Below are 285,658 nucleotides of genomic sequence, written 5' to 3'. Positions count from 1 at the left end.
TCCGTCCGTCCCCAGCGCTGGCGTCTCGCAACCCTCACGCGGTGGCCACAGCGGCCTCGCATGTGCGCCCACAATCTTATCTGGCTCTCGCATGCGCCCCGATTGCATCGCTCCATCTCCTGTTTGGGCGTCCCCTTGGGCCAAAAGCATAAGCCGCCTCCCATGATGCACCAGGAGGGAAATGCTGCGTTTCTTACTCGGCCAGTGTATAGAGGATTAGCCCTGCACAGTGGTCGCACTCCAATGACCGATTGCTCTTGCGCTGCCGACTAAAAGGGCCCTTTGAGGGGAGAATGCACGACCCTCCTCTTGGCGAGCGACGCGTGACTTGGGGAGACTTCCAAGGAGAGCCTCGCTAGCTGGAGCGGAGGGGGAGCGTGGAGGGGAGAATAGAGTGGGGACGAGAGGGGAGATCTAGACAGGGGGGTGAGTGCGCGGAGAATGTTGAAGGTCTTGAAATTGATTAGGAATTGTTTTTCTGGAGGCAGGGGAGGGAGCAGAGTCTCGGTGCGGTCTCAGTCACGGTGCCGAGTCAAGCAGCGACATTTATAAGTGGCAACTGCCCTCCTCTCCCCACCGCTGCCCACTGTTGTTCTCCGCTGTTGGCTCGCAGTGCTGCGAGAACTCTGAGACGAGGCCTCCCCCACTCGTCTCCCTCTCGCCACGGCCCCCTCTTACTGCACTCCTCGTGGCGGATGGGACGGGCGTGGTTTGGTAATGGAGAGGGAGGAAAAGTGGGGGTGGAGAGGGGGGGCAGTGGGGGTGGAGTGGGGGAGCAGGGGGGTGGAGTGGGGGGGGGCAGTGGGGGTGGAGAGGGGGAGCAGTGGGGGTGGAGAGGGGGGAGCAGGGGGGTGGAGAGGGGGAGCAGTGGGGGTGGAGAGGGGGGTCAGTGGGGGTGGAGTGGGGGGGCAGTGGGGGTGGAGTGGGGGAGCAGGGGGGTGGAGTGGGGGGGGCAGTGGGGGTGGAGAGGGGGAGCAGTGGGGGTGGAGAGGGGGGAGCAGGGGGGTGGAGAGGGGGAGCAGTGGGGGTGGGAAGGGGCAGTGGGGTGGAGAGGGGGGAGCAGGGGGGTGGAGAGGGGGAGCAGTGGGGGTGGAGAGGGGGGGGCAGTGGGGGTGGAGAGGGGAGGGGCAGTGGGGTGGAGAGGGGGAGCAGTGGGGGTGGAGAGGGGGGGGGGGCAGTGGGGGTGGAGAGGGGAGGGGCAGTGGGGTGGAGAGGGGGGGCGGCAGTGGGGGTGGAGAGGGGGGAGCAGTGGGGGTGGAGAGGGGGGTTGGAGAGGGGGGGCAGTGGGGGTGGAGAGGGGGGGGCAGTGGGGTGGAGAGGGGAGGGGCAGTGGGGTGGAGAGGGGGGGGGCAGTGGGGGTGGAGAGGGGGGAGCAGTGGGGTGGAGAGGGGGGAGCAGGGGGGTGGAGAGGGGGGGGCAGTGGGGGTGGAGAGGGGGGGGCAGTGGGGGTGGAGAGGGGAGGGGCAGTGGGGTGGAGAGGGGGCGGCAGTGGGGGTGGAGAGGGGGGAGCAGTGGGGTGGAGAGGGGGGGGGCAGTGGGGGTGGAGAGGGGGGGGCAGTGGGGTGGAGAGGGGAGGGGCAGTGGGGGTGGAGAGGGGGGGGCAGTGGGGGTGGAGAGGGGGGGGGGGCAGTGAGGGTGGAAAGGGGGGGGGAGCAGTGGGGGTGGAGAGGGGGGGGGGCAGTGGGGTGGAGAGGGGATGGGCAGTGGGGGTGGAGAGGGGAGGGGCAGTGGGGGTGGAGAGGGGGGGGCAGTGGGGGTGGAAAGGGGGGGGAGCAGTGGGGGTGGAGAGGGGGGGGGCAGTGGGGGTGGAGAGGGGCAGTGGGGGTGGAGAGGGGGGGGCAGTGGGGTGGAGAGGGGGGAGCAGTGGGGGTGGAGAGGGGGGGGCAGTGGGGTGGAGAGGGGGGGGCAGTGGGGTGGAGAGGGGGGGGCAGTGGGGGTGGAGAGGGGGGGGGCAGTGGGGGTGGAAAGGGGGGGGAGCAGTGGGGGTGGAGAGGGGGGGGGCAGTGGGGGTGGAGAGGGGAGGGGCAGTGGGGGTGGAGAGGGGGGGGCAGTGGGGTGGAGAGGGGAGGGGCAGTGGGGGTGGAGAGGGGGGGCAGTGGGGGTGGAGGAGGGGGGGCAGTGGGGGTGGAGAGGGGGGGGCAGTGGGGTGGAGAGGGGAGGGGCAGTGGGGGTGGAGAGGGGAGGGGCAGTGGGGGTGGAGAGGGGAGGGGCAGTGGGGGAGGAGAGGGGAGGGGCAGTGGGGGAGGAGAGGGGGTGGGCAGTGGGGGTGGAGAGGGGGGGGGGCAGTGGGGGTGGAGAGGGGGAGGCAGTGGGGGTGGAGAGGGGGGGCAGTGGGGGTGGAGAGGGGGGGGCAGTGGGGTTGGAGAGGGGGGAGGCAGTGGGGGTGGAGAGGGGGGGGGCAGTGGGGGTGGAGAGGGGAGGGGCAGTGGGGGTGGAGAGGGGGGGCAGTGGGGGTGGAGAGGGGGGGGGCAGTGGGGGTGGAGAGGGGGGGAGCAGTGGGGGTGGAGAGGGGGGGCAGTGGGGGTGGAGCGCTGTGGGCTGGGGGAGCGCTGTGGGAGCGCTGTGGGCTGGGGGAGCGCTGTGGGCTGGCTCGGTGCAGGCGGTGGCCGCCTGCCCCCAGGCTATTTATAGCTCACCACGCTCGCTGTCGTCTGTGGCTGCCCCCCCCCATCCCTCTCTTCCTCCTCCACAGCGCCCCTGCTCGTGCTCCCGTTCATTCTGCACCCGCGACTCCTCCTCCTTGCTTTCACACTCACACTCTCCGTGTTTCCCGCTCGCCTCGTCTCTCCCGCTCGCCGTGTGCTCGTGACGGCTCGTTCCAATGCCGCACAATGTAAACGTATAAAAAATAAATATCACTGACGATGAATCCTGCGGGAAGGGCCGAGTCTTGACACCATATTTTGAGGAGGGGTCCTGCATTTGAGATGTTTGGCCAATTCAATTTGTGATGAGTTGCAAGTCGAAGGAAAACCGAAGAGGAACTGGAGACAGCCCCCCCCCCCCCCAAAAAATACGATATGACACTCAAATCTCAGCAGAGATGGATCCAATTCCTGAGGCTAAGTTCGGCGAGCCGGGACCCAACCTACCTTTGGACTGCACCCATTGCTGTGGCGCCACCCAGTGGCCTCATGGCCGCCACGACGCCTGCCACTCACCGAACAATCGCCAGAGCGCCCAGACCCTGCCGAGCTGGCGAGCTACGAGGGGTTCGATCGCGCCCGGCGCGATTCGTCGTCGGCACCGCCGGTGCTTGGAGATATCGGTCACGTCTCCCGGCGACGGCGCCATCGTCCCCACCGCGCCCCCCACCCCGCTCGCCGGCCTATGCCACCGTCGCGCTCCCAGGGCCCTCTCGGCTGGCTCTGTGGTGCTTGCGATCTGACCCGAGGTCGACATGGCGGTGACGCTGCTTGCCCCGTCCCGCTGACGGTCGGGGCCATGAGACGCGGACGGGAACGGGGTCGGATGTGCGAGCAGCTGCGGAAGGTTGGCCCCCTTTACCCCCCGTGAGGCGTAAATGCCGCACTGGTGGTGGGCGCCTAATCGGTTGACAGTCAGATGTGTGACGGTCAGATTCACGTGAATGTTTGTGGGCAGTTGAATAATTGTCCTGTGGATCATAACGGTTCTTGCCATAGGAATGTGCAGTCTCCGTCGCTGGATTAGGCCCCCATATGGAGGTGGGCACATCCGTCTCAGAGATCATTTGACAGAGACACTTTAACGTAGAACTCTAGGCCTTGGGAACTCTGACATGCGTGTGTGTATGCGCGTGTGTGTGTGGGGAGTGATCGCATAGCGGGTTTTGCGCTGCGCTACGAACCCGGCGACCCCAGTTCGATTCCCGCTCACGGTCAACACCGGTGCCGATTATGTGAACCGGTCCTGGGCCTCCCCTAGGTCGACTCAGCCTCAAATGAGTGCCTGGTGCTGTGCGTAGTAAACATCGGCACTGGGGAGATAAAGGCGACCGGCGTGGTGCTGGCCACACTCACCCTCTTCGTGTGCCGTGCCGCCCTGCCAGGTGCTGCTCGCCCCGAACTCGCTGTGGCGGCGACACGGGAGATCTTTGTCTGCGTCGCTGCCTGTCCATTTTGTGTTGTGGATGCTCGTGCAAACGAGAGGCGTTCCACCTTTGAGGGATCACGCGAGATTTTAATGAATGAATAAATTAACAAGCCTACAAAACCCACAACTTTCCTCAGAAATGTCCACCGGGCTTAAATCTAAATTTTAGTTTTCCCCCTGTTGACAAAAAATAAGAATTATTAAGATAACTCCCCCACCCCCCAGACCGTTTAAATTTCTGCTCGCTCGCGCTGTGTCCAACAATCACAGACGCACCAATAGCAGCAGCAGCGGTTTCGTCAGTGAATCTGAAGTGGTCCCAGCGGCACGCGCGGCCCACGGTGGAGCAAAGCAATCAATTAGCGACGCAGCCTCCTCCCGACGTCCCAATTAAGACCCCCGATGGCCCGCGGCGTTAATCGGCTTGGGAGGGGGGGAGGGGGGCAACTGCGTGGCGAGGGAGCGCCACCGCGGACAAAGCGACCGCATAATGGGCGGCCGGGGACCGCCGGGCGCAGAGGCCGCCGCGAGGGCGATGGCGCGCGTCTCGCCTGCGCAAACAAAGACAAAGATCCCCCATGTAGCCTGAACAGACTGTCGGGGCACGTGCTGTTTGCGGGCACCTATTAAGGCTGGCACGGCACACGAAGGGGCGGGTGGCCAGCACCACGCCCAACCGCCTTTGTCTCCCCAGTGCCGATGTTTACTACGCACCGCACCAGGTACTCATTTGAGGCTGAGTCGACCTAGGGGAGGCCCAGGACCGGTCCACATAATCGACACCTGTGTTGACCGTGAGCGGGAATCGAACTGGGGCCGCCGGGTTCGTAGCGCGGTGCGCTAACCGCTACACTATCACTCACCTCGACGACACATGCACGCACACAAGTGCGCGCTCGCATCACACCTACACACGCGCTTTGACACGCGTGTGTGCATGCGTGGTTTTCTCTGAGCATCTGAGGGGCATTCAGTTTCTCAGGTGCCATGGCAGCAATGTTGTGCAGGGAGCTTCTCGAGCTTCAGCAGAGAGGGATTATGTCTCTTCCGCCTCCAGACTGCAGTGGCGTTCGCTGTGCGGCTCCATAGTTTGGGTTGCGCGACCACGTTCGAACTCCTGTCCCTCGCGCCGTTAATTGTCCATTCAAGATGCGTTGCGCATGGGCCTGGTGGTGATGTTCTCGATGCGGTTGATGGTTGACATTGGCGGCGTCGAGGAGGAATGCCCAAAGCCAGGGGTGCGAAGATGTTTGTCTCGAATGAGGAGGTGCTTATTCTGAACGCCACTGCCCTGCTTACCAGGGCCCCCGTATCGGCGTTAAGACGGTTAAGCCCTAACTCGAGGTTCGTGGTATTTTCGCTCAACGAGGCCTTGGCGTAGTACAGTGCAGTGATGTTGCCTCGGCACTTAGTGCCTGCTTTGTTACAAACTCGGCGTTTGACATCCTTATTGGCTCCACCATGGGGCTACCTCGCCTGGTGTACAGAAGGTTGTGGGTTCGATCCCAAGCCTGTGATGACGCCTGCTGTATATTTGGAGTTTGCGTGTTCTCTCCCCATAGTAACGTGGACTTTTTCTCCGTGTCTTCTGGTTTTCCCCTCCACATGAATAATCAACATGACGCGTTGAGGCTTTGGCCGCTTTACATTTTCGCGGGATGGTAAGCCACTTGGTTGGGCTATCGTTTGTGTAAGCCAGGTTGCTTCTGAACAAGAGCTACTATTTTGCTCAATGGGGCCTTGCCTGTTAAAATAAAAAAAAAAGTTTAGTTTGAAATGTCAACGATCGCCGCCTGGAAGCAAAGATTTTGGCTCTGCAGCCAACGTGGTCAGGCGACAGAGGGGGTTGGGGTGTCTTTTTTTGTTTAATCCAGATTTTATTGAAGAGAAGTAGTTGCCTTGTGATTGGCCACCTACCGCTACTCAGTTAGCCCCACCCACTATTCGGGTAGCCCTGCCTATTACGCCAGTAGCCCCGCCCCCTACTTAGGTAGCCCCGCCCCCTACTTAGGTAGCCCCTCTCACTACCCAGGTAGCCCCTCAACCTTGCCCTATAGCCCCGCTCACTACTCGGGTAGCTCCACCCTTGGCCTGCGTCACGAGTGGAGCACGACGCTTGGAACATCTCTTGACACCGGCCAAGCCAGGCCGCTGGATGGATTTGCACGAGATCCTCGTTAGCGTTCGGTCTCATGTGATGAAGCCGGAGGGGGAAGGGCGCCTTCTGTGTCTGCACACACACCCGTGGGTTTTGATGTTGTGCAGAAGCATCGGCAGGAAATGGGGTTCTTGTGGAGGAATGTGCAACACCGTGCTCGTTCGGCGGCCACGCCGGGGTTAAACATGTGGCTGTGTGTGCGCGTGCGTCAGTGTGGCTGTAGCTGTGAGATGTAGTGCCCCGAAACGCCTCGTGTTGTTTAGGCGTTTGTCCGTCTGTGTGTGAGCAATAGTGTGTGGGGAGCGGTAGTGTAGTGGTTAGCGCGCTGCGCTGCGAACCCGGCGACCCGAGTTCGATTTCCGCTCACGGCCAACACCAGTGACGATTATTTTAACCGGTCGTGGGCCTCCCCTAGGTCGACTCAGCCTCAAATGAATACCTGATGCGATGTGTAAACATCGCTATGAGGGAGACAAAAGCGGCCGGGCGTGGTGTTGGCCACCCACCCCCTCGTGTGCCGTGCTGGCCTTTATAGGTGCTCGCTAACAGCACTTGCCCTACAGTCTTTTCGGGGGATCTTTGTATTATTTTTGCAATTGTGTAGCGTTTAGCAGGCTGTGCTATTAACTCGGGGACATGAGTTTGATTCCCGCTCATGGCCTCACCAGTGAAGATTATTTGAACCATTAGATTCCCACTCAAATGAGTACCTGGTGCGATGTGTAAACATCGCCACTGGGGATACAAAGACGGCCGGGCGTGGTGTTGGCCACCCACGCCCTCGTGTGCCGTGTCGGCCTTCATAGGTGCTACTCGCTAACAGCACTTTCCCCAGCAGTCTGCTAAAAGGCTACACAGGGGATCTTTGTCTTGTGTGTGCTCGTGTATGCGTGTGTGTGTACGCAAACGTGCGAGCCGTTTGTGAGTTGGCCGGTGGCGTTGTCGCATCCGCTCATTCACGCTGCTCATTCGTTCACTGAACACAGTGCTCCCGCTGGTTGTGCATTACGTTCAGTCAACAAAACCCAAGGCTCAATTTCTCATTCGCACATTTTGTGGGTTCCTGCCGGTTGGCTACAGCATTGACGTGTGACAAGACGCAGCCACGGCCAGTAGAGCGAGAGGTATCCTGGGTGTGGTGTGCCGGGCGAGTACGCACGTTCTGGGTTGCCAGCCCCGTGGCTGCAATGAGCTCGGGCCACCGAACTCCAGCCGGGGACGTAACGCTGTGTGGGACTCTCGATGCGCATCCCAAACGGGCGGAGATTTCTGCTCGGTACGTTTGCATTTTGGAAATCTTTTTCTTGCAAAGACTTTGTAAATTATTTTGTACCATTAAACACTCAACATTGTTGAAGGTGGCAATTTCAAATTTCAGGGGAGACTCTTCGCGATCCTATTTACTAGGGGAGATAAAATTATTTGGAGCCGCCAGCGGAGCCGTGCTGTGGAACACTGCGAAGCTCGCGAGCGTGTCCCCACGTCTCGTCCCCCGAGCGTGTCCCCGCGTCTCCTCCCCCGAGCGTGTCCCCGCGTCTCCTCCCCCGAGCGTGTCCCCATGTCTCGTCCCCCGAGCGTGTCCCCATGTATCGTCCCCCGAGCGTGTCCCCATGTCTCGTCCCCCGAGCGTGTCCCCATGTATCGTCCCCCGAGCGTGTCCCCATGTATCGTCCCCCGAGCGTGTCCCCGCGTCTCGTCCCCCGAGCGTGTCCCCATGTCTCGTCCCCCGAGCATGTCCCCGCGTCTCGTCCCCCGAGCCTCGTCCCCCGAGCGTGTCCCCATGTCTCGTCCACCGAGCGTGTCCCCATGTCTCATCCACCGAGCGTGTCCCCGCATCTCGTCCCCCGAGCGTGTCCCCGCGTCTCGTCCCCAGAGCGTGTCCCCGCATCTCGTCCCCAGAGCGTGTCCCCGCGTCTCGTCCCCAGAGCGTGTCCCCACGTCTCGTTCCCCGAGCGTGTCCCCGCGTCTCGTCCCCCGCGTCTCGTCCCCCGAGCGTGTCCCCATGTCTCGTCCCCCGAGCCTCGTCCCCCGAGCGTGTCCCCATGTCTCGTCCCCCGAGCCTCGTCCCCCGAGCGTGTCCCCGTGTCTCGTCCCCCGAGCGTGTCCCCATGTCTCATCCCCCGAGCCTCGTCCCCCGAGCGTGTCCCCGCGTCTCCTCCCCCGAGCGTGTCCCCATGTCTCGTCCCCCGAGCGTGTCCCCGAGCCTCGTCCCCCGAGCGTGTCCCCATGTCTCGTCCCCCGAGCGTGTCCCCATGTATCGTCCCCCGAGCATGTCCCCGCGTCTCGTCCCCCGAGCGTGTCCCCATGTCTCGTCCCCCGAGCGTGTCCCCGCGTCTCGTCCCCCGAGCGTGTCCCCATGTCTCGTCCCCCGAGCGTATCCCCATGTCTCGTCCCCCGAGCGTGTCCCCGCGTCTCGTCCCCCGAGCGTGTCCCCATGTCTCGTCCCCCGAGCGTGTCCCCATGTATCGTCCCCCGAGCGTGTCCCCATGTATCATCCCCCGAACGTGTCCCCGCGTCTCGTCCCCCGAGCGTGTCCCCATGTCTCGTCCCCCGAGCGTGTCCCCGCGTCTCGTCCCCCGAGCCTCGTCCCCCGAGCGTGTCCCCGCGTCTCGTCCCCCGAGCGTGTCCCCGCGTCTCGTCCCCCGAGCGTGTCCCCGCGTCTCGTCCCCCGAGCGTGTCCCCGCGTCTCGTCCCCCGCGTCTCGTCCCCCGCGTCTCGTCCCCGCGTCTCGTCCCCATGTCTCTTCCCCCGAGCCTCGTCCCCCGAGGGTGTCCCGCGTCTCGTCCCCCGAGCGTGTTCCCGCGTCTCGTCCCCCGAGTGTGTCCCCGTGTCTCGTCCCCCGAGCATGTCCCCGCGTCACGCGGGACCTCGTCCAGCCTGGCTGCCGTCACTGCGGCCTGCACGAAGGCCCATCAGGCGGTTCACGCTTGAGAGCAGAAAGAGACGGGGATGTGGTTCGCCCCTCGCGAGCGCTCCGTCGGTGAGCCTTGCCCCCGATATGAACCGCTGCAAGTGCCAATCGTGTGCCATCGCTTGCACCGGGCACCCGTGCCAAGCACCCTATGCCACACCGGTGCTCGTAGCAATATTATGGTGATCATGGTGGTGGTGATTTTTCTTGACCGATGGAGGCGACGCTTATGCCGGTTTGCAACACTTGTGCCCTTGCCGCAGGAGAAGCTGCTCCTGTCCATCCTGCCCAAGCACATCGCTGACGAGATGCTCAAGGACATGAAGAAGGACAAGAAGTTGAAGGAGCAGCAGCAGTTCAACACCATGTACATGTACCGGCACGAGAACGTCAGGTACGGACGCACGCTGCTTCACCGCATCACGGCCTACTCTACCGCTGCTCGCTAGGATTGTGGCCGTGCGGCCACCCCACCTCCACCCATACCCCGATTAGCACGGTTGGCTACGTACTGTGCGAAAGAAGTTCAACGTACACACACACGTGTACCCCTACTGCACGCGCTCACTCACTGCCTCCAACCCTCCCCCTCTTTCCACAATCCCCCATCACCACCCCATGCCAGCCCAACCCTGTGTGTGTCCGGAGGAAGGTGCGTGGTCTACACAGAGGGGTCAGGCCTAAATGGAAAGGTGCAGGAGCCGAAACAGAGAAAAAAAGCCTCATTAGGGAGGGGTGGGGCCTAATCAGGAAAGGGTGGGGCCTAATCAGGAAGGGGTGAGGCTAAATAGTAAGGGGGTGGGGCATTAAGAGGAAGGAGTGTGGCCCTACAGACGTTCAATTTTCCTGTAGATTTTGAGGTAATGGAAGCGTAGAGTCAAATAGGCGTAGCAGGCAGCAGCACAGTGCCGCAGATACAGCCACAGGCTGACCGGCTATCCAAGATGATTGTGGCGCTCCCTTAATACACAGGAGGTTCCCGCCAATTTTTTGTTTGCAGGAGAGTTGTTGCCATGTGTTATCCCATTGAAAATTTTTCGCAGGTAACGTTTCGGTTGACATTGCACGCTGGTTTTTTTTGAGCTATCGGAGAGTACTAGAGAACCCGGTTGAAACCCATGCGAGCAGGGATGACTGAAACAACAACAATAGCAATATTGGTCCTCAACAAATACAGACTGCACGATGAATGAGAAGGTGGCATGAATAAGAGAAAGCGAGAGCGGGTGGCTGTGAATGGCGAGGAATTCTCCAGGGATCCGGCACCCCTCACGCACACACAGCCCCAACACGAACGCCCGTCGCTCGCCACCATCCGTGGCCGTCCCCGCGCGTCAACCTGAGTGAGACGGGGGTTGGGGCTGGGGGATGTCACGCTGACCGAGATCTCCCACACGTGGCAGCGAAAGTGTAATTCCCAAGGCTAATTGCTTCGGAAGAAAACACAGTTGCTGCGTCGTTTGTCAGAATGCCCTATGATTTCCCAATTATTTTGTGCCTCCATTCCGCTTGCCAGTGTGGTGAAGAGGAAGGGAGAGAGAGAGAGAGCGATTTGTTGTTGTTTGTTTGAGCGACGGGGGGGTCGGGGGTCGGGGGTCGACGGAGAGGGAGAGAGAGGGGGGCGCGACGGCGCAGGGAAAGAGGAAAGCCGACGGAGGGCGAATCCCAGCATCAGCGCCCGCGTCGCGTGCCGCAGGTCAATCTGACACCCTCGCGGCCCCACCGCGCCCGGCGGGTCGAGGAGGGGCCCGCCACGTGCACCGCCTCACGCTGGGGGGGAGGCCGCGTGCCGCCGCCGCGGGGAACGGCCACGGGAGTCGGCGCCGGAGCCGCAGCCGTGCCCACCTCTCGCCCAGCGGCGCGTGCGGCCTTCGCGTCTGTCCGCTGCCGGGCGAGGGCCGGGCGAGGGCGGGGGGGGGGCTGCCGGACCGTATGCTCGCCGCGCTGGCCGGTGCCGGACGGTGGAAAGTGGAGAGCGCCGACGTGGGAGCGTAGAGAGTGCGGGGGGCGATGAAGGGTGTTGCCGCACTGCTCGAGGCTGCCCACCGCATAGCCCATCAGCAGCAGCCGATAGCAACCTAGACGTGTTTGTGTGTGCGGGGTGTGTGTGTGCGGCGTTTGTGTGTGCGACGTATGTGTGTGCAGGGTGTTGTGACGGTGTGTGCGGAGTGTGTATGTGTGTGCAGAGTGTCTGTGTACAGGGTGTGTGTGGAGCGTGTGTGTGTGTGTGCAGGGTGTGTGACGGTGTGTGTGTGTGTGTTAGGGGTGTGTGCGGGGTGTATGTGTGGGGTATCTGTGTGGCCAGGGTGTGTGTATGCAGGGTGTGTGACTGTGTGTGACTGTGTGCGGTGTGTGTATCTGTGTGTGTGTGCGGGGGTCTTTGCGTGCACGGTGTGTGACGGTGTGTGTGGGGTTTGTGTGTGGTAGCGGGAGTGTAGCGGTTAGCCTACTGCGCACCTGGATTTGATTCCCGCTCACGGTCAACACCCAGTGACGATTATCTGAACCGGTCCTGGACCTACCCTAGGTCGACTCAGCCTGAAGTGAGTACCTGGTGCAGTGTGTAAATATCGTCACTTTGGAGACAAAGGCAGCCGGGCTTGGTGTTGGCTTCCAACCCACTCGTGTGCCATGCCAGCCTTCATAGGTGCTTGCTAACAGCACTTGCCCCTACAGTCTGTTAACCCATGGTCGCTGTGCCTGTCCCCTGACACATTGCACGTGATAGCCTCAAAGTACACCGAGCCTGCAGAATTTACTCTGAGACATGACCGGTTCAGCGTTCAGTTGAACGTGGCTGCAAAGCTCCTCACTGTGAATCACAACTGTGCAGGACACCTCCACCTGCACAGCATCTCCTGCAGCTTCAACATCATCCACTTACTCTCCTGCCTCTCCCATCTCATCTCACTCATCTCCCCTCCACCCACTCTCCTACCTATCCCCTCTCATCTCACTCTTCTCCCCTCCACGCACTGTCCGCCCCAGCAACCCAGGCATTCTGTCAGAGCCCCCACTCAAACCTTGGCTCAGATGGGAGGTTGCCCAATCTCCTCTGCTGCCCCCACAGTCTGGAACCCCCTTCCCCCAGTCACCCGTGCTGTCGACTCCCTGCGGCGAAGATGTTCCATTAGGGGGGTCCACGTTACACAGGCGTAGAGAAGGGATGGAATGACTTTGGCCGAGAAGACCTGAAGCTTCGTGTGGAGCGACAGACCAGGTAGATTCCACACAGCGTTACGCAGCCGATGAAAAGATAATGCCACTCAACTAATTCGGAGTGAGACCTCTGCGGTCAAACTGGAGCTGGTCATGAGCACACTGCCCAGGTATGGGAAACTCTCCACTCTCTCCACAACTGCCCCATCACCGATTGGGAGTTGTGGGGGTGGAGTGTACGATAGTACAAAATACCCAGGCAGGTGCTTAGTTTTGGTGAGGCTGATGGTCAGACCCCACCTCTTAGTGGTACGCTCCAGGTTCAGCAGCAACGCCTCCAACTCCTCTGAGTGAGCAGCAATTACCAGATCATCGGTGTACGTAACATGGTTGACCAATAGGGAGCCATCCCTTGACCGCACCCGGGCATCGATCAGCCTCCCATTGTATCTGTACCAGATGGAAATTCCTCCAGTACAGCCATCGAAGGCTTCACGAACTACGTGATCGAAATAGATGTTAAATAATGCGCACACCAAGGTGAACTGGGAATGGCTCTAAATCCCGGCCACGTAGTATTACCTGGGCCCGCTCACCATCATGAAGGTCCTTAATGATCGTGAGCAGAGAGTCAGGGGCTCTGAAAGCACCGGATCTCCTGAATACCACAGACATCCAGGCAGTACCGGTCCAGCTCCCGACAGAGGAGTGGCAGGCTCTCCTCCGCAGTGAGCGTTCTAACATTCCACGTGGCCACTCGCAGTGGCTTTTTGCTGTTTCTGGAGGAGCCCCGAGGGTAAGGATTCAATCTCCTGGCTCCGCCAAATGGGGTTTGGCCAGGAGACGTCATAGACGCCTGTCTCCCCGGGGCCTCCGGCACAAGCTTCATTATATTTTTATTTTGTGGTTTAGTGGTAATTAATTGAAGGTGGAGGGGTTACCAGCCCCTCACACCTGTCCAGAGTCCCCTTTGGCCGCTGTGATGGCTACAAACGCCATGAGAGGAATGGACAATCGAAATTTACCCTCCCCCCATGGCACTGCTCACCACAGCGTTACTGTCCGGCACCAACGAGGAGGTAGGGGGTTGTTTTGCCGAACGCATACACGCATACACACACACACACGCACGCTGTTAACTACCTCGCCTGGTGTGCAGGAGATCGTGGGTTCGATCCCGACCCTGCCGCCTGCCGCTGTATATTTGGCCCCGAGATCTTGTACATTTTTTCTCCGGGTCCTCCATTTTCTCCCCTCCACGTTTAGAATGAACATCACGCGTTCCGAGCATTTGGCCGCTATTCAAACCACGCAATAATCCCACTTCGTTGGGCTATTCATTTTGCATAGCCAGGCCGCTTCTAAAAAAGGAGCTGTATAGCGCTGAGTGGGCCTCACCTCGTAGTTGAAGTTCATCGTGGCCATGCCAGAGCAACGAGGGCTGAGCTGGCCCACCGTTGAGGTGCGGGCTTCATGTCTGGGATGGAGCCATCGACGGGTGGCCCAGGTTCTAGAGTGGAGTGAGAGCCACTTGAGCAGTCACCCATCCTTGTCGCCAGCATCGGCTATGGTCGATCCACTGCTGGATGAACGCCTTCCCAAGCCAATGCCATCGCTCTCGACCAATGCACCTGTAGGAGTTGCGACCAAATCACGTCCAGGAAAGTGGAGTTGGCGAGCACCTATTAAGGCCAGCACGGTACATAAGGGGGTGAGTGGCCAGCAATGCACCCAAGCGCCTTGGTCTCCTGAGCGGCGATGCATGGGAGCTTGCCTGCATGCCTGTTTGTGTCTATAGCTCTGTATTTGTAGCGGTTAACCACTACACTACCGCTCTCCACATACATGCGCTGATATGCACGTGTACACAGCAACACATGTACTCAGCTACACGCGTACAGAGCTACACGCGTACACAGCGACACACATACACAGGTACACAGCTACACACGTACACAGCTACACACGCGTACACAGCTACACGCATACACAGCTACACATACACAGCTACACGCGTATTCAGCCACACACGTACCCAGCTACACGCGTACACAGCTAAACACGTACCCAGCTACACGCATACATAGCTACACGTGTACTCAGCTACACATACACAGTTATACATACACGTACTCAGCTACACACACACACAGCAACACACATACACAGCTACACACACACACAGCAACACACCTACACAGCTACACACACACACAGCAACACACCTACACAGCTACACACGTACACAGTTACACAAAGAGGCCATGTGCACACAAACAGCCGTTTACGCACACACGCAGACATGCACACACACGCACAGGCAGACCCAGATATATGCAGACAAACACGCGCACCGATACACGGACACAGACATAGACACACAACAACAACAACGGCCGCCATTCACCACTCAGTGACATTGACAGCACCACAGTGCTTGTGCCAGGCGAGATGCACACGCACACACACGCGTACGACAGGTCAAGCACGCAAGCACACAAGCACGTACATGGGACAAAGACAAGACAAAGATCCCCCGTGTAGCCTTAACAGACTGTTGGGGCAAGTGCTGTCAGCGACCAGCTATGAAGGATGGTACGGCCAGCACCCCGTGCCAGCCGATTTTGTCTCCCCAGGACCGGTGTTGAAATATCGCACCAGGTACTCATTTGAGGCTTAGTCGACCTAGGGGAGGCCCAGGACCGGTTCAGATAATCGTCACCGGTATTGGCCGTGAGCGGGAATCAAACCCGGGTCGCCAGGTTCATAGCGCAGCGCGCTAACCGCTACACCACCGCTCCCCAACACCAGTGACGATTATTTGAACCGGTGCTGGGCCTCCCCTAGGTCGACTCAGCCTGAAATGAGAATCTGGTGCGGTGTGTAAACATCGCCACTGGGGAGACAAAGGCGGCCGGGCGTGGTGCTGGCCACCCACCCCCTCGTGTACCGTTTCGGCGCCATGCCAACCTGTGTGCGTGCGAGCGAGTGTGTGAGTGTGCGTGAGAGTGTATGATTGTGAGTGCGTCAGTGTGTGTGCGTGCGTGCGTGCGTGCGAGTGTGTGCTTGTTCAATTCCCGGTCACGGACGATGTTCGGTGACGAATATATCTGAATCGGTCCTAGGCCACTACCAGGTCAACTCAGCCTTAAATGTGTGGTCGGTGCGGTATTTCAACACCGGTCCTGGGGAGACAACATCGGCTGGCACGGGGTACTGGCCGTGCCATCCTTTATAGCTGCTCGCTAACAGCACTTGCCCCAATAGCCTGTCAAGGCTACACAGGGGATCTTTATACACTCGCACGCATACACGCACATGCACGCACACGCACGCATGCACGCACACGCACGCATGCACACACACGCGAATGCACGTGCACGCGCATCCACACGCACGCACACACACGTGCACGCACACACACACGCGCACGCATCATATTGTCGTTTTGGTGTTGGTTTTTTTTCTGCTGTTTCCCACCCCCGATCTGGGCTCATCGGGTCCGCCCCGGCTGTCGTCATGGCGATATTCGAGCGGTTGCCCCCGGCGACCGTCACCAGGGGCGACGGTCGCCATGGTGACGGTTTCCGAGGAGGCGCTGTGCCGAGACGTGAGATGAGGGACGGGCAAAATGAGACGGCAAATTAGCGTGCGTGACGGACACGGAGAGCACTCGCACACACACACACACACATACAAATACACACCCATACACACACACACATCCATATACACACACACACCCATATACACACACACACATACAAACACACACCCATATATACACACACCCATATACAAACACACCCATATACAAACACACCCATACACACACACACCTATATATACACACAACAACAACCGCCATTCGCCACTAAGTGGCGGTGACGTCACCACGACGCTTGTGCCAGGCCATATGCACCTTGAGGCCACGTGAAGTGTCGAACGCCCGCTGGCAGGAGGTCACGGGGCAGACCCAGGTGCTGACTGAGATGACCGAGATGACTGGCTGATGCACCACCTGTGCCCCCTACTGTGCCAACTTGCTGTACTTTAGCCACCCGGCGCTCCGCTCGTTGATGTGAGCGTCGCTCCTCCGCCCTCCGTTGTTGTTGGAGGGCGACTGCCTCCAACTGCCCAGTAGCGTCCTTCACGAGCCTCCTCCACAGAGGCCGATCTTAACACCGCTGGTACCAGTCATCGGCAAGTCCACTCAGCTCCACGTCCTCCTGTACCACATCACTCCATCTCTTCTCTAGCCCGTGCCGTGCCCGTTTAGCCCCCTCGATCCGGCCGAACAAAAGCTGTTCAGGCATGCGGTGGCTGGGCATGCGGGCTACATGACCCAGCCAATGCAGCCTTGCCTGCCGGAGGAGCTCACCGATGGGACTTTGCCCAGATCTTTCAAGGATTTGTGAGGTCCTCACACAATCCAGCCTGGTTAAACCCAGGATGGATCGTAGGCAGGCCAGCCTAAATGTTTCTAACCGGCGAAGATGCTCCATTAGGGGGGTCCACGTGTCGCAAGCGTAGAGAAGGGAGGGAATGACTGTGGCCGAGAAGACCTGAAGCCTTCGTGCGGAGCGACAGACCAGGTAGCTTCCACACAGCATTAAGCAGCCGATGAAAATATATTACCGCTCGACTGATTCGGAGTGAGACCTCTGCTGTTAAACTGGAGCCTGTCATAAGCACACTGCCCAAGTATGGGAAACTCTCCACTCTCTCCACTACTGCCCCATCACCGATTGGGAGTTGTGGGGGTGGAGTGTCCGATGGTACAAATTACCCAGGCAGGTGCTTAGTTTTGGTGGGGCTGATGGTAAGGCCCCACCTCTTAGTGGCACGCTCCAGTCTCAGCGGCAGCGTCTCAAACTCCTGTGAATGAGCAGCTATTACCAAATCATCGGCATGCATAACGGGGTTGACCAATAGGGACCATCCCCTGATCGCACCCGGGCATCGATCAGCCTACCATTATATCTGTACCAAAAGGAAATTCCCCCGGTACAGCTATTGAAGGCTTCACGAACTACGTGGTCAAAATAGATGTTAAATAATTTGGGAGCCAGAGGACATCCCTGCCGCACCCCAAGGTGTACAGGGAAAGGTTCTGACTCCCGGCCACGTAGTTTCACCCGGGCCCGCTCACCATAATGAAGGTCCTTAATGATCATAGGACTTGACCAGGTCAATAAAGCAGAGATGTAGGTCTTGTTGGAATTCCCTACACCTCTGCTGTAGCAGACGGACAGAAAATATGGCATATGTGCAGGACCGCCCTTTCCTGAAACCGCATTGGGGCTCCGCAAGCCTCTCCTCAGCGTGCCTAGCAAGGCGATGTTGAATAATCCTTGCCAGGACCTTTCCCGGCATACTGAGGAGTGAGATGCCCCTGTAGTTGTTACAGTCAGTGCGGTCCCCCTTTTTAAAGACAAGTCAATGGTCAGTGAGAGGGGGACCACCAGGGCATCCTTCCAATTCTGCGGAACCCGTCCAGTGGTCCAGATTGTTGTTATGATGTCATGTAGGGCAATCTGTGCACAAACGCCACCCTCCCTCAGCATTTCGCTTGGGAGATCATCTCTGCCCGGTGCCTTACTTGGTCTCAGGCTCTGGATCGCCTTCAGTACTTCCTCAACAGATGGCACCTCAGCCAGCCACTCACAGGGGGTGACCTCTTCCAATATTTGAGGCACCGCAGCCTCAGCAGGGTCATCCCCACTTTGTCCCATTATGTTTTCCAGGCTGAGGGATTTCCCCTTCCCCTGGACCTCACAGAAATGCTCAGCAAATCTGCAAACCTGTACCTGAGGGTCGGAGATTGGATCAACGTTCTTTCCCCTAATGATGTTAATTAGGTGTGGCACTGCAGGTTACTTTTTTGATGGAATTAGATTTGTGATCGCGGGCCATTGAGGCAGACTCAATATCCTCAGCAACCCGCGACCACCAACCATTTTTGCAGCACCTCACGGCTCTCCGAACCTCCGAGCAAAGGCTGTGGTAAGCCTCATTCTCTGACGTAGGATGCTGTATACAATGAGAGTGGGCCTGTCGCTTTTTCTCAGCCAGCCTGAAAACCTCCTTTGTCAGCCAGGGTTTCTGAGGAGGTCTGGACCGTGTACCCAAAGCAGCCATTGCAGTTGCATGAGCCACAGTCAGAAACCTCGCCCATTTCCCCTCGACATCAGGAGAAGTGGTGGGGGACAATGCTAACCCCAGCCGCAAGCGATGATTAAATTCTCACTTGCACCTTTCATCAGCTAGCAGAGACCAGGCCACCTTGGGTTTGAATGGGGTTCTGGGTGTACACCCACCACCGGAGTGGAAGAATGGCAGGTGCATCTTACAGATGACTAGTCGATGGTCAGAGGGCAGATCAGCTCCACGGTAGGTCCTGGTGTCAAGGACATGGGCTCGCATCCGCTGGTCCATCACTATGTAGTCCAGCAGATGTTCTTGCTTGGACCCGGCATGCATCCATGATGTTGTGTGGATGCGCCGATGCCGGAAGATCGTGTTGGTGATTACAAGCCCATGGGCTGCACAAAAATCTAGCAGCCTCCTACCATTGTTATTGAGCTGATCTGGCCCATGCCTTCCAATCACTCCAGACCAGGTGCCAGCATCATGACCAAATCGGGCATTGAAGTCACCCAACAAGATGACCCATATAGACACACGCACCCACATACACACATACCAGGGGAGGCAGGGGAGGCAGAGCTTCACCTGTCATACTCCAATGAAAATAGCTGTTACGAAAAGTAAAAAAAAAAATAATCAAATGAAATAAATATTAAGATTTTTCCACTGATCTGTGTTATAAATGTCATGTCTGTACGATTCCAATCATTTTTATTGTCAAAATCGCCAAATTTGCGGAGCTCTGCTGCAAATACAGGAAGAGACGAGAGGTGAGGCAGCGACGAGCTCAGCCTCCCCTCTGATTGGGCAACCCCTCAGTAACTGGATGGAGCGCGGGCAATAAGCGCATGCCTATTACTATCTCAGTATGTCACCAATGTAATGTTTGTAGACCCCTTCATGTCATGTCCTCGCCTTCCATACTCCAGGTAACTTATTTCACGTTTGTGTATAAAGATATTTAGGCTCGCTGGTCTCGTCATGAAACTGCAATGAAAAAGCACCAGGGGAGGCAGCTATCACATCTGCCTCACTGAGGAGAACGTTTCGATTTAAAGCTTTCGTGACTGCAGGGATTCATCTTCTTGGTTCTTTCGGTAAAGTCACGTAAAAGGGAAATAATAAAATAATCAAAATAAAACATAATAAAATTCTCACGACGTGTCGGCCACAACGCAAGCAGCCGTCCTCAGGTGAAGAACAGGTCTGTCGGAAAGACAGCGTCTGAATGAACACCACCAAGCTTGGCAGCGTATATTTAAGCTGGGTTAGAGGAGGAGGGCGCCTTCACGAATGAATTTGCAGATCAACAGAGAACTTAGAATATTTATGGCAAATGCAGATATGGGATTAGTCACTACTTGTGGAATGCGTAGGAGGTGGGGGGGGGTCTCAAAGTCATATTATGCCCGTGCATTATGTAGGATTAGCAGCAACAAAGGGAGGAGGTAGGGTTAGCAGTAATAAAGGGAAGGAATTTTAATAGTAAGGAGCTGCAGCAGCCAAACCACCACGTAAAAACAACTAAAATATAAACTACATCAATATCATCAATATACTAAATATACTCTCCAATAAGCTGAGCTACTAACAGTAAGATAATTGTTTTTTTTACCCTCTTATCTGGCAACAAAACTGACACCTTTTTTATGAGGAGTCATGTTTGCATATACCACAATACCTGCAGTCATACTGCTAACCCTACCTCCTCCCTTTGTTGCTGCTAATCCTACATAATGCACGGGCATAATAAGACTTTGAGACCCCCCCCCACCTCCTACGCATTACACAAGTAGTGACTAATCCCATATCTGCATTTTCCATAAATATGCTAAATTCCTCTGTTGATATGCAAATTCATTTGTCAAGGCGCCCTCCTCCTCTAACCCAGCTTAAATATACGCTGCCAAGCTTGGTGGTGTTCATTCAGACGCTGTCTTTCCGACAGACCTGTTCTTCACCTGAGGACGGCTGCTTGCGTTGTGGCCGAAACGTCGTGCGAATTTTATTATGTTTTATCTGTATTATTTTATTTCCCTTCTACGTGACTTTACTGAAAGAACCAAGAAGATGAGAACGTATTCTTAGGTTTTTTCGGTAAAGTCACGTAGGTAAAAAAAAATAATTAATAAAAGTAAAATAAAATAAAAATCACGACGTTTCGGAGGCAACACAAGCTTCCGTCTTCAGGTGGAACCGTCACAGCCCGACAGCTGTATCAAGTAAATGAGAGATTACAGGAGATACCACTCCGTATATATAATGGTTGAGGGGGGGGGGGGAAGGGCCAGGAATGGCCCACTTTTTATTATTATGGTAAGGTGCGGCTTGAGACTATGAATAGACTGCATAACAAAAGACTGAGCCTTTATTATGGAGAGGTTCGGTTTGTGACTACACCTAGCCTACATAACAAAAGTGTGAAATAAGAAAGCTAAACCTGGTAGAAAGCTAAAACCTGGTAAAACAAAACTGGCTGTCCATCAGTAACCTGCAATAGTTTTCTGTCAAATAAGATGGTCCAAATAAGTGTAGTTAAATCTTTTTTGCATGGTTAATCACATCTTTCCAATGATTACTCAGATAATTATTTTGAGATGGGTGGTGGTGGGGGGAATCCGGATTCCCACCACCACCCATCTCAAAAGAATTCTCTCATCAAAACGCTATACCACAGAGCCCATGGCATTTCTGACCAACACCACCTGGCCGGTGAATTAAGACATGTACATCGGGCCCTCAGGATGAACGGATACTCTGACCGCACCATCTGCCAAGCTGTTTCTCCCACCATACAGAAACAGCCACATGAAACCAAAACTATCACGTTACCATACATAGCTGGTGTGACCAAAAAGATCTCCAAAATTCTAAACAAACATAAGATCCAAGTCCGATTCAGTACAGTGCATAAAATCCGTGATCTGATTCCATCTGTGAAGGATGTCGTTCCTGACTTACAGTATCCTGGAGTCTACAAATTGAGTTGCAGTTGTGGTGATTGCTACATTGGAGAAACGAAACGTCATGTTTCTGATCGTGTCCGCGAGCACAAGTCAGATCTGAAACACGGCAGAACTGATTCTTCGGCCGTTGCCGATCATTGCTACAACTCTGTGGGCTCTCATGAAATTGTCTTTTCCGAGACCAAGGTGCTCTGCAAACCTCCTGGCTACCATCAAAGGTTTGTACACGAAGCCATACAAATATACAAAAACAGACATAATTCCAACCGTGATGATGGTTACAAACTGAGTAATCATTGGAAAGATGTGATTAACCATGCAAAAAAGATTTAACTACACTTATTTGGACCATCTTTTTTGACAGAAAACTATTACAGGTTTCTGATAGACAGCCAGTTTTGTTTTACCATGTTTAGCTTTCTACCAGGTTTAGCTTTCTTTTTTCACACTTTTGTTATGTAGGCCAGGCGTAGTCACAAACTGAACCTCTCCATAATAAAGGCTCAGTCCTTTGTTATGCAGTCCATTCATAGTCTCAAGCCGCACCTTTAATCATTGGAAAGATGTGATTAACCATGCAAAAATGAATTGACTACACTTATTTGGACCATCTTATTTGACAGAAAACTATTGCAGGTTACTGATGGACAGCCAGTTTTGTTTTGCCAGGTTTTAGCTTTCTACCAGGTTTAGCTTTCTTTTTTCACACTTTTGTTATGTAGGCTAGGCGTAGTCACAAACCGAACCTCTCCATAATAAAGGCTCAGTCTTTTGTTATGCAGTCTATTCATAGTCTCAAGCCGCACCTTACCATAATAATAAAAAGTGGGCCATTCCTGGCCCTTCCCCCCCCCCCTCAACCATTATATATACGGAGTGGTATCTCCTGTAATCTCTCATTTACTTGATACAGCTGTCGGGCTGTGACGGTTCCACCTGAAGACGGAAGCTTGTGTTGCCTCCGAAACGTCGTAATTTTATTTTATTTTACTTTTATTAATTTAATTTTTTTACTTACGTGACTTTACCGAAAAAACCTAAGAATATGAATCCTTGCAGTCACGAAAGCTTAAAATCTAAATGAGAACGTGTCTAACATGCCCCCCTCCGTGAGGCCACGCCCCCTCCGTGAGGCCACGCCCCCCTCAGTGTGTGAATCTGGCTCTGACACTAGCCAGTGCCTCCGCAGCCATTGACATCACCGCACGTCACTGACACATACAGACAAAGATCCACCGTATAGCCTGAACAGACTGTTGGGGCAAGTGCTGTTAGCGTGCACCTATGAAGGCACACGAGGGGGTGGGTGGCCAGCCCCACGCCCGGCCGCCCTTATCTCCCCAGAGGTGATGTTTACTACACACCGCACCAGGTACTCATTTGAGGCCGAGTTGACCTAGGGGAGGCCCAGGACCGGTTCAGATAATCATCACTGGTCTTGGCCGTGAGCAGGAGTTGAACTCGGGCCACCGGGTTCGTAGTGCAGCGCGCGAACCAATACACTACCTCTCCCCACAACACACGCATACATCCATATACAGACACGCACGCACACATACATAACAACGGCTGTTCACAACTAAGTGGCGGTGACATCACCACGGTGCTTGTGCCATGCTAGCTGCGAAGTGTCAAAGTCCCACTGGCAGGAGGTCACGGAACAGACCCAGGTGCCATGGGTTGACTAAGTGAGATGACAGGCAGATGCACCAACTATGCCCCCCACTGTACCAACTCTCTGTGCTGTAGCCATGCGGCGCTCTGCACGTCGTTGTGAGAGTCGCTGCCCTGCCTTCCGTTGTTGTTGTTGGAGGGCGACTGCCTCCAACTCCTCAGCAGCCTCCTTCACGAACCTCCTTCACAGAGGCCGATGGTGACACTGCTGGTACCAGTCATTGACAAGTCAAATCAGCTCCACATCCTTCAATACCACATCAGTCCATCTCTTCATGCCTGTTTAGCTCCATGTATTCAGCCAAACAGAAGCTGGCTTGAGCACGTGGTGGCTAGGCATGCGGACTACGTGACCCAGCCAATGCAGCCTCGCTTGCCGGAGGAGCTCACTGATGGGACTTTGTGCGGATCTTTCAAGGATCTGTGAACTTCTCACACAATCCAGTCTGGTTAAACCAAGGATGTATCGTAGGCAAGCCAGCCTGAATGCACACGTAAGAACGACAAAGATCCCCCGTATAGCCTTGACAGGCTGTTGGGGCAAGTGTTGTTAGCGAGCAGCTATGAAGGATGGCATGGCCAGCACCCCGTGCCAGTCGATTTTGTCCCCCCAGGACCGGTGTTGAAATATCGCACCGAGTACTCATTTAAGGCTGAGTTGACCTGGTGGTGGCCGAGGACCGATTCAGATATATTCATCACCGAACATCGTCTATGATCGGGAATTGAACACGCACGCACTTGCACGCACGCACACACACACACACTCACGCACTCACAATCATACACTCTCACGCACACTCACACGCTCGCACGCACACAGGTTGGCATGGCGCACGAGGGGGTGGAAGGCCAGCACCACGCCCGGCCGCCTTTGTTTCCCTAGTGGCGATATGTACACACCACACCAGGTACTCATTTGAGGCTGAGTCGACCTAGGCGAGGCCCACGACCGGTTCAGATAGTCGTCACTGGTGTTGGCCGTGAGCGGGAATCGAACTCGGGGCACCGCTACACTACCGCTCCCCCACGCAGACACGCGCGCGCACGTGCATGGTACTATGTACACGCAGACGCGCGTGCACACGCTGTCTGCACGTGCAGGAATGCACATGCACCCATTCATACGCACGCACACGCACCCTTGGCACTCACCATGCACATCGTGTACACACGCGCGAACTCGTACGCTGCGCGTGCGTGTATGCTATGCGCGTACGATGCGCTTGTATGCTGCGAGTGCATGGACCGTATTATTTTCAATCTGGGGGGGGAGGTTACCAAAATTGGTGCCGTCCACTGTAATGTGGACTTCGTCAAAGACCCCAGTGACGTCATTCTTCCGCAGGAACGAGCCGTTGTTGCACCGCGCGTTGGGGACGAATTGCCTCGTCGCAGAGCGGCTGTGAAAAGTGACTTGGGGCGTCGTTTGTTCTCGGTGGGGAATCAAATAGTTTTAGTGGCGCAAAAATAGCCGGTGCTAATCGACGCAATGCTCCGCGCAAAAATGTATGCAGATAGATGCGCACGCCAACACACGGACCAGTACCAGATTATCCCTGTAGAAAAAGTAGCTACATAATGCTCTGGGCTCCGCACTTTCCAGGGCCCCGCGCTAAATGCTTTCAAACTATCAATTGTGGTTCAGTGATTCTGCACTTGCTCTATTACTATAGTACTAATCTGCCTTCAACTTTTATGAACAACTGGGTGTTTAAGGTTAGCAATTTGTCGTATTATCTGGCTGTCTAGCAAATTTAAAATTACAATTACTTTACGATGCAAGTACATTTTTTTTTTAATTTAGGGCCCCTTTATAACATTTGCTACAGGCCCCGCACTAGCTTAATCCGCCACTGGCAGGGACCAATATCAATACCCCACCATTCGCCACTCAGTGACGCTGACGCATTGTGAAGTGGTCGACGGCTCGCTGACAGGAAGGTCTCGGGACTGACCCAGCAGGTGCCATGGGTTGGCTTACTGAGATGACCGGTAGATGCACCCAGCTGTACCCGACTACTGCGCCAACTTGCTGCGTTTTAGCCGCCCGGCGCTTTGCTCGTTGTTGCGAGCGTCGCTCCTCTGCCCTGCGTTGTTGCTGGAGGGTGACTGCCTCCAACTGCCCAGTAGCAGCGTCCTTCACGGACACAGACATACATACACACATGCACATAAACATACGGGCACACATATCCACACACGAGCATTGACATACAACAACAACAGTCGCCATTCACCACTCAGTGACATTGGCAATACCACAGTGCTTGTGCCAATCTAGGTGCACGCACACATGCCCGTATAAAGGACAAAGACGCACAACACACATACATACACACCAACGTGCAATCATCACTGAGCACGCACCCACGCGCACACACACACACAACACATGAACATGCACACATATGAACACAGACCAAAATACGCCGCATAGCCATCTAACAGATTGTTGAGGCGAGTGCTGTTAGCGAGCAGCTATGAAGGATGGCCAGGCCAGCACCCCTTGCCAGGCGATTTTGTCTCCCCAGTGGTGGCCCAGGACCGATTCAGATATATTCGTCACCGCGTGCACGTACATACATACACACACACCCACACACGCACACTCGTTCACTGGTGGGCGTACAAACGCACATCCAAATGAATGCAGACACGCGGAGACACGCAGAGATGTGCGGGGAGACGCGAAGACACGCAGACAGACCAGTGCGTCAGGTTCCAGTGGGGCTGCGGGCACGGTGAGCACGACCTCGCCAAACCCTCCCTGATCCCCATGGAGGAGGGCGCGTCCCTGGCGGGGGCCTCCCCACCTCGGTAACCCGTCACCACGATTGCCCGCTACCATGGTCACCCACCACCACGGTCACCCACCACCACGGTCGCCCACCACCACTGTCACTCACCACCACGGTCGCCCGCCACCACGGTCGCCCGCCACCACGGTCGCCCGCCACCACTGTCACTCACCACCACGATCGCTCACATCGTTTTTGCTTTCATCCAAACGGCGCGGCGCAGTCGGTACCTCACCGGGCTGCGTGCACAGCGGCCAGCTCAGGTCGGCTCGAGAAAGAAAGAAAAAACTGGGCAGGCGACAACGCCGCCTCCGTCCCGTATCCCTGCCTCAATGTGAAGAATATTTATCTGAGTGCGTTTTTATACATCCCGTCAGCCACACAGCCTTCTTTCTGGGGGTGCGTAATTTCAGCAGCATTGGTTCAATAACTTTGAGCCGGCCTTGAAATTCAGTGTCTCATCAGGGCAGAGTCAGGCGTGCACTCCAGTTGTTCTGTATGCATGTTGAACTTCTTTTGCACCGTACGTAGCCAACCGTGCGGATCACCCGCCCAGTTGTTTTGCTCCGAGCCTGGTGAGGTACGGGCTGCGCTGAACTCGGGGTGACGGGCATCTCGGGGTCGGTCAAATTTGGCGTTCCCACGATCGTATGAGGTCGCTTGAGAGTTCCCGCGCAAGGTCGAGCAGATGTCTGTCCGACCCAAACCCATAGTGTGGAAGGTCAGGAGCGAAGTGTGAGGACGGAACCGAGTGTCTAAAGTTGAATTTTGAACTAAAGTGCCGAGTCAAAACATCTGCCAACGGCTACGGCGTTTGTGATCGCGATGCTCGGCAGGGTTGCCGACGCCAGGAATCCAGGCCGAGCCCGGAGAAGTGAAAGCCGTCGAGTCTGGGCACCGGCCCGAAACGATAGCCAAGTTCAAACTGCGTAAGCTGAATATAATTGGGACCACGTGGGTACACACCCGAGTTGCCGCAGCCGGTTCAAACGGGGCGCTCAACCAACGAGCGGCTCATCTCCGTGGCCAGTGGTGGAAATTCCACGTTCTAGTGACGAGCTGTAGGGCACTCCCGAAGGGCAATCAGATTCAAAAACAAAGATCCCCGGTATAGCCTTAAGAGGAGGTTATGGCAAGTGCTCTTCGTGAGCATCTATGAATGCTAGCACAGCACACGAGGGGGTCGGTAGCCAGCACCATGCATTGCCGTAGCAGATACTCATTTGAGGATGAGTAGACCTCGGTGAGGCCCAGGGCCGGTTCAGATAATTGTCACTGGTGTTCGCCGTGAGCAGAAATCGAACTCGGTTTCACCGGGTTGGTAGCGCGATCCGCTAACAGCTCCACTACAGCTCCCCCACACGAACGCGCACGCGCGCACGCACACGCACAGCCTCCTCCGTTATGGTAATGGGCCGTACCGATGCATCCTGTTCACGGCAAACATTTGAAGTGTCCCCATTGTTCTGCCAGTCGTCAGCAAATATTTTATAAAAAACCTCGCTGGGCAGCTGAGGTGCAGGACGGGGAGCAGAGGCAAATCGAGTAAACCGAGGGCAGGGATGGCCCTGTGGCGCCCGTGTCAGTGTCGTCTTCATTGGCTTGTCATGCCACCGGGACGCACCTTTCCCACCTTTTCCCACCTTTGCCGGGCATTCGGCCGCCGACCCGATGAGGTTCCTGGAACGTGACCCGGGATTCGGGCATTCATGACGGCCGTTTTTGAAGTGCCCGAGTCGGCACTGTTGAGTTTTGTTCTGGTTTCGGATCCCCCGCGGTCAATCTTGATTCTTAAAAACCGTCGCCTTGTCCATGCGCTGCTGGACGGAGGCCTGCCCGCATGCAACGAGCCGACGGACCCGTTGGGGCATGGCTCAGATCATCGCAACGATGCGCCGCTCGTCAAACGACGACCACAACGACAACGGTGGAACCAACGTCCATCGACGTCGCTGCGGAGACACGATAGTTTCGTTGGGAGGTGATTGCCCTGTTTGCACTCGCGTGGCAACATCGCCGAGAGAGAGAAAGAGTGAGAGTAGCCACCCACGGCCTAATGGTTATTTTGTTGATCGGTGGACCATTTAACTGTGGCTTATCGACGCTGCGTCCCGTTAGCCCCCCCCCCCTCCCCCGGTGAGCCTCGTGACTTCGGTTTCAAGAGGGCTGCGGGGCCGTATGATGCAGGCGAGTCCTCGTGGGTGCCGCGCGTTGATGCGCCCGCGGCCCCGTTGTCACCGCGCCGGCCGGCGACCGCACAGAAGAAAAAAAGCCGCAAGTCGTTGCCTCCAATTTCGTTCTTCATTTGGCCCGGTCCGGTTTAAGGATATGCCTGATAACGCAAAGAATATTTTGTTAACAGAACATGTATTTAGACTGGAGGAGGAATCCGATGAGCTTTAAATCTCCTTTCAACAGATGTCCAGGTGGGGCACGGGGTCAGAACGTTACAAGAACAAACAGTACACAAACACGATAGGAATGCAAACTATAAAAAATAAAATCCCGGCCTGGAGGGTCGACTCGCGCCATCCTCCCTCCAGCGGTGATAGAACGAGCAACACTTTGAGGGATCTCAACAACGTCTATCCTGTGGAGAGATTTTCACCCCTTCACCCCATTCGAGGAACGTGGAATTTCCATCACTGACAAACCGGGGCTGCAGATTGGGGGGGTTAGGCAGTGCCCCCCCCTTCCCCCCCACCGATGCTGGAAGACGCCGTGAGTTTGAAACGCGAGATGCGGCGGCGCAGTGTGGTTGGCATGGACCCCTTGGAGCCAAGAATGAAACGGGATCTCCGGTACAAACCCCCCCCCCCCCTTCTTTGCAGCTCATCGCCTGGGCCCCCTTCAGCTCATGGTGCTCCAGTGTTGGCGAGATGTTAACTCCATCGCCTGGTATACAGGAAGTCGTTTGTTCTATCCCGACCCTGATGCCTGCTGTATATTTGGAGTTTGCGTGTCTCTCTCCCCGTGGTCGTGTGGATTTTTTCCCCAGCTCCTCCGGTTTTTCCCTGCACATTTAGAATCAACGTCACGCGTTGAGAATATTTGCTGCTGCTATAAATTTCCACATGATGATAAGCCACTTTGAGCTGCACACCAGGTCGCTCCACAGCTCAGTGGTTCTTACGTGACAAGATGAAAAAAAAATTGTTCAGTTTATAGTTGCACTGCCTGCACACTCGCTCCGGGCACCACTGACTGGACTGACTGACGCTGTCTCACGAATGATGGAAAGGTTAAAGGCGCAGCCCTGCAATCGCTCGCTGCGCCGCCGCCGAAAGGGCCTTCACCAGGGTGAGAGAGAGAGAGCCCTCGGGATACTTTGGCCTACTCGACCACGCTGACGAGATGCAGCGGGAGTACCGACGCCTTACCCGACTGCTTTTTTGTCTTCAGTTGTCCTTCCCCCCCGCACCTGGCTACGTGCGACGCGAAAGAAGTTCAACATACGGTTCGTACACCACCGCACACGACCTGCCGATCGATTATCTGGGGTTGTACCCGTTTACCGTGCTGCGTAGGGCCACGCAGGGGCATGGAATCGAACCAGCAACTCCTCTCGAGCGGCGCTATCCCCTCGGCCGTCTCCGGTCTCTCTCCGCGAAGCTTGCCGGAGGGCACCGTGGGCCCGTCGTTTGCCGGGCTCAATTTACCGCACGCGCATTTGACCCGACCACCTTCGCCAGTTGACCGCTCTGCTGCTCGGGCGACCGCGAGGGGCCGGTGGAGGGTGGTGGAGAGGGGGGTAGGGAGTGTGGGGTAGGGGGGCCGTCCGGTGCTGTACCGAGGGCCGCGCTCTGCCCGCCAGTGCCGCCTGTTTCACCGCCCGCTCGCTCGCGCCGCGCCGGGCTCCCGCGTGGCAGCTGCTGGCGTCCCGACGTTCCGCTCCTCTGTGGGATTCACTCGGGGAGCCGTCGAGGGCCCCGTCCTTGTGTCCGCCGTGGAGGTGGGGCTTGGGGGGGGTGGTCGTCTAGCCGTGCTTGACTGGCACGTCGGAGCGAAACGTCGGACGTCGTGTGTGCACGGCGCGCGGTACGACCCAGAAAAAAACCCGAACCCGCGTCGCAAACGCCCGCGGCTGCAGCAAATATGGTCACTGAAACGAGCACCGCGGAGAGAATGTGGTGGCTCATTTTCAGGAGGATCCTGCATGGCCGATACGGTGTGGTCGAGGCCTTCACCCGGCAGTGGATAAACTGACGGAGCGCAGTAAATTATTAACGTCACACGTAAGCAACGCCTCAAATGTCACGCTGTGAGCGGTCCACGTGCTGCCACGGGACTCGGGAGGTCATGAGCACAACGTGGCCCATCATCTCTGCAGGCGTGACAAAAGAGAAACGAGTACCATTTTGCGGAAAGTCAACCACGGTCAAACCCCACTTGATTGAGCAGGACAGGACGTCAGAACATCATCAGCACGCATTTTGAGACTTAATTTGATTATTTATGAGCTCTGAAAATCGGCCGTCGCCCACAAGCGCGGCCTCCGTTTGTAACAAAAATCCCCGCACCGGTGTTGTTGAGGAACGCGTTGACTTCGCGAGTCATCCGGGGTGGTGTGGGGACGATGCAAAGCGTATGCAAATTAGGCTCTACAAGGTATTTTGTTTACGTTCAGAGACGGCGATGCAGGCTGCCTCTTCCCCGCTCTCGGCCAACCAATCGACGGAGGCCTCTCGACGCCCTGTCGGCCACGGCGGATTTTTTTTTGTTCGACCGTACTTCACCATGCCGGTTGCTCCATGGGCGCAGTGTATATGCGAGTTGTTGTTGTTGCTTCCGCGTGCGTGCGCAGCATCCTGTTTGCGGACATCGTGGGCTTCACGCAGCTGTCGTCGGCGTGCAGCGCGCACGAGCTCGTCAAGCTGCTCAACGAGCTCTTCGCGAGGTTCGACAAGCTGGCCGCGGTGAGCGCCTCATCCCACGGCCCACACGGCCACCCGCGGCCCGCACGGACCGCACGGACCGCACGGCTCTGACGGACCGCACGGACGACATGACCTTACATGGCCTCCACGGCCCCCACGGCCGACACGGCCACCCGCGGCCCCCACGGCCCCCACGGCTCCCACAACCCACACGGCCCCCATGGACCCACACGTCCCACACCACCCCCACGGTCCCCACAGCCCACACAGCACACATGGCCCCCTATGGCCCACACGGCCCACACGGCCCACATGGCCCAAACATCCCCCACCGCCCACACGGCCCAAACGGCGCCCTATGGCCCACATGGCCCGCACGGCCCAAACAGCCCCCATGGAAATCAATATCATCTGCAGCCGTGATCTGTTCACTGCTGAATGCAGGCCTCCCCAAGCCATTGCAACTTTGATGATGCACCAATGGGAAGTTAAAAACTCTGACCGGGCAGTGTGCGGGGAGGCTATGGTCACCACCCTTCCCCTGCACCTCCGGCGAGCATGGTCGGCTATATACGGTGCAAAAGAAATTAAACGTCGTACATACAAAACAAATATCCCCCGTGTAGCCTTAACAGACTGTTGGGGCAAGTGATGTTAGCGAGCACCAATGAAGGCCGGAACGGTACACAAGGAGGCGGGTGGCCAGCACCACGCCCGGCCGCCTTTGTCACCCCAGTGGTGATGTTTCCACATCGCACCAGGTACTCATTTGAGGCTGAGTCGACCTAGGCGAGGACCAGGACCGGTTCATAGCGCAGCGTAGCGCTAACCGCTACACTACCGCTCCCCACGGTAGTGTATAGCATACATATCAATATAATCATACACACTCCCACCCAGAACAGAACCGTGGAGCACGCAGCGTGGACTGAATGGCCTATTCACAAACACTGACGGGGTGGCATCGTCATCGTCGTCATCACAGCAATCACCTTGGCTCATCAAGCACGGCGATTTAACATCACACAGCTGTGGCTCCACATCTAGATCAGCCACATAAAGAAGAACAATAGAGATGTATATAGACACGCCGAGACTCATAGACACACATAGAGACCAATAGACTCACACAGAGACCCATAGACTCACAAAGAGACCCATAGACTCACACAGAGACCCATAGACTGGCATAGAGACCCATAGACACACAGAGACCCATAGACTCACACAGAGACCCATAGACTCACACAGAGATGCATAGACTCACACAGAGACCCATAGACTCACACAGAGACGCATAGAGTCACATAGAGACCCATAGGCTCAAATAGAGACCCATAGATTCCCACAGAGACCATCTGACTCATACAAAGATCTTCATAAAAGGAGGCATCATCACAGCGATGATTCATCACCCCACTACCCCTGACGCAATCATCCTGGCTCATCAACCACCGCGATGTCGTCTCGTGGCGGTCGCTCCGCGTCTGGACGGGCCACACGGAGGAGGTGACTGCTCTGTTGCCTGCGATGCAACAACGCCGCGCCCAGTGCCGGCGGACGCGACAGGGGCTGCGGTGGTGAAACATTAACAGGGCGGCTCGGGTTGGTTTTGCCCGGACCGCCGAGAACACAATCGTGCCGCGCGGCGCTCCCTCCTCCGCTGTTATCATAATATTTACTCGGCGCCTTGCGTACGGGGGCCCACTTGAAGGCTCTTTGCAGAGCAGACACATGGGCAAGTGTAGCGGATTAATGGTGCTTGTACACACACGCGCGCGTGGACGTTTATATACGGTCACACACACGTACATCTATACTCGCACGCAAATATGTTTAAACAGCATACGCGGGCACACGCAAGTGGACGTGCCGGACAGGAATACGTAGACACGCACAGAAGGAGAATCTCGCACAAACGCAAACAAAGATATCCTCCCTCCCCGATTGCGGTACGCCATCGTGCCTGGCCACCTTTGTCTCCCCATTGCTTCAGGTTGAGTCGATCTAGGGGAGGCCCAGGACCGCTTTTGGTATTCGCCAGCAATGTCTGTGTCTCTGCGTATGCATGTATGTGTACGTTCAACATCAGTGGCGAATGTTTGAATTGCCCCTGCGCCTCCCCATGGCCCACACCACAAGTACCTGGTGCCGTGTGTCAACATCGGCACTGGAGACAGACAGGTGGGCGTGGTGCTGGCCACACCACCCCCTCGTGCACCGTGCCAACTTTCATAGTGAGCGTGCACGTGTGTGTCAGTGTGCCAAGTCACCGCATGCCTAAACAGCTTTTGTTCGGCCGGATCGAGGGGCTAAACGGGCGTGGCACGGGCTAGAGAAGAGATGGAGTGATGTGGTACAGGAGGACGTGGAGCTGAGTGGACTTGCCGATGATTGGTACCAGCTGTGTCAAGATAGGCCTCGGTGGAGGAGGCTCGTGAAGGACGCTACTGGCCAGTTGGAGGCAGTCGCCCTCCAACAACAACGGAGGGCGGAGGAGCGACGCTCATAACAACGAGTGGAGCGCCGGGTGGCTAAAACACAGCAAGTTGGCACAGGAGGAGGCACAGGTGATGCATCGGCTAGTCATCTCAGTCAGTCAACCCGTGGCACCTGGGTCTGCCCCGTGACCTCCTGCCAGCGGGCGTTCGACACTTCACGTGCCCTCAAGGTGCACATAGCCTGGCACAAGCGTCATGGTGACGTCACCGCCACTTAGTGGCGGCGAATGGCGGTTGTTGGTGTGTCAGTGTGTGTGTTCAGTGTGTGTGTTCAGTGTGTGTGTGTGTGTGTTTCAGTGTGTATGAGGGTGTGTGTGTGCCTTTTCTGGGAGTGGTAGTGTAGCAGTTAGTGCGCTGTGCTACAAACCCGACGAACCGAGTTCGGTTCCCGCTCACGGCCAACACCAATGATGATTATCTGAACCGGTCCTGGGCCTCCCCTAGGTCGACTCAGCCTCAAATGAATACTCGGTGCGGTGCGTAAACATCTCCACTTGGGAGACAAAGGCAGCCGGGCGTGGTGCTGGCCCCCCCACCTCATCGTGTGCCGTGCCGGCCCTCATCGGTGCTACTCCCGAGCAGCACTCGCCCCAACAGTCCACGAAGGCTACACGGGGGATCTTTGTCTTTGTGCGTGTGCGCGAGGTAGACGTACTCACAGCTGCGCATCAAGATCCTGGGCGACTGCTACTACTGCATCTGCGGGGTCCCCGAGTTCCGCGAGGACCACGCGGCCTGCTGCATCTACATGGGGCTCGCCATGGTCAACGCCATCTCGTGAGCACAAAGACAAAGACGCCCCGTGTAGCCCCTTAACAGACTGTCGGGGCAAGTGCTGTTAGCGAGTAGCACCTATGAAGGCCGGAACGGCACACGAGGGGGTGGGTGGCCAGGACCACGCCCGGCCGCCTTTGTCTCCCCAGTGACGATGTTGACACACCGCACCAAGTACTAATTTGAGGCTGAGTCGATCTAGGAGAGGCCCACCACCGGTTCAGATCATCGTCACTGGTGGCGGCCACGCACACACACAGACAAAGGTCTCCCATGTAGCCTGGAACAGACTGTTGGGGAAAGTATTATTGGCAAACGCCTCTAAATTATAAGGCCCACTGCAACTATATATAGCTCTTTTACAAAAGCGACCTGGCTATCACACACGATAGCCAAACGAAGTGACTTATCACATAGAAATGTATAGCAGCCAAATACACTGAATGCGCGATGTTTATTCTAAATGTTGAGGGAAAAACTGGAGCGCCCGGAGAAAGATCCACGCGACCACTAGGTGAGAGACACGCAAATTCCAAATATACGGCAGGCACCAGGGTCTGCATCGAACCCACGACCTCCTGTATGCCAGGCAAGGTAGTGAACATCTCCACGGGGAGAGAGAGGGACACGCAAACTCCAAATATACGGCAGGCGTCAGGGTCAGGATCACTCGCGGCCAACGTCGGTAACGGATATCTCAACGGATCCTGGGCCTTCTCTATACACGTGTGTGTGTGTACACATGTACGAGTGTGTGTGTGTACCGGTATAACATAGGCGTGTGTGTGCGCGCGTGTTGCAGCTACGTGCGCGAGAAAACCAAGACGGACGTGAACATGCGTGTGGGCATCCACACGGGCGCCGTGCTGGGCGGCGTCCTTGGCCAGAAGAAGTGGCAGTTCGACGTCTGGTCCACGGACGTGACGCTGGCCAACAAGATGGAGGCCGGCGGCATCCCGGGGTCAGACTCTTGGGGTCAGGGTTGGGGTCAGGGTCACGATGGCATTTAGGGTAAGGGTTAGGGTCAGGAGAGCCGCGTCATAACGAGGACTTGCCGTGCATCGTTGTGCGCGTGTGCGCGTGTGCATGCAGGCGCGTGCACATCTCCCAGGTGACGTTCGAGTGCCTGAAGGGCGAGTTCGAGGTGGAGCCGGGCGACGGCGGAGCGAGGAACGAGTACCTCCGCGAGAAGGGCATCGTCACCTACCTCGTGGTGCCGCCCAGCCCGCCGCCCCGCAACGGCATCAACGGCGTCGTACGTGCCACACCAAAGACAGAGGTCCCCCGCGTAGCTTCCACCGCGCCGTGCCACTCGCGAGTAGCAGCAGCGCCTGTGAAGCCCCCCGCGGCACACGAGGGGGTGGATGGGTGGGTGGCCAGCACCGGGCCCGGCCACCGTTGTCACGCCGGTGGCGATTTTTGCACATCGCACCGGGTACTAGGGGAGGCCCGGCGCCGGTTCAGACAATCGTCGCTGCTCTTGATCGTGAGCGTAAATCGAACTCGGATCGCGGAGTTCGTTGCACGGTTACAAAGACAAAGATCGCCTGTATGGCCTTAACAGACTGTTAGTGAACGTTCTGTTCATGTGCAGCACCTGTGAAGGTCGGCACGGGCAGTCAGGTGATGGAGTGCCGCAGTGGCGAAATGTTAACTACCTCACCTGGCATACGGGAGGTCGTGGGTTTGATCCCAATCCTGATGTCTGTATATTTGGAGTTTGCATGTCTCTTTCCCCTGTGGTCACGTGGATTTAATGATGTCACCCTGCTGCTCTATTTAAGACCGGGAGCAGGTGGAGGGCTTCACTATTCTGGCAAATTGCCCGAAACGTCGTACTCAAAAATTGTAAATGTTGTGTATTCACTCTTCAACACACCGGTGGACTAAAGTAGTGAACTATTTGTCTTTTGTCAACGTGACAGATTTTTTTTATTGATTGGCAGTGTCGGGTGGTGGAGGGTTGCGACACATTTATAAATAACGCGATCTAACCCAAAACCCTTTATCATGAATAATATTGGTCACGAAAGCCTACGTGTTGAACTGGATTTTTCTCCAGGTCCTCTGGTGTTTCCCTCCACATTAGAATCAACGTCATGCATTTAGAGTATTTTGCTGATGTACATTTCCACGTGATAAGCCACTTCGTTGAGCTATCATCTGTGATAGCCAGGTCGCTTCTGAAAAGGGCAGCGCAGCTAAGTGGGCCTTACCTGGTAAAATTTTAACAAATGTTTAGTTTCATAATTTATGGATGGGCGGTCAGGTACCAGTGTGTCGGGCAGTGTTGATAGGCCACTGTGTTGAGGGGCCACTGATAGGCCACTGATAGGTCACTGTGTTTCAGAAGCTGTCGCTGACGTCGTGCGACGACACTTCCCCCAAGCTCATCAACACCACAGAGTGGAGTGGCGCGCTGCAGGCCAACCTCACGCCCGAGAGGGACGAACTCGACTCGCGGGTGAGGCCGTGGGCACACGCACGCATGAGTGCGCGCGTGTGTGTGGGTGTGTTCTACGTGTGCATGTGTGTGTGGCATAGCGGTTAGCGCACTGTGCTACGATCCCAGTGACCCGAGTTCGAATCCTGCTCACGGCCAACACCGGTGACAATTATCTTAACTGGTTCTGGTCCTCCCCTAAGTCGGCTTGGCCTCAAATGATTACCTGCTGAGGTAGATAAACATCGCCACGAGGGAGACAAAAGCGGCCGGGCATAGCGCTGGCCACCCACCCCCTCCTTTGCCATGCGGACCCTCATAGGTGCTCGCTAACAGCACTTGCCCCCAACGGTCTGTTCTGCGTGTGTGCATGTGTGCATTTGTGCGTGTGTGCATGTGTGCATTTGTGCGTGTCTGCGTGTCTGCGTGTCTGCGTGTGTCAATGGGCACGACATGGGCTAGAGAAGAGGTGGGCTGATGCGGTACAGCAGGATATGGAGCCGAGTGGACTTGATGATGACTGGTACCAGCGGTGTGAAGGAGGCTCGTGAAGGACACTGCTGCCACTGGGCAGTTGGAGGCAGTCGCCCTCCAACAACAGCGAAGGGCAGAGGAGCGACGCTCACAACAACGAGCGGAGCGTCGGGCGGCTAAAACACAGCAAGCTGGCACAGCAGGGAGCACAGGTGGTTCCTCTGCCAGCCATCTCAGTCAGTCGACCCATGTCACCTGCTGGGTCTGTTCCGTGACCTCCTGTCAGCAATGAGCCTTCGACACTTCACGTGGCCTCAAAGTGCACCTAGCCTGGCACGAGCGCCATCACCGCCACTTCGTGGCGAACGGCGGCTGTTGCTGTCGTCGGGTGCGTGCGCGCGCGTCCACCGCGCGCCCAAGTTGTGGTTTGGGCCACCGAGCCGTGCCCGGGATGTGGGTTGTTCCGCGAGGCGGAAGCGGCCCCCCAGGTGAGAGCCGGCGCTGCGGTGTCCGCCCCCACAGGTGGTGAACCCCTCCTTCCCCAACCCGCGGCGGAGGCTACGCCTGCGCGACCTGGCGGTGAGGGTGATCGACGCGCAGCAGAACGAGCAGGAGCTCAACCGGCTCCTCAACGAGGCGCTGATCGAGCGCGAGACGGCGCGAGCGTGAGTCACGGCGGTACCCCCCACGCACCTCCACCCACACCCCCCACGCGCCCCCACCCTCCACCCACACCCCCCACACACCCCCTGGTACTCACCCACCCACCCCACCCCCCACCGGCACGCACAAACCCACATCCCCCCCCCATTCCCCTATCGATTCCACGCGATGCAAACTGTAGACCGTACAGTAAACCCATAGAGACACACAGGGGGAGATGCGTAGAGACCTCCAGGTTACAAAGAGACGCTCCGAGACTCGTAGAGCCACATCGAAGAAAGGCGATTGTGGCCATGCAACACAAACTGGGGACCGCACAGTGAACCCACTGCAGTCTGAGCCGGTTGCAAAGGCTGCAGTAAAGGTGAAGAACCGCTGGCGTAGAGGCACACGGGACGAATAAAACGCTCGCAGGGCACACGCTCCGACGAGTCCCCTCCGACAACGTCGCGTGAAAACTCAACTCACGTTGGCAAAGAGGAATCCACTGGGACAGAGAAGAATACGTGAATTCGACTCTCACAACAAGCCCACAGCTGTGAATCTGAACTCCATTCCATTCACGCGTGGTGATGGCGGCAGCAGCCATGTGGTTCAGGAGCGAGATGCCAATGTGGAGGTCTGCAGCCGCTGGTGGCCACGACGAGAGGGCTTCAGCACAGGGAGAGAGAAAGTTTGTGTCGTGCCGCTGTTCCTCCTCTTCCGTTTATGGTTCTCAATCGTAAAAAGATGTATAGTGTTAGTAAATAAATAGTGTTCGATGAAACAATGTAGTTGTACTTACGTGGCCCATGCTTAATTCGTGTTTCCGATGATTTACCTTCCAAAAACCTCTGACCGTGTCTCGTAAACCCCCCTGAAAGGGCATCTCGCAACCCCAGGGAAGTCACTGCGTGATGCACCCCAGGTTAAGAAGAACCACTGCTCTACGCTGTGGCCATGCCGCCCAGTCGAGAGCTCCGCACGAACAACGCTCGGCATGCGCCGCCCGTTCCTGCAGCGAGCGCCGGAGCGTGAACGGTCGCAGACGTAATTACAGACGTGAACGAGCCAAGACGGGCGGCATGTCTTGTGGCTCTTTGCATGGAGATCGCGGCTAGGCCATTTGGCGTTATCGCTTTATCATATTATTATAATGCAATATAAATACTGCATGTGTTATGATGTATTATTATACCGTCACATGAAAAACAAACGGGCAGTGAAAGTTGCCGAGTCTGAGGAATTGGCCCCAAGGTTTCGGCAGAAACAGCAAGGTGAATCGCAAGGCCACCGTCTCTCCAGAGGGAGATAACAACGCACACACGCATGCACACATGCACAGAAACACGCACGCACATAAGCACACAAACACGCACATAAATACGCACACACGCACGCACATACGCATGGACATAAATACGCACGCACATACGCACGCACAGAAACACGCACGCACATAATCACACACGCACATAATCACACACGCACATAAACACGTGCACACATGAACACACAGAAACACGCACAGACATAAACACCCACGTACACACGCACACACATAAACACGCACACACATAAACACGCACACACACACACATAAATATGCACGCACACACATAAACAAGCATGCACACACGCCCGAACAGAATCACACGTACACACACAGGCACGGAAACACGCGCATGCACAGCACAAGCCGCGACTCAACAGCCGCGCATGTCCATGGTCGCCAAACACGTCATCGTGCATGATGCAGTGGCGGAAACTCCACATTCCTATTGCGAGGCCCAGTCGATCCGTTGAAGCATGACGAGTCCTGGATCTCAACGCCGTCACGAGTCGGCCAGACACCTAGCCATGTACACACACTAACATTTTGAGTGTGTGTGCGCATGGTGTGTGTGTGTGTACACAATGTGTGTGTGTATACAGTGTGTGTGTGTACACAATGTGTGTGTGTACACGATGTGTGTGTGTGTCCAGGGTGTGTGTACACGGTGTGTGTGTGTGCGCGCACGGTGTGTGTACACAATGTGTGTGTGTGTACACGATGTGTGTATGTGTCCAGGGTGTGTGTACACGGTGTTTGTGTATACAAGGTGTGTGTGTGTATATATACACGGTGTGTGTGTACACGGTGTGTGTTGTGAAGTTGCACGCGAGGCGGCGGCGCGTGCCAAGTAGTTGGACAACGCCACGTCGACCATCGCCGGGCGGCTACCGGGCGTCGACCGCCCCGTTGCGAGCGGCGGCGAGTGCGACGCACCGCGGGCGCAGCCTGCCCGTCGCGTTGCCGAGCGCTTCGTTACCGGGCAAGCCGATAAACGAGGGTTCATCCAATTAGGGCAGCCCCCACCCACCGCCCCACGGGATCACCGCCACGACGTCTGTAATTCGCTGCCCTGTAGCGATTCTCGGACGAAACGGAGTCGCCGTCGCGCCAGGAGCCGGCTCGCGCAGCTCCCGAAGGGGGGGGCGGGGGGGGGGCGTGCGGAGCGGAACGTCGGACGTCGGTGACCCGAGTTCGATTCCGGCTCGCGGGCCACAACGCAAATGATGGTGATTATCCGAACCTGTCCCGGGCCTCCCCTAGGTCGACTCGGCTTCAAATTAATTCTCGGTACGCTGGGTAGTAAACGGCGCCATCGGGCAGACAGGCGGCCGGGCACGGTGCCGTCCATCGCCCACCCCCTCGTGTGCCGCGCCGGCCGTCGGAGGCGCCGCGCTCGCTGACGGCGCTCGCCCCCCCGACGGTCCATTAACGCCACGCCGCGGGCGCCTTCTGCTTTTTGCGCGTGGCTGTCCAGGCTGAAGGGCAAGTACACAAACCGCGTGTCGATGCGCTTCGTGGACCCCGCGCTCGAGACGCGCTTCTCTGTCGAGAAGGAGAAGCAAAGCGGCGCCGCCATCAGCTGCTCGTGCGTCGTGCTGCTCTTCTCCTTCATCGTCGAGCTCTGCCTTGACCCACGGTGCGCGCTGCCCACACCACGCACCACACGGGTACCACGATGACGACGATGATAACGCAGATGATGATGATCACGCTGATGGTGACACTGCTGATGAAGCTGCTGATGGAGCTGCTGGTGACGCTGCTGGTGACGTTGCTGATGGAGCTGCTGATGAAGCTGCTGATGACGCTGCTGGTGACGCTGCTGATGACGCTGCTGATGAAGCTGCTGCTGATGCTGCAGGTGATGCTGCTGGTGACGCTGCTGATGGAGCTGCTGGTGACGCTGCTGGTGACGCTGCTGATGACGCTGCTGATGATGACGCTGATGAAGCTGCTGATGAAGCTGCTGCTGATGCTGCAGGTGATGCTGCTGGTGACGCTGCTGATGGAGCTGCTGATGACGCTGCTGATGAAGCTGCTGATGACGCTGCTGATGAAGCTGCTGGTGACGCTGCTGATGGAGCTGCTGATGACGCTGCTGATGACGCTGCTGATGAAGCTGCTGATGATGCTGCTGATGACGCTGCTGATGAAGCTGCTGATGACGCTGCAGGTGATGCTGCTGGTGACGCTGCTGATGACGCTGCTGGTGACGCTGCTGATGACGCTGCTGATGACGCTGATGGTGACGCTGCTGGTGACGCTGCTGGTGACGCTGCTGATGAAGCTGCTGGTGGCGCTGCTGGTGACGCTGCTGATGACGCTGATGATGATGACGCTGATGAAACTGCTGGTGACGCTGCTGATGACGCTACTGATGGAGCTGCTGATGGAGCTGCTGGTGACGCTGCTGGTGACCCTGCTCATGATGCTGCTGATGAAGCTGCTGGTGACGCTGCTGGTGACGCTGCTGATGACACTGCTGATGAAGCTGCTGATGACGCTGCTGGTGACGCTGCTGGTGACTGCTCATGACGCTGCTGATGACGCTGATGGTGACGCTGCTGATAACGCTGCTCATGACGCTCAGACGCAAACGATGATGGAACGACGATGAGGTGCTAACCAAGGGTTAATTGTTCGACGGCCGTTCGCCGAGTCGCTGGGAGACCGGAGTGCCCATGACTCGTAGTTTACTGGATGTGTATTTTACATTTTACAGACAAACCCCAGTGAAATCGCCTCCCACCGCATCCCCCGCCCCCCACCGCGTCTCCCCCCCCCCACAGCGTCCCCCCCCCACCCCGTCCTCGGCCCCCCACCGCATCCCCGTGCCGTGTTGCTGCCATTTGTTTTTGTTCTGGGTTTGGTTTTTGTTGTTTTTTTGTTGTGTCCAGCCACTTTGATGTGCCCCTGCTGCTGCTGCTGTGAGCGCCGCGCGTCCCTCTGATCCCCCAGATCCCGCTCCTCTGTGGGATCTCCCCACACATCACACGCACGCATGCATCACATGCATCACACGCATGCATGCATCACACGCACGCATCACACACACGCATCACACGCACGCATCACACGTATGCTCATGCGCCCATTCACTCGTGCAACACATACGCTCTCGTATAACACAAATACACTCGTGCTCACAGAACACACGCAGCACACACACGCATGTCACACGCATGCTCACACAATGACAACAACCGCCATTCGCCACTAAGTGGCGGTGATGTCACCACAGCGCTTGTGCCAGGCTATGTGCAATGTAAGGCCACGTGAAGTGTCGAATGCCCACTGGCAGGAGTTCACGGGGCAAACCCAGGTGCCATGGGTCGACTGACTGAGACGACTGGCTGATACACTGCCTAGGCCCCCTACTGTGCCAACTTTCTGTGTTTTAGCCGCCCGGCGCTCCACTTGTTGTGAGCATTGCTCCTCCGCGTTGTTGGAGGGCGACTGCCTCCGACTGCCCAGTAGTGTCCTTCACGAGCCTCCTCTACAGAGGCTGATCTTGACACGGCTAGTACCAGCCATTGGCAAGTTTACTCAGCTCCACATCTTCTTGAACCACATCACTCCATCTCTTCTCTAGCCCGTGCCGCGCCCGCTTAGCCCCCTCGATCCGGCCGAACAAAAGCTGCTTGGGCATGCGGTGGCTGGGCATGCGGGCTACGTGACCCAGCCAACGCAACCTTGCCTGCCAGAGGAGCTCACCGATGGGAATTTGCCCAGATCTTTCAAGGATTTGTGAGCTCCTCACACAATCCAGCCTGGTTAAACCCAGGATGGATCGTAGGCAGGCCAGCCTAAATGTTTATAACCAGCAGAGATGCTCCATTAGGGGGGGTCCACGTTTCGCAAGCGTAGAGAAGGGAGGGAATGACCGTGGCCGAGAAGACCTGAAGCTTCGTGCGGAGCGACAGACCAGGTAGCTTCCACACAGCGTTACACAACCAATGAAAAGATATTGCCGCTCGACTGATTCGTAGTGAGACCTTTGCTGTTAAACCGGAGCTGGTCATGAGCACACTGCCCATGTATGGGAAACTCTCCACTCTCTCCACAACTCTCTGGGTTTTTTGTTTTCTCTCTCTGCCTGTGTATTTAGTGTACTTTTTCTGTCTCCACTCGTTTTTTGTTGTTCTTATGTTCTGCTCTGTCTGTGTGTCTCCGTTCCTCTTGTTTTATGTTTTGTCTCTCTTTGGAATTTTCACACTTAAATTCTAACTTAGCAATTTTTGAAATACGTAATCGACCAGGCTATGCGTTAATTGTGTGTTGACCGACTCTCTGTGTTGTATTACATAACATTTCGATATTTTGCTAGGTTATTTAATTTAGTGTGTTCTTTATCCCTCTTTCCTAATGTTCAAGCTTGCGTAATTGACCACGCGTCGCCATACTCATTGACATGTTAATTTTTTCTCTAACCCCTCCCTCTCTCCGCCCCATCCCCCTCTGTCTATTTAAGGCCTCGCCACAGACTCGATCTCCCTCTCTGTGCCTGTGTTACTCTCTCTCTATGTATCTTGGTGATATTTGTCTGCTTATATGTCTGTCTATAGTTTTCTGGTTAAATTTTTGTTGCTATTTCATTTATACCTGATGATGATTGCTTGTGTTGCAATCGAAACGTCGTATGCTATTATTTAATTTATTATTTTATCTTTATACGTGACTTTACCGAAAGAACCAAAGAGTAATTCCTGCAGTCACGAAAGCTCCAAATTTAAGATCGAGATCAACTGTGCCTGGTGCTTTTCCTGGTCTCAGACTGTGGATCGGCTTCTGTACTTCCTCAACAGATGGCACCTCAGCCAACCACTAACAGGGGGTGCTATTTCGTCCAATTTTTGAGGCACCGCAGCCTCAGCAGGGTCATCCCTACTTTGCCCCATGATATTTTCCAGGCTGAGGGATTTGCCCACCCCCAAGACCTCACAGAAATGCTCATCAAATCTGAAAACCTGGTGCTCAGGGTTGAAGATTGGATCACCTCTCTTTCTCATAATGATGGTGATAGGTGTGGCGCTGCAAGTTACTTTTTTGAGGCTCATGAGGCCCATGAGTTAAAGAGTGATTTGTGATTGTGAACCACTGAGGCAGACTCCATCTCCTCAGCAACCCACGACCACCACCCATCATTGCAGTGCCTCACGGCTGTCTGAATCTCTGAGTGAAGGCTGCGGTAAGCCTCTTCATTCTCTGATGTGAGATGCTGTAGACGGTGGGAGTGGGCCTGTCGCTTTTTTCAGCTAGCCTGAACACCTCCTCTGTCAGCCAAGGTCTCTGGAGAAGTTTGAACCTTGTACCCATAGTAGCCATTGCAGCTGCATGAGCCACAGTCCTAAACCTCGCCCATTTCCCCTCGGCATCAGGAGGTGTGGGGGATGATGCCAACCACAGCTACAAGCGATGATGAAATTCTCGTTTGCAATTTTCATCAGCTAGCTGAAACCAGGCCACTGTGGGTTTGGATGGGTTCCTGGGTGTATACCCACCACCGGAGTGAAATAATGGCAGGCGCATGGCAAGCTGATGGTCAGTGGACCAATCAGCTCCACAGTAGTTCCTGGTGTCAAGGAAATGGGCCAGCGTCGGCCGTTCTGTAACTATATAGTCCAGCAGGTGTTCTTGCATGGAACCGGCGTGCTTCCATGATGTTGTGTGGATGCACGCTGATGCCCGAACAGCATGTTGGTAACTACAAACCCGTGGGCTGCACAAAAGTTTATCAGCCTCCTACCGTTGTTATTGAGCTGATCTGGCCCATGCCTTCCAATCACTCCAGACCAGGTGCCAGCATGATGATGAACTCGGACATTAAAGTCACCCAACACGATGACTCTATCCCGAGGGCTACTTTAGCTAGCACTTGTAACAGGAGGTCATCGAAGGCATCTGACTCATTGGCCTTGCCTGCATCTCTCTACTGATGTTCATCTTCAGTGGGGACATGAGTTACCACGACCACCACTCCTCGCCTCTGGTTGATGGGAAGGCAAGCCCACAGTAGCCTGGGGCTTACAGCTTCCCACACCTCACTGCCATGCTCCCACGCCACCTTCATTATTTTGTGCAGAAGAAGAACCACTCCCTGTTGTTTGGCAGTCTCCTGCCCTGAGTAGAGGACTGTCCACTCCTCATGGTGGCAGGAGCCAGAGCCGGTCCATCGGGACCTTCTAAATACCGCAGAGATCCAAGCGGTACCGGTCCAGCTCCCAACAGAGGAGTGGCAGCCTCTCCTTTGCAGTGAGCATTCAAACATTCCACGTGGCCACCCATAGTGGCTTTTTGCTGTTTCTGGAGGAACCCCGAGGGTAAGAATTCTCCTGGCTCCGCCAAATGGGGTTTGGCCAGGAGATGTCAAAGACACCTGTCCCCCTGGGGCCTCCGGCACAAGCTTAACTGGATATTCTTTTTCGTGGTTTTGTGGTAATTAATTGAAGGTGGGGGGTTCACCAGCCCCTCGCACCCATCCAGAGCCCCCTTTGGCCGCTGTGGTGGCTACAAACGCCATGAGGGGAATGGCACAATTCGCTGGTTGTATATGCCTGCGGTTCTAACAATAGATCGATGCTTAGTGACACTGCTCACCACAGCCTTGCCGTCTGGCACCAACGAGGAGGAAGGAGGTTGTTTTGCCGCTCACAGAAAGCACGCGCACACACATGCATCACACACACAGATCACACACACGGGTCACACAATGCTCGCGTCACGCAACGCACGCGTCATGAAACACACATGTGACACAAAACAGGTGTCGCACAACACGTGTCACAACACATGTCACACAACACGTGTCACACAACACGTGTCACACAACACACGTCACACAACACACATCACAGAACACACATCACAGAACACAAGCGTCATACAACACACGCGTCACACACAGGTGTCACACACACGCATCACATACACTCATCACACACGCATCACACACGCATCACACACACACGCGTAAACTCACACACTACAAACATGCGTTGTCACGTGCGAATACACATTCACTCTCATATAACACACATACACGGTCAGGCTTTACGAACACACACATGCACCCGCATCTGCACTTACATCAACAACAGCCCGCGCCATTTGCCACTAAGTGGCGGTGACATCACCACGGCGCTTGTTCCAGGCTAGGTGCACTTTGAGGCCATGTGAAATGTGGAAGGCTCACTGGCAGCAAGTCACAGGACAGACCCAGCTGCCATGGGTTGACTGACTGAGATGGCTGGCAGAGGAACCACCTGTGCGCCCTGCTGTGCCAGCTTGCTGTGTTTTAGTCGCCCGACGCTCCACTCGTTGTGAGCGTCGCTCCTCTGCCTTCCGCTGTTGTTGGAGGGTGACTGCCTCCAACTGCCCAGTGGCAGCAGCATCCTTCATGAGCCTCCTCCACAGAGGCTGATCTTGGCACCACTGGTGCCAGTTATCAGCAATTTCACCCTTTACTGCGACTATTTTTTTTATTTTACCAGGTAAGGCCCACAAAGCTATGTAGCTGGCCACGAATGATAGCTCAACGAAGTGGCTTATCACGTGGACATTTATAGCAGTAGTCAAATACTCTAAACGCGTGATGTTGATTCTAAATGTGGAGGAAAAACCGGACAACCGCGAGAAAAATCTACACACAAACTCCAAATATACAGCAGGCTTAAGGGTAGGGATCGAACCAACGACCTCCTATATACCTGGAGAGGTAGTTAACATCTCGCCATCGTTGTGCCCCAACTGATATCGCTCACAGATGGTGGCTGCTTCCTCCAATATTTGAGGCACAGAAGCCCCAGCAGGGTCAACCCCATGCACGCAACATGCACAGACACACACACACACGCTCGCTCGGGTCGTGTGACTATGTGACTAGCACCACGTCTGTCCGCCTTTGTTTCCCCAATACCTATGTATAAACACCATGCCATGTACTCGTTTGAGGCTGAGTCGACCTAGGAGAGGCCCATGACCGGTTCAGAAAGTCGTCACTGGTGTTGGCCGTGAGCAGGAATCGAACTCGGGTCGTCGGGTTTATAGCGCAGCGCGCTGACCGCTACACTGCCATATACATGTGTCTGTGCGTGTGTATGTATACGTGCGTGTGTATATCCATGCGTGTATGCTTGTGTGTGTGTATGCGTCCGTGCATGTGTATGCAACGATGTGTGTGTGTGCGTATGTCTGTGCATGCGTGTGTCTGTGCGTGTGTCTGCGTGCGTGTGCGTGCACGTGTGTGTGTGTGCACGTGTGTGTGTGGTACAGGTTGCCCGCTAACTTCATCACCTTTGTGGCTGGAGTCGTGATGCTCATCGTCCTCACCGTCTGCTGCCTCGCTGCCATCTTTCCTCGGGTAAACATCTCCCTGTGGCATCCTGCAGCACCGCCAACGCCTCTCGCAGGGAGTGGCGGGTGGGTAGGTGAGTGGCGGGTGGGCAGGTGAGTAGCGGGTGGGCAGGGGAGTGGCGTGCGGATAGGTGACTGGCAGGTGGGCAGGTGAGTGGGGGGTGGGCAGGTGAGTAACAGGCAGGTGATGAACAGGGAGGTTGTAGGTACGGAACTCGTCTTGCCACCTCGGGTCGCTGGAGGGGCTGCGCCTGTGGGTGCGGCGAGGGCCTCGTTCCGGGTCGGGGACTAGGGCAGGCTTGGGCCGTCGACCAAGAGCAGAAGGCAGCAGCAGCGGCGACGGCCTTGCGCATCCTGACCATGAGACGTTTTTCCACTTGACGATTAATCGTTCATGATTTTCCCCAACAGTGAACATCGCTTGTGAATATCTATATTGCCCTCTGCGGTAAAAAGTTCACAAATATGGAGGTGTTCACTGAGGGCTCGGGGTGTGCGAATGGAGGTGGTGATGGTGGTATTGACGGTGTTGATGTTGATGGTGATGTTGATGGTGGTGGCACTGGGAAGAGAGGATCGCCCAAGCGAAATGCTGAGGGATGGTGGCGTTTGTGCACAAACTACCCTACATGACATACTAACAATCTGGACCACTGTACGGTTTTTAGAGGATTGGAAGGATGCCCTGGTGGTCCCCCTCTTTAATAAGGGGACCGCACAGACTGTAGCAACTACAGGGGCATATCTCTTCCCAGGCACGCTGAGGAGAGGCTTGCAGAGCCCCAATGTGGTTTCAGGAAAGGGCAGTCCTACACATATGCCATATTTTCTGTCCGTCCACTACAGCAGAGATGTAGGGAATTCAAACAAGACCTACATCTCTGCTTTATTGAACTGGTCAAGGCCTATGATGCCATCAGTAGGCCTGGCCTCTGGGTTGTTCTTTGTTCTTTCGGAGTCCCTGACTCTCTGCTCATGATCATTAAGGACCTTCCTGATGGCCTGGGTAAAACTACGTGGCCAGGAGTCGGAGCCATTCCCTTTTCACCTTGGGGTGCGACAGGGATGCCCTCTGGCTGCCACATTATTTAACATATTACGACCACGTAGTTCGTGAAGCCTTGGATGGCTGTACCAGAGGAAAGTTCTAAAATTAAGATTGTACCAGAGGAATTTCCATCTGGTACAGATACAATGGGAGGCTGATCGATGCCCGGGTGCAGTCAAGGGATGCCTCCCTATTGGTCAACCATGTTATGCATGCTGATGATCTGGTAATTGCTGCTCACTCAGAGGAGGCATTGGAGGCGCTGTTGCTGAATTTGGAGGATGCCACTAAGAGGTGGGGCCTTACCATCAGCCCCACCAAAACTAAGCACCTGGCTGGGTATTTTGTATCATCAGACACTTCACCCCCAAATCTACAGATTGGTGATGGGGCAGTTGTGGAGAGAGTGGAGAGTTTCCCATACCTGGGCAGTGTACTCATGACCGGCTCCAGTTTTACAGCAGAGGTCTCACTCCGAATTATCTTTTCATCGGTTGCGTAACGCTGTGTGGAAGCTACCTGGTCTGTCGCTCCACTCGAAGCTTCAGGTCTTCTCGTGCCCTTCCTTCTCTCTACGCTTGCGAAGCGTGGACCCCCCTAATGGAACATCTTTGCCGGTTAGAAACATTTTGGCTGGCCTTCCTACGATCCATCCTGGGTTTAACCAGGCTGGATTGTGTGAGGAGCTCACAAATCCTTGAAACATCTGGACAAAGTCCCATCGGTGAGTTCGTCCGGCAAGCAAGGCTATGTTGGCTGGGTCATGTAGCCCGCATGCCCAGCCATCACATGCCCAGCCATCGCATGCCCAGCCATCGCATGCCCAGCCACCGCATGCCCAGCCACCGCATGCCCAGCCACCGCATGCCCAGCCACTGCATGACCAGCCACCGCATGCCTAAACAGCTTTTGTTCAGCTGGATCGAGGGGGCTAAACGGGTACTGCACGGGCTAGAGAAGAGATGCAGTGATGTGGTACAGGAGGATGTGGAGCTGAGTGGACTTGCCGATGACTGGTACCAGCAGTGTCAAAATCGGCCTCTTTGGAGGAGGCTCGTGAAGGACGCTACTGGGCAGTTGGAGGCAGTCGCCCTCCAACAACAACGGAGGGCAGAGGAGCGACGCTCACATCAACGAGCGGAGCGCCGGGTGGCTAAAGCACAGCAAGTTGGCACAGTAGGGGGCACAAACACCGTGGGGACATCACCGGCACTTCATGGCGAATAGCTGTTATTCTTGTTGTTGGTGGTGATGTTGATGGTGGTCATGGTGATCATGTTGGTGATGGTGGTGATGGTAATGATGGTGGTGGTGCTGTTCATGTTGTTGATGTTGATGATGTTGCTGTAGGCGTACCCTGCCAGACTGGTGATGTTGTTGATTTTGTTGTTGTTGTTGTTGGTGATGATGGTGATGATGGTCCTATAGGTGTAACCCACCAGGCTGGAGATGTTGATGATGTTGTTGATGTTGTTGATGATGGTGATGATGATGGTGATGATGGTGCTGTAGGCGTACCCTGCCAGACTGGTGATGTTGTTGATGTTGTTGATGTTGTTGATGTTGTTGATGATGATGATGGTGATGATGTTGCTGTAGGTGTAACCCGCCAGGCTGGTGATGTTGTTGATGTTGTTGTTGATGATGGTGATGGGGATGATGGTGATGATGGTGATGACGATGGTGATGAGGTTGATGTAGGCGTACTCTGCCAGACTGGTGATGTTGTTGATCATGATGATGGTGATGATGGTGATGATGATGGTGATGATGTTGTTGATGATGGTGGCGATGATGGTGATGATGGTGATGATGGTGCTTAGGCGTACCATGCCAGACTGGTGATGTTGTTGATATTGTTGATGTTGTTGATGTTGTTGATGATGATGGTGATGATGGTGGTGATGTTGTTGATGATGATGGTGATGTTGATGATGATGGTGATGTTGATGATGATGGTGATGTTGGTGATGATGGTGATGATGGTGATGATGGTGCTGATGGTGCTGTAGGCGTAGCGCGCCAGGCTGGTGATGTTGATGTTGTTGATGATGATGGTGATGTTGATGTTGTTGATGTTGTTGATGATGATGATGGTGGTGGTGATGATGGTGATGATGGTGTTGATGTTGTTGATAATGATGGTGATGTTGATGGTGATGATGATGTTGTTGGTGATGTTGTTGATGATGATGATGGTGGTGATGTTGTTGATGATAATGGTGATGATGATGATGATGTTGTTGATGATGATGGTGATGATGGTGATGATGGTGGTGATGTTGATGGTGATGATGATGGTGATGATGGTGGTGATGTTGTTGATGATGTTGTTGATGATGATGGTGATGATGATGGTGGTGATGATGATGTTGATGATGATGGTCATGATGGTGATGATGCTGATGATGATGGTGGTGATGATGATGTTGTTGATGTTGTTGTTGATGTTGTTGATGATGATGGTGATGATGGTGCTGTAGGCCTACCCCGCCAGGCTGGTTCGCTTCTCCGCGTGGCTCGACCGCACGCGCTGGGCACGCAACAGCTGGGCCATGGCGGCCATCGTGGTTCTTGTGGTGGCCGACGTCATCGACATCGTGAGCAACACGACCATCGCCAACATCACCATCGTCAACATCGCCAACATCACCATCACCGCAATCGCCAACATCACCATCGCCAACATCACCATTGTCAACATCGCCAACATCACCATTGCCAACATCACCATTGGCAAGATCACCATCACCACCATCATCAACATCACCATCCCCTCCATCGCCAACATCACCACTATTGCCATCGTCAACATCACTGCATCACCGCCATCGCCAACATCACTGCATCACCACCATCGCTATATCACCACCATCACTACTTCGTCAATACCAACATCACCACCATAAACAACATCACCACCGCCATTGACAACATCATCACCATAACCAACATCACCATCATCACTGCATCACCACCATAACCAAAATCACCATCATCCATATTACCACCATCACGACATCCACATCGCCACCATCACTACATCAACATCACCATCATCAATATCCCTATTAATATAATTATTATCTTCAAACACCATCTTCGCCATCAACATTAACTGTGTCCCCATGTACCAGTGTCCCTGTGTCTCCGTGTCCCCATCTCCACCTGACCCTGGTGTCCCTCTGACCCTGGGTCCCCATGTCCTAGTCTCCCCGTGTCTCAGTGTCCCCGTGTCCCGCTGACACTGGTCTCACCGTGTCTCGGTGTCCAAGTGACCCGTGTCTCTGTCTCGGTGTCCCCCTGTCCGAGTGACCCGTGTCTCTGTGTCCCCGTGTCTCTGTCCCCGTGTCTCGGTGTCCAAGTGACCCGTGTCTCTGTCTCGGTGTCCGAGTGACCCGTGTCTCTGTCTCGGTGTCCCCGTGTCCGAGTGACCCGTGCCTCGGTGTTTCCGTGTCCCCCTAACACTGGTGGCCCCATGTCCGAGTGTCCCCGTGTCTCAGTGTCTCCATCTCCCCCTAATGCTGGTGGCCCCGTGTCTCAGTGTCCCCGTGTCCGTGTGTCTCCAAGTCTCAGTGTGTGTTTCTGTGTCCACAGCTGAGCTGCTATGGGGGTCAGACGCTGCTGCCCCAGATGCTGGGCTGCCTGCGCTACCCCAAGTACTACTCGTTCATCGCGGTGCTCGCACTCATGGCCACCAGCATGCTCGTGCAGGTACCGCCACGAACCGTCGCCGCTCACTCACTCACCCACCCAGCCACTCACCCACCCACTTAACCACTCACCCACTGATTCACCCACCCACTCACCCACTCACCCTCTCACATACCTACTCAACCACCCACCCACTCACCCACTCACTCACTCACACACTCAACCACCCACCCACTCACCCACCCACCCTCTCACTCACCCACTCAAGCACCCACTCACCCACTCACTCACCCACTCACCCACCCACTCACCCACTCACCCACCCACTCACCCACCCACTCACTCACTCACCCACTCACTCACTCACTCACCCACTCACTCAGCCACTCACCCACCGACTCACTCATCCAGCCACCCACTCACTCACTCACCCACTCACTCAATCCTTCACTTACCCATCTGCTCACCCACCCACTCACTCGTCCCCACCTCCTTGTTTCTCTGTGTCCCTGCATCTCCGCATCCGCGCATTGCGCTGTCCCCGTGTCCTCATGTCCCCGTGTCTCCAGGTGAGCCACATGGTGAAGATCACGCTGATGCTGAGCGTTTCGATCGTGTGGGGTCTCATCAACACGGTGGCGTGGAAACAGCTGTACAAGGCCTACGATGAGGCGCGCTACCACGACACCATGTGAGACGCGGGGACGCGGCGACAGACTCAGCGGTGATGATGATGATGGTGATCATGTGTATGACAGTGATGGTGATGATGATATGTATGACGGTGGTGATGATGATGATGATGATGTGTATGATGGTGATTATGATGATGATGTGTATGACGGTGATGATGATGATGATGTGTATGATGGTGATGATGATGTGTATGATGATGGTGATGTGTATGACGGTGATGATGATGGTGATGATGTGTATGACAGTGATGGTGATGATGATGTGTATGATGATGGTGATGTGTATGACGGTGATGATGATGTGTATGATGGTGATGATGATGATGATGATGTGTGTGACGGTGATGATGATTATGATGTGTATGACGGTGATGATGATTATGATGTGTATGACGGTGATGATGATGATGATGTATATGATGGTGATGATGATGATGTGTGTGACGGTGATGATGATGATGTGTATGACGGTGATGATGATGATGATGTGTATGACGGTGATGATGATGATGTGTATGACGGTGATGATGATGATGATGTGTATGACGGTGATGATGATGATGATGTGTGTGACGGTGATAATGATGATGTGTATGACGGTGATGATGATGATGATGTGTATGACGGTGATGATGATGATGTGTATGATGGTGATGATGATGATGTGTATGATGGTGATGATGATGATGATGTGTATGACGGTGATGATGATGATGATGTGTGTGACGGTGATGATGATGATGTGTATGACGGTGATGATGATGATGATGTGTATGACGGTGATGATGATGATGTGTATGACGGTGATGATGATGATGATGTGTATGACGGTGATGATGATGATGTGTATGACGGTGATGATGATCATGATGTGTATGACGGTGATGATGATGATGATGTGTGTGACGGTGATAATGATGATGTGTATGACGGTGATGATGATGATGATGTGTATGACGGTGATGATGATGATGTGTATGATGGTGATGATGATGATGTGTATGATGGTGATGATGATGATGATGTGTATGACGGTGATGATGATGATGATGTGTGTGACGGTGATGATGATGATGATGTGTATGACGGTGATGATGATGATGTGTATGACGGTGATGATGATGATGATGTGTATGACGGTGATGATGATGATGATGTGTGTGACGGTGATAATGATGATGTGTATGACGGTGATGATGATGATGATGTGTATGACGGTGATGATGATGATGTGTATGATGGTGATGATGATGATGTATATGATGGTGATGATGATGATGTGTATGATGGTGATGATGATGATGTGTATGACGGTGATGATGATGATGATGTATATGATGGTGATGATGATGATGTGTGTGACGGTGATGATGATGATGTGTATGATGGTGATGATGATGATGTGTATGATGGTGATGATGATGATGATGTGATGACGACGATGGTGATGTGCGTGGTGAGAGCGCGCGACGCTGTCCCCGTGCCGTCTGCGCGTGCCGCGTGGGTGCAGAGACACGGTGGTGCCCACTCAGTACTCCATGACGGCCATGATCCTGGTGATCATGATCAGCCTCTACTGCTTCAACCGGCACGTGAGTAGTGTCCGCCGCTGTGGCGTGGGATCCGGCTGCTCCTTCCATAGCCGTTCCAGCGTGCGTGTGTGTGCACCGCAGTGGAGAGATGTTAACTACCTCGCCTGGTATACAGGAGGTCGTGGGTTCAATCCCGACCCTGACGCCTGCTGCTGTATATTTGGAGTTTGCGTGTCTCTCTCCCCGTGGTCGCGTGGATTTTTCTCCGCGTCCTCCGTTTTTTTCCCTCCACATTTAGAATCAGCATCACGCATTCAGAATATTTGGCTGCTATACATTTCCACGTGATAAGCCACTTCGTTGGGCTATCATTTGTGGCCAGGTGTATGCTTGTCTGCATCCATAATCGAGGTTTCTTGGGTTAGATCACGTCAATATAAATGTGTCGTTAAACCCACCACCACCCGACACAGCCAATCAGCAAGGGTTTGTCACGTACATAGAACGTGCCAATTATCTGCTACTGAAGTGTGTTGGAGAGTAAAATCCACAACATTTACAATTCGAGCACCGTGACGTTTCACTGGTGATTACATAACCGGCTTCATTGGGCGATTATGCGGAATTGTGAAGAAGTCCTCCTTGTTTCGGTAAAAATAAATAAATGTTATCAGCGATAATTTCAGTCGCAAAATCCTGTATGTTAAAGTCGTCTGTGTTTGCGCGCCTGCACGTGTCTGCATGTGTACGCATGTGCGCGTGTACGTGTCTGCGCATGTGCGCGTGTACGTGTCTGTGCATGTACGTTTGCACGTGTCTGCGCGTGTACGTATCTGCGCGTGTACATGTATAAACGTGTGTGTGTACGTGTGTACATCTGTACATGTCTGCGTGTGTACCGGTGTACGTGCGTGCACGCACGTGCGAGCAGGTGGAGAAGCTGGCCCGCACGCTGTTCCTGTGGAAGATGGACGTGCACGAGCAGAAGGACCGCGTGAGTGAGATGCGCCGTCGCAACGAGGCCCTCGTCACCAACATCCTGCCCGAGCACGTGGCGCGACACTTCCTAGGCTCCAAGAAGCGCGACGAGGTGAGCGCCCCACCACCAAGCCTGCTCGTGGCTCAACATGTGACTCGTGGACGAGGTAAATCATGGAAGAGGTGACTCTGGATGAGACCAGATGTTAACTACCTTGCCTAATATACAGGAGGTCCCGACGGACGCCTGCTGTATATTTGGAGTTTTGCGTGTCTCTCTCCCCGTGGTCACGTGAATTTTTCCTCCGGGTCCTCCGGTTTTTCCCCTCCACGTTTAGAATCAACATCGCACGTTCAGAGTATTTGGCTACTGCTATAAATGTCCACACGATGATGAGCCACTTCGTTGAGCTATCATTTGTGATAGCCACGTCGCTTCTGGAAAAGAGTCACGTAGCTCAGTGGGGCCTTTTCTCCAGCTGCTCAGGTGTATTCCCACGTGGAAATGCTCATTGATTCGCCGATAGCACCTTGATACGTAAAGAACTGGAGAGCTTTGGCACGTGTTGGCATCGGCTGGCCGCGTGGCTGCTGCCATGCTGCTCGTCTGTGGCTGTGCACGTTATTAGTTTGTTGTTGCCATTGTCTCGCCCGCCTGCAAACGAATGCCCCCAGTTGTCTCTCTTGAGCACTGTCACGCGGTTCAACAAAATCAATTCAAACCTGAACATGGCGGTCAAAGGCACCGCGACGAACGCTCCTCTCGCTGCCGCCTCCACCCCCCACCCCCACCCCCCATGCAGGAGCTGTACAGCCACTCGTACAACGAGGTGGGCGTCATGTTCGCCTCCATCCCCAACTTCTCCGACTTCTACACGGAGGAGAACATCAACAACGGCGGGATCGAGTGCCTGCGCTTCCTCAATGAGATCATCTCCGACTTCGATGCCGTGAGTCTTGCCCGCTCGCTCGCTCGCCCACCCGCCCGCTATCCCCCTCTCCGCGTGGTTTCAGGCTCAGGGCCCCGACCCAAGCAGCTCGACGGGCCCCCGAACTCGCAACAAAAAGGGCCGCGGGGGGGGGGGGGGTGTTGGGTGGTCATCTGCTGTCTTTTCTCTGTCGGTTCTGAGGCACCCAGGCTCAAGAGGAGCTGCCAGGCTGTGCGGTTGCACCGAGTGGAGTCCCGTAGTGAGCAAGAGATGAGACGGCTGTAGACGGACGGATATGCGCGGCCACGTGTGCACGTGGCAAGATGTCACGCCATGTGCGGCATCACGCCGCATGTCAGCTCTCACGCTAGTTGTATTGTGCGGCTCGACAGAAAGTATCCTTGGAGAATTCTTATCCGTGATGGTGATGATGATTTGCATGCTGATGATGATGATGATGCTGACGATCTACTTGCTTGCTGCTCATGCTGGCACGCAGCTGCTGGACGAGCCGAAGTTCAAGAACATCACAAAGATCAAGACGATCGGCAGCACCTACATGGCGGCCTCGGGGCTCAACCACGACACGGCCAGCAACGGCTACCACACAGGCGCCAAGGTGGGAGGCTCCAGCTCAGCCATCCATGCTATATTGGGCTTGGGGTGCTGCGGAGCTATGCTGCCAGGAGCTGCAGCTGCTACTGCTGCTGCTACTGCTGCTGCTGTTGCACCACGCGGGAACGTCGTGTGCTGGCCCCGGTTGAGCTCTGTGATTGCATAGGGGCTGCCGCAGAGTTGGGTTAGAGAAGTCGGCGGATTTGGCGATGTTCTTTCACCAATCCTTGACATTTATTTTGCAATTAATAAATAAATACATGGACAAAAATGCGGGGGTCATGAAAATAATTGGCGGGGTTTTTTGTGAAAAAATTGGATATTCTGGGGCACCTCGCCCTGGGTTCTAGAGCGGTCACGGTGGGTTGGTTGCTTGATTGATTAAGTCGATTAACCAACTGAAATTTATAATCGACTTCCATGTTATTGGCCGATAACTGGGACCCTTTAAGAATGGCAGCCACCCACACACAATGGTTCCTGAAGGCAGGAAACCCCCCTACTACACGTAGGCGGGCAGCGAGCGGGCAGGCGGGCGAGCGGGGAGTGGGCGGGCAGTGAGTGGGCCGGTGGATCGGCGGACAGACAGGTGGGCGAGCGGGCAGGTAGTGGGTAGGCAGGGCGGTGACGGTGTGGTGTGCCCTCAGAAGGACGCGGAGCTCTCGGACCGGGATCGCTGGCAACACCTCTCCGACCTCGCCGACTTTGTCCTGGCCATGAAGGTGGCGCTGATGAACATCAACTACCAGTCCTTCAACAACTTCATGCTGAGGATAGGTACGGGCTCACAGACGCCGAGAACACCGGTAAACCCGGCACAGACGCCAAGGGAGAGGGACACTCATAGACACTAACAGAGACACTCAAAGACACTAACGGAGACACTCAAAGGCACTATTAGAGACATACTCTCTGGTTCTTCGGTAAAGTCACGTAGATAGAGGAAATAATAAAAGAAACACGACGTTTCGATCGCAACACAAGCGTCCGTCATCAGGTGAGAAAACGGTCTGCTGTTGTGGCTTTATATAGGCACGGGAGGGGGGGAAGGGGGCGGGAAGAGTTTTTTTCAAGTCGTGGCTGCAGGAGTTCACGGGGAGAGGGGGGGGGAGGGTTTGTGGCGTGGAGCCCCCACCCGTCTCTGCACGCCACAAACCCTCACCCCTCTCTCCCCATGATCTCCTGCAGCCACAACTCGACAAAACTCCTCCCCCCCCCCTCCCCCCCGTCCTACCGTGCCTATATAAAGCCACAACAGCAGATAATTTTCTCACCTGATGACGGACGCTTGTGTTGCGACCGAAACGTCGTGTTTCTTTTATTATTTTTTCTACCTACGTGACTTTACCGAAATAACCAGAGAGTATGAATTCCTGTAGTCACGAAAACTTCAAATCAAGACTATTAGAGACACTAACAAAGACAATTGTAGGCACCTCCGATTAGCACGGTTGGCTACGTACGGTGCGAGCGAAGTTCACCACACATACACATAAGTGCTGACATTTGATGGGTGGCGTTGACACCTTCACGTGGAGGCTGATGGGACAGCGAGGGAACGGTTCCGCGAGTGGCCTCCTGGTGAGCATCTTGGATGAGCCTCCAAGTGAATGATGGAATTGAGCAGCGGCGTTAGGGTAGATTCAGAAGCTAGGTGCTAGACTGTGTCACAATAATCAGATATGGGTGGGATGGTGTCTTTAACTGCATGCAGGTGGGACGTCGAGGTGGAGTGGAGCATTTGCTTCTGTACGGGACTCCAATTTTGAGCGTTTACCCTGATGGCCGTGTCATCGACGCGGGTCTTGAAAGAGAGTTTTCAACTCAGGGATAATGCGTGACTATTAGAAGTTGTCGACCGGCTCAAGATGGAGCGCGAGCCCAGAGCCGCAATGCACCAAGGTGGCGAGACGGTGGGGAGACGGAGGGGGTGGCGGCGCGGCGTGGACGCTTCTGTTCCGTGCCGTGGCGCTCGCCCGCACGCGAGGGTTAGGCGGTCGCCGCGACCGACGGCATTACCCTCAACTTGTGTTCAGGCCTCAACAAGGGCCCCGTGCTCGCCGGGGTGATCGGCGCCCGGAAGCCGCACTACGACATCTGGGGGAACACGGTGAACGTGGCGAGCCGCATGGAGTCCACCGGCCAGATCGGCAACATTCAGGTGAGCGCGAAGCGCAGGCGCCGCGGGCCGTGCCACGGACCGTACCACGGCACCCCGGGCCGCAAGAGCCCGGGGGCGGAGAGCTGTGAAGAAGGGGGAGGAGGCAGGCCTGACCGAGTGCTGGTAATGCCACGCAGGCAACTGGCCAGGACGCTGGCTGGTTTCCGGGCCCCGCCCAGGAGCTCACCGTGGCGATGGGAGTGTGGACAGCGAGGACACATTCAGCTCAGTACAGGCTTTTATTTAAAGGGCGCCACGGTGGTGTCATGTTATATTCCTCACCTGGTATGCAGAAGGTTGGGGGTTCAATCGCAACCCCGACGTCTGCTGTATATTTGGAGTTTGCGTGATCTCCCTGTGGGCACGTGAATTTTTTTCTCCGGGTCCTCCAGTTTTTCCCCCCACATGTAGAATCGGCATCACGCATTTAGAGTATTTGGCTGCAATAAACAAACATCCACACGATAAGCCATTTCGTTGGGCTATGATTTGTGGCCAGGTCGCTTCTGAAAAATAAGTTAATAGCTCGGTGAGCTTTACCTGCCTGGTAAGAGGAATGTTTGTTGTTGTAACATTCTAACCTGCCCCTACTGCACATCTGTAAAAAATAGCTTTATAGCTCATCGGATTCTTCCTCCAGTCCAAATAAACATTCTGATTCTGACGTCGTCAGGCCCCAGCACGGGCCCGACCGACTTTGGGCCACTCGCGGAGAGCTCGGGGGTCGTGCGTCCCCGACACTGACCCACGCTGTCCCGTGCTCTTCCTCGCACAGGTCGTGGAGGAGACGTACCTGGTGCTCAAGGACTACGGCTTCCGCTTCGTCCGCCGGGGCCCCGTGTTCGTGAAGGGCAAGGGCGAGCTCATCACCTACATCCTCAAGGGCCGCGAGAAGCAGGGCTCCTTCATCAACGGCTCTGCCATGAGCCTCCCGCACCAGGTGATGGAGAACGCCTGAAGGCGCCGCGCTCGCCGCTTTGAGAAACCAAACGACGACGACAGAGAGACTCGCTCGCCCCCCCTTTCCCGACGGCTCGCACAGCCCCGCTGCCTGGACCGCCGAGCGGGTTGCGGCCTGCGGGCTTTGCGGATCGCGACAGGGTGGCGGCCGGAGGGACGCTTGGGAACCCGACGGCCGGCGGAGGAGGTTTCAACTGCCCGCCCGCCGGGCTGGCGTCTGCAGTGAGGCCCGAGAGCGAGGAGGGTTCGCCACGCAGGAACGATCGATTCGTATATATATTTTAAGGGAAATCGCGATGTTGGAGATAAAACCGGCTGGCTGAACGAGAACGGCTCGAGAAGACACCGCGGAACGAGCGCCCGGACGAGAACGACGCCGCAGAGGAGAGAGGACGCCGCGGGGCCGAGGGACACCGCGGGGGAGTGCTGACCGTTGCCTTCGCGCTGCCGTTCCGGCGAGGGCGCCATTGGTCGATTCTGCCTGCCTAGAATTCTGCCCGAGATGAGGGGCCGCTGCGTGCTTTATATAAATAAACAAATATATATTGGACTTGGTAGCAGCTGTACAGTACACGTAAAACAAACTGCATAGGATCAGTTTCCCTTCCGTTTTTATTTCCCTCTCTGCGTCTTCTCCGGCGTCCGGTGCGGGCTGCGCTCAGGATGTGGAAACCTTCACAGTATTTTCATCCCTGCGAAAGGGATTTACCTAAAAAGTGGTGGGAGGAAGGGGGGGGAGGAGGTTGTGGGGTGTGGAGGGGGTGGGTGGAAGGGGGACATTGGTCGGGATAGCTTTGCACTTGTGTTTCCTTCATGTGGACATATTGTTTAACCCGAACCCTGAATCTCATCGTGTTGAAAAGTGGACAATGAGACAGAGAGAGGGGTGGGGGTCATGGGGGGGGGGGGTCATGGGGGGAGGGCGAAGGGGAGGAGTACCTCAAGGTTATTATTCCACAGGAGAAAATTTAATAAAAAAAACTCTTTGGATTATTTCTGTTAGCCTGATCTGAGTGGAGCGCGGTGCCGAGGCATTCGCCACTTTTTCACTGCTGCGTTGGGAAGCGGCACTGAACGTCGCAAGGGGGAGGGGGGGTCAGCGGCGACCACGGCCCTGCACAGCCACAAACAACACCGATATAGCAACAACAGCAACAGCATCAATAAGAGTGATGAAATCATCCCTGTGGTCTGTCGCGATGTTTTCCTTTTTTGCACTGGGCGGTGAGACAAACTTGACGCCCGTGACAGCGAGGTCCGGCACAGGTTCACCCCGGACGAAATACGGAGACCAAGCTAGACTGTCAAAACAAAAACACCAAGTGCTGTTAACGATCATCTCTGAAAGCCGGTGCGGCACACGAGGGGGCGGGGGGTGGCCAGCACCACGCCCAGCCGGCTTTGTCTGCCCAGTGGTGATGTTTACACACCGCACCAGGTACTCATTTGAGGCTGAGTCGATCTAGGGGAGGCCCAGAACCGGTTCAGATAATCGTCACTGGTATTGGCCGTGAGCGGGAATTGAACTCGGGTCCCCGGCTTCGTAGCACAGCGCGATAACTACTACACCACCGACTGCTCCCCACTAACACACAAAATAACGCACGCAATTACGTTTGTCGAGTGTGAATCGGGAAGTCAGAATTTTGAATGTCAAGGTGCAAACAGAACATGCCATTTACGCGATCTAACGGAACCATTTCCCACAACTGCCACCGCTCCAGTCCACAGAGTTCCAATTCTGGGCCCTTGTGGTTCCTGACTTGGGGGAACACGAGTTGCCAAAGGCCCTGAGCGCACGATGGACCGTGAACTCTGTGCCTTTGGCGAGGTCACGGACACGTGGACGCAGGGGGTGGATGGACTCCGCCGAGGGGCGTCGCGTCGTCTCGGCGTGTACGACTTGGAAGTCACCGGGAGCCACGCGGTGGCTAAGAGCGCCTGACAACCTGACTTACAACTTTTTTGGGGTTAGATCGCGTAAATGGCATGTTCTGTTTACGTGACAACCCTTTACTAATTGGCTGTGTTGGGTGGTGGCGCGAAAGCCTACGTGTTAAACTAAACGTTTTGTTTTGCCAGGTAAGGACCACTGAACTATGTAGCTATTTTTAAGAAGCGTCCTGGTCACAAATGAAAACTCAACGTAGTGACCTATTGTGTGAAATCTATAACAGCCAAATACTCTAAACGCTTGTTTCTAAATGTGGAGGGGGGGAAACTGAAGAACCCGGAGAAAAATCCACACGACCACGGGAAGAACCTGCAAACTCCAAATATCCTAGGGCTCACGACCTCCTGCATACCAGGTGAGGTAGTAAACATCTCGCCACTGCGGCCAACCCGACGGCAATATATTCCCTGCCCGATGTATACAGTTAATCCGAAAATGTAGCTAAACGATAGGCCGTTTTGTGTGTGTATACCTGAGGTTCCTTGCTTCTTGTCTACAGTATAATCCTGGACTACCTTGTTCTCAGTCACACGATCATGGTTACACTTATAATCCTAGGACTGGCTACACTGGGACTCCGGATCGCTGTCACAACGTCAGTTGAGTTGAAATCCTGGGGCTCAATGAGCACTGTCCTGTGTTACTCTGTAATACTTACCAAGATCACTGTCACCCTGTCTCCCTGTTTGTCTCTTTGTTTATCCATGTCTCTGTGTATCTCTTTGGGTCTCTCCGTCTCTCCCTGTAAGTAAAACTTAGTTTTGTATATAGCGTCATTAACGCGCAACACTGCAGTGCTTTACAACGCAACCCCAGAAAAAAAAAACCCGTAACGTTTAAACTATGAGTAAAACAACCCCACACAGACGTATACGCTAAAGAAAGTAAATGTGTTTCCGGACGAGCCTTCAAAACCTCGTCTGACGAAGCGTCCCAAGACGTCCCACAATTGAGGCGCCTGGCTACTGAACGCCCTATCACCACCCATCGAACGCAGATTTGCCCTTGGTGCACTCAAGGTTGCCCGGATTTGGTGGATCGAAGTTTCCAGAGAGGAGCAGCAATACGGCTTCAGTAGATCTCCGAGATATAGTGGAGCAAAACCCTTTGATGGCCCTTGTAGGCCAATACAAGAACTTTAAATTCGATCCGGTATTTGACTGGAAGCCAATGCAAAGGACGAATATAATTGGTGCTCGTATATTCACACGCCACACAAAACCCAATAGCAGCAGAGTTTTGGACAAGCTGCAACCGATCTGAAACATTCCGTGTTGCACCACTAAACAAGGGGCATATGACAATAATCAAGTCTCGATTAAATGAAGTCATTCGACCACCAGTGTCTCAGCATCCGGCATTGAGAGAATTGATAGAATGCGTGAAATGTTTCGCAGGTGAAAGATGGAGACCTGAGCCAGATTCCTTTCATGGCGGGATCAAACATTACACCTTAGATGATGATGATGACTTCAAGATCATCAATCATCGCACTGAACCATTTACTCGATCCAGCAGGTTTGGGTAACCCAGCAACATGACCTCAGTTTTGTCACGGTTAAGCTCCAGAAAATGTTGATTCATCCACACCCTGACCTCGGAGAAACACTTGAGACCGGACTGACTCACCAGGCTGAGTCGTCTGCAGCTATATCCTGGGTGTCGTCGGCGTAGAAATTATAATTCAGACCATGACGACGGAATATTCACCCAAGTGCCAACACATAGGCGGGAAATAACAAAGGCCCATAAAATCGACCCCCGTGGGGACACCAGTGAGAACCGGGCGAGTTTCTGACGAACGGCTCCCCATCCGTCTCGGTTTACCGATCAGTCGGATAGGAGGTAAGGGCAGTCAGGAAGAGCTGCACCGCTGATGCCAACCAGTGTCTCGAGGCGCTTGGGCAGAAAATTAAGCTCAACTGTATTACTGTGTGGCTGTGTAGTCTCCTTGTCTCTCTGTGCGTTTCCTAGTCTCTGTCTCACTGTGTTCGTGCCTCTCTCATCACTCCTTCTCACTGTGTCTGTCTCACTTGTCTCTGCCTTACTTGGAAACAACTCGGCAAGCGAAATTATACATTTTAACTCCCAAAAAAACACATCGGCTCCCAACGCGGGACTCCACATCGGACTGCCTTGAGCGGGGCAGGGTTGAGAGAGCAGCGGTCTGGTCGTTGAGACTATGAGCAAACGTCTCTGAAGGAGGGCGTCTACGCAAGGACAGGCTGCCCAATGACCTCCCGGGAGGCTCGGCCAAAAACGCCTCTTGGTCGGCGGTGAGGATTGCCCCTTCACTTCTCTGTCGGGACGTCTTAGAGGTCCCTGCCTCGTGGTGAGGGGAGTCCAACTTTGGTTCTTCCAGACTGAGGAGCAACAACGTCCCCCGCTCTCGTGGGGCGGAGCGCCACGTCCCACCCCCACTCTCTGCCACCTTCACCTGGGCCGCCACTATGTTGATTGCTCACACGGCTCAGCTTAACATAGCTCAGCGGGCCCTAAATAACAAAAACTATAGTTTATTAGTTTGATGTGAGCGTCGTGGCTCTCGGGCCCGCACGAGTTGACGCAGATTTCCGCTTCCACCTCTGCGGGGAAGCGATTCGTCAACTCGCCGCCAGATTCACATCTCAACTCGCCTCGACTCCGAGCGAAACATCTTCCGCTCTTCAAAAAACACCCCAACCCCCCCACCTTAAGCTGGGTCCACGCCCGAGTCGAGACGAGTTGCGCGAACTTGCCAGCGGTTGTTGCAACCGGTGACCTGCGGTCGAGGCGAATTCAACCTGCAAGTGGTGTAGGACGTTGACACTTGCACGCGTCCTGTTACTCGGGGGCTGCGTGCGTGCGTGTGTCTGTGGGTGACGGGGGGATGTTTGTCGGATCACCACCTCGTCCACTGGACACCAAACTCGGGGCAGATTTTCTCGGTCGGCACGAGGTCCCTCTTATGAGTAGTGTGGAGTTGACCTGCGATAAAATCACAGCTGTCAACCCATATGGTTTACCCCGTATTCTTGTACAGGGGAATTGAGTTTTCAGGTCCATACGGCGTACTGCTGTTTCAATGCAGGAAAAAAAAACATCGTCTATTTGTTTGTGTTTCGCCCTTGCGATGGGACTTTGTAGGATGAACGGTGAGATGTATGAGGGGCACAGGATGACCAATCAGGTCTGAATTGGTCTGTAATAAGGTAGGGCGCTGATAAGGGTGTGACCAGGTATGGCGGATGTGTGTAGGATCACCACCTTTTCCACCGTAGATTTCTCAGTCAGCACGAGGTCCCTCTTATGAGTAGTTTGCAGTTGACCTGCGATAAAGTTGAACACGGGCAAAACCCGTGCCAGACCTCGGCACGCACCAATCCCTGCCACTCGCGCCCGGACCCCAAAAAAACAGATGCCACGTTCCAGACTGCCTGGGTCAAACTCACCGAGGGTTGCCACCTGTCTGGATCGAACCCGGACGACGGGTGGCAATCTCTAGGGCGAGTGCAGAGCAGGGGGGGAGCTGCTGCTTGGGGTGAGGGGTGGGGGTTGAGCTGATCGAGGTGGCGTCACGAGCGGGAAGGAGTTGTCCGTCGGGAACTCGGAGCGTCAGCGTGAAACCTGGGGCCGGGGGCCGCTGACGACACCGCCGCTTCAGGGCCCCCTCCTCTCACGGGACGCAACGGCCCCCCGGGGCACTCCACGGTCTCCGAAGAGATGCCCCCCCCCCACCCAGAGCAAATGGCACATTTAAACAAGAGCACGCATTGGCTGGTATAACCCACGTTTCGGTTTAGGGAATAGAACTGAGGCCATGAACTGCTCTGCACGATTTCATGGGACCTTTTTGTCAGAATCAAAGTGTGAAAAATAGGACTCGGTTTGACCCTTTCTGGAAATAGAACAGGTGTTAAGATGTTCAAACACAAAAATAAGATACCTCTTTGCAAGGAAGCAAAGTCTGCATTAACCAGGGGTACGTTTGGTGAACGTGGAAACAAACATGCCCTGATAATAGACATTTGCCTTCACCAAAGACAGCCTTGTTTAGAAGAAGGCTGTCTCTGGTGTTTGAACATTTTAACACCGTGTATTTTTTGCCAGAAAGGGTAACGCCTATGGTAACGCTTATATTCTTATCTTCCATGCCCTGCACGAGGTTGGGGAACCCGCTCTGTCTGTGGCGGGTGACGCGGCCCTACGTGGCGGAAGCCGCTTGCTGCGGTTCGAATTCGGCAGGCCGCCCTCGTTAATGTGGCGGTGTGTCTCTGTGTGCGTGTACAATATATAGGATTGTGTGGCGGTTAGCGCGCTGCGCTACGACCCGGGTTCGTTTACCGCTCACGGCCAACACCAATGAGGATTATCTGACCCGGTCCTGGGCCTCTCCTAGGTCGATCAGCCTCTAATGAGCACCCGGTGCGATGTGTAAACATCGCCACTGGGGAGGCAAAGACGGCCGGTCGTGGTGCTGGCCACCCACCCCCTCGTGTGCCATGCCGGCCTTCATAGGTCCTGCTCGCAAACAGCACTTGCCCCAACAGTCTGTTATCTTTGACAGTATAATAACCATGAAACACTTCTCGACGTCTGCTGCATTCACCGTGGACGTCATAGACCCCGTGACGCCATTCGAAGAACGGTCAGGCCAGGGGTCAGCAACCCAAATTCGGTAAAACAATATTTATATTTAAAGAGCCACAATGCCGTGTGATTAACGTCATTTGTGTGCCGGGTATCACGGTCGAAATTATACAACATTTGAAAATGCACTTAATTGGGAAACACACAAATCTTGCCCCCCCCCCCCCCGCCCTGTTTGAATGAACACGACAGGACCCTCCTGAAACACTGTTGAGAGTCGTCTCCGTGAGGCTTTGCTGGGTATAAACAAAGCGGAGTCGAGGCAACGAGGGCGCTGTCGTCACAGACTCGGAGCCGACGGTGGCAAGGGACCTCTCGCGTCCGTCTGCCAGGAGACAAAACGATTTAGGGCCGATGCTCCGTGGCCGGAATGACTGGCGTGGGCTCTTACCGCTGCTGCTGTAAGTGCACTCTGTGGCACGCTACCCTCCTGCCGGCAAACACCAAAGACCCCCCCACCACGACAGCCTTGAACGAACTGTTGGGGGCCAGCGGCGCTAGCGAGCGGCACCTGCACGCGGAGGTGGGGTGGTGTGGACATTGCCCGAAACGTCGCCTATAGTTTGCCTATTGTTCGCCAGTCTTAGTGACGTTGAGTCTGTGCACCACTGCCAACACAGAAGCAGCAGCAGCAGATCGTGAGTCGCGTCTATACGGAGTCAGTGGCGCCGACATGCACGGCGCATCTCTGTGGAACCCGTCACGCTGAACGTGGGTAGATGGTAGGATCACCATGGGTAGTTGGGTTCCTTTGTAGCTGCGCAGTGGCTCTCCCTTCACTGTTCGCGAGCCGAGCTGAGCGGGTTTGGCCGCTGCTGTTGTGTGATCTGCATGATGGGCCACCACCCAAAGTTCAACACCAAACCCGTGGTGGGAAAGAGAGCACGGTGTGTCGTGAAATGGGATGGGGGGGGGAAGACAATGCTGTACGCGTCATTGATGAGTACAAATTAAACTAACTATATACATGTTCTTTGGGTCTTTCGGTAAAGTTACGTAGATAAGTTCAAAAAATAAGAAACTAAGCGAAACAAATATATATATACAGGATTCAACTTAGTTTAACCAGATATGGCCCATTGAGCGAAATACAGTCCCTCTTTTTCAGAAGCGACCTGGCTCAACGAGGTTGCTTATCACGTGGACATTCATAGCAGCCAAATGTTCTCAAACGCCTGATGTCGATTCTAAATGCGGAGAGAGAAAAAAACCGGAGGACCCGAATACAAATCAACGCGACCACGGGGAGAGAGACACGCAAACTCCACATTTCGAGCAGGTGTCAGGGTCTACCTCGAATCCCACGACCCCCTTCCATGCCAGGCGAGGTAGTTTCCTGCCCTGTGAAATTCACTGCCGGCTGGCGGCCTCACCATCCCTTGCTACGGCTGTGTCGGTCAGTGGTTAGCCTTGTGACCATACTTCACCATGTTGGTCAGTGTGGGATGGTGAACGGGGGGTGTAGGGTGGTCCAAGGACCGGTTCAGGTGTCCCACCCCACGATTGACACGGTGAAATGCGATGGTCGGGTTACCCTCTCGGGAACAACGCCTTCCTTGGCTGCGTGGCCAGAGAACTCGCTGCGTGGGCGCCACGGTGGCGAGGAGATGTGGACCACTCCCGCCTGGTACACAGGGGGTCGTGGGTTCAATTTTTCTATGCGACAAGCCACTTCGTTGAGCCATAATTTGCTGCCTCTGAAAAAGAGCTATATAGCTCAGTGGGCCTTACCTAGTAAAATAATAATAAGAATCTGTATTTATACTGGAGGAGGAATCCTATGAGCTGTAAAGCTTTTATTCACAGATGTCCAGTAGGGGCGGGTAAGAACGTTCAACAAACAGTACACAAACATGATAGTAGTGCAAAGTACAATAAAGTAAACAAGTCACCCAAACACATAAAACAATTTAAACCATCCCCATCCGAGCAGGCAAAGCCCACTGAGGGATTAACTTATTGTTCAGAAGCGACCTGGCCACAAATGACAGCTCAACAAAGTGGCCCGTTGTGTGGACATTTTATAGCGGCACAAACGCTCCAAAACGCTGCTTTCTAAATATGGAAGGGGAAACGCAGAGAACCTGAATAGAGTACAAAAAAAGCCACGCGACCACGCCGCACGGATTGGTGGCATCGTTTGACCCCGTGCGTCGACGCGAGGACACAGAGAAGTGCGGCTTCAATTGTTGGCGGCGCCGACTCGATTTGCACGTTTGACGACTTCTGCCGTCACGCTCGGTTTGAACATTCTCTCCGCTCGATTGTGGCCGGGGAAAATATTGTCGCACCCGGCACACCACATCGAGCACGCATCTGGCTCTAGCCGTGGCTTTCAGTGCTTCACGTGTCACCTCCTCTGGTCTTCCAACGAACTTGAAAACGATTCCGCGAATACTTTCAAACAACACTACCCTTGTCTCTTAAGGCCACAGTGTTTGTTGACGAATGTGTTCAGGGTTCGTGTTGCTTTGTTCATTGTGCTTGTGCACCGCTGCCAACGCAGCAGCAGCAGCATCGCCAAACATTGTGAGAAATTAAGCCCTGCGCACATCGAATGTCACCAAATCCGATTGTGAATTGAGGTCCCCGTGGATGGGTGGCCTCTACCAATAGATTGTTTGGGATGCAGTGCCAGTCACGGATTCACGACGTGGGGTCAGGGTGCAGTGCCAGTCATGGGCTCTGGATGCTTGAATCACTGTGCAGTACTATTCACGGATTCAGGACGTGGGGTCAGGGTGCAGTGCCAGTCACGGACTCGGGACGTGGAGTCACGGTGCTGTGAAGCTCTACCGCCACCTGCTGCTGGACGATGATGATGACAGTGACGGCAAGATGCTCTCAACTTCCGCTCAGCTACAAATACAAACGCACTCAAGTCAATTCAGCTCACCTGGCGATCCAATTGCTTCAGACCACCACCGGAGTGGCTTTCCAAATCCACAAAACCAAGGAGGCTGATGGACTAAAACGCGCGTGCTTTCTACGTGGAGAGACAGCTACTGCCGATACCAAACACTGCTCCAGCTTGACGCACGAGACATTGCTTTCGAGTTTAACTGGGGGCGGGGGGGAGACCCATAGTTGATGTAGATTGCTCTTGCCAATACCATCTCGAGCGCCCTTGACGCCTGCTGTATATTTGCATGTTCTCCTCGTCCGACGGATATTCCCTCCACATTTAGAATCAACATCACGCTTGTTTAGAGTATTTGGGCTGCAATACATTTCCACGTGATAAGTGACTTCGTTGGGCTATCATGTGGCCAGGTCACTTCTGAAAAGAGCTTACATAGCTCAGTGGGCCTTTTCTGGTAAAAAAAAAAGTTTTGTGTTCCCGCATCTCGGATTAGCACGAATGGCCACGTACGGTGCGAATTAAGTTCAACACTCACATCTGATCGACCAAGCAGCAGTAATGACAAGCCTGACACTCGTTCGGTTTGCTTTCCGAAGCAAATGCTGCTGGATAATATCGTGTTTGGAAGCCAATAGGCTAATGGGAGCCAATAGACTAACGTGTTTATTTACGTGGAGGTGTAGAACAGAGTTAAACTTATATTTAACTTGACCCATAATGCTTCACAGCAATGAAGAATGAGTTTTTCAAAAGTTTATGCATCAGTCCACTGCTGGATGAAAGCCATCCCCATGCTGTCAGGCACGGGGAATGATTGACCGTACTTAAAGGTTCATGGGTTGGGTTGACCCGATTACCGGGACGTGAGCCGCCACCCTCCCGAGTGCTGGTCAAGCGGTCCGATTAGACGCAGCACGCCACATATCGCACTGTTCGTCGCGTGGCTGCTACTTGACTGCGGTTCCTTGCGTCCCGAGTCGTTCTCCCTCTACGAGAGCGAGGCAATGCTGTGCGGCGCGCTCAAAGTTGAAATTCTAACACGGTACTGCGATCAGTGACGAGCCACAAAATCGGCGAGACGACTTTGCACGTCACATGCCGCACCTCCGATGAGCACGGTTGGCTACGTACGGTGCAAAAGAAGTTCAACGTACATACAAATACAAACACACGTTGCAGTTTAATTCATCGTCACGTTACAAGAGTGATTTGTTAACCCAACGTTCACAACGAGGCCTCAAAAGCCAGGCTGGGCCATACCGAATATATACATGGGGTTTTTATTCCGTGCAGCCATAAGTGACCGCGCTAAGAGCACTGGACTCATTACACTTGAAAACGCTGGTTTAAGTCACTGGTGGCTGAAATCTGGATTCAAACCCAGGTTCTAATCAGTGCCAGTGCTGGGATATGTCCATTGAACCCCCCTTTATCCACCCAGCCACCTTTACGATACATTTATAAACAAAGTGTTTAATCGAGACTCCAATTGAAATAATCCACCTACTTACATATGTATGTTTACAAATTTTAAACTCATATTGCATTCGCTGTTCTCTTCATCAAGAAGTGAATTAAACATGCAGAGACACTTGTATTTGATACCCAAATTGATCAGATTCTGGTCTTATTCGTCAAATAGATGGAGCGATGACATCGGCTCACGTGCAGGTGCTGGGTGGAATAGTGCATCACAGGATCGCGGGAGATGGTAGTGGCTCGGGGAGGCCTTCATCCAGCAGTGGATTGACCACGACTGATGATGGCGATGACAATTCATTGTTGAAAACGGCTCAATCCACCACTGCGATCCGCGTGAATATCTCTGGACGGCCTGCGATGGGCTCACGTGCAGGAGATCAACGGTTAGCATCACCGGACCCATGAGGTGATGGCGATGGCATGGGAAGGCTTTCATCCAGCAGTGGATAGACAATGGCCGATGACGAACTTGCACCGCGAGAACATTCGCATTCGTATTCGAGTCGCGCCCGCGTGCTGCTCGCCACGATGTCTGACGTTTCGCACCACGTACTGGGAACTTCTTCGGGAACGGAACGGAGCGTGTTTTTTTATTAAAGAGTTGCCGGCCACCGATGGGTGCTTTGACGTAGGTCGCCCGACGTTGTCCATTAGCCCCATCGCTCGTACACACGGGGGGTGATGGCTGGCCGTTAGCCGCATGTGAGTGGTGGCCGTCAAGAGAGGGGGGGGACCGCCATTGAATATGCACAATTGTGTTTTGTAGGTTTTTCTCACGGAGAACACCGTTGTGAATCGTGCATCACGCATCATAACGATGCACGATCAATCGCCATTAGAAGTCTCTCTCCTCCTTTATCTGGAGCTGCTGCTGCTTCTTGGCGCCCGACCTCAGCGTGACCTCACAGGGGCTCTCGGTGCCGCCCATCGCGGGCTCCTGTGGACGACCTGTGGCCCCGGGGTCGGGGGTCGCCTCCGAGTCGTCCGCCCCCAGCGTTGCACTCCGATTGGTCGGCGTGAGAGCCGAGTCGTCCTGTTGAGAGTCACACGAGGAGAGAGGACAATGGTTTTGAGAAGTGGCAGCATTTGGACGTTTTTTGTTTTTATACCCGTTTCGTTCAGATGCGTCCCATCGTCTTCTCTTTTCAAGCTCTCAAAAGCATGCTTAAGTCAAGAAACAAATCAACTCAGATTGAAATGCTAATTTTAGTTGCTTGCTTGCCAATTTCGCCATTTGGGCCTGTGCTCAGCGCCCGTGACAAAGAAAAAATTAACTGCGTCGCGTGGTGGCGGAAACCAAGTAGGGAACATTTAAATGTCGGCATCGTTTCCTTAAAGCAGCGAAGAGGAAATTTAATCCATAAGAGTTTTTTTTGGGTTAAATCGCGTAAATATAAATGTGTCGTCAAACCAGCCACTGACACAGCCCAATTTGTACGGTTTGTCAGGTAAACAGAACATTCCAATTTGTTACTAGTGCAGCACACCGGTGTGTTGGAGAGCAAATCCACAACATTTACAATCTGAGTATGACGTTTCGCCAGTAATTATAAAGAGTATCATCAGGCGGACAGCCAGATTTGTGGAGAAATCCTCCTGTTTCGTTCCTTAGAGGAATAGATGTGAGGAAGTTGATCACTGGTAAATCACGGGCAGTAGCCTACCAGAGCGATGTTGAGGAACCGCAACGCAAGATCGAGGCAATGAAAACCTCATTGGAGGCTCGGCACACATTGGCCTGAAGTTGCGCCTAGCCTGGCACAATGGGCTGTGGTGACGCCACCGCTACATCACGGCAAAACAAAATCGTTGGTCGTATCCGTATGTGTACGTCACTATGACTATCATGGGGAGCAGTGACAGCACGTAACGCACTGTGTTACAAACCCGGTGGCCCAAGTTTGCTAACCAGCCATGGTTAACATCAGTGATGAGTGATATCTCAACCGGTCCGGGGCCTCGCCCAGTTCGACTCAGCCTTAAACCACCGGTGCAGGGTATTAACACAAGTGCAGGGGAGAGGGAGGCAGAGGAGCATGATACTGGTTACACCGCCCCTCCGTGCACCGTGCCAGCCTCCGTGGGTACTCACGGCACTCACACGAGCGGTCAGTAAAGCAGTCTAAGAGAGACCTATGCCTTGTTTGTGAGTACGTAATTGGTATGTGATGAATATCTGAACCGGTCCTGTGCCTCCCCTAGGTTGACCATGGCGAGCGGTGGTGTAGCGGTTAGCGTGCTACGCTATGAACCCAGTGACCCGAGTTTGATTCCTGCTCACAGTCAACACCAGTGACGATTATCTGAACCGGTCCTGGGCCTCCCCTAGCTCGACTCAGCCTCAAATGAGTACCTGGTGTCATGTGTAAACATCACCACTGGGGAGGCAAAGGCGGCCAGGGGTGGTGTTGGCCACCCACCTCCTCGTGTGCCGTGCCGGCCTTCATAGGTCCTCGCGAACAGTCGGTTAAGGCTATACTGGGGCTCTTTGTCTTTGGTATGTGACCACCAGTCCGCAGCTCCTACCTCAAACAGGACAGGCAGCTGCACCTCCCTGTAGTTGTCCTTGAAGTCGTCCAGCCTCTTCATCAAAAACCTGCACGGGGAACACGAAGCAAGCGGTCGCGTTTCTCTCCACGTGACCGTAAAACGTCGCGCGGTGCACCCAGCACCTTGGCTGAGGCTACAGGTGTGCACACACACGGCACACGCGCACACATACTAAACTTAACTATTTAAAACAATAGTTTAAATTTTACCAGGTAAGGCCCACCAAGCAATATGGCTATTTTTCAGAAGCGACCTGGCTATCACAAATGATACCTCAACGAAATGGCTTATCATGTGGAAATTTATAACATCCAAATACTCTAAATGGATATTGATTCTAAATGTGGAGGGAACAAGCGGAGGACCCGGAGAAAAATTCACGCGACCATGGGGAGAACATGCAGACTCCAAATATACAGGCATCAGGGTTGGGATCGAACCTACGACCTCCTGTATACCAGGCGAGGTAGTTAACATATCCTAGCCACCGTGATGATGATGAGAGACACCGCAAACTTCAAATATACAGCAGGCGTCAGGGTCAGTATCGAAACCACAACTCCCCGTATACCAGGCGAGGTAGTTAACATATCCTAGCCACCGTAATGATGATGAAAGACACTGCAAACTTCAAATATACAGCAGGCGTCAGGGTCAGTATCGAACCCACAACCTCCTGTATACCAAGCGAGGTAGTTTACATCTCCTAGCCTCCACGGCACCGCTCACGTGCAATACACGTGCAAGTACACATACACACAAGCAACGATGGGCACGTGCGTACAAAGACACAAGAAACGTGTGCACGTGCATCAACACGCACATTCAAACACAAAAGCCATACACATACAAACATCAAAGGCAAAGATCCCCCATGTAGACATAAGAGACAACTGGGGAAAGTGCTCTTGGCGAGTAGAACCTACGAAGGCCGGCACGGCACACAAGGGGGTGGGGGTTGCCAACACCACGCCTGACTGATGTTTACACACGACACCAGGTACTCATTTGAGGACGACTCGACCTAGGGGAGGCCCGTGACCGGTTCAAATATCTTCCAGTTCATTTGTCGTGAGCGGAATCCGAACTCGGGTCACAAGGTCCGTAATGCAGTGCGCTAACCAACACGATACCATTCGACACACACGTACATGCACACAGACACACACAAACTTGCTTAGCGTATGCTGATAGAGGGAGAGGTGGTTGGTGGTTATGATGATGCCGAGAGGATGAGGATATGATGGTGCCAACTTCTCTTACCACCTCTCTTTCTTCACACGGCGCGTGATTCTGCGCACGTGGTAAAGTCTGTTGAGGATCTTTCCATTGATCTGTGGACACAGTTAATAATAATAATAACAATAATAAACACATGAGAACAATGCAGGAACTGTTTTAATGGAACGTCTTAATGCGTACCTATTCTTAAATGTAAAATTCTTACCCATGACAGCATCATGGATACATTCTCAGGAGAAGACTGAGGCTCTATTTTATTTTTATTTTACCAGGTAAGGCCCACTATGCTCTTTTTCAAAAGCGACCTGGCCACAAATGATAGCTCAACGTGGAAATTTACAGCGGTCAAATACGCTAAACGCACGTCGATTCTAAACGTGGTGGGAGTAACCGGAGGACCCGGAGAAAAACAAATCACGTGACCACGGGGAAAGAGACACGCAAACTCCAAATATACAGACACCAGGGTCAGGATGGAACCCTCGGCCTTCTGCATACCAGGTGAGGTAATTAACATCGCACCACCGCCGCATTCAGGCTCACCCCCTCAATCTCGGCGCAGCGCTTCCTCAGCGCCAGGTATTTGCTCTCGTACAGGTGGCGACGTCTCAGGGGCAGCAGAGACTCGCTCGCCTCGGCCGCTCGCTCCGGACTAGACGCAAACTCCACCTGCGTTCAGACAGCGGTGGAGATCAGCGCGGGCGGAGTCTATGGCACGAGTTGCTGGGGCAGTGTTAGAGATAGTTTACTGTCAGTGTTGGCACTGTATTGTGTAGTGCTATGGGATAAGTGCTATGGCAGTGCTAATAAGCTCGCGATGGGTATATAGCTATGCCCGTTCTATGGGATTAGTTCTGTATGGGTGCTGTCTAGTGCGATGTGTTTTTCGCGAAGACAGTGTTTGTGATATGAGGTTAGTGCTATGGCTAAGGGGTTACTACTAAGACTATGATATTCGTGCTATGGCTGTGGGGTCAGAGCTATGGCTGTGGGGTCAGTGGTACTATGGCTGTGGGGTCAGTACTACTATGGCTGTGTGAGTCTCACCTCAGCCTCCAGGATGTGACCCCCGAAGAGCGGAGGCAGCGCGAGGTCCGCGCCGGGGGCGGCGAGGTCGAGGTCCGCGCTACCTGACGAGGAGCCCGCCATGAGGACCCCCACCCCCTCACCTCTCCCTCACTCACCCCCCTCACCTCTACCCTCAACCCCCTCACCTCACCCCCCTCTCTCCCCTCTTCTACCCTCCTCACTCGACCTCTCCTGACACCTCGCTCCACAGCCTCGCTCTCCTCGCCACGCGGATCTCTGCCGGCCGCCAACTCGCGCGAACAAACCACGAAGCTCGGGACGGTCGTCGGCAACAGCCGAATGCGAGACGCGCGGAGCGAGACGTGAGGCGACTGCTGACAGCGGGCGACGTTTCGGGCCACGGCCCCAAATGTGCCGTAGCGCACACGCTCGACGACGGAAGTGGTGACCCCGCCCCGTTGACCCTTGACCCGGAAACGTAACCCGGATGTCGGAAGTAGAGGCTCCCTCACGCTGCAAACCTGAAGCGGCCGCTTGATGATGGAGGATGGAGGAGGTAACGAGGCGCTCCCCTCCCTCCCCCCGCGTGGAGCCGCCTCCTCGTCGCACGAGGAGGAGGGGCGCCTCCTCGTCACGCATGCCCCCCTCCCTCAACCCATCTGCTCGATCAGAAATGAGTGCGTTTCTTTTTAAACATTGAGGCCTAGTGGGCCCCCTTTTCTTGCCTGGTGGCCCTGCCCGCGTGCGCACGCCTCACCCGCGTAGGGAAACCTAGCAGAGGCCGGGGTAGGCCCGAGTCGCGCTCGTCATCGCCAGCCACGGTCTGTCCACTGCTGGATGAGGGCCTCCCTGAGCCGTCGCTCGCGACCTCCTGATGTAACGAGTCGCCTGAACAGGAGCTCATGTCACTGCTCCGTCTCGTCCGTTCACGGACGCTCAGATAGCCCAACTCACTATGGGGGGGGTCCTTTCCTGCCGAAATACAATCTGAAATCTCCTGCAACAACATGAATAATGCCTTTTAAGTGAATTACCTACTGTTCCAAAGTGTTCAGAACCAGCATTTTTCATCATTAACGTAATGAAAGTTCAGCTACGTGAGGCCAAGCAAAGCACTCTGTTTATATGTGTCAATGGGGCGTATAAACAATAGAGACGGGACGGACGGCAACGAATGACAGAAAAATTAATGCCTATAGACTTTTGGAAAAGGAATCTCCATTATAGTCTATGGGCACTTCGTTTTACTTAATTTGTTTTAGTCCAGCGTATGTTGACCGTACGTAGCCAATCGTGCTATCCTTCAACACAAAAAAATCATTTATAAAGGAATTTAAAAAAAGGAAATGTGTGAATGTGTTCGAAATATTTAGCATACTTCCCAACATGCAACAAACTTTTAATTGGGCCTGTGGGTAGCTTCCAGACTGTACACAATGCAAAAGGTATAAAAATAGATTTTTGTATTTTGGGAGGCGGGGGGCGCAATAATGGATATATTTTGCACGCAAGTGAGCAGTGACGTCACATCTGTGATATCACCCGCATGCGACAGCGTTACGCAGTGTGCCTGCTGACGTCACGACCCCCCAACCCTCCGCGTAGGCCGTGTATTAATTTAAGACAAGAATCCAAGTCCCGGGTAAAACCGGGTAGTAAAGCTAGTCACCAATAAATAAACACTAATAAATAATACTGTATATCCAACGCCTGATTATATGATTGTATCCATTTATTAAGGACCAAAGCATTTACAATCACCTGGAGAGCATTTTGGCAAACGCATGTCCTCAAAGATAAACTGCAATTGTAACATTGGGTGCTTCAAATTTGCAAACAATTTTTGCAATGTATTGTTACAAAGGGACAAGCATTCGTCAACTTAAGACACATTATTTTATGCATTGGAGTACCTGTATCATATTTTGCTCGTATCTGTTTCATGAACATTTGTTTTCAGGTTTCCTGTGATGGCAGTGGCATCTGTTGGAGGTTATGGGTTGGGATGACCATACCAGCTGTGCTGGGGCCTGCTCCTCTTTCAGGGTTTTATGGGATAATTGTAAATGTCCACTTCCACTGTCACGTTCCGTGCTTCCTGAAGACTCGTCTCGTGTCAAGAATCGATTACCGAAGGTTGTAACTTTAGAGTCACTTAATGCTAAATGGTGCTATTTAATTATCTGTAAATAGTCGTTGAAAGATATGAAATTAATTTCATGGACAGTTCCAAATATTGGGCAACCACAGTAAAATATGAAAAGTCATCCTGACAAAACATGGGTTGTCATTTAGAAGGTAATTATTTCGTTATGATAAAAAAACCCAGCTTATTTATGGAACAAGTCAGTGGTTTGACAGCTACACAAACTGCACTATGCCAGCAGGGACGAAGCAGTTCCGTGTCTCTTATCCCAAACAGGTCTCAAAACGAACGAACTTAATTCAGACATTGTCTTGCCCTGTACTTGCTACCCAACAAAGCAACGTGATTCCCGCTTAATTCCCTAGACCACAAATAACACGTAATTAAGGGGACCTAAAGCAGAGAGGATCAGGTATAGAGGGGGATGAGGTCATGCAGATTTTGGGGATGAGGACCGGTCTCGGTTTGCCAGCTCAGCAGTTTTGTTGCTATGTTTAGTGAATTTTTACGTTTCCCTCGTGAAAAATATAATCAAAGTGACATCTTTATATTTAGTGACATCCCGGGTATATAGGATTCTATATCAATTTACTTTGTTCCAGACTTGGTAAATTATCTAGTAATATTTTTTAAACTTTAGAGGTTTAATTTAGCGACATCTGGTGACAGTTTGAGTTTCGTTTGGCAACTTTCCGCTTTGAGGAGTTGGCAACACTAACCGATCTTGCCCTGGCCTCTAAATTTAGGCCATGTATGGGAGTGGCTCTCCAAGCCACTTTCAGGCTTCCGCGAGCTCCATGAGGAAGTCGTCCACGTAGCACAGCATCTGCAGCAGAGCCATGAGCAGCAGAATGTCGCTGCTGGTGTCGGGCTCCAGCTGCACGGCGTAGTTCTTGATGGGCAGCACGGAGGACACGGGCATGCCCAGGTGCGACGCCACCTCCACCACCTGCCGGCGGGGGTCAGGCACACGAGTAACCGTGCACACGTGTGCACACAAAGCCAAAGATCCTCCACATAGCCTTAACAGACTGTTGGGGCAAGTGGTGTTAGTGAGCAGCGCCTATGAAGGCTAGCACGGCACACGATAGGGTTGGTGGCCAGCACCACGCCTGACTGCCTTTGTCTCCCTAGTGGCGATGTTTACACATCGCACCAGCTACTTGCTTTGAGGCTCAGGTTGACGAGAAAACACGACCCAGTAAATTTGTGTAATCCACCAATCCTTGGCTCCACAGGTCTCGATTACAGGTGTGCATAACCACCAGAGCCCAGCTATCAGAATGATGATGACCTCAACTACCATGCAGATGTAACAATGCCTCATTTATGAGAACTGCTGTATAAAGGTCGTGAATGAAACTGACGTTACCTTCTCCTTGATATATTGGCTACGATAGATGTTCTGAATGTCCTCTTCGACCAGAGGACATGCCTGGTCCACTTTGGTCAACAGGATGAGTTGCGGGATACCTGGCCAGGGAAAAATCATAAACCATGAACACACAAATACACAGGAGACAGATCCCCCATTTAACCTGCATTGTTGGAGGACAAGTTCGGATACTATTCACCACTGTCAGCCCTCGCCAGCACTGAATTCAGGTGGACATATTCAAAGCATAGTACTGAACCACTGCACCACCACTCAATACACACAGATTCCCAGTATTGTCTTAAACACTTGGGGTGAGTGCTGTTAGCGAGCACCTGTTTGTAAATTTTCTTGTGTAAAATGTAAAATAAAATTCCATTTTAAACTCTACAGTGTGGATGCAAGTTTGTTTAGCAATTCCATTTTCCTTTATTTCTCTGGTGGGGCCCCACCGGCCTCTCACGCCCGGCCAGCAATGCATGGTGGACAAATCGTGGTGTGAGTGCTCGGCCGCCTCACCCATCTTGTTGGCCTTGCTGCGAATGAGCTGCAGCTTGGCCTGCATGCGCTCTGACATGACGGCCACCTTGCCCGCGTCCATTACGAACACCAGGCAGTGCACGCGCTGCGCCAGCTCGGGCTCCTGTACGTAGCCCGGGTAGCTACAGTCGATTGATGCCACGGGGTTGAACTACGAACACACGCAGCATTCGGAGACACCGTCACGAACGCGGACAATACACCACTTCCTCTTCTGGGAGGCTCAACTGGAACGCGTTGTGTTAAAACTGGCAGCCCCTCTCTCCATCAGCCCCACCTACTTTTGTATAGCCATGTCCACTCTGTCACCAGCACCACCCACACAGGGAGTGGTCTCCTGGCTCTGCATTGGTCCTGCCCACTAGTCAGGTAGCTCCGCCCTTTGTACGATTGTCAATCAAGCAAGATGCCATAAAATGTTAAATCGGGGACAAAATCCCGATTTACGCAAAACTTTGAGACACTGGGACAGCATTTCTGCATGTGTATCAAGTACCAAAAGTAATTATTATTTGACTTGCATATCTATTATCAGATATGGTGGTGATGTACGCCTTTGGTCCGACAACACATCCCTCAAAAAGCAGATGCAACCCTTGATGTTTGAGAGCGGCCATAGAAGCGAATATCGCAGAGCTACCTCCAAGATCCCTTACAAGTGACCTCTGTGGAGTCACCGGGTTGAGATTATCAACTCACTACACTTGAGAACCCGGTGTAATCACAGGCGACTTACCTATATTGTAACCCAGGTGTAACATTATGCCTTGTGTAACGTAAAACACACATTGAGTCCGTCTGGTAACTTTACAGACTTCACCGAGTTCTCAGTCCAGTGCTTAGTGCACACGCCAAAGCTTAAGTGACGCCATTGCTCTCAGTCCATGCAGGAAGTGACACCTTATATGCTATGTCTATAAAATGCATGACCACACCTTGCATTAATGTGCATTACGTGTCACACCACACCTATCTGAATATGCATGAGCATGCTCCATGTCACACCAGGATGTCTGCGAAGCCAGCTCGGCGGTCTGAACCTCCGAGCCAACTGGCCATCTGGTGATGTGCATTCCTCAATGAGGCTGTTGTGAGTAACAAGCTGAGGCTTGGTCACCTGGTAGCGGTCGGGCACGTGTCCGTGCAGCACGCTGACCACGTCCTCCGGGTCTATGCCGGTGCCCGGGCCCTCCTCCATCCCCATGGTGTCGCATAGCTGCACAGGCAGTGCCTTGCCTCCTCTCCCGGCAAACAGCTGATATGTGCGGAACTGAACACACACACACAGCACACGTGCACTTGATATGTACAAATAAACAAATACGTGCACATAGCAAAACAAATATCTGGAACCCGGGATTATTGCTGGATTCTTTATGAGCGACTGCCCAAACGTAAACCCAAGTGCTAGTTTAATCATATGACATGGCCATAATATATGTATGTATGCTGAACTTCTTTCGCGCCGTACGTAGCCAACCATGCAAATCGGATGTGCGGGGGAAGTGTTGTATATGTTGGGTATCAAAATTTTGATGTGTTGTATGCGTGCGTGGGTGAAATTATTATGTTGTATGTGTGGGTTATGAATATTCAGTGAAAATAATAATAATCAATTGAAATTTGTCCAAATGTGTAATTATCCGGAAATATTTTAATTTATGTAATTATGCACATTTAATTATGCCAATTCGAGAGGTAATTGTAGTAATTATGCGAGTGGGTGTAATTATGATAATGCAAGTCGTTATGATAACCAGACCCCGCCTCGGTGACGAGGGTGGGTTATCGATCGGAATAAGGCAATTAATCGTATGCAGTTATGCAGGTGTGGTGTAAGTATGCAAGATTAACTTAGATTAACTCGGCATCGTTGTCTAGGTTCGTCTCCTTCTCGCTTATTTTTTTTTTAGGTCCCCGGTTCACCCCGTTATCCCTTTTACATTTACTGAGTATGTATTAGTGTTTTTATTAAGGTCACCAAGTTCAGATCTCAACGCAGAAGCAGATCTTATGCATAGATTTCAGGAAGGAATCACACAACCACTTCTGTATTAATCAATTTATTACTAATTCAACCTCAACTATGATATAGTATGCGAACTCTCAATCCCGGAACGTCAACACGGCATCAATACAGTATCATCAATGATTGTCTGATTTCACTTTGACAACGACACATGTATCCCGCATAACGCGATGGTTGTTAGTGAGAGAGAGTCGTTAAAACATGCAAATACTATGCTAAGAAAAACCTTAACGTTAATGAATGAAAGATACTTGAAAGATTATACGGCGATAAAAAAACACAATCAAAAACAGTTATTATTCTTAAAGGCACCAATCTCAACAGATACATCGGCAGGTTATCTGACAACAGAATGGCTCGGAGTAAGGGCCTGCGACGGTGCTCCTTTTCCGAAGATCGTTATCTTATCAAGTTTACTAATTGGGGACCAGATCACCTGATAAGGATCTGGTGGGCCACCACTCCCCGCGTGAGCGTGGCTTGGCGGAAGGAGGTGCCAAGAATCAATTCGTATTGATGGATCTGTTGGGAATTTATGCGATTAAGAGTACAGCCCACTAAATATTAAAGATAAAAATTACGAATACTCTTATAAACGACGGATGGCCATCACTCGGTCTCGAGTGTTTTTGAGTGGTAAGAGTTGTCTTTGAATAGTCAGTGTTCGGAGTCGGTTCTTTATGTCAAACAGACGCCTGGTGGTCGTGTGGTGAGGGGGCGGTGCGCGTCATACGTATCAGTCGCTCTCCTGTCACCGTGGTGAATGGGTTTGGATGCTCGGTCGGTAGGTGGCGCCCACAGCTCGCTCGCAGCGTGCAGTGTTGGGTCGTCGCCTCGTCGCCAAACCGCGATTGTCAGCTGCAGCAGAGACCTCCGACGCGGCAGAGGTTGACCCACGCAGGCCGAGTTGAGCTGTCAAGCGGGTCTTGCCCGCCTGCAGAGGAGATGGGGAGCCGCTTGAGTCGAGCCCCGAGAGCCGATCGAACTCGGCTGAGTCCCAGACGAGCTGAAGAGTCGAGCCGACCCGCTGGTCGCAGCTCGCTCCTGAGTCGACCCTCCCGGTCGAGCTGAAGATGAGTCGAGCCGACCCGCTGGTCGCAGCTCGCTCCTGAGCCGACCCGCTCGGTCGAGCTCCTGAGCCGACCCTCCCGGTCGAGCTCCTGAGCCGACCCACTGGTCGAACTCGGCTGATGAGTTGACCCTCCTGGTCGAACTGATTTCCAATGCTCAGGGTCCTTTCTTTTATGCCGAAAAATCCCTTTAGACCCTGCCCACAAGGCGGGGTTTCTTTTGATCTACTGTGTCAGGATCTGTCCGTGTGTAGGTGTGTCCATGTGTGTGTCCGTACGTCCGTGTGTCCTTGTGTGCATCACCCACGGTATATTCCGTTGTCATATTCCCTCCATAAAATCCACGAGCAAACAATCAGGTGTTACAAATTGCCTCGAGGTCGTCTCTCTGTCTGGGTGCGATATTATCTCTTGTTTGGCCTTCTTCATGAACCAAAACACAGACGTTACAAATCGTCTCATAGGCACCTTTGTCCGTGTTGCACCACCTGGAGGGAGGGGCACACTCCCTCCGACCCTCGCTGACGCACAAAGAAATGATTAAAAGTTTTAACATTTGTCCCTTACCATTTCACAGTTATGATTCTGTATGTAACCTAAGGTCTGTCATTTCCCATCGTGGTGCTTGACTCAAGTGGAGGTGTTTCCCCGAGCATATACACACTCCTATCCCGCGCTGCGGGGATACAAAGACGGCCGGGATCTCCCTTTCTCTCCGACCCTGGGTTTAACATCGCTCTTTTATTATGTATTTTATATTCGACCTGGTGGTGATTCATCCCGTTATGCTTCAGGTCGAGTTGTATCAATAACTTTAGCCTACCCTGTTGTTAAATTCCGACTTTAACGTGACTTTAATAGCAATACAGAATAATTGAGCTTTTTGACTTAACTAGGCGAACACGAACTTCTGGTGACCCCCGCAGCCTCGCTGTTCAGCTGAGCCTGCAGCCTTGAGAGAGACACAACACCCTTATTCTCGTCTCACTGTGGTCATCCAACCTTCTGCTCTGGGAGTGTCATTAATTTCAGGACAAGGCCCCCTCACGTTCAGACGCGCAGGTTGTTTAAATCAGCTCCCTCCCCTGTGTACACAACCTTGAGCTGGTTTATCTTGGCTCCCTCAGCTGCAGGAGAACAAGGCGTATTTCTCCTCCCTGTGTGCACGTGTTCCAATTAGCTCGAAATCCCTAACACACAATCAGTGATGACCCCCGGCCTTCTGTGGCCGTGATCCAGACAAAGGCGCCTCTGCTTCCTTCCATTGCCTTGAGTCGACACTGCCCCATTATTCGCCCATGTGCTGAGGTCATAGATGGTTGGGCTTTTTGCCTTAACTGTCTGGCTGACTCTCCTACTGTCTCTGCCCTTGCACGGGTGACAGGTGCCCGTTCATCAGGCCTTATCTTTCCTTGAAGCAAGGTTGCAAATTCTGCCATCCTAGCCCTCCTTCAGTTCATTACTCAACAACACCTGGTGTTTTGCAGCCTGCTGCTTCTTGGTGTGTTTTCATTCATTATATCTCAATGATGGAAGAAGGCTAGAATACAACATTCCGCCCTTTTAAAAATGACCAGTGGTCAAATGGCCACGGGTTATTTTTAAAAAAATGTATACCCTTCTTCCATCATGAACCATCGATTGTCCTCAAGTTTTGCTGCTATTTCCTTACAACGCGCGCGTACGTGTCACAACTTAACATGGTTATATGTGACAAGAGAGAGAGAAAAAAAAAATATTCTAAAGGAAGGTAAAACGATAAGGGAGGGAGAAATTATTCTATTGACTACGTGTTATAGGAGATATCGTTAAAAAGATAGTTTCTACGGTTATTCTTGGGTGGCATCATCAGGCCTTGGCTCTATCCCTGCTAGCTTGGCAAGGTACGTTAGCAGGAGCGTGAGCAGGAGGGCTGCCATTTCCCGGAAAACATGTTACACATTATTGTAGTGTGATATGCCCATTAGTTTAGTTCCCCAGAGATTGGTGTTTATTCTGAGTTAATTTTTTTATGTCCTAAGGTTAAGTGTACTATGCACTTAAGCTTTCTGGAATTCGTACTCTTTAGTATTTATTTTTATTTTTTTTTGGAAGGTCGTGTAGGTAGGAAACATATAATAATAAAAATTATTGTTTGTTGGTTAATTATCTTTGTTAAGTTTCTACTTTTCGGTAAGGAAAACGTTAAGAAAACGCGAAGTTTCAACCGTTATTTATTCTGCCCTTATCTGTATCTCCAGATGTCTCGGGAGGCTAGTCCATACATCTTTTGTCCATTTGGATGTCCATGACCTCTTTATGACCGAACTCTCAACATTTTAACCGCCCTCCATGTTTCATGGATTCCTGGTGTTCTTGTGAGGAGAAGTGAGTTGTTTTCATTAATTAATTAAAAAGGTATATATATAGATAAAAAAATTATTATATTTTTTTTGAATTGTTCTTAATTAAAAAAAATAGACACAACAATCCGCCCATTTGAATAATTATCAGGGGTCGATTTGGCCACTGGCGAATTTTCAAACCACGTAAATGCCCCTTTTTTGTGTTATGAATCTATAAGCCGCCCTCACTCTCGGCGGTTATTTCTTACGACGCGCGCATATGTATCACAATCGTAACATGGTTACATTTGAAATAAGCAAAAGAAATAAAACACAACGTTAAACATCGGTACTAATCCATAACGCATTCCTTCCAAAGCGCGCGCATATGTATCACAATCTTAACAAGGTTACATTTGAAATAAGCAAAAAAAATACAACAAAACTTTAACATCGATATCACCAGTTACATGGTTCTCATCCCTCATAACTCCGACGGATATTAATTTTTTTTTGTTTTTGTTAAATCCTGGGAAACGCTAGGTAGCGGTTTCGAACGCATTTTTGCGTTAATTCCCTCCTGTTACATCCTTGCAATCTTTTTACCAAGTTCCGAGTGTCTGGTTTACCACTTATCACTTTGATCATTCGATCACGGTTTTCCGGTTCGTTTTGTAATTTCCCCTCTCACTCTCTCGCGTCGTGGGAGTGTGTGGTGTAAAATTGTGCTGCACATAATCAGAATTCGCGCACACAACCAACTTCTGTACTCCGTCATCACTGGCATTCGCTCTCTCTGCGATTACATGCACATTTGCCGAGTCAGTGTGTCGATTTAATTCTGTCCCTCGTAATGTTGCCCTCTTTGTTTTTACGAGTGTGTTGGATTCCAACACCATTCCCGATACGTCATGGACATTCGTCTCCATTTTAGCACTCCGATCCACATAAATTTTGGTTTCCCTTGGATATTTTCCATTCAAAGGCTCATGCCTGCGCTCCTCAGGGCGTGTCCCTGCTGTCGGTTTTTGTACTGTCTGATCACGCTTCAATGCAACCCTGTCCTTGTATTCGATCCGCGCGTCATTTACGGGAGTACTGTCCACGTTTTTGCCCGCCCTGTCACTTGTAGCCTGCCTGTATTTCCCATTGAGCTCAGGGTTTAATACCTCGGCGGGTGGGGCGCGTGTTGGCCGCTCGCTCGCGCTCACTGCGGGTTGTTTATCATGTCTTTGGACCGCATTCTGTGTTATTCCTCTATTCCCTCCTGGTATAGCCGGTGGAGGAATTGGTCGGAATTGGATCGATTGTGTTTGACCTCCCATCCTACGATTCTCCTGCATGTTCGCATCCATACCTCCGCGGTCTGTGTAACACCTTCCCGCTAGATGGTTATCTCGCCATCTTAGTGTGCAACTTTGGCCTCGTGTGTGTCGTGGCATGGGGTGTTGGTATGGTTCTGTTCTGAACCTCCCCCTCCTGCGATTCCTCTGAATGTTCGGCTTTGTGCCGCTCACATTCTCGTGCCAACCTCTCTCTGGGTTATTTTGCCATGTGTGCGTGCGTGTTTGCTCCGTCCTGCATTGTGGGACTGCTCGGTGATTTTTATTCCTCTCTGAGAGGCTGGGTTCTTTATCCCTCTCCCTGTGTTCTGGATCCGAATTATGATTCTTAGCTCTGTATAACCATGCCATGTACGCCTTGCTCTCTATGCGGCGTAAAGATGCGGTTTCTGGATTCAAAACCATTCTCACCCTTTCTGTAATCTCTGGGCTCAAGGATTCAAAAAACATAATTTTGAACATTTTATCTCCTTCGTGGTATTGATTCACATCGCCTGCGTAATACGCTCTTTTAAATTGCACGAGGTAGTCACGTGGATCTTGGTCCACGCCCTGGGTCATCGATTTTACAGCATAAAACCCCTCAGTGAGTGTCGAATATTCTCCAAACTTCCGAATCACTGCCAGGCTCAGTTGTTTAAAATCATTTCTAACCTTGTGTGGTAGTGACTTTACCCATGGGATAGAATCTTTATTTAAGCTTCGTTTCAACAAACTCGCTTTTTCATCCCGTCTCCTCAGCCCTCTAATCATTGCCTCCTCTTCCACTGTCGCGATATGTGTGTGGATATCCATAGTCTTATTGTGGGGGTCAAAATCGGGAATTCTGACTAGAGCCTTGTCCATCAATTTAAGGGTTTTACTGTTGAATAAGTATTCCGAAAATTGATCGCCGTCAGCGTCATCATCAAACAAGTTATCATCAGGCAATCTGTCACTTTTATCTGTTCTGTGTGGGGCGTGATTAAGCGGTGTGCATTTTCTGTGTGCGCGCCCAGTGCCGTGTCGCTCGTGTTGCCATTTCCCTTCAGTTTTTGCCTCTGCCCTTAGCGGAGCACGTCCTGTCGACTTTACTTTAACATTTTGCTTCCCTCTATCTGTGAAGTTGTCAATCTCACATGTTTTTGTTTGCATATGTATCTCTCCATCCCTTCTCTCGAATGAGTGTGATTTAATGTTACTTCCATCTTTATTCTGTGGATCCACGTCTGTGAGTTTCGCTGGTGTCGCGAGCCCTGATTTCTCCTCCCTTACGATGGTGTGAGGACATTTTTCCTCGTTTATTAGAGACGATTTCTCTCTTGTTTCCTTTCCGAATTTTCCTTTATTCCACCATCCCTGTCTGTATGCCTGTGTGAGGAGGAATGAGTCCTGTCCTGCCTTCTCTGCAGCTTTTGCATCGTGTTCGCCTTTGTTACATTTTATCCAGTCAATTAGTTTCCCCCGAGGTGTGTTCGTGTTATCGATACAGCTCCCTTCCCATATGTCTCTCTGACTGTACTGCTTTGTAACAGATTGGTCGGTACGTTTTAATACGAGTTCCCCGTACCCCGTCACCCATTCAAAAATTATTCTTAATCCTATCATCTCAAGTGGCAGGAGTTACTTTGACATTCCTTTTCAGAGTACTTATAAACAATTGTATCACAGGATGCGTCAGTTCAACTCGAGCAAATAATCTCAGCCCAGCTGTCTTTGTTATACTCTGCTACTCTGGTATTTCCCTTCAGAGCGCGTTTTGTTTTGTTTTCCCGTTTACAATCACAAGGCAACGTTAGTTCACAACACTTTGATTAACACAACAGTGATTCGTTCCTGAATTCATGCATAAACTGTCTGCGAGAAATCCCGGACGAGCCCCCAGTATGTTGTATATGTTGGGTATCAAAATTTTGATGTGTTGTATGCGTGCGTGGGTGAAATTATTATGTTGTATGTGTGGGTTATGAATATTCAGTGAAAATAATAATAAATTGAAATTTGGCCAAATGTGTAATTATCCGGAAATATTTTAATTTATGTAATTATGCACATTTAATTATGCCAATTCGAGAGGTAATTGTAGTAATTATGCGAGTGGGTGTAATTATGATAATGCAAGTCGTTATGATAACCAGACCCCGCCTCGGTGACGAGGGTGGGTTATCGATCGGAATAAGGCAATTAATCGTATGCAGTTATGCAGGTGTGGTGTAAGTATGCAAGATTAACTTAGATTAACTCGGCATCGTTGTCTAGGTTCGTCTCCTTCTCGCTTATTTTTTTTTTAGGTCCCCGGTTCACCCCGTTATCCCTTTTACATTTACTGAGTATGTATTAGTGTTTTTATTAAGGTCACCAAGTTCAGATCTCAACGCAGAAGCAGATCTTATGCATAGATTTCAGGAAGGAATCACACAACCACTTCTGTATTAATCAATTTATTACTAATTCAACCTCAACTATGATATAGTATGCGAACTCTCAATCCCGGAACGTCAACACGGCATCAATACAGTATCATCAATGATTGTCTGATTTCACTTTGACAACGACACATGTATCCCGCATAACGCGATGGTTGTTAGTGAGAGAGAGTCGTTAAAACATGCAAATACTATGCTAAGAAAACCCTTAACGTTAATGAATGAAAGATACTTGAAAGATTATACGGCGATAAAAAAACACAATCAAAAACAGTTATTATTCTTAAAGGCACCAATCTCAACAGATACATCGGCAGGTTATCTGACAACAGAATGGCTCGGAGTAAGTGCCTGCGACGGTGCTCCTTTTCCGAAGATCGTTATCTTATCAAGTTTACTAATTGGGGACCAGATCACCTGATAAGGATCTGGTGGGCCACCACTCCCCACGTGAGCGTGGCTTGGCGGAAGGAGGTGCCAAGAATCAATTCGTATTGATGGATCTGTTGGGAATTTATGCGATTAAGAGTACAGCCCACTAAATATTAAAGATAAAAATTACGAATACTCTTATAAACGACGGATGGCCATCACTCGGTCTCGAGTGTTTTTGAGTGGTAAGAGTTGTCTTTGAATAGTCAGTGTTCGGAGTCGGTTCATTATGTCAAACAGACGCCTGGTGGTCGTGTGGTGAGGGGGCGGTGCGCGTCATACGTATCAGTCGCTCTCCTGTCACCGTGGTGAATGGGTTTGGATGCTCGGTCGGTAGGTGGCGCCCACAGCTCGCTCGCAGCGTGCAGTGTTGGGTCGTCGCCTCGTCGCCAAACCGCGATTGTCAGCTGCAGCAGAGACCTCCGACGCGGCAGAGGTTGACCCACGCAGGCCGAGTTGAGCTGTCAAGCGGGTCTTGCCCGCCTGCAGAGGAGATGGGGAGCCGCTTGAGTCGAGCCCCGAGAGCCGATCGAACTCGGCTGAGTCCCAGACGAGCTGAAGAGTCGAGCCGACCCGCTGGTCGCAGCTCGCTCCTGAGTCGACCCTCCCGGTCGAGCTGAAGATGAGTCGAGCCGACCCGCTGGTCGCAGCTCGCTCCTGAGCCGACCCGCTCGGTCGAGCTCCTGAGCCGACCCTCCCGGTCGAGCTCCTGAGCCGACCCACTGGTCGAACTCGGCTGATGAGTTGACCCTCCTGGTCGAACTGATTTCCAATGCTCAGGGTCCTTTCTTTTATGCCGAAAAATCCCTTTAGACCCTGCCCACAAGGCGGGGTTTCTTTTGATTTACTGTGTCAGGATCTGTCCGTGTGTAGGTGTGTCCATGTGTGTGTCCGTACGTCCGTGTGTCCTTGTGTGCATCACCCACGGTATATTCCGTTGTCATATTCCCTCCATAAAATCCACGAGCAAACAATCAGGTGTTACAAATTGCCTCGAGGTCGTCTCTCTGTCTGGGTGCGATATTATCTCTTGTTTGGCCTTCTTCATGAACCAAAACACAGACGTTACAAATCGTCTCATAGGCACCTTTGTCCGTGTTGCACCACCTGGAGGGAGGGGCACACTCCCTCCGACCCTCGCTGACGCACAAAGAAATGATTAAAAGTTTTAACATTTGTCCCTTACCATTTCACAGTTATGATTCTGTATGTAACCTAAGGTCTGTCATTTCCCATCGTGGTGCTTGACTCAAGTGGAGGTGTTTCCCCGAGCATATACACACTCCTATCCCGCGCTGCGGGGATACAAAGACGGCCGGGATCTCCCTTTCTCTCCGACCCTGGGTTTAACATCGCTCTTTTATTATGTATTTTATATTCGACCTGGTGGTGATTCATCCCGTTATGCTTCGGGTCGAGTTGTATCAATAACTTTAGCCTACCCTGTTGTTAAATTCCGACTTTAACGTGACTTTAATAGCAATACAGAATAATTGAGCTTTTTGACTTAACTAGGCGAACACGAACTTCTGGTGACCCCCGCAGCCTCGCTGTTCAGCTGAGCCTGCAGCCTTGAGAGAGACACAACACCCTTATTCTCGTCTCACTGTGGTCATCCAACCTTCTGCTCTGGGAGTGTCATTAATTTCAGGACAAGGCCCCCTCACGTTCAGACGCGCAGGTTGTTTAAATCAGCTCCCTCCCCTGTGTACACAACCTTGAGCTGGTTTATCTTGGCTCCCTCAGCTGCAGGAGAACAAGGCGTATTTCTCCTCCCTGTGTGCACGTGTTCCAATTAGCTCGAAATCCCTAACACACAATCAGTGATGACCCCCGGCCTTCTGTGGCCGTGATCCAGACAAAGGCGCCTCTGCTTCCTTCCATTGCCTTGAGTCGACACTGCCCCATTATTCGCCCATGTGCTGAGGTCATAGATGGTTGGGCTTTTTGCCTTAACTGTCTGGCTGACTCTCCTACTGTCTCTGCCCTTGCACGGGTGACAGGTGCCCGTTCATCAGGCCTTATCTTTCCTTGAAGCAAGGTTGCAAATTCTGCCATCCTAGCCCTCCTTCAGTTCATTACTCAACAACACCTGGTGTTTTGCAGCCTGCTGCTTCTTGGTGTGTTTTCATTCATTATATCTCAATGATGGAAGAAGGCTAGAATACAACAGAAGGACAACAAACTAAACACAAAAACAGTTGTCGCTTTTGTGAACCGCTCGTCTAACCCGTGATGAACACGACAGTGCAGGATAATTTTCTCATATCGCGCTCTTCAAGCAGTGAAGCCCAGGGTGCTCTACAAAAGAAAGTGATCAAAAAAAGCCGATACTCAATCGATTGATTGTCAAGTGATCAATGGATCGAGTAATCCCCTTGGTTCGTAAAGCTTCCCGCAGAGCGCTGGTGAGTATATAACTTAACCTATTATTTTATGTCATGAAAAGTTATTTTAATTTATAAAGTGCTTTAATACATTTATCATGTGTACAGTATCGTTATTAAGACGTATTACCGATACCCCAATGAAGCCTCATATATCGTTCATAGATAAAAAGAATAACACTGTCGGTAATGCATCTACATTGGAATTGTGTTATAATGACCTCCCGTAGCACTGTTTCGTCCAGCGCTCAGTTTACCAAGACTGCATTCTGAGCACTGTGAGAGGTATGCCTGTATGTACATTTGATTTAGATTTGAGAATTGGGCCGGCATTTCCAATATCAGTAAAAATCGAGCTTCGGAAGCAGAGGCCGGCTAAGGGGACACTTTCTCAGCTCTCATCCTTGGCCTTGGTCCGAGGACATCACGGATTTGGGTGTTTCAAACTGGTCACGTGTTTGTTTCTCATAATGACTTGCATAATAAAAATATCTAAATAATCACTGATTGTTCAATGTTCTTGAAAACACATGATTACGCAGAATTGAATCGTGAGAATGATAATTAGGTAGCAATCAGTTTTTGTTTCACAGTGTTTGACAGTTTCTCGTACTGCAACACGAGCTTTTCTCACTACAGCCACATCGAGGATCCGGTCTTGATGCTGGCCTCGTCCTAAAAGGCTCCTGGCCACGACTCGTCCTTGGTCCCGCGGCTTCCCGGCCTCGAATCCTTCGCTCCGTGACCGCGAGGGTTACCCGGGAGGTGAGGCTGGATCCGCTGCTGCCCGCTGCTGCGCGCGTGGTCACGTGGCCCGCGAAGACGGCATCGAGGGAGTTGAAGAAGCTCGACTTTCCCGCGCCAACCTGGCCCAGCAGCAGAACGCGTGGGGCCTTCACACGCGTGTCCCGTGTGGTGTGGCCGCACACGTCCCGCATGAGCTGCTCTCGCTTCCTGACATCCGGTGGAAACAAACCAGCGAACCTTCGATCAGCCCGGTTGGCTACGTGCGACGGACAAAGCAGTTCAGCATACGTGCGTGCGTACAAAACAGGACAGTGCTCGCAAAGCGACGGGATAATCGCAGAGGGGCACAGAGCAGCCACCACGTCCGATCGGCAGGAGAGCCGCGCGACATTGGTCAAGATCGTTTCCAACGACGTCGACTCGCGCAATCTCGACGGTCAAGCGTCCCGGAAATCGACCGCCCACTCAGCCGACGCTAGGACGGAGAAATATATAACAAAAACAGAGAGAGAAAGCAAGAGGAAGAATAATAATTCATTCCAGCGAGAAGCATAAAAAAACTGAGTAGAAGAGAGACAAGGATGGAGAAAGAGAGCGAGACAGGGCTACAGCAGAAGGGGGCTACGCGCCACAGAAACGGTGCAGCCGCCCACTGTGTGAGTGTGCGAGCGTGCACTAAAAACCGGTGGCTGCATATATTTAATAAAGTTTTGTACCAAAATATTTTTTAACTTTGGTAAAAAAGAATTTTTTTTACACATTGTTAGCCCTGCGTTATCAAAGGGATGGGCTATAAATCTCCCTCCAAGGCATCTACCAGCCTCCTCAATGTAATGGAGCCCACGGCGTTATTGGGCGATTCAGTTCAGCGAATTGGTTGCAGAACGTGAACCTGTGATGTATCACAGATGATGTTCTGGCCGCTCTGATTGCTGTGGTCACTTGTCGACACGCAAGTGCTGTATCTTTGCCAACGGCAAGGGAGGTTCCTGCTTCACAGCTATTGCTGGTGTCTCTCACGGGGCTGTCATGCATTAGGGCCATTCCCCGAGATACCAGCCGGTAGGTTGCTGCGTGACAAGGCAGTGTTCACTTACTCTTCAGTCCATGAAACATTTCTCCACGGCTTTTCGGCCAGCACTTTCTCTATGACAAGAGGAAACCATGACACGACATTAAAAGCTTCATTATCAGCCATAATGGATCACCGTTAGATGAAGGCCTCCATCTTGGAAACTGGACAGGTGGCCTCATTTCATTCCTTGCACCAGGGCTCAATGCCCACCACGCTACACCACTGGCTGCGAGACATGTTGAACAACTGCATCCCGATGTCATTTCAAACGTGTGTGAAATCAAATGGTGCACATGTGTAGGTGCTGCGTTATTTTACAAATGCCGGGCCATTTGTGCAACTGTGAAATTACTCAGTACCGTCAAGGGTGTACACCTCCAGCTCGTGCAAAGTCAAGTCGTTTCCGAAGATGTTGGCGTTTGTTGCACTGTACGTCTGGCCCAGATTGCCCGTGAAACTGCAGCCATTGGAACCGTTGTTGGGGAGAAACATGAGGTCGTGCCCACTTCCAAAAGTAGGACCGTAGTTTGAAGCATCATAGAAGGAGTTTGATGTATTGGCAGTTTTAATCACAGAGGGGGATGGGTTTCCTGGTCCCTCCAAGCGAAACACGAACGAGTCGTTGTCTGCAATGTAGCTTCCCCGAGACGTTAGGGTCTGTGAAACGTAGCCCCCAAAAATGTACCCCTGGGCGTTGTACGCAACGGTGATGGTAGGGCCTTGGTTGTTGCATTTCGTGTGGAACGCCGTTGTGTTGAAGCCGTCTGTGCTGCCCTTGTAAAGGATGCGTAGGGACTTGTTCGCGATGTTCAGGGCTCGGAGCAGCTTCTGCTGTTGCGCAGACGAGAGCTTTGGGGACTGGGCCATTGCCGAGGATTCTTGGAGGTACCTGCAGATCACACACACCAACGCACAGCTGTCAACATGGCTCTCTTCCAGCAGGAGGTAGAAGCTGTGAATGTGACGAGTGGGAAAGTGCTGCCCCCTTCACGTGTGTGTAATAAACGACTCTATCAGGCGATGTTGGTCTCCGTTCGTCTTTTATTTAGGTTCTTCTCCGCACCCCCACTGGCCTCTTCCTCGGACCAGTGCTTTCTCGCGCGCGCCCCGCGCACGCTCCCTCTCTCCCGGACCAGTCCTGTCTCACGTGCGCCCCGCGTACGCTCTCTCTCCCTCTCCCGGACCAGTCCTGTCTCGCGTGCGCCCCGCGTACGCTCTCTCCCTCTCTCTCTCTCTTGCCCGCACACTCCCCCGTTAACTCCCCTATTCCCGGACTCCGCACGCCGCTGGACGACGGCGTGCAGAGGTCCTTCGGCCACGTGGCCGATTGCATAAATCCCTCTCACCACCCAACGTGGCTCAGCCTCTTAGATTCCCCAACTGCCCCAATCTCTTCCGGGCTCCCACTTATATACATTCCCCCCACGTGACCCTGACTCCTCCTCTTACGGATCCTCAGATCCGACCTTCCCATACTATCTCTCTCTCTCCCGCTGGCTCCGCCCCCATTCACCTCGCCCCCCATCGGAGCCGAGGCGAACGGTGGCCCCTCCCACACGCCCCGCAGACCAGGCTCCGCCCACCAATACCCCCGGCCGTGTGATTGGACCCGAGCCCAGCAACAACTCCATTTACGCTCGCATTACATGTGTATCAGAGAACACGTGAAGGCATCTCAGAGGTAACCCTGTGATGTCGACTTGCACAGGCCGATCTCTGTCATGAAACGTGTTGTTGCTCTGAGACCCGAATGGATTATTGATCTCGTGGCATGACAGCGAGAGCAAAATTGGGATAGAATTGAGGGGGGGAAATAAAATCGAAAATAAGCAAACCTATTTGTTTTCTTTGAGGAAATCGTCTTCTTCATGATTATCAGCGTGTTGATTTTTGTAATTAATGTAATGTTTATTTTTATTTTGTTCTGTATGCCTACGATGTGGATGAAGTGGACGGTTGTCAAGGAGACTCGGGGGCGGGGAGAGAGAAAGAGGGGGGAGAGAGAAAGAGAGGGCAGCACCAATCAAGCAACCAACTAATTATACTAGGAATGAAGCTTTCGTGACTGCAGGAATTACTATACTCATTGGTTCTTTCGGTAAAGTCACATATGTAGAAATTAAATTAAATTAAAATAAATCACGACGTTTCGAATGCAACACAAGCGCTCATCCTCAGGTGAAAATGGCGTAAACCACACAAGCGAGGGAACACACAGAGGGACATCACACACAGAGCACACAGAGAACGGCAAACTTCACAGAGGCAAATACAGCAAGAAGATGGGAGACGCGAACTCAGCAAACCTTAGAAACATAATGCGATGCAACCCAGTCGGCCAACATCACAGTTAGACACTAAACCTGGTTGACCACGTATTTCAAAAGACTGCTAAATCTTGTGTTCATCTTCTAGGTTGAACACACCAACGTAAACAGAGGATAAGGACTCGTGAACAGACACGAGGTACAAGGTACCAGAGCTACATACACAGAGAAGACACACAGGGAAAGGTGTTTTGGGCAGTACAGAGGGACACAACGAGAAACACCACATGAAGAGACATACACACATGGAGAGGCACACGCAGAAAGACGCACGGAGGGATAACGTACAAGGACTTATTTAGGCTGTACAGGTGGGGGAAGGGTGGGGGAAGGGAAGGGTAACCGTGCATGGACATGCATATACCAATGCAGTCAACAAATCGGGGGAAACACATGGGAACACGAAAACGGAGAATGCACATGGGAAACAAACGAAAACGGAGACACCAACCACGTTGAACGAAAACGAAGCAAAATTACAACAAGTGGAGATACATACACAGAGAAGACAACACAGGGAAAGATGTTATATGAATGCACCTCTACGGGGAGGTTGTCCTTACAATTCTATCCAATTGTTAGAACACGTGCATGACTACTAATAATAGATCACGTGTATGACTGTGCCGATGACGTCATAGCAAAGGACCCGGATCAGGAAGTGCTTTCACACCAGATCCAAGCTGTTAACCTGATGATGCTGGATGTAATCTGTAACGAAACGTCGCTACCAATTCAGCACCGGTAGTGCGAGCGTACATTTGAAACGTTTGAGTCACGTGACGTATTTCATAGTTGGCTGCGTCGGGTGGAGGAGGGGTTTACGAACACATCTTTACACGACCTGTAAACAACTTACATTTGAACCTATTTGGCGGTACGTGTACACGAGTGCGCGGTATGGGGAAAGGAACAGAGCCGTTTTATTCCCGCGATTAGGACGGCGACAGCGGATCTCCTGGTGTGGGCTGGAGTGAGCCGTGCTTTTCTCATTACTGTTATCTCCATATATAAAAGGCAAATTTGTGAATGCGTGTCTGTTCAAAATGTTTAGCGTACTTCCCGACATGCAACAAACTGGAAATTTGCAATGTGGGTACTTTCCAGACTGTACACCATGCAAAAATTATGAAAATACACCTTTTTGGGGGGGGGAGCTCAATGCATTGATTTTTTGCACAGCAAGTGAGCTGTGACGTCACATCTGTCACGTAACCCGCGCATGCGCAGTGCTTAGCGCGCCGCGCTACGAACCCGGCAACCCGAGTTCGATTCCCGCTCACGGCCACCACCAGTGACGATTATTTGAACCGGTCCTGGGCCTCCCCTAGGTCGACTCAGCCTTAAACGAGTAAGTGGTGTGTGAACATCGCCACTGGGGAGACAAAACCAATTATGAATCCCTTCACCCTCATTAACTCTCCAACACACCGGTGTGCTGCAGTAACAACGAATTTGCACTTTTTATTTATTTAAACCTTTCGTTACTGCAGGGATTCATATTCTTGGTTCTTTCGGTAAAGTCACGTAGAAGGGAAATAATAAAATAATAGAAATTACTTTAATAAAGTAAACAATTAGTTTATTTTATTATTTCCCTTAATAATAAAAATTAATTTTGTTTTCTTTTATTAAATAAAACAAAGTTTATTTATTTAATTTTATTATTTCCCTTCTACGTGACTACCGAAAGAACCAATATGAATCCCTGCAGTCACCAAAGCTTTAAAATAAATAAATAAAATTGAAATATTTTCTTTTCTTTTATTTCTATTATTAGTTCTATTATTTATTCTTATAAAATAATTTATTATTTTATTTTTATTTCTATTATTTATTTTTATTTTTGCCTACGTGACTTTACCGAAAAAACCTAAGAGTACAAATTTGTGTTTTAATATTTAAATATTTAGGGCCCCTTTACAACACATGCTGCAGGCCTCTCACTAACTTAATGCGACACTGCTCCCTTGCATTGTCGTTTCGTTTTACCGTCTGTACGTTTGACAAAACGCGAATGCAGTAGAAACACGAATTAAATACGAGAGAAAGAGTCAAAAGGGAACAAAACTACGACGTGCGAGCAGGAGCGCCAACTTACCGTGCAAGTCAAAAGTGAAACCAGGAAATGCGAAACGCCCACCCCCTCGAACACGTGGTTTGTCCCAAGTGTGACACCACCAGCACCCCTCTGTCGCCCAGCGTGAATGGTCTCTCCCGTCAGCGGTGATATTGACCGCCAGCTCCCACACACAGGTGACCCACAGTCTTGGGAGGGCCAATTTCTAAGGTCCCATTACATAAAACAACGTTCTTGCAAACTGTTTATTTTGTCTGGGAATGTGTTATATCGGGATTAATACAGCATGAACAATTCAACTGTATACAGTCCATAAACAACATTAATCGAAGGTTATAATTTGTGGTCCCTGAATATGAATCAGATACTTTAGGATATATTGAAAATATATCGAACATTTTTTACAATGTGTAGTAACGCTCACGACTCGTTCACACCGGAGTTGGAGGCACACTTGTTTATTTAACACCAACGTTGTGACATACACATTTGAGGGGGTATCGGCCCCCTCACCCGTCTATCTGAGGACACACCTCTCTAGCTAACCCTAGCCTGCCTCTGAGTCCTCCACTAATGGGCTAGGGGAGGCTATCTTGGCCCGACACTGGTCAGTCGGGCCCGGTACCCAGAGTCCAGACCAGCACTGGCTCTGGCTCTGGTACCACGCCACTGGCTCGAGCCTGCGCGGTCCTGATAAGGACGGCGTACCAGGGGGAGTCCAGGGCTCTATCTCAGACGTCTTCCGCCTCCTCTTCTTTAGCTAAACATCACTCCCGAGCCCTTCGATACAATCCCCTTTTATACCCAACCCCTCCCTGAGGGGTGGGGCCCCGGGGGATCATAACGACCGAATCGACCCCCCAGGGTGTCTGGTGCGGACGTCGCAGAGGGCACCTGCTTGTGCACACATGTAGCCCCGCCTACTGTGTTTGTTTACCATAGGCTGCCATGCATAACGGGCTCTCTGTAACAGCCCTACATCACTCCCCCCCACATAGCATGCAGCCGTCCCGGCTGCCAACATACAAAATTTGACAATAAAGGTGCCTTCACCCCCTGACGTGTGCCTCACTATTTTTGAACCATAACAGGAACCAGAACAAGACACAACAACAAGATGAGAAACAACCCGTCGCACCCCCCCGAATAAATACGAATTCCGTAAAAAAACAGCTTATATACAACCAGCAGGGAACCCACCCCGCACACACAACAAACGGTGAACCCAACATATGTACATCCGAGGAGCGGGAAACACACCATCCACACAACAGCCAATAAACACAACAGCTATGTACACATTTTCCGGCCTCACAACAGTTTGCGCATTTTAGCGCGCGTCCTTGCAGCGGGCCCCTCACACGGGGTAACCCCGCGTGGCGGACCATCAGGTGGCGACTGTCCGTCTTGAGGTGAGCATTCCTCTGACTCCACGTGACCCTCGGTATCCGCAGGAGGGGTGATCGGGCGTGAGCCCGTCACTCCTGATGCTCCTGAAGGTGGCACAGCCGGCAAGGCATCAGGTGAGAGCGACAGAGACGGACCCAGCAAGTCGGCCGACCCCCCCCATGTTTGGCCACGCGCGTGTGAAGTGGGGTCGTGTACCGCAGCGAAGGGTTTTAATCTGGAGGGGTGCACGAACCATCGCCGCTTCCCCCACTTGATGCGCACGCACTGCGGACGTAACACCTCCACCACTTCCACAGGGCCCCGCCACGGCCGCACAAGTTTAGAGGAGGTTGCCAGTGGCACCTGGGGGCAGTGCAACCATGCCTTGTCCCCCGGCTTCCACTGCAGCATGTGCGCTCGACTCAATCTGAGGCGCTCATTTGCCTTCTGACGGAGGTCAGAGTTTTGCATTGCAGCATCCCGTGCCTCGGTCAATTTGTCCAGATTAAATTTAACGTGGTCAGCCAGATTAGTTTTTCCCTGCGGCACGGGGATCCGCAACTGGGCACGAACAGGCGGGTCTGGTTCTCGGCCGTACATGAGGTAAAAGGGAGAAAACCCCGTAGCCGCATGGGGTGCCATCCGGTACGCCGCCAAGACCCCCTGAATTTGTAGGTCCCAATCCGTTTGCGAGTCCGAAACTTGTTGTGATAACATGGACGAGATGGTGCGATGCAAACGTTCGACCATCCCGTCAGTTTGTGGGTGATATGGGGAGGTCCGAATTTTCTTTGTGCCCAGGAGATCGCAGACTTGTCTGAGTAGTTTACCGGAAAAATTTCTGCCCTGGTCGGTCAGCAGCCTCTCCGGAGCACCTTTGTCCAGGACATAACCCTGAACAAAGGCCTCCACGATGGCTGCTGCCGACTGGTTGGCCAAAGGCCAGGCCATAGGCCAGCGTGTAAAATACTCGACACCCGTCAACAAATATCTATTCCCTCTGGGGGTGGCGGGGAATGGTCCCAAAATGTCCAGAGCGACCAGCTCGTTTATCCTGGACACTTTGATCGATTGCAAGGGCGGGTTAGACTCCCGTGCCGGCGGTTTGCGTTGTGCACATTGAGGGCACGATCCCAACAAATCCCCCACATCCCTCGTCATGCCAGGCCAGTAAAAATCAAGTTGCAGCAAGGCGAGAGTCTTTTGGGTCCCCAGGTGTAGGAGGCGCTCATGAGCGGCCCATACCACCCTACCCCGCAACCCAGTAGGGACAACCAGCCGATGTCGACGTGACTTCCCGTCCCAATGCATTAGCAGACCTTGGCACATTTCCCATGCGTCGGAACCACCACTTTTTCCCCCCGCCGCACCGCCAACGCGACGTCGCCACCCGAGGAGGGAGACATCCTCCATCTGGAGGCGCCCCCATTCAATGACGGGCAACCCCAACAGGGAATCTTTGCCCTGCTGTTCGATCGAATTAGGAACCATTGCATCGTCGTCGTTGGCGGCCGCCAAGACAGGTACCGATGTGTCCCCTGGAGGCCTGCAACGTCCAGACCCCAGGAGGCATGCACACTCGGAGGTGGTTGGCAAGCGTGACAGAGCGTCCGCGTTGGTGTGGCGAACGCCCTTACGGTATGTGGTTTGGAAATCGTAATCCTGGAGGACCTCCAACCATCGGGACAATTGTCCCGATGGCTGTTGAACCCTCAGGGCGTACTGCAGTGCCGCATGATCTGTGCGGACGGTGAAATGCCGACCGTACAGATATGGGCGATACTGTTGGACGAAATGGACAATTGCCAACAGTTCCCTACGGGTGACACAATACCGTTGCTCCGCTGGAGACAACACCCGACTGCCGTACGCAACCACATGTTCCACGCCGTCAACCACCTGGGAGAGCACGCCCCCAATACCCGTGTTGCTCGCATCGGTGTCGAGCAAGAACGGTTTTGAAAAATCAGGGTAAATCAGGGGAGGAGCGTTTACCAAAGCATCCCGAAGGGAGCAAAAAGCAGCCTCCTCCTCCTGACCCCAGCAAAACCGAACCCCTTTAGATGTTAAAGCATGTAGGGGTTTGGCGATAGTCGCAAAATTAGCGACGAAGCGTCTATAATACGACGCAAACCCAATAAAACTCCTAACCTCTCCCACTGAGGTGGGAGTCGGCCAGGAGCTTACACACTGCGTTTTGGCGGGATCGGTAGAAATACCTGAGCGCCCCACGATGTGCCCCAAATAACGCACCGACTCGCGTAACAAATGGCATTTTTGGGGCTTAAATTTCAAATTAGCAGCCCGCATCTTTAGGAAAACCGCCCGCAACCTCTGGAGATGTTCCTCAAAAGTTTTGCCAAAGACAATGACGTCATCCAAATAAATCAGGCACGACTCCCATTGCAATCCAGCCAAAACCAATTCCATCAACCGCTGGAAAGTTGCCGGCGCTGAGTGTAAGCCCATCGGCAACCGGTTGAATTGAAACAGGCCGTGCGGAGTACGGAAAGCAGTTTTAGGCTTTGAATCATCGTCCAGAGGAAGCTGCCAGAATCCCGAAAGTAAGTCCAATGTGGAGAAGAATCGCGCTCCCGCCAAGGCGTCAAGCGATTCGTCCATCCGTGGGAGCGGGTATGCGTCGGCAACCGTAATTTTATTAAGGCGCCGAAAGTCAACGCAAAACCGCAACGAACCGTCCTGCTTCTTAACCAGGACGATCGGCGCTCCCCAAGGGCTGTTGGAGGGAGAAATTATGTCGGCGGCTAGCATGTCATCAACAGCCGATTTGACATGGTCCTTTTCGGCGGGACTCAACCGAAAAGGATTTTGGCGTATTGGCGCGCTGTCACCCGTATCAATATGGTGACGCAGCAGATGAGTGCAGCCCAAATCGTATTTATCCCGACTGAAAACGTCGGAAAATTCCCTCAGTAGTGTCTTAAGACGTTGGCGCTCTAAATTTGACAGGTCCGTCGATCCCGCGCAAAGCGCCTCGAGCCACCCTTCATCGCTGTCTGAATGTGGTCGCGGTGCAGGGGCAGCGCCGACATGACTCGCGACGGGTTCCTCACAGGGCACCGGCGTTGCGTGAGCAAGCACGGTCCCCTGTGGGACCACCACCGTCTGCGAGCCCACATTGAGGACCGCGATGAAGGGTTCTCCATCCCCTCTCACTATGGTCTGGGCCGGGAGTAAATTAGGTCCACTGACCCCGGCCCTAGACGGTCCCAGCAAAACCCCTTGAGCCCCAATGCCCTTAGCGAAGGGCCGCCGAAGTCTCAAAGGAATTAACATTTGCGCCCCCGGAGGAACGCGCACCGTTCTATCTACGAACGCCGGCACCGTCGCGAACGCCGTCCGGCTCGTAGCGGGGGATGGCAAAAACGCCATGCGTCGGCCCGATGGGAGCTCAATGCATCCCTGGTCGATTAATATCCTAATCGGCATTTTGGCCAGGAAATCCGTCCCCAGCAGGCACGGAACCGCCAGCGAGGAGGAAACAAAAATCGGCCCAGATAATTTAATATCCCCGACACAAATTTGGGCTCGAATTTGTCCGATGATGCCAAGTGAACCCCCGTTAGCAGCAAAGAATGGCACATTAACAGGCATCAAAGGACGGCTCTGGGCAGGGAGAATGTTATAAATCAACTCCGAAATAATGGTCGCCGATGCTCCTGTATCGACCAGGATGCGCACCTCGACCCCATCGATGTGACCCACAACGGCCGACGACCCCGATGACGCGGCTACAACCCGATGGGCCAACACGGACCACTGGCTGGGTTCAATGTGAGTACCCAGAGCGGTGCGTGTTGGTGCCATGGTACGCGATATTTGCCCCCCCTTCGCTGCGGTGTTCGAGTGTGTGACGGGCGTGTGCGTGGGCCAAACATGAGGGGTGCCGCGACTCGCCGGATTATGATGGTGGAGCTTGTGACGAGGGCCGGCGTCCCGTTGAGGTGTCGTTCCGCGCTGCCGAGGAGAGCGGCACCCCGAGGCGACGTGGCCCCGGATGCCGCAGTTATAACAGCGTGGAAGCGCTGGTGGCGACGATGGACGTTGTAGACGGCTTGAACCGGCCCGGTCCTCCCGCGCTCCCGCTCCGTGCTGCCGTCGATGGTTGATGGCGCAAACCTCTTCCGCCGGGAGGGTGGCCGCAGCGACGGCGCGCCCGCTCGCCGCCTTGCTGGCCTTCCGTCGTTGAGAGGACAGGTTTGCGTGGAGGAGACGGGCCGCTTGGAGGGAGCACATCTCTGCATCGTCCTGTGCGACAATGACGATGTCTAAGTCGTCCGCCAGCAAAAGTATCTTCTCTGTCACCATGGCGTCGACACCCTCGTCATCCATTCGTGGAAAGGCCTCCTTCGCCAGTGCCAGGAGGCTTGTGCGGTACGCCAGGGGCGACTCCTTCGTCCCCCGCTGGCGATCGTAAAAGAGTTGGCGACAGTCCGATGGTGGACCATATACCGCCGACAGCACCTGCATCGCCTTCCGCAGCGTGGAGCGCCTCTCCTTCGAAGCCGATGTTAGAGTGGCGAGGGCGTCGCTGTCGAGAAGTGCTGGCAGCGCGCGGAGAGCCTCGGCGTCTGTCCACTGTGCCATCTCCTGGTGAGCGAGGAAGCGCCGCTGGAAGCCGCCCCAGTCGCCATCCTCGCCCACAAATTCCTTGAGTGGAGGTAGCCGCTGATGTAAGGCAGCGGCTGCAGAGGAAGAACGCACTCCCTCGTCCGCCTCACTCAACTCAGCGTCGGCACGAACCAGCGATGGCATCGCCGGTCGCACCCGTGGTGACGCGGCAGGCACTGTACTCCCGCCGTTGGACGCGATGCTTAGAGCGGCCACGCCCTCAACAGCAGCTGCGGCGATGGCGGGAGTTTCAAAATGTTGCTCCGTTGAAATGGCGGGAAGGCGCTGTGGTCGTTGGCTGCTGTCGCCTCGTGGCGGTCCCGCAGCCCCCAGCCGCGTGATGTTGTCGAGCATGGCGGCTGCGGCGTACAGCAGCTCGGCCAGCTTCGCGTGCGCCTGCCGCAGCCCCTCCGTCGACGGCTCCCCTTCCTCCAGCTGCTGTGGCGTGGATGCACCCAGCCCCGGCTGCTCGATGGCATCTTCAGCCATCTCGGGCCCTCCGACTGCAGCGGTGTCCTCCGCCCCTGGTACTCCGACTCGAGTCGTCCGGCGTGTATCCATGTTCGTACTTTGTTTCACTTCTGACGCCAGATGTAGTAACGCTCACGACTCGTTCACACCGGAGTTGGAGGCACACTTGTTTATTTAACACCAACGTTGTGACATACACATTTGAGGGGGTATCGGCCCCCTCACCCGTCTATCTGAGGACACACCTCTCTAGCTAACCCTAGCCTGCCTCTGAGTCCTCCACTAATGGGCTAGGGGAGGCTATCTTGGCCCGACACTGGTCAGTCGGGCCCGGTACCCAGAGTCCAGACCAGCACTGGCTCTGGCTCTGGTACCACGCCACTGGCTCGAGCCTGCGCGGTCCTGATAAGGACGGCGTACCAGGGGGAGTCCAGGGCTCTATCTCAGACGTCTTCCGCCTCCTCTTCTTTAGCTAAACATCACTCCCGAGCCCTTCGATACAATCCCCTTTTATACCCAACCCCTCCCTGAGGGGTGGGGCCCCGGGGGATCATAACGACCGAATCGACCCCCCAGGGTGTCTGGTGCGGACGTCGCAGAGGGCACCTGCTTGTGCACACATGTAGCCCCGCCTACTGTGTTTGTTTACCATAGGCTGCCATGCATAACGGGCTCTCTGTAACAGCCCTACAAATGTAAGTATGAAAGCAACCAGTAAATGATCACAATCCACACAAAAATCACTACTTTATATAAAAAAAGACGTGCCTATAAATAACAGCAATTCCACATGTCACCTTTTAAAACCCAAACCATGAAGATAATACTCGCAATCCACACGACACTGCAACTCGTTTCATTCGAGCCACCCTCAATTCAATCACGGCTCCTTCAACTCCACAGCAGGGAGCCGCACCAATCCGCGTGTCCTTCGGTCGTATGTACGTACAGGATTGCACGTTGAACTTCATTCGCACCGTACGTAGCCAACCGTGCTAATCGGAGGTGCGTGGAAGGATAACAAACTAAAGACAGCTGATCTCCAGCTCTGTAAGAACTCAGTCGCACATTGGGTTTTCACGGCAGCTTCATCACATGGAGGGGATCTGGTGCCTTCCGGCCTACAAAAACTGTTTGCTGTCAAAACAATTATGTTATTTTGATCGTGTGGTTAAAGCCGACTCCATGTCGTTCAAAAATAGAATAGATCCATAAGTTGACGAGCTAATTTACAGTCTCACCATTTCATCTGCTCAGTCACTCACTCAGTCACCAACTCACCTGCCCAATCATCCACTCAGTCACCCACCCACCTGATCCGTCACTCACTCACTCAGTCACCCACCCACCTGCTCAATCACCCATTCAGACACCCACTCACCTGCCCAATCACCCACTCAGTCACCCACCCACCTGCTCAATCACCCACTAAGTCACCCACTCACCTGCCCAATCACCCACTCAGTCACCCACTCATCTGCTCAATCACCCACTCAGTCACCCACTCACCTGCTCAATCACCCACTCAAGTCACCCACTCACCTGCTCAATAACTCACTCAGTCACCCACTCACCTGCTCAATCACCCACTCAAGTCACCCACTCACCTGCTCAATAACTCACTCAGTCACCCACTCACCTGCCCAATCACCCAGTCACCCACTCACCTGCTCAATCAACAACAACAACCGCCATTCGCCACTAAGTGGCGGTGACGTCACCACGACGCTTGTGCCAGGCCATGTGCACCCTGAGGCCACGTGAAGTGTCGAACGCCCGCTGGCAGGAGGTCACGGGGCAGACCCAGGTGCCACGGGTCGACTGACCGAGATGACCGAGATGACTGGCTGATGCACCACCTGTGCCCCCTACTGTGCCAACTTGCTGTGTTTTAGCCACCCGGCGCTCCGCTCGTTGTTGTGAGCGTCGCTCCTCCGCCCTCCGTTGTTGTTGGAGGGCGACTGCCTCCAACTGCCCAGTAGCGTCCTTCACGAGCCTCCTCCATTGAGGCCGATCTTGACACCGCTGGTACCAGTCATCGGCAAGTCCAGTCAGCTCCACGTCCTCCTGTACCACATCACTCCATCTCTTCTCTAGCCCGTGCCGCGCCCGTTTAGCCCCCTCGATCCTGCCGAACAAAAGCTGTTTAGGCATGCGGTGGCTGGGCATGCGGGCTACATGACCAAGCCAACGCAGCCTTGCCTGCCGGAGGAGCTCACTGATGGGACTTTGCCCAGATCTTTCAAGGACTTGTGAGCTCCTCACACAATCCAGCCTGGTTAAACCCAGGATGGATCGAAGGCAGGCCAGCCTAAATGTTTCCAACCGGCGAAGATGCTCCACTAGGGGGGTCCACGTTTCGCAAGCGTAGAGAAGGGAGGGAATGACCGTGGCCGTGAAGACCTGAAGCTTCGTGTGGAGCGACAGACCAGGTAGCTTCCACACAGCGTTACGCAACCGATGAAAAGATATTGCCGCTCGACTGATTCGGAGTGAGACCTCTGCTGATAAACTGGAGCCGGTCATAAGCACACTGCCCAGGTATGGGAAACTCTCCACTCTCTCCACAACTGCCCCATCACCGATTGAGAGTTGTGGGGGTGGAGTGCCCGATGGTACAAAATACCCAGACAGGTGCATAGTTTTGGTGGGGCTGATGGTAAGGCCCCACTTCTTAGTGGCACGCTCCAGTCTCAGCAGCAGCGTCTCCAACTCCTCTTCTGAATGAGCAGCTATTACCAAATCATCGGCATACGTAACGTGGTTGACCAATAGGGAGCCATCCCTTGATCGCACCCGGGCGTCGATCAGCCTCCCATTATATCTGTACCAAATGGTAATTCCCCCGGTACAGCTATTGAAGGCTTCACGAACTACGCAGTCGAAATAGATGTTAAATAATGTGGGAGCCAGAGGACATCCCTGTCGCACCCCAAGGTGTACAGGGAAAGGCTCCGACTCCCGGCCACGTAGTTTTACCCGGGCCCGCTCACCATCATGAAGGTCCTTAATGATCGTGAGCAGAGGGTCAGGGACTCCGAAAGCACGAAGAACAACCCAGAGCCCAGTCCTACTGATGGTATCATAGGCCTTGACCAGGTCAATAAAGCAGAGATGTAGGTCTTTTTGGAATTCCCTACACCTCTGCTGTAGCAGACGGACAGAAAATATGGCATCTGTGCAGGACCGCCCTTTCCTGAAACCGCATTGGGGCTCCGCAAGCCTCTCCTCAGCGTGCCTCGCAAGGCAATGTTGAATAATCCTTGCCAGGACCTTACCCGGCACACTGAGGAGTGAGATGCCCCTGTAGTTGTTACAGTCGGTACGGTCCCCCTTCTTAAAGAGGGGGACCACCAGGGCATCCTTCCAGTCCTGCGGAACCCGTCCAGTGGTCCAGACTGTTGTTATGATGTCATATAGGGCAGTCTGTGCACAAACGCCACCCTCCCTCAGCATTTCGCTTGGGAGATCATCTCTGCCCGGTGCCTTCCCTGGTCTCAGACTCCGGATCGCCCTCAGTACTTCCTCAACAGCTGGTACCTCAGCCAGCCACTCACAGGGGGTGACCTCTTCCAATATTTGAGGCACCGCAGCCTCAGCAGGGTTATCCCCACTTTGTGCCATGATGTTTTCCTGGCTGAGAGATTTTCCCTCCCCCAGGACCTCACAGAAATGCTCAGCAAATCTGCAAACTTGTTCCTGGGGGTCGGAGATTGGATCACCGTTTTTTCCTCTAATGATGGTAATAGGTGTGGCGCTGCAGGTTACTTTTTTGATGGAGTTAAATAGTGATTTGTGATCGCGGGCCACTGAGGCAGACTCCATCTTCTCAGCAATCCGCGACCACCACCCATCCTTACAGCGCCTTACGGCTCTCCGAACCTCTGAGCGAAGGCTGCGGTAAACCTCCTCATTCTCTGACGTGGGATGCTGTAGGCGATGAGAGTGGGCCTGTCGCTTTTTCTCAATTAACCTGAACACCTCCTCCGTCAGCCAGGGTTTCTGGGGAGGTCCGGACCGCGTACCCAAAGTAGCCATTGCAGCTGCATGAGTCACAGTCTTAAACCTCGCCCATTTACCCTCGACATCAGGTGGAGTGGGGGACGATGCCAACCCCAGCTGCAAGCAATGATGAAATTCTCGCTTGCAACTTTCATCAGCTAGCTGAGACCAGGCCACTTTTGGTTGGAATGGGGTCCTGGGTGTACACCCACCACCGGAGTGGAAGAATGGCAGGCGCATCTTACAGATGACTAGTCGATGGTCAGAGGTCAGATCAGCTCCACGGTAGGTCCTGGTGTCAAGGACATGGGCTCGCATCCGCTGGTCCGTCACTATGTAGTCCAGCAGATGTTCTTGCTTGGACCCGGCATGTATCCATGATGTTGTGTGGATGCGCCGATGCCGGAAGAGCGTGTTGGTAATTACAAGCCCATGGGCTGCACAAAAATCTAGCAGCCTCCTACCGTTATTATTGAGCTGATCTGGCCCATGCCTTCCAATCACTCCAGACCAGGTGCCAGCATCATGACCAACTCGGGCATTGAAGTCACCCAACAAGATGACTCTATCCCGAGTGGCCACTTTAGCCAGCACCTGTGACAGGTCATAGAAAGCGTCTGACTCATCGGCTTTGCCTGCATCCCTCCACGGATGTTCGTCTTCGGTGGGGGCATAAGTAACCACGACCACCACTCCTCGCCTCTGATTGATGGGAAGGCGAGCCCAAAGTATCCTGGGGCTTACAGCTTCCCACACCTCACCGCCACGCTCCCACGCCCCCTTCATTCTTTTGTTCAGAAGAAGAGCCACACCCTGTTGTTTGGCAGTCTCCTGCCCCGAGTAGAGGACTGTCCACCCCTCATGGTGGCAGGAGCCAGAACCGGTCCACCGGACCTCCTGAATGCCACAGAGATCCAGGCGGTACCGGTCCAGCTCCCGACAGAGGAGTGGCAGCCTCTCCTCCGCAGTGAGCGTTCGAACATTCCACGTGGCCATCCGCAATGGTTTCTCGTTGTTTCTGGAGGAGCCCCGAGGGTGAAAATTAAATCTCCTGGCTCCGCCAAATGGGGTTTGGCCAGGAGACGTCATAAAAGCCTGACCCCCCGGGTCCTCCGGCACAAGCTTATTAATTACAGGTTTATGTTTAATTCGTAGTTTAGTGGTGGTTAATTGAAGGTGGAGGGGTTACCAGCCCCTCGCACCCGTCCAGAGCCCCCGTTTAGCCACTGTGGTGGTCACAGACGCCATGAGGGGAGAGGGCCAATGGGCATTGGCCCTCCCCCCACAGCACTGCCCACGACAGTGTTGCCCGTCCGGCACCGCGAGGAGGTAGGAGGTTGTTTTGCCGGACACCTGCTCAATCACACACTCGGTCACCTACCAACCTGCTCAATAACTCACTCAGTCACCCACCAACATGATCCGTCACTCACTCAGTCACCCACCAACATGATCCGTCACTCACTCAGTCACCCACTCACCTGCCCAATCACCCACTCAGTCACCCACTCACCCACTCAGTCACCCACTCACCTGCCCAATCACCCACTCAAAATTTAACTTGTATTTACTAGGTAAAGCCCACTGAGTTATTAGCTATTATCAGAGGCGACCTCGCCACAACATGATAGCTCATCCAAGTGGCTGATATCAAATGTGAGCATCTGCAACAGCAAAATAAACTAAACGCGTCTTCTAGATTTGAAGCTTTCGTGACTGCAAGGATTCATATTCTTAGGTTTTTTCGGTAAAGTCACGTAGGTAAAAAATTTTAATTAATAAAAGTAAAATAAAATTAAAAAAATAAAAATCACGACGTTTCGGAGGCAACACAAGCTTCCGTCTTCAGGTGGAACTGTCACAGCCTTACAGCTGTATCTCTCATTTACTTGATACAGCTGTCGGGCTGTGACGGTTCCACCTGAAGACGGAAGCTTGTGTTGCTTCCGAAACGTCGTGATTTTTATTTTCATTTTATTTTACTTTTATTAATTTTAATTTTTTACCTACGTGACTTTACCGAAAAAACCTAAGAATATAAACGCGTCTTGACGCCTATCGAAAATGACAAATCGCCGCGGTCCCTACGTGCAGCGTTGCGGCGCGGTGTGCGGCGCGCGTGAAACTTTTCCGCGGCCCCTTGGCTTGGTCGCGCTGAGTGGAGGAGCCCGGCCGCTGACGCTGGGCTCCAGCGGGAAGGGAGGCAAAGACGGCCGGGACACGTGACAAGAGAGACAAAGACGGCCGGGACACCAGGTGAGAGAGACAAAACTGTTGGGACACGTGACGGGAGAAACAAAGACGGCAGGGACACGTGACGAGAGAGACAAAGACGGCAGGGACACGTGACGAGAGAGACAAAGACGGCCAGGGAAGCTGTACACTGCTGTCGTGTCGACCCATCATCACCACTCGTGGTGGTCGTGATGGTCGGGCCCCACGGTGGCAACCCGCGTCGTCTCTCAACGTCAATGCGACGACCACGCTGGTGGTGGTGCCGGTAGTTGTTGGTGGTGGTGGTAGATGGTGGTAGTTGTTGTTGGTGGTGGTGGTTGTTGTTGGTGGCGGAAGTTGTTCGTGGTGGTGGTAGTTGTTGTTGGTGGTGGTAGTTGTTGGTGGTGGCGGTGGTGGTGGTGGTAGTTGTTGGTGGTGGCGGTAGTTGTTGTTGGTGGTGGTAGTTATATTCTTAGGTTTTTTTCGGTAAAGTCACGTAGGTAAAAAATAAAAATTAATAAAAGTAAAATAAAATCAAAATCACGACGTTTCGGAGGCAACACAAGCTTCCGTCTTCAGGTGGAACCGTCACAGCACGATAGCTGTATCAAGTAAGAGAAATTCCAAGAAAACCGTCCTTGTATATATGCTGGTTGAGGGTGGGAGGAGCCAAGGCAGGCCCCTGGATATTATTATTGTGAAGTTGGTGCGGCTAAAGCCGCTGCTAGGAATGAGCCTTTGTTGTGCAGACTGGTTGAACCGGGAGGTTCCAAGAGTTGTTAAGGTGCGGCTGCTGTTAAGGTGCTGCTGCTGTAAATGGGACTGAGCCTTTGTTATGTAGATGAAACAGCACTTTGCTACGTTGCTGGGATTAATTCTAGATTTGCCAAATATGTGTGGTAAAACTTAAAGCAGGAAACCAGTGTGTGAAAAATGAAGAAGAAACTATAGGGTAACTGAAGAATAGTGCCTGTCAAATAAGATGGTCCAAATATGTGTAGTAAAATCTTTTTTGCATGGTTAATAACATCTTTCCAATGATTACTAAGTTTGTACCCATCATCACGGTTGAAATTATGTTTGTGTTTGTATATTTGGATGGCTCCGTGTACAAACCTTTGATGGTAGCCAGGAGGTTTGCACAGTACCTTGGTCTCGGAAAAGACAATTTCATGAGAGCCCACAGCATTGTAGCAATGATCGGCAACGGCGGAAGAATCAGTTTTGCCGTGTTTCAGATCTGACTTGTGCTCGCGGACACGATCAGAGACATGACGTTTCGTTTCTCCAATGTAGCAATCACCACAGCTGCAACTCAGTTTGTAGACTCCAGGGTATTGTAAGTCAGGAATGACATCTTTCACAGATAGAATTACATCACGGATTTTACGTACTGTACTGAATCGGACTTGGATCTTATGTTTGTTTAGAATTTTGGAGATCTTTTTGGTCACGCCTGCTATGTATGGCAACGTGATAGTTTTGATCGGAGTTTCAAGTGGCTGTTTCTGTATGGTGGGAGAAACAGCTTGGCGGATGGTGCGGTCAAGAGTATCCGTTCATCCTGAGGGCCCGATGTACGTGTCTTAATTCACTGGCCAGGTGGTGTTGGTCAGAAATGCCATGAGCTCTGTGGTATAGCGTTTTTGATGAGAGAATTCTTTTGAGATGGGTGGTGGTGGGAATCAGGTGGTAGTTGTTGTTGGTGGTGGTAGGTGGTGGTGGTGGCGGTGGTAGTTGTTGTTGGTGGTAGTTGTTGGTGGTGGTGGTAGTTGTTGTTGGTGGTGGTGGTGGTGGGGAGCGGTGGCGCAGCGGTTAGCGCAACGCTACGCTACCAACCCGAAGTTCGATTCCCGCTCACGCCACCCACCGGCGACGATCCTGGGTCGACTCAGCCTCAAATGAGTGCCTGGTGCGGTGTGCGGTAAACGTCGCCACTGGGGGAGACAAAGGCGGCCGGGCGTGGTTGCTGGCCACCCACATTCCTCGTGTGCCATAGGCGCTGCTGCTGCTGCTCGCTAACAGCCCCAGCAGTCTCTCACAGGCGACACGGGGCATCTCTTCCTGTCTCCGTGTCACGCGTCTCTCTCTTTCCCTCCACTACCCTCATGCTTTGTTCCCTGCTCTCTCTCTCTCCTGCCCGTGGCTGTGAGCCGCACCGTCGTACCTGGCAACACGGACCGGTGGAACACTCCGTTCTGCATGCACGCCGCTGTTCATTGCCAAGTGGAGATTTCGTCGCTTTGATATCGGTCCACCTCCGGTGCTTCTTCTGTTCCGATCTCGCGTGGTGATGGCAGCAGCAGCGATGAGTTCTATGGGAAACTATTTTTTATTTTGTAATTTACACGCTTTTTTATTTTACTCACTCTTGTCTGTTGTCGTATCCTCAAAAAAAATATTGTAACTCAATTTTAACCCACTTCCCAATGTGGTATCGACTGCAAACTTGGTAGACTTATGTCTTACTGATGACAATACCATATTCTATCATTAAAAAGAAAAATAAACATTTTAAACAATCTTTTTTATATGTTATGTTTCGGCTTGGGTCTAATTGTCCACGCTCAACTCACGTTGGCTGTAAGTCACCACGGCCTCTTACGTTATGCCAGCTTCGGGGCCACTTCCTGGAGTCGTGGAGTTCTGCCATTACGAGTAGGGTACATTTCATTAAAGCGTGTTTTTCAAAGTATTTTTAAATATTACTTATTTAATTTGACAAGGCAAATGACAACTGAGCTACGTAGCTCATTTTCACAAGTGACCTGGCTAGCACAAATTATAGCTCCACGAAGCGGACTTATCATCGTCATCGTGTGGACATTTACAGCAGCCAAAAATACTTGAAACCGTGATGTTGAGGCTAAATGCGGATGGGAGAACCCCCGGAGGACCCGGGGAAAAAATCCACGCGACCACAGAGAGAGAGAGACACGCAAACTCCAAATATACAGAAACAGGTGTCAGGGTCGAGTTCGAAACCACGACCTCCTGCATACTAGGCGAGGTAGTTAACATCTCCTCGGCACCGTGGCGCCCAGTCAGGCCCACAGTGAGTGTTTTTGTTGAGTTATCCGTGAAGATTTATCACAGTCCGAGGTGAGCGCCGTGGAATTAACAAGTTTGCAAAACCCGCTCCAGAAAAGCAGCATTTTATCTCAAAGCCTCGCCACGTGTCCCACCGTTCCCTCTTCAAGGTGTACACCCTTACAGCTTCCCTTCTCCTCTGCAAGACACGGAACAGTCGAGGGTAGAGAGGCTGACTATACATCAGCCGGGGCGTCCATCACACACACACATATACACTGGATAAAGGTCATGGTGCTGCGGTCAATTGCTTGCTCACGCCACGGTATTTGGTCTACTCTTACACGCAGACCAGGCGTGTTGGGAGAGCCTAGATATAGAGAAGAGAGTTGTAATCGCGACTGTCTATGGGTGGAGAGAGGATGTGAATTGCGGATTAGGGGGCCGTCCATAAATGACGTCACGCACCTAAGGGGGGAGGGGGGTCAGACATTTGTGAATTGTTATAACAACACAAATTTTGATTAATTTTCATTATGAACTTTTTGATTATTGAAATGTATTAAGGTCACCTTATATTTACAGTATAGATTATATTACAATGTTAAACATAAGAAGTCAAACTACGTCACACTTTTTTAATACTATTATTATGTTACGATAACATTTATAATAATATAGAGAGAAAGTTTTGGGTACAAAGATATCAAACAGCCATTTTTGAGCATGGAGGGATAATTAATCACGGAGTACCGACTAAATAGACGTCATTCGGCAAGCGTACAATAGCCAACGCGTCCTCCATGATTAATTATTCCTCCATTAAATTTTAAGTTTTTTGTACCCAGAAAATGGCGTCGTGCTTCTTTACACCATTGTCCGACTATGAACCATGAGTGACTGAATTTAACCATTTAGGATCTTTGATTTAACTACAGAGTTCCCTTATGGAAAGATTCAGTATATCGCGTGCACGATTTAGTATTTTACGTGCAAAAAATGATCAATTGTGCACAATGAAACCTCTGACCCTTAGCCGTCAAGGCGTGGAGGGGTTTCGCGATGGTAGCAAACCCGGCGGCAAAACGGCGATAAAAAGACGCGAATCCTCTAAAACTTCGCAACTTCCCCACCGATGTGGGGGTCGGCCAAGTCCGAACGCACGCTGTTTTCTCGGGGTCCGTTGCAATGCTGACAATGTGACCGAGATACCGCACGGATTTTTGCAGGAGGTGACATTTTTGGGGCTTAAATTTGAGATTTGCCGCGCCCATTTTCTTCGAACGTACGGCTGAAGACGATAATATCGTCGAGGTATATCAAGCATCAGTCCCACTGCAGTCCAGCTAGGACCAACTCCATCAGTCATTGGAATGTAGCCAGCGCAGAGTGGAGCCCCATCGGAAGCCAATTCAATTCTTAAAGGCCCTGTATTAAAATTCTAGAACGGACAAGAGACCCATCTCTACTCTTTGGTTCTTTCGGTAAAGTCACGAAGGTAGAAATAAAATAAACAAATCACGACGTTTCGATCGCAACATAAGCAATCTTCATCAGGTGGAACAACCACAGCAAGAAAAAATGCTGAAGTAGGCGAGAGAGCTGCCGTGGCAAGAGGTTACAGTGAGGGAAAAAAGTATTTGATCCCCTGCTGATTTTGTACGTTTGCCCACTGACAAAGAAATGATCAGTCTATAATTTTAATGGTATGTTTATTTGAACAGTGAGAGACAAAATAACAACAGCAAAATCCAGAAAAACGCATGTCAAAAATGTTCTAAATTGATTTGCATTTTAATGAGGGAAATAAGTATTTGACCCCTCTGCAAAACATGAATTAGTACTTGGTGGCAAAACTCTTGTTGGCAATCACAGAGGTCAGACGTTTCTTGTAGTTGGCCACCAGGTTTGCACACATCTCAGGAGGGATTTTGTCCCACTCCTCTTTGCAGATCTTCTCCAAGTCATTAAGGTTTCGAGGCTGACGTTTGGCAACTCGAACCTTCAGCTCTCTCCACAGATTTTCTATGGGATTAAGGTCTGGAGACTGGCTAGGCCACTCCAGGACCTTAATGTGCTTCTTCTTGAGCCACTCCTTTGTTGCCTTGGCCGTGTGTTTTGGGTCATTGTCATGCTGGAATACCCATCCACGACCCATTTTAAATGCCCTGGCTGAGGGAAGGAGGTTTTCACCCAAGATGTGACGGTACATGGCCCCGTCCATCGTCCCTTTGATGCGGTGAAGTTGTCATGTCCCCTTAGCAGCAAAACACCCCTAAAGCATAATGTTTCCACCTCCATATTTGACGGTGGGGATGGTGTTCTTGGGGTCATAGGCAGCATTCCTCCTCTTCCAAACACGGCGAGTTGAGTTAATGCCAAAGAGCTCCATTTTGGTCTCATCTGACCACAACACTTTCACCCAGTTGTCCTCTGAATCATTCAGATGTTCATTGGCAAACTTTAGACGGCCATGTATATGTGCTTTCTTGAGCAGGGGGACCTTGCGGGCGCTGCAGGATTTCAGTCCTTCACGGCGTAGTGTTACCAACTGTTTTCTTGGTGACTATGGTCCCAGCTGCCTTGAGATCATTGACAAGATTCTCCCGTGTAGTTCTGGGATGATTCCTCACCGTTCTCATGATCATTGCAACTCCACGAGGTGAGATCTTGCATGGAGCCCCAGGCCGAGGGAGATTGACAGTTCTTTTGTGTTTCTTCCATTTGCGAATAATCGCACCAACTGTTGTCACCTTCTCACCAAGCTGCTTGGCAATGGTCTTGTAGCCCATTCCAGCCTTGTGTAGGTCTACAATCTTGTCCCTGACATCCTTGGAGAGCTCTTTGGTCTTGCCCATGGTGGAGAGTTTGGAATCTGATTGATTGATTGCTTCTGTGAACAGGTGTCTTTTATACAGGTAACAAGCTGAGATTAGGAGCACTCCCTTTAAGAGTGTGCTCCTAATCTCAGCTCGTTACCTGTATAAAAGACACCTGGTAGCCAGAAATATTTCTGATTGAGAGGGGGTCAAATACTTATTTCCCTCATTAAAATGCAAATCAATTTATAACATTTTTGACATGCGTTTTTCTGGATTTTGTTGTTGTTATTCTGTCTCTCACTGTTCAAATAAACCTACCATTAAAATTATAGACTGATAATTTCTTTGTCAGTGGGCAAACGTACAAAATCAGCAGGGGATCAAATACTTTTTTCCCTCACTGTATATAGGTAATAAAGGGGGGAGAAGCAAGGGGGGAGAGAGAGAGGGGGGTGGAGCAGGGGAAGGGGAGCTGCGTGAGCGCTAGGGGGAGAAGAAGTGAGGCTGTTGGGGGGGGAGTAGGCGGGGCTAGAAGTGGGAAGCTGAGTGTGGGACACGGGGGGGGGGGGGAAGTAACTCGGGAAAATAAACTAGTACCCGGCCGGTATGATGGAAACAACCATAACTAGTTAAGGCTTTACCTGGTTAATAATATCCTTCCAATTACATCTCAATTTGTATCCATCTTCTTGGTTGAAGTTATATCTATGTTTTTTATCTGCACGACTTCATGAACAAACTTTTGATATTTGCCCGAAGGTTTGCGGAGTACCTTGGTCTCGGAAAAAACAATATCATGCGATAATTGTTTTTTTACCCTTCTATCTGGCAACAAAACTGACACCTTTTTACAAGGAGTCATGTTTGCATAGACCGCAATACCTGCAGTCATAATACAAACAAAAGACATAACTCTGATAATGTGCACTGTCCTTGAAGTTGATTGGTCCACACCCGAGACAGCTTTCCTTAGAGCCTAGTCTCACATGGGTTGGACCAGATGACGCCTTTTGGCGTCATCTGGACGCCTTTTGGCGTCATCTGGTCCAACCCATGTGAGACTAGGCTCTAAGGAAAGCTGTCTCGGGTGTGGACCAATCAACTTCAAGGACAGTGCACATTATCAGAGTTATGTCTTTTGTTTGTATTATGACTGCAGGTATTGCGGTCTATGCAAACATGACTCCTTGTAAAAAGGTGTCAGTTTTGTTGCCAGATAGAAGGGTAAAAAACCAATTTTCATATTTTTACTGGCAAATGAGGTTCCCATAATATCATGCGAGCCCACAGCGTTATAGCAATGGTCAGCCACGGCAGAGGTATTGGTTCTACCGTGTTTCACATCTCTGTTTGCATCACAAAGTTTGAACGTGGATGACATCCTTCCTCGCTCTTCAAATCCTTATCGGTCGATTCCATATGACTTGTACTGCAATCAGTGCTTAGCGCTAGGATTTGCAAGAAATATCACACATACTTCGCGTCGTTAGTCATGCTGCGCAGCCACTCTGTATCACACAAGCAGGAATCAATGATTATGCAGCCCAGACGCATCAGGCCACGGAGAGTCGCTGCACGTCGGCAACGTGAACTAATGGTTGTCATCGTGAACGAAGAAATGGAGAGAGTGCAGATTGGATAGACGAAGAAGAGCTTGATCTGAATGGAATATGCATTCCACGTAATGAAGAGATCCATGCTCTCCCTATTTATTCCATGAAGGAGCATTTTGATTCTCCATAGGAGAATGGATATGCATACATTTTGTATAGTTTTGAATGATTGTTATTAAACATTTTGATTCTAATGATTTTACCAGGGATTTTCATTCCATGAAATTAATATGTCATTGTTATAACTGTACTCTCCATTTTTCTTCGTTCTACTACAAAGTTTCAAGTTTTTTTTTTTATATCATGGGACGCGTCCTCTCGTCTAACACCGTTTGAGACGAGGCTCAAAAGAAAGCTTTCCAACGCCTCCTTTTTAATAAATGTTTTCTCCTACAACATCAGAGTGCAGCGCCACATTAAATACGCACTAAAATTACAATAGTTTAAAGTGATTTGAAGCATGTTTTATTTTAAAAATGGAAATGTGTCTTTTTTTTGGGGGGGGGGGGGCGGGGCAGAGCTTTGTGACGTCATATTTGAGGGGGGGTCTGACTTTTTGTGACGCCGTGTGACGAGGGGGGGAGGGGGGGTCAAAAAACGGCTAAAATCGCGTGACGTCATTTATGGACGGCCCATAACGACGCTTTGAGAAAGACGGAAAGGCGAAGTGAGACGTCACTGACATCTCACCCCTCTGAGGCGCTCTTCACCACCCGTGGGTTCTGTTCTTAGCTGAACAAGAAACACATCCTTCGCCTGCGTTACTACTACGTATGTTTTGCATTGTCCAATTACATTTTAAACATCCCAATTTCCACCACCACTCCCACCATTACCAATACCTGTGAACCCATACGGTTTACCCAGTATTCTTGTACAGAAAAATGTAGTTTTCAGGTCCATACGGCGTACAGACATTTCAATACGGGCAACAACAAAACATTGTCTATGTGTTTGTGTTTCTCCCTTGTGATGGGACTTTGTAAGATGAACGTCGAGATTTGTAAGGGGCACGGGGTGACCAATTAGGTCTGAATTGGTCTGTAATGAGGTAGGGCACTGATAAGGAGTTGACAGGTATGCTACTCATCGGATCGTTGTGGGGGGGGGCAAAGTTTCACCTCTACTCCTGCGTGTGCCGCTGGACGGGAGGTGATGGCACGGAGCTTAGCGACGTCATGGGCGTCACGGGCTGTGTGATGCTGGGCGTGGCTTGTAAGGCGGTTTCCCACCTTTGGCACGTGTTTCATGCTGTATATTAGTGTGTTGTGTGTTAGTACGGCACGTGTTTCATGCTGTGTATTAGTGTGTTGTGTGTTAGTACGGCACGTGTTTCATGCTGTATATTACTGTGTTGTGTGTTAGTACGGCACGTGTTTCATGCTGTATATTAGTGTGTTGTGTGTTAGTACGGCACGTGTTTCATGCGGTATATTAGTGTGTTGTGTGTTAGTACGGCACGTGTTTCATGCTGTATATTAGTGTGTTGTGTGTTAGTACGGCGCGTGTTTCATGCTGTATATTAGTGTGTTGTGTGTTAGTACGGCACGTGTTTCATGCTGTACATTAGTGTGTTGTGTGTTAGTACGGCACGTGTTTCATGCTGTACATTAGTGTGTTGTGTGTTAGTACGACACGTGTTTCATGCTGTACATTAGTGTGTTGTGTGTTAGTACGGCACGTGTTTCATGCTGTACATTAGTGTGTTGTGTGTTAGTACGGCGCGTGTTTCATGCTGTATATTTGTGTGTTGTGTGTTAGTACGGCACGTGTTTCATGCTGTATATTAGTGTGTTGTGTGTTAGTACGGCACGTGTTTCATGCTGTATATTAGTGTGTTGTGTGTTAGTACGGCACGTGTTTCATGCTGTAAATTAGTGTGTTGTGTGTTAGTACGACACGTGTTTCATGCTGTATATTAGTGTGTTGTGTGTTAGTACGACACGTGTTTCATGCTGTACATTAGCGTGTTGTGTGTTAGTACGGCGCGTATTTCATGCTGTATATTAGTGTGTTGTGTGTTAGTACGGCACGTGTTTCATGCTGTGCATTAGTGTGTTGTGTGTTAGTACGACACGTGTTTCAAGCTGTATATTAGTGTGTTGTGTGTTAGTATGGCGCGTGTTTCATGCTGTACATTAGTGTGTTGTGTGTTAGTACGACACGTGTTTCATGCTGTACATTAGCGTGTTGTGTGTTAGTACGGCACGTGTTTCATGCTGTACATTAGTGTGTTGTGTGTTAGTACGGCGCGTGTTTCATGCTGTATATTAGTGTGTTGTGTGTTAGTACGGCACGTGTTTCATGCTGTATATTAGTGTGTTGTGTGTTAGTACGGCACGTGTTTCATGCTGTATATTAGTGTGTTGTGTGTTAGTACGGCACGTGTTTCATGCTGTATATTAGTGTGTTGTGTGTTAGTACGACACGTGTTTCATGCTGTACATTAGTGTGTTGTGTGTTAGTACGGCGCGCGTTTCATGCTGTATATTAGTGTGTTGTGTGTTAGTACGGCACGTGTTTCATGCTGTACATTAGTGTGTTGTGTGTTATTACGGCACGTGTTTCATGCTGTACATTAGTGTGTTGTGTGTTAGTACATCACGTGTTTCATGCTGTACATTAGTGTGTTGTGTGTTAGTACGACACGTGTTTCATGCTGTACATTAGTGTGTTGTGTGTTAGTACGACACGTGTTTCATGCTGTATATTAGTGTGTTGTGTGTTAGTACGACACGTGTTTCATGCTGTACATTAGTGTGTTGTGCGTTTGTATGGCACGTGTTTCATGCTGTATATTAGTGTGTTGTGTGTTAGTACGGCACGTGTTTCATGCTGTACATTAGTGTGTTGTGTGTTAGTACGGCACGTGTTTCATGCTGTACATTAGTGTGTTGTGTGTTAGTATGACACGTGTTTCATGCTGTACATGAGTGTGTTGTGTGTTAGTACGACACGTGTTTCATGCTGTATATTAGTGTGTTGTGTGTTAGTACGACACGTGTTTTATGCTGTACATTAGTGTGTTGTGTGTTAGTATGGCACGTGTTTCATGCTGTATATTAGTGTGTTGTGTGTTAGTACGGCACGTGTTTCATGCTGTATATTAGTGTGTTGTGTGTTAGTACGGCACGTGTTTCATGCTGTGTATTAGTGTGTTGTGTGTTAGTACGGCACGTGTTTCATGCTGTATATTAGTGTGTTGTGTGTTAGTATGACACGTGTTTCAAGCTGTATATTAGTGTGTTGTGTGTTAGTATGGTGCGTGTTTCATGCTGTACATTAGTGTGTTGTGTGTTAGTACGACACGTGTTTCATGCTGTACATTAGTGTGTTGTGTGTTAGTACGGCACGTGTTTCATGCTGTACATTAGTGTGTTGTGTGTTAGTACGGCGCGTGTTTCATGCTGTATATTAGTGTGTTGTGTGTTAGTACGGCACGTGTTTCATGCTGTATATTAGTGTGTTGTGTGTTAGTACAACACGTGTTTCATGCTGTATATTAGTGTGTTGTGTGTTAGTACGGCGCGTGTTTCATGCTGTACATTAGTGTGTTGTGTGTTAGTATGGCACGTGTTTCATGCTGTACATTAGTGTGTTGTGTGTTAGTACGACACGTGTTTCATGCTGTACATTAGTGTGTTGTGTGTTATTACGGCACGTGTTTCATGCTGTACATTAGTGTGTTGTGTGTTATTACGGCACGTGTTTCATGCTGTATATTAGTGTGTTGTGTGTTAGTACGGCGCGTGTTTCATGCTGTACATTAGTGTGTTGTGTGTTAGTATGGCACGTGTTTCATGCTGTACATTAGTGTGTTGTGTGTTAGTACGACACGTGTTTCATGCTGTACATTAGTGTGTTGTGTGTTATTACGGCACGTGTTTCATGCTGTACATTAGTGTGTTGTGTGTTAGTACGGCACGTGTTTCATGCTGTACATTAGTGTGTTGTGTGTTATTACGGCACGTGTTTCATGCTGTATATTAGTGTGGTGTGTGTTAGTACGGCACGTGTTTCATGCTGTATTTTAGTGTGGTGTGTGTTAGTACGGCACGTGTTTTATGCTGTATATTAGTGTGTTGTGTGTTAGTACGGCGCGTGTTTCATGCTGTATATTAGTGTGTTGTGTGTTAGTACGACACGTGTTTCATGCTGTATATTATTGTGTTGTGTGTTAGTACGACACGTGTTTCATGCTGTACATTAGTGTGTTGTGTGTTAGTACGGCACGTGTTTCATGCTGTATATTAGTGTGTTGTGTGTTAGTACGGCACGTGTTTCATGCTGTATATTAGTGTGTTAGTACGGCATGTGTTTCATGCTGTATATTAGTGTGTTGTGTGTTAGTACGACACGTGTTTCATGCTGTATATTAGTGTGTTGTGTGTTAGTACGGCGCGTGTTTCATGCTGTACATTATTGTGTTGTGTGTTAGTACGACACGTGTTTCATGCTGTACATTAGTGTGTTGTGTGTTATTACGGCACGTGTTTCATGCTGTACATTAGTGTGTTGTGTGTTAGTACATCACGTGTTTCATGCTGTACATTAGTGTGTTGTGTGTTAGTACGACACGTGTTTCATGCTGTACATTAGTGTGTTGTGTATTAGTACGACACGTGTTTTATGCTGTATATTAGTGTGTTGTGTGTTAGTACGACACGTGTTTCATGCTGTACATTAGTGTGTTGTGCGTTTGTATGGCACGTGTTTCATGCTGTATATTAGTGTGTTGTGTGTTAGTACGGCACGTGTTTCATGCTGTACATTAGTGTGTTGTGTGTTAGTACGGCACGTGTTTCATGCTGTACATTAGTGTGTTGTGTGTTAGTATGACACGTGTTTCATGCTGTACATGAGTGTGTTGTGTGTTAGTACGACACGTGTTTCATGCTGTATATTAGTGTGTTGTGTGTTAGTACGACACGTGTTTCATGCTGTACATTAGTGTGTTGTGTGTTAGTATGGCACGTGTTTCATGCTGTATATTAGTGTGTTGTGTGTTAGTACGGCACGTGTTTCATGCTGTATATTAGTGTGTTGTGTGTTAGTACGGCACGTGTTTCATGCTGTGTATTAGTGTGTTGTGTGTTAGTACGGCACGTGTTTCATGCTGTATATTAGTGTGTTGTGTGTTAGTATGACACGTGTTTCAAGCTGTATATTAGTGTGTTGTGTGTTAGTATGGTGCGTGTTTCATGCTGTACATTAGTGTGTTGTGTGTTAGTACGACACGTGTTTCATGCTGTACATTAGTGTGTTGTGTGTTAGTACGGCACGTGTTTCATGCTGTACATTAGTGTGTTGTGTGTTAGTACGGCGCGTGTTTCATGCTGTATATTAGTGTGTTGTGTGTTAGTACGGCACGTGTTTCATGCTGTATATTAGTGTGTTGTGTGTTAGTACAACACGTGTTTCATGCTGTATATTAGTGTGTTGTGTGTTAGTACGGCGCGTGTTTCATGCTGTACATTAGTGTGTTGTGTGTTAGTATGGCACGTGTTTCATGCTGTACATTAGTGTGTTGTGTGTTAGTACGACACGTGTTTCATGCTGTACATTAGTGTGTTGTGTGTTATTACGGCACGTGTTTCATGCTGTACATTAGTGTGTTGTGTGTTATTACGGCACGTGTTTCATGCTGTATATTAGTGTGTTGTGTGTTAGTACGGCGCGTGTTTCATGCTGTACATTAGTGTGTTGTGTGTTAGTATGGCACGTGTTTCATGCTGTACATTAGTGTGTTGTGTGTTAGTACGACACGTGTTTCATGCTGTACATTAGTGTGTTGTGTGTTATTACGGCACGTGTTTCATGCTGTACATTAGTGTGTTGTGTGTTAGTACGGCACGTGTTTCATGCTGTACATTAGTGTGTTGTGTGTTATTACGGCACGTGTTTCATGCTGTATATTAGTGTGGTGTGTGTTAGTACGGCACGTGTTTCATGCTGTATTTTAGTGTGGTGTGTGTTAGTACGGCACGTGTTTTATGCTGTATATTAGTGTGTTGTGTGTTAGTACGGCGCGTGTTTCATGCTGTATATTAGTGTGTTGTGTGTTAGTACGACACGTGTTTCATGCTGTATATTATTGTGTTGTGTGTTAGTACGACACGTGTTTCATGCTGTACATTAGTGTGTTGTGTGTTAGTACGGCACGTGTTTCATGCTGTATATTAGTGTGTTGTGTGTTAGTACGGCACGTGTTTCATGCTGTATATTAGTGTGTTAGTACGGCATGTGTTTCATGCTGTATATTAGTGTGTTGTGTGTTAGTACGACACGTGTTTCATGCTGTATATTAGTGTGTTGTGTGTTAGTACGGCGCGTGTTTCATGCTGTACATTATTGTGTTGTGTGTTAGTACGGCACATGTTTCATGCTGTACATTAGTGTGTTGTGTGTTAGTACGACACGTGTTTCATGCTGTACATTAGTGTGTTGTGTGTTAGTACGGCACGTGTTTCATGCTGTACATTAGTGTGTTGTGTGTTAGTACGACACGTGTTTCATGCTGTACATTATTGTGTTGTGTGTTAGTACGGCACATGTTTCATGCTGTACATTAGTGTGTTGTGTGTTAGTACGACACGTGTTTCATGCTGTACATTAGTGTGTTGTGTGTTAGTACGGCGCGTATTTCATGCTGTATATTAGTGTGTTGTGTGTTAGTCCGGCACGTGTTTCATGCTGTACATTAGTGTGTTGTGTGTTAGTACGGCACGTGTTTCATGCTGTACATTGGTGTGTTGTGTGTTAGTACGACACGTGTTTCATGCTGTACATTAGTCTGTTGTGTGTTAGTACGACACGTGTTTCATGCTGTACATTAATGTGTTGTGTGTTAGTACGACACGTGTTTCATGCTGTACATTAGTGTGTTGTGTGTTAGTACAACACGTGTTTCATGCTGTATATTAGTGTGTTGTGTGTTAGTACGGCGAGTGTTTCATGCTGTATATTAGTGTGTTGTGTGTTAGTACAACACGTGTTTCATGCTGTACATTAGTGTGTTGTGTGTTAGTACGGCACATGTTTCATGCTGTACATTAGTGTGTTGTGTGTTAGTACGGCACGTGTTTCATGCTGTACATTAGTGTGTTGTGTGTTAGTACGGCGCGTGTTTCATGCTGTACATTAGTGTGTTGTGTGATAGTACGGCACGTGTTTCATGCTGTACATTAGTGTGTTGTGTGTTAGTACAGCGCGTGTTTCATGCTGTACATTAGTGTGTTGTGTGTTAGTACGGCACGTGTTTCATGCTGTATATTAGTGTGTTGTGTGTTAGTACGACACGTGTTTCATGCTGTATATTAGTGTGTTGTGTGTTAGTACGACACGTGTTTCATGCTGTACATTAGTGTGTTGTGTGTTAGTACGGCGCGTGTTTCATGCTGTATATTAGTGTGTTGTGTGTTAGTACGGCACGTGTTTCATGCTGTACATTAGTGTGTTGTGTGTTAGTACGGCACGTGTTTCATGCTGTACATTAGTGTGTTGTGTGTTAGTACGGCGCGTGTTTCATGCTGTATATTAGTGTGTTGTGTGTTAGTACGGCACGTGTTTCATGCTGTACATTAGTGTGTTGTGTGTTAGTACGACACGTGTTTCATGCTGTATATTAGTGTGTTGTGTGTTAGTACGACACGTGTTTCATGCTGTACATTAGTGTGTTGTGTGTTAGTATGGCACGTGTTTCATGCTGTATATTAGTGTGTTGTGTGTTAGTACGGCACGTGTTTCATGCTGTATATTAGTGTGTTGTGTGTTAGTACGGCACGTGTTTCATGCTGTGTATTAGTGTGTTGTGTGTTAGTACGGCACGTGTTTCATGCTGTATATTAGTGTGTTGTGTGTTAGTAAGACACGTGTTTCATGCTGTATATTAGTGTGTTGTGTGTTAGTACGGCGCGTGTTTCATGCTGTACATTAGTGTTGTGTGTTAGTATGGCACGTGTGTCATGCTGTATATTAGTGTGGTGTGTGTTAGTACGACACGTTTCATGCTGTACATTAGTGTGGTGTGTGTTAGTACGACACGTTTCATGCTTTACATTAGTGTGTTGTGTGTTAGTACGACACGTTTCATGCTGTACATTAGTGTGTTGTGTGTTAGTACGACACGTTTCATGCTGTACATTAGTGTGGTGTGTGTTAGTACGACACGTTTCATGCTGTACATTAGTGTGGTGTGTGTTAGTACGACACGTTTCATGCTGTACATTAGTGTGTTGTGTGTTAGTACGGCACGTGTTTCATGCTGTACATTAGTGTGTTGTGTGTTATTACGGCGCGTGTTTCATGCTGTATATTAGTGTGTTGTGTGTTAGTACGGCATTTGTTTCATGCTGTATATTAGTGTGGTGTGTGTTAGTACGGCACGTGTTTCATGCTGTATATTAGTGTGGTGTGTTTTAGTACGGCACGTGTTTTATGCTGTATATTAGTGTGTTGTGTGTTAGTACGGCGCGTGTTTCATGCTGTATATTAGTGTGTTGTGTGTTAGTACGACACGTGTTTCATGCTGTATATTATTGTGTTGTGTGTTAGTACGACACGTGTTTCATGCTGTACATTAGTGTGTTGTGTGTTAGTACGGCACGTGTTTCATGCTGTATATTAGTGTGTTGTGTGTTAGTACGGCACGTGTTTCATGCTGTGTATTAGTGTGTTGTGTGTTAGTACGGCACGTGTTTCATGCTGTATATTAGTGTGTTGTGTGTTAGTACGACACGTGTTTCATGCTGTATATTAGTGTGTTGTGTGTTAGTACGGCGCGTGTTTCATGCTGTACATTATTGTGTTGTGTGTTAGTACGGCACGTGTTTCATGCTGTACATTAGTGTGTTGTGTGTTAGTACGACACGTGTTTCATGCTGTACATTAGTGTGTTGTGTGTTAGTACGGCACGTGTTTCATGCTGTACATTAGTGTGTTGTGTGTTAGTACGGCGCGTATTTCATGCTGTATATTAGTGTGTTGTGTGTTAGTACGCACGTATTTCATGCTGTATATTAGTGTGGTGTGTGTTAGTACGGCACGTGTTTCATGCTGTATATTAGTGTGGTGTCTGTTATTACGGCACGTGTTTCATGCTATATATTAGTGTGTTGTGTGTTAGTACGGCGCGTGTTTCATCCTGTACATTAGTGTGTTGTGTGTTAGTACGACACGTGTTTCATGCTGTACATTAGTGTGTTGTGTGTTAGTACGACACATGTTTCATGCTGTACATTAGTGTGTTGTGTGTTAGTACGACACGTGTTTCATGCTGTATATTAGCGTGTTGTGTGTTAGTACGGCGCATGTTTCATGCTGTACATTAGTGTGTTGTGTGTTAGTACGGCGCGTGTTTCATGCTGTACATTAGTGTGTTGTGTGTTAGTACGACACGTGTTTCATGCTGTATATTAATGGGTCTTGTGTTAGTACGACACATGTTTCATGCTGTACATTAGTGTGTTGTGTGTTAGTACGACACGTGTTTCATGCTGTATATTAGCGTGTTGTGTGTTAGTACGGCGCATGTTTCATGCTGTACATTAGTGTGTTGTGTGTTAGTACGGCGCGTGTTTCATGCTGTACATTAGTGTGTTGTGTGTTAGTACGGCGCGTGTTTCATGCTGTACATTAGTGTGTTGTGTGTTAGTACGGCACGTGTTTCATGCTGTACATTAGTGTGTTGTGTGTTAGTACGACACGTGTTTCATGCTGTATATTAATGTGTTGTGTTAGTACGACACATGTTTCATGCTGTACATTAGTGTGTTGTGTGTTAGTACGACACGTGTTTCATGCTGTATATTAGCGTGTTGTGTGTTAGTACGGCGCATGTTTCATGCTGTACATTAGTGTGTTGTGTGTTAGTACGGCGCGTGTTTCATGCTGTACATTAGTGTGTTGTGTGTTAGTACGGCGCGTGTTTCATGCTGTACATTAGTGTGTTGTGTGTTAGTACGGCACGTGTTTCATGCTGTACATTAGTGTGTTGTGTGTTAGTACGGCGCATGTTTCATGCTGTACATTAGTGTGTTGTGTGTTAGTACGGCGCGTGTTTCATGCTGTACATTAGTGTGTTGTGTGATAGTACGGCGCGTGTTTCATGCTGTACATTGGTGTGTTGTGTGTTAGTACAGCGCGTGTTTCATGCTGTACATTGGTGTGTTGTGTGTTGATAATTCCGTCGTCGGATAGCGCGCAGCTCCTCCGCTGCTGGACGTCTGGTCTGTTCTCAGTGGGTGCTGTCCTCTTCCTCACGGGCGGCCGGTCAGGCTCTTTCCACTGCTCCGTTCTCTCTCTTTGCTTTCGCCTTTGGCGTGCAGCTGACAGCTTCACACGGGCACCCGCTGATGCCCCTCGCGCCCTCACTTAAGGGCTGCGCTGGTTCAGGTTCACTTCGTTCTGCGAGAAGCGACACCGGGTATCGGTGTTTGCTCTCTCGCGACGGCACCGCCAGCCGGAGCACGGCTCAAACCCAGCCTCGACCCAGACTGAACTCAGACTTCTGCGACTCTAACGACCCCTCCTCGTCACATCTCTCCTCGAGGCACGACCCATGGTTGGCGTCGATGTCTCGGCAAGCCTCCGCCCCAACTCCCTTGTGAGCCTCCCTCGCAACGCTGCGTCGCAAGCCGAGTCGAACCAGACTGAACTGCGTGATGTGCGTTTGTGCTTAAAACCCAAAAACGTGAAAAACCCCTCCCCTCTGCCCTCTCTGCACATCTCTTGCGAGAGAAAAACAAACAGAAAAAAACAGACACCCCAAGAATGCCAGGCCACAGACCCCCCCTCACGACCGCCCTAACCCCCCACTCCCCCTGTGTGGGTCATCCCGAGGCCAGACCCCGCCATATGTATTTATGGCTGGCATGTGTTTGTCGAACCGTGGGAAGACAAAGGTGGCCGGGGAGGTCCTGACATTTGCTGTTTAATGGCATTCCTTGTTTTTCAGATGCCCGGCGTGGCCTGTGAGGAGTAGCGGGTTGTTTTCATTATTTAATTAAAAAATATATATATTGGCCTAATTATTCTTAATATAAATTTTAGGAAAAATGGGCATAAATACAACATCCTGACGGGGACGCCGTGCGCGTGATGCCGCCCTCCCCCCAGGGCGCGATGCTCAACTCCTCAGAGAGCTGCCCGGCCTCCGGGCTGGAGCGCCCCGAGGTGCTGGGCTGGCTGCTGGAGGCGTGGACAGCGTGGACGGGCCTGGAGGGCCTCGACGTCTGCCTGGAGTACGCGGCCCACCTGCTCTGGGTCTTCACACCGCTGCTCGTCGTCTTCATCCTGCCGCTCTTCATCCTGCTCTTCCTCTACCTCTCCATCCTCTTCCTGCACGTCTACGGCAGCAAGAGCGTGCTGCGAACGGCCTACTCACACAGCTTCTGGGACGGGGCGCGCAAGACGCTCGCCGCGCTCTGGGACGGCCACGCCACCATCTGGCATGGTGAGCCGCCCCTGCGGCACCCCAACTATTAAACGAGAAATATTTTTTATTTTTACAGGCAAGGTCCCATTGGGCTACGACGTAGCTCGTTTTCAGAAGCGATCTGGCCGCCACAAATGATGGCTCAATGAAGTGGCTGATCGCGTGGAAAGTTATCGTGGCCAATTATTCTTAAATGCGTGATGTTAATTCTAAATGCGAAGGGAAAAACCGGAGAACCCAGAGAAAAATCCACACGACCACTCCAAATATACAGCGTCAGGGTCGAGAATGAACCAATGACCTCCTTTATACCAGGCGAGGCAGTTAACACCTCGCCACCAGGGCGCCTCCACATGCGGCAGCTGTGGTGGTGACGGTGCTGGTGGTGGTAATGTAGCGGCGGTGCCGAGGGTGGTAGAAGTGGTTGAGGTGGTAGTGGTGGTTGTGAGGGTGGTGGTGATTTTGCGCTACGAACCTGGCGATCCAAGTTAGATTTCCGCTCACGGCCAATACCAGTGACAATTATCTTAACCAGTCCTGGGCCTCCCCTAGGTCGACTCAGCCTCAATTGAGTACCTTACCTGGTGCGGTGTGTAAATATCGCCACTGGGGAGACAAAGGCGGCCAGGCGTGGTCCTGGCCACCCACCTCCTCGTGTGCCGTGCCAATCTTCATAGGCGCTCGCTAACAGCACTTGCACCGACAGTCTGTTAAGACTACATGGGGATCTTTGCCTTTATCTCGTTGTGTGTGCGTTGACTTTACAGGCTACGAGGTTCACGGATTGGACAAGATCCCAGACGAGGGCCCGGCCCTGATCATCTACTACCATGGCGCCATCCCCATCGACTACTACTACCTGGTGTCCAGGCTCATTCTGCAGAAAGGCCGGACCTGCCACTCGGTCGCCGATCACTTCCTCTTCAAGATCCCCGGTGAGCGGCTCAGCGGGCCACCCCTCCCCAGACCCACGCCACGGCCACCCCCTCCCCACACCCACGCCAAGGCCACCCCCTCCCCAGACCCACGCCACGGCCACCCCTCCCCACACCCACGCCAAGGCCACCCCCTTCCCAGACCCACGCCACGGTCACACCAGACCCACGCCAAGGCCACCCCCTCCCCAGACCCACGCCACGGCCACCCCTGCCCCAGACCCACGCCACGGCCACCCACTCCACGGCACCGATGCCAAGAGCTCTCACCTGCTCTCTCACCGGCTCGCTCGCCGGCTCGCTCATCGATTCGCTCACCAGCCTCCGCGCGACCGTGCAAGCATGGCCGGTCGAGCTGTTGAACCGTGCATCGAGCGACGTTTGTTGCGCGCGTGCAGGCTTCCGGCTGCTGCTCGAGGTCTTCTTCGTGACGCACGGCCCCAGGGAGGAGTGCGTGCGTGCGCTGCGCGCCGGCCACCTCCTCGCCATCTCGCCGGGCGGCGTGCGCGAGGCGCTCTTCAGCGACAATGCCTACCGCATCGAGTGGGGCCGCCGCACCGGCTTCGCCCAGGTCGCCATCGACGCCCGAGTGGTGAGTGGCCGGCTCGTCGGCAACGGCGCCCTCTCCCTCGTCGCGAGCGGCGGCGGCGGCGGTGGCGTTGTTCGTGCGAACCCTTGACATCGGCCTCGTTGACGTCTTGAACACTGCTGTCATCAACGTCGTCGTCGTCTTGAGTGCTGTTATTGTCGTCTCCGTCACGAACATCGCGATCGTGGTTATTGTCAATATCAGTACAAACGTCATCATCGACATCATCAGCAGCAGCAGCTTAATTTTTATAGCCAGAATGTAAAGGAGCAGAGCATCATCATCAGGAACAACGGCATCATGGTGATGTTGGTATCATTACAATCTTCAATGACAGACACACTATCAACATCATCAAAAGAAGCATCATATCATTATCACTAATGAGTGTCATTATCATGGGTGTCATTATGATGGCTGTAATCATTCTCATGGCCACCATCATCACAACCATCGTCATGATCATCATCTCGTGTGAGTTGATATTGAATTGGAAACGTTACTGCATAGCGCTGCATCTACCGCACGACGGTGAAGCTGATCATGCGTTGTGGCAGCGTCTCTTCTGTCAGCTTGCGTCAGTGTGCCACGTGTGTGTGTGTCTTCGTCTGTGCGTTTTTTTTAGCTCGTTCGTAACTTTGCGTGGTTTGTGTTTTTCTCCGTGCGCAGCCGATCATCCCCATGTTTACCCAGAACATTCGGGAGGGCTTCCGCACGCTCGGAGGACTGAGTGAGTGCCCCTGCCAAACGCCACGTCGCCCTTGGGCGTCTCCACTGCTTGCCTCACCACGCAGCCCTGGGTCGTCCCCACCTCATTCCTCACCACGTAGCCCTGGGCAGTCTCCACCTCATTCCTCACCACGTAGCCCTGGGCAGTCTCCACCTCATTCCTCACCACGTAGCCCTGGGCAGTCTTCACCTCATTCCTCACCACGTAGCCCTGGGCAGTCTCCACTGCTTGCCTCACCACGCAGCCCTGGGTCGTCCCCACCTCATTCCTCACCACGTAGCCCTGGGCAATCTCCACTACTTGCCTCACCACGTAGCCCTGGGCAGTCTCCACCTCATTCCTCACCACGTAGCCCTGGGCAGTCTCCACCTCATTCCTCACCACGTAGCCCTGGGCAGTCTCCACCTCATTCCTCACCACGTAGCCCTGGACAGTCTTCACCTCATTCCTCACCACGTAGCCCTGGGAAGTCTCCACTGCTTGCCTCACCACGCAGCTCTGGGTCGTCCCCACCGTTTGGCTCACCACATAGCCCTGGGTCGTCCCCACCATTTGCCCCGCCGCCACCGCCGCCGCCACCAACTCGAGTCCCAATCACCCCTTCCATGGGATCGCGCCGCTGCGGATGTTGCTGCGGCTGCCGCCATTCTCGAATCTTAAGCCACATTCGGAAGAACGCTGCTTTCGAGCGGAGTGGAACAACGCGGACGTCCAAAATAAACACCTGCTCACTCGAGACCCCAAAATATCGTACCTCCGAGCTTTTACATTCCCCCGTCGAAGACAATTGCGGTGGAGCCATCATCCGCATCAGAACCTCACCACGCTGATGCTGCACCGTGCCTCCTTGATAAGTGGAAAATTCCAGAACAAGCCACAGCAGTGGCATTGTGGCCATGCAAACCAAACAAAACTCACTGTAGCCTCTGTTCCTTCAGTCCTTCAGCAGAAGTGGGAAAAGCGAAAGGACATTAACTCTCTCTCCTAAAGCCCTCTCTGTCGTGGCCAGCAGACCTCGACATTGGCGTTGAGCTCTTGAACATATTGCTGCCATCACACGCACGAATAGAATAGCATTTTATTCGTAATAAAGGTTTTTGGGAGAGGTCGCGTAAGTATAAATGTGTCATAATACCCTCCACCGCCCGACACAGCCAGTAAAGTTTGAAACGTAAACAAAACGCACCAATTAGTTACGACATTAGCCCACCGGTGTGTTGGAGAGTAAAATCCACAATATTTACAATTTGAATACGACGTTTCTGGAAACATTTCTGCTTAGGATGCCGCTTAAATGCGTAAACGCGACGCGCAGAGTTCGGATTTGCACGGTCCCCCTGCTCAAGTGAGCAACACAAAGGTCCCTCTGTTAACTCTCTTGGACCCTTGGGAGGAGTGGTGTTCGGGAGTGCCTATTAAGGCTGGCACGGTTTGCCGAGCACCGTTGCGTGCGACAGACCTCGCGTGGACGCTTCGAAGCCCAACCCACGCGGTATCAGCCGCTATTTGTTAACAGGTCCTGGCAAACTTTGTCAATGAGATATTTGTGTTTCTATACGCTCGACGGGCGCAACAGGGCCGTGCAACAACAAAGTTAAACTGTAATAAGTGCATAGTAATAATAACAAGCGTTGCTTTATATACATGGGAAAAGCTCACCAAGTCTCTGCTTTTGCAGGAGTGTTGCGCTGCCTGTACGAGCGATGCCGCCTGCCCTTGGTGCCCATTTACGGCGGCTTCCCCGTGAAGTTCCGCACCTACCTGGGAGATCCGATCCCCTACGAGGCCGGCACGACCGCCCCGGAGCTCACCGAGAAGGTGCCCGCCTGCCCGCCTGCATTGTGACCGTGGTTACCGCGTCTGGCCAACGCGTAACTTGCGGTTCCATTTGTTTTGGCAGACCAGGCAAGCCCTGCAGAGGCTGATAAACGAGCACCAGACGATCCCGGGGAACATCTTCTGTGCTCTGCTCGACCGCCTGAGCCGCCGCACCAAGGACGAGGAGTGATGCTGGCGTGGTGGCGACGACGACGGCGGCGGCTGACGCCCATTGGGGCGACCTCGGCCTCGACCTCCTTGACCTCCTCGTCATCCCAAAGCGCGAGCTCGTGGAGGCCGCCGGGCCCCTTGCCGCCACGAGCACGCCCGGCTCGCGGCGCAGGTTGCCGCGGGACGTTCCGTAACCGGCCCTCGCGGGTTCTCAGGGGCTCGCGAGTCGATCGCCACTCCTCGAACGGGCTCATCGGGTCAAACATCTTTGTGTATTGCCAGGGTCGCGGGAACATATTTTACGCGCCGTGTCGCGTAGACCGCACATCGGAAATTGCGCTCCAGGCCTGCGTCAGACGTTCGGTACGGTGTCGTGGTTCACTGGCACGCTGCACTTTCTGACAGTTCTGCCGCTGTCTGTGTGGGGGTCCCTGTGTATGGGGCACCACGGTGGCGAGATGTTAACTCCTTCACCTGGTATGCAGGAGGTCGTGGGTTCGATCCCAAGCATGACGCCTGCTGTATATTTGAAGTTTGCGTGTCTCTCTCCCCGCATTTAGAATCAACATCACGCATTCAGCTGCTCTAAATGTCCACGTGATAAGCCACTTTGTTGAGCTGTCATTTGTGGCCAGGCAGCTTCTGAAGAAGAGCTACACAGCTCGGTGGGCCTTAAACCTGGCGAAATAAAAAATAGTGGAAAAAATATAGAGGCCACCTGGGCTTAATGCAGGTGCCCATGTGTACGCTGGCGGAGAGGAAATGCCCGCACGCTGCGCTGTGCTGATGATCGCAAGCAAGGGCGAGACCGGTGGCCATGCGACTGTGAAGGGGGGAGGGGGGTGGGGGGCACCACAGCTGTGGGTCCTCATCCCAGCTGCTGCGAGGCTGCGTGAATCCACACGGGCGCTCTGGTAAGCGTGCAAAACGCCTCGGGACTCGCGATCTGTCGGGAGCCCCGCGAGTGTCCACGAGTCCCGACCGTGGGCTTCGAGAGAGGTACACTGGACGTGGTGGTGGGCTGTGTGCGGTTGTACTTTCTGGGTCGACGACCCGGAAAAAAGCGCCCCGGTTGCTTATGTCCCAGTATTTGCGTACAAAGCACTTCCGAAGCTACGTCAGTGCAGTCAGGGGTCACCGCGCTGGCCCTTCTGAACGGCGTGCGGGAGGAACACGACTCATGAGGGCGGTGGTGCCTTTATCTCTGGTTACTTACGATTCGACTCCAGAGGAGGGGAGAGAGAGGTGCTGGGTCGGCACCTTACCCAGGCACAGGCCAGCACCCACACCCTCCTTGCGTTTGCTGCGTCCTGGTTGGGGGGAGAGTGCTCTTGGAATTGATGGCGTGAGTGAGTTATGCAACATCTGTGCGAGCAGTGGAAATGTAGAGAAGGAGAAATGTCACCCGCCGTGGAGATGGAGCCACCAAATCGGCTCGTATGCAGTTGCCTTGTGGATCGATGCATTGCTGGATTGAGAGGTGGCGGCGGCGGCGGCTTGGAAGGCTTTCATCCGGCAGTGGATCGACCATGGCTGATGACGCCGATGAGCCCATTAAGCATCCGAGTTACTCTTCTCAAAGGGACCATTTCCGCTTCTGGCACGGTGATCACAGAAGGCCCTGCTGGGTTTTTCCATCTCTCCATGCCTTTGTCTCTGACCTCCATCACGTGGCTGTCGTGGTGAATTCACGCTCAGGTTCTTAAATGGCAATCGCTAAACTGGTGACCATCCATGAACCGGCAACTGTTGTCAGAATCGGTTATCGGTTCTGCAGGTCAGGAATCGGTAACCGATTCCAGTGGGATTTTTAGTCACGGACGCACCGATTTAATCCTTCACCGTTGGTTCAACTGCCGTGCCCGGGAGATGGAGTCGAACCGGTGACCTGTGGATTGAAAACCCGGGGTGGTGACCTTGACACCACCGCTGTGGCCTCTTCCTCCGTTTCTCAGAAAGCTAAACGCGTTGTGTTTATTGCTTTCGACGTCTCTCTGTGTGCGGCGATCCGTTCACCGTTTTTTTATCGTAAAATATTTTAACATCCTTAGTCCGCACGGAACACAGTCATTTAAGTAGAAGTGGTGCGTTTCATGACGCGCCTATTGTCCGTGAGAATTGTATATTTTTGACACACATCGCACAGTACAACACATTCCGCAAACGTAGAGTCTTGTTCGCACATATCAGGTTCGTCGCAGCCCAGATCCGACCGCGACGGTGATTCTGGAGTGTGTGTTACCCGTGCCAGCACAGTACACGCAGGCTCCGTGTGCACGGTTGCCGTCAAGACGTCGGCGCAATTCCGCAGATTTTCGACGTGCAGTGTCTTTTGGCGTCACCGAGCGTGCGGCGGCGGTGGTGAACATTGCGGGATAGCTGCGAGTAGCCGCGTCACGTTGGGTAGGTCGCGTGTCCACGTGCGCCGAGCCGGTGCGTATCGACGTCGTGGTTTGATTTCCCACTGCAGCTGCTCACTGGTCCGTGTGAGAGTTTTCAAGCTCGCACTGCGTTGCGAGGTCGATGTTTAATGACCTCGTCATGTCACAAGCCATTGTGTGCCATGGATACCATTTCCCAAAATTCAGTATGACTAAATACTCTCATTTTTGTCTGTGCAATTATGAATTCCCGGGTCTCGTTTGTAAGAGAATCACACTGGGTGGGCAGTCACCTGGCTAAACAAACCTCAATCGCTTATGATAATTGTAAAAAAAAAAAATCAAAGTGTAGAAATGCGGTGATATGAATGAATGTATAATGTGCTGCCTGTGACTTGACAACCACGTTACGTTAAATGGGCGCCGAGTGTTTATATCAGGTACAAACGAGTGCAATCTGTCAATGCGCGTGGTGGGCCGACCGTACATTTGTTGACTCGGCGGTAAGGGAAGCGTGCGTGTCGTTTGCGATGCCAGTGGGAGTGGGTCTACGCCGCCAGGCCTTCGCAGGGCTGTGGGGGGGGACCGACGGCGTCGCTCGCACTCTCTGCCCACGTCCAAGTCCGCGGCGTAACGACGTGGCAGGCGGCGACGTGGCCGAGCGGCAAGCGCGTTCGCCGCTTGCTGGAGAGGCTCGCGGTTTTAAAGACGGGCGGCCGGCCCCGGTTAATGCTGCGGGCGTGTATTAACCGTAAATACGTCGCACTGTCTGTTTAGTGGTCGATGTTGAAAAAGCTCCCGTAGTGTTATTTCAAAGATAGCAGGAGGCTGTGTGTGTGCACGCCAGCGTTTGCGGTCCAAATTTGGAAACGACACCACAAATGAGCGAATCGAGGTAAAGCCACGGAGCAACGTCGTGCCCTTTCCGTCAAACTGCTGTCGACGAAACCCCTCTGCGAGACGTGGCGCCTTGCTGATGGCCTTCTGCTGTAAGAACGGCTCGAGTACCGAATGGACTGGCGGGGCCTTCGATTTAACGCATGGCCTTTGAAATGGCTTGTTCAGAGACGGGAGTCGAGCCCACAGCGGAACGGCGATAACCCCGCGATGCCTTTGGCTGCTTTACCCGTTGGCGTGTTTGAACGCCTTTGGTTCGTGCTCGTTCTGGGGAGTTTTTGCAATTGGTGGGCAATTGTCGAACAGAGATGGAGCCCGATTGCCTGGGCGTCGGCGTGCCACGTGGGGTGACTGCACTTCCGTGACAGGTTTCACTCCTTGCGGATTTCCAAGCAAATGCAAAACAAAGTCCCGAGGATGTTTTTATAAAACAAATCTGGAAGGTCACTGGTGTTGTGGATGAATTGGGTTCTGGGCCATGCAGTACAAGTTGAAAATCATTCCATAGCAACGGCAGAGCCAGAGGTGGATCTGGTTTCCTGCCAAGCGGGGTCGAGGGGGGCCACCGAGCAAAGCGCCGCTGAAGAGTGGGGTACAGATTTCCCTCGTTATTCACAAAACTTGCTCTCCGCGATTTTGGCAATCCGCGAATCGCATCGAGAGAAAGTGATGAGCGACACTGTTATGAGAGAAAGTGATGAGATCAACAGATGAGAGAAAGACGGAACTTCTCTAAGCTTTAGAAATATCTACGATATCCGCAGGACAATATCCATTATCCGCGGAATTTGCTATACACGAGCATCTGCAGAACGTGTCCCTCACGAATAACGAGGGAATCCTGCAGTTGGCTTTCAGCGGGGAAGGGTGAGAAGTCTGGTTTTTCCCACGCGTGTACGACGCCGCGTGTTTGACGCGTGTACGACGCGCGGTCACTTGGGGTCAAGCCAGGACGCGGTCCGGCTTTTGTACATCGCTTTGTGAAGTCCGCCTCTGGGAACTAATGTAATCCTCCCTCTGCTCACGATAAAGCTGTTGCATTTTACCTCGTCACATTATCGCATGTGCTGATGTTTTTTTTGTTAGCTGAGTAGAATCATTCGTACGCTTGGCACACCAACCGCATCTGATCGATCGGTCGAGCGGACTGATTGTTTTGTCACCACCGCACTGCAGGTCACGCAATACTCGCTCACCCACCTACCCACTCACACATCACTCACCACACTGCAAGTCACAACTTCTTTCCGATTCGAACCTTGCACAGCTCCACTTTCAAATTCCCTCCAATCGTTTCTTTTCCCAATCTCTTATAAGAATCTTGTGCAGTTTGAGACCTGTAACGCTATTTCACAACTTCAACACTGATATCTGTTGAGCTTGTGCTCAGCAGTTATAATTAGATGTGTTAAAAATAATAACCAGTGCCGGATTATCCTCGTAGCAAAAGTAGCTAGATAATGCTACGGGGCCCGCACTTTCAAGGGCCCCGCTCAAAATGCTTTCAAGTTATCAATTCCGGTTCCGTGATTCTGCACTTGCTCTATTACTATAGTACTATACTGCCTTAAACTTTTATGAACGACTGGGTGTTTAAGGTTAGCTATTTGTCGTATTATCTGGCTGTAGAGCAAATGAAAAAATACGATTATTTTACGATGCAAGTAAAAAATTGCGTTTTAATGTGTTTTTTAGGGAATCTTCATAAAATATGCTACAGGCCTCATCCTGCACAGACTAACTATTCGTTTTCCCTCCAGTGGGACAACTCCCTTCGGTCACAAGTCTCGTGCCAAATACTCTGTCAAGTTCCCACATCAGTGGTCATCACGATCAGCTGTTGAGACAAACTCCGACCTCGGGGAACGAGGTGTTGCCTGCCATTTGTCAATATCCCACGGACTCTTGGTATATTGAATATGGCCCACAGCTGCGCCGGGCTAGATGGAGTGACGAAATAGATTTTTAGATTTGATGAGAATACCGAGACCATTAAACTCGCCTCACGTGAGAACCTCGTTTCACTGACACTGCTGGCTCAACGCTATGACATAGCCATTGCGTCCCACCTCAGCCACTTGCAGTTGAGTTACCAGAATTCACGTTTTATGGATTCCATACTTCGTCTTGTGATCTGTGGACATTGGCTGATGTGGTCTTTTCCACGCTGACCCAAGCTGGCTGGCTGATTTTGCCCTTTCAGTGACATCCAATGTCTGGCAAATCGATATGTTTACTGGCTCCTTCCCTCGCCACTGCTTCTTCCTAAGAACAGAGTAGAATCCACAGCTCACACTCTCCAAATGATGAGAAAAAAAAACTAACTTTATTCACAGAACAGAAACAAATCACTCATACACTATTTACATTTTCAACCGTGGAATAGCAATGTAAAATTCAGGGAAAATTATTTAAAAAAGATAACATTTTCATTATAAAATAAAAACTTAATCTGACATACTCTTTGGTTCACGTAGATAGAAAATTAACAGATCACGTTTCGATCGCAACACAAACAACCGTCATCAGGTGAGACAAACACAGCAGGAGAACTTGCCTCACTTGACGACGGTTGCTTGTGTTGCGATCGAAACGTCGTGATCTATTTTCTATCTACGCGACTTTACCGAAAGAACCAAAGAGTATGGATTCCTGCCGTCACGAAAGCTTCAAATCAAGATTGAATCTGACGTACATAAAATACACATCCCAAACATTGAAATAATATAATATACTCTTGACATATACAACCACAAATCTATTACGTTACATGCATTGATACCGAACACAAGATATAAAAACCACGTACGAATGTAAACACAATTATTCTGCCTGTAGCGTGTGAAGCGATCTCAATTAAATTTGTTGTTGCACCTTGGGGAATTAAGAAACATTCACAAACAACTAAACGGGGAGTTCCTTTCATCGCATTTCAAACTCTGCCGTTCAAATCTTGGCTGTTCATGCCCGCGGCATCGTGGCCAGCCCAGTGGGTTTGTGAGGGCCAGGCTGCGCGATTGCGACACCAATTTCGGGTTTGGCGGGTACAGTAAAGCGAGATTAGTGGCGCTCCTGTGTGCCCACTGCACACAGACGCTGGCGTTGCGCTGGTTTGCGCTGGTTTCACCCTCGGCTGTTCCTCGCTCGGAGGTCAACCGCCTCGGTGTCCGCGTGACTGCAATTTTGAAAAGAAGAATCCCACCACTTTCACCTCGGTGATATGCATGGAAACAATTAATTTAGTGTCCAGAGCGTAGCTTACAGAGCACGAGCACCGTCCCCCATGACAATGGGGAGGAGTTTGTCGCTGCGCCGTGGGGTTAGTGAGTGGATGAGATATTTCGGTGTCAGACAGCCGCAGCGTCCCGACCGTCGGGCATCGCTCCCACTGAACAGAACGGCGAAGCAATTTGAGGTTTTTCGCAAAGAGAGGCGGATGAGAGCGGTGGAACACTGGGACTTCGAGCGACGAGGCTGCGTCCCTGGAGAGTCGCCCGCTAGTCGTTGAGGTAGCAGAAGACGCTGCGCGGGGGCTGCTTGGGGCCCGGCTGCTTGGAGGCCGTACGAGCGCGCTTTGGGGACGGCTGCGAGCCAGGGTCCATCAGGGATCGTCGCACCTGGGGGAGGGGCGGCGGTGAGCATCGCCGTCCAAACACGAACGCGGCATCGGCGACAGCGCAGAATCCTGCTGCTGTCATGGCTGTGGTGGTGGAGCACCCCAGCTCCTACCTCGCCGCACTTGGTGATAACGGGATGTGAGAGCAGTCGGGGTGATCGATGGGCCAGCACCCACCGGTTCACTCCGGTTACTCATTCAAACGGTGGTCAGTTGCTTCCTCATCGCTCTCCAATAGCTAGCACCATGGTTTACCGTTTCTGTGAAATTGACACGTTGATTTCTCCACTCGTGCCGAGGACTGCATCAACTCCTCCACACTGTCAAACCACCACTCTTGCAGGTCGCAACACTTCACGGAATCAGAATATTTATTTAAACTTCATCCCTGGAATCACGTCACCGGACAATGTACCGCGTAACGCACACGGGAAACGGATGCAGGATCCGAAACACAAACCCGCAATCGCTCCTACACCGGCATATCACGCACGCATCGCAGACAGTTGCGGAGTTTGTCGCTTTGACAAAACGTCGTCGTTGTCGTCGCTCTGGAAACCCAAAACGTTCGCTGGCCACCACTCCTCCCTCCTCCTCTGCCTACAACACATTCCTCCTCCTTACACGTCCTCACTCGTCCTTACACCTCACTCCTCATTCCTCCTTACACCACACTCCTCCTTACCTGCGGCTTGCGCTCCTGGGGCTTGGTTGCCGAGCCCCGGCCGGCGCCGGGTGACAAGGCGTGGAAGACGAAGTTGCGCGAGGCCCCGCGCACGGCGCTCTGGTTGGGGTCCGACATGGAGGCTAACTTCGCCAGCAGCTCGCGGGGCTTGTTGAGGAAGGAGCCGCTCTTCACCTGCAGCACGCACAGCGCACACACGCGCGTGCACACACACAACACACACGCGCGTGTCTCGCGGCGGACAACAACCGCCATTCGCCACTAAGTGGCGGTGACGTCACCACGGCGCTTGTGCCAGGCGATGTGCACGATAAGGCCACGTGAACTGTCGAACGCCCGGCTGGCAGGTCTCGAGACAGACCCAGGTGCCGTGGGTTGGCTGACTGAGATCACCGGTAGATGCACCCAGCTGTACCCCACTACTGTGGCACTCCACTCGTTGTTGCGAGCGTCGCTCTTCTGCCCTCCGTTGTTGCTGAAGGGCGACTGCCTCCATCTGCCCAGTAGCTTCCTATACAGTCACTCAGCTCCATATCCTCTTGAACAACATCACTCCATCGCTTCCCTAGTCCCCTCTATCCGGGAAAACAAAAACTGTTTAGGCATGCGGTGGCTGGACATGCAGGCTACATGACCCAGTCAAAGCAGCCTTGCCTGCCTGAGCTCATCAATGGGATTTTGTCCAGATCTTGTCCAGATCGCGGCGCACACACACACACACGTGTGTCTTGCGACGCACATACACGCAGTGGGCCCCCGCGTCGTTGCGTTGTTTCGCAGCTGATCCGAGCTTGCGGGGGAAGTTCCACGTGACTATGGTGGGAGCGTTGATTTCACAGAAGGTGGTGGTGGTGTGGTGTTGGAGGCGATAGCGGTATTGATGATTGTAAAGGTTATTACGATGGTGATGAAAGCGGTGATGACCGAGATAGTGGTTATGATAAACATTATGTTAATGAGTGATAATAGTGGTGGTGATGCAATACTGATCATGATGGTGAATAAAAAAGTTGCTTTTATAACATTTAAAAACGGGACCATTGAAGGATCTCACCTGCGCGAGGCCATAGTGAGGGCCCAATCGCACAGGCACTCTAGCAGGCTTTGATTGCAGCGGCGTCTCGTTCTCGGCCACGGATCCTTCTGCAAGGAAGACATCACCGACCGGGTCAGACAGACAGACAGGCAGAGAAGCTAGGCAGGCAGGCAGACAGGTAGATAGACTTCATGAAAAAATTAAAAGACACCACATCTCTGTATTCACCACATTTGTATGTAGGTAACATTTTATAGCCGATTTTATACTGAACTTTTTAATTTTACTAGGTAAGGCCCACTGAGCTGCATAGCTCTTTTTAAGAAGCTACCTGGCTATCACAAATGCTCACTTAAGGAAGTGGCTTATCATCACGTGAAAATGTATATCAGCCAAAAACTCTAAACACGTGAATGTTGATTCTAAATTTGGAGGGAAAAACCAGAAAACCCAGAGAAGAATCTAATCCAAATATACGCGGGTCAGGGTTGGGATCGAACCTACGGCCTTTATACCAGGCGAGGTAATTAACATCGCGCCACCTTGGTGCCAAAATATATATTTTGCATAATACCCGTGTTCGGTTCATAGGGGGCCGACCGTCGGTGCCAGTACCCAGACACTACTTGGTAGTTAAATTTCGATTTAAAGCTTTCGTGACTGCAGGGATTCATCTTCTTGGTTCTTTCGGTAAAGTCACGTAGAAGGGAAATAATAAAAATGAAACATAATAAAATACAAGTCGCATGCGTTGTGGCCGAAACGTCGTACGAATTGTATTTTATTATGTTTTATTTTTATTATTTTATTATTTCCCTTCTACATGATAGTTGACTGTAAACCCTGTGTGTGGGCCCTGTGCAAGGCAGAGTGCCGACGGGAGCGGCCGATCCGTCACGCGGGCCGCCCGCTCAAACACTGACCGGCGGTCCTGGCCGTAGGGAGCGGCCCACTCCGTTTCTGTAGAGACTTGGCGGTGATCTTCTTGGCGAGTTTCAGGAATTGGCTGTCCTCCCCAACGTCGTCCTCGTCAGCACTCTCCCTCCCCTGTGTTCACACAAAAACAAAGTAACCCCCGCCGCCCGCGTAGCCTTTACCAGACCCGCAGTTGCAAGAGGCTGTTGGCAAACGCCTCGTAAGGCACTGTACCGTGGGCATGTCAATCCACTGCTGGATGTGGGCCACCCCATCCCATGGGGATCATGCCAGTGTTTATCCACGCTGGTCAATTTGGGTTGACGAAGGCAGGGAGCATAGCTGTTGGATCATAGTACAATACAATGGAGTTTGCTGCACTGTCCTCTTGACACACAGCTGCACGCAGACAACCAGCCATACACAATCGGAGCTTGACAGTCACACCAGAGAAACAGACAGATGTGCACACCTTTTCGCGTATCCACTTCTCCCTCTCGAAGCGTTCTTTCCTGCGCTGAACCTCCTGGTCCTCCCCCTCGTGCTCCTCTAGCTCGTGCTCGCCCCCCTCCGCGTCGCCCTCGTCACGTGGGAACAGGTCCACCTGGGACGAGTCATCTACGCGCCCACACCATGGCGTCCACCACCATCACCACCACAGAGAGACCATCCACCGTTTGTCACCCTCCGAGCTGCAACCGCGTATCCCAACCAGGAGACCACTCGTTTGCCCAGACCCGGGTGCACACCATCGCTCGCCGTGTGCAGGGGACGGGGGGGGGCTGGAGATTTTGACGCCTGTCATCACCACCCTCGGAGGAAGCGAGGCTCACCCACAACAACAAGCTTTTGCATGGACGTTGTGTCACTCTTTTGTTGTATGAAGCCGACCGGGTGGCTCGGTGGTAGTCGAGCGAGCGGCAACTGAAAGTTCAAATCCCGGCGGGGGTGATTGACTCAGCCCATCATCCCTCCAAACGGTCGACAAAATGAGCACCGCTCTATTCTAAACCGTTTCTATTTTTTTAGTACAAAGTAAGGCCCACTTGAGCTACATAGCTCTTTTTCAAAAGCCACCTGGCTAGCACAAATGATAGCTCAACAAAGTGGATTATCATTTGGACATTTATAGCAGCCAAATCTAAATAATCTCGATCCATGTTTTCTAAATGTGGAGGGAAAAACCGGGAGGACCCGGAGAAAGAATCCACCCGAGCATGGGGAGAGAGACACCGCAAACTCCAAACATACAAAAGGCGTTGGGGGTCGGGATCGAACTCACGACCAGCCTACCCAGGTTTTTCCAGCGAAAGGTTCTCCGGCGGCCCGGCCCATCCGAGTGCAGGTCGCCGTCTGGCAGCAGAACCTCCTGGTAGAGACGCAGCTGGCGCTTGTCTTCATCGAGCAGCGCCTTCCTGTAGCAGCGGGACACCACGGCACTCATTACCCAACGCCGGTACGGCTACAGCAGTTGGCTCCCGTCAGCGTGGCAAGTGCTGTCGTCGTGTTTCATCGCACGCGAACGAGCCACGTGGCGGCAGCCGTCTCGTCGTGTAACGGTAACCGGTGCGTAGCCGCACGATACAGTGCCAAGATATAAACTAAAATATTGTTTTATTTTACTAGGTAAGGCCCACCGAGCGATGGAGCTCTTTTTCAGAAGCGACCTGGCTATCAAATGATGGCTCAACGAAGTGGCTTACATTGTGGAAATGTATAGCAGAAAAATGCTCAAAACACGTGATGTTGATTACAAATGTGGAGGGGAAAATCGGTGGACTCGGAGAAAAATCAATGCAACCACGGGAGGAGAGAGAGAGACACGCAAACTTCAAATATACAGCAGGCGTCAGGGCGAGGATCGAACCCACGACCTCCTGTATACCAGACAAGGTAGTTAACATCTCACCACCATGGCACCCCGATTATTATCTTGTCATTCGGATACTGTTTAACAAACACTCTGTAACTGCTAAATATCGGTTATTCGTTCTCATAGCACGAAGTGACGGAAAGATAATGCTAATTTATTGTTCCCCTACAAATCAGCTACTGTTACGCTCAGTCAATGTTATTAGTATACTGTATTTATATTTAGTGACTTGCTTAGCTTTCCTATAATTTGCACTATCTGTTGTTTTGTTTGTTGCACATTTCTGACCCACCCCCTACTGGACATCTGTGAAAAAGAGCTTCAAAGCTCATCAGATTCTCCCAGTCTCAATAAAGATTCCAATTCTGATTCCATTGTTACAACACAAACCGAGTAGTCGCTGCGATGCTGCAGGAAGACACCAGCTCACAGCTGTTACATTTCGCCGCGTGTGCGTCGGGCGTGTCCGGTCACTACACGAGCACGGAGGCACGAGTTCGGGGCGAGTACGGCACAACAGCGGCCTCGCGCGTACCCCACGAACACGGCCACGAGAACCCCGTGAACACGGCCGCGCGGTCGAGCGCGGGGAGCGGGCAACGCAAGGGCACGGCTCTCACATGTGGAGGCGCTTCACTTGGTCCTGAAGCTCGTCGTCGCTGGGCAGCTCTTCCTGGATGTCCTCCTCCTCGTACTCATTGTCCTCCTCGTTGCCGCTGAAGTCCTCGTCGCTCCCAGCCTCGCTGCCCGACAACTCGGCCTCCTCCTCGACGAAGTGGCTCCTCCTGTGGAGGACACAGGGGTGAGGAGACGCATGGGGCACGGACCGGTCCGTCAGTCTATTCACCAGAGACCCCCCACCCAAGAGCAGCGTGCCAAAGACGTCATGAGCCGCTTTATCCTCAAGCACGTGCTAACATTTTGGAGGAGAATTCCCTCATCAAAACATTGCACCATAGGGCCCACTGCATATTTGACCAACACCACCTAGTCAGTGAATTGGAACACGTACACCAGGCCCTAAAGATGAATGGAAATTCGGACCATATTATCTGCAAAGCTGTCTCTCCAACCAGAGAAACAACCCCCTGAGACTCCGATCAAAACCATCACGTTACCATACATAGCAGGCGTTACCAAAAAGATTTCCAAAATATTAAACAAACACAATATCCAGGTCCGAATCAATACAGTACACAAGATCCGTGATCTAATCCCATCCGTAAAGGATGTCATTCCTGACATGCAATTCCCTGGAGTCTACAAACTCACTTGTATTTGTGGTGATTGTTACGTTGGGGAAACGAAACGACATGTATCGGACTGCATTCGCGAGCACAAGGCGGATTTGAAACATGCCATAACTGGCTCTTCCGCAGTTGCTGATCACTGCTACAACGCTGTGGGCTCTCATGATATTTTTTTTCCGAGACCAAGGTACTCTGCAAACCGTCAGGCTATTATCAAAGGTTTGTTCATGAAGCCATCCAGATATACAAACACAGACATAACTTCAACCGAGAGGATGGATTCAAATTGAGCAATCATTGGAAGGTTGTTATTAACCAGGTAAAATCTTAATGCTTTTATAGCTTGCTTCCATACCCGCATTCCCAGTTTCTGCAGCATGCTACTCCCCCCGTCTCAGGCCCGCTCATTGCCCAACTCAAGCATTGTGTCTCACCAGCCGTGTCTCAACAGGAGCTTCACTCTCCCCCCCCCTCCTACTCCACACCCCCCCCGTCCCCTGCATCTCTCCTCCCTGGCTCCTCCCCCCCTCTTACCTTATATAATCCCTTGTCACAAAACAGCTCTCTTTATTCACTAGTCATTTTTTGTTTCTGGCTGGGGTTGTCCCACCTGATGACGGAAGCTTGTGTTGATTATTTCTATTTTTTTCACCTACGTGACTTTACCGAAAGAACCAAAGAGTATGGATCCTTGCAGTCACGAAAACTTCAAATCTGGAAAGGCCAGGACAGTTGACATTACCGCGGTAAACTTTCCCCGATTTGGAGCAGACGCTACGTGCCCTACACTGCCCCCTGCAGACGGCAAACTCCACAGCTTGTGCTGTGAGCAGGCTTCGTGCATCACCTCCACAGCACCATCCAGTGCAGTGTGACACCCGCACTCACGCTCTCTTCCTGATTGGTCCATGGCCGTCTTTATACTTGGCAGCCACGCTCATCACATCATCTCCCTCGTCTTCCCCCTCTTCCTTGACTTCTTCCTCCTCCTCTTCCTCCTCCTTGTCCTCCTCCTCGTCGCCAGACTCCGCATCACTGCCGTCTTGTTCGTCTTTGTTTTCCTGCCACAAAGCATGAATCACAGCACAGCGAGCCAGGTCAAAGCAACCGCTACAAACGCCGGTTGTCTCTGGTCGTGTGCGGCAAAACGGAGCGCTCCATCCCAGCCATGCAGCACCTCCCATAACACCAAATGCACAGGCAAACCTCACCCTCTCCCACGAGCGGCAAGGTTCCTCTGCGAGTATTCCAAAAAAACCCCAACACATTGTGTTAATAACAATGTGGCCTTGAAATAAATGTGAAAAAGATGACATTTCTGGCAATGGCCCTTCTTTGGAGCACGTAAAAAGGCACATTCCCATAGCAAGTATTTGCATTTAAGGCCACTGTGTTACTGACGAACGTGTTGGGATTTCTGACTTTGACGGGCAGAAGAAGTACGTTATCGGTGCGCATCGGGGAATGGATCATTAAAACATGACACAAAACCACTCCCGTGTCACCTGAATAGCCTCTCTGGTTAGTGTCCCCCCTGGGGTACAGAGGAGGGGTTCAGCTCAGGGGCACCTGATGGTTAAACCCCTGGGAGCTGGGCTCATGGAGCTGCTGCTCACGCAATAAAAGAAACCCGAGGTAGTCAAATATCAGCGATCCGGGGTACTGGGCGGGACTGGTTGTCCACGTAGATCAAAAACAGAGACAGAACGAAACATAAATTCGGGTATGAAACCCGTATTCATTGTTAAATATTGGTGAAAACGTGTAAGTTGTTTCGGCTTCATTGTTATCTAAACTCATCGGTTTGCTTGCCGACGTGTTTGCCCTCACGGGGTCACCGGGCCGTTGACCCCCAACGAGTGCGGAGCAGCTGATAATTATAATTAAACCAGCATTCGTAGACACAGTGCAAATGAGCACGGTTAATCTGCCCCACGGATAATTGAGAGCCAACTGTATATGATACTCTATTCGTGTAGTTCATGGTGACTGGGCCTAGACCACCAAATCCACTACACTTTAGCACTTGGTTAAATCACGGTTGATGAATAAACTTAAGAGTTGGAGACAGGATGTCGGCAGGGCCAGCCCAGTGCTCTGAACCTGACGTCACGTAAACGCGCCAGGCAGCAGAGGGCACCGCCGCCGTCTCCACCTTGCGGGACACTCGCGAGTTGGGCCACTCACCTCCTCACTGAGGGCCTCGTCGTCTGTCAGAACATCAAAGACTCCTTTGTCTTCATCTTCGCTGCAGAATGCCAGGAGGGGGATCACAGGGCAGAATGAAGAAAATAGAAACGCTTTAGAAAATGGACTAAACACCGCGGTGTTTCAGGAGGAGACTTTTCATAATTCTACAAACCATGTGAGCGTGATTTTGATAAAATTGTCGCGGTGAATGGAACATGCATGGCCTTTCACAGCGGGGTGCAGGGCCTGGTGCAATTCACACTGCGTAGCCCCCCCAACACCTTCAAACTAAAACACGAAGTACCACGTCTGACACCGTGATGTTGACGCGCAGGGTACGGGGCCCAGGGTGGTCGCCGCCCCGATTTGCTATCCCCGAGGGACAGCTCAAGGGGACATGGTATTGCCAGATAATGGCAAACATATCATGTGATCAAAGATGCACATTAGAAGAGTAGCGAGGTGCTACCAATATTTTTGTCCAGGGGGTTGTACAGACAGGACCATTTGAATAATTAAGTTGCTATATGGTGACAGCTTGTATCAGGGTTGTTAAACGACCACTAACCGCTCGTATTTTCAATTACTGGTTCCAAGAGTTATAAACCAGCAACCATTTCCTATGGAAAGTTAGGAATGAATATACCGATTGGTATACGTACGAATGAAATGGCGCATGCAAATGTTTGGCCAACGGCCAGCCTAATTAAGTCTCCGTGTGGCGAGTTCATTTCTCATGGGTACAGGGTAAAAGTGTAATGGTGCAGCGCTGCAATATCCCGCTCACGGCATTGGTGGCGAGTGAGCTCTGGAAGGTGTCTGCTCTATTCTTCCACGCTGATAAGACGTGTTTTTAAGAGGTTACATAGTTTGCAAAAGAAGTTCAACATTCATATATATACATGTGCGCGTACCCCGGCTTTACATAGATGGTGGTATGTAAGATGTTTTAACTGCCACGTTGGGAGACTGAATCGGACCACTACCTCTGGATTGCAAGTCCAGGGAGATAACTATTGTTTCACCACGGCAGATCACTTTCGAGTCTCAGCAGGAAGGTCAACATGTGCGTTTATTACTCTGGGCATTTGTATATGCGTGGCAAACTAGAAACTGGGTGTTCACCAGGTTTTTTTGCATTCGGTTACCGGCATCGCAAATACATATTTTAACAATCGTAAACTCGATAGACCATGGGCAATGATAATTGGTTCTTTACCCTTCTATCTGGCAACAAAACTGACACCTTTTTTTTACAAGGAGTCATGTTTGCATAGACCACAATACCTGCAGTCATAATGAAAACAAAAAACATAACTCTGATAATGTATGCAGTCCTTGAAGTTGATTGGTCCACACCCGAGACAGCTTTCCTTAGAGCCTAGTCTCACATGGGTTGGACCAGATGACGCCAAAAGGCGCACAACTCAAAGACAATGCACCATCAGAGTATGAGAGCTCGGGGTGAAGCATTTACAGCCATTGGTTAATTAGCGCTGAACCTCACGCAGGTCAGAGACCTGTAAAATATGTTCGTACCCGTGGCACAATATCCTGTATACATACCCCTCTAGCTATGGCTGTTAGTCAATTCCACCTACTCCGGTCTACCAGCGATCCCGAAAATATTCAGTGAGACCTTAAGCCCTGGTTACAACATTGCCTGTAGCAAGACGTGCTGGGTGCGTTCACGGGTGCTGTGAGATACTGACCCAATGTGGTCCGGCCGGGCCTGGGTCGAGCGATCGCCTACGCGCTGAGCCATTGCACGGTTTCCCCTCCTGTCTTGCGACTCTGCTCCCGCGATTGGGTCTTGAGATTCAAAATTCCCAGAGCATAGCCCGAGGAGCTCGTCCATATCGGAGTTAATTCTGGCTTTTGGCGTTGGGACCTGGGACTCAAACTTGCCAGAGCAGAGCCCCACGAGCTCATCCATGTCTGATGTATTTCTTGGCGTTGGATCCTGAGACTCAAACTTGCCAGAGCAGAGCCCTACGAGATCATCCTTGTCCGAGTTCTTTCTTGGCCTTGGGTTCTGAGACTCAAACTTGCCAGAGCAGAGCCCTACTAGCTCATCCATATCAGAGTTCTTTCTTGGCCTTGGGTCCTGAGACTCAAACTTGCCAGAGCAGAGCCCTACTAGCTCATCCATATCAGAGTTCTTTCTTGGCCTTGGGTCCTGAGACTCAAACTTGCCAGAGCAGAGTCCAACAAGTTCATCCATGTCCGAGTTCTTTCTTTGTCTTGCCGTTGAGTGCTGAGACTCAAACTTGCCAGAGCACAGACCAACCAGCTCATCCATTTCAGAGCTGTTTCTCTTCCTTGGAGTTGGATTTTTAGGCTCAAACTTGCCCGAGCACATGCCAACGAGCTCGTCCATGTCCGAGTGCATCGCGTTCTCCTCCAGGCTCAACAGGTTGAGCTTCCGTTTGGACGACACAATCTTGTGCGCTTTGCTGCGCCCCACGTTAAGGTACCTGGCACATGGGAACAGCACGGACGCTGTTAACACAGCGCAGCCGAAAGTAACGCTGCACGTTAACGCGACTACACGTGTTACTGGTGCTGTGTTTCTGTGCTGTTGCACGTTGTTTTGTGTTTGTTCCGGCGTGCGTATGTGTTTAACTCGAGCTCCGAGTTCCGTGTTGCGTGCGCGTCTCTCTTGTGGATGGTGCAGCGAGGCCGTCATAGGTGCTCATCTCGACTTGCCCCAACAGTATGTATGGCCATACGCGACGTGCAGTGCGCGTGTATCTCGTCGTGCAATTTGTGACGCAACAAGTGGCGGCAACGCGTACTCCTCAAATGTGCGCTTCGACGCGGAGTACGCGTTGCCACCGACGGCAGAGTACGCGTTGTCACCGACCCGTCGGCATCCAGCAGCTGGCTCTGGCTCTCCTCTCCCAGCGAGAAGCGGAACTCGGAGTCCGTGGGGAGGGACGTGGGGCTGCCCGGGCGCTCGGGGGAAGGCTGGTACAGGTCCTCCGAGTCCTCCATGCGCAGGGATGTCTCGGACAGCTTGCCGGTGCTCTGCTGGGGCGGCACGGCGCGAGTGCGCGACGGGGAACGCAGCCCTGCGTGAGAGGCTCGCTGCAAACAGAATGGAACTTAAATTCTACAGTGACCCAGCCCCAAGTTCAAGAGAGCGATGGTAAACTAATATAACTTATATCCACTTTGGCACAGAAGACGAGTCTCTCTAATTATTTTATTCCATGCATCTCCTTGTCATATCTCTCTCTGTGCCTGTCACTTCAAACATTTCCTGCTCCACATGGCCTGATGCTTATTATCGACAGACACATCACGATGCGTGCAGTGATAGGCATAAGATGTATGGAGAAAGAGGCAGGAGATGTGTAAACTGAGCGGGAGATGCACTGTGGAGACAGGTGGAGTCAAACACGGCACGGAGATGAAAAAAGATGTGGAGACACAGCACAGCAGATGTGTGGGGCGGGAGAGAGCAGGGACACAGCACAAAAGACGCGTGGGCGTGCACAGAATCGGCGAGATCGGAGGCGACGCGACGGTGACACCACGGCGGAGCAAGCGGAGGCATAGTGGCACTCACGAGGGCAGAGTAGCCGGAGAAATGTGCCGGGGCGAACTGGCTCATGGGCGAGAATGGCGAGGGCGTGCGCTGCACCGGCACGCTCGGCGTGCGGCTGCGGCTCAGCGGGGGCTGGTACGGCGGGATGGAGGACGCCAGAAGTTCGAAGCTGCTGTTGTGGCTCTCGTCCTTTTGCAGAGACGGGCGGGAGCTCGAGCCCTCGTCTGCACCTGCACGCCACAAGCAGAGGCATACTTACACCCTTGTATGTAGGTATATGTATGTTGAACTTCTTTCGCACGGTACGTAGCCAACCATGCTAATTGGAGGTGCGGGGGAAGGACAGCAAACTAAACAGAGTTCTGAAGAAATTAGTTTTGTAGGAAAGGAAAGGACGTAACTAGTCACAAGTTGGGACAGACGAACTTCTCCATCCTGTACCCAAACTAAACTGAGCTACACAGCTCTTTTTCAGAAGCGACCAGGCTATCACAAATGATAGCTCAACAAAATACCGATAATGGAACGGCACATTGATAATTACAAGTTCATGGGCTGCACGGAAATCTAGCAGCTTCCTACTGCGTATTATTGAGATGATCTAATGTCATGATTCACTTGAAATGAAAGTCGATTAATCAAGTCATTATCCCCGAGAGGGCCAATTTAGCGTAAGGCAGGCAACTGTGACCACCATTCCTCACCTCTGGTGATGGGAAGGTGGGCCCACAGCAGTCTGAGACTCATGGCATCATATACCCCACTGCCATGCTCCCAAAGCACCTTCATTTGATTTCTTGAGAGAAGAGCCACTCTCTGCTGTGCCCATAGCGCAGTGCACAGATGCACGCAAAGAACAAATGTACGTGCACACGCATATGTACGCACGTACACTGCAAGTCATGCCTTATCCCTCGCACTGCTCCACTTTGGAATTCACCTCCAACATCTCCTTCCACAAGCTCTTATAACCATGCTAAATTCAGTAAGGGTGTTATAACTATCTATTGCAACTCTAAGAGTACTGTTTGTTGCTGACCGCTGAATGTTTTGGACCTTTGTGCTTATTTTCAGCAACCATGACAAAAAAACAACCCAAACCGCACATACAGATGCACAAAGACAACAAAGATCTTCCATACAGCCTGAACAGACTGTTAGGGTATGTGCTGTTAGCGAGCACACAGATGCACGCACATACACAGGGCACAACACGAGTCCGTGGCCGCACAAAGGAGTCGCTGTGTTCACAGATTCACACGCCGCGTTCAATGGGAGACTCACAGAGCTCGTCGTCCGAGTTGTGCTTGAGCTGCACGGGCGTGCACGCCCTCCCCGCGGACCGCCTGAGGACGTGGGTGTGGGGGGCAGAGTGCAGAAGAGGGGGGTGCCAGGGAGAAGCGAGCACGTTACCCAAAAGTTAAGGGATGTGCCAACATCAAGAAGAGTGCCTGGGCTTGGGCCAGGATTCATCAGTAGAGGCGATGGTGGCCCAGCCTGGTGATGGAACCGCAGGCATAATAATCAAAGTACTGTAAGTAATATGCCCCGTATAGTCTTAACAGATTTTTGAGGCAAGTGCTGTTAGCGAGCACCTTTGAAGGCCACCATGGCACACGAGGTTGGTGGGTGGCAAGCACCATGCCCGACCGCCTTTGTCTGTCCAATAGCAATATTGACACATCATACCAGGTATTAATTTGAGGCTGAGTCGATCTAGGGGAGGCACAGCACTCGTTCAGAAAATCGTCGCTGGTGTTGGGTTTGAGTGGGAATCAAACCACTACACAACCGCTCTAACGCACACACATACGTATATGAAATATATTCACATCCTGTAGAGTACATCTGTATTTGTAAATGTAATATATGTACACGTGTATTATTTTTTAACGTAGACAAGCAACCCGCTAATTCGCCCCTCCAGCCAGCCAGCAAACACATTCCTGCGGAGGGAGTTGGTAGGAACGTTGGAATACTCGGTCAATGGCCAGGGTCAACGACGGCGTGGTGTATTCCGCAAATATGCCCGACTGTGAGGGCGGGCACAAGCCGGCGTGAGTAGGTTAAACGTTGAGTTTTATAAGGGCACCACGGGGTGACCAGCCCCTCCCCATCCAGCCCCACCCCTCCCACCCCCCACCCAGCCCCTCCCCACCCAGCCCCTCCCCGTCGTGCCATAAGAGAGAAGGTGTAAGCGAACTGTCGTCAGAGTTCAACCCGGGAAGATTGTTGTGTGCAAGTTCTCTGTGTGGAGACCATGTGATGAAACTGCGGTCTCGTCTCATTCCACGCGGGCTCGCAACGTCGGCAGTGCAGAAGGCGACACTCACTCTGGCCGCGTGTCCGTCGAGTGGTCGAAGAGCACCATGGTGGCCTCCGACATGCCCAGATGAGCAGCTGGTGAGACGCAAACACAGCCACCACATAGGAGTTGGCACAATTAACCAACCGCCAGCAGCAACACCGCCACAACGCACCTCCTATTAGCACGGCTGGCTATGTACGGTGCGAAAGAAGTTCAACATTCTGTTCTATAACGCTGCGTGTCATTTTCATAACGCGAATTGGATATAACATGATGAATGCATTAGGAAACACAATTTTATAATGCGGATACGAATTGGATATAATGCGATTGAGTGAACGGAACGTCACACGAGTAGGAATAAGCAGTTGTGTGGCTAGCTGCCTCAGCGTAGCTTTGCGCAAGGCGGGATGCTGCTGGATGCTTCTAGATGCTACACACGCCTCAGTCTTTGATCAACCTGCGTACGCATCTCACGTATTATCGCGCACTGTGCTTTAACCTATATTATATTATTTATTATAGCAGAATTTTTCCACAATAAAGCGTCCTTCAGGAACGCAACAACCACCGCGTTACAGGAGAATAGACTGTACATGCACAATAAGGAAACGACAGCGAGCAGCGGCTGCGACGACGTACCTTTACACTTCTCATCTTTCGCAGGGGAAGTCTCGTCCTCCTCCTCGTCATCATCCTCCTCAAAGCAGCGGGGGAACAAACGAGGGATTAAGCATCTGTGCACTTATCTTGATAGCATGAGTTGGTGAAATGTCTGTCTGTGAGCAAGATTGTATGCGTACAATGCGGCATCAGTGGATGAAAAATTATCAGAGGAAGGTGAACAGCCAGCGAATGAAAATATTGATGCAAATGCATCAAGTCATTCAACAAACTTTAAATATGACAAGTTCCTTGTACTCCAAGCAATCACAATTCTGAAATGTCCTCTTTGATCACTTGGTTTCCATTTGGGCTGAGGTCTCCTGTCCCGTAACGGGTCTCACGTGATATAAATTACTTGCAATTCAAATATGCAAATTAATTAAAATCTTAAATTTCTAATCAGCATCTGAATTACACATCTCAAAGTAATCAGTAATATGTATCTAAATGAGACACGGCTAAGAATTGGCAATTTGAATGCAGATCACATTACTCCAGGAATTTTAATGTATTTTGCCCATCTCCGAGTCTTTACAAATCACAGACTGGTACGTGACCTCTGGCCCCACTGACCAACATCTCCGGTGGTCCCCATGTCCGCTACCTCGTCTGGGCCCTCATCGTCAGGACCTCCGCTGTCCGCGTCCGATTCCTCGTCCGTCAGCTCCTCGTCGCCGTCCTCCTCCTCCTCCTGGAAGCCCTCCTCGTTGTCCAGCTCGTACGCTTCCAAGCGCTTCTGCCGCTCCTCCAAGCGGCGCAGCCTCATTGCCTCCTGCAGGCGAGCCTTAAGCGATAGCAGCTTGGCGCCTGCGCGGCCCGGACGGTGAGAGGCGAGGGTACGCTCAGCCACGGAAGAGTGGGTGCGTAGCGGCACAAGACAAGAGGTCACCCCCGTGTTGTCTTCTAAGCCAAATTATATGCATGGGGTCGGCTGCTCAGATTTTATTTCTCCATGGACTTACGCTGTGCTTTCTTCTCCAGTCACATCCACTACCCGTACATGGAGACCCATAGACACACATACACTTACATGATCCGTAGACTTAAATAGAGTGCCATAGACTTACATAGACAGTCACAGACTCGCATACATTTACAGGATCCATACTCACACTTACATGAGCCATAGATAGAGACCCATTCTTACACACACTTATGTTCTGTACACCTATATATAGACCCATACATTTACAGAGATATTTACACTTGCAGAGATTTAAGTAGAAATCCACAGACTTACAACTTCTTCTAAGCAAAAATGTTATCGCATAGGGTCAGGTGCTCGAATTTTCTCTCTACATGAGCTTCTTCCGTGCCAAGTGTCACATCAGTCATCTTACATCTAATTTCCACCGCTTTCTCCCATCTCACCCTCGGTCTCCCTCTACTCCTGTTCCGCACCGGTGGCATCTACACACAGCCATTTAAAATGGCCACGAGGCCTACCATTCCAAAGAGACGGGCCTCACATTGCCTATGGCCATACAAAAGGGCTGTATAAAGCCCGTGGGTTTAGATTCCTTACTTGATGTAGGGCACCACTTCCCACTTGCCCCCACCAACACGCACGAGCACACATAGAATCCCGTAGCCGCAAGGGGAGCGGTGCTATCTCGCGAGCGGGACGCTCCCCGTGGCGGGCCACGCGAGGAGCTCACCCGGCTTCTCGAGGGCATCCCCGACAGTGACGGTGAGGACCTCCTGCAGGAGCTGCTGCTTGCCGTCAGCTCCCGTCTCCTTGCGCGTGACGCGGATCTCCACGGGGCCGCGCGGTCTCATGGGGGACTTCCTCGTCGCGTGCTTCAGGAAGCGCTCCTTCAGATCGTTCAAGCCTGCAAACACGCACAGACAAAGACACACAGACACATTCAATCAAAGACACTAACAATTATATATGTGCATGAAATTGCTCCAACATGGCACACCAGAGGCCAATGCCATGCCCGGTTGCCTGTGTCTCTCCAGTGCTGATGTTAACACAGAATCAGAATCTTTATTTAGACTGGCGAAATCCGATGAGCTGCAAAGCAATTTTTCACAGATGTCCAGTCGGGGGGGGGGGGGCGGGGGGGGGGGGTCAGAAAGTTACCGTAACAATACAAAAACACAATAGGAGTGCAAAATCTAGAAGCTATTAGATTTTTTCTCAGGAGCGACTTCGCCACAAATGATAGCTCAACGAAGTGGCTTATCACGTGGACATTTATAGAAGCCAAATAATGTTAAAAGTCTAAAACGCATGTTTCTAAATATGGAGGGAAAAACTGGAGGATTCAGATAAAAAATCCACGTGACCACGAAGGATTGGGATCAAACCCCCGACCTCCTGCATACCAGGTTGAGGAAGATAACATCACGCTTTACTGTACCAGGTACTCATTTAAGGTTTAGTAAACCTAGGGGAGGCCCAGAACCGGTTCAGATATTCACCACTTCTATTTGTCCTGAGCGGAAATCAAACTCGGTTGGCGGGTCGGAGTGCAGTGCGCTAACCACTACACCACCGCTACCCAACAAACTACAGGAATACCTTGCACTGGTTAGGGACCAGAGCACGGACGAATTCAAAGACTGAATGAAAAAGATGCCGTGTGGCGCGAACGTCGTGGAAGATTGGATGTAATCGGACGAAAGAGAAAAGCACGTGGACGGACATAAAAAATGTGGTTATAATTGAAAACGGCCGAAAGAGCGAAGCGACAAAAGTCAAGTGGACGAAACTCAAGGTATCGCTGTACCGCAAACACGACCACATACACACTCCACCAAGCCCTGCACATGCCGTGGGGAGATCACACCACTCGCTGCTCTACGTCATGACCCGTAAATACGCGACACGTTGAACCGGGCTCTCCTATAACTCAAGTAATCGATCACTCCATTATCAGTTCAATTGCTCGACTCAATGGATAACACAAAAATAGTTGGGCGTTGGCACTCACCCTGGTTGGGCGTGGGCTCCTCCAGGTCGATGAAGGTGCCTGCGGCGGCGCGGAGAAGCGTGGGCCGCACGGACAGATCGACACCCAGGCCCTGCAGCCGCAGCAGCCTAGCGCGCACGCGGCTCTGAGCACCGAGCACGGCGCAAGCAGCAACAGCAGGAGAAACGCACGGAGAGAATCGGCACGCAGAGACGTGAGACACAACACAGCACGGGACACGTTACACACACATAGCAACATATCTACTGCAAATTTCGATTTAAAGCTTTCGTGACTGCAGGGATTCATCTTCTTGGTTCTTTCGTGACTTTACCGAAAGAACCAAGAAGATGATATCTACTGCAAGTTACACTTGAGCACAACAAAGTGAAGAAAGTGGTTTCTGGCTCAAATGAGCATTGAGGCAGTGTTCATCTCCCGTTTACAGCCTTATTCAAGTGGTTTAAATTCCACATTCCTATGGCAAGGACGTGTCTATCCACATGACAGTGACTGTTGAATCCCCCTCAAAGTGATACTCTTTTAATTGACCCTGGACGGACGATGAATTGAGTTAACCTGCCAATAGCAACCGTCCAAACTTGCAACCTTCCGATTGCAAGTCGCCCAATCGTATTGCCGAGCCACCTGGCTGGATAACACATCCAGAACGCTCAGACAAAATGAACGCGGGCGCACACTGAGAAAAGTGACAGAATGAGCACGGGGATTTACCTCGGGTCTTGCTATTAAAACTGCACAGGTGGGGGCCCTGACCTTACTGAATTGTGGTTGGGAGATTATATTCTTAGGTTTTTTCGGTAAAGTCACGTAGGTAAAACATTAAAATTAATAAAAGTAAAATAAAATAAAAATCACAACGTTTCGGAGGCAACACAATGTGCTGTTTCATTCAGACTCTGTCGCCTAGACGGACCTGGTTTTCACCTGAGGACGGCTGCTTGCGTTGTGGCCGAAACGTCGTGAGAATTATTTTATTGTGTTTTATTTTTATTATTTTATTACTTCCCTTCTACGTGACTTTACCGAAAGAACCAAAAAGACAACTAAACATGGTAAACCTGTGATATTTGTCTCTCAAATAAGATTGGCCAAATAAGTGTAGTTAAATCCTTTTTGCATGGTTAATCACATCTTTCCAATGATTACTCAGTTTGTAACCATCATCACGGTTGAAATTATGTCTGTGTTTGTATATTTGTATGGCTTCGTGTACAAACCTTTGATGGTAGCCAGGAGGTTTGCAGAGAACCTTGATCTCGGAAAAGACAATTTCATGAGAGCCCACCGAGTTGTAGCAATGATCGGCAACGGCCGAAGAATCAGTTCTGCCGTGTTTCAGCCGTTGCCGATCATTGCTACAACTCGGTGGGCTCTCATGAAATTGTCTTTTCCGAGACCAAGGTTCTCTGCAAACCTCCTGGCTACCATCAAAGGTTTGTACATGAAGCCATACAAATATACAAACACAGACATAATTTCAACCGTGATGATGGTTACAAACTGAGTAATCATTGGAGAGATGTGATTAACCATGCAAAAAGGATTTAACTACACTTATTTGGCCAATCTTATTTGAGAGACAACTTTTACAGGTTTACCATGTTTAGTTGTTTCTCCTTTTCACACTATTGTTAGGTAGGCCAGGTTGAGTCACAAACCGTGCCTCTCCATAACAAGGGCTCACCCTCTTATGCCTCACCTTACCATATGAATAGGGAGTGTGCTGTACTTGGCCCTTCCCCCCCTCTCCAACCATTATATAAGCGGAGTGGTAGCTCCTGCAATCTCTCATTTACTTGATACAGCTGTCGTGGCTGTGACGGTTCCACCTGAAGACGGAAGCTTGTGTTGCCTCCGAAACGTCGTGATTTTTTTTTTATTTTTATTAATTTTAATGTTTTACCTACGTGATTTTACCGAAAAAACCTAAGAATATGAATCCTTGCAGTCACGAAAGCTTAAAATCTAGAAGGTTGGATGATTCTTACAGGGCCCTCCCAAAGCTTAAGCAGAGGGTGGCATCGGATGATGGTTGTTGGTTGGCGATGGTGGTTGGGTGGGGTTTCTGGGATAGTGATAATTTTTGTCTGGTTGCAACGCCAATCTTTTTCTTAAAACTTTGCAAATGCCAGCTGACATTTTTGGATAATTTCAGGGAGACCCCATTTTTCAATTTTACAAGCCATCAAAAACGAGTCTAACTATTGCCACAGCTCGACTCATCCCATCGGCAATTAAATTAACGGGCAGGTTTAAAGGGACTGACCTGTGGGCTCCTTGGTGCATTGGCGAGCTCTGGCGCTGCCGAAACCTTCGGGGCATCCATGGCGGTCGCCTCGTGAAACACCGTCTGCCGATCGTCGCAGGGCTGCGCCGGTTCAGGAGAAGGCCGATCTTTCCCGTCCGGTGCCTCCGTTCTTCCTTCAGGACTCGTCGTTCCACTTGCTTTCTCCGCTCCATCGAGAAGCCCCCCCTCCTCATCAGGATGTTCCTCTGACCCTGGGGCTGGCGGTGCTGTGCTCTCCCTCCCGTCATCGTCTCCATCGCCGCTCCTTCCGGCGGTCCTCTCGGATTCGCGTGTCATCTCCGCCCCGTCGCCCTCGCTCAGGAGTCTTTGGCAGGTAACAGCAGCGTCGGCCGCTCCTGTCTCTCCGACTACTCCTCCCTGCGCCGCAGCGGAACTCCCAGCTTGCAGGTCACATGCATCCTCAGGCGCAAGGGCGCTCTGCTGGGTAGTGGACGATTGGGGGACGCCCTGACCGCTCAGCAAATCCGCCTGGTACTTGGTGGACCTGTAGATATCATGCACACTCAATGTTAATGTTAACACCTCCTCCACTCGTTAAGAGGCTGGGGCTGCGCCCAGAGCCAAGAGGTGCCGGGTAATTTGTGGGTAATATTGCAGCATTGGGGTGTTTGGCCAACACCAGTAAACATTGTGTGTATTTAGCTATGTGAGGTAACCAGAGCACCTGGAGGTAACCGACGCAGAAGAGGGGGAGAACACACAAGCTCGACACAGAAAGGCGCCCAAGTCGGGAATCGAACCCAGGCACTTCTTGCTGTAAAGCACGAGCGTTACCACTGTGCCACCACCCTGCCGGTGGTGATCCGAGACGTTTGATGTTTTGGTGCATCATAAATGTGAGTAGCTGTTGCTGTTGTCGTTGTGATCGTACTTGAGCAGGCTCATGGCGTCTCCTGCGGGAAGCTGGCGGCGCTTGAAGAAGTCGTGGACGGATCTCGGCTCGGGGAGGTGGTAGGGCAGCGACATGTTCGACTCTGCAGACCGCACCGCCACGCACCGCACACAATGAGTCCACACACTTGGAATTCACACCATGCTTATGACACAAGGGCTGTTACGAAGGCACTTTGGTAATGTCGGCGTTAGATTTACACATTTCTAACTTACGTTCTCACAGAATCCTATAGACTTACATCGAGACCCACAGACTCGCAGAGACCCATATTCGCAGAGACCCATAGTAAGTACATTTCGTATTTGCGCAAGTATTATCGCACGACTTTAATGATGAAGACACTGTTTATGCCTTGTAAGCTTTACAGAAAATGTCCGACTTGGCTATCCTACACCTCCAATTAGCACAGTTGGCTACGTACGGTGCAAAAGACATTCAGCATACATACACACATGATGATTAGTGTAAATGTAATAGTATGCAAGGTGCTATGGGGGAATTCAACAACACCCAACATGTCCTGCCAATGACCAATTTCATCACAGATCAAAAGCTAAGCATATTTGAGCCTGGATAGTGCTTGAATGGGCGACCACCACCCCAAGCAGAACATGGCTTGTTAGCCTGTGGGGCTACGTGGTGGGCAGCAGAGGGTCGTGCAGAAAATATTTAGGACTGTACTATGATCCCACATCTATGCTTCACCAAACCTCACTGACCAACATAGGGGAAGTACGGGCAAATTACCTCAATGACCTGCACAGCATAGGGAGGCCTTCATCCAGCAGGTCATTGACAAAAAGACCTGTACATGTGCATGTTATGGTTAGGGTTGGATCTTGTTCGCTAGGGCTAGGGTTAGAATTGGATCTGGTTGACTAGAGGTATGGTTAGAGTTGAATGTGGTCGACTAGGGTAATGGATAGGGTTGGCTCTGGTTGGCTAGGGTTAGGGTGATTGTTAGTGTTGGATATGGTTGAATACAGTTGTGGTTAGGGTTGTATCTGGTTAGCTCGAGTTATGGTTAGGGATGGATCTTGTTGGCTAGGGTTATGAGAGGTTCTCGTTGGCCAGTGTGCTATGCTGCCTAACAATAAATCCCTGCCCCTTTTGCCACGTGCGGCCTTTACGCTCGTGTCGTTTTCCCACACCCTGTTGCCGCTCACCGCGGATGATGCGCTGGCTCTCGCTGTGCAGCTGCTGTATCGCTGCTCGCCCCGCCTTCGCCGCCTTCCGCTCCACGCGGCCCTTGTTCTGCAGAAGCATCGTCACAACGACGACGACAAGAACTTTCACACATTTTCATTTGGGCTCTGCCGCTGGTGCATGATGAGCACGTTTGGCTACGTACGGTGCGAAAGAAGTTCAACATACATACATACATAGCCTGCACTTGAGGGTGATGACTACCACTACGTTACGTGGTCTTTTACCTTCACTCTATAGTAGAGCAGCACGAAATCAACAATCCTTGCTCAGCCAGGTGCCCCTATAAGTGGCCGAGCCCTGGAGCGTCCTGGCTGCGCGTACAGAGCTTCCCATAACATTGCAGCCCCTGTGCCTCCCCAACTTTGCTCCACCAAACCACTTCACCTACAGTGGTGAATTGATGGTCCCAGCGTGGTCAACATTGACCACCACACAAAAAGCCACGTTAAAATTTGGTTTTGCACGCGCTTAATTTGGCCAATATCCTGCACTGAGAAATAAAATATCGGTTTGACTGTCGTGCGACAAACATCACTCTCATTAGCAGAGTGAATGGGAAGTGTTCCCTCTGCTGTATATGTACCAGAGGTCACTTGATGACATCTGAAGTAGCTCTGTGATATCCGCTTCCGTGTGCTGTTCTCCAAGATGAAGGGTTGTGTTGCTCTGCGAGATCCGAACGGATTCTTCATCTCGTGACGTGATGCCGAGAGCACAATCAAGATAGAATTGTGGGAAAAAACTAAATCAAACTGAAAGAAACCCCTTCACCTGTTTGCTCTTCTTGAGGAAGGCTTCTTCTTCATCATCATCGTCCTGATGAGCCCCAGAGACCGCCCGGCTCTGATGCACACACAGACATGTACAAAGTTGAAGAATGCCCCGCGTAGCCCACACAGACTGTTCAGGCAAGTACCGTGAGCGAGCAGCTGCTCTGGCCACCAGGGTGGTATCAAGGTGGCCGGATGTGATTCCAGCTACATCACATACAAGACAAAGATCCCTCGTATAGCCTCAACCGAATTTTGGGTCAAGTGCTGTTAGCGACCACCTATGAAGGCCAACACGGCACAAGAGGGGGTGGGTGGCCAGCACCACAACCAACCAGCTTTTTCTCTCCAGTGCCCATGCTCATACACCGCACCACGTACTCATTTATGACTGAGTACCTGGTGTGGTGTATGAGGCATATGCCTCTGGAAAGCATCCATTTGAAAGAAGGTTTAAATGTTATAACTTTTTCAGTGATAAGTAATTATTTTGTTTTAAACAACTTTTACAATAATTTGCTGAATGAATATTATGGCATCCATGGGGAATGGAGAGTGCCGGCTAATCAAATATTCCGGTTATCTGAGAGTTATCTTATGGTTCACGTAAAACGTTTCAAGAAAGAAACTAAGCCTACATTTTAACTATGAGAAAACAAATAATATACTCCTTCACAGAGGTGCTCAACAGTCAGTTGTGGAGCATTTAAAGTTGATTTGAGACAAGCAGTGGGGCAGTTCAGAGTACAGTAGACAGTCACGATACAGTACAAGTGTAAAGACAGTACGGAGCATAGAGGGACAGTAGGGTTCCCCGGGACCGTGGTTACTAATGGACGTGCTAATGATGATTGATAGGACAAGCGTTGACAGGGTCACGTGAGGGGCAGCACGGGATCCAAAAGTGTAATAAGAGCGGAGATTGACAGAGCCAGGTGCGGTCAGCGAGAGTTCTGGAATAGGGGCGTGGGCCGGGTCGTGCGAGGGATAAGAGCCGGCGCGAACCGGACCTGGGGTCTGTTGGTGTGGGGAATCTCCGTCGTCGTTGTCGCCTTGGAACGGGTCGTCTCCATCGTCTTCGAGTTGTCTTGAGACTAGAGCTATGTTGTCTCAGAATAGAGTCGTCTAACTACCCAAGTGTATATAGTCACTCGTGGTGACTCGTTGAGGACATAAAGACAAGACGGTGTCTCTGAGAGCTACATTACACAAGTGCAACGTGATCACAATGACAGATGTTTACAATGTAGACTTTCGATAGCGACACCACTCAGCAGCGTCCTGAAACAGGTCTATGAGAAGCGCACGGCAAGATGCTGTATGGCTCACGGAATTTTTCTGGATACGGGAAGGAAGATTTGTATCGCAATCTATGAAAGATGCTGGTTAATAGAGCATACCGGACGGTAAAGTGCCGGATAACAGAGGTTCTACTGTAATTCACTTTTGCGCCTGGCCCACGAATCCCGAATTTGTCCTCTGCACCTATCCCGTCATCGGTAGGTCTCACGTTGGCACCGACACCCACCTTTTGAGCCTTCTTCTTCATGGAGCTCTTGATGGCCTCCAATGACTCCTCCTCCTCCTCATCGCTCCCCAACTCCCCCAGGTCTCCGCCCATGCCGAATTTGTGCGTGAAGAGGTCGTCCTCATCGCTATCCTCTCCTTCGCTCTGCCACGTCAATGAAGAAACAACAGTTTTCGGCCCTCAGGTTTATTTTTATTTTGATAAATGCTCTTCAACGAAGGCTGAAAGCCTTAATGTATTAGCTCTATCTTCTGTCTCTCTGCAAATGTAATTAAAATTTTAACGTCATGATGCAATTTGAGACTTACCGAATATAAAGTCGGCCAAATTGATTAAAAGGTTTCCCAAACCCTGGTAATAAAATCACAGTGCTAAATAGAAAAGCCTTGCAGGCAAGGCCAATTACGTCACAAGCCACGAGATGTTATCCCATTTTGTGGCTCGAAGGGAACGTTATTTATAATTAAATACTTCCGAGGACAAGTGCACATTGGACAGCATCACAGAAGCCATTCAGATGCATTCATTTTCTTTTATGGTATCTGATGAGCTAATTAAATCTCCATCAGGAACTCTCACAACAAACAGTGTAACATTACAATGTAAGGGAATACAATATGGCAATACAGAATTACTTTCAAGTTACTTGTACTGCTCTGCAAGAGATCCTAATGGTGTCTTCATCTCAGGCACGACTCCCACAGCAGGATTGAGGTAATATTCGGGAAATTGATTTAAAAAAGTAGAAAAACATCGAGAGAAAAAAACACGCACATGGCAGCATCATCCCAGATCTACGTCACTCACTGGGAGCTGCCTTCTCTCCCTCTCCCGTCCGCGATCAGATGCGGCTGGGTCCAGACCCGGTTTTCTCCCTTTGGGTTTCTCCCTCGTGCCGTCGTTAGTGAGCGATTCTGGAGACGAGAGCTCTTGACGTTCCTCCTCCCCGACCCCACTGGGAGCGCCAGGGGAGCGTAGGGCGAACCCCCCCTCCGCTCCGTTCTCCTCCGTGCCGCTCTCATCCGCGCTGTCCAGGGCCACACGGATCCGGCGCGGCCTTTGTCGATCGCTCTCCTCGCCCCGAGTGTCTGAACGCAGGCACGTGGGTGTGGAGAGGAGCATGGAGGTGACGTGTGGCCACATGGTTGTGGATAAAAAAAATAAAGAGAGACATCCCAGGGTACATGAAACATAGGATTTATCTAAATAGTCAACCAATGTTTATCATATCTGCCATAGCACAGTATGTTGACAAGTGGTGCCTCGGCGGTGGTGACAGTGGCGTAGATGGTGGAGTTCGTAATCAATGATGAAGCCATGTCTGACCTTCATCGCTGCCCGACGCTGCGTCAGCGTTGGGGTAATCGGCGCTCGGTGCCTCCTCGCCGTCACTATCGCTCTCCTGCAGGATGGCACGGCAACCCCGAGGCTTCCTTGGCCCCACACCCTCCTCGTCCTCATCACCAGAGTCACCACCTGCACAAGACACGTCCAAACATCCATGATGGCACCGCGATGCCACAGCTCCCTCACAGGAGACCTACACTGGCGAGCGACCCCGAGTATTAACACACACTCTCATGAGGTGGCCCAAATGGCTCACAGAGCGCTGCGCTCGCACCGTTGAGGTTCTGGTTTCGAGTACAGGTTTAAGCCATCTGTGATTATTCTAAAAATATCAAAAGCAATACATTTTATATGAAACGATAAATAAACTACTGAAACTACCAGAAATTGCAAGCCAATTCTGGAATGCATAATCCAATGCTACAGAAGTTACTGTGCAGTACAGTATTAAACTGGCGAGTCACATTTCCACGCCGTATGGAGATGCAACAAACAAAGTCAGCATTGCTTTGCGTGCTGTTCAAGTTTTTTGTTTCAGGAATGAATTCAATTTTTATTTCCAGGTCCCCAAATTAAACCTTATAATATGCAGGGCATGGTATATCTGCCCACGTTATTTTGAAGACACACTGCACTCATGCACCAGAGACCTCCAACGAGGGAGTATTTCTGACAGCTGCGGTGCTGGTTCATACCTGCAGCACTAGTGAGGACGTGGGCGCGTTGAGTGACACCAGGAGATGGCACGAGAGACGCAGTGAGCGGGACGCGAGAGCCCTCATGACACTGAGCGTCCAACATGACCCCGCTGGACTCGGAATCCATCTCCACCGAGGTTACGGGGTCGGTCTGAGATGCAACACAGACAACACCATCTGCAATACCACCCCCACCATAAACATCAACAGCCCATAAATAACAACATCACCACTATCAGCACAAAAATACACTGCCACCATCACCACCATTAACAACAAACACCACTATCAGGACCCCCTCCATGAGCCCGGACTTTTATTTACTTCCTGTTTTTTTACCAGGTAAGGCCACTGAGCTATGCAGCTCATTTTCAGAAGCGACCTAGCCACAAATGACAGCTCAACCAAGTCACTTATCACGCAGAAATGTATAGCACAGTGGCGGCTCCTGCAAAATCTCTCAGGGGGGGCAAATGTCTGGATGATTGATAAGGATAAGGTCCACCCATGCAATGGATACATTAACAGCTTAAGCATGTAAAGGCAACTTCACTTCTTTAATATTAATGAAAAATAAAGTGACTCTTACAATACATCTTGTTTGTTTCTATACTCACTATTAAAACAAACCACTCAAATTTATTTTATTAAAGATTCCACTAGGTGGCGACAAATTATATTGTTGGATGAAACGTGCTTACGTATGATGACGTAAGCACGTATGATGACGTAAGCACGTTAGGGCGAGCCCTCCCGGAAGCCATAGAGAATGCATTGCAGCACCCCCGTTCGAAAAAAAACATCTTTGAATGTAAGTCTATGGGACCACTCGGGGAGATTCTCAGCTGGAGGGAAATCGCCCAAAAAGAGGCGGTACTCCACAGAACGTAGCATGACACTGATTGGACTATATCCAGAGGCACAGTGACGGCTAGCGTGACTCTGTGGTTGAATGACATTGGTGGTGCGTCGCCCAATCGCCCTAATGAAGAAACCGCCCCTGGTATAGCAGCCAAATATTTTAAACGCATGTTGATTCTAAATGTGGGGGGAGGAAAACCGGAGGAACCGCAGAAAATCCACGCAACCACGGGGGAAAGAGAGAAAGAGAAGATGCAAACTCCACATATACAGTAGGCGTCAGGGTCGTAATCGAACCCACGACCTCCTGTATACCAGGCGAGATAGTTAATATATCACCACCGTGGCGATATGGTCAGGACAGAGCTCATGGAATTGACCATCCATCTACTCCTTATCGCGAGAGGTCCTAACGTGCGGGTCACAATAGCCAGTGGCCGTGACTTGCATCGCGCGGGTGCTGGGAATTGTCCGACACTGACGGGTGATGAAGGGCACACGTGTGGTGGCACCATTTTGTGTTGAGGTGATGTCAATATTCATAATCCACTGTAGAGAAACTGTAGTCAGACATCTTTAAGTGGCAGTAGTGTTTAAGGACGCCGCACATTATTTGAAGGCACAGAGAGGCTTTAAGGCAGCGATCTTCACGACATTTTCAGAGGGGAGGGGGGGCCACTATCGCCGATAAGACATCACCAGTGTGAGGGCCGTCACATCATTGTTGGGTTTGACAGCAGCACGACGCGATGGCCTTCTGTTTGTTCGCGGTCAGCAGGCCCAGAGGGCAAACAGGACGAACTCTAGGGGAAAGAGAGGCGTGATCGCCACTAACAATCACTCTGCTCGCCAAACCACAGGAACTCGCACACCGTTACCACCCCGCCACAACCACCACTCATCGCCAACACGAAGCCACGCGGTTGTTTTCGCTGGAGTTTCTCACCCTGGTTCACCAAAATAACCTTGAATCACCACCACCACCAGCCACTCACCCCTCCATTATTACCACTCACCACCAAACTCACAACGCAACCTTTCAGTCACGCACTCACCACCCAGCAGACCCGGGGGTAAAATGTATTTGCTATTACAACACATTTGTGACTGAAAATAGTTACATCATTCATTACCAATGTCAACAATACCTATTGTAAGAACTCGCAAATCACCACCCAATCTCGACCACGCATCACACTCACCACCCAGTCTCTCAGCAGCTCACCACCCCCTCACCACCAGCGACACAACCCCAACCCCATTGTAATTGACAATCAAAAAGCCACCAGAGGCCCGCCACCAAGCTCCCGTTTTGCCTCACGCACCGGCCCATCGCGGAGGTCCGATTGCAGCTTCATCGCGGCGAGTCACCGCGCGTCCCTCGAGACTTTTGGGCGCGAGTCTCTCTGCTTTGCCTCTTGAGTCCCCGCCGTGTGTGTTGTGCTGTGTGTGCTGTATGTGTTGTGTGTGCTCTGTGTGTTGTGTTGTGGTGGATCTTGTGCGCGGGTTGAGAGACGCTCACACTTTGGAATTTGGCGCGAACCCGCAGCGCGCATGCGCAGAGCGAAACTTGACGTCATCAACAAAAACGAGGGAAAAACGGCGACACCCCCCACCCCCCAACGAGTCGGAACTCGGCGGCCATCGTGATCAGGTCAACATTATTTCGCTTACAGCGTCTTCGCTTGAACTGAAGAAAAAAATAACAGCACGCCCCCTGGGCGGACGTGGGCTGCCATCGTTATGACCGGCGATAAACCCCCGGCGACGCCGATCACAAACACTCGGGAATTGTGTCGGTAAGCTTTCTCGGCTCTCGGCAGCCATCTTGGTTAGGGCACAGTGGTGTTGGTGGGGGGTGCACGGGGGCTGTTTCCGGCGTGGCTGTGACGTCACTTCCGTCGGCTGAGCCCGTTCAAACGACGCGGGACGCCACCCGGGTGAGGAGGGTGCCGTGCGGCTCTCTGCTGCACCACGCGTAGCCAACAGAGCCGGTCTGTGGGTCTCTTGGATGTCTCTGTGAGTCTCTGGGTGTCTCTGTGGGTCTAAGGGTGTCTCTGTGGGTCTCTGGGTGTCTCTGTGGGTCTCTGGGTGTCTCTGGGTGTCTGGGTGTCTCTGTAGGTCTCTGGGTGGCTGGGTGTCTCTGTGGGTCTCTGGGTGTCTGTAGGTCTCTGGGTGTTTCTGTGGGTCTTTGGGTGTGTGGGGTCTCTAGGTGTCTGGGTGTCTCTGTGGGTCTAATGGTGTCTCTGTGGGTCTCTGGGTGTCTGGGTGTCTTTGTGGGTCTCTAGGTGTCTGGGTGTGTGGGGTCTCTAGGTGTCTGGGTGTCTCTGTGGGTCTCGAGGTGTCTGGGTCTCGAGGTTGTCTATGGGTGTCTCTGTTTATATATGTGGGTCTCGAGGTCTCTCGGCGTCTATGGGTATCTCTGTGGGTCTGGGCGTCTGGCAATCTCTTGTATGTATGTACTATGTACGTACGGTACGCTGGACTCGCTGAGAATCACAGCAGCAGTAGCAACAGCAGCATCGCCCTCCATCACCTACTGCGATGATAACTCGGCAGGACCCTCCTGAGAGGAGAGGAGAGCCTTTGGACTCCGTGAGCCTTTCCCCGGGGTACACAAAGCGGCGTTCCGCCTGTAGCCGCGACGGAATCCGCGGTCCGTGCGCGGCTTGTTTTGGTGTGAAAAACTTCTTCGTAAAGGGGATTTGTAAACGCAATACATTAGTGAGACTTGATTGATGTTGAGAGTTCTTGTTGTATGTATGTATGTTGAACTTCTTTCGCACCGTACGCAGCCAACCGTGCTAATCGGAGGTGCGTGGGAGGGACGAGCTAAACACAAAAAGCAGTCATGAAGTAATGAGTTTTCAATCGAGATGATTGACAAGTGCAACTATTGCCGCCGTGCACCATCCACGGCTTCTCTCTCCTCACTCGCCCGCACGCCGTCAGTCGCCTCCTCGTCACTCTGCTATCGCTACTACTACTACTGCTGGACATCTGTGAAAAAGAGCTGCATAGCTCATCGGATTCCTCCAGTCTAAATAAATATCATGCTTATGAACTTCACTTGTTGATTCATCCTGCCGTGTTGACTGCTCGGTCTACCAGACACTGACCGCGACGTCTCATGCATATCGTGTTGAACCATCAGCACACACTGCAGCTCACAAGAACTCACCCACTCACAACATTTGCAGTTAACAAATCACCCACTCACTGCAGTTCACAACCACTCACCACACTGCAGTTCACAATAACTCACCACACTGCAATTCACACTAACTCACCCACCCACTCACCACATTGCAGTTCACAACAACTCACCCACTCACCACTGTAGTTCACACCAACTCACCCACCCACTCACCACTGCAGGTCACAACAACTCACCCACCCATTCACCACGCTGCAGGTCACACCAACTCACCCACCCACTCACCACTGCAGGTCACAACAACTCACCCACCCATTCACCACGCTGCAGGTCACACCAACTCACCCACCCACTCACCACTGCAGGTCACAACAACTCACCCACGCACCCGCCATGCTGCAGGTCACCCCACTTCTCTTTCTGCTTCTTTCCTCGCACCGCTCCACCTCGCTAACCCCCACTCCGAGCATCTCATTTCCCCAAGTGTTTAAACCCTTCCTCGCTTCGACACGCGTTACACTCCAATGTACGTATTACAACTTTAATCGTGCTGTTTGTTGCTGACCGCTTAACGTTTCGGGCCTGTGGTCACAGTGCGATCAAACAAAGCAAGTGAAAGCTACAATTCAATGTATTTGTTTTTAAAAACGCGGGCTCTGGGCTCCTGTCTTTCCCCCCCCCCCATTCTCAAATGAAAATCCAATCTCGGGATAATGTTTTGGTTACTCTCAACGCTCAGCGTCTGCGACGTGAATTAGTGACGTGCTTGGCGCGCGAGTTTTTGTTCACTCCAGTACCGATTGAGGTCCCTCCCTACCCCACGCCATATAGGATCGTGGGGATTGTGCCATACTTCACGCCGGTCAGCGCGAGTTGGTGAAGACGGGAAGCGTAGACCCGGCAAAAAGTGGAGTACAATAGATTTGTCTGCACTGCCCGCTGCGTAGCTCCATCCAAGCCACGTCCAGGTTTAAACCCTGCCCAGCTTCCTAGATCTGATCTGATGAGCGCACTGCACTCGTGCACCTGATGATCTGAGTTTGATTCCTGACCACAGCTCATCAGTGGCGAGTGATATCTGAACCAATCCTGGGACTCCTTTTCACAAGCTTGTAACAAGTGGAATTACACACCCCATGACCGACACGGCGTGCGGAGGCCTTCATCCAGCGGCGGATTGACAATGGGATGTGATGAGATCGGATGCATTCCGAGTAAATCAATTGGTAATTTTCCTTTTGAGCATCGTCCATTTTGCTTGGCTGTCACGGTTTTGTCTCTTTCCCTGTGTTGATGGTGGTGCTAATGATGGTGACGTTACAATGATGCTCGGGGGTTGGCAACCAAAACAACAACAAGAAGTGCCATTGTTTTCCAATTCGGTAAAAGAAACTCAATATTTGAAGAGCCGCAATGCATGTCAATTGCATCATGAAGCAGTCCTTAAAGAGCCGCATGTGGTTCCGGAACCGCAGATTTCTGACTCCTGCCCACGGTGAACTGGAGTTCCATGATCCGGGGTCGCCAACCAAAAATAACAAGAAGAGTATTTTTCTTCGAATTTGGTTTAAAAAATAACTCTAAATCAAGAGCCGCAATGTAGTCCTTAAAGAGCCACATGCGGCTCCCATGTGATGATCAAGGAATCATCGGTGCTTCCCTGGCTGTCCCGAGGGCTCATTGTTGTTGTTGGTGCTGGGCCCCAGCAGTGTGGTTGTTGTGGCCGTGCAGGTTGTGGTCGGCGTGAGCGATGGGCGTCACGGACCTGTGGACGGTGCTGTCCCCCGTGCGGGAGCGCGTACCGCTGAGCGCGCTGGCGGGGCTCACGATCGCCGTGGACCTCGCCGTGTGGGTGTGCGAGGCCCAGTCCGTCAAGGGCATGGCCAACAGCGTCAAGCGGCCACACCTGCGGTGAGAGGCCCAGTGTTTGATACCCACCCAGCCTCACCGAATCTAAACCTTTTTTGTTTTTATATCTACCAGGTAAGGCCCACTGAGCTATGTAGCTCTTTTTCAGAAGCTACCCGGCCACAAATGATAGCTCAACGAAGTGGCTTATCATCACGTGGAAATTTATAGCAGCCAAATACTTTAAACGCATGATGTTGATTCTAAATGTGGAGGGGAAAACATGAGGATCCGGAGAAAAATCCACGCGACCATGGGGAGAACATGCAAACTCCAAATATACAGGCGTAAGGGTCGGGATTAAACCCACAACCTGTAAACCAGGAGAAGTATTTAACATCTCACCACCGAGGCGCCCAAGTACGAATCACTGCTCACAGAATCAAACCTCGCTCACCCCCATCCCGGTCACCCCCACCACATTCACTCCAGCCCCACTCACTCTTGTCTCACTCGTCCCCATCTCATTCATCCGTGTTTCACTCTCCCCTCCGCCTCACTGAATCCCACCACACTTTGTGTTGAAGCCCCTAGTCAACCTTCACACAGGGTAAGGTAGCTCGGTTTTTCATTGCTGTTTCCTCCAGCAATCCGTGCTGTCAACTCCCCATCCATCTTTAAGTCCTGACACAAGAGCTTCTTTCTTTCCTCTGCCTAGGACTCACTGACTCTCTCTATAAAATATTTATCCCAACTGTGTCAATAAAGCATCATGAGATATCGCATTCAGACGCTATAAAAATTCAAATGTTAATATACGTTCCCTTGTATAGTTTCACGATATTTTCCAAGCATCTGTGAGGTGCTCGTGAATAATGGATCCATGATACCGTTACGAGGTGACTCTTGCTTGTGTCGCGCAGGAACCTGTTTTTCCGCGTGTCGCTGCTGTGTCGCCTGGGCCTGCGTCTTGTGTTTGTGGTGGAGGGAGATGCGCCCGCGCTCAAGGCCGGCACGATGGCCCAGCGCAACGAGGCCCGCTTCGGGCCCAGCGCCAGGGTCTGCCGCGGCAAAGCAAACCGCGCACAGCTCAGGGCGACCCTCAAGGAGGTGGGAGCCGGAGTCAACTGGGTTCCTTCGAGTTCAAATTAAATGATTTTACATTTGATTTTCACGCCATTCTTATAGCGCAAGGCTGTCACGCTTTGCCCTGTGTTTCACAGATGCCTTGGTGATAGTAGTTTCGCAGTCAGGAGCAATGTTGTTACTTGGCTTTACCCAGTTAATTCATTTGAGGGTGGTTTTTCCAATTTGACCGTTATATCGTCATAAGTCACAGGATATTTAACATGCACTGTGAATCAGACGGCACAAATGGCATTTCAAAAGCAACATATCGAGTTTTTTATTTTGTATGTTGAGTTTTGAGAAGCCATTCGATGACGTCTGGGGTCGAATATTGGATTCTGTTTGTGCCTCCTGCAAAAGCGCGTGCGATTGGGCAGTGATCGGTGAGTTGAGTGATGGCGTGCACTTCACCACAGTCGCAATTTGCTGACACCTTAATTCACCAATTTATGGAGATTTGCATTGCCTCTTAATAGCGAGCGGAGCGTGGACCGCTAAGATGCAGCAGCCGGCACAGTGGGGAGCACTGATCGTGCCTCTGCCAGTGATCTCAGTCAGCCAACCCATGGCACCTGGGTCTCCCGTGACCTGTCAGCGAGCCTTTGACACTTCATGTGGCCTCAAAGTGCACCTAACCTGGGACAGCCACTGTGGTGATACCACCACCACTTATTGGCAAACGGCAGCTGTTGTTTTTGTTGTGTAACTGTGTGTGTGGGTCCCAGTGCAACGGTTAGTGGTAGTGAAACGGTTAGCACGCTCCCCTACGAACCCAGCGACATGAGTTCGATTCCCGCTTGCGGCCAACACCAGTGACGACTTCTGAACCGATCCTGAGTTACGATGGCCCGACTTACGATATTTTGATCTTACGATGGCGATAGCGATACGACAAAATTGTAAAATATTTTAAATTTCGCGCGGCAGGCAAACGCAGCAGTGTACGAGGTATGATACTGTACGTTGGGACGCTGCCGGGATGTACGCATCTCCCGCGTTTTTATTAAATTGCAGTTCATATAGGTAGGTTAAGAATTTACCTTTTTTTTACTTTACATTTTACTGTGCAATACAGTATTGTAATTAATAAATACATACAGTATATAGTTTATACAGTACGGTACTGTAAATTGCTCTGTTTTCTAAATTATCACCATTCTCTAAGACTCCTGAGTAGGCGAGGCCATCTTCGACTTATGATATTTTTGACTTAGGATGGGGTCGTTGTAACGCATCTCCATCGTAAGTAGAGGACTACCTGTACCTGATGTGTAAACATTGGCACTGGGGAGACAAAAGCAGCCCGGCATGGTGCTGGCCACCCACCCCCTTGTGTGCCGTTCCGGCCTTCATAGGTACTCACCAACAGCATTTTCTCTGAAAGTGTGTTAAAGCTATACGAGGGATCTTTGTGTTTGTGGTTATCAGTGCTGTGAGCTGCTGTCCTCGTTGGGCCTGCCGTGCCTGCAAGCCGCGGGAGAGGGCGAGGCTCTGTGTGCGGCGCTCGACGCGGCCGGGCTAGTGCACGGCTGCTTCACTGATGACGGCGACGCCTTCTTGTATGGCGCCCGCACCGTCTACCGTGGCCTCGCCGTGAGCGACCAGGTACCCACCTACACCACAATCAACACTGCCACCAGCACGACACCGCCACCACCAACACCATCACCACGAACACCACCACCACCAACACCATCACCACGGACACCGCCTCCATGACACCGTCACCACAAACATGACACCACTACCAACACCGCCACCAACGCCGCCAGCACGACACCACCATCACGACACCGCCACCAACATCACACCAACACCATCACCACCAACAATGCTACCAACACCACCGCGACACCAACGCGACACCACCATCACCAACAACACCGCCACCATGACACCGTCACCACGACACCGCCACCACCAAAATCGCCACTGCCATCACCAACACTGCCACCACCAATGCCACCACCAACACCACCAAAACCACCATCAACAGCCCATAGCACCCTCAATGGCATCCCTGCCAGGAGACACAATTGCATAACATGGGGGTGCTATTTAACTTGATTTTCAAGACAACATTCATCCATCCACAGCAATGTAGAGGTCTAAATCTGCTCCTGTAATGAAACAACTTCTACACGGTGCTTATGTTTTATCTCATGGAGATATAGGGTGGGTTTATTGTCGTGTGTGTGTGGGCGCATGACGTGGGCATATTGTTTGCACGGTGTGTGATGTGGCATCGCGTGTGTTTTATTTCTTGGGGAAACTGGTGATCATCGCCTCGTTGTTCCGTATCAGGACCCCCACGTGGAGCGCTACTGCGTGGACAGGATACGGAGGGAGCTCGGTCTGGATCGCGATGCTCTCATCGGTCTCGCTGTGCTTCTCGGCTGTGACTACCTGCCCAAGGTGCCCGTGTGCGCGTGTAGGCACGCGCCTCCACATGCCTGTTTTTAAGCACGCGTACGTACCAATGGTGTAGCGTGGCTGGCATGAGCCCTGGTGCAAGGTATAAAGAAGCTCCTTGGAGACGTCCATTTTGTAGAAGTTGAGCTTTATTTCTAACTTCACATATTTACAATTCCTAGTGTAACAACCGCCACACTCATCATTACTACGGCTATCTCCAGCCCCGTTTCCATCAAGTTAGTTCTCGAACAGTCTGCCTCGATGCCATCAACCTTGGTCGTCGATTAGTCCCCAAGCGTGGGCCTCACTCCCCCTCATATACTCACTAGGCCCCGCCCCTATCGGACAGTGCCCCCCCCACCACTCTACTGCAACACGTGTGTCCTTTATTATATAATGATTACAGTGCCTTCCGGCCACCTGTTTCAAATTATCTCAACGTGTGCCCTCGAGCACTTTCTCTGTACACGTGCCGAAGGTGCATTTCACACGACGTACACATGGCCCAGTCATCTTGGTGTCACATGAGCAGTTTACCTGACACAGCCACAAGACTGCAGAACTTGAAATTGCCAGCCCTCTTCCCGAGTCCCAATAATCTGTCGCCATCCTAGGAAAATGGCGACACTGCCAGGCACTGCCAGGTCCTCCGGCAAAGCGCCAGCGCTTGCCCCTACCATCTCATTTATTTGTAGTCGGTGCCTGGGCACGTCTGACCCATGGGCCGCAGTGTTGTTCTCCTTAACCTGCGCTACATTCTCTTATCTACGTGGGCTTCTTTCTATCTCTCGGTAGAATCTAAAGCGTGCATCTCGCCTCGCTACTTTGGACACTTTTCTCTGTTCACATTCACATATCCTGGGGGATCGTACTGTTTCCAGAAGTCGCACACTCAAAAGTAAGCCCTATCCTTTAAAGTGTGGAAAACGGGAAAGCTCCTGGACCGGTTGTGCAACTGATGACATCATCATCGAGGCAGGACCAGTTTATAGGTAAAAAAACGACCGGATTTGTTCACTTAAGGTTCACGCAGAACTTCAACTTTTCGATCGTGGAACGTTCTGCTGAGGTGACGGCATGCTTAGGAATGTGTGTGTGTGTATGGTCAACCTCAAAGTGCAGAGCGGTGGTGTAGCGGTCAACACGCTGCGCTACGAATCCAATATTATAATTTAATAAAATGACAAGCCGTCATTAAGAAAGCCCCTAGGCTAAAAACACTGCAATATGTAAGTATGTTGAACTTATATTGCACCGTACGTGCAATAGACATGCAGGTATTTTTGTTGTGTGCTTGTGTGTGCATGGAGAGACGGTAGTGGGGAGCGGTAGTGTAGTTGTGAGTGCACTGCGCTACGAACGTTGCAGCCCAAGTTCGCTTCTCGTTCTTGGCCAACACCAGTGACGATTATCTAAACTTTTTCCTGAGCCTCTCCTAGGTTGGCTCAGCCTCAAACGAGTACCTGGTTGGGTGTGTAAACATAACCACTAAGAGACAAAAGGGCCGGGTGTGGTGCTGGCCACCCACTCCCTCGTGTGTGGCGCCGGCCTTCAGAGGTGCTGTCCACTCACACCACTTGCCCCAAGTTTGTTAAGGCTATACGGACGATCTTTGTCTTTGCCAGGGCGTGAAGGGCATTGGCAAGGAGCTGGCTCTCAAGCTCATTCACTCGCTGCAAGGCGAGAGTCTTCTGAACAGGTCGAGCACCGAGTGTGAGCGTGAGACGGACACGCTGAGGGCATGCGCGCGCGCACATGTGTTTAGCCGGGGAGGCGCAGTAACAAGTTGAATCACACCCTGCGGTACGTTGTGGTGACAGGAGTTTGAAATACAGTCGTCTCCTTATCGCTCTTCTATTGCTACTATCACGGTTCCTGTTCCCATTATCCTTGCTAATTGGTTGCTCCACCCATGTTGAGGACTTGGTCTACCAGACTGTGTCATCTTATGCACCACACTCTGTCCAAAGACCACTGCAGGTCATAACAACACACCCGCTCACACACTCACCACTCTCACCACACTGCCTCTAACTCCGCGTCTTCCCCCGTTAACAATCGTTTTGTCTCACATTTAGGCAACATTGGCTGGGTGAATCCGCGTGCGCTCGGCACATATATGGCCAGGGATTCACACTCGAAAAGCTCAGGGACTTCGCAAGATAAATTGTTGCTCCACAGTTGCAAATTCACGCAGAGTTGCCCCCCACATGTACGCAACGGTATATGTGTGCTCGCTAACAGCACTTGCCCCAACAGTCTGTTAAGGCTATATGGGAGATCTCCGTAAATGTATAGGTGTGTGTGTGTAAATGCGTGCTAGTTGTCAAACATGCCCCATTTCACATGCAAATTCACAAACAGAGGTCAGAAACGATGTAGATAAAAGCTCTTCAAACTACGGCTCCTGGACACGTTTAATCCGGCCCAGGGTGACGCTCAAACTCACTCTTAAAAACGGCCTGCCAGTGACTCGAAAATTAAATAAATAAAGTGAATCGCCTCACCCTGCAATTGGCTTCTTACAGTAACAGAAGTGACTGAGGCACGTCAATGTGTCATTGCACCCCCTCGAGGTATTGAAATTCCCATTGGTCCCTTAGCGAGGACAAGGTTCCACTGGTACCCTGGCACATCAAGCGACATCCTCTGCCGCTGCTGAGTGCCTCTGTGCCGTCACACCCGCCAGGTTTCGCGCATGGAGGAAGGGTCCCTCGAGCGGAGCGCACCGCCCGGAAGACGGCGAGGGTCACTGGCGGCAGCGGCACTGCACGCAGGAGGCCGCCGCCGCCGAGTCGGCCGTCAGGAGGTACCGCACGTCGGCTGCTACCGAGCGGGCCCCGTCTGCCTTAGCGCCGGGCGACGTAAAGCGACCGCGCGACAACACCGAAATCGAAGGGCGTCTGTTATATAAGTGTAATGGTTCGATACAGGCGCTCACACTCGTGTGGAGGCAACACTTTATTGAACAACTGCAACACAACTGCAACACACCCTACACATAAGGTGGTGACCACCGTCCTACTCTCGCTAACACTCGGGTACTACTTGGCGTGGCAAAGCCAGGAGGGCTTCTGCTTGGCCACGATGACTGGAGGCTACTTTCTTGAGAGTCTTCATGAGACGGCTTCATCCCAGGCACCAACAGCCCAGCTCTCTGCGCTGACCCCCCTTATGAGCCTCTGGCGTGGCCGGCCACACCCTGGCCACGCCCCCCTTCTCGAACCCACGAGAAGGCTCCACTCCCCCACCACGTGGCCCCCAGGGTCCCCCAGGGCCCCTGGCCCCCTCCTGGATCCGGTCACGTGCCCAGCCGGGGTCACTCGGAGCGCCACGGCCTGACACAACCCCCGTGGCACCCATCAATAGCCTCCATACCGAACAGGCAGTGACGTCACGTGTACAGACCCAACAGCAGTGACGTCATGTGTATACAGACCCAATACAGTAGTGACGTCACTACATAAGTAAATAGTTTCACCCCGGAAAGTCTGGAGGTGGAACACCCCCATTGCGCGGGCGTCCACTACGGTGTGTGAAGATCAACCACTGCGGATGTCGATGTCGGTGTCGTATTATGTACGTTGAACTTCTTTTGCACCGGACGTAGCCAGCCGTGCTAATCGGAGGTGCGGGAAAAGTATTATTAAAAGGTATACAGATATAATATAAAGGCAGATATCAAGATGACAATCCCGGTGGATGCTGTGTTGCAGGAAGGCGCTGGAGTGCCCCGGCTTCCCGCATGAGGACGTGAGTAACGACGGCCGAGCAGATCGTGCGAGCGGAAGCTGTGTGCGCTTACAACGAGACTGCACCAGCACCAGCACTCCCCATGCCCCCACGTCTCCCATTGGCCGTGCTCTAAGCGGCTTATAGCCCCAAGAGGACGACCACGGTGGAGATTCATGTTATTTATTTGCATCGATATTTATCTTTATTTACACTGGATGAATCTGATGAGCTGTGAAGCAATTTTTTCACGGATATCAGCGGCCAGGGCCCAATGAGCTGTTAAGCTCTAATTCATGGGCATGCTATAGGCGTCGTGCACATTGGGCAAATTGAGATCGGTGAGATGGACGGTAGCAGCACTGGGCTGATTAACCAAGAGACAGTCTAATAAGAACCAGTGAACTTTCAATAAGGGTTAGCATCAATGGCATTGCACGAAGAACCGATGAAGATCATTTCTTGAACATTGTTTTACAAAAGAAATTGAAGAACACGTGAGCGGAGGGTGCTCTCATGGTGGTGCAGTGTGCGTGTCACAGCGCGATGCAATGCCAGTTCACAAATCTCGTGGTGGTGCAGTGCGCGTGTCACAGCGCGATTCAATGCCAGTTCACGAATCCGTGTGGCGGAGCAATACGGAAATCTCTCTTACCCCGCCGTGTTGCGGCAGAGCGGGCGGCTCGCTATCGGAAGGTTCCAAGTTTGCGTCCCGCTTGTCGGCGGACTCGTCATTTCTCTAGGATTGATCAAAATGAGGACCACTTAGTGGAGAAGTCGATGCTTCGTTTGAGCAGGAAATTACTTTGCTGAGTTTCACATGAGGTGCCTAAGCCAAACCAAGTCGCATACCAGACTCCCAAGATTCAATGTAATTTCCCTAGAATCAGAGAGCCAAACTCAGACATTGTATAAGTACAGTAGTTCCTGGCAAAAAGTTTTTAATCCGTTCCACGAAAATTACTGTTAACCGAAATAACTTAATAGAAAACAGAAAACACAATATGAACAAATCCAGTCGAGGTCTAAACGGTCATAAATGGGCACTGATGATTGGCTCAAGCATGCTCAGCCCACTTAAGAGTATTCGGATTGGCCGAAATTGGCACCAGCATGCATAACGTAAACATACCGTTAATCAAAATGCTAACGTTAGTCGAAACCATGGAGTCCCTAAGGGAGGCGAAAATGTTCACCGAAAAAAACGTTAACCGATGTCACTTAACCAAGGGACTACTGTAATAGGGAACACGTCTTGCGCCAATCTGAACTGCTGCCTTGTTTAGCATTGGAGGCCTCTGGTGAAATTACACGGGTCTTGTGATGGTTACTTTTGAGCTATGAACATGTGATCATTCATGATGTGACATTTTATGGTTTTGCATTACGAGGGATTCATTGAAATTAGCATCCTATCCATTGTTGATCAAAGTCAGTGGGCTTTGGGTGAGCATGACAACAGAGTAGCAGCCAATGGTCACTGCTTCGCGTGCTTTCAGATGCGCTTCTGCGGCCGTCTGGAACACTCTTCCTTCCGATATTAGGAAGCCACTGGAGTTGTGCACTTTTAAATCTCGATTTAAAACTAATTTTTTTCCAACTTCTTTTTGTGTTTAGTTTGTTGTCCTTCCCCTGCACCTCCGATTAGCACGGTTGGCTACGTATAGTGCAAAATAAATTCAACATTTGCACGTATATACCCAAGAGTACGTCCATCTGGAAAAATGGAACGATCACATCGGATCATTTGGAGGCGATGGGTAGATTATGGAATCGTGAGACTTTCAAGGATAGAGATGGCTTGGGAAGACCTTTATCCACCAGTGAATTGACTGCAAGGATTCAAGAATATGAATCCTTGCAGTCACGAAAGCTTCAAATCTAGAATTGATTATGGTTGATGATTAAAAAATTATACTACTTCCGGTTGTGGATGAAGTTGTAGCCCTGACCTGTGACCCCGTCGCTGCTCTTCATTGTCGTGAACCAGCCTTGAGAAGTCCATGAGCGCGTGTGTTTGTGTGTGCCTGTTACAGGTGATCGCTGAGTTCCGGAGCCACAAGGATAAGCTGCCATTGCAGCTGCAATGGAGTCGGCCCAACCTGCAGAAAGTGGTGGTGAGTGCAGCGATTGTTTCCTATAAACATTTGTCTCTTGTTATGGAACCACCGTGTAGTACAGACATCACCAGCACCACGTCCCACGACATTGTGGACGACCAGCAACCACGGACCACAGCATGGTAACCACTCTTTTAGAGTGTGATGGAGGTTGCAGTGATATCAGAGTGATGATTCTACAGCCCAGTGTTCGAATACTTCTGGATGAAGCCCTCCCCACGCAGTGTCGGTCAGAGGAGTTGTTTGACCGTGTACCTCACCGTGCTGGTCACTGCGGGTTGGTGAAGAGGCGAGTGGCCCAGCTCCAGTTTAGATATCGCTTGCCACTGATGTTAGCTGTGGCTGGGAATCGAACTCGGATTGCCTACACAGCTGGACCTTGGGAATGAGTCGTGATTCCCAGCCAGCAGCTGTCAAATGTTTAAGGTGCTTCTTTGCAGTGACACAGCTGACACATACACGTGCGCGCGCACATACATGCGTGTAAACGGAGGAAATTGATGGATTCTCCAAGTTTCCTCTAGAATGTGGCCTGTGGTTTGGTGGCTTGGTCATATAACTCTTAAACTAAAGCTTCTTTCTTTTTTTACCAGATAAGGCCCACTGAGAAATGTAGCACTTTTTCAGAAGTGACCTGGCCACACGTGATTGCTCAACGAAGTAGCGCTTACCGTGTGGAAATGTAATGCAACCAAATCCTCTAAACGTACGTTTCGAAATGTGGAGCGAAAAACCGGAGGACCTAGAGAAAAATCCACGCGACCACGAGGAGAACACGCAAACTGAAATATACAGGCATCAAGGTCGGGATCGAACCCACAGCCTCCTGCATACCAGGCAAGGTAGTTAACATCTTGCCACTGTGGCGCTGGTAGAAGGTTGAACATTTTAATGACGGTCGCAGGTTTTCTCGAAACTCCAGGGTCATTAAAATGAGTACACGTTTTGTTTCGTAGGTTCACAGTGGTTGTCCTATGGAAAGACTTGACCACACTGAGAATGTGGAATTTACACCACTGCTCTAGGAATGTAAATGGGAGATGAACACCGCCTCAATGCTCATTGAGCGAGAAGGCACTCTTGACTTGAGCGTGCCCTGGAGGAAGTGCTGGCGGAGTGTTTAATGCACTGCACCGTGAATCCCGGCGACCTTAACCCTGGGGCGTCGGAGCAATGCGGCATCGGTGCCGATTCAGCTTTGGTTCAGAGGTTCGTGAAGACAAATTAATCCGAGAGTGTCTCCCCACCGCCGCCCGTGATCGGTGAGGCAGGACGTGGTGGAAAGGAAACTGGAGTGGCCACCGCACTACACCTGCCATAAGCTGCTGCTGCTGCTCGCGACCTACGATCTGCAGGAGTGCGTCGCTGGACACCGCTCCAAGTGGCACCTCCAGCCCGTGCGGTAATTGGGGGTCACGGTCCCGATTGATAATACAACCCTGGACACCGAAGCTAAGCCAAATTTTCATAACTGACCGCATTAGCATAATCGCATACATTTTCATAAATTAATACGATTACCCCCATAATTTATAATTACATAGATTAGCATAATTTCCAATAGTTACACATTTTCCCAATCCTCTTTTTTTTAAATAAATTTTTAAAAACCCGACATATACAACAACGGGCACTCGTCATCACGCCGGACCCTGTCCCACTTCCTTATTAATTTATTCTTATTTTATAGTTGCACTCGTTTACCCAGGAAAGCCTCACAAGACCCTTTTTCAAGAGTGTCCTGCTAGGTTTTCACAGTTGGGGTGACACTTGCTATGCCTTTCCCAATCTGGTAATTTGCAAATAATTCTTCGAATTTGTATCGTGATTCTAGCATCTACCACTTATTCAGATGTCATCACAAGGTCTGTTACGTTCACTATGAATCAGGCAGCATGTATAGTACGGTTAATACACACGGCAGTATTAACCAGGGTGGACTCTGGGTTTTTTAACCTCTACCGGTGGGCCATGCCACAGCCCCCAAAAGTGGCGTCCTCACAACGCAGGGCTGGTTCCGGGGTGTCAGGCCCCAATGTAACAGATTTCTTAACAAAACGGCTTCACTTCAAAAGGAGACCAGATTTAGCCCGCTTACCACTCATGATATGACATCAAGTTTCTTCAGTCCCGCACACTGTCTCTTTCCACCCAGCCGTAGACATTGGTACAGCACAAGTTGTCGATCGGCAGGGGTTGGGTAAAGTGTAGTGCTGTTAAATGAAGACACACACTACGTGGTTGGAGGCAATCCGTTTATTAACACTTCAAACTAGATTCTAAGCTTTCGTGACTGCAGGGGAGTATTCTTTGGTTCTTTCGGTAAAGTCATGTAGAAATAAATTGAATTAAATTCGATTGCAACACAAGCAACCATCATCAGGTACAAATGTATGAGAAAACAAACATAGTAAACTTGGAAACATAATGCAAAACAACACAGAGAGTCGGCCAACAAAACAGTCAACACCCTACCTGGTTGATTACGTTCTTCCAAAGATTTCTCAATTTGAGAGAGAGACAAAACATAGACACGGAGACACACAGACAGACACACAAGCAGAGAGAGACTCACACAGAGACACACAGACAGACACACACACAGGCACACAGAAAGATAACGTCTCTGTGTCGAGGCCTTAAATAGAGAGAGCATATATTCTTGGTTCTTTCGGTAAAGTCACGTAGAAGGGAAATAATAAAATAATATATTAATCTTCTTTTATTATTTCCCTTCTACGTGACCAAGAATATGAATCCCTGCAGTCACGAATGCTTTAAATCAAGATTTTAGAGAGAGAATATTAACTTAATTAGGACCTTTATGGAGCTGGTTCTATAATTGGTGTAGACGTCTTTGTCATTACGTAACCCCCTATACACGAGGCTATTGAAGCTCCACGACCCCACGACGTGACCCGACTCGCCGAACGTCACCCACTCAATCGACCCTCGATCATCTCCGCGCTCCCCTTTTTATTACACGCTTTTATTTAACTCACTCTGTCTGTTGTTGTCGTATCCTCAAATCTTGTAACTCAATTTTAACCCACTTCCCAATGTGGTATCGACTGCAAACTTGGTATACTCATGTCATACTGATGACAATACCATATTCTATCATTAAAATAAATTAACGATCTTTTTTCACGCTTTCTATGAACTCACTCTGTCTGTTGTTGTCGTATCCTCAAATCTTGTAACTCAATTTTAACCCACTTCCCAATGTGGTATCGACTGCAAACTTGGTATACTTATGTCATTCATTTTTACATGTTATGTTTTGGCTTGGGTCTAATTGTCCACGCTCAACTGACGTTGGCTGTAAATCACCACGGCCCCTTACATTATGGCAAGCTTTGCGGCCACTTCCTGGAGTCGTGGAGTTCTGCCATTACGAGTAGGGTACATTTCATTAAAGCGTGTTTAAAAAAAAAGTATTTTTAAATATTACTTATATCCTCTTGCGCGCTCTATCCCCCTAGTGGCGGATTTACCGTAATTACAAAAGTGTGGGGTACTCCAGGGAGGTCCACATCTTGTTGTATCGCATGAGACGTATATGTATGTATGTATGTTGAACTTTTTTCGCACTGTACATAGTGCGGAGGAAAAACAACAAACTGAACATTAAAAGTACATAGGTCCAGTGGCTTCCTAATATCTGAAGAGCGTTCCAAACAACAGCAGAAGCGCATCTGAAAGAGCCCAATGCAGTGACCGTCTTTGTTTAACAGATATCCAAAAGCTGCTGCGAGGATGATCGTCCGCCTTTTGGCGTCCTCTGGTAGAGCACCAATTGGGTTGAGGCTCAAAAGAAAGCCGTCCCTTGATGTGGACCAAAGACAATGCATATATTATCATAGTATGTTTTTTGTTTGCATTTTGACTGCAAGTATTGTGGTTAATGCAGACATGAATCCTTGAAAAAAAGGTTTCAGTTTTGTTGCCAGAAAAAAGGGGAAAAACACTATTATTATTATGATGACCGGAGTTTGTGCGATGGTTTATGCTCCTTAACGAGATCAGCAACGTATTGTGGTTCTTTCGTGGCAAGCACTTTGTGTGTTCATTCAACAACCGGAAGCCAATGCAGCTCAGTGAGCACTGGACGGACATGGTTGGATCTTGCAGTACCCATCACGACACGTGCCAAAGAACTTTGTACACGCAGACGTCCCGTAGTGAGTTGTGAGTTGCAATAATCGAGATGATGTGTAAAGCTGCATTTATTTTCTGTTGTAGGATTGTGAAGACGTGCGTGCGCGCGGGGGCTCCCTGCTTCGAGGTGGAGTGGGAGAAGCCAGGTGAGCACTCGCTGAGGGCGGCACTTACTGAGGGCAACAATAAGTTGGGGGGCAACACGAGGGCTGTGCATCACTGGGGGCAGCACGCGATGAGAGCAACAACAACCGCCGTTCACCGCTAAGTGGCGCTGACGTCACCACGGCGTTTGTACCAGGCTAGGTGCACCTTGAGGCCACATGAAGTGTCGAAGAACCGCTGGCAGGAGGTCAAGGGACAGACGCAGGTGCCATGGGTTGGCGTACTGGGAAGGCTGGCAATGACAGCGGCACATCACACACACCCACCTCGTGGAGACCTACGTTGGCACTGAGTGTCCAAGTCTGCCTCAGCATTTTCTCTCCCAGGATGTCTTTTTGTTAAAGCATGTATTTGAATTAGCTTTGACATGTAATAGTTTTAAAGCCATAATGTCAGCTGGGACACTCCATCCGACAGGCTCTTAAACAAATGCCAATCGTCCCTCTCCATTATAACTGCTTGCCCTGCGACTATTATCGGAAAGGCAGCCACTTTTTAGAATGATGGAGTTCCACACTTTCCATCTCACCTAAGGCTAACAGTGTATTTATTTCCGTCAATCTGTCTCCAGTTCAGCAGAACTCGATCCTTGTATGTATGATGTTCGTACTTTACCGCACACAGCAAGGCCTGTGTGCACCAAACTCTGCTAACACGGCGACGCGAACTGTAGCCGTGGTGCAGGACAGACGATGCTGCATATGGTCGAAAACCGGCCGCCAACCAACCTGTGATCTTCAGGACGACGCTGCATTCTGCAAATGATGAAGCCGTTGCCTGGCTTGGCGGAACACACACGCTGATAAACAATAATAATAATAGGGATTTGTAATGTGCAATTTAGCACACGTGCACGTATTTAAAATGAGAAAATACCTGTGTTGGGAGCAGAGCCGACACCTTTGTGCGTGCGTGTGTTGGCATGAGTGGCAGTGTAGCAGTTAGCGCACTGCGCTAGGAAATCGGTAATCCAAGTTTGACTCTTGCTCACAACCAACACCAATGATGATTATCTGAATCGATCGTGGGCTTCCCTAGGTGGACTCGACCTGAAATAATTGCCTGGTGCGATTTGTAAAGATCGCCACTAGGGAGACAAAAGTGGCCGTGCGTGATTCTAGCCACACTACACACCTGTGTGCCGTTCTGGCCTTCATGGGTGTTGCTCGCTAACAGCCTTGCCCAATCAGCACGGTTTGTTATGTACGGTGTGAAAGAAGTTCCACATACGTACATACATACAAGGATACACGGGGGGTCTTTGTCTCTGTTGGCATGAGCAGATGGGTTTGTGAGTGAGGCGGGCAAGGCGGCCGAGCCTCTGGTGACGGTGGAGCGGCGCGACCTCGTGCTCGCCGCTCTCCCTCCGCTCGTCGCTGAGTTCCAGGAGAAGCTCGACCGAGCCCAGGAGCAGAAACGGAGAGCAAAAGCCAACGGTGCGACACGGCACCGCCACGCGCGCACCACGACTCGCCCCCCGGCGTCATTGATTTCACCTCGACGGCCAATAGAGCTGTGGCGTATATTCTGGGACGCGGGATATCGTCAGGTTTCACGCGCACGCTATGCGGCGCTTGGGTGAACGCAGAGGGCAGTTCAGGAAATCCCATTGTACCGCGCTACTCACCCGTGTCTGTGCTCTTCGCCCGCACGGACCATTGTGGTGAAGTATGGTCAAATAACCCCCGCGACCTGCGCGGTGGGACGCCCTAATCCAGCAGTGGATTGACCGAAGGGCTGAATGTGCATATGGCATATCAAATAATACAGCCGCTGGATTTGCGTAGGCAGATTGCAATGCCCTGGCTTAATATCAACCAGGTCTGCCCGGGTCAGTGACCCATAAAATATAAAATATTTATCTACCCAACACACCACGTCCAGTATGTCTGTGGCTACTATTCAGGTGCCTACTGCAGTCTGCCAGCGACCTGGAATATATTCGGTGAGATATTAAGCCGCGGTTATATACCTTATAGCACAGTGACAGCGAGTAGGGCACGCCCCGTGTGATGTGCGTCTGTGTTGTGCATCGTTCAGGGAGCGGTAGTGCAGTGCTACGAACACGGCGACCCGAGTTCAATTCCCGCTCACGACCAATAACAGTGGAGAATATCTGAACCGGTCCTGGGCCTTACCTAGGTCAACTCGGCCTTAAATGAGTACGGAATCTGGTGCGGTGTGTAAAACATGAGCACTGGGGAGACAAAGGCAACAGCGGGTATGGTGTTGACCACCCACCCTCTCGTGCGCCACGCCGACCTTAATAGGTGCTCGCTAACATAACTTGCCCCAACAGTCTGTTAAAGGCTATACGCTGGATCTTTGTCTTTGGTGGGCATTGTGTCCTGAAGGGAGGAAACGTGGCGGAGTGAAGCCCGCGCCTTTGCCGGCCCTGCAGGCCGGACCCCCGGGCGACGACAGCACTCCTCACTGTGACGGGGAGCAGCTGACCGCACATCATCACGATCCTTGCCATCCTCACCGCCCAACGCCCACATCGCACCATCGTCCTGCAGAAGGCGGCGACTTCTCAGGAGCGGCCAGCACAAGGCCCGGCACTCTGGCCTCGGTCGAAGAACTCGGCACGGCAAGAAGAAACGTCGTCGGTGCTCACAATTCCCTCAATGCGGACATTCTTTTGCCCGCGGTGAAATGCGTGGATGGAGGATACGGACAGCAGCAGCAGTTGGAGACATCAACAGAGTACAGCACTCAAAGACACGACGGCTGCAGGAGGAATGGCGCCACCCAGAGTCTGGATACTCTAATGCGGACGAGCGACGGTGGCGGCTTTGGCAACGGTGGTGTTGGCGGGGCCACGTGCGGCATCGCGAGGCTGCACTCCCTGCTCGAGGAGCTGCACCTGAGCGACGTCGAGTGGAGCAGCAGTTCTATGTGCCCCACCCCGCCGGCGACGCAGCCCCTGCCCGCGGTGCGGAACGAGGGCCCTCCGCTGCCCCGCGGGGTTCTCGACGAAGGCCTTGACGAGGAAGGCCCTTGCCCAGAAACTCCAACGGGAGCCGCGACGGTGCGGCTGGGAGTGGCTTCTCAGCGCTGCGGCAGCAGCACTTCTCAATTCACGACGAGTACTGCAAGCTGCTCCGCACAACAACGTGGCGGTGATAGAAGCAGTGATCCTGACAGAGTTGGGAGTGAGCAGCGTGTTGTGCCAGGCGCATCATGCAGTAGTGGAATTCCCCATATAAGCGTAGCCAGCGAGGTTCGTTCTAAATGTCGCGTGGCTGAAAGTCGAGCCTCCAAAGTTGACGTTAAGGTTTATACACCCAGTCCCACCCAGCTCTCGCTACGGGACAGAGTCTTGCTCAAAATCTTCATGGAGAAGAATCAATTGGTGAGGTCAGGTACATCTCCCAAGCCTTCCCAGAGCTCTGTTGAGTTTATGTATTCCCTGAAATGTAAATCTCCCAACGGTTCACAACTCCAGGCTTCCCACCCCCCAATTGCGGGCCAGAATAAGGCAGCTTCTGCTTCTGAAAACGAGTTAGGCACTGTTAAAAGTATTGGCATCAGGCGCGAGAATACACAAACACCTCCTGACACACTACACAAAACAGTTGAAACACTTTCTGAGCATGACGCAAAGCCAGGAGTCGGGGCTGGTGCTAATCTGAGGGGTGTGTTGATCGGCAAGGGAGCGAGACATGCTACGGAGGCGCCGGTTGACCTAAGCGACAGTGAGCTGGATCTACTGGTGGCTGAGAAGATTAAATCGCTCACTGGGAAGATGCGTTCTCACTCCGATTCGGCGGTCAAGCATCATCGAACGAATGCTTCTCGGAAACCATGCGGCGTGAGCACTGCTCGCCATGCCAGCGACAGTGGTGCCGTGGACTCTGAGCGTGTGGCGGCACGAGCCAGGGAACGGTCTCGGAGGGTATTCCAGTGTTCGTCCTCCTCGGACGAGGTCAGTGATTTGGAAGAAATGGTAGAAATGAGAGGTTACGGTGTCACCAAGTCGAAAAGCCAACGTCTGCCGAGCGATTTGCAGAAAAATCCCATGGGCCGCCCTGTGCGTAACACGAGTTTTAAAAGCGTGGCACAATCCGCAACGCACGGAAGTTTTGCTACGAGTCGTGGAGGAATCGGGGTCGCTCATGACGTCAGTCATCCATCTGCCGGACTCAGTAATACGGTGATGCCTGCGTCACCAATTGCTGAGCAGCGCAAGCAGAAAGCTGTTGCGTCCTGTGATCCCGGAGCCCACCCGGAACGGGTGCCGGCAACAACGAGTCCCGGCCCCAATCATCATCCACCCCATGACATCTCTCCATGGGCATCACCTACTGAAGCTGGAGGCATTCTCCACCCAGCGACAGGAGACGATGACGACGATGAGGGACCTTCCTGTGCCCCAAGCGACGGTGGTGGCAAAGCGGGGAGCCTCTGGCCAGAGGGAAACCTGAACGGTGTTTTTATCGATGTAACTGATAATACAATTTCCACAGACAGTTCAGATGAGAATGGGTATCTGCGACGAGCTCATGGCCAACAGTGGAACACGTGCAGCTCTGGATCCCGTGCGCCTGTGGACCCAGATGTGGTCTTTGACAACTCGTCATCATGTATAGAGAACACCGATTTGATCGCGAACGGCCCTAAACAGATTAATTTATGTAAACGCAATACTGACATCTCCAAAATAGGCCGTCTTGTTTCGAAATCAGCCTCAGAAATCGGTGCCCCCCGTACACTTATGTTGGGAGCCCGGTTTGCCGATGTGAAACCCAAGCAGGCTCCAGTAAAGTGTCTGGGCCCAGACAGAAAGCCGGTGAGAGGTATCGACATGAGGGGACAGACCCAGGGCGGGACAGCGGCGGTGGCAGTGGTGCAGGGAAGAACAGGAGACCGCGTGAGCTCCGTGGCCTCACAGAGGGGGGCGGCGCAGACGAGGCGTGGGGAGGTGAGAGGGGACCCAAGGGTAGGGCCCCAGGAGCGGTGGGCAGCCCAGGAGAGGGTGGTAGTAGAACCGGAGAAGGTGATCGTGATTAGCGACGGCTCGGACGTCTCCCTTACGGAGAGCCCGCAGCCACTGGCTCAGCGCGTGGCGCTACGGCTCCGGGTGCCGTAAGGACTCGAACGGCCGGAGTGTTTTAAATGATGCTGTACCTTTTGGATAAAGAGTCGGTTTGTCCGTGAAATTTCTAGTCAGGCCCCTCGTACCCGTGATATGTAGTCTTGAATTGTGCCATAGGTCGGTCTTTTTATTCCTGTTTTTTTTTCCTAAAATTTTGCTGTATAATGAGACATATCTTGAGATGTTGTAACATTAGGTGGAGAATCAATGCAGAGACCTCGCAAAGCAGTGCAACCCCTTTGTGTTAGAGAAACGGCCCACAGAACCGGATATATAACGAACGCTGAGATCCCTTCACGTGACCGCTGGTCCGCGTAATAGGGGGCAGCACTTTCCCACCCGCTCTGCCACTGACAGGAGTATTCATCACATGCAAGTCAAACGGATGTTTTTAATGCCTAGACATGTATATTGAACTTCACCGTACGTCGCGAACCTTGCTAATCGTAGGTGCAGTTAAACCTGATTTATTGTTCCACGCAATTCCAATGAAGTCATTTGCAGGCATTTATTTTTGCATTGGGGAGTTTGGCCAAGACCAGAGAACCCAGAGACGATCCATGCAGAACATGGGGAAGAACATACAAACTCCACACAGGAAGGTGCCCAATTTGTAAATCAAACCCAGGCCATTCTTGCTGTAATGTCTTCCCCGAGTCTGGGTGATCAAAGTCATAATGGCTGTGTCACTGGGTCAGCAATGGTTAAGTGCTGGATTCAATCCCTAATTCTAGGTGACTTAAGTTGCTCAGAATGACCCTGTCAGAACAAAATCCAACACAAGTGTTGGGTTCAAATCCTGGCTCTGGGATGTCTTAATACGGTAGATATATAATGGCCACGTCGGATGCCGAGACTCCACTGATCAAGGGCCGAGTTTCAAGTCGTGAGTCTGGGTGGATCAACAAGTTCACAATGGCCATATCTTGAGACTGAGCTCGCAACCACAATTTGCCTGCGGTGGTGGCGCACGCCTGTAATCCAAGGGTTGGTGGATCCAGTGCCGGATTAAGCTAGTGCGGGTCCTGTAGTATATGTTATGAAGGGGCCCTAAATTAAAAAAACACGGAAATATTAAAACACATACATTTTTAACTTGCATAGTAAATTGTATTTTTTCATTTGCGATACAGCCAGATAATACGACAAATCGCTAACATTAAACACCCCGTCGTTTATAAAAGTTGAAGGCGGTATAGTACTATAGTAATAGAGCAAGTGCAGAATCACTGAACCGGAATTGACAACTTGAAAGCATTTAGCGCGGGGCCCTTGAAAGTGCGGGGCCTGTAGCATTATGTAGCTACTTTTGCTACTGGGATAATCCGGCACTGGGTGGATCACGCAACTGCTGTGAAAATCGCTACCAGTGGGTGTCGGGGAGCTTCCGTAGTACCTTGGCCTTCCAACAGGAGATTACAGATCAATGTGGACTAATCCCAAATTGGGATACAGTGTTGCTTCCTCGCATGCGTGGTTTTCTCCATTTCACCTTAATATATGGAGGACCGCAGAGCTTTGGCGGGAATTTGCTGCCCTCCCGCTCGCCTGCGTTTTCTCCTCGCATCTCTGAGTCGTCCTCTCTTCGTTACGAGTTGAAATTATTATACGGTATTTATATTGCCTCGTGAATGCTAACGCTAAAAAAATAAAACATTAACAAGTCACGTGGTAAGTGATTGTTTTGAATCACTAGGCAACAGCTGTTAATGCAATCTTCGGCGAGATTTGATAAACGTTAATGTTTCACTCATTAAGGCTAATTAAGACAAGAATAATGATTTTAAAATCAATTACCATTCACACTGATGATGAGTAAGTTATATTCAATGGCAGTCGACCTCCAGGCTGAGCCTGGAACGTGCTGCAATGGGCGACCATCTGGCACCACAGGTGCTATAGGCTGTGCTGGGGGCTACGCTGCGGAGAGTTCAGCAAGTTTCATTGTTGTACTGCACTATGCCCCCTCGGTCCATGCTCCCCAACTTTTCCAACAATGTGTAATAAGAGCCTATGTCCGGCTCACGTGGTGATCGGCTCTGCTGGTCCTACTTTACAGCCAATGGGGGGAGAGCCTGGGAGCATGGCCCTGGCGTGATCAAGGGGTGCCAGCTAGGGTGATTGGTTCTGCTGGTCTTGGCCTCAGCCAATGGGAAGACAAGTCAGGGGCGTGGTCCCGGGAGTTGATGGGGAATCTAGAAGATTGAGCGCAGGCTACCAAGGATTGGCTTGAGCGTACCACGTGGCCCAGGCATTAAATAAGGGGAGAGATGAACGACACGTGGTCAGACGAAGAACGAAGGAACAGAGAGGCCACGCGCGAGCGGGACTCCGAGTGCCATGTGGTGGTGCGTCTCTTGTGGTCTGTCTGCCCACTTCCCGTTGCCTGCCAGCAGCGGAGAGTACTTGTGAATTGGAATAAATTAAAGGACCGATTCCACAAGTCGTCTCCAAGAGTATTATTACAAATGTACTGACCAGCGTGAAGTATGGTCAAACAACCCTCACAACCGGCACGGCGTAAGGAGGGCCCTTATCATCCAGCAGTGGATTGACAGTGATGTGCGTGTGTATGCCCTTGCATTCCATGTGTGTGTTCAGTTATGGATGTAGAGTAAGTATGAATAATAGGAAGTCCCTCAGAGGTGCATTCGCTTGGCGGGAATCCACTCGTGCCGCGCGATAACAAGGGGGAGCTGCCGTTTCGTTACATACAAAAATCAGTTGCGTTTTACATTTGAGATTCATGCAAAATACAGGGTGCTTAAAAAAAATGGTAACACTTAAATGGGACTATCGTTTTTGATGTGTAGTGAGTCCAACTGAGTAGCAGACGTTCTTTAGAGGCAACACATTTATTTGTAACATCAACACGTAACACAAAGGGGTAACTGCCCCTTCACCAGATACAGCCTAGGGTGGTGGCCACCCAGCTAACTACACTATACGGAGGAGTTACAGCGACAAAGGGTTTCACCCTCACTCGGGTCCCGACCACGTGTTGATGCTTGTAGAGCTTCAGCTTGTAGAATGCAGCGACCCCGTCCCTCTCAGGGACCCACCTTATATCCTCCCGGGTCGGGGCGGCTCCGCCCTTGGCCCCGCCCACCTCGAGCGTTCTAGCTCTCTCTCAAGAGAGCTCTCCCCGGACAAGTGATCACCCCCTAGCCCCCCACCTGGGGGCCTCTCTGTGGACACTCCGGATCACGTGTCTACGGGGTCAACCAGAGTGCCATGACCCGGGGCAACCCTGGCCCTGGGCTGACACTCTCCAACTCCCCCTTGTGGGAGCCTGCACTACACGCTGTGCGTGGTGCCCGCGCTATCCCAGCGCACACCATGCCCCGCTGGGGCGGGTGCTACACCTGTCTACGGGGTGTACCCGATGACAGTGCATCGCGCACCATGGCCCTCTCGGGCCGGCACCATACAGTGACATCCCTGATGTCACTACAGATGGATAAAAGAACGAATAATGCACTGTAACATGATAACAAATGTATGTTAATAGCTTCAAAAAGTCAGTTTCCACTTGTTCGCCATCATTGTCAACGCATAGCTGGAATCTTCCCCAGGTGGTCTCCAGAGCCTGGAGGCACATTTCTTCTGGTTTTGTTGCAAATTTCTCTGAAGTGTTTCTTTGAAGCATCCTGTATTAGCTAAACATCGCAACACTGCAAACAAAAAAAATGTCCTTGCAAATCGCTCGCCAGGAATCACAGCAGCAATAGCAACCGCAGCATCGCTCTCCGTCACCTACTGCGATGATAACTCGGCAGGACCCTCCTGAGAGGAGAGGAGAGCCTTGACTCCGTGAGCCTTTCCCCGGGGTACACAAAGCGGCGTTCCGCCTGTAGCCGCGGTGGAATCCGCGGTCCGTGCGCGGCTTGTTTTGGTCTGAAAAACTTCTTCGTAAAGGGGATTTGTAAACGCAATACGTTCGTGATACTTGATTGATGTTGGGAGTTCTTGTTGTATGTATGTATGTTGAACTTCTTTCACACCGTACGCAGCCAACCGTGCTAATCGGAGGTGCGGGGACATGGGGGTAGGAGATACGGAGGGGGCATGGGGGCAGGAGATACGGGGACAGGGAGTCTTTCACAAATACAATTATAATTCTCATTCCCCACATCACTTTTATATAGTTGCTGGCCCAAAACGTAATGCGGCCAGCAACAAACAGCACAATAAAAGTTGTAATTGACACGAGTCAACGTGTGTCTTGGGATAAGAAGCGATGAAAGGGAATTCCCCAGTGGAGCAGTGAGGTTCAAGCAGGAAGAGAAGTGAGGTGATCTCCAGTGTGGTGAGTAGGTGAGTGTGTTGTTGTGACCTGCAGTGTGGTGAGTGGGTGGGTGTGTTGTGACCTGCAGTGTGGTGAGTGGGTGGGTGAGTGTTGTTGTGACCTGCAATGTGGTGAGTGGGTGAGTGGGTGGGTGTGTTGTTTTGACCTGCAGTGTGGTGAGTGGGAGGTGAGTTGTTGCGATCTGCAGTGTGGTGAGTGGGAGGTGAGTGTTGTTGCGATCTGCAGTGTGGTGAGTGGGTGAGTTGTTGTGACCTGCAGTGTAGTGAGTGGGTGGGTGAATTGTTGTGACCTGCAGTGTGGTGAGTGGGTGGGTGAGTATTGTTGTGACCTGCATCGTGGTGAGTCGGTGAGCGAGTGTTATTGTGGCCTGCAGAGTGGTGAGTGGTTGGTGAGTTTTTGTGACCTGCAGTGTGGTGAGTGGGTGAGTGAGTGTTGTGATCTGCAGTGTGGTGAGTGGGTGAGTGTGTTGTGAGTATTGTTGTGACCTGCATCGTGGTGAGTCGGTGAGCGAGTGTTGTGACCTGCAGAGTGGTGAATGAGTGGGTAGACCAAGTCCTCAACACGGCTGATGGAATCGACGAGTGATTCCAAGGGAACGGTAATTAACGAGTGATGATCAATTGAAAAACATACCAAGCACCCGGAGAGAACCCACGCGTGAGAGGGAGCTACCTTCTATCCCGTACAAATGGAATAGTGGAGAGATTCGTCCACAATTTGTGCTCCGCCGGCTTCTCCTGGCACGCCAGGGTATGGCTACCTCCTCGATGCTCACACATGGCAGGGAGTTTCACGACATTGCTGTGATCCACCAACCCTCGCTGCTGCCTCCACATCGCTGAACTGCTCCAGTCGCGTGGCCAACACCGCTATTGCTGAGCGGAGGCTGGGCATATTCCCCATGGCGTGAGAGGACTATTTGTCTTCTCGATTTCGGCCTTCAGAAGCGCCAGGCTTGATATGACACGATGGCGTTATTATTTGCCCGAATGCACGAATGAGTGATTAGCTCGAAAGAATGAGTTATTGGCTGGAGTGAACGGGTGACTTCCTGACGTCAATGCTCATTTGTCTGGAACAAATGAGTTGTTTGACACAAGTGAATAAACTAAGCAATGTTTTACTTTACCAGGTAAGGTTCACAAAGCTATGCAGCTCTTGATTCAAAATCTCAACGAAGTGGCTTATCGCGTAGGAATTCATATTAGCCAAATACTGTTTCTAAATGTGGAGGGGGAAACCGGAAGACCCGGAGAAAAATCCACGCGACCACGGGGAGGACACGCAAACTCCAAATACAGGAATTCCTCAATATACGAACATTCGATTTACGAACTTTCAGAGATACGAACAAATCTGGTCCGTATGTCCGGCTGCCTGTTCGGACCGAGAGTTGTAAGCTCATTCGCCGCGCAATAGATGGCGGTGGTGGCATCTACATCTGCAGAATGTGTTGAACCAGTGGCATCTTTCATCTACAGAACATAAATAACCAGTGGCATCCATATCTACTGGTGGTTATACAACTTTTAAAGCCATTCCCCGTGTTTAGTGTTCACGCCGTACAACACGTTGGGAATCGACAGGAGTTCAAAGTTGGACAAATCGACTTACGAACAGACCTCTGGAACCTAACTCGTTCGTAAGTAGAGTCCCTTTCCACAGGCATAATGGTAGGGGTCAAACCCGCGATGTTAATGACACCAGGCGAGGTAGTTCACATCTCTCCCCACCGTAGAGTTAATGCGTTACCGATGCGAATGAATTACGGGAATGACTTCATTACTGGCGGAGAATTAGCGAAGTTCCTTGACATCGTGAAAAAGTTATTGACACGATGGAATAGAAAAATGAACGAGTCACGTGACAGGGCTCGCAAGCCCCGCTCACCGCTCTCAGGCCCCGCCCACCGCTGTCAGGTCCCGCCCCTCCACTCTCGCGCATGCGCAGTCGCGGCGGACGCGGTGCTCGAACCTTTGAGAGGCGAGGGGGATTTGAGACCCCCCCCGCCCGCGTCAGAGGCGAGGGGAGACCCCGGAGAGACCCCCAGCGTGAGAGGAGAGACCCCCAGCGTGAGAGAGAAGACCCCGGCGAGGGAGGAGAGACCCTGGCGAGACCCCAGCGTGAGAGAAGACCCCGCGCCGAGCGGTGAGTACATCCACAGCGAGGCTCTGCGGTGGCGGTGTGGTGGTGGTGTATGTTGTGTGTTGTGGGTGAGTCGTTGTATTGTGCTTGCAGTATGGAGGAGGCTCGTGAAGGACGCTGCTACTGGGGCAGTTTGAGGCAACAATGGAACGCGGAGGAGCAACGCTCACAGCAACGAGCGAAGCTTGCCGAGCGGATAAAATGTGTCAAGTTGACTAAGTAGTGGGGTCCAGCTGGTGTGGATCTGCCGGTCATTTCAGTCGGTCAACCCATGGCACCTGCTGGGTCAGTCCCGAGACCTTCCTGTCAGCGAGTCTTCGATACTTGATGTGGCCTAAAAGTGCACCTGGCCTGGCACAGGCGTCGTGGTGACATCAACGTCAGTTAGTGGCGAATGGCTGTTGTTGTGGTGTGGGGTGTATGGTTGTAGTGTGGTGTGTGTCTGGTTGTAGGGTAGTGGTTGTGTGTGTGGTGAGTGTGGTTGTAGTGTGTTTTAGATAAAAGGGTAAAAACCTATTACTATATTTTGCTACTGATAAAGGAGGTCTCAGTGTAAATGCTTACCCCGAGCTCTCATACTCTGATGGTGCATTGTCTTTGAGTTGTACGCCTTTTGGCGTCATCTGGTCCAACACCAATGGAGAATAGGCTCTAAGAAAAGCTGTCTCGGGTGTGGACCAATCAACTTCAAGTACAGTGCATATCATTATCAGAGTTGTTTATTTTTGTTTGCATTTGACTGCTTATGGATTGGTGTTGAGAGAGTGGAGTAGTTTCCATACCTGACCAACTCCGGTTTGGCAGCGGTCTCCAAAATCAGTCGAGCCGCGTTATCTGTTTGTCAGCTGCGTAACGCTATGTGGAAGCTACCTGGCCTGTCACTCCAATACGAAGCCGCAGGTCTTCTCGGCCAAAGTTTATTCTCTCCCTCTATGCTTGGGAAACGTGGACCCCCCCCCCCCTCTGAAGGAACATTTGCCCCGTTTTGGAACATTCAGACTGGCCTGCCAATGATCCTTTCTGGGCTTAACTAGGCTGGAATGTGTGAGGAGCTCGCAGATCCTTAAAAGTTCTGGACGCAGTCCCATCGGTGAGCTCCTCCAGCAGGCGAGGCTGCTTTGGCTGGTGTCACGTAGCCCACATATCCAGCCACCGCATGCCCCCAAGCAGCTTCTGTTTGGCCGGATAGAGGGGGCTGAATTGGCGCGGCACGGGCCATGATGAGGTACCGGAGGATGTGGAGCTGATTGGACTTGGCAATGACTGGTACCAGGGGTGTCAAGATCGGCCTCTATGAAGGAGGCCCGTGAAGGACGCTGCTACTTGGGCAGTTGAGTTGGAGGCAGTCGCCCTCCAACAACAGAGGAGCGATGCTCGCAACGAGCGGAGCGCCATGCGGCTAAAACACTGCTGTTTGTTTATGAGTGAATTAACGCGGGGCGGTGTTGCTGTGAGTGGACACAGAAGGGTAAGGAGTCCAGCTCCTGTTTGACCGTCTCCTGGCGCCTCGCCTCCCTCTGGGTTTGGAGTCTCACGGCCAGAATGTAATTTTCAGCCGGCTCTTTCCAGAAAGTATTTCCACACCCGGCACACCGCATCCTGTAAACTTCGCGATTTGACTCTCCCTAGACGGTGCAAGTCAATTGCGATCTCGCGGTCGACCAGCGACCCGTAAAATATTCAATGAGAAATCCAGGCCGGCTTAAGAGCACGGTGATCTGTGTGTGATCCACCAACCCAGCCTCTCAAGACACCAGGATTGCAAGCATGTGTGTGCCGTCACACCGCTGCCCTCATCCAGCAGCAGATCGACACGATGTACATTTACAGGCAATGCAACGTTTTACCCGCTCAGGAAGAAAGGAGGGTGATACTTTGGTTATAAGCTAAGTCTATTTACTCTGCGTCTCCAGGGAGACCAGGGAGCCCCGCAAATGAGGAGACGTCACTGAACCACCACGAGGTTACCACGATGGAAACCTCCTTGCCGGCACCTCGTCGACCGTAGGTGGGTGCCTTGCTCGCGCTGTGGCTCCTCATCACACGAGCGCGCGCGGAGAGAAAATGGTGCTCTTAAGTCTTTGTTCAGTTTTTCTCCACGATCGCTGCCGGTGGAGAGATCGGCCGCGCCATGTGCACGCGTTCCACCGATGGTTGTCCTATAAGGTAGGCTCGCTCCCGCCACGGGAACTTGGAATTTCAACCGCTGGGTCAGGGCTGTGAACGAGAGAGGAGCGCCGACGCCTCGGCGCTCGTTTGAGCCCGCCGGTGACCGCGGGAGTCGATTTTAACGTTTGGTAATAAAAAAAAAAGCCCGACGTGCTTCAGGGCCCCGCGCCGCGCGTGCTGCTGCCACTGCTGTCACGGATCGTTCATTGACTTTGATTAATCCTCTGCGGCGCATTAACCGCGGCGCGTGATTAATGCCGATAAACAGACTCGCCTGGACTTGCGCTGCTCGTTAAAAGCCGTAGAGCTAACGAGCTGGCGGATACTTGGCGCGGCCGTGAAAAGGCAAGGGCTCTTCGTGGCGCCCTGTAATGCGTGCGCGGTTCAGTTTCCGTGTGACCTTGGCGGCATTGCCCCACCGAGTGGCGTGGTCATCGTCTTCACGTCGCGAACACCCACACCAACAGCGCGGTGAGAGGAACGATGAGGGGAATGGGGAGGGGGGGTGGTGAGGGGGGTAGTGAGGAGGGCGGCGAGGAGGGCGGCAAGGGAGTGGGTGGTTAGGGCGCCGCGGTAATTATATGTTAACTACCTCGCCTGGTATGCAGAAGGTCGTGGGTTTGATGCTGAACCTGACGTCTGTTGTATATTTGGAGTTTGCGTGCTCTCCCCTTGGTCGCGTGGATTTTTCTCCGGTTCCTCCGGTTTTACTCTCGACATTTAGAATCAACATGTGTTTGGAGTATTTTGGTGCTATACATTTCCACATGATAACTCACTTTTTTGAGCGATCATTTGTGGCCAGGTCACTTCTGAAAAATAGCTATCTAGCTCAGTGGGCCTTTCTTGGTAAAATAAAAAAAATAGTTTAGTTTAGAGGAGGGCGGTGAGAGGGACGGTGAGGAAAGCGGTGAGGGGGGCGGTGAGGGTGGCGCTGAGTGGTGTGGGGCACGGTGTCGGGAGTGATGGACGGACCCTGGCTGATGCTCACGATGAGGCTGCTGCTGCTGTTGACTTGGCCGCACGCTACTGTGCGGCCGTGTCGTGGCGGCGCCGCGGCCGTGTCGTGGCGGCGCCGCGCCGTATTCGCTGCGCCCGCTGCCCTCTTGGCTCCCAGGGGGAAACCACGGATGTGAACGTCTCCAGAACTGGACGTACCTCCCGTGGATATCCCTTGATGCACGAGAGCAGCAATAATTATCGCTAATGATAAACACAATGCTAAATAATCGTTGGCACGCCTTGTGGGAGAATGTTAGTCACAAAATAAATGAACCAAGAATCCTCTGCCTTCCCGTGTCTGTCTCTTAAAATACAATTCTCAGAGTAGTATTTTCTCACATCTCCGCGGTAACACGGCATTCCGGGAGTGTGTCTTTTTTTTAAGCAAGTCTAACTCTGGTGATGAGGCACTGAATGTTGAAACTGGTCCACAGTCTGCTTGCATTGAACCCAGTGCTGCTGAGAAGATGTGCTCCCAGAAGACCGTTTGGCTAACGGGATGTGGAACAAAAATATGCCCACGTTGTTTGTGGAGGGACATTTGTGAAGGGGGCGTGCTGTCCACTTGTTTATTTATGATTACTACAAGCGGTAAAGTATGGTCAAACAGCCCATATCTGTGACCAACACGGCTTCGGGGAGGCTGTCTTCCAGCAGTTTAATTGACAAAAGGGCTGTTGATTATTATTGTTAATTAATTATTGTGCATATAGAGCGGATAGCTCAAGTGCTGAGAGAGGGCAGATGATGGGAGATGGAAAGCAAAGCTTGGCTCAAGGCGAGAACAAAGGCACGGCTCCGAGAAGGAGAGGGCGAGAATGAGAGGAGCGAAATCGCAGGCGAGGGAGGAGGCAGATCCATTGACAGCAAAAACAATGAGGGCAGGAGTCGAATGAATGAAGCGATTGCCAGAGACAAAGAAATCCGAGCAAAAGTCGGTGAGCAAGACAGAGTGCAAAACGCTCGTTTCACGAGAGAGACAAAAGGAGAGGATGAGACCGGAGGGCAGATATAAGCGTGGGTCACGTGCCAGAGCTCTGCGGATATCGCAACATTAACGACGTCCACCGAGGAGCTTTGAAATCGATTCACCTGCCGGCGCAAGGTGAATTATTACATCGTGGGATCGCGCGAGGTGGTCGTGCTGGTGGTGCTGGTGGTGGATTGACCGTGGGAGCTGTGATTGGGTACCACGTGGGAGAGGTAGAGCACCGTGGCCTGTGGAGCAGTCGGCGCGATTGTGCTGGGGCCCACAGCCCTGAGGAGCACTGGGGCCCAGCTACGACAAGGGAGGGCAGATTCCACAGTGGATCCCATTTCATTCCTTGCCCTTGGGGCCCTTGCCAAGCACGCTGCTGTGGGTCTGTGCTTTAGAGGGAGTGTGAATTGGAGGCCGTGAGCCTGTGCTGTAGAGGGAGTGTGGATCAGAGGCCGTAGGTCTGTGCTGCAGAGTGAGTGTGATTCGGAGGTCGTGGGTCTGTGCTGTAGAGGGAGTCATTGCACTTTGTGATCTCACAAAGTGCAAAGAAATACAAACATTGTAACACATTTAACAAACATGCCATGTCGATTTTCGTCCCGTTAAGTGAAGGGCGGGTGGGGATGAATCGGTGGCCGAGCGCGCCATTGACCTGGGTTCGATCCCCGCTCACAGGCAAGCGATATTCTCCCTTGCTGATCATTGACCTCGCCCCGTTCTGCTGCATCAGCCCGCACAGACCGGCGCAGTGAAGTACGATCAACAACAGCTGAGAGGCGTGGGTGGGGGGAGGCCTTCGTCCAGCAGGGGGTTGGCATCGGCTGTTTAACAATGCACGGGCAAATCCATCCATCAAGGCCCCGATTGCCCCACTCCTGCCGCGATATAACAGGTTCAGACTTGAATCCATCACGTGCAATTGAGACTCTGCATCAGCAACGCGTTGCCACACGTTTACTGAACGCAGGGGAACCCCTTTCGTGGTGCTCCGTGGACCAGTTCACGGGCGCACGAACAAACCGGCTGGCTCAGTGGTAGAGGGCGAGGGGCTCGCAATCGGAGGATGTGAGCTCAGCCCATGATTCCTCCATCAGGTTAATTAAAAGTCAAAACGCAAGTCTGTGTGCTGCTGCTGCATCCACACCTCACCTCCCGGGGAGCGTGCAGTCATTCCGCTTGCTCCTACATCGAGCCTCCATGATGTTGATGACGATGGTGATGATAACGGTGACAACGATGATGGTCAGTATGACAATGGAAATGACGATGTTGGTGATGATAGTGATGATAATGACGACGATGGTGACGACATTAATGGGGACGGTGATGATAATGGGTACGATCGTGTTGATGATGATGATGATGGCGACGACGATGGTGATGGTGATGACGATGACGGTGGCCTTAGCACTGAGCTGCAGCGCACAACCAGGAATGCCGCGGACGTTTCCCTCCCCCGACTTGTGTCGAGGATGAAAACGGAAGTGAGGAATCGGGGACAGGATTATCGCGGATGTCTCTGGGCACCTGAAAACAGCCGCAGATACCCGAGCGAGCGCCAGGCAGCCATGCCGCAAGACACACGCCGCGGGCGTTGGCGCGGAGCCGGGTTCGGATTTTTGGGCAGGTGCCACTCCCAGAGGAGTCCACAACTCGTCCTCCGACTCGGCCCCTCGCCCCCTGTCGTGCATCACCGTCTTAAAAAACAAGTTAATACCTCAGTGGGCTTTGTCTGGTAAGATGGGGAGGGTTTAGTTGTATTTGTTTGGGTGATTTGCTTACCTTTATTGTACTTTGCACTCTTATAGTGTTTTTGTACTGTTTGTTGTTGTAACGGTCTTGCCCCGTACCCTTACTGGACATCTGTGAGAAAGAGCTTTATAGCTCATCGGATTGCTCCAGTACGACTAAATATTCTGATTCTGAATAAACGCTCGATTCCCGGCTGGTGTCGGGCTTGCGAAAAGCAAACAGCTTCTAGCTCAGCACTTTTTCCCCCCGCGAGGCTGCCTCCAGATCTGGACTTACGTGGCCGCTACCGAGAATACCAATCGTGACGAGCGGAGAGCGGCTCCTCTGCACCCCCCCCCCAGCCTTCCCCCCCTCCCTTCTCCCTTCCCCCTTCCTCGCCTCTTCATTTCTGACTTCATTCACCCCGGCCAGGCTCCTCGGCTGTAGAGTGAGCACCTCGCAGTTTTAAGGTTGCGAGTTCAAATTCTGGTTGGGGGTTGACTTTGGCCAATCGTCCCTCCAGGGTCGGTACAATCAGTACCACTACGTGGTGGGGGGGGGAAGTCAACAGTGGTTGTCCTACGGAGAGACTCGCCCCTACCATAGGAATGTGTAGTTTACGCAGCGAGCTCAGGGCTGTAGGCAGGGGTCGATCACCAACGGCCGCGCCTTGACCTTCACCAACAGTTGACAGCCCGTGTTGACTCCCGAGAGAAGGCTCGACCCCGTGGGAGCCATGTTGGATGTGCGATTTAGTCTTTTTTTTGCTTCAGCGTTGGGGGGGGGGGGGAAGAAGGCGTGAGGAGCAGCTGCAGTCACGCAAAAGACAAACACCCCCCATATAGCCACATAGGCTGTTAGGGCAAGTGCTGTTAGCGAGTAGCGCCTGTGAAGGGTGGGGAGGGGGGTGATGTGGCCAGCACCACGCCCAACCACACCTTTGTCTCTCCTTTGCTGATGTTCACACACCGCATCTGGTGCTGATTTGAGGCTGAGTCGAACTAGCGGAGGCCCCAGATATCCATCAGTGATGTTAGCCATGACCGGGAATCGAACTCGGGTTGCTGGGTTGGTAGTGCGCTGCGATCACGACTGCGCCTCCGTTCCCCGCACAGAAAGACACACGGACAGGCTCACCCACACGGATCACGGTGCCCTAGCGAGTGCGTTTCCATGACTACGCGATGTAAATTTCCCCCCTTGTGTCGCCGTGGCAATGGGCTCGGCCAGAGCTTCAATTCCATCAGGTTCAGTGACCCGGAACATATTTAGGCACCCAGCACACCACGTCCAGGATACCTTTCGTCGCTGCTGCCGTGGTTGTTGTTACCGCGTCCGGCACACTGCATCTATCATACCACTCAATTTGGCCGTGGCTATGGTGGGGGGTGGGGTTTGTAGGTTGCTTGAAGGTGTCGGTGTGCGCTGGCGGTTTTTCTAATGACATCGGTATTTTTGAGCACATTTCAGATCCCGAGATGTCCAGCCTCCCGAGTCAGCAGTCGCGTGGCGTGCCATTATTTGTTGGACAGTTTATTTTCGGATCCGTTGAGCGTTTTATATCTGGGCCGCGATGTGTGCGTGCGCATAACCCACGGTCGTGAGAGTGGCCGTCGCCCGCGGGCTGCACTGTTCACTCCACGCTGGGGACCCCCCTCGCGTCTCCGCGTGGCCACGGCAGGGGAGGTGTCGGCCGCGAGCTCGCGCGCCACGCGGAGAAGGAGAGCCGCCGTTTCCTCACCGATTCGTTCTCTTAGTTCAACAACGGTCATGATAGCATTCATCGCTTAATTTCTTTAGTTATGGGAAGTCGCACGCAGTTGTTCAATCGTGGCAGGGCTGCGTTGTAGCTTTGAAACCTTGTTTGTTATACCAGTGCCCCAATCGATGGTCCCGGAACACTCGACCCAGCCGCCCCCACGAGGTTACCAAGGACACACCACAGAGAGAGGTCACATGTCCACGCCGCTCATCGACACGTTGTTAGTGAGGCACCTGTTTCATGTTGTGTTTTATTGCTTTCCCACCGCAACGTGGCACCGACGTACCCTGCGCACTTTCAACATTTTCCCTGCACAGTATCCACGCTGCAGCCTGCACTCCCCCACCCACGAAAAGACCCTGGGGGATGGGGCTGGGGGTGCATGACCCGCACGTTAACAACCGCTGCGTTAAAATGACACTGAAGCAGCTGGGTTGAGTTGAACGCCGGGCGAATAACGGTGCACACGGACACACGGACAGGGGCGACGGCACCGCGCGGCAACGCATAAGCAACAACGCCATCAAGCTACGCCGTTGCCCGCGGCGTGAGCGAGTTGACCAGACGAGTGACCGGCTCGGAGCCAGCGCCGTAGTCGAGGGGTCCCGGGCTGCGGACGCGCGCTCAGCTGCGCGTCGCTGAGCGGGCCACGCCATTCCCGCCCACGCCGCGATAGCGCTCGGGCGGTGCTTCGCGGAGGCCAAGGACCGTCCGTGACCCCGGGGCGGCACCTGCTCATTCGACCGCTCGTTCTCCGCGGCGCGAGCGGCGCTCGTTGCGTGACGCTGCGTTCTCACGACGCGCCAGCCATCGGCGATTCGACGAGCATGGTTTGGTCTCTCGGTGCGCTGTGCTGCTTGCTGCCGCTGCCGCCGAGGGTAAAAGTAACAGCTTTTTGTTAATCCCATCTGCCGTTCGACGCGCGCCCAATCCCTTGGCCAATGGGGGGCGGCGACGCCGAACCGCTCAATAAACGACGGTTGGAGCCGTTGGAGAGATAAGGCGGCGGAGGAGGCGGCGGCGTGCGAACCGCGACCGTACTGCGCACGGTGAGGGGCGCCATCAGCTGCTGAACACCGTCTACGCGGAGAGGCTGCCACCTCCTCCTCCTCCTCGAAGTGCGAGCCCAACCGCTGCTGCGTTGGGGGCCCCTCGTCCGGCCCTGCCGGTACTATGCGCGCTGCGTCCTCCACGTCGGGCTCCGCCGCCCGGCGGGGGTCCGAGTGGAGCGGCCCCGGCTCGGCCAGGAGGGCAAACGTCGGCACGGGAGCGCGCGGCCGCCGTCGCCGCTGCCCATTGATTCGTTTTTTGTCGAGGCCGAGACACAAAGGCCTCCGCGCCCTGTCGCCGCTCCCCATTGAGCGAGGTTATTGCCTTCGTCGTACGGAAAATTGCGTGGGGATTTAGAGAATGCGTGGGGATGCGAGAGCACGGAGCACACCCCCCCCCCCCTCTGTGTTCCATGAGCTTTGTTCGTGGCCGCGCTCGCCACCGGGAAACCGTGCCGGATTTTTTGTTTTTTTTACAGGATAAAAAAAAATCCCTGCTTTTGCGTTGCGCCGGAGCACTCGCAGGAGGCCGCGTCTTATTATAGCGCGCGCCGCCCGCCCTGTACGGCTATAAATACACTGCCGGGCGCAGGCGCACGGCGGCACACCGCGCCGTCTCGCTCCTCTGCTCCGCGCGCTCGCAGCACAGGCGGTGTCAGCGACGGGCGTCGGTGCCGGCGGAACAGCGAGGCCTGGCTGTAAAATGGTGGGTGCGACGGCAGCCTCCCGCAGGTGTCACAGGAGACTGGCGAGAAAGAGAGATTGTTGTCGTGGCGGCGGTGGCGGCGGTGATGGGTGGGTGGGAGGGGAGCGCTTGAATGAGTGGGTTAGTGAGAGTGTGAGCGAGCGAGTGGGTGAGTAGAATGATGGGCGATTGCGTGAGTGGTGCTGTGCGATACGAGGAGGGATTTTGTCTGAAATGGAGGCGTGAGCTGTTGTGATGCAGATTTCCATGGCAGTGGAGAGGGAAGGTGGTTAGATTATGTACAGTGTGGGATCTGCTCCCAGGGTTAAGGGGTCAGGCGTTAAGCATTGCCTGGTTAAGCCAGAATGAGGCTGCTCCTGGCTGAAGCTTCATCGTGTTAATGGAGGTGGCTTTCAAACATGAAATCAACAGCCATGAGCAAGCCACTGCTGGAAGGAGACGTTTCCAAGCATACACCATCTCTTACAGCTGTGCGATGCAGCAGTCCACTTGGCTCCTGCACATGTGCTAATTTTATCGCTCCATCTGCGTTGACACGTTCGCTAAGCAGAGGGTGCCACGGAAAACCAGGAACCAGGGGAGGAAGCGGCTTGGCAGTGGCCTTTGCCTGCCCGTGTCTGGTTCCTCCCGTCCCTGTCGAGGGCGGGGGGGCTGCACAATGGCCTCATCTCTGGAGGTGGGATCCGGTTTCTTATCCGCACGTTGGCCCTGAGTCAGGTGTCTGGTTCACGGGGACGACGCGGGGGGGGGGGGGGAGCCCTGCCCCTTGGATCGGCCTGGACCACGTCGCGTTCGCAGTCGTAGAACCCGAGACGCCAGCGCCATGGTGTAACGGTCGGCACACCGATCCCTGCAATGCCGAGGTCACTGGTTCAATCTTCAATCTACCAGGGGCGGCAGTTAAAGCAAATAGTGCCCCTCCAATTAGCATGGCTACGTTACGGTGCGAAAGAAGTTCAATGTACAAGTTTCACAAATCTCCCCCGCTCCTCCCCCGCGCCTCACCTCCACCCAGCAGTGTAAACGGGTAGTTGCTTGGCAGATCACGTGTGGTGGGGGTAAAGTGTGGGTACTCCTTCCACCTCTTCCGAGGCGCCTGGCTGGCGTCCGCTCTGAGGAGGGCTTCCCCGTGGCTCTTTCGAGGCCACTCCAGCCGCAGTGTCGCCTTGCACCCCACGGCATCGCTTTGAGCTGAGGCCGCGAAAGGCAGAGGAGGCGGAGGTGAGAACGCAGAGGGACGCGAGCAGATCACAGCACAGGAGCGGCAGGAGGAGCAGCAGGGTGCGGCAGCGGCAGCATGGGCAGCAGGAGGAGCAGGGAGCAGCAGGGATAGCAGGAGCAACAGTGTCAGCAGGGAGCAGCAGAGGCAGGAAGGGCAGGAGGGAGCAGAAGGGGCATCAGGAGGATGTGATTGTTGCTCCTGTGCCTTGAACCCGGCGACCCGAGCTCAGTTTCCGCTCACGGCCAACATCGGTGATGAATGATATCTGCACCGGTCCTGGGCCTACCCTGGGTCAACTCGGCATTGGACCGGCAAAAGGGCTGTGTGCTTACGTTTGTTGTATTTGACTGCGTGTTGTGGAATGCCCCAGCTCTTACCTGGTGCCTGATGAAATAATTGAGTGTGCTGCCCGGTGTGTGTGTTTACACTTCTGTCGATTATTAACGGCACAGCAAATATTTGAATTACCCTGGCTACAGACACCGCCTTTGTTGTACACAAGGCCCTATGGTTGTAGTGAACCTCTTGCGTCTGTGTGTGTGTCTATGTGCGTGATCTGGTGAATGCTGCTCACTCAGAGGAGGGACTTTGTAGGATGAACGATGAGATTTATAAGGGGCACGGGGGGACCAATAAGGTCTGAATTGGTCTGTAATAAGGCAGGCACTGATAAGAGGTTGACAGGTATGATGTCGTTCGGGAAGCCTTCCAGGACAGTACTGTACTTGAAGAATGTACATCGGGCACAGATACAATGGGAGGCTGATCGATGCCCTGGTGCGGTCTTCGAGGGATGGCTCCCGATTAGTCAACCACGTTCTGTATGCCGACGATCTGGTGATTGCTGCTCACTCAGAGAAGGAGTTGTAGGCGCTGCTGTTGAATCTCGAGTGTGCCACAAAGAGGTGGGGCCTTACCATCAGCCCCACAAAACTAAGCACCTACTTGGGTATTTTGTCCCACCAAACACTCCACCCCCTCAGCTCCCCATTGGTGATGGAGCAGTTGTGGAGAGAGTGGAGAGTTTCCTATTCCTGGGCAGTGTGCTTATGACCGGCTCCGGTTTGACAGCAGAGGTCTCACTCCGAATCAGTCGGGTGGCATTGTTTTTTCATTCGCTGCGTAACGCTGTGTGGAAACTACATGGCCTGTCGCTCTACTATTCTTGTGAAACGTGGACCCCTCGAATGGAACATCTGCGCCGGTTAGAAACATTCATCCTGGCATGCCTACAATCCATCCTGGGTTTAACCAGGCTGAATTGTGAGCTCACAAAGCCTTGAAATATCTGGCTACAATCTGATCAGTGTGCTTCTCCGGCAGGCAAGGCTGCGCTGGCTGGGTCATGTAGCCCGCATGCCGAGCCACTGTATGCCGAAGCAGCTGCTAAATGGGCACTACCTGGGCTGGAGAAGAGATGCACTGATGTGGAGCTGAGTGGACTTGCCGACGACTAGTACCTGCGGTGTCAAGATCGGCGTCTATGGAGGAGGCTTGTGAAGAACGCTACTAGGTAGTTGCAGGCAGTCGCTCTCCAGCAACAGAGGGCAGAGCAGCGATGCTCACAACAACGATCGGAGTGCCAGGTGGCTAAAATACAGAACGTTGGCACAGTAGGGGGTACAGCTGGTGCATCTACCAGTCATTTCAGTCAGTCCCAAGACCTCCTATTAGCGAGCCTTCGACACTTCACATGGCTTTAAAGTGCACCTGGCCTGGCACAGGCGCCATGGTGGCGTCACCATTACTTTGTGGCGAATTGTGGGTATTGGCTTGTGGGGAGCAGAAGTAACGGTTAGCGCGCTGTGCTACGAACCCGGCGACCCGAGTTCGATTCCAGCTCATGGCCAACACCGCTGACGATTATCTGAACCGGTCTTGGGCCTTCCCTAGGTTGACTCAGCTACAAATGAGTACCTGGTGCAGTGTGTAAACATTGCCATTAGGGAGATAAAGGTGGCCGGGCGTGGTGCTGGCCACCCACCCCCTCGTGTGCCGTGCCGAACTTCATAGGTGATCGCTTAACAGCACTTACCCCAACAGTCTGTTAAGGCTATACGGGAGATATTTGTCTTTATTTATGTGTCTGTGTGACTATGAGTGTTTGTGGAGAGCGGTGGTGTCGCGGTTAGCTTGCCGCGCTACAAACCCAACTGCCCGAGTTCCAATTCCCGTTCACGGCCACCAACTCGTGACGATTATCTGAACCAGTTCTGGGCCTCCTCTAGGAGGCGCAGTGGTTATTTCAGCGCATTATGAAGAACCCAGCGACCCGAATTCGATTCCCGCTCATGGCTAACACCGGTTATGAATATCTAGGGCCTCCACTGGGTCGACTCAGCCTCAAATTAGTATCTAGTGGGGTGTGTAAACGTTGCCACTAGGGAGACCAAGGCGGCCGGGCGTCGTGTTGGCCACCCACGCCCTCGTGCGCCTTACCGGCCTTCATAGGTGCTCGCTAACAGCATATTGAGGATCTTTGGTAGTGATGGAATTGGCTGCGTACTCTATTCAAGAGAGAAATAGATAAGCAGACAATGTCTTTTATCTTCGATACATCTCTCCACATAAACATGAAGGGATATCTTACGCAGCCCACCCCCGCCGTCCCCACGGCTTTCTCGGAGTGCATAATGTAAGCAGCGTTGATTCATTATGGGCAAATTCTCTTGAGGTTTTAATAACGCGTTCACATGAGCAACAGTCAGCATGTCAAAGGTCAAAGTGATTTTCTGCTCAAATGAGTAACGATGCGGTGCTCCTGTCGGTGATGGAAATTCCACATTCATGTGGCGGAGGCAACTTAATCCGTTGGACAACCACCGTTTGTTCACATTGTTATACAAACGCCGCAGCACCGTCGCTTTGGTCTCTTGGTGCGACTTGCTGGGGTCTCTGTTTGTGTGACTCGCTGGTCTCTCCGTTGTGCGCAGGCGCTAGAAGCCACTCGCTAATCGCCACCACCGCTCGCGGAGGAGGAGCAGCCGCCCATGGCCGTGATGGCAGCACGGGGAGCGGTGCGGAATTAGCGCCCCCCCCCCACCGGTCACTCAGCGGCCCCTCAACGACACGGAGCCGGAGAAAAACTCGCGCAAGCTCCCAGGCGCCATGGACCCCGCGCTGCCGTTGCGCATTCTTAACAAGGGGCCCGACTACTTCCGGCGTCCGGCCGACGAGCCGAGCAAAGCGCGCGTGAGCGCCGTGGAGCGGCTGGAGGCCGACAAGGCCAAGTACGTGAAGAGCAAGGAGGTGGTGAGCACCAAGCAGCAGCCCATCAAGCCGTGCGCGCCGGCGCGCCCACCGCTCTGCACGGCCGTGCGCCGCACCCATTCGCCGGCCCGCACCGGCGGGCAGGGACCGTCGACGGCGACTGCGTGCGGCGGCGGCCCTTGCGCCCTCGAGGCCCTCAACAATGCGCTCAACGCCGCGCTGCTGCTGCACCACGCCGACGGCGTGGACGGGGTCGGCTCGCGCGATGCCGCGGAGCGCCGCGCCAGGGACCCGGCCGGAGCGCCGACGTCGTTCCACTACAGCATGTGCGACCTGGCGGACGCATCGCGGGCCGGGCCAGGCCTCGCCGGGTTATCCTCGTCGCCGCGAGGGGGGGCGGCCGCCAGCATGATCGACGTGTTCAGCGCGGCGGCGGCGTGCTCCGGCGCCGGCGACGGGGTGAGGTGGGACGCGTCGATCGGCGCGCGGGCGACGGAACTCGGGCCGCGGTCGCAGCCCGGCGCGGGCCACCACCGCGACGGCGCCGTCGCCAGGCCACTGAGCGAGACGGCCTTCATGGGCCACATGGAGTGGCCGCGCGTGCTCTACGGCGGCGGGCAGCAGGATGCCAAGGACAAGGGTGGGCCGGCGACGCAAGCCGGCGCCGTCGGCGCGCAGGTCGGGTGTTCGCAGGCTGCGGCGGTCGCCCCGTCGCAGTGTCGCGTCACCCAGGCGAGGTCGTCCCAGTCGCACGGCACCGGCCTCACGCAGCGGCCACCTCCTCCCGCGCACGCGGGGCACCAGCCGCAGGCCGCCCACGCCGGTTACCCCGGCCACGGGGCGCCGCCCCCACACCCTCCTGCGTTCCCTTCCTACGCCTCCCCATGCCACGCGCCCCACGGCTACGCCGCGCCGGCGTCGCAGTTCGGCCTCGCGCCGGCACCAGAGCTCGCGGCGCCGGGCCCGGTGAATCAAGGCGGCGCCACGGAGAGAGGCGACGGGGCGCTCGGCGCGAAGCTGTGGGCGCGCGCCGGCGCGCTAGAGGCTTACCGCCGCTGGTGCGCCGAGTCGGTGCGCTCGCACCCCAACGGGGAGCAGCGCGGCGGTGGCGGTGGCGGCAGCCCCCTGGGGGGCGGCATCAACGTGGTACGGCGCCTCTTCCAGGTGAGAGCTTCCCCCACACAGAGGTTCGTAGACTCGCATGGAGACCCACAGAGGGTCACAGTGGCTAGGAGATGTTAACTACCTCGCCCGGTATGCAGGAGGTCGTAGGTTGAACCCGACCCTGACGCCTGCTCTATATTTGGAGTTTGCATGTCTCTCTCCCCACGGTTGCGTGGATTTTTCCCCGAGTCCTCCACATTTAGAATCAACATCACGCGTTTAGAGTATTTGTTGAGCGATCATTTGTGGGCAAGTCGTTTCTGAAAAAGAGCTATATTGTTCTGTTGTATCTATGCCCTGTTTTCCGTTATTAATATTAAGAATAATTAAGAAAAAATATATATATTTTTTTATTATATCTATATATACTTTTTTTAAATTAAATAATGAAAACAACCCACTACAAGCACACCAGGAATCTGTGAAACGGCCATTTAACTGGTAAGAAGTCGGTCACAAAAAGGTCATAGACATCCAGATGGACAAAAAGATGTATAGACTGGCCTCCCAAGACATCTGGAGATGTACAGATAAGGTGCAGAGTAAATAACGGTTGAAACTTCGCGTTTTCTTAACGTTTTCCTTACCGAAAAGTAGAAACTTAACAAAGATAATTAACCAACAAACAATAATATTTTTATTATTAGTATATGTTTCCTACCTACACGACCTTCCTAAAAACTAAAGAGTACGAATTCCAGAAATCTTAAGTGGAAACATAGTTACACTTAACCTCAGGACATTAAAATATAACTCAGAATAAAACACCAATCTCTGGAGAACTAAACTTGGCGAAGCCCCAAATTAATAATGTGATGAGGATCATTACGAATATTCATTAAACATAGACGAATGATAACCACGATACTAAGACCGAAGGAACTCATAAAATATAATTCAAGAATAAATGTAACACACAGGACCACATAAATGTATTACAAACATCTCCTCAGCCACCTTTGTCTTCCAGCGGGGTCTGGCAAGCAAGGAGGGAGCAAAAAGGTCACAAGGGGGGGGGGTTTGTGCTGACATTGTTTGTTTTCTCTCGCAAGAGACGCGGAGAGAGGAGAGGGTGCTCACGTTTTGAGTTAGACACGGCCGTCTTTGTCTCCCCGCAGCACAAACAGATGGCCCATGAATGCTTGGAGGGTTAGGAAAGGTCGCGAGGAGGAGTCGCGGGGGTGTCTGCTTCTTCTCGCTCTGTTTTTAGTTGCCCGCTCGCAAGGAATGCGTAGAGGGGAGTCATGTTTTGAGTTAGGCACGGGCGCAGACAGCGAACAGTCAGTCTGGGTTGAGTCGTGCTCAGTCTCGCAACTCGGCTTGCGACGCGGTGTTGCGACGGGGCTCGCAAGAGAGGTGTGGCAGTCGTGCCTCAAGGAGAGATGGGACGACGAGACGTCGTTAAAGTGACAGTCTGAGAGCAGTCTGGGTCGAGTCGTGCTCGGTCTCGCAACTCGGCTTGCGACGCAGCGTTGCGACAGGGCTCGCAAGAGAGCGGGGGCAGATCGTGCCTCGAGAAGTGATGGAACGAGGAGGGGTCGTTCGAGTCGCAGAAGTCTGAGTTCAACCTGGGTCGGGGCTGGGTTTCAGCCGTGCTCCGGCTGGCGGAGCGTCGTGAGGAAACGAAACACCGATGCCGATAGCAGGTGTCGCTTCTCGCAGAACGAAGTTAAGTGCGAGTGAAGCTGGCAGCTGCACGAACAAGGGAAGCACGGAGCAGAGAGAGTGACGAGCGACGACAAGCAATCAACCTGTAAAAGGGCGGAGATCGCCAAGCGTCGACCAAGCGAGCAAAGCAGAGAGCGCGAAGCAGTGGAGAAAGCCTGGTCAAACGGCTGTGAGGAAGAGGACAGCGCCATCGAATGCGCCGTGTGTCTAATACACACCCAGATCAACCAGCATCAACCAAAACCGACTCGTCATCCCGCAGTGGAGAAAGAGAGTCAAAGTCTTCCGAACGGGCGCCACCGGGCGCCACCGAACGCCACCGGGCGCCACCGAGCGCCACCGGGCGCCACCGGGCGCCACCGGGCGCCACCAAGCGCCACCGAGCGCCACCGGGCGCCACCGAGCGCCACGAGCGTCTTCAAGGACAGCATCGTGCCAACTCGTCATCTAGCAGTAGAGGGAGAGAGAGCGCAAGAGCAGCACGACTCGGACGTCACCGGGCGTCACCGAGCGTCGTGCCAACTCGTCATCTAGCAGTAGAGGGAGAGAGAGCGCAAGAGCAGCACGACTCGGACGTCACCGGGCGTCACCGAGCGTCGTGCCAACTCGTCGTCCAGCAGTGGAGAGAGAGAGAGCGCACAAGCCGAGACACGCCGAGCGAGGGAGCAGCAGGAGCAGAGCGGCGGCCACGCCCAACCCAGAGAAAACTTCTGGCCGCTGTTCGTATCCTCCCACACCACACAAGCTAACGACACAACTCCCGGCTCTAAGAATTATTTAATATTACAGGGGGACAACGCACACACAGCACGCACACGAATAAGAAAAAATTGTCATTGCGTTTCAAAAAGGGTTGCCATTTCGAGGTGGTGCGTTCAATATCAACAGATCGTGCAAAGCAGTTGCTGTCGTCGAGTTACATGAATAAGAAATGTTTTAGTCATTCATTTTCGTTAACTGCATAATCACGCCAATGAAGAAGTATTTTTAGTCATAATCTTGTCCATTAATTTATTGACATATACTTGCTTTCGGATAAGAGAGTGTCATGTGCTTGTTTAGAATAAAATTGCTTAACACCAACTGTTCGAGTGCTTCTTTCCAAGTCCATGCAAAACTATCTTATTCTTGATAACTGTATCCTGCGATGAGATATGAAAATGGAGACCTAAAATATCATAACACACACTAAGATAATCGGTAAACGTTTAATCGATGATAATCGTATTATCCTGATTGATATAACAATGGATAAACGAAGCTAAGCCTAATTATCATAACTGCTCACAGTAACATAATCGCAAGCATCCGCATAAATTACTACGCTTATCTCCGCGATTATCATAATTTATGCATATAATTACACACATCATAATTTATGCATGTTAATACACACATTAACATAATTAATGCGATTTGCGCATTTTTCGGAAAATTATTAATTTTTATTATTTTCATCAAAATTTCATAACCCGACATATACAACATAATGGGTGGCGTCGTCCGGGATCTCTCGCAGACAGTGTTTTGCATGGATGATCGAATGAATCACTACGTGTTAACCAGAATATCGGGATCGAACATTGCATGGGATTGTAAACGGGCGTAAAACAAAAAAAAACGCCCTCTAAGGTTAAAACCCAGAATAGCATGTTGAAACAGAGACAGTGGAATTAAGATAATATCGTATCAAACCGATTGCATCCTGTGATAAATGGTGTTAGAGGTACGCACTCTGAATCGGAAAATTACAGAATAGCTCGAGTCAAACTGACCACACTCTGTGAGATAATTGTTTTATATGCACTCTGAAAGGAAAGGTCAAAGTAACTCCTGCCACTTGAGATGATAGGATTAAGAATAATTTTTGAATGGATTACGGAATACTGGGAGCTCGTATTAAAACGTACCAACCGATCTGTTACAAAGCAGTACAGTCAGAGAGACATATGGGAAGGGAGCTGTATCGATAACACGAACACACCTCGGGGGAAACTAATTGACTGGATAAAATGTAACGAAGGCGAACACGATGCAAAAGCTGCAGAGAAGGCAGGACAGGACTCATTTCTTTTCACACAGGCATACAGACAGGGATTGTGGAATGAAGAAAAATTCGGAAAGGAAACAGAAGAGAAATCGTCTCTAATAAACGAGGAAAAATGTCCTCACACCATCGTAAGGGCGGAGAAATCAGTGCTCGCGACACCAGCGAAACTCACAGACGTTGATCCACAGAATAAATATGGAAGTAACAGTAAATCACACTCTTGGGTACGTGGACAGAGTCCAGGGACTGATCGCAAAAAAATTATGGATATCGAACAAAAAATCCTTGACAAAGGGAAACCCTCACAATTCGAGAGAAGGGAGGGAGAGATACATATGCAAACAAAAACATGTGAGACTGACAACTTCACAGATAGATGGAGGCAAAATGTTAAAGTAAAGTCGACTGGACATGCTCCACTAAGGGCAGAGGCAAAAACTGAAGGGAAATGGCAACACGAGCGACACAGCACTGGGCGCGCACACAAAAAATGCACGCCGCTGAAACACGAGCGACACAGCACAGACCAAAGTGACAGATTGCCTGATGATAACTTGTTTTATGATGACGCTGATGGCGATCAACTTTCGGAATACTTATTCAACAGTAAAACCCTTAAATTGATGGACAAGGCTCTAGTCAGAATTCCCGATTTTGACCCACACAATCAGTCTATGGATATACACACACATATCGCAACAGTAGAAGAGGAGGCAATGATTAGAGGGCTGAGGAGACGGGATGAAAAAGCGAGTTTGTTGAAACGGAGCTTACATAAAGAATCTATCCCATGGGTAAATTCACTACCACACAAGGTTAGAAATGATTTTAAACAACTGAGCCTGGCAGTGATTCGGAAGTTTGGAGAATATTCGACACTCACTGAGGGGTTTTATGCTGTAAAATCGATGACCCAGGGCATGGACCAAGACCCACGTGACTACCTTTTACAATTTAAAAGAGCGTATTACGCAGGCGATGTGAATCAATACCACGAAGGAGATAAAATGTTCAAAATTATGTTTTTTGAATCCTTGAGCCCAGAGATTACCGAAAGGGTGAGAATGGTTTTGAATCCAGAAACCGCATCCTTACGCCGCATAGAGAGCAAGGCGTACATGGCATGGTTATACAGAGCTAAGAATCATAATTCGGGTCCAGAACACAGGGAGAGGGATAAGGAACCCAGCCTCTCAGAGAAAAAAAAATTCACCGAGCAGTCCCACAATGCAGGGAGGAGGAGCAAAGACGCACGCACACATGGCAAAATAACCCAGAGAGAGGGGGGCACGAGAATGAGAGCGGTACAAAGGCGAACATTCAGGAGAATCGCAGGGGGAGGTTCAGAGCAGAACCATATCAACACCCCATGCCACGACACACGCAAGGTCGAAATTACACACAAAGATGGCGAGATAACCATCCAGCGAGAAGGTGGTACACAGACTACAGAGGTACGGAGGCGAACATTCAGGAGAATCGCAGAATGTGGAGACCAAGGGCAGAATCATATCAACACCCCATGCCCCGACATACGCAAGGTCAAAATTTCCCACAAAAATGGCAAAGTAACGATCCAGGAAAAATTTGGCACCCAAATGGGAGTAACACTGGGCCAAAAATGTACAAGAATCGCAGGATGGGAGGTCAAACACAATCGGTCCAATTCCGACCAATTTCTCCACCGGCTATACCAGGAGGGAATAGAGGAATAACACAGAATGCGGTCCAAATACGTGATGAACCACCCACAGTGATTGAGAGCGAGCAGCCCATACGCGCCACGCACGCTGAAGTTTTGTTAAATCCTGGCCTCATTGGGAAATACAAGCAGGCTGCAAGTGACAGGGCGGGCAAATACCACCACAACCGGGAAACATCAAATGCATACGATGCGGTAAGAAACGCGGACAGTGCTCCCGTAAATGACGCGCAAATCGAATGCAAGGACAGGGCTAAATTGAAGTGTGATCGGACAGTAGATAACAGACAGCAGAGACAGAGAGGAAAACCAGAGCGCACAGGGAAAACAGTGCCACGCGTCGCAAAAGAGAGCGATAATAGTGCAGGGAGAGGGAACACAGAGACCCACCCTGGGAAGTACAGGCGTGAGCCCCTGAATGGAAAATATCCAAATGAAACAAAAATTAATGTGGATCGGAGTGCTGAAATGGAGACGAATGTCCATGACGTATCGGGAATGGTGTTGAAATCTAACACACTCGTAAAAACAAAGAGGACAACATTACGAGGCACAGAATTAAATCGACACACTGACTCGGCAAATGTGCATGTAATCGCAGAGAGAGCGAATGCCACGAACCAAGTGTCAAAGTGGGTTGTGTGCGCGAAATCTGATTATGTGCAGCACAATTTTTCACCACACACTCCCACGACGCGAGAGAGTGAGAGATGAAACTACAAAAACGAACCCGAAAACCGTGATCGAATTATCAAAGTGATAAGTGGTAAACCAGGCAACATGAGGAAGGTAACGCATAAATGCGTTCGAAACCGCTACCTAGCGTTTCCCAGGATTTAACAAAAACAAAAATTAATATTCGTCGGAGTTATGATATATGAGAACCTATGTAATTGGGGATATCGATGTCTAACGTGTTGTTATTTTCTTTGCTTAATTCAAATGTAACCATGTTAAGCAAAAACAAAAATGAATATTCGTCGGAGTTATGATGTATGAGAACCATGTAACTAGTGATATTGATGTTTAACGTGTTGTTATTTTCTTTGCTTAATTCAAATGTAACCATGTTAAGCAAAAACAAAAATGAATATTCGTCGGAGTTATGATGTATGAGAACCGATGTAAAGCATTATCGATGTTTAACGTGTTGTTATTTTCTTTGCTTATTTCAAATGTAACCAGGTTAAGATCGTAATACGTGCACGCGCGTCGTAAGAAATAACCGCCGAGAGTAAGGGCGGCTGATGGATTTATAACAAAAAAAAACAGGGCAATTACTTTGTTTAAAAATTTGCCAGTGGCCGAATCAACCACTGATAATTTTTAAAAGGGCGGATTGTTATATCTATGCCCTGTTTTCCGTTATTAATATTAAGAATAATTAAAAAAAAATATTATATCTATATATATATATTTTTTTTTTATTAAATAATGAAAACAACCCACTACAAGCACACCAGGAATCTGTGAAACGGCCATTAAACTGGTAAGAAGTCGGTCACAAGAGAGGTCAGAGACATCCAGATGGACAAAGATCGATGACCTGAACTCCCAAAACATCTTGAGATGCACGGAGGGGGTGCAGAGCAGAGTAAAGGATAATAACGGTTGCCACTCGCGTTTTCTTAACGTTTTCCTAACCGAAAAGTAGAAACTTAACAAATAGAATTAACCAACAAACCATAAGTTTTTTTTAGTAATTATCTTATATTACTCGTATTCACCGCATACATATTATTTAGAATTATATGTTTCCTATCTACATGACATTCCGAAAAACTAAAGAGTACGAATTCCAGGAAGCTTAAGTGGAAACATAGTTACATTTAACCTCAGGACATTAAAATATAACTCAGAATAAAACACCAATCTCTGGAGAACTAAACTTGGCGAAGCCCCAAAATAATAATGTGACGAGGATCATTACGAATATTCATTAAACATAGACGAATGATAACCACGATACTAAGACCGAAGGAACTCATAAAATATAATTCAAGAATAAATGTAACACACAGGACCACATAAATGTATTACAAACATCTCCTCAGCCACCTTTGTCTTCCAGCGGGGTCTGGCAAGCAAGGAGGGAGCAAAAAGGTCACAAGGGGGGGGGGGTTTGTGCTGACATTGCTTGTTTTCTCTCGCAAGAGACGCGGAGAGAGGAGAGGGTGCTCACGTTTTGAGTTAAACACGGCCGTCTTTGTCTCCCCGCAGCACAAACAGATGGCCCATGAATGCTTGGAGGGTTAGGAAAGGTCGCGAGGAGGAGTCGCGGGGGTGTCTGCTTTTTCTCGCTTTGTTTGTGTTTTGTTGCCCGCTCGCAAGAAATGCGCAGAGGGGAGTCACGTTTTGAGTTAGGCACGGGCGCACACAGCGAACAGTCAGTCTGGGTCGAGTCGTGCTCGGTCTCGCAACTCGGCTTGCGACGCAGCGTTGCGACAGGGCTCGCAAGAGAGCGGGGGCAGATTGTGCCTCGAGAAGTGATGGAACGAGGAGGGGTCGTTCGAGTCGCAGAAGTCTGAGTTCAACCTGGGTCGGGGCTGGGTTTCAGCCGTGCTCTGGCTGGCGGAGCATCGTGAGGAAACGAAACACCGATGCCGATAGCAGGTGTCGCTTCTCGCAGAACGAAGTTAAGTGCGAGTGAAGCTGGCAGCTGCACGAACAAGGGAAGCACGGAGCAGAGAGAGTGACGAGCGACGACAAGCAATCAACCTGTAAAAGGGCGGAGATCGCCAAGCGTCGACCAAGCGAGCAAAGCAGAGAGCGCAAAGCAGTGGAGAAAGCCTGGTCAAACGGCTGTGAGGAAGAGGACAGCGCCATCGAATGTGCCGTGTGTCTAATACACACCCAGATCAACCAGCATCAACCAAAACCGACTCGTCATCCCGCAGTGGAGAAAGAGAGTCAAAGTCTTCCGAACGAGCGCCACCGAGCGCCACCGGGCGCCACCGGGCGCCACCGAGCGCCACCGGGCGCCACCGAGCGCCACCGAGCGTCGTGCCAACTCGTCATCCAGCAGTGGAGAGAGAGAGAGCGCAAGAGCAGCACGACTCGGACGTCACCGGGCGTCACCGAGCATCGTGCCAACTCGTCATCCAGCAGTGGAGAGAGAGAGCGCAAGAGCAGCACGACTCGGACGTCACCGAGCGTCACCGAGCGTCGTGCCAACTCGTGATCCAGCAGTGGAGAGAGAGAGAGCGCAAGAGCAGCACGACTCGGACGTCACCGGGCGTCACCGAGCGTCGTGCCAACTCGTCATCTAGCAGTAGAGGTAGAGAGAGCGCAAGAGCAGCACGACTCGGACGTCACCGGGCGTCACCGAGCGTCGTGCCAACTCGTCATCCAGCAGTGGAGGGAGAGAGAGCGCACAAGCAGAGACACGCAGGGGCTCGCGGCGGCCACGCCCAACCCAGAGAAAACTTCTGGCCGCTGTTTGTATCCTCCTACACCACACAAGCTAACGACACAATTAATATTACGAGGGGACAACACACACACAGCACGCACACGAATAAGACTTAAAAAAAAAAATTATCTTTGCGTTTCAAAAAGGGTTGCCTTTTCGAGGTGGTGCGTTCAATATCAACTGATCGTGCAAAGCAGTTGCTGCCGTCGAGTTACGTGAATAAGAAATGTTTTAGTCATTCATTTTCGTTAACTGCATAATTTCGCCAATGAAGAAGTATTTTTAGTCATTCATTTTCGTTAATTGCATAATCTTGCCCATTAATTTATTGACGTATACCTGCTTTCGCATAAGAGAGTGTCATGTGCTTGTTTAGAATTAAAATTGCTTAACACCACCTGTTCGAGTGCTTCTTTCCAAGTCCATGCAAAACTATCTTATTCTTGATAACTGTATCCTGCGATGAGATATGAAAATGGAGACCTAAAATATCATAACGCACACTAAGATAATCGGTAAACGTTTAATCGATGATAATCGTATTATCCTGATTGATATAACAATGGATAAACGAAGCTAAGCCTAATTATCATAACTGCTCACAGTAACATAATCGCAAGCATCCGCATAAATTACTACGCTTATCTCCGCGATTATCATAATTTATGCATATAATTACACACATTATCATAATTTATGCATGTTAATACACACATTAACATAATTAATGCGATTTGCGCATTTTTCGGAAAATTATGAATTTTTATTATTTTCATCAAAATTTCATAACCCGACACATACAACAGTTCAGTGGGCCTGGATTTGATTCCTGATCCGGGCGGTTCTCCGTTTGGGTGATCTTTCCCTTTTCCGCGTGGGTTTCCTCCGGGTTTCCTGCTTTTCTCGTATAGATAAAACGAAAAAAATGCAATGCAAGCATCTCATTGGAGCAGGATCCTCCTGAATAATATTTTTCGGGTAAATAAGTAAAATCACCAAAGCCTGCCTTGTCCAATCCCCACCGACTGTGCTCTGCTGCCATTACCACACCGTCACGCGATTGCCGAACCACTGTGACGACGCGCTCGCCCCGTCTGTGACGCGCTCCCCGCGCCCCCCCCACGTCAGATGCTGGAGACCACGGAGCAGCAGATGTCTGCGGCGGCCAGCATGGCGCGCTTCTCGAACGGGGAGCCGCGCTGCGAGGCGGCGCCGCCCGGCGTGTCCCTCGAAGGCCTCCTGTCACCCGACTCCACGCAGGTACGGGGCACAGAACCAAACGTCGGTTATCGTGGTGCCAACCGACGTGTGGCGGCACGAGCCGCGAGCACGTCGCAGAGCTGTGCGCCACGACCCGCGGCAACCTCCCCAGCGGACATTAGACCCTTGTTTCTAAACTATTTAAACTAAACTATTTTATTGTATTTGTTTACTTAAAACTTTCATGACGGCAGGAATTAATATTCTTTGGTTCTTTCGGTAAAGTCACGTAGATATAAAAATAAAAATAAAGTGAATAAAAAAACATTAATATAGAGTGTAGCCTGGTTATTTACCTTGGTGAGTGTACTGGCAGTCTATAATGTAGACTGTAGCCTGGTTTTTAAGCTTGGTATTGGCATTCTATAATGTACATGTAGCAATGGTTATACAACTGAGTGAGTGTACTGCCAGTCTATAATGTAGACTGTAGCCTGGTTCGTAACCTGAGTGAGCATAACGGCAGTCTATAATGTAGACTTATTCTTGGTTCTTTCCGGAATGAAAAATGTAATTAAAGTAATAATGGTAAAATAATAAGGTAAAAAAAACACGACGTTTCGATCACAACACAAGCGACCGTCTTCAGGAGGAAAGAGGGAGATGGTCGCCTAAGGCAACCGCTGATAAAGGTTTCAAAGATGGGCGTGGCACAAGAGCAAAAGCTCCTGAGCTGCAACGAAGTGGGCGGGGCAGACAGCACCAATGTGAAGCACAATTTAATTTTACCAGGTAAGGCCGCACTGAGCTCCGTAGCTGTTTTCATAAAGCGACCTGACTACAAATGATAGCTCAACGAAATTTATACGAGCCAAATACTCTAAACGCACGTTGATTCTAAATATGAAGGGAAAAACCGGGGGACCCCGAGAAAAATCCAGGCGACCGTGGGGAGAACCTATAGACTCCATATATCGAGGCGTCGGGGTCGATCTCGAACCCATGACCTCCTTGATACCAGCTGAGGTAGTTCACGTCGCGCCACCATGGCACCCTCAATCGGGAGCATAAATAATGGTCAAAATTACCTGGATTGGTGAGATTTTCCTGGATGAATGAGCAACATCATTACAGCTGTACCTTACACTGAGCGTGTCGGTGGTGCATCTGTCGGTTAACCTGGGTCTGTTTCGTGCCCTGCCAGTAACGAGCCTTCCACACTTCACGTGAAGGCCTTGAGGTGCGCCTAGCCTGGCACGAGCAGCACTGCGTTGATATCGCCGCCACTTCTTGGCGAATGGCCAGCCGCTGCCACTGTTGTCATCGTTCCTAATTGTTCGTTTCTGTCCCTGCGTGCGTGTGCGCACCGTCGGCCAGGGCGAGCTGGAGATGAGCACCCATAGCTCTCCGCGCAAGGCCTCCGAGGCGGGCAGCAGCGGGAGCGGCTGGCGCCCGGCGCTGCAGCGCTCCAAGTCGGACCTGAGCTCGCGCCTGGCGCGCACCGGCGCCGACATCGAGCGCTTCTTCAACTACTGCGGCCTGGACCCCGCGCTGCTGGAGGGCGATGGCCTGGAGGGGCTGGCGCGCGCGGGCTCCGACATCCTCTCGCTCAACCTGCAGAGCGCCAGCGTGCAGAGCCTCAGCTCGGCGCCGTCGCACCGCAGCAGCCAGGTGGAGGCGGAGGAGCGGCAGCGAGCAGCCTGCGCCATCTCCGTGGTGGAGCGCAATGCCCGCGTCATCAAATGGCTCTACAGCTGCAGGCAGGCGGTGCTGCACCAGAAGGCCAGCGTCGTGTAGGTCGCCGACCGCCCCCCAACGGGCCCCCGTTGGACCCCGACAGTCCAGCCACCCCCTCCCGCCCGCGCGCGTGGAAGCATGCGGAAATACATTTCGCGAGCGAGCCGAGGGAGGGGACGAGAGAGCCGTGCGAATGCGCCGCCACTCGGCAGGCTCGCCGCACGGCTAAGGGAGTCGTCGTCCTTGTTGTTGTTGGCTTCATGCCCAGGCACAAGCGCCTACGTGCAGCGGATATCAGCCGCGTGCGTTTGTCATTGCTCGTAGCTCAGGTGCATGGCTCTCCCTGTGACCTGTGGGGGTGGGGGGGTGCGACTGTGGCTGAGCGGCGTCACCGCGTGAGACGGCGAGGTGCGCTCCTCGCCGGAGCGGCTTTCGGGTGTGCACAGGCGGCGCAACTGTCCCGGAGACCACTGGCCGAAGGGGGGCGCCCAGGGGGTGGAGGCTAATTTAATTCCCTGCGGCATAGCCCATGGCGACCATGCTATGCCCCTGCTACACACCATGGTTTGAGTTTTAATGATTTAAAGGATTTCACGAGGCCAAGGCGACTGAGAATATGTTCTCAGCGTGTTGACGTTACGGAGCGATGCGCTTGCCGTTGGTCTCGTCCGGTGCAGCCCGGGGGCCTGGCTCTGCTGGGTCCAGCACCACGAGCCGGCTCGCGGACTCAGCCCTGCACCGTTCGCCCTCCTGGCTGGTCTGAATTTAAGCAACAACTTAAAACAAATTCGAACTCAGCGTTTTATTTAATTAGATTAAAAAGGGGGATCTCCGCTCCCAGGGGAGGTCGAGGTTTGTTTCGAGAATGTTGAGATACCGCTCTTCACGAGCACCGTGGTCACGGCGCCCCCTCCGTGCCCCCACGTGCGCGTGTGCCGGCCCCGCACGCGTTGCCAGTACTGGGCGGCTGCGTGTGATGAGTGTGTGTGGACTGCGAAGGGGCGCGCCAAGGAGCCGCACCGGTTTGTCCATCGTGATACGGCCTCGTCGCCGGCGTTGCGCGTCATCCCCGCTGCCGCCGTGCAGCTCTTCGCGCTCGCTTGGGCCCAGCTGCTCGCATGCACCAGGAAGCGTTTGCCGTTGCGCAGCCGCTCGGCTCGCTCGGATCTTGACCGACCGATTGAAAGTGGAGCGAGTCGAGCGAAGGCGACTGGGCTTGACGCGTCCGCCGCTCGAATGACGCTCGTGCCTGTTGGCGGTTACCGGGCCGCCGGTGGGAATTCCACATTGCTACGGTGGAGACCGGCGTCTTCCGTAGAAACAATTTGCCGTTGACTTCCCCGTGGTGCTCAACGCCTCCCTTTTTGATCGCAAGCCAAGGATGCCGTGTCGGCGTTCCTGCCCTAGCAGTTGCCGGCACGGTTGAGCGAGCAGGAGGGGTGGGGGGGTGGGCGAGCAGCGGCGAGAGCGGCGCTGCCGAGAGAGGGCGCTGTCATTGTGTGGATATGAGGCGGTGTTTTTTCATGACTCGTGTTCCGTGTTCTCGACCAACACTAACGGATAGCCTTTACATATCAACACGAGCAAAGTTTATGTTTTACAGGGATACCGTGCATCTAAATTGTGAAGCTCAAAACCTTACCCGCGTGATGTCCTCTAACTTATTTTTGTCGAGGAGAAGAATATAATTTGTGACGATATCAATAATGGTAGCTTTTTATTCTGCCACAACAAAGCTTGGCCCGCGTCCTTCCAAGTTAGAGGCCCGGGGTGTGGAGCTGTAGCTCACCACTCGGCGCCGGCTGCGCGGGAGACGGACAGTGTGCTGCGGTGCCTGGCAACATGGGGCACGTGGGGCGACTCGGCAGAGAGGGAGCGAACAACCGTCGGGGAGAGATTCACGGGTACCGCCGTGTCTTGCGTCGTGTTTCAGCAATACAACGCTGCCGCCGCGGCCACTGCTGCTGCACTTGGGTTTGCTGCTGATGCTGAGCCCGCGAATCACTTGAGACACCGGCGCGGTGTGTTTCCTCGGACCACGTGGCCGCATTTACCCTGTGCCGCACGTAACGGGGGAGAAAGTGGGGCTGTCCCAAAGTGCGGAGTGACGCTGCTGTGAGCCGCATCTCCACGCGCCGCCCGCCCCAGTTAGACCACCCCCCCCCCCCCCCCGCTCTACGGCAGCAACTACGGCGGCACTGCTTTGAGCGATCCAGAATTGGCTTGCGATATTCATTGGTCACAGTCAGTGGTGTTATTTTAATTATTGTGTTTGACATTGCTTTTAACGTGTTTTATATTGGTATTAATAAAGAAAAAAAGCAATAGAAGTAACAGAAGCTGTGAATGGGCTGATTATAATCCCCGTGGAAGGCACCAGGTGTAGTGGGGCAACCCGAACCGCGAGGACGCGCTGATTGCAGCGGTGACTCGCGGCAAGGGTCGTGCTCCTCAGGGTCGACGGCTGTGCAGCGCACGCTGCACGCTGCACACTGTCGTCGTGAGCAGCTGATGTGGGAATCGCCGCAACTCGTCGTGACTCGTCGTGACCACACCGTGCTCCCTTGAGGTGGCGTGGGGAGGCGAGGACGAGCTGTGGGCAGTGGGCGCCGATTCGGAATTCGCTGTGCGGAACGAAAGTCGCCCCCTCGGCGTAGACGAGATAAACCGCCAGCGCTCGTTGAAACTTTGCGCGGATTTCTGTTCCGTGCCCGTCTCGCAGCCAGCTGTGTTACCGACCGACAAGGGGTATTAACGATTGATACGTCAAATTGCAATAACGAGGCCATAGGTACGACCGCGACGGTTCTGGAACCGGCTTGAGTAGACGGATGGAGGGACGAAGCGCCGAGTCAACCCCAAACTGGGATTGGAACTCTCGCAACCTTGCGACCGCGAGCCGCTCGCTCCACCGCCGAGCCGCTACCCTCCTCTGCACTTCACGATGGCGGACGGAGCCCGTGCACCGGCAAGAGCTGCGTGTGCGACATGCCAGCACGGCGGCCGTCTGTTGCCAAGCGAATCCACTCGTGTGCAGTAGGCTTGTTGATCGGTCGCGCTTGGAGTGACATCTCGTTTAAACAACAAATTACGTTGCCTAAAGGAATTATCTAAATTAATGTACCAGCCAGTGTCCTCCACAATGAAGGTTATCCGTAAAGTAATTCGATGCAAGAGAAGTATGTGAAAGCCACCTTCTGCTCTCGTAATAAAGAAGTAAATCAAAGTGATAACTTCCTGCGAATCGCAGGAACACGTTCCCCAAGTGCAGAGACGTCTCTCAGACTGCCACCGCTGCTGATTTCAACTCCACAAGCCCGACAACTGGCAGCGCTTGCAGCCCCCGTAGTCTTGCGTCCGCGCTCGCCCCGGTGTGAGCAACGTGGCCGTGGCGAGCGTGCGAGCTGGCTCGCCGACTTTGAGTTACGCACAGAGGGGCACGGCGGCGGCAGCCAGAGACGGGGAGCGCGGCCTGGGTTGGTGTCGCAGCCTCGTCGCGCCAAGGGGTCGGGTGTGCCCCCGGTGGCGCTCCAGTTTAAGCCGCTCGATCGGAGAGGGAACTTTATGACCTCTTGACCTGTGGGGCGAAGCAGAGTGGAGTAGCGACCGCTTGCCTGATGGGCGTTGACACCCCGTGAAGTCGCTGCTGCTCGTGCCTCGCATTGTTCATAAATTGAGTTGTGCAGTAACAGAGTGTACGACGAGCCGAGTGAGTCGCAATGTCCACCCTCCTAGGCCAACCCCTAGGGGGGGTCCCTCCTGGTAAAGTTCCCCCCCTCCCCCCAACGTGATCCCCTTCACTATCCCTGAGTCGTCTTTCTAGCAATTCGTGGCGAACGCTTGCATTGTTAAGAGACAGTCGCGAGGACATTTCACGTTGTGCTTGAGAGGATTTGATATTCGGTTGAACGTTCGTGATGTGCGTCGCAGAGAGTGCGTGGTGTGTCCCCGCGCCCTGCTCTTGAGACCTAACCTTTTCGACATAACCCCATCAAGCCTCGTCCACTGCGCCGGCCAGTCTGAGGCAAAGGTGATCCCTGCTTCCCGCACAATTCACCTTTGCGCCAGGCTGGTCCTTTGTGCCGTGGCTGCGCCGTGTCTCTGTGGTGGCCAACGCTGCTGTGTGGTGGCTGGTACTGCTGTGTGTGCATGCATGTAGAGAGACAAAGGTGGCCGAGCATGGTGCTTGCCACCCACCCCCTCGTGTGCCATACTAGCCTTCATAGGTGCGAATCGCTAACAGCACTTGCTCCAACAGTCTGTTAAGGATATACGGGGTATCTTTGTCTTAGGTGGCTGGCGCTACTGTGTGTGTGTGGTAGTTGTCACTGCTGTCTGTGTGGTGACTAGAGCTGCTGTGTGTGTGGTGGGTGACGCCGCTGTTTGTGTGGTGGCCGGGCCTCCAGTGAGTGTGTGTAGATCGTGGGGGGTCGCTGTACCCTCTCCGTAGCCGTGCACCGCGCGGTGCCGCTGCTGACCCTGTGTGGTCGCACGACGAGAATCTGCGTCGCTCCCTTTCCCTCTGAAGATGTCCGGAGCAAAGAGGGCCCACGTTGGGCTTGTTAAAGAAACTTTTTTTTATTTACCATTGCGTCGGTTAATTTGGGTTTGCGCGCCATTCTCACTATCGAGGCTGTCATCCAGGCAGACGCGCTATGTGTCGCGGACGGGTGCAGCCTGCGGTAGGTTCGCAGGATGCGGCAGTCGTCGCCTCGCGTAATCCCAATCGAAATTTGAAAAACGAACGTCACTGACACCGGCACAACGTGGCCCACGACGCTTTTTAAAATCGAATCGTGGAATCTTTCCGCGTCCACTGTGGAGCAGACAGCCGCGTCACATTCGCCCTCAACACCCCCCCCCCCGGTATTAACCGGGGCGGCCGCGAGGCTCGAACCGCACACCTGTGCAACAGCCGGGAAATGCGCTCCCCACTCGGCCACGTCGCCGCCCTGAAGTTACCAGCAGCGCACGCTGCCGCAGAGCCCAACCGAGCAGGAACGAGGAGGGGCTGCGTGACCGCCGGTAGCCATGCCGGCGTTGCCGGCGTTGGCGGCGCTGGAGTGCGAGGGCCGGGTTGGGCGTGCGAGGGCACGACGATCTGAGGCCACGTCCCGTCTTGGGGGTCGCGCCGCAATTTTTGTTTGGTACGATGTACGACGTTTCGCTCCGCGTGCTGCCGAGAGCTTATTCGGTTCCACGCGTCGAACGTGAGGCCGGAGGGACATGCGGTACGACGCGGGCAGAGAGCCACGCAGCAGCAGCACAACCACGAAGCCGTTCGTTGGTTCACACCCAGCGCTTAATCGTTCTTAATTAACGACAAGATAATTATTTAACGACTAATTAATTAACTTGTCATACATATTTAGTGTCCACTGACAAATCGTATATTTTATAACATCCATCCTGTCCTACCCAGGAAAAGGTCAAATTCAGCGAACGCAGTTCTGTTCGCGCCCAGTCGTATGCACGTGTGTTCATGTTGAACTTCTTTCGCAGTCCCCTACGTGTGAATGCCTGTGACGCACGGACACGTGCACAAGGAGATTCACGATTGAGCTGAAGGTGCCAGGGATTGGTTCTGCAGCGTCGCAGGTGACAATAGGGCAGGGTGCCCGCACCACACTTGCTCGCATCGCAGCATTCAAAAGCAATGCTGCTGGATTTTTGCCACAGAGGTGGCCTGGTTGTTTCGTGCAATGTACGGCCCTTTGTCGATCCACTTCTGGATGAGGGCCTGGTAGGTCGGTGGCGAGATGTTAACTACCTCGCCTGGTATACAATAGGTCGTGGGTTCAATCCCGACCCCGATGCCTGTTGTATATTTGGAGTTTGCGTGTTCTCCCCGTGGTCATGTGGATTTTTCTCCTGGTCCTCCGGCTTTTCCCTCCACATTTCGAATCAACATCACGCGTTTCGAGTATTTGGCTGTTATAAATGTCTACGTGATAAGCCACTTCGTTGAGCTATCATTTGTGGCCAGGTCGCTTGTGAAAAATAACTACTATATAGCTCAGTGGGCCTTACCTGGTAAAATAAAAATAGTTGATCATTTTTGTACTTTACCACGCTGGTCAGTGCAGGTTAGCGAAGGAAGGAGGAGTGGGGGGGGGTAACAATGACCGCTTCAGATGTCGCTCGCCATTGACGTTAGCCCTGGTTGGTAAAGGAAGCTCCGGAAGTGGCGCGCGACTCGCCACCGCGCCGCTGCTCCGAGCGGGCGACCATCGATTCGGGGCACGGCTGGAAGTTGCGGCCATGAGTCGCCGGCAGAGTGCAGTCGGTGGCAAGGAACCAGCAATTCCAGCAGCCATAACGAGAAGTATTCTGGACATGGTGTGCCGGGGGAGGGGGGGGGTCAGATTGATTTTCCGTTTCACCGACCCGGCTAAAATTAAGCCATGTGCATAGATATGAATTCATTGCCATCCTTATTATAAAATATCACAAAGGAACAAGGCATAATCGCCATACGCGCGGAGACAAATGCCACTTGTTCATCGGGCTTGTGCATACATTGTTTGCACTTGACGCTGTGAGTCTCTTCTTGCACTTTTGTAAACGCGGTGCCGTAGCTCCGTGGAGGGACGAACCCGTGGCGTCCCGATGGCGACGCTCGCCACACGAGCGCTTCCACAGCGGCACGCACGAGGCCTGGTGCTCCCCTGGGGTCCCGTCCCTCATGGCTGCCTCATCCAGAGCTTGAGCTCTCACCAAGAATATACTGGGTGTGGTGTGCCGCGTGCGGAAACATCTTTCGCGTCGCTGGTGTGGCAGATAATTATTACTGTCGTGCAGTAAGGGGGGGGGCGATGTTGCAGCTGTGTGCAATCCCATTTGAGTAATTTGCAGGTGATTTATTTCAGCATTGGGATGGTTAGCCAATACCAGTTACATTTTTTTTCCGTAGCCACAGAAATCCACAGCCATAGCGGGGGGACACACACCCAGCCGATATTGAACCCGGTTCTTATTCGGCGCTGAGCTCGGCGTCGAACCCCCGCTCTGTCTTTTCCTCTGAGTGTCGTCCCCCGTGGTCATCTCTTGCACCACACTCGTTACGTTTCCTCTTGGCTCTGCCACCAGGCCCCTGCACGTTTTATACACAGAGCCTATAATGTTGCTGTCGCGTCGCAGTTGGCGGTCCGTCGATCGAGTGAGCGCGCTTCTGCAAGGCCCCTCTCCGCCGACCTGAGTTGCCACCGCTGCCCGTCTCGCTGCTCACGTGCCGCCTCGTCGCGTGCGCGTGTGTGGTGGCGTCGTGGCGCAGAGGGGAGAACGGGCCGCGTATCCCCGCCTAGGCGGACCCGGGCTTGAGTTTAGGGGCCGCGCCCTCATGCCGTGGCCGAGTGCCGTGAAGGGGACCGTGGCGCTCCGTTACTCGCGGCCCGCTCGCGCAAGGGCCAGGTCACGGCGTGCGTGACGGCGTCTGGCCTCGCCGTCCATTCTCGCCGCTCCCTGGGCTTCCGTACAACTCTGCGGGAGCGCACGGACAGACGCTGTCTATACCATTACGACAAAAATGCTTCACCAACCCGCACTGACCAGCGTGATGAAGTACGGTCAAAGAATCTCCCGTGACCGACGGGCCTGGGGGGAGGCCTTCGTTCAGTAGTGGATCGACAAAGCGCCGTTAATTATCTCGTGATAATTACAGAAGTCACGACCGCAGATCGCGAATAACGCCACGCCAAAAAACAACTCCGCCGGTGACGTCGTTGAATGCAAAAACCAAGCCGAGCGTAGGATTGTGGAGCGTGGCGACGAAAGCGCCCCCGCCATGCCCCTGCGGAGCGGGGGGGGGCAGCCTCGTGTGTGACCTGTCCCCGAACCCCCCCGGGGCGATTTGTCAGGTGCCCGCCGCCCTCCATAGCAAACGAGTCCGCTCTCAATCAACCAGACTTGACCTGGATAGAACGGAAACTTTATTGTTTCCCCGTGCAGTGTTGGTTTCTCGATTCGGCGCGTGCACGTGGTGTTATTTGTTGGTGAAGGGAGGCGTCCGCCCTTCCCTGCGCCGTGTCCAAGAAATCGGTGTCGTCAGTGGCGGTGTGGTGGTGTAGTGGTTAGCGCGCTTCGCTACGAACCTGGCGACCCGAGTTCGATTTCCGCTCGTGGCCAAAACACCAGTGACGATCACTTGAGCAACCGGTCCTGGGCCTCCCCTCAGTCGACTCGGCCTCAAATGAGTACCTGGTGTGGTGTGTAAACATCGCCACTGGGGAGACAAAGGAGGCTGGGCGTGGTGCTTGCCACCCACCCCCACCGTGTACCGTTCCGGCCTTCATAGGTGCTCGCTAAAAGCACTTGCCCAAACAGTCTGTTAAGGCTACGCGGGGGATCTTTGTCTTTGTTGTTGGCTGCACCCGGACTGCTCTGTAATGCGTTTCCACCCCAGAAGTTTTAACGATCCCAGCGATGTCTCGTTCAGTTTCCATCGCAGCGTCGTCGTTATTATTATTATGGTGATTGTTACTCTGACTTTGCGGTTCTTGTCCTGATGATGCTTGACGGCGTCTCGAGCGAAACGCCGCATACCTCATGGCTGCTACATTTAGTTGTGAGCGTCGATTTTTCAACTCGTCCATGAGTTTAGTAACAAATATTACTACTACTACTACGCTGCTTAACCTTTATTCGGTTGACCCTTCGTGTTTCTGGCTCTGCCATTCGTGCATAATCGTCAAGGTTCTGTGCATTATCATTTAACGCAAAGTGCACCACCGCTGCGTCGATGATGAAGCCCGGCCACAGTTGGCAACGCGACGACCAGGACGGCCGTTTTGCACCGGATTGGCCGAGTAGCGAGAGCGGTCGTCGTACGGGAGGATGTGGAGCGGCACCTTCACTGATAAATGCCGTTGGGCCACCGCGGGTCCAGCCCCGCTCCGTGCCGTGCCGGACGCTGCCCCGTGCCGGACAACATACGCCAGACCTTCCACCCGCAAAAGCATCTCTGGGGTAGTCTGAACACATACTCTTTGGTTTTTTCGATAAAGTCACGTAGTTAAAAAAGAAAAGAAAAATAAATTAAATCACGACGTTTTGGAGGCAACACAAGTTTCCGTCTTCAGGTGGCACCGTCACAGCAAAATTGATACAGTGACTTTACCGAAAAAAACAAAGAGTATGGACCCTTGCAGTCACGAAAACTTCAAATCTAGAAGTCTGAACTCGTAAGTGGCATTTGGAAAGATCCGCACGACGACTCGCACGGTGACCGGAGTAACTTGGAAAATCGTGGGAACGCCAAAGCTTTTTCTTTTGTTCGAGTCGGTCATCAGCTTGAGGCCAGGCCGACTCGGGGTGGCGGGGGGTGGGAGTCTACTCTGGCCGGCGATCTTCTGGTGCGAGCGGCCCCGAGGTGGGACACGCGAGCGGGGTGGCTCCCGCGTCCGAGCGACGCACGCGCAGGTTGAGAGAGGCACGCGCAGGTTGAGAGACACACGCGCGGTTTTCAAAATGTAACTTGTCGTTGTTGCTGCTGCCGCCGCCTTGGGTGGCCGGTACGCAAGAACAAATAATAGAAACTCGACACTGTGCACCGATAACACGCTGCCCTGAGAGCAAAAGTAAAAAAAAACAACATGCGACGTTCTGGCCAGTGGCTCTTCAGAGGAATGGCCCAGCAGAGGCCCCGGTGGTTCCTCCCTCGTGTCTCTGTTGCGGAGGACGGCCATTCATGTTGAGGGCCAGGTGTTCTTGACAAATGGGGTTTTATGTTCGGACGACGTCCTGTAACGTTAATCATAACAGCATGATTACAGCGCCGATTTCAATCTTAAACGTCGTAAAATCGTCGTCGTCTTTGTTTCCCGGCTGTCGCCTGTCGCATCACGAACCGACGAGCGCCCAAGGGCCGTGGTCCTCGATGCGACGCCGGTGGTGGTCGGGACCCCCATGTGGCTCAGGGCGGTGGCGTTTTTGCCAATGGCGCGAGTTGTGCCGAGTGGCATCGCCGCGGTGTATGAAGTCCCACCTTGCTGACGGGACTCAGTCACCGTGGAAGCCAGTGGAAGGTGGCATTGTTTAAACGGAAACTTCGAGAAGCGTGTTCGGAAGATGAAGAAAAAAACCAACCCCCGTAGTTCGATGCTTTAAATGTCATTTAATTTTGCCGATAAAACCGACCCCCCCTGATCGGCTCGCGATCGTGTTCATACTTGACGTGCAATGAGGGTAGGCGCAGCCAAATCTGAAGCGAGGCGGGGGGGGGTGTCGCTGGGAAAGGGGGCGGGGACCCCCGTTACCCCCACCGGGGTCTGGCGCGGCGTGCCAGACCCCAGTGGCTGTCTGCATCGGCCGCATGGGAGGTGTTGCGTGTGTGTGTTGTGTGCGTGTGCTACCCATGGGTACGCGTTGCCAACGGATTTATGGGAAACTTTAGTGTGCATCCAGGAGCGACGTGAGCCTCTGTAAAGCAATGGTGATGAAGCAAAGCGTCGAGCTCGATGAGTGTCTGGGAGACGGCGGTGGTGGCGATGCCTCGGCTGTTGCTGCTACTGCTCGTGAACGCGCCGAGGGCAGCGGATCCCCTCTGCCGGGCTGCCGCACGCTGCTGCCTGTCGCTCGGCTGCCCGTCGCTCTGCCTTTCAGAGCGGTGTGCGCACGCGCGCGTGTGTGAGTATGTGTGCTTGTGCACGTGTGTACGTGTACGTGTGTGTGTGCGTGTGCACATCTTGCACCTATGAAGGCCAGAACTTCACATGAGGAGGTGTTTGACCCACACCACACCCAGCCGCATATTGTCTCCCCAATGTTGATGTGTGAACGCCGCACCATTTAAGGTTGGGTCGACCTAGGGAAGGCCCAGGATCGGTGCAGATATTCGTGAGACCATAATAGGTCGTGAGCAGGATTCGAATGGTGCGGTGTGTAAACATCGTGTGGTCCTGGCCACACAACCCCCTCGTGTGCCATGTTGGCCTTCACAGGTGCTTGTGAACAGCACTTGCCCCAACAGTACGTTTATGCCGCACGGGGGATCTTTGTCTTTGTGCGAGTGCGTGCTCTTTGCGCGTCCTCTGAAATGCGGTTTCCCAGGTCAGGCTGTTTGCGCCGCTTCCCCGTCTCAAGGCTTTCGCCACGCACGACGACTGCGGGCGTGCTGGAGGGTGCTGGGATATGCCCCCCGTGGCCAGTCGCCGCGTGGCGCAAGCCCCAGGGGGAGGTGGCGTGGCTTGGCACCAGTGTCGGATGAAGCTAGTGCGGGGCCTGTAGCGGATGTTATAAAGGGGCCCTAAATGAAAGAACAAACACGTAAATATTAAAACACAAATATTTAACTTGCACAGTAAAGTAATTGTATTTTTTCATTTGCCATACAACCAGATAATACGACAAATCGCTAACCTTAAACACCCAGTCGTTATAGTACTATAGTCATAGAGCAAGTGCAGAATCACTGAACCGGAATTGATAGCTTAAAAGCATTTAGCGCGGGGCCCTTGAAAGTGCGGGGCCCGTAGAATATGTAGCTACCTCTGCTTCTAGGATCATCCGGCACTGCTCGGCATGCAGCCCCGACCTGGGGACGGCGCACTTGGGTCGCCATGCGGACGACGTCCGTCGTTTTACCGAGCGCGGGCTTTGCGAAGGAACTCGATGGAGCTGCTGCTCACTTGAAGAAAAAGGCCGAGGCAACGATGTCAGTACTTGAATTGCTGGTGTTAAAGCAGCAGCCGCACATTCCACAGAACAGAAAACTGACCGGAGGTTTATATAGATTTAAACAAAACAAAAATGGTGAATCGTTGAGCTTTTTTTTGTAACGTTGAAAAACACTGGATGAGCGGCGGATCGGGCTCTCGTGGTTGCGTTTGTACTCGTCGCGTGGAATATTTTGTGACTAGAGAACGTAGAAGCGTTGGTTGAAGGTGGCGTGCGGTGAGCGTGCCGGGGGCATCGGGGTCAGTGGTTGGTGGCCAGCGGTGGCGTCGCTCTCCTCGCTGGACCCGGGGAGTGTAGGCACAGGCGCTGCCATCGGTTCGTGCAGTCGGTGTTCGTGGTTCTGTGATGCAACCCTGCCCAATAAACTCTTCTGCTGTCCGTGAGATCCCGGTGGTGGCGTCGTTCATTTGCAATCCCGCCATTCTCTCTTCTGCCCAGATCCATCTATCCGCGCGCTTGGCTTCGTAACGGTGCGGACGAAGTTCAGCGTACGCACGGCAGGGCGCGGCCGTCGCCGTTGTGGAAAGAAACTAAAGGATGCAATGATTGGATTTTTCAGAAGCAGAATCTTTACTTATCCGGCAGAAATCCGATGAGCTATGAAGCTCTTTTTCACACAGATGTGCAGTAGGGGCACAGGGTCAAAGTTACAACGACAAACACACACACAAAAAAAAGCATTTTCTCTTGCTCCACGTGTAATTCCGGTGGATGAGATCAATGCAGAAGTGGAATCAGCAGGAAGGAATCTTCCCACGTAACCAGGCTGAGATGACGCCCCATGAGGTCACCGAAGTAATTGAAAACAGAAAGTGACGATGACGAACAGCACACGATCCGGAGTGCAAAGTTGAGGAAGGGAAAGCATTTCTCGCGGTGCCACGGCGACGACTCTTGGTGGCACGGAGCGGCCACGGAAGCCGACTGACTCCACAGGAGCCTCCGACTTTGGTCTTGTGGGGGCTGGGCCCCGTGTTGGGGCGCCCCTTCCCGCAAGCTCGTGCCATCCCTCCGCTGTGGGCACCATCAGACGTTGGAGATGCTCACTTGATAAGTGAGCATTGATAAGTGAGCACCTCGGCCAGGTGCCCTGGTGGTTGCCAGTGGCTGCGAAACCCTCGCACAGCGACCTCCGAGAGAGACCTTCGAGTTGACCACTGCTCCAACACGGTAGGGGGCCTGCGGTGTTTCGTCCACGTGGCAGCCAAGCCGATATCTCTTTCATCTCTCGTGCAACGCGTACGCAAGTGATGTTACAGGGCCGCGTTTACTGGCACGGTTTGTGGCAACGCGTACCCATCGGTAGCACACACAAAACACAACACACGACAACTACGACAACCACCATTCGCCACTAAGTGGCGGTGACGTCAACACGACGCTTGTGCCAGGCTAGATGTACGTTGAGGCCACGTGAAGTGTCGAACGCCCGCTGGCAGGTCACGGGGCAGACCCAGGTGTCACGGGTCGACTGAGATGACTGGCTGATGATGCACCACCTGTGCCCCCTACTGTGCTAACTTACTGTGCTTTAGCCACCCGGCGCTCCGCTCGTTTTTGTGAGCGTCCCTCCTCCGCCCTCCGTTGTTGTTGGAGGGCGACTGCCTTCAACTGCCCAGTAGCGTCCTTCATGAGCCTCCTCCACAGAGGCCGATCTTGACACCGCTGGTACCAGTCATCGGCAAGTCCACTCAGCTCCACATCCTCCTGTACCACATCACTCTATCTCTTCTCTTGCCCGTGCTGCGCCCGTTTAGCCCTCTCGATCCGGCCGAACAAAAGCTGTTTAGGCATGCAGTGCCTGGGCATGCAGGCTACATGACCCAGCCAACGCAACCTTGCCTGCCGGAGGAGCTCACCGATGGGACTTTGTCCAGATCTTTCAAAGATATGTGAGCTCCTCACGCAATCCAGCCTGGTTTAAACCAAGATGGATGGTAGGTAGGCCAGCTTAAATGTTTCTAACCGGCGAAGATGTTCCTTTAGGGGGGTCCACGTTTCGCAAGCATAGGGAAGGGAGGGAATGACTGTGGCCGAGAAGACCTGAAGCTTTGTGCGGAGCGACAGACCAAGTAACTTCCACACAGCGTTACGCGACCAATGAAAAGATAATGCCGCTTGACTGATTCGGTTTGAGACCTCTGCTGTCAAACTGGAGCCGGTCATGAGCACACTGCCCAGGTATGGGAATCTCTCCACTCTCCTCAACTGCGCTATCAACAATTGGGAGTTATGGGGGTAGAGTGTCCGATAGTACAAAATACCCAGGCAGGTGCTTAGTTTTGGTGGGGCTGACGGAATGGCCCCACCTCTTAGTGGCAAGCTCTAGTTTCAGCAGCAGCACGTCCAATATCTCTGAGTGAGCAGAAATTACCATATCATCGGCATACATAAGATGTTTAAGCAATAGGGAGCCATCTCTTGACTGCTCCCGGGCATCGATCAGCCTCCCATTGTATCTGTACCCGATGGAAATTACTCCGGTACATCTATTGATGGCTTCACGAACTACGTGATCGAAATAGATGTAAAATAATGTGGGAGCCAGAGGACATCTCTGTCGCACCCCAAAGTGAACAGGGAATGGCTTCAACTCCCAGCCACGTAGTTTTACCCGGGCCCGCTCACCATCATGAAGGTCCTTAAGGATCGTGAGCAGCGGGTCAGGGACTCCGAAAGCACGAAGAAGAACCCAGAGCCCAGGCCTACTGATGGTATCATAGGCCTTGACCAGGTCAATAAAGCAGAGATGTAGGTCTTGTTGGAATTCCCTACACCTCTGCTGTAGCATACGGACAGAAAATATGGCATCTGTGCAGGACCGCCCTTTTCTGAAACCACATTGGGGCTCTGCAAACCTCTCGTCAGCGTGCCTGACAAGGCGATTCCCGGCACACTGAGGAGTGAGATGCCCCTGTAGTTGTTACAGTCTGTGCGATCCCCCTTCTTAAAGAGGGGGACCACCAGGGCATCCTTCCAATCCTGCGGAACCCGTCCAGTGGTCCAGACTGTTGTTATGATGTCATATAGGGCAGTCTGTGCACAAACGCCACCCTCCCTCAGCATTTTGCTTGGGAGATCATCTCTGTCTGCTGCCTTTCCTGGTCTCAGGCTCTGGATCGCCTTCAATACTTCCTCAACAGATGGCACCTCAGCCAGCCACTCACAGGGGGTGACTTCCTCTTCCAATATTTAGATTGGCCTTTCCCTTCATGGCATTTGCAACCACCACAGCGGCCAAATGGGGGCTCTGGACGGGTGTGAGAGGCTGGTAACCCCTCCACCTTCAATTAACTACCACTAAACTACGATGTAAAAAACACACACGACACACAAGACCTCACGTGCGGCCGACGCAGACGGCCGTAGCCGGGATCGCTCGTACGCTGCTCCATTCCCAACGGGGGTCCCCACTCCCTTCCCACTCCCTCCCCCCTGGGCCCTGCTCCAGATTTGGCTGCGCCTACTCTTATTGCACGTCAAGTATGAACACGATCGTGAGCCGATCGGGGGGGGGGGGGGCCGTCGGTTCTATCGCCAAAATTAAATGACATATGAAGCATCGACCTACGGGGGATTGTTGAGTTGTTGTTTTCTTCTTCCGAACACGCTTCTCCAAGTTTTCGTTTAAACAATGCCACCTTCCACTGGCTTGCACGGTAACTGAGTCCCGTCAGCAAGGTGGGACTTCATACACCGCAGCGATGCCACTCGGCACAACTCGCGCCGTTGGCAAAAGCCACCGCCCTGAGCCATGTGGGGGGTCCCGGGACCACAGGTAGACAGTGCCGGATGAAGCTCGCGCGGGGCCTGTAGCATATGGTGTTATAAAGGGGCCCTAAATAAGAAAAAACCTAATTATTAATCGTATTTTTTCATTTGCTATACAGCCAGATAATGCGACAACTCGCTAACCTTAAACACCCAGTCCTTCAAAAAAGTTGAAGGCGGTATAGTACTATACAGAGGCGTAGCTAGGATATTTTGCGCCCGGGGACAAACTATAAAATTGGTGCCCCCCCCCCCCCCCCCCGTTTAATCACATTTTCCTATTACATCGAATAAGGAATAACAATACAAATTTTTACGAAACATCGTAGACTGGTTGAAATAGTTTACAAAAGATACATTTTTCTTGATTTCACTGTCGCAAACTGGTCAATCACGTAATCAAAATCTGTTTTTTCCAATGTTTCTCTTTCAATGCTAAGAAGAGCAAGATCGCTGAGACGATCTTGTCGCATTGAAGCACGCAAATACGACAAAATAAGTTTCAATTTGCTGAACGACCGCTCACAGCTTGCAATTGAAACTGCTATTGTTAATACAATTTGCAGTGAAATTCGCAAATTCGGAAATATGTCGTCTCCATAAAACACAATAAAACCAAGAAGATCCAAAGGAGTTTTTGGTAGAACTTCATTCCGGTTACTGAGCAGCATTTTGCAATCTCCAATTTCCGTGAAAAGTTCGTGGCCATTGATGTCGGTGTCATAGAAATTTCCAAAATCTGTGCAATTTCGACGAATTGCATCGACATCTGTGTCGGATAGAAGAGTTTTGACGTCCAGCAGAAATCCAAATTTTGTGTTCAGGTCTTTTAGTCGTAAAAACCATGTTGACATCTCCTGTTGAAGTCGATAAAATACGCTCTTCATAACGCGCACAATTTCTTCTTCTGCTGAAAGTCCTGCATCTCTTGCCAGTTCTCCTGGCATCTTCCGACGTCGCCTAATTCTTCTGTCCACATCGATCCCCCATGCCGTGCATCTTGTTTTGGCGTTTTCCACAGCAACTTGGCTCAAATCATCACGAAGCTTGAAAAATTCATGCTCCAAAAATTCAAGATCAGTTGCTGCTTCCTTGAAATTCATAGTAGGATCCTGTAAGCGCTTCTGAACACGATCAATTTTTCCAAGAATGACATTCCAGAAATGTAATAAAACTATGAAGTTAAATTTAATACGCATGCCTGTAACTGTTCTGCATCACTTCTGGTTTCAGGTGTCATAGTTACGTCCTCCGATAATTTGTCTAGCAGCCCTACTAGTTCATCCAGTCCTTCATAGATAGTTTTAACAGCTTCTGATCGTGCACTCCAGCGTGTTTCAGACTCCTGCTTTACTGTGATGGGCACAGCTTTTTTAACTCTTCCCAACGAATTGTTGAACGAGAGAAAAACAAATATATACTTTCAACTGTTCCAAAAAATGTGACAAGTGGATCCTGTTTAGCTGAGTGTACTCCTGCTAAGTTTAAGCTGTGGTTGTCACAGTTGACAAACAATGCTCTGTGATTTTTGTCACATATTCGTTGTAAAAGGCCGGATACATGCCCAGTCATCACAGCAGCATTGTCATAACAGTGTGCCCGACAGTCGGCTAAGAGGTATGTTGTCAGATTTATGTCTCTCGACGATGACTCTTTCTAGGCTTGCTGCATCTTTTGCATGTATCTCGATATAACCTAAAAATGATTCTTTGATAGTTACTTTTTTAGTTTGAAAATCCACATCCACAAATCTTATGACCTGAGAAAGCTGTTCCCGATGTCCTAGATCAGGAGTTGAGTCAAGTAAGATACCGTAGTACTTTTTTTCCTGATATCACTCAACAATTGGTTCTTTACAGTCGACGCAAGTATGTGGATAAATTCATTCTGGATTTCCGGTGACAAATAAGAAACTGATCCCGGATTTTCTCCTGCGTGCTGTACGTGTTTTGCTAACAATGGGTCATACTGAGCAACGAGTTTGATCAGCGCGAGAAAGTTTCCAACATTTTTATCCTCATCCGCATTCAAATTTTCCGCGCACCAAAATGTAATTACATGACATGTAGGCGGTGTGTGGCGGGATATATAAACTTTTAGGTTGAGGTGTAGATTTGTGCAGTAGTTTCAGGCTGCCGCGCCCGCCGCAACAAGTTATAATGTAACGTTGTAAGCCTCATTTTGGCGCCCCTTTACCTTGGCGCCCGGGGACACATGTACCCCCCTGCCCCCCCCTAGCTACGCCTCTGGTACTATAGTAATAGAGCAAGTGCAGAATCACTGAACCGGAATTGATCGCTTGACAGCGTTGAGCGCGGGGCCCTTGAAAATGCGAGGCCCGTAGCATTATGCAGCTACTTGTGCTACTGGGATCATCCGGCACTGAGCGGTAGCGAAAAGGCGCCGAGGGCGTCGACTCGCTTCGGCTGCAAGTGCTGTCAGCGAGCGCTACCTATGAAGGCCGGCACGGCACACGAGGGGGTGGGTCGGCTAGCAACCACGCACGGCTGCCTCTGGCGCCCAAGTTGGCCGATGTTTTTTACGCACCGTACCAGGTACTCATTTGAGGCTGAGTCGACCCAGGGGAGGCTCAGGACCGGTTCAGATAATCGTCACCGCTGTTGGCCGTGAGCGAAAATAGAACTCGGGTCGCCAGGTTTGTTGCGCAGCGCGGCGCTAACCACTGCACCACCGCTCCGCCACCAGCGTCACAGCCTCCTGCTGCTGTGGGCGTTGTGATGAACTCGGACAGCTCGCCTTCACCACCCCGCAGCGGGCGTGGTGGAGTATGGTTCAGTAACCCTCACGGCTCGCACGACGTGGTGGGTTGGCGGCGGCATCATCCAGCGGTGGATTGAGCAGGGGGCGCTGTCCGCGTTGCGGGCGCTCAGCGCCCCTGCTGTGCAGACACCCGGGTGGGTGGGGTGATGGGAGCAGAGCGGGGCACGGAGCTCACGGCACGGCACACGTGGGGGGGCCAGCACCACGCCCGCCCGCCGAGTCCACTCCTCCTGAAGCACTGCCTCACTGCGGACCCAGGTGCTCATTACTCATGCGCGGCACGCATCACCGGCTCAGATCTCCCTTCGCGGGCAGTGGGGGTGGGAGGATAGAGGGGGGACGGGGGGAGGATTCAGGCCACGGGGCCTCCCTCAGTACCGGCCTCTGCGTCAAAAAATTTGCGCAGTCTGTGAAGTCACTGCGGCTCCTGCCTGGAGCCACGTGGAGGACAAGGAGGGTGGGAGGGGGAAGGGGGGTTACCGGGGGTGCCACATGGAGGAGGGGGAGCCCGTGGTTCTTTGTCCGACGCCACTAAGCACTGGGCACTCGCAGGTGAACTCCCCTGGTGAAACAAACGCAACCGATGAGCCGGCGTTTCGCTTCCCTCGCCCAACCCGTCCCTCTACGTGAGGGGTGGGGAACGTCCGGCCTGCGGGCCGTATGAGGCCCGCGAAATCATTTGGTGTGGCCCTGCCAAGGCAACCGCAGGCGGGACTCGAGATTCAATAAATCTCGGAGCAAACCTGGAAAAGCAGTTGCGAGTAGCAGCAACATCATCAATACCTTCTAGATTTGAAGCTTTTGTGACTGCAATGATTCATACTCTTAGGTTTTTTCGGAAAAGGCACATAGGTAAAAATGATAATAAAATTAAAATTAATAAAAGTAATAATAAAAATAAAATTATAAATCACGACGTTTCGGAGGCAAAACAAGTCTCCGTCATCAGGTGGGACCGTCACAGCTAGATTTACTGTATCAAGTGATACAGTAAAACACGTGTGCCACTCCCAGCGTGGAGGGCACCGACCTCCATTCTATAATAATTATAACATCGACACACGGCCCTCTGTCGCTCCGCAGCTGGATGAAGGACTCTCCCGCTGTCCAGGTTGTTTGACCATACTTCACCACGTTCAGTTGCGGTAACGCTCCCCAGTGAAGTCATCCGTGGCTGGGAATTGAACCCTGGTGGTTCAAGGGTAGGGGTCGGCAACCAAACATAACAAGGAGAGAGGTTGTTACCTTTTTTGGAATTCGGTAAAATAAAAATAAACCCCTCTCAATATTTCAAGAGGCGCAATCGCATGTGAATGACTTCACGAATCAGCCCTTATAGAGGCACGTGCGGCTACAGAGCCCGCGGGTCGCAGGCGCTCGGGCGAGATTCTCCCCTCCGCAATAATTCGAAAGTATGAATCACTGTAATGTATGTGTGTGTTGTGCGTTAGACACGTGTAGTGGGTTGAATAACTAGAAGATAACTTGAGGCAACACAGTTTTTATTTAAAATTAACACTTAACACGGCTCCTCACACCCGATAACACGCCTCTCACTGGCTAATCTACAAGTCCTCCTTGAGTGAAGCTTGGATCTTCATTGGTATATAAGCAGGAGCCGACCCTTGCCAGGGTTACGGCTCTGCCTTCGGGCTCTTCCCTTCAATCTTCACTGGTATAGCTGAGAGCCGACCCTTGCCAGGGGTACGGCTCTGCCCTCGGGCTCTTCAATCTTTACTGGTATAGCTTAGAGCCGACCCTTGCCAGCGGTACGGCTCTGACCTTGGGGCTCTTCAGTCTACAGGAGGCTTCTTGTCTTCAGCTGGACGACGACTGACTCGGACCGTTCAGGGGTCCGGCTTTTATGCAGGGCCGTGGCTCGCCCCGCCCCAGCCACGCCTTCCTTCCCGAACCTTTGAGAAGGATCTGGGGGTGATGTCATCCCCCAGCCCCCCTCCTGGGGTCTTGGGTCTGTCCCTTTAACATACCGTTCCATAGGGTAACCGTTGGGCCCTATGGCCGATAGTCTCTCAGCACTGGGCTCAGCCCCTCCGTTGCCCCCTATTGGCATGTGGCCGGTACTGCCGGCAACTGCATGGGAATGGCGCATCTAACACCATTACACACGTGTAATGCGAGCAAGGACAGAGTGGGCGCTGCCTCCGCACCACTCACGTGGGCCGGAGTATAGGGGAGGTGGAGCCTGGTCGTCGGGGTGAGTGGGGGCGGAGTCAGGGTCACGTGAGGAGGAGGAGGAGTCAGGGTCACGTGAGGAGGAGGATATAGGGGGAGAACCGGAAGGGGATCGGGAGTCGAGAGAGAGTGAAGATAGGAGAAGCCACGCGGGGTGCTGGCGGAGGAGTGGCACCATTTGCCACGTGGTCGGAGTCACGGCACCGTCGGCCAGCGGTGTACGTGGAGCAGCGGAGTGGCTGCAGAGTGTGCGGGGCACACGGAGCAGCGGAGTGGCTGTAGAGTGTGCGGAGTCACACGGAGCAGAGGGGTGGCTGCAGAGTGTGCGGGGCACACGGGCAGCGGTGTGGCTGCAGAGAGAGCGGAGGACTCGAACGGCGTGCGGGGGCACGCGACGGAAGAGGTACGGGTCCGACCGGGGACATCGCGGGGTGCGAGACAAGAACCCAATAAAGGACAGACGGAGACCTACATCGCCTAAGAGTCCTTTATTACATTGGAGTCAGAAGTGAGACGGCATGTCGAAACAGCTCAGGAAAAAGAACATACCTGCACCATTTTCTGCACCATCTTCTGAAGACGACGACGATCTTTCTCCGGCGGTGGCGCTACCGACGATGGAAGGCGGAGGCGACGCAGGGACGGGCGACGCGCCGGGAGTGCAAGATGCTACCGGCTCAGCAGGACCGTCTGCGTTGGTGGGCGCCGAGGAGGGATGGCGACACGTGGCGGCCCAACTTGAGTCACTGAGGGCTGTTTTGACGCAGTTGTGCACCCTGGTGACGCCGACGACGAGTCCGGGGAGGCCAAGCGGGGAGCATCCGAGTGGGGCCTTGCCGACGCTTCCCGCCCTCTCCAACACGCGGCACGAAGCCGCCATCTTGGGCGTGGTCGGGGAAGAACGGCGGGAAGCCGCCATCTTGCTGCCTCCACTGCGGGAATCCGCCATCTTGGGCGTGGTCGGGGACGAACGACGGGGAGCCGCCATTTTGAACACGTTGCAGAGTGACGCCATCTTGTTGCTGCCGCATGGATCACCATCGGCCGATGACGGCGGCGTGGGGACCCGCAGCCATCGTCTAACGACTGTGAAAGAGTTCTTCATTGGCGGAGATTGGAGCGCATTCGCCTGCCGTTTTCAAGCGGCGGTACGATCCGCAAAATGGACGGATGCGAAAGCCTTGGAGGTCTTGCCAACGCTCCTTGACGACGAGTCTGCCAGGTTCTTCCGCTCCATCAAGGCCGCGAAGAAGACGACGCTAAAGGGGGTGTTTGAAGAAATGGCGGAGGCTTATGAGCCCCCGGACGATGCACATCGCAGGTTCGTGCAGCGGCAACGGGCACCTGAAGAATCGCCGGTGGCATTCCGGGGCGCTGTGATGGAGCTAGCTATGGCCGCGTATCCGGAGACGGAGCCCGACTTGCTGGAGCCCCTGATATTGGCTAAAATGTTGGAGTTAACCAGGGATCTGGGCATCCCCATGCCGGTGTGCGTCCACGATAAGTTGACGTCCTGGATGGCAGCTAAGTGCCTGGATGCCCAATTCAACCTTCGCCGGTGGAAACAGGTGGCGACTTGGACGGGGAGCCCCACCGTCGAAGGCGGTGCAACAGGGTGGGACCTGAAGAAGGCCGTCTATGTTCGGGACGAGAGGGGTCCTGAGGAGTTGACGGTGGCATCGACCCAGTGGCCTGCTCGAGGGGGAGCGGGGTTGCGCTCCGGCCCGCCGGCGCGGGAGCGCCAAGACAGAGGGGGTGCTGCACGGCGAGCTGACTTGGCGTGTTTCCGCTGCGGCCGTAAGGGCCACTTCGCCAGAGAATGTTGGGCTCGCATTCAGCAGCCGCCCCAGCAGGAGGCCTCGGTCACGGACGCGACGCGGCAGGACCACCCACGACAGGCAAGTCGGCAGAGGTGTGGACTCGAGTCATGTGACTTGGACTCGAGTCAGACTCGAGTCATGAATTTGATGACTTCAGACTCGACTCGACAAAATGTACAAAGACTTGAAACTCGACTTGGACTTTAACATCAATGACTCGTGACTTCACTTGGACTTGCGCCTTTTGACTCGAGAAGACTTGCTACTTCCCATGAAAACTGGGGGAAAATTTTTTCACACGGCCGCGCCGCTCTCAGTTTATCTGCATCTGTGAAAAAAATGTGCACCACCTGTATGCATGCAGAGAGCACGCGCGCTGCCTGCACGACATCCAATCACTGTAGTCCCACGTTGTTTTGATTGGACAGCATTTAAGCAGGCACATTGCAAGACAACCAATGAAGCGCAACAAGCAACAACGCGCCAGTTGGCAAAATGATACCGAAGATAGTTTCGTTTGGCTATAAAAATTACGATGTAGTCGACAAAAAACGAGTAACAATTTGCAAAACATGCGGGTCGAAGATTACAGACGGTGCTGCCACAACGTCTAACTTTGTTCGACACCTGAAGTTGCACAAAGAAAGGTAAGTTTTGAACGAATGCTAAGCACCTTATCGGATGTACCGTAACTTACTAGCTGCTGCATATTTACTGTATCAACGAGACAGTAAACGCACGTCTCCCTTGCTGGTTAATGCTTACAAAAATAGGGATTTTTGAACCCCGATTATATGAGGTACATGAGTGTAGCACACTCAGATGGAAAACCTCTTCAACATCATGTCAACGTCCGTTTTAAAGTATCATTTCTACCTTGCTGCTAGACGGATAAACACAAATGTATATCTCAGTCTCTCCAACACACATGAGACAAAAACAGGCTTTCCAGTTTTACTCTTTCAATCGTTCAGTTTCAGAGTGGCTGGTGTGCTGCCTCATTGAGGTCGTTTATGTAATTTTGGCTAATCACAACTAAGCTGAACTGTCGCTGAAGACATAAACTATCACAATTAAACAATGAATGAGGCAGCAGTAGACCTGCAATTGCTGTGTGATGCAGCAAGGCACCATGGAATCTGGTGTGCAGGAGAGAGTGAACTATAAAGCAGGGGTTCCCAAACTTTACCATGACAAGGCCCCCCATATACCAGTAGATTCCAGCCAAGGCCCCCCTGACATGGGCCGTGCCACACTCTTTTTTCTGTGCACCTCCTTTCACAACTCGATGGAGTTGGTGCATCCCTAAACCCATCCAAGTACAACAGGAAACATAGTAAGACATATACACTGTAAAGAGGAAAATGATGACACAGTCACAGAAGATCCACCATTAGCCTTCCCTTTTCATATCATGCCCAAACAGCAGGCAGCGCATGGACATAGCGTGCTACCGTAGTCTAGGTCTGTGAGGCAGCGCACCACTGGGATATATACAGTATATAATAAAATAATAACGATTATAGTAGTAATGTTCAGAGATGCAATAGATTATTATAGTGCAGTTCTTAACTAATGGGGATATTGTTTAGCTTATTTTTGGTTTAATTTGGTTTATTTTACTTATTTAATTTATTCAATTATTTTGTTTTGCTATACTTTTCATGCCAACTTGCCATGGCCCCCCTAGCACCCCCTCGCGGCACCCAGGGGTCCCCGTCCCCACTTTGAAAACCACTGCTATAAAGCATATGACTTCAGTTTCTTGAGGGAAAGGGCTTTCTTATGACTTTTGAAGCAGTGAAAATATTCTTAATATTGCATACACTGAAACTGAAATGTATTATCGTATACCGTAGTGTACAATAGACAATGAATATTAACACAACAACATTGATATGAGTAAAGAGTAGTTTCAAATACAACATGTGTGGCTATAAGGGATTTTCTGACATCTGTTTCATATTCTTTTCTGTTACAGGTATCAAGAATACCAGATGAATAAAAGCATCGTAGATGAACCACAACAGCCTTCAATCTCACAATTCCTGGACACTCGTGTAGGGCGTTACAGCATGAGCCACCCACAGCAGAAGGCCATCTCCAATGCGATACTGTCTGACTTGATTATTGATTGCAATTTTCCTCTATCTATTGTGGAAAATAAGAGCTTTCGTCACTTTCTGGCTGTGCTGGACAGCAAGTATACCCCAGTCTGTCGCCGAACGCTGACCACAAAAACAGAGAGCATTGCTGAGGAGAGACGTTCAAAGTTAAAAACTCAATTGAGCAACACTGACCATGTTTCAGTCACTGTGGACATTTGGTCTGATCGAAAGATGAGGGGATTTCTTGGTGTCACTGTGCACTGGATGGAGAGAGATGCAGAGAGGGTACAGCTAAAGACAAATCTCTTGGCCTGCAACCGCTTCAAAGGCTCTCACACAGCGGAGCGCATCTGTGACCAATTTGAGGCAATATGTGATGAATACAACATCAAAGCTAAATTGGACTATATCATTAGTGACAATGCTGCTAACATGCGCAAGGCATTTACGGTCTGCTTCCCCAGCGAACAGGAGGAAGATGATGATGCTGGAGATAATCTTGATGATCCTGAGCTATGGCATGACTTAACCCTAGAAGACCAGCAAACCGTCGATGCTGCTATGGCAAAGAAACAGCGCCTGCAGTGTTTTGCACACACATTGCAGCTGGTGGTGGGAGACGGTTTGAAAGAAACAAAAGCGGCATGTCCTTCTCTCTCCAAGTTATCAAAACTTAGCTCTCTGCTCCACACAAGCACAACGTTTAAAGACATATTCGATGGTGAATTTGGGGAGCACAGAGGCATCCCTGCTGCAGTGAGCACGAGGTGGAATTCTACACTGCGGCAGGTGAAAGCAGTCCTTCATTGTGATCAGCAAAAGCTCTGCGCAGTTCTTGAGAAGGCCGGGCATAAAGAACTGTCATTCACACTACGAGAGTGGAATCTGCTGAAGGAGTTGGTGGACATCTTGAAACCGTTCGGAGAAGCAACTGATTTGACACAGGGGGAGAAAGTCATTACAATCAGTGCAGTTGTTCCATCCGTCTTGTCCCTCAATCACCATCTTGAGAAGCTGAAGCCTCAAGTTCGTTTCCTGAGCGGCCTGGTCAGAGGTCTGCAGGCATCCCTGGAAAAAATATTTCTTGGGATCTTCATGAATGTGAAAATGGCCCAGTCTCAAGAAGGGATCACTGCCCCCTTTTCAGACACAGTCTACCTGAAAGCAGCTGCCTTGGATCCAGCCTTTTGTCTGCTGTGGATTGAGCCCCATGTGCTGGTCAACCATGACATCAAGGCAGAGGTGGCACAACGAGTTAAAGGTAAATCTTATTGACTTGCAATGCAACTTAAATGCAACGTAAAATAATTTGATCTTAATCTGATCTAGGATCTAATGTGATATTAATCTGACTTTAACAATAATAACAATTTTCAGTCTTGCACAGTATCATCAGCATCAGTAATGGTAATAAGAGCTCTATTGTTTCTGCTGTTGTGACACGTTTTTTTTTAATTGATCCTGAAAGATGCTGCAGAGACGGAGCAACCTGTGCCTGTGCCGGTGCCTGCTGAAGAAGAACTAGAGGACATGGAAGGAGAAGGGCTGTTTGCTGCATACCATAAGAGGCAGAAAAGGGATGTTGGGACCCCACCAGCAGTACAGCTAAGTCACTACATTGACATGGCAGAAGGACAGAATGCCCTTTTGTTCTGGGCACTGAACAGTAAGACTCTTCCTTCACTCTTTCAAGTAGCCATCCGAGTCTTGGCAGTGCCTGCTTCTAATGCTCCAGTGGAGCGAGTTTTCAGCCATGGTGGCATCATTCTGCGTCCCCATCGTGCACAAATGACTGACAGACTTTTGGCCAATTTGATCTTTTGCAAATGCAATGCAGTGTAGGGGCCTCCCTCCACCTGTCCACAGCACGCATGCGCACACACACTCACTCTCTGCTCATCACCTGTCCACACAGCTCTCTCTCTCTCTCTAATACACACCAGTCTCTATGGAGGCATTCCAATTATATTATCAGGTTGGTCCAGTTTTTCAGAAGTGATAATTTTGAGGAGTGAGGATTTTATTGATGACATGTTTAAAAAAGTTTAGGCTAAAAGAACCCATGTCTATTTGAAAGTTAAACTGTTTTGCAATATGAGGTCAATGCAATACAGGACTGAAGCTGCTGTGCATTGTTCTAGTGCAATATGCTGTTGAAATAAGAGCATTTTTTGTGAAAATTAAATTTTCTGTTTTTTACTGTGTTTGATTAATGTCATTGTATAAAAAGAGGTTTAAATAAATACAAATCTTACAGACATACATGATTTGTATAAATTTTATTTCTGTGGTAAGAGAACTTGAAATGACTGGAAACTAAAATGGTAGGACTTTGGACTCGACTTGAGACTTGCAGGCTTTGACTTCTGACTCGACTTGGGACTTGCCTCATCTTTGACTCGACTTGACTCGGGACTCGAGAGCAAAGACTTGAGACTTACTTGTGACTTGCATAACAATGACTTTGTCCCACCTCTGCAAGTCGGTACGCATCAGACACCCGGCAAGGCCTGTCATCTCATGCATCACCATCGCCATGCGGGCCGGGTGACATTACTAACGGGGAGGCGTTCAGTAATCCGCGTCGCTCTCTGATGCAGTGGCGGAAATTGGCACGACGGGTGGTTGCGGCCGCAACTGGGTCGTCGACCGTGCCGGGTTCGATCCAAGGGCTCGACGTACGCATTTTGGTGGACTCGGGTGCGTCCGCGACTATTATCTCCGACGTAATATTCCATCTCTTGTCCATTCCGCCGGGGCGGGTGCGGCCGGTTTATGACTCTTGCATAGCGGCGAACGGGGGTAGTATGGGCATTGTGGGTCAGGTAGATGCCAGTATATCGGTTGGGGGTGTTTCGGCTTCAGGGACCGTGTTGATTTCCAGGTCCCTCGCGGTGCCCTGTTTGTTGGGGACCGATTTCCTGGCCAAGATGCCCATTCAAATAAGGGTGGATCACAATTGTATCGAATTGCCAGGGGGTTGGCAAATTTCATTCTTGCCATCACCCTGGGGCCAGTCAGCTCCTGACCGTCAGGTACAGGCGCTGTCCGAGGTATCGGTGGATATTCTGCCTGGCTCGCAGATGCTTATTCCGCTGCGGTATCGGAAACCGGTGCCTGGAATCGAGGGTGCGGCGGGTGTTTTGTTATCACCGTCCACTGCTATAACGGGTGGGTTGACGCTGGTCGGGGCACAGACGATTGTCCGGCCGGGTCAACCTCCGTTTTTACAAGTGTTGAATGGGAGCGCGGATAATGTTGTTGTACCTGCTGGAACGGTTTTGGCTCACGCTACGACTGCTTTCACGAGCCATGACGATCAGGGCCGCCGGGGCCTTGTAGGGGGGGTATCGGCCTCCATGTCACAGGACGATCGATGGATTGCCGAGTTGTGCCGGGAAAATGCGTCTTTGACTGGGGACCAGCGGTCCGCGCTTCGCGCACTGTTGGGGAGGTATTCCGACGTCTTTAGTGCGGACGATTTCGATTTGGGTCGCACCTCCTTGCTTTCCCACCACATTGATACAGGGGATGCCGTTCCGATTCGGATGAACCCGCATCGGTTGAGTCTGCCGGAGCGGGATCACATTCGCGGCGCAGTCGAGGAGATGCTGGCCGCTGACATCATTTCCCCGTCCAACAGTCAGTGGGGCGCGCCGGTGGTCCTTGTGAAAAAAAAGGATGGGAAGTTGCGGTTTTGTGTTGATTTTCGCAAATTAAATAAGGTGTCGGTTGCGGACGCATACCCCCTACCGCATATGGATGATTCCCTTGATGCCTTGTCTGGGGCGAATTTTTTTTCTATTCTTGATCTCTCATCGGGATTCCGGCAACTTCCCCTGGATGAGTCCTCGAGGGAAAAGACGGCTTTCCGGATGCCGCAGGGATTGTTTCAGTTTAATTGTCTTCCCATGGGCTTGAACGCCGCCCCCACGACATTCCAGCGGTTGATGGAGCTCGTGTTAACGGGTCTGTAGTGGGAGACGTGCTTGATATAATTAGACGATGTCATCGTCTTCAGCCGCACGTTTGAGCAACATCTGCGGAGGTTGGACGCGGTGTTTGCTAGAATGCGTTCCGCCAATTTGAAATTTAAGCCCAAAAAGTATCACCTGTTGCAACAATCCGTGTGCTATTTGGGCCACATTGTCAGTTCGGAAGGGGTCGCCACGGACCCGGAGAAGACGGCGTGCGTCCGTAACTGGCCGACTCCGGCCTCAGTGGGGGACGTGCGTCGGTTCGTTGGGTTCGCTTCATATTACCGCAGGTTCATTCCAAACTTTGCCACGATCGCTAGGCCGTTGCACCTCCTTATGGCTAAAGGCCGGAGATTCAGCTGGGGACCGACGGAAGAGGCGGCGCTACAAGGCCTGCGCGATCGTTTGGCGTCGGCACCGACGTTAGACTATCCAGATTTCACCCGACCTTTTATTCTGGATACTGACGATAGTGACACCGGGATTGGGGCTGTTCTGTCCCAGTCTAGGGATGGCGTCGAACGTGTGGTAGCTTACGGTAGCCGCGTGTTGTCTCCGGCGGAGACCCATTACTGCGTTACTCGCCGCAAACTTTTAGCTATTGTACATTTTCTTCGCCAATATCGGCCGTATTTGTACGGCCGTACGTTTATTGTGCGCACAGACCATGCGGCTTTGCAATATGCCCTGAGAGTTGACCAACCGTCTGGCCAATTGGCACGATGGTTGGAAACCCTGCAGGAATTTTCGTTCGAAATTCAGTATCGGAAGGGGTCGCGTCACGCGAACGCGGACGCACTCTCCAGATTGCCGCAGGGGTCCCCTTGTGTTTGCGCGTCGGGCACAAATAGGTGTACGCGGGTTCCGCAACCCCCTCGGCCTGTTGTGTCCGCTGTCGAGGTGCTCGAGGCTCCCGTATGCCAGGGACCGGCTGATGGGGTTTTGAACCTGCCGCGTTCGGTTTGGGTTCACGAGCAATTGCTCGATGAGTCGCTGGGGGCCTTGCAGGGTCAGGCTGCGAAGGGGACGGGGGGACCGCTGTCCGGTGGGACGCCGGGAGCCGCTCTCCGGGATGGGTTGCTGATGTGGAGGGAAAGGTTGCACGATCGTTGGCTTCTGGTGGTGCCGTCGTCGTTACGGTACGAGTTGGTTCGGACTCTGCACTCCGAGACGTTGTTACATCTCGTGGTGCAGAAAACCTTGTTGACGTTGCAGCGGGACTACTTCTGGCACGGCATGATGACTGATGTCGTCGGGCACATTCGGGCGTGTCCCGACTATGCCCAGCGGAAGCTGCCTAAACACCCATATGTTCCGCCAGTGCAGTCCATACAGGTTTCTCGGATTAACGAGTTCGTGGCGTTGGATATTTTGGGGCCCTTCCCACCGTCCGCTCGGGGGAATACATTTTTGCTGGTCGGGGTGGAATATCTTTCCCGCTGGGCGATGGCTTGGCCCTTACCCGACCAGTCGGCGGCGTCTATCATGGACGCGTTCCTGTTCGGATATGTAATGGACAAAGGGGCGCCGGAAAGGTTGCTCACGGACCAAGGGCGAAATTTTTCTTCAAAATTATTGGCCGAGGTGTGTGCTGCACTGGGGACCAAAAAGGTTCAGACGTCTCCCTACCACCCGCAAACAGATGGGATGGTGGAACGGCTTAATCGAACCCTGTCGGCCATGCTCTGTCACACGGTTAGCGAAAAGCAGGCTGATTGGGATTTGCATATCCCTGGGGTGCTCTCCGCATACCGGATGACGCCTCATGCGTCAACGGGGTACTCACCTTTTTTTTTAATGTACGGCCGCGAGAATGTGCCGCAGGTGGACGTGCAGCTGGGTACGGGGGCGAAGGGTCCTGTTAAGCCTCTCCCGGAGTACATTCGGGACGCTGTTCGTCGCGTGGCAGAGGCACGGGAGGGGGCCCGATTGGCTACGGCCAAGACCCAGGCCCGGAACGAACGTTGCGCTCGGCACTCGGATGGGGAATCCCCCTGGCGAGTGGAGGACATGGCCTGGCTGCACTGCCCGCAGGTGCGGGTGGGGACCTCCACTAAGTTGCACAAACCATGGCAGGGGCCGGTTGTGCTTATTGAGGTTCCTAGTCCGCAGTCCTCACGATGTGGCCCAAATACCGCACAGAGGTTTGCAACAGGTGGCACTTCGCTGGTTTCAACTTAAGATTGGCCGACTGTCCCCTGGACAACATGGAACTCAACCATTGCAAGTGCTCCTCAAAGGTGCGGCCAAACACAATAATATCGTCTAGGTAAATGAGACAAGAGTCCCATTGCAACCCCGCTAGGACGAATTCCATCAATCTCTGAAAGGTGACCGGGGCAGAATGTAAGCCCATGGGAAGGCAGTTAAAATGGTACAACTCTTTGTGCGTTGTGAATGCCATCTTCGATTTGGACGACTCATCCAAAGGAAGTTGCCAAAATCCCAACAAAAGGTCCAAGGTGGAGAAAAATCGAGCACCCGACAGTGCGTCCAGGGAGTCATCCATTCGGGGGAACGGGTACGCGTCCATGACTGAAACTTTATTTAACTTGCGTCAGTTAACACAGAACCGCAGCATGCCATTGGAATTTTCACAAACACGACAGGAGCACCCCAAGGGCGGGTGGAGGGGGAAATAATGTCTGCCGCCAATATTTCCTCTACCGCCAATTGCACACTTTCTTTTTCCCGCGGGCTTAATTTATAAGGATTCTGACGAATAGGGCCCTTTCCTGGCACATTAAGGAGTGAGATGCCCCTGTAGTTGTTACAGCCTGTGCGGTCCCCTTTCTTAAAGAGAGGGACCACCAGGGCATCCTTCCAATCCTGCGGAACCCGTACAATGGTCCAGATTGCTAGTATGATGTCATGTAGGGCTGTCTGTGTGTGCGGTGTGTGTGTAGGGGTGTGTATGTATGTGGGGAGTGGTAGTGTAGCGGTTAGTGCGCTGCGCTATGAACCTGGCGGCCCGGGTTCGATTCCCGCTCTCGGCCAACACCAGTGACGATTATCTGAACCGGTCCCGGGCCTCCCCTAGGTCGACTCAACCTCAAATGAGTACCTGGTGTGATGTGCAAACATCGTCACTAGGGAGACAAAGGCGGCCGGGCGTGGTGTTGGCCACCTACCCCCTCGTGTGCCATGCCGGCCTTCAAAGGTGCTCACTAACAGCACTTGCCCCTACAGTCTGTTAAGGCTAAATGGGGGATCTTTGTCTTTGCTGCAAGTTACTTTTTGATGGATTCAAAGAGCGATTTGTCGCCCACTGAGGCAGATTCCATCTCCTTAGCAACCCACGACCACCACCTATTCTTGCAGCTCCTCACGGCTCTCCGAACCTCCGAGCGAAGGCTGCAGTAAGCCTCCTCATTTTCTGACGTGGGATGCTGGAGATGGTGAGAGTGAGCCTGTCGCTTTTGCTCAACCAGCCAGAACACCTTCTCTATCAGCCAGGGTCTCTGGGGAGATTTGGACCATGGACCCAAAGCAGCCATTGCAGCTGCATGAGCCACAGTCCTAAACCTCACCCATTTCCCCTGGGCATCAGGACGACTGGGGGACGATGCCAACCCCAGCCACAAGCGATGGTGAAATTCTCCCTTGCAACTTTCATCAGCTAGCTGAGACCAGGCCACTATGGGTTTGAATGTGGTCCTGGGTGTACACCCACCACCGGAGTGGAAGAATGGCAGGCGCATCTTACAGATGACATGTCGAAGGTCAGTGGGCAGATCAGCTCCACGGTCGGTCCTGGTGTCAAGGACATGGGCCTGCATCCGCTGTTCCGTCACTACGTAGTCCAGCAGATGTTCTTGCTTGGACCCGGCATGCATCCATGATGTTGTGTGGATGCGCCGATCCCGAAACAGCGTGTTGATAATTACAAGCCCATGGGCTGCACAAAAATCTAGCAGCCTCCTACCGTTGTTATTGAACTGATCTGGCCCATGCCTTCCAATCACTCTAGACCAGGTGCCAGCATTTTGACCAGCTCGTGCATTGAAATCACCCAATAGGATGACTCTATTCCGAGGGGGCTTTAGCCACCACCTGTGACAAGAGGTTATGGAAGGCATCTGACTCATTGGCCTTGCCTGCATCCCTTCACGGATGTTCGTCTTCTGTGGGGGCATAAGTAACCACGACCACCACTCCTCGCCTCCGGTTGATGGGAAGGCGAGCCCAAAGTAATCTGGGGCTTACCGCTTCCCACACCTCACTGCCACGCTCCCATGCCCCCTTAATTATTTTGTTCAGAAGAAGAGCCACTCCCTGTTGTTTGATAATCTCCTGCCTCGAGTAGAGGACTGTTCACCCCTCGTGGTGGCAGGAGCCAGAGCCGGTCCAGCGGACCTCCTGAACACCACAAAGATCCATGGGATACCGGTCCAGCTCCCGACAGAGGAGTGGCAGCCTCTCCTCTGGGGTTTGGCCAGGAGACGTCATAGACGCCTGTCCCCCCGGGCCTCCAGCACAAGCTTTTTAATTACACACACACCACTACACACACACACCACACTACACTACACACACTGCACGACACACACACACCACTACAAACACACGCACATCTGTATACACACACATGCCACTACACACACAAAAAAGACAAATATCCCTCTTATAGCCTGAACAGACTTTTGGGGCAAGTGCTGCTAGCGAGCACCTCTCAAGGCCGGCACGGCACACGAGGGGTGAGTAGCCAGAACTACGCACGGCCGCCTTTGTCTCCCTAGTGGCGATTTTTACACATCGCACCAGGTACTCATTTGAGGCTGAGTCGACCTAGGGGAGGCCCAGGAACGGTTCAGATAATTGCCACTGGTGTTGGCCGTGGGCGAGAATCGAAACCGGGCCGCCAGTTTGTAGCGCAGCGTAGTGCTAACCACTGTACTACCGCTCCCCACACACACACACACTCCACTACACACACCACTGCACACACCACTACACACACACACCACTACACACACCCATACACACACCACTGCACACACACACCACTACACACACACACCACTACACATACACACCACTACACACACATACACACACACACCACTACACACACCACTACACACACTCCACTACACACACACCACTACACGCACACACCACTACACACACATACACACACACACACACCACTACACACACCACTACACACACTCCACTACACACACACCACTACACGCACACACCACTACACGCACACACCACTACTACACACACACACACAACTACACACACTCCACTACACACACAGACCACTACACACACACCACTACACACACACACCACTACACACACACACCACTACACACACACACCACTACACACACACACCACTACACACACACCACTACACACACCCCACTACACACACACCCCACTACACACACACCCCACTACACACACACCACTACACACACACCACTACACACACACCACGACACACACACCACTACACACACACCACTACACACACACCACTACACACACACACCACTACTGCACACACACCACTACAATACACACCACTACACACACACCACTACACACAACAACAACCGCCATTCGCCACTAAGTGGCGGTGACGTCAACACGACGCTTGTGCCAGGCCAAGTGCACCTTGAGGCCACGTGAAGTGTCGAACGCCCGCTGGCAGGAGGTCACGGGGCAGACCCAGCAGGTGCCACTGGTCGACTGACCGAGATGACCGAGATGACTGGCTGATGCACCACCTTTGACCCCTACTGTACCAACTTGCTGTGCTTTAGCCACCCGGCGCTCCGCTCGTTGTTGTGAGCGTCGCTCCTCCGCCCTCCGTTGTTGTTGTAGGGCGACTGCCTCCAACTGCCCAGTAGCGTCCTTCACGAGCCTCCTCCACTGAGGCCGATCTTGACACCGCTGGTACCAGTCATCGGCAAGTCCACTCAGCTCCACGTCCTCCTGTACCACATCACTCCATCTCTTCTCTAGCCCGTGCCGCGCCCGCTTAGCCCTCTCGATCCGGCCGAACAAAAGCTGTTTAGGCATGCCGTGGCTGGGCATGCGGGCTACATGACCCAGCCAACGCAGCCTTGCCTGCCGGAGGAGCTCACCGATGGGACTTTGCCCAGATCTTTTAAGGATTTGTGAGCTCCTCACACAATCCAGCCTGGTTAAACCCAGGATGGATCGTAGGCAGGCCAGCCTAAATGTTTCCAACCACTACACACACACACCACTACACACACACACCACTAAACACACACACACCACTACACACACACCCCCCACTACACGTGTACACACCACTACACACACACCCCACTACACACATACCACTACACACACACCACTACACATACACCACGACACACACACCACTACACACACACCACTACACACACACACCACTACACACACACAACTACACTCACACCACTACACACACACACCACTACACACACAGACCACTACACACACACACCATTACACACACACCACTACACACACACCACTACACACACACACCACTACACACACACACACCACTACACACACACCACTACACACACCACTACACACCCACCACTAAACACACACCACTACACACAGACACCACTACACACACACACCATTGCACACACAAACACCACTACACACACACACCACTACACACACACACCATTACACATACACCACTACACACACACACCATTACACACACACCATTACACACACACACCACTACACACACACCACTACACACACACACTTACACACACACACCACTACACACACACACCATTACACACACACCATTACACACACACACACCACTACACACACCATTACACACATACACCACTACACACACCACTACACACACACCTCTACACACACACACCACTACACACACACCATTACACACACACCACTAAACACACACCACTACACACACACCACTACACACACACACCATTACACACACACTTCCATTACACATGCCCCAACCGCAGTCTCACGAGGACGACGAGAGTCTCGCTGGATGCGTCGTGCCAACATTTCCGAGCCATTTCCATCCTAGATCAATCTCTGACGAGCGGCGTAATTGATCGTCATTAATTGGGCGATGCGGGTTGTGCGTGCTCAGCCAAGCCTGCAGCAGCAGCATCGCCGCCGCCGCAGCAGCAGTCGTGAACGTGATGCTTCTGTTGCTGCAGTGGGGATGCAGGGAGGGGATGCAGGGGGGGGCACCGCGGTATATGAGCCGCGGGTCGGCACGGAGCTCCCATTGCTCTCCGGACCGCGAGGGCGCAACGACTTCAGCTGCCAGCCTCCGGTGAGTGCGAGAAATCTTCCAGGTCTCCTGTGTGAGTGAGAGACACCAGGTCTTCGTTGTGAGTGTCAGATCCCAGGTCTCCTCAATGTGAGATATCCCAGGTCCTCCTGTGTGAGTGAGAGACACCAGGTCTCCGTTGTGAGTGTGAGGTCCCAGGTATCCTCAATGAGAAAACCCAGGTCTCCTGTGTGAGTGAGAAACACCAGGTCTCCGTTGTGTCAGATCCCAGGTCTCCTCAATGTGAGATATCCCAGGTCCTCCTGTGTGAGTGAGAGACACCAGGTCCTCCTGTGTGAGGTCCCAGGTATCCTCAATGAGATATCGCAGATCACCTGTGTGAGTGAGAGACACCAGGTCTCAGTTGTGAGTGTCAGATCCCAGGTCTTCTCAATGAAATATCCCAGATCTCCTGTGTGAGTGAGAGACACCAGGTCTCAGTTGTGAGTGTCAGATCCCAGGTCTTCTCAATGAGATATCCCAGATCTCCTGTGTGAGTGAGAGACACCAGGTCTCCGTTGTGAGTGTCAGATCCCAGGTCTTCTCAATGAGATACCCCAGATCTCCTGTGTGAGTGAGAGACACCAGGTCTCCTCAATGAGATATCCCAGATCTCCTGTGTGAGTGTGAGAGCCCAGGTCTCCTCAATGTGAGATCACATGTATCCTCAGTGAGGGCGCATGGCCAGCGGTTAGCGCGCTTCACTACGAACCCGGCCATCCGAGTTCGATTCCTGCTCACGGCCATCACCGATTACGATGATCTGAGCAACCGTTCCTGGGCCTCCTCTAGGTCGACTCAGCCTCAAATGAGTACCTGGTGCGGTGTGTAAACATCGCCACTATGGAGACAAAGGCGGCCGGGCGTCGTGTTGGCCACCCACGCCCTCGTGTGCCGTGCCAGCCTTCATAGGTGCTCGCTAACGGCACTTGCCCCTACAGCCTGTTAAGGCTATGCGTGGGATCTTTGTTTTTATCTTCGTGTGTGGAGCGGTGGCTTCGTGGTGGTGAGCGCACTAACTCCATTCCCGCTCAGGGCCAATATCAGTGGCGAATATCTGAATCGGTCCCGAGCCTCACCTAGGTCGACTCAGCCGTAAAAATGCTGCGTTCCTGGTGCGGTGTTAAACATCAGCACTGAGGATGAGAAGGGCAGTCGGGCGTGGTGCTGGCCACCCACCACCTCGTGTGCTCGCCAACAGCACTTGGCACAAAAGTATGTTAAGGCTACACGGGGCATCTTTGTCTTTGTTGACACACGTGCGTGGTGACACGCGTGTGTGGTGACACGTGTGTGTGTGGTAACACGTGTGTGTGGTGACACGTGTGTGTGGTGACACGTGTGTGTGTGTGTGTGGTGACACGTGTGTGTGGTGACACGTGTCTGTGGTAACACGTGTGTGTGTGTGGTGACACGCGTGTGTGTGTGTGGTGACACGCGTGTGTGTGTGTGTGGTGACACGTGTCTGTGGTAACACGTGTGTGTGTGTGGTGACACGCGTGTGTGTGTGGTGACACGTGTGTGTGTGTGTGGTGACACGCGTGTGTGTGTGGTGACACGTGTGTGTGGTGACACGTGTGTGTGTGTGGTGACACGCGTGTGTGTGTGGTGACATGTGTGTGGTGACACGTGTGTGTGTGTGGTGACACGTGTATGTGTGTGGTGGCACGTGTGTGTGTGGTGACACGTGTGTGGTGACACGCTTGTGTGTGGTGACACGCTTGTGTGTGTGGTGACACGTGCGTGTGTGTGGTGACACGCGTGTGTGTTGTGAAACGTGTGTGTGTGTGGTGACACGTGTGTGTGTGTGGTGACACGTGCGTGTGTGTGTGCTGACACGTGCGTGTGTGTGAGTGCGGCAGCTGCCGCTGCTGTTGCCATCGCCACGCGCTCGAAGTGGGACAGAACTTAGTGACAGCATCGACCTCCCGTCCACTTTGACGAAGCTGTCAAACACAGGCGGGTCACTGATCGTCGCGTTCAGACAAGTTCGTGGGATCGAGAGGTATGGCGCTGTGACCGCTGTGAAGGGAGCGACGCAGTGCGGCAGTGACAATGCAGCGATTGGTGCAGCGGGTGGGTGAGTGGTGTCGTGGGTGGGTGGTGTAGTGGGTGGGTGGTGTAGTGGGTGGGTGAGTGGTGTCGTGGGTGGGTGGTGTAGTGGGTGAGTGGTGTGGTAGGTGGGTGGTGTAGTGGGTGAGTGGTGTGGTAGGTGGGTGAGCGATGCAGTGGCTGGCTGGCTGGGTGATGCAGTGGCTGGCTGGGTGGGTGAGTGAATGCAGTGGCTGGCTGGCTGGGTGAGTGATGCAGTGGCTGGCTGGCTGGGTGATGCAGGGGCTGGCTAGGTGGGTGAGTGATGCAGGGGCTGGCTGGGTGGGTGAGTGAATGCAGTGGCTGGCTGGCTGGGTGATGCAGGGGCTGGCTAGGTGGGTGAGTGATGCAGTAGCTGGCTGGCTGGGTGATGCAGGGGCTGGCTAGGTGGGTGAGTGATGCAGGGGTTGGCTGGCTGGTTGATGCAGGGGCTGGCTAGGTGGGTGAGTGATGCAGGGGCTGGCTGGGTAAGCGATGCAGGGGCTGGCTGGGTGGGTGAGTGATGCAGTGGCTGGCTGGGTGATGCAGGGGCTGGCTAGGTGGGTGAGTGATGCAGGGGCTGGCTGGTTGGGTAAGCGATGCAGTGGCTGGCTGGCTGGCTGGGTGATGCAGTGGCCAGTGGCTGGCTAGGTGGGTGAGCGATGCAGTGGCTCGGTGGGTGGTGATGCTGCGGAGGTCCGCAGTGCAGGAGGCGTTACACACGACGGATGGAAGTCGCAGTGCGGGCGGTTCCCTGGCTCGACCTCGTCTCTGACGCTGCAGTTAATGGCACGCAACGCGCCCACTGCCACGAATCATTTCAGCCGGAGCTTGTCCCGGGGCTGAGCTCCAGAAATTACAAAAAAAACGTCCTCATTTCACAGCTTTGCCCCACGCGTTGAAAAGACACCGCGGGGAGAACACCCTCGCCCTGCAGCTCAGGGGCGACGGGGCCGCTCGGCCGCACCCCCGCGGTGAAATCGCCGCAGTTACTCCCAGAGCCGAGCGGGCTCTCTCCCGGTCACAGCGCGGCGCTCCGGAGGGGGGGGGGGAATTGAGAGTCGGTGTGACCCCCGGGGTCAAACAGCGACGCGCATCTTGCCACGGCACAGTCCTCGTGCGCACCGACACAAAGTGTCCCTCCGCGTGGCCCGAGCCACACTCACGGGACAGGCGCTCAGGCTGGCAGCGAGCACCCAATGAAGGCCGCCTAATTAATTCATCATCATTAATGATAATAAACGTTGTTGAGCTAAAAAAAGTGTGAGTTAAATTATGAGTTAAATGATGACGTCACCCTGCTGCTCTATTTAAGACCGGGAGCAAGTGGAGGGCTTCACCATTCTGGCGAATTTCCCGATGCTGGTGGATGTAATTACCAGCAAAATGTCGTACTCAAAAATTGTAAATGTTGTGGATTCACTCTTCAATACACCGGTGGACTAAAGTAGTGAACTATTTGTCTTTTGTCAACGTGACACTTTTTTACTGTTTGGCCGTGTCGGGTGGTGGAGGGTTACGACACATTTATAAATAACGCGATCTAACCCAAAAACGTTGATTATCAATAATATTGGTCGCGAAAGCCTACGTGTTAAACTGAATCATTAATTAATTAAACAATCGCCTCGGGCCCCAGGCGAATCCTCCGGGCTAGGAGACGCACGCTCCCCCCATGTATTGTTAAGCAACATTTGGGGGATGCTTCTTATATACTGGTACGCGTGTACCTGTGTGTGTATGGGGCGCGGTCGTGTAGCGCTTAGCGCTGCGATACGAACCCGGCGACGCGGGTTTCGATTCCCACTGACGGCCAACACAAGTGGCGATAATCTGAATCGGTCCCAGGCCTCTGCTCGGTCGACTCAGCCTCATATGAGTACCTGATGCGATGCGTAAACATCACCATTGGGGAGACAAAGGCGGTCGGGCGTGGTTTTGGCCACCCACCCCCCGTTCAGGCTGTACGGGGGATGGATTTTTGTCTGAGCACGCGAGCGCGAGCTGTGGACAGCACCTACCACTATGCCTGGCCGCCCTTCGCCCTCTGCAGTGCTGATGCATTGACATGCGTCGTAATCGTTTGAGGCTGAGTCAACCTAGCAGAGGACCGGAATAGGGAGATCACGATCACCACTGTGGCCGCAGCACATGGTGGACGACCCCGACCCTTGACCCCGTGCCCCCGAGGGGCATCACCGGTCCGCCCAGTGTTATGTAGACATTCAGGTGTAGACACTCAGGTGTAGAGACTGTTTAGGCTGCAGCAGTCTCTCACTGGGGAAACGCTTCACTTCCCAGCGCCCCTACATCCTTCAGTGCAGTTGCAGCCACCACCGCCACCTCCTGGCCATTTTCTCGACAGCCATCACCTACCTCCTCTCCATCTTCTCTCTCGTTAAACAAAGATGGTCACTGCATCATGCGCTTTCAGATGTGCTTCTGCGGCTGTCTGGAATGCTCTTTCTTCTGATACAGTATTAGGAAGCCACTGGAGCTATGCACTTTTAAATCTAGTTTGAAAACTCATTTCTTTAAAACCGTTTTTTGTGTTTGGTTTGTTGTCTCTCCCCCACATCTCCAATTGGCACGGTGGGCTACATACAATGTGAAAGAAGTTCAACATACAAACATTGCCAAACCGATGGTCCACATATTCTACCTTTCAATTCTTAAGGCATCCGTCTCTTCTGAATGAAAATCTCCTCTTTGCCCCCTCTCTCCTCCTCCCTGTCCGTCTCTCTCCCCTCCCCTCTCCCCGTCTCTCCCGCCTCCCCCAGACACCATGAGCTCCTACACCTCCGACTCGGCCGTCACCTCAATCTACCGCCGCCATTTCGGCGAGGCCCTCAAGTACCGGCCGAGCTACGAGATGCCGGGCTACCGCGCGGGCTCGGCCTACGGCGGGGCGCGCTCCGCCTCCGCCGCGTCCACCTACGGCGCGCCGCCGCGCCGCGCCGGCCACACGCGCTTCTCCGCCGGCTACTCCCTGGGCGCCTCCTCGTCCATAGACACGGTGGACCTGTCGCAGGCCGAGAGCGTCGGCATCGAGCTGCGGCAGGTGCGGCGGCACGAGAAGGAGCAGCTCCAGGGCCTCAATGACCGCTTCGCCGGCTTCATCGAGCGCGTGCACGAGCTGGAGCAGCAGCACAAGGTGCTGGAGGCCGAGCTGATGATCCTGCGCCAGAAGGAGGAGAAGCCGTCCAACGTCAAGCGACTGTACGAGCAGGAGATCGCTGAGCTGCGCGCCCTTGCCGAGGAGTGCCGCGGCGAGTGCGCCGGGGGCGCCCGCGAGCAGGCGGAGGCGGTGCTGGCGGCGTTGCGTGGCAAGCACGAGGAGGAGCGCCGGCGGCGCGAGGAGTCGGAGGCGGCGCTGGACGAGGCGAGGAAGGCGGCGGACGAGGAGGCGGCGCGGCGCGCGGCCCTCGAGCAGAAGCTGGGCTCCCTGCTCGACGAGATCGGCTTCCTGAAGCGCGTGCAGCGCGAGGAGATCTCCGAGCTGCAGGCACAGATCCAGAGTGCCCACATCACCGTGGAGATGAGCGCATTGCAGCCGGACCTCACGTCGGCGCTGCGGGAGATCCGCTCGCAGTACGAGGTGCTCGCCGCCAAGAACATGCAGGTGGCTGAGGAGTGGTTCAAGAGCAAGTTCACGGCGCTGTCGGACACGGCGAGCCGCAACACCGAGGCCATGCACGTGACGCGCGAGGAGCTCTCCGAGTTCCGACGCCACGTGCAGCACCGCACGCTGGAGGCCGAGGCGCTCAAGGACATCATTGAGTCGCTGGAGAAGCAGATCCAGGAGCACGACGCACGGCATCAGGGAGAGATCGAGGCCCTGCAGGTGAGCGCGGGGTCGCGAAACGACGCAGGGGGGGGGGAGGTGGGGGGGTGGATCGGTGAACGGCTCCAAGGTGGACGTTCGACGGGGAGATGGAGCGGCGAAACCGCCTCGCGCGCCGGTTGCCCGTTGCATCGTCGCAGGGTCGCGTGAGACTGCGACGGCTCTGGGGAGGCCTTCATCCAGCAGTGGATTGATCGTGGATGACGAGTATGATGAGGTCACAGAGCCTGGAGCTTTCATCTCTCACCATTTTCCAGGTCGCTGATTGGCTGGGGGTAGGTTTTGCGTGTGACTCGTATTAGTCACGGCCATAGCGAGAGGCTTACTGGATGTGGTGTGCCGGACACTCGGATAACGGCCGGGCAGCCAGGGTGTCCCTCACGAGGAAGACGAGCAAGGCTTATGAGAAAAGGATGTGCGGCGAAATGGCAGAGTTCTGCACCGTTACTATTTGAGTGCACAGAAAAGTGGGTCTCTAACCGACACCGAGTCGGCAATCAGCCAAATATACCTGGCAGAACCCTCCCTTGCGTACGTATCTTGAGACTCCGCAAAATCTCTCCTTGGCGAGAAGTGCAGCAGATTACAATGGCAACGAGCGGCCGCGTGACTCAGCGGTGGAGCGAGTGGCTCCCAGTGGGAAGGTCGCGAGGTCAAATCCTGGTCGGGGGGTTGGGAGAGGGGGGTTGACTCGGCCCATCATTCCTTCCTCCGGGGAAGATAAAGCGAGAGTACCCCTTCTTTGGGGAAGTCAACGGTGGCTGTGTCATATCATGGGACCTTTTTGCCAGTATTAAAGTATGAAAAATAAGAATAGGTTTCAGAAGGCTGTCTCTGGTGTAGACCAATGCATATATAATTATCAGAGCTATATTCTGTTTGCATGTTCACCACAAGTACTGCGTGTGGTTAATGCAGACTTAATTCCTTGCAGAAGGTATCTATTTGGTGTTTGAACATCTGGAATACCTCCTGTTTTATTGCCAAAGGATAAAACCTATTCTTATTTTTCAGTGGTTGTGTCCTATGCATAGACTCGCCCCCGCCATAGTAATGTGCAATTTCCCCCACTGGCTGTGCAGGGTTGTAAACAGGAGATGAGCATCGATGTTTGAATGCTCATTTGACTGCCGCCGCGGTGAGGATCGCAAATCTTCACCCCCGCCCACCGCACAGGGCCTCGCGGCGTGTGGGCCCCGCGGTGCATCCTGCGGGCCCCACGAAGCGAGGTGTCTGACCGTGACCTCTCTCTGCCCCCCCCCCCCACCGCCTGCAGGAGGGCATCGCCGAGCTGGAGACGGAGCTGCAGTCCGCCAAGAGCGAGATGTCGCGCTACCTGAGGGACTATCAGGACCTCCTCAACGTCAAGATGGCACTCGACATCGAGATCGCGGCCTACCGGTGCAGGCTCATGATCCCGGGCCGTGACTCCGCTCAGGAGTTCAAGTTGCAGAGGGATAGGGGGCGTGGGCCTAGGCAGAGGGGAAGGCCTCGAGCCTGGACTTGCACAGGGGCAGCGAGACGACAGCACGGGTGACTGGGGGAAGGGGGTTCCAGACTGTGGGGGCAGCAGAGGAGATTGGGCGACCTCCCATCTGAGTCAAGGTTTGAGTGGGGGCTCTGACAATGCCTGGTTTGCTGGGGCAGAGAGTGAGTGAAGGGGAGTAGAGTGAGATGAGAGGGGAGAGGTAGGAGAGTGAGGGGAGGGGAGTAGAGTGAGATGAGAGGGGAGAGGTAGGAGAGTGAGTGGAGGGGAGTAGAGTGAGATGAGAGGGGAGAGGTAGGAGAGTGCGTGGAGGGGAGTAGAGTGAGATGAGAGTGGAGAGGTAGGAGAGTGCGTGGAGGGGAGTAAAGTGAGATGAGAGGAGAGAGGTAGGAGAGTGAGTGGAGGGGAGTAGAGTGAGATGAGAGGGGGAGGGAGGCAGGGGGATTCCAGGGAGGATCTTGCAGCCGGTGAAGAGTGCGATATTGAAGTTGGATTGGGGGGATAGGGGGGATGGGGTGAGCTTCCATGACGGACGTGGCGAGATATTTGGCAGCAGAATCCTCCGGTACAAATCGATAGACACACAGCACGGTCCAACAGTGGAAAGAGCAAGGTTTCTCCAGCGCAGGTTTCCATGGTCGTGCCGCGGGTCGCTCGGCACGTCGTTCGGCACGGTGGTTCGCCCCGCGCACTGGGGGCTCCCGGTGCGGACATCGGTACCAAGCAACGCGTGATGCGAGCCGAAAACCGCAGCGGAGAGTTACAAAAAAAATCTTCATGAATTCGGCATCCGATTCCTGCATGCGTCTCTCCACAGGAAACTGCTGGAGGGCGAGGAGTCCCGGTTGGTCACCGCCAAGTCACCGGCGATGCTCATGAGCGGCGGCGGCGGTGGCTTCCTTCAGCAGTCGCGCCCGGCGCGCACCTCCATGCAGATGCCCTCCAAGTACCTGGGCCTCTACGACTTCTACGGAGGCTTCCCTCTCCGCGGCGACGAGGGCGGCGACAGCTTCGAGTCTTTCGTCTTCTCTAAGCGCAAGGGCAACTAGCCGCCGGCGTCACCGTTGGCGTCCGTGCGAGAACCGGCCCCTCGGTTACCCACGACCCCCCCCCCTCCACACCGGGCAGGGCTTGCGTTTGGCGGTATGGCCGTGCCGGTCCAGCTCCGTCCCGGATCTTGTCGTGTCGAGACCTCGCCGCGCCGAACCCCGAAATACTCCCCGCCCCCCCCCCCCATGCTCAATGCCAACGTCGCTCGCAGTGCTCGTACGCTGCCCGGTTGTCCGCTCCTCCACCCGTCCACACCCACGACCGTGCCAGGACCCCCAACTTAGAGGGTGGAGGTGCCCAAAAATTTACGAGAATCTTCACTCGTCAATTGGCGAGCGTACGATCCGGCGATTTCTGGTTCGCGTAACGAAATGCTCGTGGGGCTAGAGCATCGTGCAGTTTACGATGCCAGTGTTCAGCCATGCCCTTCACCGCCCGACAGAACCAATCGAGTTGTCATATGGGGATAATCAGAGCCGCCACCCCATTTGGTTTGTTGGTAAAACCGGTGGGGGGGAGGAGGAAGGTCGAAAAGCGAGCAAACTCGGTGTACGTGTGCAGCCTACACGTACAACGACGTCTGTATATTACAGTGATGGAAATAAGCAATGGTATGAAGCAATACGAATAATAACATGATTAATTACTGGCATTCTAGGGAAGTAATCATAACAATGAAAACGTATTTGAGATGTTTGCCCAACACTGGTTGTTGCATCGAATGTTTGAACGGAAATTCCCCTGCTGAGCATCATGCGTCGGGCACAGCACGATGTGAACTCCAATTGTGAAACAAGACTTGACCTGGCTCTCTGTCCCGAATCACAATTGGCCAAAGGCGTGTGCCCTGGGCCTGGGCGAGAGCTCCTCCACGCTCCCCCTCCACGCCCCCCCCCCCCCCCCGCAGAGCTTGGTTCACCGCCCACTCACCCTCTCGCTCGCTCTCTTGCTCACCAACTCGCTCACTCTCTCGCTCACCCTCTCGCTCTCTCACCCTCTTGCTCGCTCTCTCGCTCACCAACTCGCTTGCTCTCTTGCTCACCAACTCGCTCGCTCACCCTCTCACTCGCTCTCTCACTCACCAACTCGCTCGCCCTCTCACTCGCTCTCTCGCTCACCCTCTCGCTCGCTCACCAACTCGCTCACCCTCTCACTCTCTCTCGTTCACCCTCTCACTCTCTCTCTCACTCACCCTCTCACTCGCTCTCTCACTCACCAACTCGCTCGCTCTCTCGCTCACCCTCTTGCTCGCTCACCCCCTCGCCAACTCGCTCGCTCACCCCCTCGCCAACTCGCTCGCTGTGAACGCATCTCCACGACAAAACTAGGGACCGAGATCGGCAAAACCGAGGCTGTTGCAAAGCCGGGCGCCGCGCGATCGGTGATGGGAATCTCTCTGCCACAGGCGCCGGGCCGGATAAACGCCACGGACTGCCACCAACGACACTGGTGCAAATCGTGCCGCTGCTCGTCGCACGGGGCCCACGGTTGGTTGGGTCTGCTCGGCCGCACCGTCGGCTCTCGCTGCGATTTGACGCCGTCGTCACGGACGCCGAGGGAGATATATAGACGACGTGACTTTGAGGTGCGGTGCAACGCCTCTTCTGGCGCGATCTCGGTGCATAGTTTCATCGAAGCGACGACGGGTGGCAAGCCCCTGGGGGTTGCTCAGCCCCTCGGGCGGTGCGGGGTGGTGGCTTCGGCGTGCGTCGGGATTGTCGTCGCGAGCATCGAGATCGTCGTCGCGATCGTAGCAAGCGTAGCAATCGTAGCGAACGAATCCACGTCGTGTCCTCGTCGTGCGAGTGTGCGCTTGGCGTTGGCGTTGCGGCACGGGAAATGCAGCCTGAGTCTGAATGAACGAATAAAAACTTCGCTATCGCAACAAAACCACTCCCAGTGTCCTCCTGTTTGTGCGGTTGCTTAGGAGGCACAGCGCGACGTTGCCTCGATATTTTTTATTTTACGAGGCAAGGCCCCCTGAGCTGTATAGCTCTTTTTTTAGAAGCAATCTGGCCACAAATGATAGCTCAACGAAGTGGCTTATCATCACGTGGAAATTTAGAGCAGCCAAATACTCTGAACGCGTGATGTTGATTCTAACTGTGGAGGGAAAAACCGGACGACCCGGAGAAAATCCACACGACCACGGGAAGAGAGACACGCGAACTTAAATATACAGCAGGCGTTCGGGTCGGTTTCGAACCCACAACCTCCTGCATACCAGGCAAGGTAGTTAACATCTCGGACCCACATTGAACAGAGAAGGTCCTCGCCTCTATAAACTTCTGGTCTCTTGCGACCTCAGGAGACTAAGGCAGCGTTATCTGCATTGTAGCCTGGGGCATAAGGCTGTGAAGATTTGGCAAATCTGGCAACGTATGGTCACCGACACTGCCACACGACGGGCTACCCTCGCAATCGACGCTGGGGGATCCTTTAGCGTCTGCTGCGAAGTGGGCGGCGTGGAGTATCGCCACGGTTACTACACCCGCATCACCGACCAGGACAGCCACTGGATTCGACCCGTGAACCTCCGCCCTGGCTTGCCCTGGTGGAAACACTTCGGGGCGTAGGATGATGGCTGCGGATTGGTGGGATCGTCCTTCAATTTCGGGGTTGTTAAATGATGTTGCTGTCAAGTTGCCGATAGACACGGGGGGCCGCAGCGACAATTATTCGAACGGATATATTTGATTATTTGATATCTTGCCTAAACAAGGGGGTTCGTTAAGGTTAGTGCATTAAACATCTCAATTTTGGAGCTTTTGTGACTGCAGGAATTATTCTTTGGTTCTTTCGGTTAAGTCACGTATAAAGATAAAATAATAAATTAAATAATAGCATACTACGACGTTTCGATTGCAACAGAAGCAATCATCATCAAGTATAAAAGAAATAGCAACACAAATCTAACCAGAAAACTATAGACAGACACACAAGCAGACAGACATCACAAAGACACACAGAGAGAACACATATCGGCAGAAAGAGAGAGGTCGTTTCTGTGACGAGGCCTTAAATATAGAGAGGGGGCAGGGGCGGAGAGAGGGAGGGGGCAGAGAAAAAATTAGCATGTCAATGAGTGGACGACGACGTGGTACGCAAGCTTGAAAATTAGGAGAAAGACACACTATTTAATTTATTATTTTATCTTTATACGTGACTTAACCGAAAGAACCAAAGAATAATTCCTGCAGTCACGAAAGCTCCAAAATTGAGATTGAACCACTTCTATGGGGACGTTTTAAGCTTATCTTTGTTCTCTTTCTCTGGCTTTTTGTTTTCTCTCTCTGCCTGTGTCCTCTCTTTGGAATTTTCACACTTAAATTCTAACTTAGCAATCTTTGAAATACGTAATCAACCGGGCTATGCGTTAATTGTGTTGACCGACTCTCTGTGTTGCATTACATTACATTTCGATATTTTACTAGGTTATTTAATTTTAGTGTGTCTCACCTACCTAGCTATCCACTCACCCACCCACCCAGTTACCTACCCACTGACTCACCCACCCACTCATGCACCCACTCACTCACCCACCCACCCACTCACACACCCCCTCACCCACTTACCAATAACCTTGCTCAAACTAAGACACGTTATAGTCTACTAGACCTCTCAGTGCTGAGTGTTGCTGGCTACTTGACGTGCAAGCCTGTAGCTGTGGCACGCGCTCGGAACAGCCCCTCCACTCGGCGCCGCAGTGGTGAGATGTTCACTACCTCGCCTGGTATAAAGGAGGTTGTGGGTTCGATCCTCACATTGACACCTGCTGTATATTTGGAATTTTAGTATTCTCCGGCGGTCGCGTGAATTTTTCTCGGGGTCCTCCGGTTTTTCGCTCTGCATTTAGAATCAACATGGAGCATTTAAAGTATTTGGCCGCTATAAATTTCCATCAGATAATCCACTTCGTTGGGCTATCATTTGTGGCCAGGTCACTTCTACACTTCGAAAGAGCTACGTGGCTCAGCGGGCCTTACCTGGTAAAACAAAACATAGTTTAGTTTAAAGTTGAGAGTTCGTGTGAAATACAATTCAGGCAGCAAAGGGGAAAGACTCGTCCTTCTCGCTTTATTAGAACCTCGAGCCGCCGCAGCCTCGAAACAAAGTGGCCCTACGCTTAAATCAGAGGAGCATCGATTGTAATCACTCGGGGATCCGGGCGAGCACTGCAACAAATTACTGCGGTCGCGCGAGAGCACGCGTGGCAATTTAAGTAATGAAATTAGCTAGAAATGACCGGCGGCCTTACGATTCATGGCCATTGTCATTCTAATGCCTCTTGGCAGATGTCCTGACCCAACGTAGATTCGCGGGTCGGACCCAGCGATGATCCCTCCCCTCCGCCACGGTCATTTCAGCCCGCCGGTGACTTGAGACAACATTTCTGACAAATCTAGCGGCGTGTCGCGTTCACTCGGCAATGCCGCATGGTGGAGGGTCAACGACACAAATTTTTTACCGGATCAACGCGTGGCCTAACCCAAAAAAAAAGGAAAAAACCCACGACTCATCATGTTGGCTGTGGTAAGCTACGGTTAACAGATATTCCGTCGACTATGGAAGCCGAGCACGGTGTCCGGTGGTGTCCCGCGGTGGCTGCTGCCGCTACCGCTGGCGCCGGGACGGTCGGCGTTCTCGGGAACGCGCGCCGAGCGGGGGGCCCCCTCCCCGCTGCTCAGCCGCTGCGGCCGAGAAACTTGTGCTCGTACTCCTTGCGCTCCTCAAAGTCGTCCGACGGGCGGTTGTACGGCGTCCACACGGGATCGCCCGCAAACAGCCGCATGACCTTCACGTAGTTCTGTCGACACGCACCCAGAGAGCGACAACCGCAGCGACCACCACCACGATCTCCGATTAGCACGGCTGGCTACATGCTGCATGAAAGACGCACACGACGCACGCATGAGAACCGTTCGGCGGCGTTGGCCACCATGAGACCCCCCCGCGCCGCCCCCCGAGGAGTTGAGCGGCAACTGGGATGGCCGCGCCACGGCCAGTGCCGGATGATCCCAGTCGCAAAGTAGCTACATAATGCTACGGGCCCCGCACTTTCAAGGGCCCCGCGCTAAATGCTTTCAAGCTATCAATCCCGGTTCAGTGATTCTGCACTTGCACTATTACTATAGTACTATACTGCCTTCAACTTTTATGAACGACTGGGTGTTTAAGGTTAGCGATTTATTGTATTATCTGGCTGTACAGCAAATGAAAAAATACAATTACTTTACTATGCAAGTTAAACATTTATGTGTTTAAATATTTGTGGGTTTTTTTAATTTAGGGCCCCTTTATAACATATGCTACAGGCCCCGCACTAGCTTAATCCGGCACTGGCCACGGCCGACAGCTAAGCGGCGTCGTTGTTACCACAGCAGCAGCAGCACCGAACCAAACTCCACTGCTATCACAAGCAGCGGATGCAACACAACTGGCGATACTTGGCAAACAACTTTTCCTCCTCGAGGTTGTTGGGGATTCTTAAGATTTGTTTGATTTTCAGTTCAACGTGGAGTTGCCCATATTTGTTTCGCAATTACCGTAAGGACATGTTGAAAGTGAAATGCACGTTTGCACCCGAGTCTCTCAACAAGAGCGGAGACTGACCTCCAGAAAGCGATCCACGGGCTCGGACTCTGCAATGCTGCCCGACACACGTGTGTCCTCGCAAGTGTTTCATCGGCGATATTCACGTCACGTGGCTAAGCGACGCAGTGAGGCAATGACCGTGGCCACCAAAAAGTTTGCGGTTGTGAGATGTTAACTACCTCACCCGGTACACAGGAGGTCGTGGATTCGATTCCGACCCTGACACCTGCTGTGTATTTGGAGTTTGCATGTCTCTCTCTATCCGTGGTGAAATGGATTATTCTCCGGGACCTCCAGTTTTTCCCTCCAACATCACGCGTTAAGAGTATTTTGGCTGCCATACATTACCACATGATAATCCATCTCGTTGGGCTATCATTTGTGGCCAGGTCACTTCTATAGAAGAGCGCTATAGCTCAGTGGGCCTTACCTGGAAAAATAAAATTAGTTTAAAGTTTGATCCTTTTAAGTTTGTTTTTTTTTGCCACATTTTCATTAAAAGCCCTTTGACAATTTCCGCCAGTTTTCTCCAGGGGCACAATTCCGAACGGCGACGCAACCTCACGCTCAAGTTGTGTTCGTATGAGATCGTCTTTAACAGAGGGGGGGGGAGGGTTATCGCAACCCCCAGTTACGGACGGACAGATGGAGCCAACACATAAATGCTTTCTTTCAACCTTAGTTGGGACAGCGGCGACTAAAAAAAAAGTTCGAAAATAATGGGAGATGTTAAGAAAGAGCCGGAAAAGCATGAGCATCACCGCTGACGACGACTCGAGACGGGCGACGTTGGGGACGGTTTGGACGCGCGCGAGGAGTGGACGCGGAGTGGTCCCCGCGCGACGGCATGCGGCCCGGCACAGAGGGAGCCCGCGTGGGGGAGAGTTGAAGTCTACGGGCCGGGCGAGAGCTGCGGCTAGCGCAGAGCGCTCCTCACAAGGCCAGCGGGGTCACGGTGGGTCGTGCGAGTCAGGTGGAGAGACGGCACGATCGAAGGTGCGATAGAGAAACGACTGGACCAGGCGGTGACCCGCTGCGGTCTGCGCTCCTTCAATGGAGCGGAAAAAACGACACGAACTCTCTCTCTCCTGAAGCCCTCTCGTCGTGGCCTGCAGCAGCAGCGTAATCTCCACATTGGCATTCAGCGCCTGAACGTATTGCCATACGCAATAAGAGCTAAAGATACATAGCCATCCACAGAGATACATAGAGACCCATATAGAGATGAAGACGAACGCTATAGCCAACGTTACCGTGAGAGGAAAACTAAGGTGCGACAATGTACCGATAGTAAGTAGAAGATGAAAAAATAATATGCTTTACCCTATCCGGCAATAATACCGGAGGCGTTAAGATGTTTAGTCGCCAAATAGGCACCGATCGCAAGGCAATAAAATGGCACCATAGAGAGTAAGTAGAAGAGTCCGTGGATTGGAGAGAGTTCCGTTTGCTAAGGGCGGGCTCATCGGGTTCGCGAGATCGACCCACGAGGGCTTTCCGTCACACGGTCTGCAGACTCCACACCGCAGCCAGAGGGGGAGCGGAGGGGGCGCGAGTGGGGCGCCCCGCGCGACCGAGGGGGCGCGTGGCGACGGTGCGTACGTTGCTGTCCAGCGTGAAGCGGTGGTAGATGCCAGCGGGTAGCGTGATCATGTCGCCGCGGCGCACGGCCACGCGCACCCAGCGCTCGGCCTCGTCGCGCACGTCGAAGTAGCCGCCGCCGTCGAGGACGTAGCGGATCTCGTCGTCGCGGTGCAGGTGCTCTTTGTAGAACGAGGCGAGCTGGGGGAGGTGGGTGGGGGGGAGGGTCACGGAGAGGTCATAGAGTCGTCACGGGGTCACTCCACGCGCACCGAGTCACGTATGACTGCGTATGTGCGTGCTAAAAGCACCTCGCCCCAATGATATGTTCAGGCTACACGGGGGATCTTTGTCTTTGATATCTCTGGGTGTCAGCGGTGCCTGCGTGTGTGCGAGTGACATCCGTTTCTGAGTGCGTGGAGCGGTGGCATAGCGGTTGACGCGTTGCGCTACAAACTCTGTGTCCCGAGTTGGATTCCAGGCCAACACCAGTGACGATTATCTGAACTGGTCCTGGGTCTCTCCTCAGTTCAGCCTCATACAAGCACCTGGTGCCATGTGCAAACATCGCCGGAAGGGAGACAAAGGCGGCCGGGCGTGGCGCTGGCCACCCACGCCTATCGTGTGCCGTGCCGGCTTTCATGGGTGCTACTCGCTTCCAGCACTCGCCCCAACAGTCTGTTAAGGCTATACGGGGGGGGGGGTGAATCTTTGTCTTTTGCGCATTTCTTTTGCATGCCTTTGGAGATAAGCAGCGATTTGCGACTATCGCAATCGCCGTGGGGTTGAGGATCGGCGCCGCCGTACGTCCACGCACGAAGCCACTTCACGACGACCGGGGTGCGTGTGCGCCCGCGACTCCCGGTCCCTGGTGAACGCCGCCCGCCGTCGCGAAAAACCGCCTCCGCTGGCGCGCACCTTCTGCTCGTAGTCGGCCATCGCGTCCTTCCGGATGGTGATGATGTCCATGTAGGAGTATCCGAGCTCCTTGCGGATCGCTCCGAGCTCCGGGTCGTTCTCGTAATCGTCGGCGTTGAGCTGCGCGGGGGCAAAGGAGGTGCAACCGGTCGGACCGTGCGCCAAACTCCACGGCCGCACCACTGATCCTCCCCTCTGCCGGATGGCTAAACGCGATTCACCGGAGATGTGGATTTGAATTTGGGCGAATCATCTCCTCCCATTTCCTCCACCGTCTCCGCGTCGCTATGCCACCCACCACCTCCACTTCCACCCAGCCCTTGATTTCAGTTTCACTTCAGCTGAGAACCAGAACACAGAAGGGAATGTTCATTTCGACTGCAGGAGGAATCCGAGTAGTTATGAAGCTCTTTTCACGGATGTTCAGTCGGCGCAGGGGTCAGTAAATTACAACGACAAACAATACACAAACATGTGAGAAGACAATCCCCATCCGAGAAATATTACCGTGATAAATAAATCTGCACCTTTACCCATCACAATAACTTTCACACCCATCACCACCACTCCCCCACCCATCACCACCACTCCCCCACCCATCACCACCACACAATTACGTGGCAAAACATGCGAAGAAACCTGTTCGGTTACTATACGCATTGTCTTTGAAACTCATTGGACTATACCAGAGGCAGTGGGCCTTCTCCATGGCCAAGTCTCACCACCAGCGTCAGACCACAGAACGCCAAAGAGGCGAAGGGTAACACAAATCCACTCGGAACAGACATCAAAGACAAAGGCACGTAGGTAAAAAAATAATAAATGAAAATAACTAAATTAAATTACGTTTCGAAACCCATAAAGCTCCACCCACCAACATCCAGGCACCCATAAAGCTCCACCCACCAACATCCAGGCACCCATAACGCTGCACCCACCAAATTCCACCTAGTTCCGGATTCTCCCAGTAGTTACATGTGTCTCTGTGCCTGCTACATGTGTAGCTACACATGTAGCTACATAATGCTACGGGCCCCGCACTTTCAAGGGCCCCGCGCTAAACGCTGTCAAGCTATCAATTCCGGTTCAGTGATTCTGCACTTGCTCTATTACTATAGTACTATACCGCCTTCAGCTTTTATGAACGACTGGGTGTTGAAGGTTAGCGATTTGTCGTATCATCTGGCTGTATAGCAAATGAAAAAAATACGATTATTTTACTGTGCAAGTGAAACATTTGTTTTAATATTTGTTGTTTTATTTAGGGCCCCCCCTTTATAACATCGCACGCTACAGCCCCCTCACACTAACTTAATCCGCACGCAACCATTAACAACAACAACATCCGGGCACACGAGTGCAAGAACGACGACGATGGTGTCGACGATGATGGCGATGATCGTGGCGATCGCTGCCGGGGCCACCACCTTCCAGTGCCTCACGCCGAGGCGGAGCAGCGCGGCGGGCGACACGGGCACGTTCGGCCGCAGGCGACACGGGGAGCGCGGCTCGGTGCCCGCGGGGTCCATCAGCCACGCGTCCGACATCGCCGCCGCCGTCGCCACCGCTGCTCCTCGGCCACCGTCCACGCGCGCGCGCGCGTTCCCTCGTGGCGCGAGGAGGGGGGAGGAGGGGGGGGGCCACCTCAACCTCCGACCCGGAAGCGGCTCCACGTTGCCAACACGCGCGAGTCTCTGTGCCTGCACGTGGGAGCGCAGCGGTGAGTGGTGAGTGGTGGGTGCGGAGAGGTGAGTGGTGGGTGCGGAGTGGTGAGTGGTGGGTGCGGAGTGGTGAGTGGTGGGTGCGGAGTGGTGAGTGGTGGGTGCTGAGTGGTGAGTGGTGGGTGCGGAGTGGTGAGTGGTGGGTGCGGAGAGGTGAGTGGTGGGTGCGGAGTGGTGAGTGGTGGGTGCGGAGTGGTGAGTGGTGGGTGCGGAGAGGTGAGTGGTGGGTGCGGAGAGGTGAGTGGTGGGTGCGGAGAGGTGAGTGGTGGGTTGTGAGTGGTGGGTGCGGAGTGGTGGGTGCGGAGTGGTGGGTGCGGAGTGGTGGGTGCGGAGTGGTGAGTGGTGGGTGCGGAGTGGTGAGTGGTGGGTGCGGAGTGGTGAGTGGTGGGTGCGGAGTGGTGAGTGGTGGGTGCGGAGTGGTGAGTGGTGGGTGCGGAGTGGTGAGTGGTGGGTGCGGAGTGGTGAGTGGTGGGTGCGGAGTGGTGAGTGGTGGGTGCGGAGTGGTGAGTGGTGGGTGCGGAGTGGTGAGTGGTGGGTGCGGAGTGGTGAGTGGTGGGTGCGGAGTGGTGAGTGGTGGGTGCGGAGTGGTGAGTGGTGGGTGCGGAGTGGTGAGTGGTGGGTGCGGAGTGGTGAGTGGTGGGTGCGGAGTGGTGAGTGGTGGGTGCGGAGTGGTGAGTGGTGGGTGCGGAGTGGTGAGTGGTGGGTGCGGAGTGGTGAGTGGTGGGTGCGGAGTGGTGAGTGGTGGGTGCGGAGTGGTGAGTGGTGGGTGCGGAGTGGTGAGTGGTGGGTGCGGAGTGGTGAGTGGTGGGTGCGGAGTGGTGAGTGGTGGGTGCGGAGTGGTGAGTGGTGGGTGCGGAGTGGTGAGTGGTGGGTGCGGAGTGGTGAGTGGTGGGTGCGGAGTGGTGAGTGGTGGGTGCGGAGTGGTGAGTGGTGGGTGCGGAGTGGTGAGTGGTGGGTGCGGAGTGGTGAGTGGTGGGTGCGGAGTGGTGAGTGGTGGGTGCGGAGTGGTGAGTGGTGGGTGCGGAGTGGTGAGTGGTGGGTGCGGAGTGGTGAGTGGTGGGTGCGGAGTGGTGAGTGGTGGGTGCGGAGTGGTGAGTGGTGGGTGCGGAGTGGTGAGTGGTGGGTGCGGAGTGGTGAGTGGTGGGTGCGGAGTGGTGAGTGGTGGGTGCGGAGTGGTGAGTGGTGGGTGCGGAGTGGTGAGTGGTGGGTGCGGAGTGGTGAGTGGTGGGTTCGGAGGGGTGAGTGAGTGGTGGGTTCGGAGGGGTGAGTGAGTGGTGGGTTCGGAGGGGTGAGTGAGTGGTGGGTTCGGAGGGGTGAGTGAGTGGTGGGTGCGGAGTGGTGAGTGGTGGGTGCGGAGTGGTGGGTGCGGAGGGGTGAGTGGTGGGTGCGGAGTGGTGAGTGGTGGGTGCGGAGTGGTGAGTGGTGGGTTCGGAGGGGTGAGTGGTGGGTGCGGAGTGGTGAGTGGTGGGTGCGGAGTGGTGGGTGCGGAGGGGTGAGTGGTGGGTGCGGAGTGGTGAGTGGTGGGTGCGGAGTGGTGAGTGGTGGGTGCGGAGTGGTGAGTGGTGGGTGCGGAGTGGTGAGTGGTGGGTGCGGAGAGGTGAGTGGTGGGTGCGGAGTGGTGAGTGGTGGGTGCGGAGAGGTGAGTGGTGGGTGCGGAGAGGTGAGTGGTGGGTGCGGAGAGGTGAGTGGTGGGTTGTGAGTGGTGGGTGCGGAGTGGTGGGTGCGGAGTGGTGAGTGGTGGGTGCGGAGTGGTGGGTGCGGAGTGGTGGGTGCGGAGTGGTGGGTGCGGAGTGGTGAGTGGTGGGTGCGGAGTGGTGAGTGGTGGGTGCGGAGTGGTGAGTGGTGGGTGCGGAGTGGTGAGTGGTGGGTGCGGAGTGGTGGGTGCGGAGTGGTGGGTGCGGAGTGGTGAGTGGTGGGTGCGGAGTGGTGAGTGGTGGGTTCGGAGGGGTGAGTGGTGGGTGCGGAGTGGTGAGTGGTGGGTGCGGAGTGGTGGGTGCGGAGGGGTGAGTGGTGGGTTCGGAGTGGTGAGTGGTGGGTGCGGAGGGGTGAGTGGTGGGTGCGGAGTGGTGAGTGGTGGGTGCGGAGTGGTGAGTGGTGGGTGCGGAGTGGTGAGTGGTGGGTGCGGAGTGGTGAGTGGTGGGTGCTGAGTGGTGAGTGGTGGGTGCGGAGTGGTGAGTGGTGGGTGCGGAGAGGTGAGTGGTGGGTGCGGAGTGGTGAGTGGTGGGTGCGGAGAGGTGAGTGGTGGGTGCGGAGAGGTGAGTGGTGGGTGCGGAGAGGTGAGTGGTGGGTGCGGAGAGGTGAGTGGTGGGTTGTGAGTGGTGGGTGCGGGGTGCGGAGTGGTGGGTGCGGAGTGGTGAGTGGTGGGTGCGGAGTGGTGAGTGGTGGGTGCGGAGTGGTGAGTGGTGGGTGCGGAGTGGTGAGTGGTGGGTGCGGAGTGGTGGGTGCGGAGTGGTGGGTGCGGAGTGGTGAGTGGTGGGTGCGGAGTGGTGAGTGGTGGGTTCGGAGGGGTGAGTGGTGGGTGCGGAGTGGTGAGTGGTGGGTGCGGAGTGGTGGGTGCGGAGGGGTGAGTGGTGGGTTCGGAGTGGTGAGTGGTGGGTGCGGAGTGGTGAGTGGTGGGTGCGGAGTGGTGGGTGCGGAGTGGTGGGTGCGGAGTGGTGGGTGCGGAGTGGTGAGTGGTGGGTGCGGAGTGGTGAGTGGTGGGTTCGGAGGGGTGACTGGTGGGTGCGGAGTGGTGAGTGGTGGGTGCGGAGTGGTGGGTGCGGAGGGGTGAGTGGTGGGTGCGGAGTGGTGAGTGGTGGGTGCGGAGTGGTGAGTGGTGGGTGCGGAGTGGTGAGTGGTGGGTGCGGAGTGGTGAGTGGTGGGTGCTGAGTGGTGAGTGGTGGGTGCGGAGTGGTGAGTGGTGGGTGCGGAGAGGTGAGTGGTGGGTGCGGAGTGGTGAGTGGTGGGTGCGGAGAGGTGAGTGGTGGGTGCGGAGAGGTGAGTGGTGGGTGCGGAGAGGTGAGTGGTGGGTGCGGAGAGGTGAGTGGTGGGTTGTGAGTGGTGGGTGCGGGGTGCGGAGTGGTGGGTGCTGAGTGGTGAGTGGTGGGTGCGGAGTGGTGGGTGCGGAGTGGTGGGTGCGGAGTGGTGAGTGGTGGGTGCGGAGTGGTGAGTGGTGGGTGCGGAGTGGTGAGTGGTGGGTGCGGAGTGGTGGGTGCGGAGTGGTGGGTGCGGAGTGGTGAGTGGTGGGTGCGGAGTGGTGAGTGGTGGGTTCGGAGGGGTGAGTGGTGGGTGCGGAGTGGTGAGTGGTGGGTGCGGAGTGGTGGGTGCGGAGGGGTTAGTGGTGGGTTCGGAGTGGTGAGTGGTGGGTGCGGAGGGGTGAGTGGTGGGTGCAGAGTGGTGAGTGGTGGGTGCAGAGTGGTGAGTGGTGGGTACGGAGTGGTGGGTGCGGAGTGGTGGGTGCGGAGTGGTGAGTAGTGGGTGTGGAGTGGTGAGCGGTGGGTGTTGGAGTGGTGAGTGGTGAGTGGTGGATGTGGAGTGGTGAGTGGTGGGTGTGGAGTGGTGAGTGGTGGATGTGGAGTGGTGAGTGGTGAGTGTGGCGTGGTGAGCGGTGGGTGTGGAGTGGTGGGTGATGAGCGGTGGGTGTGGAGTGGTGAGTGGTGAGCGGTGGGTGTGGTGTGGTGAGTGGTGAGCGGTGGGTGTGGAGTGGTGAGTGGTGAGCGGTGGGTGTGGAGTGGTGAGCGGTGAGTGGTGAGTGGTGGGTGCGGAGTGGTGAGTGGTGGGTGCGGAGTGGTGAGTGGTGGGTCCGGAGTGGTGGGTGCGGAGTGGTGAGTGGTGGGTGTGGAGTGGTGAGTGGTGGATGTGGAGTGGTGAGTGGTGGGTGTGGAGTGGTGAGTGGTGGGTGTGGAGTGGTGAGTGGTGAGCGGTAGGTGTTAGAGTGGTGAGTGGTGAGTGGTGAGCGGTGGGTGTGGAGTGGTGAGCGGTGGGTGTGGAGTGGTGAGTGGTGGGTGTGGAGTGGTGAGTGGTGGGTGTTGGAGTGGTGAGTGGTGGGTGGTGAGTGGTGGGTGTGGAGTGGTGAGTGGTGGGTGTGGAGTGGTGAGTGGTGGATGTGGAGTGGTGAGTGGTGGGTGTGGAGTGGTGAGTGGTGGATGTGGAGTGGTGAGTGGTGGGTGTGGAGTGGTGAGTGGTGAGTGTGGCGTGGTGAGCGGTGGGGTGGAGCGGTGGGTGTGGAGTGGTGGGTGGTGAGCGGTGGGTATGGAGTGGTGAGTGGTGAGCGGTGGGTGTGGAGTGGTGAGTAGTGAGTGTGGCGTGGTGAGCGGTGGGTGTGGAGTGGTGGGTGGTGAGCGGTGGGTGTGGTGTGGTGAGTGGTGAGCAGTGGGTGTGGAGTGGTGAGTGGTGAGCGGTGGGTGTGGAGTGGTGAGCGGTGGGTGTGGAGTGGTGAGCGGTGGGTGCGGGGTGGTGAGCGGTGGGTGCGGGGTGGTGAGTGGTGAGTGGTGGGTGTGGAGTGGTGAGTGGTGAGCGCTGGGTGTGGAGTGGTGAGTGGTGGGTGTGGAGTGGTGAGTGGTGGGTGCGGAGTGGTGAGTGGTGAGCGGTGGGTGCGGAGTGGTGAGTGTGGCGTGGTGAGCGGTGGGTGTGGAGTGGTAGGTGGTGAGCGGTGGGTGTGGTGTGGTGAGTGGTGAGCGGTGGGTGTGGTGAGTGGTGAGTGGTGAGCGGTGGGTGGTGGGTGCTGAGTGGTGAGCGGTGGGTGCGAAGTGGTGAGCGGTGAGTGGTGGGTGCGGAGTGGTGAGTGGTGGGTGCGGAGTGGTGAGTGGTGGGTGCGGAGTGGTGGGTGTGGAGTGGTGAGTGGTGGGTGTGGAGTGGTGAGTGGTGGATGTGGAGTGGTGGGTGTGGAGTGGTGTGTGGTGGATGTGGAGTGGTGAGTGGTGAGTGTGGCGTGGTGAGCGGTGGGGTGGAGCGGTGGGTGTGGAGTGGTGAGTGCGGAGTAGTGAGTGGTGGGTGCTGAGTGGTGAGTGGTGGGTGCGGAGTGGTGAGTGGTGGGTGCGGAGTGGTGGGTGCGGAGTGGTGAGTGGTGGGTGCGGAGTGGTGGGTGCGGAGTGGTGGGTGCTGAGTGGTGAGTGGTGGGTGCTGAGTGGTGTGTGGTGGATGCAGAGTGGTGAGTGCTGAGTGGTGAGTGGTGGGTTCGGAGTGGTGAGTGGTGGGTGCGGAGTGGTGGGTGCGGAGTGGTGAGTGGTGGGTGCGGAGTGGTGAGTGGTGGGTGCGGATTGGTGGGTGCGGAGTGGTGGGTGCGGAGTGGTGAGTGGTGGGTGTTGAGTGGTGGGTGTTGAGTGGTGGGTGTGGAGTGGTGAGTGGTGAGCGGTGGGTGCGGAGTGGTGAGTGGTGGGTGCGTTGTTGTGAGTGGTGGGTGCGGAGTGGTGAGTGGTGGGTGCGGAGTGATGAGTGGTGGGTGCGGAGTGGTGAGTGGTGGGTGCGGAGTGGTGAGTGGTGGGTGCGGAGTGGTGAGTGGTGGGTGCTGAGTGGTGAGTGGTGGGTGCGGAGTGGTGAGTGGTGGGTGCGGAGAGGTGAGTGGTGGGTGCGGAGTGGTGAGTGGTGGGTGCGGAGAGGTAAGTGGTGGGTGCGGAGAGGTGAGTGGTGGGTGCGGAGAGGTGAGTGGTGGGTGCGGAGAGGTGAGTGGTGGGTTGTGAGTGGTGGGTGCGGAGTGGTGGGTGCGGAGTGGTGAGTGATGGGTGCGAAGTGGTGGGTGCGGAGTGGTGGGTGCGGAGTGGTGGGTGCGGAGTGGTGGGTGCGGAGTGGTGGGTGCGGAGTGGTGAGTGGTGGGTGCGGAGTGGTGAGTGGTGGGTGCGGAGTGGTGAGTGGTGGGTGCGGAGTGGTGGGTGCGGAGTGGTGGGTGCGGAGTGGTGAGTGGTGGGTGCGGAGTGGTGAATGGTGGGTTCGGAGGGGTGAGTGGTGGGTGCGGAGTGGTGAGTGGTGGGTGCGGAGTGGTGGGTGCGGAGGGGTGAGTGGTGGGTTCGGAGTGGTGAGTGGTGGGTGCGGAGTGGTGAGTGGTGGGTGCGGAGTGGTGGGTGCGGAGTGGTGGGTGCGGAGTGGTGAGTGGTGGGTGCGGAGTGGTGAGTGGTGGGTTCGGAGGGGTGAGTGGTGGGTGCGGAGTGGTGAGTGGTGGGTGCGGAGTGGTGGGTGCGGATGGGTGAGTGGTGGGTTCGGAGTGGTGAGTGGTGGGTGCGGAGTGGTGAGTGGTGGGTGCGGAGTGGTGAGTGGTGGGTGCGGAGTGGTGAGTGGTGGGTGCTGAGTGGTGAGTGGTGGGTGCGGAGTGGTGAGTGGTGGGTGCGGAGAGGTGAGTGGTGGGTGCGGAGTGGTGAGTGGTGGGTGCGGAGAGGTGAGTGGTGGGTGCGGAGAGGTGAGTGGTGGGTGCGGAGAGGTGAGTGGTGGGTGCGGAGAGGTGAGTGGTGGGTGCGGAGAGGTGAGTGGTGGGTTGTGAGTGGTGGGTGCGGAGTGGTGGGTGCGGGGTGCGGAGTGGTGGGTGCGGAGTGGTGGGTGCGGAGTGGTGGGTGCGGAGTGGTGAGTGGTGGGTGCGGAGTGGTGAGTGGTGGGTGCGGAGTGGTGAGTGGTGGGTGCGGAGTGGTGAGTGGTGGGTGCGGAGTGGTGGGTGCGGAGTAGTGGGTGCGGAGTGGTGGGTGCGGAGTGGTGAGTGGTGGGTTCGGAGGGGTGAGTGGTGGGTGCGGAGTGGTGAGTGGTGGGTGCGGAGTGGTGGGTGCGGAGGGGTTAGTGGTGGGTTCGGAGTGGTGAGTGGTGGGTGCGGAGGGGTGAGTGGTGGGTGCAGAGTGGTGAGTGGTGGGTGCAGAGTGGTGAGTGGTGGGTGCGGAGTGGTGGGTGCGGAGTGGTGGGTGCGGAGTGGTGGGTGCGGAGTGGTGAGTAGTGGGTGTGGAGTGGTGAGCGGTGGGTGTGGAGTGGTGAGTGGTGGGTGTGGAGTGGTGAGTGGTGGGTGTTGGAGTGGTGAGTGGTGAGTGGTGGATGTGGAGTGGTGAGTGGTGGGTGTGGAGTGGTGAGTGGTGGAT

General features: G+C 52.7%; 9 protein-coding genes across 17 annotated transcripts in view; 5 read left to right on the top strand and 4 right to left on the bottom strand.

Annotated features, from left to right (window-relative positions):
- ADCY3 (adenylate cyclase 3) overlaps positions 1-60,414 on the top strand; it is an 89,804-nt gene extending 29,390 nt beyond the window's left edge. The window contains exons 5-23 of one of the 4 annotated variants that reach the window (XM_078593405.1): positions 9,413-9,537; positions 30,698-30,809; positions 33,921-34,048; positions 34,848-35,006; positions 35,138-35,300; positions 36,396-36,509; positions 37,485-37,627; positions 40,415-40,576; positions 47,212-47,299; positions 50,824-50,940; positions 51,938-52,054; positions 52,564-52,685; positions 54,200-54,281; positions 55,153-55,311; positions 56,003-56,149; positions 56,628-56,747; positions 57,391-57,520; positions 58,780-58,904; positions 59,680-60,414. In XM_078593405.1, coding sequence (XP_078449531.1) covers positions 9,413-9,537; positions 30,698-30,809; positions 33,921-34,048; positions 34,848-35,006; positions 35,138-35,300; positions 36,396-36,509; positions 37,485-37,627; positions 40,415-40,576; positions 47,212-47,299; positions 50,824-50,940; positions 51,938-52,054; positions 52,564-52,685; positions 54,200-54,281; positions 55,153-55,311; positions 56,003-56,149; positions 56,628-56,747; positions 57,391-57,520; positions 58,780-58,904; positions 59,680-59,862 — 2,496 coding nt within the window. In that variant the 3' untranslated portion in view covers positions 59,863-60,414. Of the gene's footprint in view, positions 1-9,406; positions 9,538-30,697; positions 30,810-33,920; positions 34,049-34,847; positions 35,007-35,137; positions 35,301-36,395; positions 36,510-37,484; positions 37,628-40,414; positions 40,577-47,211; positions 47,300-50,823; positions 50,941-51,937; positions 52,055-52,563; positions 52,686-54,199; positions 54,282-55,152; positions 55,312-56,002; positions 56,150-56,627; positions 56,748-57,390; positions 57,521-58,779; positions 58,905-59,679 lie in introns of all 4 variants that reach the window. The other 3 variants (XM_078593404.1, XM_078593403.1, XM_078593402.1) reach the window with 3 other exon arrangements.
- A 10,057-nt stretch (positions 60,415-70,471) lies between these two features.
- TFPT (TCF3 fusion partner) lies at positions 70,472-75,766 on the bottom strand. The gene is made up of 5 exons (XM_078593401.1): positions 75,632-75,766; positions 75,128-75,253; positions 74,606-74,676; positions 73,319-73,388; positions 70,472-71,825 (listed from the first exon to the last, which is right to left on the bottom strand). The coding sequence occupies exons 1-5, from the start codon at positions 75,731-75,733 to the stop codon at positions 71,628-71,630; spliced, it is 567 nt and encodes a 188-aa protein (XP_078449527.1). The 5' UTR covers positions 75,734-75,766; the 3' UTR covers positions 70,472-71,627.
- Positions 75,767-77,327: 1,561 nt separating this feature from the next.
- LOC144717768 (interferon-induced protein 44-like) lies at positions 77,328-97,988 on the bottom strand. Of its 2 annotated transcripts, none has more exons than XM_078593400.1 (8): positions 97,915-97,988; positions 93,846-94,375; positions 93,509-93,557; positions 92,423-92,618; positions 80,792-80,944; positions 79,654-79,825; positions 79,132-79,232; positions 77,328-78,708 (listed from the first exon to the last, which is right to left on the bottom strand). In XM_078593400.1, exons 2-8 carry the CDS (start codon positions 94,351-94,353, stop codon positions 78,538-78,540), a joined length of 1,350 nt encoding a protein of 449 aa, XP_078449526.1. In that variant the 5' UTR covers positions 94,354-94,375; positions 97,915-97,988; the 3' UTR covers positions 77,328-78,537. The 2 variants fall into 2 exon arrangements, with proteins under 2 accessions (XP_078449526.1, XP_078449525.1); XM_078593399.1 differs by lacking the exon at positions 97,915-97,988 and adding an exon at positions 95,322-95,404.
- Positions 97,989-110,497: 12,509 nt separating this feature from the next.
- LOC144717767 (DGAT1/2-independent enzyme synthesizing storage lipids-like) lies at positions 110,498-138,074 on the top strand. 2 transcript variants are annotated; one of them, XM_078593397.1, is made up of 7 exons: positions 110,498-110,643; positions 129,182-129,518; positions 130,268-130,435; positions 130,834-131,027; positions 131,694-131,754; positions 133,433-133,572; positions 133,660-138,074. In XM_078593397.1, the coding sequence occupies exons 2-7, from the start codon at positions 129,188-129,190 to the stop codon at positions 134,143-134,145; spliced, it is 1,380 nt and encodes a 459-aa protein (XP_078449523.1). In that variant the 5' UTR covers positions 110,498-110,643; positions 129,182-129,187; the 3' UTR covers positions 134,146-138,074. The 2 variants fall into 2 exon arrangements, with proteins under 2 accessions (XP_078449523.1, XP_078449524.1); XM_078593398.1 differs by having other exon boundaries at positions 110,501-110,643; positions 133,655-133,873.
- A 1,251-nt stretch (positions 138,075-139,325) lies between these two features.
- On the bottom strand, positions 139,326-169,211 carry LOC144717766 (claspin-like). 2 transcript variants are annotated; one of them, XM_078593395.1, is made up of 27 exons: positions 169,000-169,211; positions 166,811-166,964; positions 166,095-166,244; positions 165,576-165,856; positions 164,769-164,912; positions 163,242-163,313; positions 162,428-162,515; positions 161,238-161,340; positions 160,325-160,850; positions 158,056-158,179; positions 156,772-156,945; positions 155,718-155,920; positions 155,090-155,147; positions 154,473-154,539; positions 153,424-153,485; positions 152,161-152,369; positions 151,453-151,616; positions 150,299-151,063; positions 148,584-148,644; positions 147,285-147,457; positions 145,767-145,931; positions 144,567-144,688; positions 143,746-143,891; positions 143,282-143,405; positions 142,377-142,465; positions 141,323-141,496; positions 139,326-140,638 (listed from the first exon to the last, which is right to left on the bottom strand). In XM_078593395.1, exons 1-27 carry the CDS (start codon positions 169,030-169,032, stop codon positions 140,519-140,521), a joined length of 4,551 nt encoding a protein of 1,516 aa, XP_078449521.1. In that variant the 5' UTR covers positions 169,033-169,211; the 3' UTR covers positions 139,326-140,518. The 2 variants fall into 2 exon arrangements, with proteins under 2 accessions (XP_078449521.1, XP_078449522.1); XM_078593396.1 differs by having other exon boundaries at positions 155,090-155,144.
- Positions 169,212-172,520: 3,309 nt separating this feature from the next.
- On the top strand, positions 172,521-195,538 carry GEN1 (GEN1 structure-specific endonuclease). The gene is made up of 12 exons (XM_078593393.1): positions 172,521-172,742; positions 173,603-173,789; positions 175,236-175,412; positions 176,112-176,222; positions 177,848-177,921; positions 178,912-179,031; positions 179,939-179,975; positions 181,991-182,071; positions 183,346-183,476; positions 186,320-186,381; positions 187,684-187,836; positions 188,755-195,538. The coding sequence occupies exons 1-12, from the start codon at positions 172,582-172,584 to the stop codon at positions 191,490-191,492; spliced, it is 4,032 nt and encodes a 1,343-aa protein (XP_078449519.1). The 5' UTR covers positions 172,521-172,581; the 3' UTR covers positions 191,493-195,538.
- A 2,224-nt stretch (positions 195,539-197,762) lies between these two features.
- Positions 197,763-236,771, top strand: LOC144717763 (protein FAM110B-like). 3 transcript variants are annotated; one of them, XM_078593390.1, is made up of 5 exons: positions 197,763-197,955; positions 199,866-199,960; positions 211,506-212,946; positions 222,907-223,038; positions 224,356-236,771. In XM_078593390.1, exons 3-5 carry the CDS (start codon positions 211,681-211,683, stop codon positions 224,773-224,775), a joined length of 1,818 nt encoding a protein of 605 aa, XP_078449516.1. In that variant the 5' UTR covers positions 197,763-197,955; positions 199,866-199,960; positions 211,506-211,680; the 3' UTR covers positions 224,776-236,771. The 3 variants fall into 3 exon arrangements, with proteins under 3 accessions (XP_078449516.1, XP_078449517.1, XP_078449518.1); XM_078593391.1 differs by lacking the exon at positions 199,866-199,960; XM_078593392.1 differs by lacking the exons at positions 197,763-197,955; positions 199,866-199,960 and adding an exon at positions 206,284-206,763.
- A 23,506-nt stretch (positions 236,772-260,277) lies between these two features.
- On the top strand, positions 260,278-268,998 carry LOC144717762 (neurofilament light polypeptide-like). The gene is made up of 4 exons (XM_078593389.1): positions 260,278-260,371; positions 265,219-266,282; positions 267,559-267,683; positions 268,586-268,998. The coding sequence occupies exons 2-4, from the start codon at positions 265,224-265,226 to the stop codon at positions 268,815-268,817; spliced, it is 1,416 nt and encodes a 471-aa protein (XP_078449515.1). The 5' UTR covers positions 260,278-260,371; positions 265,219-265,223; the 3' UTR covers positions 268,818-268,998.
- A 3,878-nt stretch (positions 268,999-272,876) lies between these two features.
- ADI1 (acireductone dioxygenase 1) lies at positions 272,877-278,585 on the bottom strand. The gene is made up of 4 exons (XM_078593388.1): positions 278,340-278,585; positions 276,913-277,032; positions 276,016-276,195; positions 272,877-273,625 (listed from the first exon to the last, which is right to left on the bottom strand). Exons 1-4 carry the CDS (start codon positions 278,457-278,459, stop codon positions 273,503-273,505), a joined length of 543 nt encoding a protein of 180 aa, XP_078449514.1. The 5' UTR covers positions 278,460-278,585; the 3' UTR covers positions 272,877-273,502.
- Positions 278,586-285,658: the final 7,073 nt, after the last annotated feature.

Source organism: Lampetra planeri, chromosome 4, assembly GCF_965212315.1.
Source record: "Lampetra planeri chromosome 4, kcLamPlan1.2.h2, whole genome shotgun sequence".
Lineage (NCBI taxonomy): Eukaryota > Metazoa > Chordata > Hyperoartia > Petromyzontiformes > Petromyzontidae > Lampetra > Lampetra planeri.
Note: the sequence above shows the minus strand (reverse complement) of the source record. Positions and strands in the feature narration are given on the sequence as shown.

Excerpts from the sequence above, each read along its gene's own strand:
- TFPT (XM_078593401.1), bottom strand. The coding sequence starts at position 75,733 with ATGGCGGGCTCCTCGTCAGGTAGCGCGGACCTCGACCTCGCCGCCCCC. Across the intron at positions 73,389-74,605 it reads CGTGTGAAGAAAGAGAGGTG|GTTTTTGATGAAGAGGCTGG; the intron begins GTAAGAGAAGTT and ends TTCCCCGTGCAG. Across the intron at positions 71,826-73,318 it reads AGCTGCCTGTCCTGTTTGAG|GACGACTCGGCTCTCACGCC; the intron begins GTAGGAGCTGCG and ends GACTCTCAACAG.
- LOC144717768 (XM_078593399.1), bottom strand. The coding sequence starts at position 95,356 with ATGAAGAAGACGATTTCCTCAAAGAAAACAAATAG. Across the intron at positions 80,945-92,422 it reads GATCCAGCCTCACCTCCCGG|TTCCGCACATATCAGCTGTT; the intron begins GTAACCCTCGCG and ends GTGTGTGTTCAG. Across the intron at positions 79,826-80,791 it reads ACGTGCCCGACCGCTACCAG|TTCAACCCCGTGGCATCAAT; the intron begins GTGACCAAGCCT and ends GTGTGTTCGTAG.
- LOC144717767 (XM_078593397.1), top strand. The coding sequence starts at position 129,188 with ATGCTCAACTCCTCAGAGAGCTGCCCGGCCTCCGGGCTGGAGCGCCCC. Across the intron at positions 129,519-130,267 it reads CCACGCCACCATCTGGCATG|GCTACGAGGTTCACGGATTG; the intron begins GTGAGCCGCCCC and ends TTGACTTTACAG. Across the intron at positions 131,755-133,432 it reads CCGCACGCTCGGAGGACTGA|GAGTGTTGCGCTGCCTGTAC; the intron begins GTGAGTGCCCCT and ends CTGCTTTTGCAG.
- LOC144717766 (XM_078593395.1), bottom strand. The coding sequence starts at position 169,032 with ATGAAGCTGCAATCGGACCTCCGCGATGGGCCG. Across the intron at positions 162,516-163,241 it reads TCCTCAAGAAGAGCAAACAG|AACAAGGGCCGCGTGGAGCG; the intron begins GTGAAGGGGTTT and ends ATGCTTCTGCAG. Across the intron at positions 152,370-153,423 it reads CAACTCGGACGACGAGCTCT|GTGCAGACGAGGGCTCGAGC; the intron begins GTGAGTCTCCCA and ends TGTGGCGTGCAG.
- GEN1 (XM_078593393.1), top strand. The coding sequence starts at position 172,582 with ATGGGCGTCACGGACCTGTGGACGGTGCTGTCCCCCGTGCGGGAGCGC. Across the intron at positions 177,922-178,911 it reads GGCGAGAGTCTTCTGAACAG|GTTTCGCGCATGGAGGAAGG; the intron begins GTCGAGCACCGA and ends CACACCCGCCAG. Across the intron at positions 179,032-179,938 it reads GCCGAGTCGGCCGTCAGGAG|GAAGGCGCTGGAGTGCCCCG; the intron begins GTACCGCACGTC and ends GCTGTGTTGCAG.
- LOC144717763 (XM_078593391.1), top strand. The coding sequence starts at position 211,681 with ATGGACCCCGCGCTGCCGTTGCGCATTCTTAACAAGGGGCCCGACTAC. Across the intron at positions 212,947-222,906 it reads TGGTACGGCGCCTCTTCCAG|ATGCTGGAGACCACGGAGCA; the intron begins GTGAGAGCTTCC and ends CCCCCACGTCAG. Across the intron at positions 223,039-224,355 it reads TGTCACCCGACTCCACGCAG|GGCGAGCTGGAGATGAGCAC; the intron begins GTACGGGGCACA and ends ACCGTCGGCCAG.
- LOC144717762 (XM_078593389.1), top strand. The coding sequence starts at position 265,224 with ATGAGCTCCTACACCTCCGACTCGGCCGTCACCTCAATCTACCGCCGC. Across the intron at positions 266,283-267,558 it reads GAGAGATCGAGGCCCTGCAG|GAGGGCATCGCCGAGCTGGA; the intron begins GTGAGCGCGGGG and ends CACCGCCTGCAG. Across the intron at positions 267,684-268,585 it reads ATCGAGATCGCGGCCTACCG|GAAACTGCTGGAGGGCGAGG; the intron begins GTGCAGGCTCAT and ends GTCTCTCCACAG.
- ADI1 (XM_078593388.1), bottom strand. The coding sequence starts at position 278,459 with ATGTCGGACGCGTGGCTGATGGACCCCGCGGGCACCGAGCCGCGCTCC. Across the intron at positions 277,033-278,339 it reads TCGGCGTGAGGCACTGGAAG|CTCAACGCCGACGATTACGA; the intron begins GTGGTGGCCCCG and ends GCCCCCGCGCAG. Across the intron at positions 273,626-276,015 it reads GCTTCACGCTGGACAGCAAC|AACTACGTGAAGGTCATGCG; the intron begins GTACGCACCGTC and ends GCGTGTCGACAG.